The 203,711-nt window shown below is 39.9% G+C and overlaps 3 protein-coding genes, 1 long non-coding RNA gene and 1 other non-coding gene across 6 annotated transcripts in view; 3 read left to right on the top strand and 2 right to left on the bottom strand.

Annotated features, from left to right (window-relative positions):
• Positions 1-10,130: 10,130 nt before the first annotated feature.
• HOOK1 (hook microtubule tethering protein 1) lies at positions 10,131-78,792 on the top strand. The gene is made up of 23 exons (XM_049617066.1): positions 10,131-10,225; positions 10,485-10,631; positions 18,744-18,829; positions 25,626-25,698; positions 29,407-29,457; positions 30,864-30,996; positions 41,147-41,214; positions 42,868-42,930; positions 44,788-44,871; positions 50,309-50,475; positions 57,353-57,493; positions 58,966-59,167; positions 59,720-59,830; positions 62,410-62,497; positions 62,577-62,637; positions 64,583-64,723; positions 66,935-67,028; positions 68,693-68,727; positions 69,263-69,345; positions 69,969-70,069; positions 73,557-73,658; positions 76,008-76,076; positions 77,798-78,792. Exons 2-23 carry the CDS (start codon positions 10,569-10,571, stop codon positions 77,966-77,968), a joined length of 2,187 nt encoding a protein of 728 aa, XP_049473023.1. The 5' UTR covers positions 10,131-10,225; positions 10,485-10,568; the 3' UTR covers positions 77,969-78,792.
• Positions 43,632-43,753, top strand: LOC125913845 (U6atac minor spliceosomal RNA). Its single transcript, XR_007455135.1, has one exon. It is a non-coding gene; the product is annotated as a U6atac minor spliceosomal RNA (small nuclear RNA).
• Positions 78,793-91,453: 12,661 nt separating the features above from the next.
• Positions 91,454-121,595, bottom strand: LOC125912544 (cytochrome P450 2J2). The gene is made up of 9 exons (XM_049617067.1): positions 121,294-121,595; positions 110,942-111,104; positions 107,134-107,283; positions 106,570-106,730; positions 103,862-104,038; positions 101,662-101,803; positions 98,650-98,837; positions 95,678-95,816; positions 91,454-91,882 (listed from the first exon to the last, which is right to left on the bottom strand). The coding sequence occupies exons 1-9, from the start codon at positions 121,501-121,503 to the stop codon at positions 91,704-91,706; spliced, it is 1,509 nt and encodes a 502-aa protein (XP_049473024.1). The 5' UTR covers positions 121,504-121,595; the 3' UTR covers positions 91,454-91,703.
• LOC125912545 (uncharacterized) lies at positions 96,116-98,389 on the top strand. The gene is made up of 2 exons (XR_007454774.1): positions 96,116-96,199; positions 98,202-98,389. It is a non-coding gene; the product is annotated as an uncharacterized LOC125912545 (long non-coding RNA).
• A 47,082-nt stretch (positions 121,596-168,677) lies between the features above and the next one.
• Positions 168,678-203,711, bottom strand: part of CC1H1orf87 (chromosome C1 C1orf87 homolog) — a 78,814-nt gene continuing 43,780 nt past the window's right edge. For both annotated transcript variants that reach the window (XM_049617065.1, XM_049617064.1), the window contains 5 exons: positions 202,266-202,363; positions 189,687-189,751; positions 180,866-180,945; positions 177,164-177,371; positions 168,678-169,119 (listed from right to left, as the gene is read on the bottom strand). In XM_049617065.1, the coding sequence (XP_049473022.1) occupies positions 168,959-169,119; positions 177,164-177,371; positions 180,866-180,945; positions 189,687-189,751; positions 202,266-202,363 (612 nt within the window). In that variant the 3' untranslated portion in view covers positions 168,678-168,958. The remainder of the gene's footprint in view (positions 169,120-177,163; positions 177,372-180,865; positions 180,946-189,686; positions 189,752-202,265; positions 202,364-203,711) is intronic.

The raw sequence follows: 203,711 nt of genomic DNA, 5'->3' as shown, positions 1-203,711 counted from the left end.
ATAAATAAAAAAAGAAGATAGACGATGAAAGTATTTAAGGGTAAACAATAATTAGTTTTGTTACTCTTGAAATATATCTACATCTATATCTATCTATCTAGAGAGAAAAAAAATGTAACTATAATTAAAAAAAGAAATTTGTACATAAAAAAATAACCCCCCAAGAGTAGGTCAGTATGTAATCCAAATGGCCAATTTAGTTACTCTTCAGAAAAATCATGTGAAGTTTATAAGGAAAATTATGTTTGAAGTTGATAGTTCAAGTTTACACTTGTGGTGGGCACAGAAAAACATATAAAGTTGCCAAATCACTGTGTTATACCCCTGAATGATGTAACATTGTGTGTCAACTATGCTTCAATTAAAAAAAGTGTCAAAATATGTTCAAGGTCTCTGAATCATCTATTGTAGTCATTAACCTTCAGTCAGCAGATTCTCTAACAGGTAACAATTAACTTCACTCAACTAGATGTGATGGCTTTGCTTGCTTCCAGTGTTGAACAAAAAGAAACTTGACTGCCTGAAAAAATATTTCAGTAACAAGGGAGAATATATAAACAATAATGACTGAAGAATTATACATGCTATATTTTATTTTGCCATGATTATCTTTAAAAATAAGTTATTTTGTTTATTTTTTTAATATTTACTTATTTTTGAGAGACAAACACAGAGCATGAGCGGGGTTGGGGGGGGGTGGGGTGCAGAGAGAGGGAGACACAGAATCTGAAGCAGGCTCCAGGCTCTGAGCTGTCAGCATAGAGCAGACACAGGGCTCAAACCCAGGAATCCTGAGATCACGACCTGCGCCGAAGTTGGACACTCAATGACTGAGCCACCCAGGCTCCCCTCTTTAAAAATCAGTCCTTAACACAAAATACACACAAAGAACACAAGGTAATTCTGGGAGGGGATGGATATGTTTAGAACCTTGATTGTGGTGATGGTTTTGCAGATGTATGCATGTGTCCAAACTCACCAATATGTACATAGTCAACATGTGCAAATTTTTGTTTATTGATTATACTTCAATAAGGCTTAAAAAAGGCCATTCTGACCTCCCCCTCATCCCCCCATGAGGATTCTCCTCTTTATATCTGGAAGGATTTTCTGAAGTAGTCAGCTTATTTGTTATATAAGCTTGAGTATGCATCAGTTTCTCATCTATAAAATTGAAAGTATTACTACCTTGTCACATTGTTAAGGATAAATGAATTAGCACAGATGAAGCCCTCTGAATAATGCATAACACCTAATAAATACTCAATAAATTTTAGGTGGTGTTGATAGCCTCAGGATTGGGTATCTCCTTGGTTACCAGTTGCGTTCATATAAAACATTATCAAAGTGTGAAGTCCCCTACTTTAATAAAATGTGCAGCTTGTCTTTTTTCTGTATAAGGCTAAAAGCTCTGACCAGTTTTTGTTTTTTGTTTTTTGGGTGTTTTTTTTTTTACTTTCAGGTTTTTGTTTTTTTGTTTTGTTTGTTTGTCTCTTTTTACAATCTCTGGAAAATATTTCCAAATTGCACTACCAAGTATGTGTTTATTTGGTTAAGTAATTTCAAAAATTCCAGCAACCACCTACTACTGTCAGTATTTCCTACAACTGCTCATGTCAACAAACCCTTCACACATCTTTCCTGGCGCTTCCTTCTTTGTTCCTACAGCCCATTTATTATTGCTTATGGTTAGGTAAGCCACTGTTCTTCTGTCCTTAAATGACCTGATAATTTCTTCTTTCTAGCAGTTTTGGTATTTTAAGATATATTATGTTGTATATAAGTTATACTATGTAACACATGGAGAGGGAGGGAGCAAGATACATTTCCTCTGGCAGATATCACCTTAATGTATTTTCAGTTGATACATGTGTAGAGGTTTCAGAATCCATGTTTAGTCAGCCATAGTGGTTTCATATACGGTTTTCTCAGGCTATAATAAAATATAAACAGTATTTCTAACATAGCGCTTCCTGTTCTCTTTAGAAATCATTCTCTTCTCATCGCTTCTCGGCCTTTTGGCTAAGATCAAGTGTAGAAATCATTCTCTTCTTATTTATGTGGATCTCGTCTCAAGAACATGATTCTATCCACTTTCCATTTATATAAATTAAAGAATTCATTTTGAAATACTAATTTTCAATACACTTGGAAACAATAGAAGGTACCTTGGGTAGTTATAGTGTAAAGTTAGATTTTACTTGCTTTTTAGAGACAAACATCTGTGGATTAAATGATTAGCCACTATGTGTCAGTGTTTGGCCTTTATTGTAAAAATCTGCTTACATGGATTAGAAGGATTTTTGTACATAAAAAATAGGTCACCAATGGAATAATGAGCACGGATCATCTCTTTAACAGTGTAAAATGATATGTCTTGTGATTCACTTAAACTGAAATTTGAAGAACAGAATTTATGTTTCAGTGATACTTTAGATTGGTTACATTATCAGTACATTTTACTAAATGTCTATTTCTATTACTTATTGTTTTTAAGTATTTGAAAAAAATATATACCTTTTTTATTTGTTCTCATCTGAGTTACTTTAAGACAAGATAAAATAATTATTTCCAATTTTATTTCACTTAGGACTTTGGTGTGGATTTAACTTTTTTAATGTTTATTTTTGAGAGAGAGAAAGAGCATGAGCAGGGCAGGGGATGGGGGCAGAGAGCGAGGGAGACACAGAACTTGAAGCAGGCTCCAGGCTCTGAGCTGTCAGCACAGAGCCCAACACTGGGCTCAAACCCACTAACTGCAAGATCATGACCTGAGGTGAAGTTGGATGATTAACCCACTGAGCCACCCCAGCACCCTGGGGTGGAATTAAATATGTCTAATAAAATGGTTATATTAATTTTAGCTCAGTAAATGGCAAACTAAACATCCCTTCCCACCAGTTTATCATACAAGTTATATTATTATCATCCTGAGCTGTGATTTATCTTTTTGTAATTTTTGTTTCCAGGTACTTAAGTCTTAAATCCTCCAAGGTGGCATTTGTTTAGTTATATGCCACCAGGCCCCTATATGAAATTATAGGTGTGACAACAACCCCTTTCCATTTTGGAGTTTTTCAGTGTAAGAAACAAGAACGTCAACAGTCTTCCTCTGTGACCATTTTCACTTTGCAGTTACACTATTGCCACAATTAGAGATGCTTGTCCATTTCTGACACCATGCTTTCCCATTCTGGGTGATGGCACACAAGCTCCACCAAAAATGACTGTGGATGCTGTTCAGAAGATAGTGTGATGTGATGCCCCGATCCCCAACATCTGGGAATCCTGTTGTGAATTGCCTTGGCTGGCACACCACCTTTCCAGGACAGCTCACATCCAGGGATTCAGCAGCATGGAGGCAAAAAAAACTAACCCCCTCTCATCCAATCTCGGAAAACCTGGAAGGGCTACTCTAGCTTCAGAGCTCCCCAGGGCTTGGTTGAAGCTTTCATTAGGACCGCACCCCAGGCTGCTTTCTCCCACTGTGCACTTCTGCTTCTAATCCTTCTCCTCCAATTCCCAAGCTCTCAATTCCCAAGACTGCTTCTTCATAAACCTCCTGCCTGCTAATCTTCCATTTCAGAGTCTACCTCCTGCAATGTGGCTGTGTATAGTGTAATTTTAAAATCCCTTGTACTATGGATATACATGTCCTAGTAACAGAGATGCCTTCACTCTTAATTTGAACTTCCTCTCCATTGAAATCTTCAAATAACTTCTCTTTGAGCAGCCCACCAGGTTAGTGTTAACATTGTTTCTAAGTGCTGAACTAAAATGTATTAAAAGTCAGTTCCACTAAGTCATATAAAAGTCTCTTAAACTTAAGTCTGTAAAGGCACCAGAAGCAAAATTCTCGGTGTCCCGTACAGTCTCCCAGTAAGCATTTCATAGAAGGACTCAATTCCTAGCCAGTGTGAGGAATAGACATGTATTTCCTTTTATACAGTGGGAAGTAGGTCCACAGTCTTGATCCCCTTCCTCCAGTCTCTGTCCAAAGGAAACCCAGCTGGAAATATTTGTGGAGATGAAGTCTGTCCCAATCCCATCACCTAAAAAAGTTCAGACCTACTGAGTATCCGAGTCTATTCTGTCCAAGACTTTCTTTTTATTAGAAAGCCAAAGCTTACCCATAGTAAGTGTCTGGGATTGGTCTTGCTTTCCTATACCCAGTACAGTAGTTAGATGAGTTATAGGTGCTGCTAGACATTACTGCCCACTGGGATCGCAGGCCTAAGAACAAGAAGCAGTTTTATTATTTTTTTAATGTTTATTTTTGAGAGAGTGAGAGCGAGAGAGAGAGGTTAAGGGAGGGGCAGAGAGAGAGGGAGACACACAATCCACAGCAGGCTCCAGGCTCCAAGCTGTCAGCGCAGAGCCCGATACGGGGCTTGAAACCACCAACAGTGAGATCATGACCTGAGCTGAAGTGGGAAACAACCAACTGAGCCACCCGGATGCCCGAAGCAGTTTTACAATACCAATTTTTTTTGGTCACCATTTCTCTTCCCTAGAACTCTAATTAGGGCTTGTAAATCTTTCCCAGGGCTTGGACACTATCATTCCAAAGTATCTCTCAGATTCTGAAAATTGTCAATCTAGAAGTGTCTGCTCTTGTGTTTAACTGCCTGTGGACCTTGATGCTGATTGGATATAGCCTGAGTCTGCTGTAGTTCTTTGGATATTGTGGACTGCAGACCACTCCTACGGGGCATCATCTAGAGTTAACCCCTGTCTATGGTGGATCTTACATCATTCTGGCTTCTTCTGTCTCTCTGCTGCTGAGATCTAGCCTATGTTGCAATTCTCTTTTTTCTCCTCCCTTCTTCCCTTCTTCCATCCTTCTGCCTCTGAAGCATCTGTAGGATTTCTGTTTGGGAGACTTTGGGAGTTACAGCTGCACCTAAGCAATGCTGTAAGGATCGTGTGGGGGAGGGGCAATAATTTGGTTGAGGAATAAGTGCTTTGCTAGTGAGATCCACTTGTACCGTTTGGCTGCTATGTCTGAACGTCTAGATCAACAGCTGTCCAGGCCACAGTTTTCCTCTAGCTGATGTACGCTCTCAGCCATTCAAGGTATCCATATATCAACAGGGGAAACTTATGATGTCTCCACCCCTTTTCACGATTGCTTGTGCAAGGCACAGATTTACTCTCTACAAGTAGAGCCTACTACAGTTCTATTTGAGGTACCTAATCAGCGATTCTCTTTTATCATTTCTCCATCTACTTATAGCCCAATTCAGTTTTTTTTTAAATTTTTTAAATGTTTATTTATTTTTCAGAGAGAGAGAGAGAGAGGGGGGGGGAGGGAGAGAGTTTGAGCTGGGGAGGACAGAGAGGAGGGAGACACAGAATCCGAAGCAGGCTCCAGGCTCCGAGCTGTCAGCACAGAGCCCAACACAGGGCTTGAACTCACAGACTGCAAGATCATGACCTGAGCCAAAGTCAGACGCTTAACCAACTGAGCCACCCAGGTGTCCCATAGCCCAATGCAGTTTAAAATCTCATCCTGACCGTTCTTTTTCTCTCTTAAGTATTTTTTTAATTTATTTTACTTTTATTGTTTATTTGTTTTTATTTTAATTAAAAAGGTAATATTTATTCACTTTGATGGAAATTGGAAAATAATTAATCATCATGAACAACCTCTGCTAATATTTTGATATATATACTTTGTTTTAAAAAAATGAGGGGAAACATAAGAATGCGTGTGCGTGCACACACACACACACCCAAGACATATACACAGTGTGTATAATAGCTAAAATGTATTGACCAACTATGATGAGCTGGGATCTCTGTTAAGCATTTTGTATGCATTTGATTTTCACAGCAACCGTGTGAAATTACGTAGAGAAAATTGTTTTTATTTTTGTCTGCAGGTATCCATCTCCCCCACCCTCCATCTACACAGGGCAACCACCCCATGATTCACCTTGGGTCTGCAGTACTGGTGGGACAGACAATCTAGGGGCTCACTCTGTTCCTGGCAACGGGCTGGACACATATCCCATGACAGGCTAATTGGATGCCCTCTCTGGAACTTGAATCTTGAAGAGAATGACCCGGAAAAACTATTTAAGTGTATTCATCTAGGTGGTGTTCTCCTGAGAAGACATCTATAGTTTCATTACCTAGATCTAATGAGCAGCTCTGGGACCTGCTTTTGCCCATGCTGGGTTCTTCAGATATTCCTCTGAATCTATAAGATTTCTCATACCCTTGCAACATTTTTTTTTAAATATAAAGTTACTCAGGTCTGATTCCTTCCACTTATCACTAAAAAATCCCTAACCAATATAGAAATACACAAGTATTATTCTATTTTGCAGACACTGAAACGGAGGCTTACTAAAATGAAGTGACTTGCTCAAGATTACCCAGGCAATAAGAGATCATATTAGGTCATATTAGGTCTCCATAACGCTCAAGTCTGTGCTTAATTTTAACCATATCTCTTTTCAGTCTCCCTCTTTACAGATACACAGGTGTGTGTGTGTGTGTGCTTACACACACATGTGTATTCTTTTATGTATTATTCCACATTAAGATCTGGCCATATTCTTACTGTGAAGGGGCACATGCACCCCAATGTTTACAGCAGCACTATCAACAATTGCCAAATTGTGGAAAGAGCCCAATGTCCATCGATGGATGAATGGGTAAAGAAGATGTATATGTATGTGTATACACACACAATGGAGTATTACTTGGCAATTGAAAAGAATGAAATCTTGCCATTTGCAACAACATGGATGAAATTGAGTGTATTATGCTAAGCAAAATAAGTCATAGAAAGACAAATATATGATTTCACTCATATATGGAATTTAAGAAACAAAACAGATGAACATAGGGGAAGGGAAGGAAAAATAAGATAAAAACAGAGAGAGAGGCAAACCATAAGGGACTCTTAAGTACAGAGAACTGAGGGTTGCTAGAAGGGAGGTGGGTGGGAAGATGGACTAAATAGGTTGATGGGCATTAAGGAGGACACTTGTTGGGATGAGCACTGGGTTTTATATGGAAGTGATACATCACTGGGCTTCTCCCGAAACCAATACCACACTTTATGTTAACTATTATTAGTTAACTCAATATTCCAATACCTAGATATCATCAAAATTACTACTAACATTTTGGTTTATTTTGTTTTCAGTTTCTCTCCTCTTTCTCTCTCTCGGCATATATAAATACACTCACATGCATACACAAATAGGGATCCATACATAAATTTTAGATATATATTAAACATATAACAGGGAGAGAGAAAGCGAGGGAGAGATCCATACTGTGTATACAGATTTCTATTATCAACTTTATCTTTTAATATTATTCTTTAAACATTTCTGAGTCGTTAAACTTCTGTCACAATATTTTAATAACCACAATATATTTCATTGTATGGATATACCATAATGTATTTAATGACTCTTCTTTCATTTAATGGCTGTTTCTTTTTCCTTTTTTCTTTCTTTATTTCTTCCTTTTTCTTTTTTTTCTTTTTGCTTTGATAACTAGCACTGCAATCAACAAATTTGTTGGCATCTGATTATTTTCTTAGAATAGATTTTGGAGGGCCGCCTGGGTGGCTCAGTCAGTTAAGCGTCTGACTTCAGCTCAGGTCATGATCTCGTACTTTGTGGGTTCAAGCCCTGTGTTGGGCTCTGTGCTGACAACCCAGAGCCTGGAGTCTGCTTCGGATTCTGTGTCTCCCTCTCTCTCTGCCCCTCCCCCACTTATGTTCTGTCTCTCTCTCAAAAAAAGTGGATAAACATTAAAAAAAAAGAATAGGCTTTGGAAGTGAAACTATTGGCTTAAAGTCTTTGAACATTTTAAAGATTCTTGATATATATTGTCAAAAAATTTTCAGAAAGATTGTGCCAATTTACAACCCCACAACTAGTGTTTAAAAATCAGTTTTATTCAATGCTCCAAATATAGATGCCAACTTTTAGAAATGAATGTCAACAGTTGGAAAAGGATAGAGTATACTGTATTAGGCATTTCTTCTAATACATTATTTTCTGATTATAAAGTAATACAAGCTAATTGAAAGTTGAAAAATATAGAAGATTACAGAAAATAACATCATCCATAAATAAAAATGATGGTTTGATGAGCATTCCTTTGTCTTCTTGGTGTGCACATGTTAAATACATAAATATTTATTATGTTGAAATCATATGGCTCATACTTTTATATCTAAACTTTTAATGTTATATATCATGAAACATTTGTATTAAATATTCCCCAAACCATTATTTTTACTAGTCGCCAAATATTCTATCTTATACATTGACTATAATGTAGTTAACCTTTCTTGCTTATTGGATGTGTATTGATCAGTATATACAGAAATGCAATACATGACGTTGCTCATAACCTCTGACTACATTTCTGATTATTTCAATAGAATTTATGGCCAGAAGTGGAATTCTAGAATCATGGGTTTAAATTGTATGGATATTTTAAAGATTCTTGATAAATATTGATAGAAAATTGGAAAAATTCTTCTAAAATGTTTGCTCCAGTTTTGTATGAAAGTGCACTCACTCTTCTCAACATTATTTTTGTTGTTTTATTTCAATGATTTATGTTTTTCATTTTTCGAATCTTTTCACATTTCCTTGAACTATCTGTATTTCTTCTTTTCTGAATTCACTGATCATATGCTTCACATATTTTTCCTTTAGATCTAGTATCATGAAGACAACCGAGCATCCTTCCCTTAGGATCTGTTCTCTGCTCCTACAGCGCTCAGAAGGATAACTCAGTTCCTCCCCCCTATTATTCTTCTTAAATATTCTGAATACTTCAGTCACCTGTGACTCTTAGTGATAAGCATGTATGATTGTAGTAACTCATATTTGCAAAAGAGTTTTTAATTCATAAAACTCTTTCACACCCATTATCAGTTTTGCCCCTGTGAGAGAGACGGGGCAGGTCAGTGTCATCAGCATCATTTTAGAAATGTGGACGTTGAATTCCATAGGAGAAAGCTGTCAACAGCCAATGGGGAGTAAAGTGAAGATTCAGACCAGGTCTTCAATTCCTAGATCTTTCCCCTTTCCTTTTCCTTTTCAGTTAAGTCATATTACTGATGTTGCTGTTGTCCAGAAATATAAAATGACTCCACATGGGGTAAGAAAGTTCTAGAATGAGGTTAAGAGACTTGATAGCAAATGCAAGTACTGTATTTTTAGAATGAGACTGATTTACATTTGAGGGCTTTTAATTGCAGTTATCCATCAGTTTTAAACTTTCAATGTCTAAATATAAAGACCGTGGCAATATAAATGAGCCAGCTGCATTTTTACACAGAGCATGAACTGATGAGTTTATGAATGAGTGAAGTGATGGAAATCAACAGTAAGAGTAAGAATATCCCAACCCATTTCAACAGCCTAAGCCATACATCAGTACCTTGGAGAGCTTCCAACTCTACGCCACCCCCTCCCTCACAAACATTCGCAGAAAAGGCAAGTTTTCATCCGCCAAAGGAAAATCGGAAGCATTGTACACTGTTATCTTCCATGTTTTTTGAAAACTAAAAAAGATTATTTCATTTTCCATTTTCCTACCTGAAAATGGTCTTCCTTTTCGCCCCATTTAAAATGCAATTGCCCGTCTCTGTGATCTTGTGCGAGCTTATTTAACTTAAGCAGCTTTATGGTATTCTCCCCCCTTAGCAAACACATTTCTTTGCCATGTCTGCAAAGGAAAATGTCCTTTTCCAATGAGCGACCGGGAGAAAATCAGCTCTCCTTATCTCGAGTAGGATCTATTTCTGAAGACACGAGGGCAGCAGTGTGGATCTCCACAGGTGTAGCCAGGAGCTGCCCTACTGAGGGGAAGGAAGGAGGCGCGAAGATGCTTGAGCCCGCCCTACTTAACGCTGGGAGCCCCGCGGCCTCCTCTGCCCTTGGGGCAGCGTGAGCTTCAGCCGCTACATCGCCCAGCCGCGCACGCGCGCTCCCCGCCCCCGTCCCCACCGCACCTGCCAGGTCACAAACCCCTTCCCACCCTCCCGCGCTCCCTCCCGGAGGCTGTCTTGTCTCACATTGATTGGTCGGAGCCAAGACGGTGCGTCCAATCAGCAATCCCTCCTGCGCAACCTATCCCCGCTCTTCCCGCCCCCTCCCGCCCCGCACGCCCCTCTCGAGCACCTACTTTCTTTGTGACTGGTGCGCGCCCTGGTCACTCAGTGCGGCGGGAAGAGGTGTGCGGGATAGGGAAGGAGGGGGGGAGGACGGGAGGGGCGGGAGGGGCGGGGAAGGGGCAGGAGGGGGCGGGGCTCAGGTGCAGAGCCGCGCAGCCTGGCCGGACCCGGCAGGGGGCGAACGGCGGAGCGGGGCGGAGCGGGGACGGGGGCGTTGGCGAGGAGGGGGTTACGCCGGCGACGTCGGCCGCGCGAGGCTTCGCGCGTGAGCCGCGCGGGCGCTGGGCCTGGCTACCGAGCTTTCCCGGCCGGCGAGCAGGTCGTCGACGCCGGCTCCTGGCGGAGCGCGGGGAGGAGGGAGGTGTCGGTGTCAGCGGCGGCGTAGTCGACGGCGGCCCCGGCCATGGAAGAGACGCAGCCGCTTCCGCAGTCCGAGCTGCCGTTATGCGACAGCCTCATCATCTGGGTGAGTACGAGGGGGCGGGGGGCCGAGGGGCCGAGGCGAGTTGCCCCGGGCCCCCGGTTCTCCGCAGGTGAGCCTCAGGAGTAGCCGGGCCACCTGCGCCGCGGACTCGGCGCGTCGCCCTCCGAGTCTCCTGTCGCCCTTGACCGCGAGAGTGCCACCTGCGGGTCGCGGGGCAGGTGTGTACGTGTGGGTGTTGTACGTTTGTGTCTGGGGACTAGGGGCAGGTAAAGGGAGCTCCGGAGCTGGGGCCGGAGGAGGCTCATCTTACTGCTTTGATCTATCTAGCTTGTGACAGCTGTGGCTGGAGCCAGGCGTCCATCCCCTTTGCTCTTCGCTGCCCCCATTTTCTTCTCCCCGGACTGCCGACTCTCTCGCCTTCTGTCTGCTGAACAGCTTTCCTGTACGGACCTCTGTGCCACTTGGGAGCGGAGGCCCTCTGCGAGACTCCCCTCCTATCCAAACCACTTTGCTCTGCTTGGACACAGGTGGCCAAGAGGTGGTTTTGGTTCCTGGATCAGAGCTCCTCCAGGACCTCCGATTCTGTAGAAGTAGTTTCGAAGGGATATTTGCACACATTTGATATGTTGGAGGTGGGGGCTCCTATTCCTTTTTTCTTGCTGGCCCCCCTTTTCCTTCTCCAGTGGACAACATTTTCTTTCAAGAAAAAGACTTGGTATTTTCATTTGCACTTGGTGCGTGTTTGGTATTTCTAATTAATTTGTGTGGTATTTGGACAGACAGGATCTGCCCCCAGTATTCCCGTAAGTAAAACGATGTCTCACCTTTTGGAGGTGCTCAGCGATCAAAGAGCTGGCAATTCAGGTGTAACTTCCAACCCACATTGGGCAAGGTTGGTGCTTGATGGTCTGTCCACAGGGTGCTGTTGATGGTGCCCATCCCTAAACTAGTTGTTTGGTTGTGTGTGGATGAGCGTGTGCATAATGGAATGTAAACAGACTGGATCAGGAGGTGGTATTCGGTTGATGCTGTTCTTTAGCGATCTCCTCATTTGAGTAATTCAAAACAGTGAGAAATCAGAGAAGGTTTCTGGCTGTGTAGGAAGTCTATTGGAAATGACCGTGATTTAAAGCAACTTTTACAGTTTAGAGGTAAATAGCTTTGGTTATAAGTGGAATGCAGGTATATAGGGCTTCTGAGTTAAAAGCAGTTAGCTAACTGTTCATCTTTATTTTCATTTAGAGTAAGTATTGGAATTGAGATGTTGTGTTTTAAGACTCTCATGAAATAAGGCAACATTACTTTTAGCGATGTGTTTTGCTAAAACAAGTGACTAATTAAAGGGGGTATCCTAATCTGTTACATTATTGCTCTAAACATCTGACTTAAGTAGTAAACTTCGTCTTTGTGATGTCATTGACTTATATGAGGTGGTGAAGTAAAGGATGTTTTTGAATTGTATTGCAATGTTTTAAAATACTATGTACTATACCCATTCTTTTAGCCAGTATTTATTGAGTTCCTGCTTTGTTCAAGGCACTGAGGAAGACGTATCAAGAATAATCAAGGAACTTTCCATTTTTTCTTGGAGTGGTAGGCAGAGCTGTGTATTTTTATAATGAGAGGCAAAATTCCTTAAAAACTGCAAAAATGCTATAGATGACAGTATAGTAGGTTATTTGCTTCTCCAGTTCTAAGGCTGCTGAAACACTGGAGAAAATGGAATTACTGTGCAGATTGTTGCCTTTAAAAATGCTCTACAGACAAATCTACTTGCTCCCATAACAATGCCCAGCTATATAAAGACTAAGAACAACCACACAGATCCCCTCACATTTCTCTTTGCAAACCTCTACCAGTACCCTGTTTGAACCCCCAACTTTTCTCCCCTCAGAAATATGATCTCCTCCTTATCTTGACCCTAGCTCTAGATCCCATCCCTTCTACCTCTTCTAAAACTTTGCTTTTTCATTTCACTCTTTCCTTTGGATCCTTCCTCTTTACACATAAACTTACTTAAATCTTCCCTATCTTAAAAAGAAAACAAAGAGCCACCACTCCCTGTTAAAACCACACTCTATTTCCCCTTCCCTCTGCAGTCAAATTATTTGAGTTTTGTATACTCATCCTTTATACTTGAACTTTCATTCACTTCTCAACCCACTGCACATGAGATTCTTTTCTTTTAGGCCTTCACCTACTGGATTTGGCAAACTCGTAACTATTCTTTATTATCCTTATCTTACTTGATGGTTCTTTTGTGAGATCATCTTCTGCCTTAGTTTCTTGGGTACCTGTCTCTTGGCTTCTCTTTACCTCTCCAGATGATTTCCAGTGAACGTTGGTATCTGTCTTTGCCTTTGCCAGCCACTGCATTGTTGATGTCACCTCACTTCTCCAGGTTTTCCCAAACTCTCCCAATGCCCCAAGTCCTCCATGCCCACCATGCTGCACTGACTTTCTATTTCTTGAGGAATCTGGGCTTCTTAATTATACTTTCCTCTACCCAGAATATTCTCTGTCTAGTGAGTGACTGACTTCTTCTCACCATTCAGTTCTCAGATCTGTTGTCATCTTTCAGAGTCAGTAACAGTGAATGACTTACCTGTCCCCCAGTCCTATCTCTTTATAACCTGTCACCCCTTTTCTATGAGTCTGTAACACTTAACACTTTCTGAAGTCAACCTATTTGCTCCATGGGGTCACAGCCCCTTTGTGACCTGTTTTCTGCTGTATTCCCAGGAACAACAACTGGCCGGGATCTCTAATACAACATTGAATCAAAGCGGTGATAGTCCATATCCTTGTCTTGGTCCTGACCTCAGAGACCAGTATTTCACCATTAAGGATGTAGGTTCTTGTAGATACCTGGGGTAAACTTTTAACAGTATGATAGAGGATTGATGGATTTCAGCAAGTAGAAATCAGGGGAAATGAATTTTCTAGACACAGGAAGTAATGTAAATGGTCTTCTTCGGCAATAGATCAAAAAGAGGTAGTGAAGGCACATCCTTGTCATGATATCTCTCATTTCTTAATGTGCTCCCTACCGTAGTAAGTAATGTTACATGTTGAGGAGAAGTAGTAGGAGATAAAAGATTAAAAAGTTAGGATGGGGCTAAATCATGGAGGTGAGAAGACAGCTGGTAGTAAACTCTGTTCTTTCAGCACTAGACAGTGTTCTAGGACAATAGAACCAACATTAATAGAATTTGAGAGGTCATTAAGAAAACCTGATTAGTACAGAGATGCCTCTTTTGGCAGTTTTCTTTTTAATTTTATTTTTTAATTTACATCCAAATTAGGTAACATATAGTGCAACAATGATTTCAGGAGTAGATTCCTTAATGCCTCTTACCCATTTAGCCCATACCCCTTCCCACACCCCCTCCAGTAACCCTCTGTTTGTTCTCCATATTTATGAGTCTCTTATGCTTTGTCCCCCTCCCTGTTTTTATATTATTTTTGCTTCCCTTATGTTCATCTGTTTTGTCTCCTAAAGCCCTCATATGAGTGAAGTCATACGATATCTATCTTTCTCTGACTAATTTCACTTAGCATAATACCCTCCAGTTCCATCCACATAGTTGCAAATGGCAAGATGTCATTCTTTTTGATTGCTGAGAAATACTCCATTGTGTGTGTGTGTGTGTGTGTGTGTGTGTGTGTGTGTACCACATCTTCTTTATCCATTCATCCATCGATGGACATTTGGGCTCTTTCCATACTTTGGCTATTGTTGATAGTGCTGCTATAAACATGGGGGTGCATGTGTCCCTTTGAAACAGCACACCTGTATCCCTTGGATAAATACCTAGTAGTGCAGTTGCTGGGTTGTAGAGTAGTTCTATTTTTAGTTTTTTGAGGAACCTCCATACTGTTTTCCAGAGTGGCTGCACCAGCTTGCATTCCCACCAACAATGCAGAAGAGATCCTCTTTCTCACATCCTCGCCAACATCTGTTGTTGCCTGAGTTCTTAATGTTAGCCATTCTGACAGGTGTAAGGTGGTATCTCATTGTGGTTTTGATTTGTATTTCCCTGATGGTGAGTGATGAGCATTTTTTCATGTGTCCGTTGGCCATCTGGATGTCTTCTTTGGAGAAGTGTCTATTCATGTCTTTTGCTCATCTCTTCACTGGATTGTTTTTTGGGTGTTGAATTTGGTAAGTTCTTTATAGATTTTGGATACTAACCCTTTATCTGATAGGTCATTTGCAAATATCTTCTCCCATTCTGTCAGTTGCCTTTTAGTTTTGCTGATTGTTTCCTTCGCTGTGCAGAAGCTTTTTATTTGGATGAGGTCCCAGTAGTTCATTTTTGCTTTTGTTTCCCTTGCCTCTGGAGACGTGTTGAATAAGAAGTTGCTGTGGCTCTTTTGGCAGTTATTAAGAAGTTATATTTTATGGGACACCTGGGTGGCTCAGTTGGTTAAGCTTCTGAATCTCGATCTCAGCTCAGGACATGATCAGGACATTTTGGCTTAGGACATGATCTCATAAGATTGAGTCCCACACCTGGCTCTGCGCTGGGCATGGAGCTGCCTTAAGATTCTCTCTCTCCCTCTCCTGCTCCCCAGCACACACTCTCTTTTCCTCTCTCCCTCTCTTTCTCTCTCTCAAAAAAGAAAGAAAGAAAGGAAGGAAGGAAGAAAGAAAGAAAAGAAAGAAAGAAGGAAAAAAGTTTTATTTTATGATTTGGAACTCATCTTAAAATAATTTGTTCTTAGAAATGTTGTACTGCTACTTAGCAAAAAATTTAGAGCTGAAAGACAAATTTGGGCACCATTTACATGGTAGAGGGAGTATATGAGAGTTTGCAGTATTTGCATGAATATATATTTAATAAACTTGGCTTTGTAACATTTGGAAAATTAAAATTTTGGGACTTTACTTTCACCAATAAAATTAGAATTGAACTATATTTTTAATGGTTTTCTTAGTTCTTGTGTTCTTTGACCTTGACAGGCAGGTGAAGGAAAAACAAATGCCAAATATATGCCCAAAGGAACAAAAAATATTAAAGGCTGAATCATTGTTATGAAAATCTTAAAACAATAATCTTTCTGAAATGAATATTTAGAGGAGGAGAATATGAGAATAGAGCTGACCCAAAGTTGAAGATTTTGGCTGTCAGTTGGGAAGACCCCCCTTTCTTCCTTGATTTTGGTGACATTTATATTGAAGCAATTCAGGAACAATATTTCCACATTTTTGATTATTTGCATTATTTAAAGATAAATAAGAAAGTAAGATTGATTTGCAAGAACCTGTGGTTACTGATGGAAGCCCTGTCTGCCCCTTTTGGGCCACTCACCAAAAAGACTTCTGCTTCTTTACCTCTGTGAAGAGTAGTGTGAAAGAGGACGGTTTCCTTTGTCCCTCTGCTTTGGCATCACTACCCACACTGAGCTTTTTAATTTATTCACTCTTCTTGGTTATAAAGCCTTTCTGTTTGGCCAAATGAAATTACATTCTGTGTTATCTAATTTATTTTGCAACTAGTTTAAGAACTTTCAAGAGACACTCCAATTAAAATTTTTTTTTAATGTTTATTTTTGAGAGGGAGAGAGAGAGAACACAAGTGAACGAGGGTCAGACAGAGGGGGGACGCAGAATTGGAAGCAGGCTCCAGGCTCTGAGCTTTCAGCACAGAGCCCGACCCTGGGCTTGAACCCATGAACCGTGAGATCATGACCTAGGCCGAAGTTGGATGTTTAACCAACTGAGCCACCAAGGCTCCCCAAGACACCCCAATTTAAATCCATGTCTAAGAGAAGGAAAAATTGATCTTAATCTGGACTTGGTGGTCAATGAGGCAATACTTAGTATATGTACTACTTTTACATATTTCTTTACTATTTTGCTTAATATTCTGTGCTTCTTAAATCATTCTTTTAAAATAACTAATCCTATCCATTTTGTAAAAAGCTAATGATATAAAATGTAAGTAGGAAGGGTTGAAAAGTGGGAGCCACAGTTTACCTGCAAGTATATGATTATCTTCTTTTTAAAGATGCCCTAACCCTGGGGTTTCTCTTTCCTGTGCATCCACTTAGTTGCAAAATCCTGGTTATTTTATATTTTAAATTCCATGAATTTATTCTGTCCTCTTGGTCAGCGTTACCCTATCTGTAAGCCACCTGTTTTATCAACAAGACTATTACAGGAGCCTTCTAACGGACTCAGGTGTAAAAGTTATTCTCTTCCTTTCTCTGTGTCAGTATTGTTGCTATCCTAAATATGCTAAAGTTATCACTCTCTTTCTTACTGTTCTTCAGTGATTCATCATCATCCAGAGCATTGGTTCTAAAAAATTGATGTGCATAAGAATTGCTGGGGCAGGGGCATGTGAGTGGCTCTGAAGGTTAAGTGTCTGACTCTTGATCTCAGCTCAGGTCATGAGTTCAAGCCCCACATTGAGCTCCACACTGGGCATGGAGCCCACTTAAAACCAAACAAACAAAAAAGAATCACTTAGGCATTTTCTGATTTAATGTGTCTAGAGATTCTTATTTGTATTGTTCTTAGACCCCAAGCTTTGAGGAACCCCGAATCATAACTAATTGCTAACAGCTGCTGAGCTTGTACCAGGCGCTGATCTAAGTTGGCTCTGCTTGCTAATTCTCTCAACCATCTTGTGAGGTAGATACAAACTATTCTGCTGTTTCCCATTATAAGGATGATACCATCAAGGGTAAGTCCATGCTTCTTGTCATGGACCTCCAGAGTTCTGACCCATATCTGTTTTCTTACCTGCCCCCCCCCTTTGTTGTCACCTCTTCCCCGTTCCTCTTTGCCCTGAAAATCCGGTAATACTGAACTGTATGTTGCCTAAAAATACCATTTCTTTTCAGGTATTTGTGCTCTTATCATATTCCTATTTCCTAAAGCTTCCTTCCCTTGGTTCTTTCTTTACTCAAGACCTTCTGTTCAGGAATCATCTCTGAGAAGTATTTCCTAAATACAAACCCTAATTAGTTAACTCCTGTCTATTTCTGAATGATTTGTGCATACTATAGTCATGAGACTGGGAATGGCATTTTCTAGAAATAATTTATGTCTTTTTCTCCTGTCCTTAACTCTTGATTGCAACTGCTTGAGAGTAGAAAACAGGTGATTTTCTTTTGTAACCCCACGGTGCCCACATAGAGTAGGATCTCAGTAAAGTATCTTTGTGTACTTTCAAAGTAACTGTAGCTAGCATTATTTGTCTGTGTCATTCTTCCATGTGTATTACCATAATGGAGACTTACTTGTAGAATCTCAAACAGAACCGCTAAAGGTGAATCATGGAGGGGAGAGACTTTTGTCAGATTAAGATAGTTAAGTGGCAAATTAAGGAATTATAATTGAATAGTAAAGGAGATAAATATATGTAGGAAAAGAGAATCATAGTGTATTTAATTTAAGATCATTATGGGTTGAGATTAGACTTCTAGGAAATATATGACCCATTGTAGCTCTGCTGTAATTTGCTTTTCAAAAATTCTTGTCTTGTATTTGCTTTTTAGAAAAAGACGCCACAGTTTCACTTCTCTTTTTACCATGTACATGAATGTTTAACAAATAGAGATTCGACAAGAATAATATGTAAAGCCAAACTAAATAGAAACAACTTGATGTGGTGGGTGGGCCCTGGACCATTCATGCCCTGAGACTAATTGTTGGATGGCAGGCTGAGGTCCTGCCTTATTTCAGGCCTCACTGGTTAATTAAGTAGTTTTAGACTTGACATTTCTAGGCTTTGTTGTCCTACCAAATGATGTGAGTGAAATTTTAAGTTGACATAATAGGTTACCTTAAAGTCCTTTCTGATGTTATTCTCCTAACAACGAACACAATATAGTTGATCTTAAGGTCTGTGCATCTGACTCTCAGAAATTCTGAAGTACTTCCTACATTGCATCAATATATTTGACTGTTTTCGGTGTGATTATTTGAATTGTTAAGTGTTTATGTTTGTAAGACTATTACACAGCCACGAAAACTTGTTAGTATAGTTGCATTTGTTCGGCCCAGTCTGAATTTAAACAAAACAGGACAATTTATAATTATTTTTCTCTGTCGTGTTCATATGTTTGGGGAGGGGAGTTGGTAACACCACCCTGTAAGGATAAAGGAACAGTAAAGTCATTTGCTCTGTGTCATTTTAGCTGCAGACATTCAATACTGCCGCACCTTGTCAAGATGTCAAACAGCTGACTAATGGAGTTGCCATGGCACAAGTTCTTCATCAAATGTAAGTAGTAGTCCAGACTCTTTTTGAAAGAATTGTAAACCCAATACCAAGGAAGAAAACTTAGCCTTGTATTCTAAAAGTTGCTGAAACTTTATCCTATTAAGTCGTGACAGGCATTATTACATCTAGGGCACGGGAAAGTTCACCACCTGATTCTTCCTTGCTTGTTCACAGAGGTAATCTTAATTAAGTGAGCAAACACGATTATTATCTAGCTAAGAGATTTTCATTTTAAACTTGTCCTGGTCACATTCACAAACTACAGTAACTGGAAAAGAAGCCGTTTTAAGGAATGGTATAATTGCTTATGATTTTTTGAGTTACTTTACTATCATTGGAAGGTATCAATGCATGGAGATTATTATTTTAGAGAGAATTGAAGTATATAATACTGGATTTGGAAAAAATATTAAATTTTAAAATCTATATTTGAGTTAAAAGTAGGAATTCTATGACTCTACCAATAATAAAATGAGGTATAAATGAATTTTGAAATCACAAATATTGGAGAATCTTAATAAAATGATTCTATTTGGATTAGGCCCGTTAGATATAATTATATAGTATCAAAAGTTCCTAAGTCCATTATTTCATAATTTTTGCCAAACATTATGCAATGATTACGGTTATAACATCTGCAATATGAGCTCTACCCTTAGTAGGAACAAACAGGGCTAATTTATTAATTGATAGCCCTACTGATTTTGTATTAGCTTACTTTTATGATAATGTGTCTTCCATGAGACCAGAATCCTATCTCTGCTATTTGTTTTATAGTCAGAGATGTTTTTTTCAGTGGTTGCCATCATTTTGTCAAGGTTTGTTGTGATTGACATTGAAAACCCTGTAGATGGGTTTGCAGAAATTCCTTATCACCCTCAGAAAAACAACTCAAAGTGTCAAAATTGTAGTGACTTGGAATTTTCAACATGATCTAATGTGAATAGACAGATTTTATGGTTAACTCAAGATTAATACATTAAGAGACAAACTTAACATGTTAACTTTTTTTTTTTGGCAGTCATTCTAAAATATGCCTTTCTCCCTTCTTTTCTCAAACATGTTTCTTAAACATTTTATTTATTTATGCCCTGATTAGTTTCAAAGTGATTTAATTGGTCAGAACCAAGCATTCTGGATATGACCCTTTATTGATGATGTGGGAAAGTCGTCATTATTTTTTATTGTTAGAATGTGCCCCTTGCCTTTTGTTATTGCAGTATGTTGTGGGTATTGGTGTAGATGGAGCTACATTGTGGTTGGTATGGATGTAAGACTGGTACGCATTCATTGACTTCAACAGTGCCATCCAAAGCTGTTATTTATATGTATTGTGGTAGCTCTGGTAGCTTTTATACTACAATACAATAGAAGAGACCTGTTTTTACTGTGATATGATGCAATGGCTCTTTGTCTCCCTGTACTCTACCACTGTACCTGATGTTTATTATTTTTTTTATTTAAAAAAAAATTTTTTAGTGTTTATTTATTTTGGGGAGACAGAGAGACAGAGTGGGGGAGGGGCAGAGAGAGAGGGAGACACAGAATCCAAAGGAGGCTCCAGGCTCTGAGCTGTCAGCACAGACCCCGACACGGGGCCCGAACCCACGAAGCATAGGATCATGACCTGGGCTGAAGTCGGATGCTCAACCAACTGAGTCACCAAGGAGCCCCTGTACCTGATGTTTAGAGTAGGGTCAGTTCAAATTTAGTTAAACTCTACCCTTTATCACTAACTCATTTTCCATAATCTGTTGGATTCTGCTGTTACTGCCAAACCTCTGGCTCTCTGATTTTCCTTTTTTTCTTTTCCTTCTCTCATTTGTCTCTTGTCTTCTAATGGCTTTTCTGCAAGAATAATAAAATAGCCAAACAATCAGAAAGCTCTCTTTCTCCATAAAACATATGACAGTGACCTAAAATTGGATTGAAACCTCTTTTTTTGCTTTGCCTGTTTTGGCATGTACTTAGCTGTCTTAGTCTCCTTATCATCCAAGAATTATTTAAACTTTATTTTTCTTTTGAATCCCCTTCTAGTTTTATAGCTTTCCAGAAGTCTGGATCTGGATAGTGAAACTTAGAAGCATACATTTTTCTCTAGTTGAATCAGTATATCATATTGCTGCTAAAAGGTCACATTTTACCATATTTCTTTGAACACTCAAAAGCACTTTGTATATGTTACATTCTGTTATGAATTGCATTGATTACTATTGTGACTCACATCAAATCACATCAAAGTTGTAACTGAAGATGAGAAGGGAAATTCTGCTTTCTAAGGAAGTAGCAAAATTTAATGAGTAATTATTATTTACCTGAAGCAAGTATGGTAAATAATAAATATTAAAAATCAATGCCCAAACTATATGACTTAGACTTGGAGAGTCATGGAATTATTGCTAGGGTTTTACAAGTCCTTAATTGTTATCTTTGGCCTGAATACTTTTAAAAATATATGTAGATATTTAAAGAACACATGGGGAGAATCTATAATTACAGCTGCATTAGTTTCCCAGGTACCACAGAGTGGGTGGTTTAAATCAACAAAAATTTGTTTTCTCTTAATTCTGGAGGCTAGAAGTCCTACATCAAGGTATTGGCTGGGTCATGCTCTCTCTGTTGCCTGTAGGGGAGGATCATTCCTTCCAGCTTTCGTACCACCATCCCCCCTCCACCCTCCCCACCCCCCCACCCCCCTATTCCCAAGTCTGTGGCAGCATGGCTCCATCTCTGTCTCTTCTTTGCTTGGTTGTCTTCCGTCCATGTCCGTGTCTTTGTGTCCTCTCCTCTTCCAGTCGTATTAGTAATTTAGTTTGATCTCATCTTAATTTGATTGCATCTGCAATGACCCTGTTTCCAAATAAGGTCACATTGACAGATATTGGGGGTTAGAATATGAACGTGTTATTTTGGAAGATACAGTTCAACCCACAACAACTATAAATACTATAGCATGTGACTTCCCCCAAAAGAAAGGCTTAATTTGGCCACTTTAAACAACAGATAACTTCTCTGCTTATTTCTTTTGCCTGTCTTGACTAGACATTTTTGCAAGAGGGAAAAGAGCGAGAACAAGAATGTAGAAAGCCAGAGACCTCAAGTACCATGCAGTTATCTCTTCATTCATTCAGTCAGATATTGGAGTATTTGAAATGATGAATCATGATAGCCAACATCTGAGTATTTACTAAGTTATAAGCCATTGTTATATACCCTACGCATATATTATTTCATTTAATTTTTACTGTTCTGTGAGGTAGATATTCCTCAGTCTATACATGAAACAGAGGTTTAGAGAGGTGAAACAACTTTGGTAAAATCAAATAACGAGTTAATAGCAAAGCCAGGATTGGCATAGCTTTGGCCTGACTCTAATACCTGTGCTCTCAGTCAGCTGTAATCCGTGAAATCTAGTATCTTGACCTTCTCCTGATAGATTTTTACTTTGGGGTCTTAATACATAAAAGGTCAGATGTGCATGCCCAAAGTACAGATCACAATTTCATGTGTTAACCACAGTAGGCCTTTTAATTGTCCAAGAAAAACTATGTCAGGGTGTCTCTTGGAGCAAAACAACTATGTTGTGTATAGTAACCGGCAGTTGTTAATTATTGCCTGTGTTTAGTTGGTAAAATTGTTGAAGACAAACACTATGAGTGCAGTTAAATAATTTTATACTCATTCCTACTTACTTTTGTTAGACAACAATTGGACCATATTTTGCTTCCTCAGTCTTATGTCCCCTCGAGTTTCACTGAAGTTCTGGGAAGGATGAGAAAAGGAGCTAATTGTTCAGGCCAGGAGTCTAGTTAAGACGTGTAGATGTGGCAGTGCAGAAGTGTAAGGAAGGATATGTCCAGAGTTACGAGGTTGGGTATCAGGGGAAGGTTGGCTGCCGTTACAAATGTTTCAGAAGAATGACTTGTTTATGAGAAAAGGAAGAAGGCAGAAGTTACGAAGTATTTCTCAGAGTGTTATAGGCTGAATGCTGGCATCCATTCCAGATTTCTGTGTTGAAGCCCTGACCCCCAGTATAGTAGCTGTATTGGAGATGAGGCCTCTGAGAAGCAATTAAGGTTAAATAAGGTCATAAGAGTGGGGCCCTGATCTGATAGGATTGGAATCTTTGTAAAAGAGACATCAGAGAGCTCACTCTCTGTGAGCATACCAAGAAGAGGTCATGTGAGCACACGGACAGATGGCAGCCACCTACAGGCTGAAAGAAGAGAGCTGAGAACGAAACCTACCTTGCTACACCATTTTGATCTTGGGTTTCCAGCTTCCAGAGCTGTGTGAAGTAAATTTCTGTTACGTAAGCCACCCAGTCTGTGATCTTTAGTTATAGAAGCTTGAGCAGACTAAGACGTAGGGCTGAAGTTGATTTGGAGTAGAAAGAAAGACAAGGAGGAACACAAGATAAAAGGAGGAAAGCTAGAAGAGGTTATGTCTAGATCCATATTCTAGAGGTAATTAGAACATAATTCTAGAAGCATATATAATGATATCTTTTAGAAGACTTGTGTAGTAGGGTTCTCCAGAGAAATAGAATTAGTAAGACATGGATATATACAATAGGATGGACACACACACACATACACGCACATGCACACGGGACAGAGAAATTTGTTTTTAGGATTGGTTCACATGATTGTGGAGGCTGGCAAGTCCAGAATCCACAGGTCAGGCCTGCAGGCCAAAGATCCAGGAAAAAGTGGATGTTGCAGCCAGAGTCCACAGGCAATCTCTTGGCAGAATTTACTCTTTCTTGAGGGGGGTTAGTCTTTTTCTTAAAGGCTTCAATTGACTGGATGAGACCCACCCACATTATGGAGGGTAATGTGTTGTATTTAAAGTCTACTGATTTTTTTTTTTATTAAAAAATTTTTCTTTAATGTTTATTTGAGAGAGAGAGAGAGAGAGAGAGAGAGCGTGGGCAGGGGAGGGGCAGAGAGAGAGGGAGACACAGAATCTGAAGCAGGCTCCAGGCTCTGAGCTGTCAGCACAGAGCCTGATACAGGGCTCAAACTCACGGGCTGTGAGATCATGACCTGAGCCGATGTCAGACACTCAGCCGACTGAGCCACCCAGGCGCCCCTAAAGTCTACTGATTTTAATGTTAATCTTATCTAAAAAAGTGCTTTCATAGCCACATCCAAGCATGTTTGAACAAAAACTGGGTATCCTGACCTAGCCAAGTTGATACATAAAATTAATCATCACAACTGGCTTACCTCTTTTACTTAATCTGATGTCGAAAGAAATGAATTTACTTTGATGACAGTTTTGACTTATTAGTAAATCAGAATTTTCAGGCAAGTGCTTGGTTAGAAATACACCATTCATATATTGAGGCAAGTCATTTTGGTAATTGTAGCCTTAGTATCTGGGAAAAGTTGAATATAATTAACATTAATTTGCTCAAAAGGAAATGGTTACATATTCCACATAGATGAATTAGAAATGAAGTCATTTTTGGTTACCCAGTCAAAGCAATATCTTCTGTATTAGAACATCTGAGGCAGAATAATTTGTGGAAAGCTAAGCACTGTGTTCTAGTTTTAGCTTTTCATTTTTAAATTCAAGTTTGGAAGAGGATCCCTTTAATTTCTTCCCTCACTTTTGTTGGCTTATGTGTAAAGTGAAAATCTAGACAAGACCTTGAAAACCTCTTCTAGCACCATTCTGTGATTTTATAGTGTTTAACTCTTTTCAAAAAAATTTTTTTAATGTTTATTTATTTTTGAGAGAGAGAAAGAGAGACAGAGTGCAAGCAGGGGAGGAGCAGAGAGAGAGAGGGAGACACAGAATCCGAAGCAGGCTCCAGGCTCTGAGCTGTCAGCACAGAGCCAGATGCGGGGCTCGAACCCTTGAACCGTGAGATCATGACCTGAGCTGAAGTCAGACGCTTAACTGACTGAGCCACCCAGGCGTCCCTGTAGTGTTTAACTCTTAAAGAATGTCTCACATTCTCCTTTGAGTAGAGTTTTTGTGCTCTTTACTTTCCTGCTTTAATAGCTATTTCCCTGAGAGTCATGGTAGTAAATTATTCATCTTTATATTAATCTTGCTCAGTTCCTTACTGAGAGCAAGCATCCAAATTTTTGTTTAGAATATGTATGATCTATTAGTGTAGTTCACTATATAGTCAAATGTTATTCTTTAAAACCTTATTAAATACATAAAAAATCAATATAGCAATTCATTGTCCTGGCCTCCCATGTTAATATGACTTCATGAGTTTAGAACTAAACTGTCCTTGTAGACTTCTCATTACACTCATTCTCCTCAGTTACAGTCAAATAATTTTGGCCTTTTCTATATACTAGTATGATTTGGGGCTAATTACATAGCTTCCCTCATCTTCATTTCTTTGAAGAGTAAGATTGAGGATAATCATAATCCTTTTCCAGTGACTACAATATTGAAAGTTGCAATATGGAAAAACATCAAGCCCAGTGCTTGATACAGAATAGACATATTAAAATGTTAGTTTTAATTTCTACCTCCCCCCCTTTAGGATTGGGTTTATACATCTTCCTGCTACCAGAGTGTCTTGTATGAGATATTCAGTAAATGTTTATTAAATTGAAGATGCTAATGAATTAAGTAATTTATTATGAGAAATTCCAAAAGAAATCCTTAAGAATCACTAAAAATTCGGGGGGTTCAGTTAAATAATGTTTGCTATTCGTATTAAGGACAGGCTTTTAGATATAAAATAACTTTATTGATTTAATTTAGTACTTTCCATGCAACAAAAACATTTAAATGTTTTGCATTTGTGTTTTCATTTCAGAGATGTAGCTTGGTTCGATGAATCTTGGTTAAGCCGAATTAAAGAAGATACGGGTGACAACTGGAGAATAAAGGTATACAGAATGAGCAGTAGAAGCACTTAACCCAAAGAGTGATGTTAAAATTAGCACTAAGCTCAGCTAAATCTTTTTTTAAAAATTAACTTAAGGGTGCATTTTATTGTGTGCAGTTTGTTTTGACACATGCATGTTCTTAGGTAACTACCGTCATAATTAGATGTGGAACATTTCCATTAACCCAGAACATGCACTTACGTCCTTTCCCACTTAATCCCCACTCCTCTCTTGGCCCCGTGGATCTGCTGTCACTGTAGATTTCTAGAATTCTGTATAAATGGTAACGGACATTATTTACTTTTTGTTACTCTTTGTGTCTAGCATCTTTCACTCAGTGTGATGTTTTTGAGACTTACCCATGCTACCTGTATTAGGAGTTATTTATTATTATTATTATTTTCCTGAGTAGTATTTCATTACATTGATAGTCTACAATTTGCTTACCCATTCACCTGTTAATGGATGTTGGAATTGTTTCAGTTTTTAGCTACTATGGATACAGTTACAATGAATATTTAGTATGAGTCCTTGCGTAGACATGTGTCTAATTTCTCTTAGATAAATTCCTCAATGTGATTGTATCTGGTTATGTAAGTATATATTTGATCTTATAAGAAACTACCAAACTGATTTTGTTTCTTCATAAGTCAGTTTTCTTGTGTATTATAGGGCATTTGTGTGTTTCACTTAGGTTGTCCAATTTGTTGGCATACAGTTCTTAACTGTGTTATTTTGCTAATATAATATTTGCTAATATAATATGCTGGTAACTCTGTGATCTTTAGTGATGTATCCTCTTTCTTTCCCGATGTTGGCAGTTTATGTGTTTTGTCTTTTTTTTCTTGAGAAGTTTGGTTTGATGTTTTTCAAGTTTTTTGTTTTTTGTTTTTTTTTTAAGAACTAGCTTTTGTTTTTTATATATTTCCTTTCTGTATTATTTCCTTTCCTTTACCTACACCTTCTCTTCATTCTTTATGCCTTAAAGTAGAAAATTAAATCATAAGTTTTAGGCACCTTTTTTTCCCCTAATTTAAGCATTGCCTTACACATCTCACACATTTTGACATTCTATGTTAGTATTTTCATTCAGTTTAAAATACTCATTAATTCCCCATGTGATTTCTTTTGACCTACAGGTAGATTAGAAGTAGATATTTCAAATTATAAATATTTGAAGATTTTTTAGGCACCTTTTTTATATTTATTGATTTCTAATTTCCATTTTTGTTTGATAACATAACTCCGTATTGAGAAATTCTTTTACATTTATTGAGGCTTATTTTATGACCTAACATATGGTCTGTTTTGGTGAATGTTCCATGTGCCCTTGAACATGTATTCTGCAAGCAGATTATATCAAACTTACTGATAGTTCTGTTGCATCTTTTATATCTTTATTGATTTTTCTGTGACCATCCTGTCAGTTATGGAAGAGGAGTCCTTAAATCTCTTAACAATGATTGTGGATTTGTCAATTTCTCCTTTTAGTTCTGTTAACTTTTATCATGTAATTTGAATCTCTTGTTAGGTTTCTATACATTATTTTTTAAATGTCTTCTTGGTGAATGAATCTACTTATCATTATGAAAGACTTTTTTTTTTTTTTTTTTTTTTTTTTTATCCCTGGCAATATTCCTTGCTCTGAAGTCTAATTTGTCTGACATTAATGTAGCCACTCTAGTTTTATGATTATTTCTTGCTTTAGTGTATTTTTTTTTATTCTTTTAATCTGTATCTTTATGTTAGGTCTCTCATGTACACATCTAATAGTTGAGTCTTCCTTTTTTTATCCATAGAATATCTATTTTTTTAAGTTTGTATTAAAATTTATTTATTTATTTGTTTTTTAAAAAAAAACTGAGTTGAATCCTCAGCAGCTTTTTTTTTTTTTTTTAAGTTTATTTATTTTTGAGACAGAGAGAGACAGAGCATGAATGGGGGAGCGGCAGAGAGAGAGGGAGACACAGAATCGGAAGCAGGCTCCAGGCTCTGGGCCATCAGCCCAGAGCCCAACGCGGGGCTCGAATTCACGGACCGCGAGATCGTGAACTGAGCCGAAGTCGGACGCTTAACCGACTGAGCCACCCAGGCGCCCCTGTATTAAAATTTTTTTAGTGTTTATTTATTTTTGAGAGAGAGACAGACAGACAGAAAGACAGACAGACAGAGTGTGAGCAGGGGAGGGGAAGAGAGAGAGGGAGACAAAGAATCCAAAGCAGACTCCAGGCTCTAGCTGTCAGCATAGAGCCCCATGTGGGGCTCGAACCCACGAACTGCGAGATCATGACCTGAGCTGAAGTCAGACGCTTAACCAACTGAGCCACCCAGGCGCTCCTGGTTTTTGTTTTTGTTTTTGTTTTTGTTTTTGTTTTTGTTTTTAAAGAAAATCTTCCATTTTTTTTCTTATATTCCTATTTTCATTTAAATCCTTGAACATTATTTCTAAGCTAGCAGTTTTAACATTATTATCTTCTAATTCTTTCATCGCTCATTTCTGGGCTTGTTTCTATTGACTGAGATTTCTCCTCATGATCCATGTTTTTTTAATGATCCATATTTTCCTGCTTCTTCACATATATATGTAGTAGTTTTTTATTGGATGCTAAACAGTGTTTGGATGCTAGAATTTCATTGTTGAGTGCTGGATTTTTTGTTTTTCTTCGGAGAGAGTCGGACTTTGTTCTTGCAAGCAATTAAGATACTTATGAATCAATTCGATCCTCCTAAAGTTTTGGGTGGGAGGCAGATCTAGGGTTATCTTTCTTCTAGGGCTAGTTTAGACAAACTACTAAGGTATGACCTTTTCAAAGTCTTTAGTGAATGCTTGTCTATACAGCATTGTCTCTTCACTCTGGCTGGTGGGAATTTCAACCATTTCTGGCCTTGTGTAATCTTTGGAAATTGTTCAGCTTAAATTTCCCTGGCTTGTTTTTGCCTTGGGAGTTATTCTTGACTGGGGAAAAAAATTGGGAAAAAAGTGAAATTTTTTTTGTTGAATCTCACTGAGTTTCTCTCGTGCACACGCGAATTAGTATTCAGCTGAAAGACACAAAACACTGTGTAGATTTCCGGAGCTCTTTTCCTCCATAGTGCTCACCTCTTCATTTGTCTGCCTACAAAGTCTAACTACCTTGACCTTCCTGAACTTCTGAAGTCTAACTCCTCAACTCAAGGAGAACCTCAGGATTTGTTCAGGTTCTACCACTCCATTCCATGGAATGAAAATCCCCTCCAGAGAGAAATCTTGGACTAGAGTTGGACTCATCTTTTTGTTTTCCTTCTCTCAGAAATTAGAGTTCCATCCTGCCCAATGGCTAAAGCTTGGAAACAGTTGTTTCTTTGTATTTTGTCCTGTTTTCTGTTGTTTTTGGCAAGAGAATAAGTAGAAACCTTGGTACTCATTCATGACTGGAGGTGAACATAGTCAAAGCTGAATCTTTAAAGTTGTACTTTTCCTCATTGCGTCTCATTTTAAATAGAATCACCCTGGTTAACCTATGTAAGCATGAAGACATTTTTAATCAAACTCCGATTAAAGCCTTCATGTTTAAAAAATATCATATGCTTGTATCTATAAAACTCTAATATATGTTTTTGTTGTCATTTTTATGAGGCCAGAGTTCTTATGTCTTTCACATTGGCATAAATTTTCCTTCATTACTAATGTGAAATAATTCATTGAATTCTTATTTTTTTTTCCATTAGGCTAGTAATTTAAAGAAGGTACTTCAAGGAATTATGAGTTATTACAATGAGGTATGAAAAACATCTGATTTGTTTAAATACCAAATCATATATGATAATTATGTTGACACTAAAAAAAACTTGGATTTTAGTTTATAACATTTTACTGAAATGTAATTCATAATTAGAATATCTTGTTTTTTGCCATGTTCAGAACACTCAAATTTTGTGAACATGAATAGGCTTAAACTAATATATTGGTTTGTAAAATAATGTTCCTTCTATGTTGATACTCCTGAAATTGGTTATTTTCTACAATTGAATTACTGTCATTTCTGTATGACTTGATTTTAAAAAATGCAAAGTCTGTACAAATAGATTTTATAATTAAGTTGAAGTATTTCCTATGTAAGTATTATTTTGACATTTCTTTTCAGTGCAAGCAGCAGCAAGGTATACTGTGAAATTATGCTTTTGTGCAAGTGAAATAGAAAATAAGCAAAATGGAAGTAGTATTAAAGTCACTTTAGATAGTACATTATTCAAGTAGGTTTTTTGTTTTTTTCTTATTCAATACTGTAACAAGTTTTCTAATAGGGTTATTTGATATAAGAAAGTTTATTGCTTATGTTTGCAATCTTTTGGTTTGGTTTTGCCATTAAAATATTTGGTTTCTATTTTTACTCTTTTAAATTTTTTAATTTTTTCTTTATTTTTGAGAAAGAGAGAGTGCGAGCAGGGGAGGGGCAAAGAGAGAGGAAGAATCTCAAGCCGGCTATGCACGGTCAGCTCAGAGCCCAACGTAGGGCTTGAACTCACAAAATTGTGAGATCACTGCCTAAGCTGAAATTAAGAGTTAGGTGCTTAACTGACTGAGCCATCCAGGCTCCCTGGTTTCTGTTTTTTAAAGTTGTCACATATTTATACTTGTAATTTTTTCCAAATAATTTTAAAGACTGAAAAGTTTCAATTTATTAATGCCTAAAACTCATTTTGGAACTTTTTTTTTAATGTCAAGAAAATTTTTTTAAATGCTAAAAAAAGATAAGGAAAGATTAATCCATTGGATTTGTTTGATTTGCTGTTCTTTTGTAAGTGTGATGATTTATATTATGGTTTCTCTTATTCAATCATGCATCAAAATATTATGCATATCTTTTGGCTTACGTAAATCTGTTTTTGGAAAGGTGTAACTTTTGTCATAATAGATCAGGCTAGGGGTTTCTTAATCCCTTTGACAGTGGGATCAAAGGATATTGATGTAAAACCATTTTAGTTGCTGTTGGTTGGTTACTCAGAATTTTGGGATGCTGCTTGAACTTTGTTTACTGGTTTTAGTAAATAATTATGGATATATCAATTTGTTGATTTATCTCATGATCCTATTTATAATTTATTTTCCTTGTGATAATTAAATGTAATAAATTCTTTGTAATCTACATAAATGAGTGATCTAATTTATTGTCTTACTACTGCAGTTTTTGGGGCAGCAGATTTCTGAAGAACTCATCCCTGATTTGAACCAAATAACTGAATGTTCAGATTCTGTGGAGCTAGGGAGGTTGCTCCAGCTTATTTTAGGTTGTGCCGTCAATTGTGAAAAGAAGCAAGGTAAGTGAATTTCAATCAATTAAAAGTCAATCTGGGAATATTTACTTTCTAGGAACAACCTACATTGTTATAGAAAGTAGCATAAAAATTCACTGTTGCATCTTGCACAAATCACCTGGAAATGTAGCCTAGGAGATCTTAATTCTATCCCTGTTCTGTCATTAATAAGTTACAAATCTTAGTTGTACCTGGATTCTGAGATTTATATTCAGTGGCTAAATTAAATGTATTTTAGTTTAATTAATTTAATTTATAATATTCAGTGCTAGGACTTAGTGGATATTTAGTAAAAATTGTACTTGTTCATCTGCTACATTTTCTGATAGAAGATAGAATCTTAGGCTGATTCAGATTTTTATAAATAAATATGCAGATACTAAGTTATAACCCAAGCTTCCTCAGATGATATTCTGCTCTTTTCAGAAGAATGCCTGTCCAGCGTATCCTCCACTTAAGCAATCTGATGACACAAACGTAATTGTTATATTGGTATATCCAAAAACAGTGACTCATATCCTAGTGAATACAAAAAGAACATTTTTGGTTGCATGTAGTGAATGAAATAATGAATGGAACACACCAAAATTTACTTCCTTCAGAGTCTTGCATCATTCTGGGTGGTGAGATTTTTGTTGCTGATGTTTTTTGCAGGAGTCATCCAAACTTGGTCTCAGTATATCACCTTTATGAGAGAATGTTGGGTGCTTAAGTTTGTAAAAAACTGTAAGCCAGGATTTTAGAAGACAAATTCAACATTATCTAGTGAAGTAATAATAGGCAGGTTAAATTCAATAAGAACAAACTCAGGAAGGAGAAAGATAAAATATATGAAATTAATTGCTTTGTTTTTTTAAGTTTATTTATTCTGAGAGGGCTGGAGAGAGCATGAGCGGGGAAGGGACAGAGAAAGAGGGGGAGAGAATCCCCAGTGGGCTCTGTACTGTCAGCACAGAGCCTGATATGGATCTCAAACTCATGAACCATGAGATCATGACCTGAACTGAAGTCGGATGCTCAACCGACTTAACCACCCAAGCGCCCCAGAAATTAATTGCTTCTCAATAAAAAAGGACAGCGACTGGGTATCAGAAAATCTTGGTATTAGTTCATCTCTATCATCAACTAGCTATTTTTTTCTAGGGCAAGTGAGTATTTCTCCGCAGGCTTTTATTTTTCAGAGATAGTGTCAAAGATCTATGTATTGGGGTTTTTCACACAAATAAGGAGAATTTGGTCATCAAAAGTTATTAACACTTTCATAAATTTTAATTACAAATTGACAAATAGCAAATTAATAGACAAATTAATTTATAAATCTAGCAATTTTCTGTTATTGTGATCCTTTTTATTTTTTATTTGATTAATGCTTTGTTTCTCTTTCAGCTACTGGTTATTTATAACATTTGTTTGCTTAATTTTAGCACATTTGTCAGTTTTTTTTATTGAAGTGTAATTGACATTCAATTTTATATTAGTTTCTGGTGTACAGCATATTGATTTGACACTTCTGTACATTACTCAGTGCTCACCATGATTAGTGTAGTCACCATCTGTCTCCAATGTTATTACGATGTTATTTACTATATTCCCTAGGCTGTACTTTCATTACTGTGACTAATTTATTTTATAACTTTAAGTTTGCACCTCTTAATTCCCTGTATCTGTTTCACCCATTCTCCCGCTCACCCCTTCTCTAACAACCATATAAGCGAAATCATATGGTATTTGTCTTTATCTGACTGACTCCTTTCACTTACCATCATACTTTTTAGGCCCATCCATTTGTTGAGAACGCCAGATCTCATTCTTTGGCTGTGGCTGAGTAATATTCTGTCCTGTGTATGTAGACTTCTTCTTTATTCATTCATCTATTGACAGATATTTGGGTTGCTTCCATATCTTGGCTATTGTAAATAATGCTGCAGTCAACATAGGGGTGCATGTATCTTTTCAAATTAGTGTTTACATTTTCTTTGGTTAAATACCTTGTGTTGGAATTACTGGGTTGTATAGTAGTTCTGTTATCTATGTTTTTGAGGAACCTCCATACTGTCTTCCACAGTAGTTGTACCATTATATATTCCTACCAACAGCACATGAGGGTTCCTTTTCCTCCACATCCTCGCCAACACTTGTTATTTCTTGTGTTTTTTATTATAGCCATTCTGACTGGTATGAGGTGATATCTTATTGTGGTTTTGATTTGCATTTCCCTGATTGTTAGTGATGTTGAGCATCTTTTCATGTACCTGTTGGTCGTTTGTATTTATTCCCTGGAAAAATGTTGGGGTCCTCTCATTCTTAAATCAGATTGTTTGTATTTTTGGTGTTGAGCTGTAGAAGTTCATCATGTATTTTGTATATTAACCCCTTATTAGATAGATAATTTACAGTTATCTTCTATTCAGTGGACTGTCTTGCCTCAGGAGACATACCCATAAATATGTTGCTAAGGCTGATGGTCAGGAGATTACTGCCTATGTTTTCTGTTAGGAGTTTTACGGCTTAGGTCTCACAGGTTTCCCAGCACCATTTATTGAAGAGACTGTCTTTTTTCTATTGTATATTCTTTTTTTTTCTTAATTTTTATTCATTTTTGAGAGCGAAAAAGAGAGAGGGAGAGAGAGAGAGAGAAAGGGAGGGAGAGAGAGCAGGAGGGGCAGAGAGGAAGACACAGGATCCAAAGCAGGCTTCTGGCTCTGAGCTGTCAGCACAGAGCCCGATGCGGGGCTCAAACCCACAAACCACAGGATCATGATCTGATCTGAAGTCAGATGCTTAACCAACTGAGCCTCCCAGGCACCCCTCCATTGTATATTCTTGACTTCTTTGTCATTGATTAATTGACCGGGTAGGTGTGGGTATATTTCTGGGCTCTGTATCCTATTGCATTAATCTATGTGTCTCTTGTGCCAGTACCAGACTATTCCAATTACCACAGCTTTGTAGTATATCTCGAAACCTGGGATTGTGATACCTCCAGCTTTGTTGTTCTTTCTCAAGATTGCTTTGGCTATTCAAGTTTTTTTGTGGTTCCATACAGGTTTTAAGATTATTTATTCTAGTTCTTTGAAAAGTGCTTTTGGCATTTCGATAGGGATTGCAATGAACCTGTAGATGTTTGGGTAGTATGGACATTTAACAATATTAATTCTTTCAGTCGATGAGCATGGTCCATCTTTCCATTTGTGTCATCTTCAATTTCTTTCAGATTTCAGAGTACTGGTCTTTCACTTTATTGGTTAAATTTATTCCTAGGTATTTTATTTTGGCATAGTTGTAAATGGGATTGTTTTCTTAGTATGTTTCTGCCACTTCATTGTTAGTATGTAGAAACACACCAGATTTCTTTATATTGATTTTGTATCCTCCATCTTCACCTCATTTATTAATTGTAGTAGATTTTTGGTGGGGTCTTTAGTGTTCTCTATACACAGTAGCTTGTCATCTGCAAATAGTGATGATTTAACTTACTCCTTACCAGTTTGGGTGCCTTTTACTTCCTTACTTTTCTGCGGTTGTCGCAGCTAGGACTTCCAGTAGTACTGTGCTGAATAAAAGTGGTGAGAGTGGACAGCCTTACCTTGATACTGATCTTAGAGCAAAAGTTTTCAGTGTTTCATCATTGAGTATGATGTTACCTGTGAGATTTTTTTATATGACCTTTATTATGTTGAGATATGTTCCCTCCAAAACTACTTCATTGAGGGTTTTTATCATAAATGGATATTGTACTTTGTCATATGCTTTTATGCATCTTTTGATGTGATCACATGGCTGTTATTAGTCCTGTTGTTGATGTGATGTATCACATTGATTTGTGAATATTGAACCACCCTGGCCTTCCTGGAATAAATCTCACTTAATTGTGGTGAATGATCCTTAAAGTGTTATTGAATGTGTTTTGCTAATATTTTGTTGAGGATTTTGGCATCTGTGTTTGTCAGAGTTATTGGCCTGTAGTTATCTTTTTTAGTGGAGTCTTGATCTGCTTTTGGTATCAGGGTAGTGTTGGCCTCATGGGATCAATTTGGAAGTTTTCCTTCCTCTTCTATTTTTTGGAGTAGTTTGAGAAGAATAGGTATTAACTCTTCTTTAAATGTTTGGTAGAATTTACTGTGAAGCCAGCTGGTCCTGGACATTTGTTTATTGGGAGTTTTTTTTTTTTTTTTTTTTTTTTAAATTACTGATTCAGTTTCATTACTAGTAATAAGTCTGTTTAAATTTTCTTTTTATTCCTGATTCCATTTTGGAAAATCATATGTTTCTAGGAATTTACCCATTTCTTCTAGGTTGTGTAATTTGTTGGTATACAATTTTTCAAAATATTCTGTTGTAAATCTTTGTATTTCTGTGGCATCAGTTACTATTTCTTCTCTTTCATTTTTGATTTTATTTATTTGACTTTTTTTTTTTTTGACTCTTGATGAGACTGGTTAAAGGTTTATCAATTTCATCTTTTCAAATAACCAGTTCTTGGTTTCATTTCATTTCTATTGTTTTTTAGTCTCTTTCCTTAATTTTACTATTATCTAATCGTTATTATTTCCTTTCTTCTATTAACTTTAAGCCTTGTTCTTCCTTTTCTGGTTTCATTAGGTGTAAGATTAGGTTGTTTGGGATTTTTCTTGTTTCTTGAGATAGTCTGGTTTGCTATAAACTTCCCTCTTAAAACAGCTTTTGCTGCATCCCAAAGATTTTGGACTCTTGTGTTTTCATTTCCATTTGTCTCCATGTATTTCCTCTGATTTCTTTGTAACCCATTGGTTGTTTAGTACCATGTTGTTTAGCCTTCTTGTATGTGTGGGGTTTTTTCCAGTTTTTGTTTTTAATTTGATTTCTAATTTCATACCATTGTAGTTGGAAATGATGCTTATTATTATTTCCGTCTTCTTAAATTTATTGAGCTCTGTTTTGTATCAACATGTGATCTTTCCTGAAGAATGTTTCATGCACACTTGAAAAGAATGTGTATTATGCTGTTTTGGGACGGGATGTTTTGTATATATCTGTTCAGTCCATCTGATTAAATGTGTCATTCAAAGTCACTGTTTCCTGTTTCCTGTCACTGTTTCAGATTTTCTGTCTGAATGGTCTATCCAATGATATAAGTGAGATGCTAATTCCTCTACTATTGTATTTCTGTCAGTTTCTCCCTTTATGACTGTTAATATTTGCTTTATGTATTTAGGTGTCTCTTTATTGGGTACATAGATATTTACAATTGTTATATCCTCTTGTTGGAATGATCCCTTTATTATTATGCAATGCCCTTCTTTGTCCCTTTGCCGCAGTCTTTGTTTTAAAGTCTATTTTATCTGATATAAGTATTGCTATCCTGGCTTTTTTCCCCCCCTTATTCCATTTTCATGGAATATTGTTTTCCATCTCTTCACTTTCAGTCTATTTGTGTCTGTAGATCTGAAGTGTCTTGTAGGCTCATATAGATTTAGCATATAGATTAGTTTTTTCTTTTTTTTAATGTTTATTTATTTTTGAGACAGAAAGAGCGTGAATGGGGCAGAGAGAGAGGGAGACACAGAATCTGAAGCAGGCGCCAGGCTCCAAGCTGTCAGCACAGAACCCGATGTGGGACTTGAACCCACAAACCGTGAGATCATGACCCAAGCTGAAGTTGGATGTCCAACAAACTGAGCCACCCAGGCGCCCCAGATGGGTCTTGTTTTCTTTTTTTTTTTTTTTTTTTTTTAATGTTTATTTATTTTTTAGAGAGAGAGAGACAGAGACAGAGACAGAGCGTGAGAAGCGGAGGGGCAGAGAGAAAAGGAGTCACAGAATCTGAAGCAGGCTCCAGGCTCTGAGCTGTCAGCACAAAGCTCAACGCGGGGCTCGAACTCACAGACTGTGAGATCTTGACCTAAGCTGAAGTCGGATGCTTAACCGACTGAGCCACCCAGGCACCCTGGGTCTTGTTTTCTTATCCGTTATGTCACTCTATGTCTTTTGATTAGAGCATTTAGTCCATTGACATTTAAAATAATTATTGATAAGAATATACTTATTACCCTTTTGTTAATAGTTTTCTGATTTTTTTTTTTTTTTATAGTTCTTTGGAACAAAGAACTTCCTCTCTTGCTCTCTTGTGGTTTGATGGCTTTCTTTAGAGTTATGCTTGGATTCCTATCTCTCTATGTTTTGTGTATCTATTATAGGTTTTTGACTTGTGGTTGCCACTGGGTTGATGTATAATATCCTGTGTGTTTGACAATTTATATTATGTTGATATTTATATTAAGTCACTTAAGTTTGAACACATTTTGAAAGCACTAAATATGTACTTCCTTCTTCACATTACATATATAATGTCATAGTTTACATCCTTTTATTTTTTTTGTATCCTTTGGTTAATTTTTGTAGATATAAATGATTTTACTGCTTTTGTGTTTCATCTCCATACTGGCTTTATAAGTAATTAATCTACTGCCCTTAAAATACATTTGCTTTTACCTGTGAAACATTTTCCCTTCATAATATTCTTACATCTGGTTATATCTTTTGTTTCCCACTTAAAGAATTCCTTTTAAAATTTCTTGTTAGGCTGAGTTAATGATGGATGAACTTGTTTAACTTTTGTTTGTCTCAGAGACCGTTTATCTTTCCTTCACTTCTCAGTGATAACTTTGTTGTGTAGCGTATTCTTGTTTGTAAGGTTTTTTCCATTCAGCTCTTTGAATATATCATGCTACTTCCTTCTGGTCTACAAAGTTTCTGCTGAAAATTCAACTGATAGCCTTATGGAATTGCCCTTATATATAACATTTTTATTTTCTCTCGCTACTTTAAAAATTCTCTATCGTTATTTCATTTTAATTATATTTATCTTGGTGTAATCCTCCTTGTATTCATCCTGTTGGACGCTCTGTGTGCTGTCTGGACCTGGATATTTGTTTCCCCAAATTAGGAAAGTTTCCAGCTGTTATTTCTTCAAATAATTTTCTGCCTCCCTTCTATCTTCTCCTTGTGGGACCCCCTAATAATATGAATGTTATTTGTGGTAATGTTGTAGAGTTCCCTTAACCTGTTCTTCTTTTTTTTTTCTTACTTTTTTTCTTTTTGCTGTTCAGCTTGGGTGCTTTCTATCACTCTGTCTTCCAGATCGCTGATTTGTTCTTTTGCATCATCAGATCTGCTGTTGATTCCCTCTAGTGCATTTTTCATTTCAGTTATTGAATTTTTCAGCCCTGACTGGTTCTTTTTTTTATATTTTCCATCTCATGAAGTTTTCACAGAGTTCATGCACTCTTTTCTCAAGTCCAGGGAGTGTCTTTGATTGTTAGTTTGAATTCTTTATCAGGCATGTTGCTTACCTCTGTTTCATTTAGCTCTTTAACCATGATTTTGTCTTGTTCTTTCATTTGGGGTATATACTTCTGTCTCCTGATTTTGTCTAACTCTCTGTGTTTATTTCTGTGTATATTAGGTAGGTCAGCTACTTCTTCTGGTCTTGAAGATAGTGGCCTGGTATGGAAAAGTGTCTTACAGCACAGTCCCTCCTGGTCATCAGAACTAGGTGCTCCAGGAGTATCCCCTACATGGGCTGCCTGTACCCTACACTTGTGGCTGGGCCATCATAACCTTCATCCCAGCTAGCTGCAGTCACCTGCTTTACCTGCTGTGGATGCACTGGGCAGGATTTGCTCCCAGTGCTATTGAGAGGCCAGGCTGAGGCTGCCATGGGCCAGTTGGTGGGTGGGGCTAGTGGTCAGCCTCGCCACCTGCAGTTAGCCTCTATACCACAGCTGTAAGTCTCACTGAAGAGCAGAGCTTACTCCCTGTGCAGCCAACTAAGAGGCCTAGCTGCAGGAATTGCAGCTGTGCTCATGTTTGGGATTATTTACTCATCAACTCAGGGTTGGAGAACTATGGAGTGGGACAGGCCTGGCCAGTGCTACCTGTCAGGTGTGGCAGAGCTGGAGCTAATTTGCAGGGTTGCCTGCCAAAGCAGGCAGGTTGGGTGGGGCATGTCTGCAGAGTAGCACTGGGGCAGAGCTTGTGGCATTAGCAAGCTAGAAGGAGAGTGTTAGAACTGGCTCCCAGAAGCATCTCCTTAGTGGGGGAGGGAAGAAAAGTGGCACTAGCCAGCATTTTTCCCTGGGAGGAATCTGCAGATCCTGCCCTTCACGCACATACTCTGAGATTAGTCACTGAATTTCCTTCATGTATACCCCAGGTGCTTTTCAAACTGCTGCCTCTGTGCTGTGTCTAGGGCTGAGTTATTTAGTGTGCTGGCTCTTTAGGGGGGTGGGGGAGGGTGGGACTCTGTTTCCTATTGCCTTCAGTAGGAAACTCTCTTGGCGTTGCTGATTTTTAAAGCTCCCAGTGTTAAGTCAGATATTATAGGGACTCATCAGACACAGGGTTGCCCAGTGTGGGGTCTGATCTCGCTTCTCCATCCTTGTATTGCCTATCCTGTTTGTGGTTGGTCCCACTGGGGATTTGGTTCCCAACCATGTCTTTGCCCCCCCCCCCCGCCCCCACCCTTTATATGTGGCCTTCTCTCTGAGACTAGCTAAGGAAGGTCTGTTTCCCTAGTCTTTAGGTCATTTTCAGAGTTAGTTTTGCTTAGATGTAGCTGTTGCCTTGGTGTGTCTCTGGGTCAAGTTTAGCATCCTCTTACTCTGCCATCTTTTCCACATTTGTCAGTTTTAATAGTCTTTTTCAAAAAAGTAACTTTGGCTTTCACTGTATTTTGTCTGCACTATTTAATATCTGTTTTATCTCATTTCATCTCTTTTGTTGTGAATTAATCAGTTCTTCCTATTCTAAGTTATAATTGACATTTTCAGGTGTAATTTTCCCTTGTTATGATTTTGTTACCTTCCATGAATTTTAATATTACTTTCATAATTTAGTTCCAAGCATTAATAGAATTTTTGTCCCCAGAATTTTGAAAGGAAATTCAATTTCGGCATACATAAATAAAAGTTTAGCAAGTGGTAAATATAAAGAAATAGTTTCACTGTCTTGTTAAACACATCAGTGTTACCTAATTGGATTTAATTTTGGAGATATGTGGGCTCTCAGATTTTAGGAGTGAGCAAATAAATGAAAAAAAAAAAACTTGCAGTAATTTAATTGAAACCTAAAATACACCCAGGATGTAAAACAGCTTCCATACCTTTATACTTTGCAATGAGAATTGATTTCAAAATGATTCCAAGGTATTGCAATAGTCTCAGTCTTGAAAGAATGAACTTGTTTGGTTAATAGTACCACATTTATCTTGGTGGGAAAAGAGATAATTTTTTTGAAGGTTTCAGCAGACTTGAAACTCTCTGTTACCCAGAAAATCCAGTTAAAGGAAATCCTTGCATTGCCTGTGCTTTCTCTACTTAACTCTTCCCCTCCCCCTCCCACTCCCCACCTAGTGGTCAGGTGCATACCAGAATCTGTCAGAATCTTTGTCCAGTTCTTGACTTCACAAATAAAAGAAAGATTTAGAGAACTTTCAGGAGTGTTCCAGGACAATCATTTAAGCAATAAAAATATTTGAAAATAATGTTTTTTTTGAAATTTGGAATTATATGGAAATTGTTTTAGCTGGAGAACATGCCATCAAAGTTGATTATGTAAATATATGAAACACCTTTTCTTATGGTTCTTCATTTCATATTGGGACAGACTTAACTTATTGCATGTGTGTTTGTGGTAAGGCATAAGGATCTCCTTGAGATGAGACTTGATGAATATTGAGTATGTGTTTATAGGAGGCTATATAAGTCCCTTCTTTGAAAGCCTTCCTGAAATGAACTACATAGGTGGTAAGATTTAATTCTCTGGGCTGAAGATTTAACATTCATTTAATATGTATGAATTCATCCCATAATACTGAACACCTAAGAAGAGGGAAGAAATTGTCATAATTGTTTTAAGATTAATCATAATTTCTTCTTTTTCTTCTTATAAGAAAAGTAGAGGTTTTCTTCTTTAGGAAAAATAAAACATTTAAAATTTGGACATTTTAATTCTGCTTATATAATTTTGGTGGACTTATTTCTTGTGGAAAAATATACTTGCATAAAGAATATTTGTGGTAAATGACCTTTTATACTATTAATTGAATGGCTAAAGTAACATAGAAAAGAGTAGATTCTTTTTATCATATCTGTCTTTTTTTTTTAAATCACAGAACATATTCAAAATATAATGACATTGGAAGAGTCTGTTCAACATGTGGTCATGACTGCTATTCAAGAGGTAAGTTTTTATCATTTCACATATGTATGAAAATCCTAAACCTAATGACACAAAAATTATCACATAAATCTTATGGATGTATATTTTTCTACTTGTATAAACTTGCCCTTTGCAGCAGGTTTATTTACCTTAAATTAGTGTGCCTTCCTTTCTTTTCTTTCTCCAAAATATCTTAAAAAGAATTCAAGCCCAATTTTAGTACTTCTGTATTTTAAAAGATAAGTTAATATTGTCAGGTTCCCTTTTTTTTTTTTTTTAACGTTTATTTATTTTTGAGAAAGAGAGAGACGGAGCACAGCAGGGGAGGGGCAGAGAGAGACAGAGACACAGAATCCAAAGCAGGCTCCAGGCCCCCAGCTGTCAGCACAGGGCCTGATGTGGGGCTCCAACTCACAGACCATGAGATCATGACCTGAGCCAAAGTCAGACACTTAATGACTGAGCCACCCAGGTGCCCCTGTCAGATTCCCTTAAATAACTTCACCTAAGCAGGATAAACAACCTCTGACCAGATAGGAATCTTTATTTTTTCTTTTTTTTTCTGCCAATTAGAGTAGTCTTTCTTGAAATTTTAAAGCATGTGTGTAAATATATCTTACATTCATTTTCTGAATGGAGAAACTGTGAGCAAATGTGGTGGTAGGTTTGGGAGTTAGGTAGCCTGGGTTCAAGTGAATCTAGATGTGTAGGTTGAACCAGAATGGTTCAGAATTCATGTGGTACATGTTGATTCTTAACATCAGACTGAAGTGCAGTGTAGAGGATGTCCAAGGGGAGGTAGAATGAGGAATTAGTGAGTACAAGCAGTTTGACAGGGGCATGATTTGGAAGGAGGCATCTCACAGGAGGTTAGCAGTGTGTGCTCTGAGTTTGCATTGTTGACTTGAATTTAAAGCATCATAGTACAGGGGCGCCTGGGAGGCTCAGTCAGTTAAGCATCTAACTTCGGCTAATGTGATCTCACGGTTTGTGGGTTCGAGACCTGCATTGGGCTCCGTATTGACAGCTCAGAGCCTGGAGCCTGCTTTGGATTCTGTGTGTCCCTCTCTCTCTGCCTCTCCCCTGCTATCTCTCTCTCTCTCTCTCTCTCTCTCTCTCTCTCACACACACAAATTGAATAAATATTAAAATAAAAACGAAAAGAAAAAAATTAAAGCATCACAGTACATATGTCTGTGTTTCATATACAAAAAGGTTACTTTTATAAGATTTTTTTTTCCATATAATTGTAACTCCTACTTTTAAAATGACTTCTCAAATTAGGAATTTTGCTATATCACTCATTTAAAGGCTATATTTTAAAAGTGTTAATTTTATGGGACAATCTTTTTTTTTTATTATTATTTGATGTGTTCAGTGTTATTCAGTAGTTCATCTTTTAGAACTTAGATTACAATTTTTCAGTATACAAGTATTTTAAATTTATCTGTGCATTTCAAGTACACTTTACTCCTGATGTCCCCACTGATGTAATAGTTGAAATGTTGTGTTATTTAGCTTAAGTCTCTAATAAAGTTTTTATTTAAATAATATTCTAAGGATCATCAAGGAAAACTAAATATAAAGCATTTTACTGCCCTTTTAAGTAAACTTATTTTTACTTCGTAACTTAGTCTCTTTATTGTACTTAACATTGCTACTTTAATTTCCTAGTTGATGAGTACAGAAATAGTGAGCTGTCCCACAAATGATGCTGTCGGAGAATTAGAGCAACAGGTAAGTATCTTAGTATGTGGGGAGAGTATTGAAAACAGACATGCAGTTCCTTAGCCGATTACTATCATAAGGCTTACATAGGCGAACATATGCAAGAATATTCTCCTCCATGAAATGTAGCTTGTTTATCCTATAATATCTCAATTGAATATTATTATGATTTCCTTCATGAATGCAAGTAGTGTTCGTTTCCAAAAGTTTTTATGATCATGTTCAGAGATGAGTGACATTGCACTTTTCTTCCAAAACTTCTGATATATATGTGGCTCATGCTAGATGATTGCACAGTTAAGTAGCAGACAGTTGAAAAAATTCTGCTAAGTTGTCATTTATCTAATATGATAATTTTTGTCATGTTGCTGTCCTCTCTCCTGATTGTGAAGAAACAGCTCTATGACCCTGCGCTCAAGTCCCCTTTCTCCAGTTCTAGGTTCTCTTGCATGCTGGTTCACACGGGGGAGGGCACTCTCCTGGGCTGTGGGGAGGGGCACAGGGACAGGCCGTTGCATCTAGCGCTTTTCCTGCTCTACTTTGGAACACCTGTTTTTCATGAGTGTCACCAGCATCTCACCAAGTATTCCAAACTAAAATTTTCCTAAGAAATTTCTATTTGAATTTAAACACTGTGTTTTTTCTAAGTTTTGTGTAATGAAATTAAACAACATCCTCTAGTATTCTGCTGTTTGAACATTTCATAAGGAGTGATGCGTGAAAGGGGAAAAGGTTAGCGCACCGTGTCACAAGGCTGGAAGAGGCCCTCCAGCCTGCCAGCACACAGCTAAGGCCTTGTCACCCCCTTCAGGGCATCTAACCATCGTTTTGTTGTTGAATCACTGTATGATGTATGTCACTAATATGACATTCTGTGTTAGTGATACTTCAGGTTTTTTTTTAAAAATGCACATTGAACCAGAAAACAAATTTTTTTTTATGAAGATTTACCTAAAATTTTATTTCTGTGGGACCTTTGCTTTAAATATTAATGAGACGGTGTAAATATTCACACAGAAACAACAAACTGAGACTTATTTGTTAATAGATAAAATTTTCTAATGTTTTTGTTTAAATTCCAGTTCGTTGACATACAGTGTAACATTGGTTTCGGGTGTACAATTTAGTGATTCAATTCCATGCCACACTCGGTGCTCACCACAAGTGCTCTCCTTAATCCCCACCACCTGTTTCCCCCATCCCCCCACCCACCTCCCCACTGATAACCATCAGTGTGTTCTCTGTAATTAGCTTATAAAACTCAGCACCCAAAAAACAAATAATCCAGTTTAAAAATGGGTAGAAGACATGAATAGGTATTTTTCCAAAGAGGACGTGCAGATGGCCAACAGACACATGAAAGGGTGCTCAACATCCCTGATCATCGGGGAAACTCAGACTAAAACAATAATGACTGCCCGTCTTTACTGCAGCATCCATGCAGCTGAGCTCTGTTAGAGAAAAGCACAGCCATTTATTTGAATTGAGGTCACTATAGATGCATGATTTCCATCTGCAGTTAGGTCTTCCTCATTGTTTTATACTAATCAGCACCTTCTCCCGTGACCAAACACCTTTTTCACACAACTGTCCATTTGCGTCTGGTCACCCTCTTAAAATCTTCCCCCTCACTCTGACTACTAGTCGCTTATTTATTGACTGTCCACTACATCCCAGAGACCCTGTGCCGACTGCTTTTCCTATGCTGTCTAATTTGCATAGTAACCCTAGAAAGGTTCAAATGGAGACTTAAAGAGAGTAGACTTGTTGATAAATTTGAATGTCCATGTCTATGTGTCCATACACATATTTTTGAACTTGTGTCAGAACACATCTTTCTAAGAATCAGAACGTTTTCTGTTTCAGCTTAAAAGGGCCTTGGAAGAACTTCAAGAAGCACTAGCGGAAAAGGAAGAACTGAGGCAAAGGTGCCAAGAACTGGATATGCAGGTGCAGAAGAGAAACCCATCCGAGGGAAACTTCCTCTTTAAGTTTACGGAGGTTTTATTGTAAATAATTCATTGGCACAGTGGCTTGGAGGAGGGGTTCCATTCCAGGGAGGGAAATTTTAACGTGTTTGTTATAGGCTTGAACATTCAAGCATGAACTTCCTAGTTACTTTTCTCTTTGAGTTGAAAATTGGTGATTATTTCTTTGAGAAAATCATTTTAATTGTGGAATTTCAAGTATTTAGATGAGCCCTTAGTTTCTTTTGTAAAAAGGAGAAATTCAAGTATCTACTGCATAGAGCGAATATTTAAATGAGGTCATTTATGGAAGTATTTAGAAGTGCTTTTCTCCCCTTCCCCATTAAATGCAGGTACCAAGTTTGTTTTGCTAACATGTACATGTATCTGAATCCATGTGTATATAATTCTTATATTCACATGTATGTACATGTTAGCAAAATAAACTCGGCATGAGAGACAATAGTTAACGTTTAATAGGGTAGATGGTCACACTAGCCCACCTATATTCAGATGGTCGTATCCTCTCAAACAAATTACTTAATTTCTTTATAGTTCAGTTTTCTCTCTTGAGAAGTGTTGTGATAATAGTGTGTTTCTCCCAGAGTGTTTTTATGAGGATTAAATGAGTTACTATGCATTAAGCACTTAGAGTAGTACCTGACACACATAAGCACTATGTGTATTTGCGCATATTGTTGTTATTGTTATCTGAAAAGTGCAAATGCACAAGTTATGCAGTAAGTCTTAAAAAATTATGCAAAAGGGTAAGTGTACTTGCATAATGTGCTAAATGTAAATTGCATGTTTTTGTTCAAATAATGAGTTACATAAATAATTTACTCTCTGAAAAGTAAGAAGACAAGGAACAAGGGTTGTGAGAGCATCATCCTGGCTTGATGAGATAAAGATCTAGACTGACAGGGCTGCATAATATTTCTAATCCGTAAAGGCTTGCACATAAGGAAAAGAGAAGTGACTAGGTCACGGTGACTCAACTACTTAGGACAGTGACAGCACTGCAGTTCTGGTCTTTTAACGTCATTCTTTAAAAAATCAGTCCCTTTGTGTTTGAACAAAGTTAATGTTTATATTTGAACAAAGCCAGTACCTCAAAATTAGGGGGCTTTCTATATGTTCTTCTTTCATGTTTCTTGGCCACAGTTATGTCACATGTTACAACAAATGCATACACATATACAAAGCATCTGAGATGTGTTATTGCCAAATAGGATCTTATTCACCTGCCAGAATACCTGATACAAAGAACAGAGGATTGAATCATTCAGGCCTTAGCAGTCTTATGTAGGATCTCTGTACATTTTCTAGAAATTCTTATTTGATAAAGAACACAAAATTCTATGTTAGAAGATGTGTTTGTTATACATAGTGAAGAGCATGTGATCACCTGATTTTAGCAGTAAAGTACAGACAACTCAAGTTTTTGATTCTAGTATTAAAACAGAATCAACCCTCAGATTATCTGCACACAGGAAATGAATGATTATATAATAGAACAAAAAGTAATTAATTAACAACATAGAATCCACATAGGTTCACATGACATATATCCCAATTTTATAAGGCACATTTTTTTTCATTTTTTTTAATGTTTATTCATCTTTGAGAGAGACAGAGACAGAACACGAGCAGGGGAGGGGCAGAGAGAGAGGGGGGTGTAGAATCCGAAGCAGGCTCCAGGCTCTGAGCTGTCAGCACAGAGCGCTATGTGGGGCTCGAACCCACAGACTGTGAGATCATGACCTGAGCTGAAGTCGGACGCTCAACCGACTGAAACACCCAGGCGCCCCATAAGGGAATTTGTTTTTGAGAAATCTTTACTTTTAATCATATGTTACTTGAGAGTTGTTTTTGAATTGGGGCAGAGGGGATTGTTTTAATACCTGACCAAATGTAGCAAAAAAAGAAAAATAAGCTGCATAGAAATGCACCAAGGACAGGTAAACAAGAAAAAGGACATAACTTGTGAAGTCAAAAAACCGACAGTCAAGGAAAGAAGCAGGCATGTGACATTGACAGAAGTGCTGCATAGCGAGTATCTGTTCTCCTTTCCTCATCCCTGACCCACGCAGGGGGATCCACGGGAATCTCGATACTTCTCCCTGCGGTCTACACAGTCAGGAGAGTCACCCTTCGATTCTTTTGTTTTCTTTCACTGGACTGGGGAGGAGCAGCTAAGACACTACGGGCCTGACTCCTGATAGAAGCAGTCTGTAGAGCTACACACTGACTGGGGAGAGGGCTGATGTCCAAAGGATTTCCTCCCTGGGAATGGGAGACACTGCTCAGCACTCTGGTGGAAGGTATTTAAACCTCAGAAGTGAGAGTGTAGCCCAGGTGTCGTAAAGACTGCGCCTTGCCTCAGCTTGCCCCCTCCTTCCCTGACCATTCCCAAGGCTGTAGAGTGGTGTGGAGGGAGCCATAATGAGAGAGGAAGGCACACTGGATCTTCAGTAGAGTGGAGACGTGTCAAGGAGTCTTCAGTCCATACTGGAACATCTGGTGTATCCTGACTGCCAACAAAGCACGAGTTAGATGGAAAGAATAGAAGCGTGACATCCGTGCAAACAGTGCAGACTAAAGTGCACGTAAAAGACTTCAGCCGAGCTTAGAAAAATAATGTTTGCTTCACGTTGTGGAACAGCTTCCTCAGAACACATCAGTAAAATAGATGGGGCGTGAAGACAACAAAGTGAGGTTTAAAAGAAAATTGCAGATGCACAGAAACTAATCACCGAATAATGGGAAACACTAGGCTTTATCCTAGGTAAGCCATTGAACTTCATGAATAGGAGAAGAACGAGTCCTTGGTTGTTCAGGTAGAAGAGGCAAATCACCCACAAAGACCAGACCATCAGTCTTCCCTACAATTTCAGTACCAGAATTTGGAAGAGCAGTATCTACCGAGTGCTTAGGGAAGCCGCATCGTGGCCAGATGAAGAGCTCAGATGCAGACTCACGAGCTGTTCTTGAAAAAACTGCTTGTTGACGGAGTCTAGCTAGCAAACATGTTTTAATCGAAATAAAGAATGCAAGAGTGGAGATTCTGTGGGGAAGGATCTGGTGAAGCTTGAATCCTTTCAAATACAGAACTGTGTTGGTTCTGTGCAAATTATGGTCATAAATTCTGATTCAGTAAATCAGGAAGCAGGTCTGATTATGTGTACTTAAAAAAAAAAGAAAGAAGAACTCCACGTGATATTTGGATGTGAAGTTTTGAGGAACTCCATTCCAATCAGGATATTATGGGACCTTCAGGCAAGTTATGACGTTTGCCAGTAGCTCTTATTCTGCCCTTCCAGCCACCATTCGTGACCCCCGGCAGCAGTCGGATGCAGTCCTTCACTTGCTGCGGTAATAATGCCATAGCAATGGTCACCCGTTCTTGCCTGGGGTACGTTAGAGAAGACATGCTCCTGCCCACCATTGTACAAGATACGTTTATATCTGAGGCAGTGATTTTCAAACTTTAATGTGATGACATTTTTATTTGTTTATTTTTTTAAGTGGGCTTCGTGCCCAGTGCAGAGCCCAATGTGGGGCTTGAACTCATGACCCTGAGATCAAGACCTCAACTGAGATCATGAGTTGGATGTTTAACCAACTGAGCCATCCAGGCAACCCATATATTTGTTTAAATAAGCAAATAGGACACAAGTGTTACATTAAATCTGGGTAATGTAAGAAAATGGCGTTTTTTTGTGTTTTTTTTTTTAGCTTTTTGAATTTTTCTGTCTCATTTTTAAATAATTCGACACAGGAACAAAGGAGAGAGAGACAAAGAAATAGAGAAGAAAAATAAAAACAGAGAAGGATAAAGGCAGGTACATAATGAACCTATGGAACTTGTTAAAGGAGATGTGTAGAACCACCACTGGACATTCTGTGTCATAGATGGGAGGGAGGGTGTGCAAGGAATTTGCATGTTTACTACCTTCTCCTTCACGTCTGTGGCTGAAGGTAGCTCTGGAGCCACACTGTGAAACATGGATAGGACCCAGGTTGGTTACACACCAGGTGTTGAAAACTGAATTTGCCCTTACCTACCTTATTTACGTGGTTCTTACACAGGTTGGAAGACTGAGGGCATTGTTTCTCTTTTGTGGATCTTTTTGTGACACCCTCTTCCCTCCAGCTAGAATGAGATTTTCTTTTCTTTGTGTCCCATCTCCTACCCTATGGTATGTTTCCACCAAAGCACTTTGAACATTTCCTGTTGTGTAATTATTTACATTTTTACCATAAGGATGCTAAGGGTACAAACTCTCCTCCTTTCTCATATCTCAGTCATTTAGGGTTGTACATGACAGGTAATAGTCACTAAACTGCTTGCATGGCAAGGATAGATGCATGCATTGAATTTAGGGAGAAAAATTGCTTTCTCCCATAGTCTTCCCGGGAAGACTTTTCTGAGCCTTTGTGTTGGTCATTGCCCATTGGTCATTGTGTTGGTCATTGTGTTGGTCAAAGGCAAGTATTTGTAACTTGCCTATACAGTGTTGAAGGCACTCACTTGCTTTTAATTTCCTATTAGTAGCTCACTGTGTCGGTATACAGCCTCCTTCCCATAACTAGGTTGAATTAATTACATCTATTGAAAAAACAATCGCAAACCTATGTAGTAATATGTTGAAAATCATAATAGGTCAACTTTTTTTCAAAGGAAGCTTAATATAATCATATGTAAACTTCTGGTCTTACATATGACCAGGTTACAGCCTTTTTAAAAGGTTTTAAAAGATGTTTTTAAATGGAAAAGAAAAAGAACTGAAGCAAATCATGTTTGTTGCATTAATATGTAAGTAAAGTGAAAATGTATCAGGTACTGATATCGATGTGATTCTAAATTTTTAGCCATTTTAAATTATAAGCAAACAGTCTCAATGTGCAAATGGATTTAGTTCAGCTTTTTGTTACTGATTCATTAACCAAATAATGTGCTTGTCTCTGAAGACATGATATGTAACTGATAATTTTCTGCTGTGAACCTAAAATAACTTTGTGCATGTGTGTGTATTTTAGCTTATTAGGTAACAGCATCCTAATAGTAAATTTATAACTAAAAGAGGAACAAATTAATTTTTCAAAGCTTATCAGTACATCAGACTTTAAAGACTTAGAAAAATTTTCTTACCGAAACTAGGGCAAGCATAACATTTTGAAGATATTCTCCTTGTATGTTTTAACTCGGTTTTCTCTGTAGTAATCAAATTACTTTGATTTCTTTTGTTTGACTCAAACATCCTAGACCCCAAATTCCAGCTTTGGAAGGATCCTTAGAAATTATGTTGTCTGATTGACCAAGCTAATTTAATGGCTTGGTCACATAGCAGTGTGGGGCTCTGGACTCTTAAGTTTTTTTTGCTATTGATGCTTATATTTGTGTATTTGTTTTTTAGGTGACTGCACTTCAAGATGAAAAGAACTCATTAGTTTCTGAGAATGAGATGATGAATGAAAAACTTGACCAGTTGGATGGATCTTTTGATGATCCAAATACAATGGTTGCAAAAAAGTATTTTCATGCACAGTTACAACTAGAACAATTACAGGAAGAAAACTTCAGGTAGCATTTTTAGTAAAAACCATTCCATGGGTTTCTGTTAAACCAGCAGTTAAGAAGTCCTATCAGTGATGAATTATTAAGCATTTTATAGTGTGCTATAGCATGCTATAACTTTATAGTATGCTTAGAACACTGAAAATAGAAGCTCTGAAAATATCAAATGGTGTAAATAGTTCCTGCCTTCATGGGCTTGCAATCTAGTTAGGCAAGTGGGATATGTGTATAAAAAGAAAACAATTCAAAATAACTTGTGATTAGGGCCAAATAAAGGCCATAGGCAAGTCCAATAGGAGTTTAAGGGAATGACTGCTGAGATCTGGGGGGAATGGGGTGTTTCTTACATAGGAGAGGGAACCTGATAATAAATGGAAAAAATGGAAATCTTAACCTAAAGAGGTGCCTTCTATTTAAATTTTTGTATTTTTTCTTTGAAAAAAAAGGTGGTGTACATCTTTATTTTTTATTTATTTTTTTAAATGTTTTTTAATGTTTATTTATTTCTGGACAGAGAGCATGAGTGGGGGAGGGGCAGAGAGGGAGGGAGACACAGAATCTGAAGCAGGCTCCAGGCTCCGAGCTGTCAGCACAGAGCCTGACACGGGGCTTGAACTCACAAACCGTGAGATCGTGACCTCAAGCCGAAGTTGGTCGCTCAACCTACTAAGCCACCCAGGCGCCCCACATCTTACCTTTAATAAACGCTGTCTCTTGTGTGCTAGTAGCCTGGCCTTGGACTATATAAGGCCTTGAGAAGAGGCACTCTAATTGTACTGTATGTATTTTTTGTTACTTTTTTAAAATATAATTTCAAACAAACACAGTAACAGTTGCAAGAATAGCACAAAAAACTCCTTTATATCTTTTGCTCAGATTCTGCAGTGGTTTGGCAGTGTTTTCCATTTGTTTTAGCGGTCTCTCTACATATTCTTACAGATGCATATATTTTTTCCTGAACCACTTGAGAGTACACTGGAGACGTGCACTTTTATCCCTGTATACTTTGGCATACATTTCCTAAAACAAGAATACCTTCTTATAAACCACAGTGTAGTGATTAAAATTAGGGAATTTGCCATTGATACATATTACCATCTAATCCACAGATTGTATTCAAATTCCAGTAGTTGTTTCATTGTCCTGTAGAGCTATTTTTTTTCCCGTTTCAGAATCCAATCCAGGATCATGCACTGCATTTAGTATTATTCTTACTCAATGGACTACACATCCATTACTGTCATCAGTTATTTGATGCTGGAATTATCCCAGATTCGACCACTGGGAATCCTTTCAATTGGCCCCTGTGTCCTTTCCAACCTGTCGCTATCCTTTGAGCACGTTCTTACTTTCCTGCACAACAAAATATTCTAGACTCATTCTCCTTCTTTCCAGACTCTGCAGTCAGCCATTTCTCCAAGGATTTTTAATTCCTTCTAGTGGAGAATGTTATTTAGAAACAAAGACCTGTGCTCCAAATGAGTGTTTTGGTCCTTGCTTCTAGGCCACTTTGGAGTACAGAGCTAGGAAATACACTAGCACAGGTTCCTACGACCGATGTTCACACTTGCCTGTGTCCACACGCTGGAATATACACATGTCTGCATTTATTCTGTTTCTCAGTATGAACAGTGAGTTCATATTGACATCTTTCCTTTTAGTCCCCTGTCTTCGGGGTTCATTCTGATCTGCATTTCCATGTTGTCAACTCCTCCAGTGGTGAGAAACCTGGCTCCCATTTTCCTGAACATATATTCTCATATACTTAATCCTAAAACACATAGAAAGCAATTTAAGAATTGCAGTCTTACCTTTTTAATACAAAATATTATTAGACTTCAGTATGTTTATGGTTCTTTTACAAGGTAACATTTACATGTTGTGAAATGAAGAAATACTGCGTCCAATTTAATGTGCTAATAACGGCATACATTTGTGTTATCACACTTTTATCAATATATGGTTCATTTCAGTCACTGAAAAAAGTTCTTTTATGCTCCTTCCCAGTCAACCCCTACCTCCCAGAGGCTAATTACTCTTCTGAGTAGTTTTCAGCATTGATTAGTTTTCTCTAATCTAGAGCATCATATAAATTGAATAACGCAGCATGAACTTCTTGGTGATTGGCTTCTTTTGCTCAGCATTTTTGTGAGCTTCATTTATGTTTTGAATGTATCTGTAATTCATTATTTTTTATTGCTAAATAGTATTCAAATATTTGGAATTATTCTACATTATACCACACTTTTATTTATCCATTTCCCTTTAGATGGGCATTTTGGGTTTCCCAATTGGGGTTAATATAAGTAAAACTAGTCTGAACATTATAATACAAGACTTTTTAAAGACATACGTTTTCTTATTTCCCATTGGTAAATACATACAGCAGTATTGCTGAGTTACGCACTAGCTGTTTAATTGTAAAAGATACTGCCAAACCGTTTTCCAAAGCAGCTATAACATTTTATACTCTATGAGCAGAGTTTGCTGCTTATTGCTCTAGTTGTTCTGTCTGGTAGGATATTTTGTTCTTATCTGTCTTTTTAACTTTAAACATTTCAGGGAAAATGTAGTAGTATTTCATTATGGCTTTAATTGGCATTTTTCTGACAACAAATGATGTGATAAGCCCCTTTTCAAGTGCTTATTGGCAATATATCTTACTTTGTGAAGTGTCTCTTCACACTGTTGAGCTGTTTTTAAATTGGGTTGTTTGTCATTATCAATTCGTTGTAGGAAGTTTTAAAAATTTGGATACAAATCGTTTTGTCAGATATATGCATAGTAATATTTCTTTTTTTTTCAACGTTTTTTTTTTTTTTTTTTTTTTATTTTTTTATTTTTGGGACAGAGAGAGACAGAGCATGAACTGGGGAGGGGCAGAGAGAGAGGGAGACACAGAATCGGAAACAGGCTCCAGGCTCTGAGCCATCAGCCCAGAGCCTGACGCGGGGCTCGAACTCACGGACCGCGAGATCGTGACCTGGCTGAAGTCGGACGCTTAACCGACTGCGCCACCCAGGCGCCCCCATAGTAATATTTCACTCATTCTTTGACTTGCCTTTTCATTTTTTAAATGGGGTCTTTCAAAGAGGAAAAGTTCTTAACTTAGATGATGTCTGATTTGTCAATATTTTTAATATTAGTGTTTTTTTGTGTATTGTCCAAGAAATCTTTGTCTACTTCCATGCCATGAAGATACTCTCTATTATGCTCTTCTAGAAACTTCACAGTTTTATCTTTTACATTTAAGGCTATAGTCCATTTTGAATTGTTTTCTAAAACAATGGTGTAAGGTATGGAGGTCAAGCTTTATTTATTTTTATTTTTTATTTATTTTGTTATTTTTTAAAGTTTATTTACTTATGTTGAGAGGGAGAGAACATGAGCAGGGAAGGGGTGCGGGTAGGGAGAGAATACCAAGCACGGCTCTGTGCTGAGAGCACAGAGCCCAGCACAGAGCTTCATCTCATGAACGGTGAGATCATGACCTGAGCCAGAATCAAGAGCTGGACACTTAACCAACTGAGCCACCCAGGCGTCCCTATTTTTATTTTTGTTTTCCATATGGATATCTAGTCGTTACAGTTGGATCATTGAAGATATTTTAATTTTACTCCAAATTGCTTTGTATCTTCATGAAAAATGGTATCATAAAATTGGGTTCATCTTCTGGACTCTCTAGTTGTTTTCTATTGATCAGATTGTCTTTATGCCTGTATGATGTGGTCTTGATTACTTTAGCTCTAAAGTAAGTTTAAAATCAGGTAGTATAAGTATTCCAACTTTGTTCTTTCTTTTCAAAATTTGTTTTGGCTATTCCAAGTCTTTTTGCATTTTCACATCTGTCAGTCAATTTCCATTTAAAAAAACCTTCTGTGATTATGATTTATGATTTAGGTTCTGTAAAATTGATATCTTAACTATATTGAGAATTACCATCTATGAACATGGTATCTTCATTTATTTAAGTCTTTAGTTTCTCCCAGCAATATTGTGTTGTTTCTAGCAGAGAAGTTTTGTGTTTTGTTAACTTTATTCCCATGTAGATGCTATTACCAATACAATTAAAATTATTCTGAAAAGTGGCTGCTAATATGTACAATTAATTTTTATATATTGAAACTCAAGCTTTTATTTTGAAACTTTTATGTCTTCTGAAACTTTTATGTCTTCACTTATTGATTCTAGAAAATGGTTTATGTAGAAAATTCTAAGGCATCCATAGTCATCTAATCTATTAATAGAGCTTTACATCTTCCTTTTAATTTCTGCCCTGTATTTATTTTTCTTGCATTGAACAAGAGAAGACATCTTACTTTATTCCAGGTCTTAGGGGGGAAATGTTCAATTAAGTACCATCAAGTATAATACTTGCTGTAAAGTTTTATAATGTGTTTTTTTTCTGTTTGAAGGAATTCCCCTTTATTTCTGGCTTGCTAAGAGTTTTTATTACTAATTGTTGATTTTTGTCAAATGATTTTTCTACATCTTGAAATGACAGTGTGGTTTTCTTTTTCATTCTTTCATTATGATTGTTGTATTTTTTGATTGTTGAACAATCTTATATTTCAGGGTTAGACCACTTTGGTCATACTTATTCTGCATATATATTAACTAGATTCAGTTTGCTTGTAGATTGAGAGAATTTTTTTTTTTTTTTTGGTTGTCTTCATAATAGATACTGGTCTATAACTTTTTTTCTCATGTAATGCCTTTTTTTTAGGTTGTCAGAGTTCTGCTAGTCTCATAGAATAATTGGGAAGAATTCTCTCTGTTTTCTGAAAGAGTTTATGTGTGAATGATATTAAACAATCTGAGCCTATGGTTTTCTTTGTGAAAGGGCTTTTAATGACAATATAATTTCATCAGTGCTCATAGGGCTTCTTAGATTTTCTGTTTCATCTATGTCAGTTTGATAAGTTGTGCTTTTCAAAGTATATGCTTATATTTAAGACGTTGAATCTATTGGCATAAAGTTGTTCATAATATTCTTTCATTGTCCTTTTAATGACTGTAGGAGCTATACTGATGCTTGCTTTTTCATTCCTGATATTGGTAATTTGTATTTTTTCTCATTTTTCTTGATCACTCTTACTAGGGTTTCATCAATGTTATTAATCTATTAACTTTATTAGCTTTCCGTATTATTAGTTGTACATCTCTGTTCTTTCTTTCTTTCCTTTTATTTACTTTGGATTTAATTTGCTCTTCTTTTCCTAGCCTCTTAAGGTTGAAATTTGGATTGATTTTAAGACTTTCTTCATTTCTAATATATAAGCCTTTAAAATTGTAAATTCTCCTCCAAGCACTGGTTTAGCCACGTTCCCCAAATTTAACTGGTTGTCTTTCTGTTGTTATTCTGTCTGAATTATTTTCCAATTTCCTTTGTGATTTATTCCTTGACTTGTGGGTTGTTTAGAAACATGTTGTTTAATTTCCAAGTATTTAAGGCTTTTCTAGACTTCTTATTGTGACTGATTTCTAATTTAAGTCTCTTATGGTTAGAGAACATATTGCATGGGATTGCAGTCTTTTGATATTTATTAATACTTATTTTATTGCTCATCATGTTTCATTGTGATTAGTGTTACATGTGCACTTGCAAAAATGTGTGTTCTGTCATTTTTGACTGACATGTTCTATACATGTCAACTGAATCATGTTGGTTAATAATGTTCAGATCTCTTCTGTATTTTTATGTTTAGTTTTTTTTTTTTTTTTTTTTTTTTAGTTCTGTCATTCATTAGAGACTGGTATTAAACAATGATTGTGGATTTGTGGATTTCTACCCTTGATTCTATCAGTTTTTGTTTCATGTATTTTAAAACTATTTTTAGGTATATATATACGTTGATGATATGGCTTTCTAGTAATTGACCCTTTTATAATTATGAAACATTTCTTTGATAATACTTTTTTTGTCTTGAAATTTATTTTGTTTGATGTTACCATAACCACCCCAATTTCCTTTGCTTACTGTTTTCATGGTGTTTTTAAATCCTTTTACTTTTAATCTGTGTCTTTATGTTTATAATATCCCTTGTATAATTAATGTATATTTGAGCTTTTTTTGTTTAGTCTGATAGTCTCTGCCTTTTCAATTGGTGTGTTTAACCTATTGGCCTTTTATGTAATTTTTGTTATGGTTGTATTTAGGTCTGTCAATTTGCTGTTTTTCATTTGTCATATCTATTCCTTTCCTTTATCTTCCTTTCCTGCGTTCTTTTGGAATCAAATATTTTTTTTTAATATTTGATGTTAAACACTGTATTGCCTTTTTCCTTTTTTTTTTAAAGTTTATTTATTTTGAGAGAGAGAGAGAGAAAAAAAAAAAACGAACGAGTGGGGGAGGAGCAGAATCCCAAGCAGACTCCTTACTGTCAGTGCAGAACCTGACATGGGGCTCAAACTCATGAACTGTGAGATCATGACCTGAGCTGAGTTCAAGAGTCAGAGGCTTAACTGAGCCACCAGACTTCCCCATCTTCTTACTTTTTGTTTTTACCATAGAGTTTGAGGTATTTATCCATAACTTACCATAGTCTACTTAGAGTTAATATTTTACCATTTCACACACGGTGTATATTTTTGAGTAATTATATATCTATACATTTTCTCTTCACCTTTTGAGATTAAAACCCCTTTTAGAACTAGTGATAACCAAGCACCATATTTCAGAAGTGAAAATGAAAATTCAGGACATTAGTTTATTCTCAGCCAGTTTTAAATCCGGGAGCCAGAAGTGTCTTATTCTTTTAGTCTTTCTTTTGAGTGTAGAATTTTAAAGAACATTTTAAAAGTATGTCTTGCTAAGCTCATGTCTCAGTAAGAAAACAAATAATGGAAATTACATTATAAATACTTATTTTGTTTATGCAAGGCTTGAAGCTGCGAAAGATGATTATCGTGTTCACTGTGAAGAACTTGAAAAGCAACTAATTGAATTTCAACATAGGAATGATGAACTGACTAGTCTTGCTGAAGAAACAAGAGCCCTGAAAGATGAAATAGATGTCCTTAGGTATGCCATGTCTGAATATAATTATGTCGCTTCTAAGTTATTAGTCATTTCAGTATTCCATATTTTAATCAGGGATTCGTAGGGTTATTTCTACATATCAAGTACTGATCAGTTTTTTCCAGGCTCCTAGTCTTTACTTAATTTATGCTTGTTGATAATAATTGCAGTTTAAGGATAATATTCAATCTTTGTTAACACAATTTCATATTAGAATTTGTAAACCCAAAATGATACCTTTTTCTTTTTTTGAGAGAGATAGAGAGTGAGCACACGCACAGCCAGGGAGGGGCAGAGAGAGAGAGAGAGAGAGAAAGAATGGATTTCAAGCATATCTGACAGCACAGAGCCCGATTGAGGCGGGGGGGGGTGATATCTTTTTCTTAAGATTGTGTAAACTGAATTACTTTTAGATACGTTTAGCTTCATCTCCTTGTACTCATTAGTTTATTTTGTGAACTTTTTACATGAGGGAAAGTATTCTCACAATCCATATTTCGGCATTTGATATAAAATAGATATAGGTAAGTATCTTAACATTTATTTCAGGGTTATCCCAAGGTTCTCTTACTGTCTTTGACAATATAAAATTTATATTTAGCTTTTCCTATGAATTGTTAGTCAAGCAAACAGACTATCCATATGCTCTTTATATTTTCTGTTAAATTTTCTTTTTTAAAAAAAAATTTTTAATGTTTTATTTACTTTTGAGAGTCAGAGAGAGAGACAGAGCATCAGCAGGGGAGGGGCAGAGAGAGAGGGAGACAGAATCCGAAGCAGGTTCCAGACTCTGAGCTGTCATCACAGAGCCCGACATGGGGCTTGAACCCAGGAACTGCAAGATCATGACCTGAGCTGAAGTCAGACCCTCAACCTACTGAGCCTTTTCTGTTAAATTTTCTTAATTAGCCATTTTGTTGCCCAGTTTTTATGTCCATTTGAAACAAAATCTTCCTACCATTCATTCGAACTTGCATGTGATGGAAAGTGATTTGGTTTATGTATTTATTTTTGCTCTAGTTGGCCAGGTAAGCACAACTCTAAAGGGATGTGCTTTGTCAAACAAATTATAAGTCAACTGCCTAAGTATATCAAATACTTAGAATAAAACTGCACTAAATGTTAAACACAAAGCAAAATTGGCCTGTAAGCTTCAGAGAAGCTTGGAATTGTTCAGTTACATTTACAAAACCATTCTTTTTTAGACATTGTGCTGTATGAAACGGTTTGATAATTTAGTGTGTCAAATTTAAGGCATTTTTGTTTTGATGCCTTTATAACAAAAAGGTTCCACACTGGACTTGAGTCTTTTTCTAAAGTTCTCACACAGTTTAATTCTTTTGCTGTCTGTCCGATTTTCTTTTCTGTTGTTTCAGCCAATTGATAGTTTATCTAGCTGACTAATTTTAGGGCCAGAATAGAAATGTTATGTGCATTTACTAGCTTTTACCCAGTAACATGTAGCTTTATTATAGGGCTACCTCTGATAAAGCTAATAAACTAGAATCAACGGTCGAGATGTATCGTCAGAAATTACAAGATCTGAATGACCTTCGCAAGCAGGTGAAAACTTTACAAGAAACAAACATGATGTATATGCATAACACAGTCAGCTTAGAAGAAGAATTAAAGAAGGCAAATGCAGCACGTACACAATTAGAAACGTACAAGAGGCAGGTAAGAAAATATGTCAATTTTTTTTAATCATTGTATCTGAAAGAGCTCAACTTTCTTATTCCTTCTGATACTTTAAGAATGATAGAGAGGTGAAGAACATTGCCTATAACCAGCTGTGAGCTTATTATGATGACAGATTTCTCCTACCTGTAATTTTAATTCCAGGATTGATAGTTGAGTTTGAGTTATCTAGGTCTTTCCCCTTTTTATTCTCTTCTGAGCTTGTATATATTGGGAGGCATTTTACTGCTTATTATTAGCATTTCTGGTAACTAATAATAATTGCCTAGAGAATGGAGCTATAGCCGGTAATATTCTGTTTAGCTATTTATCAAGCAACCTAGAGAAACAGTAGAGTACAAGAATGATTTTTTTATTAAGTTATTATTTGAGTATTTTAAAATTTATGTTAACTCTTATCCACATGCTATTTTCACAACTACTGAGGATTACTGGATTATATTCTTAGTCTAAGTTTTATTTCCAATCAGTTTCTTATTTATTGACCTCTGAAAAACTATTAATATTATATACTCTTGTTTTCGACAAAAGGTTCAAGATCTTCACAATAAACTTTCCTCTGAATCCAAAAGGGCAGATACACTAGCATTTGAAATGAAGCGGCTTGAAGAAAAACACGAAGCTTTACTTAAGGAAAAAGAGGTAAACATAATTACAGTTGATAAGTCATACGCCTGTCTTCTTTTAGTTTTTAATATTATCCTTGCTATTCTAAGATTGGAAGTCACATCAGTCAGTTCTTCTTCTGTCTTTCTCCAAATTAGAGTGTTGGTGTAAAAGGAAGTAGAAAGAATTCACCCTACAGTTTCGTTACTTTCCTTCCCAAGGGAAGATGGAGTCACAGAGGCAAGGCCCCTATGTCTCAGTGTGTGCGTTCCCATTCTAGACCGTTGGCTCCTTGAGAGCAGGCACCATAGGTGGGATTTTTTTTGATGGCTTTATTGAGATATAATGTATATGCCATCAATTTTGCCTACTTAAAGTGTACCATGCAGCAGTTTTTAGTAAATTTGTAGTTGTGCAGCCATCACCACAGTCAGATTTTAGAACACTCTCCTCACCCCATCAGTGTGCCTACTAGCAGCTGCTCTGTGTTCTGGTTCCCTCCCGCCCAGCTTCAGCAACCATTACTCTACTGTCTTTCTCTATAGATTTGCCCAGTCTGTCCAGAATATGTCATTATACACTTTGTGGGTTTTGTGACTGGATTCATTCATTTAGCTTAATGTTTTCAAAGTTTATCCATTTCGTGGTATGAATCAGTACTTTGTTTTCATGCTGAATAATACCCTATTCTGTGGACATACCACATTTTATTTATCCTTTCATCATTTTATGGACATTTGGGCTATTTCTACTTTTTTCCTATTAAACAGTTAACATGGCTATGAACATTTATTTACAGTTTTTATGTAGACGTGTTTCATTTCTTGAGTATATACCTATGAACGGTACTGCTGGATCATATGATAACTATGTTTAACCTTTTAAGGAAATACCAGACTGTATTCTGAAGTAGGTGAACCATTTTTCATTCTCAGCAATTTGTAAAGGTTTCCAATTTCTCCACATCCCTGCCAACACTTACCAGCCTTTTAATTTTAGCTGTCTTAGTGACTATGAAGTGGTATGCCATTGTGGTTTTGATTTGTATTCCCGTGATGACTGATGAATTTGAGCATCTTTTCATGTACTTGTTGGCCATTTGTATATCTTCCTTGAAGAAATTATCTCTTCAAATCACTTATTCACATACTATTTAAATTATTTGCCTTTTTATTATTGAGTTGTAAGAATTCTTTATATATTCTGGACATAAGCTCCTTCTCAGATGTATGATTTGCAAATATGTTCTTTTATTCTGTGAGTTGTCTTCTCACTTTTTTGATGGTATGGTTTGCAGCAGAATAGTTTTTCATTGATGAAATCAGAGTTAGCCATTTTATTCTTTTGTGTATTTTTTGGTAGTATTTCTATGAAGTCATTGAATAATGTGAGGTTATAAAGATTTATGTTTTTTGTTTTCTTTTAGTTTTATAGTTTTAGCTCTTATATTTATTCTGTGATAAATTTTGAATTTTTGTATATGGTATAAGAGTCTCAACTTCATTCTTTTCTGAGTGGTATTCAGTTGTCCCAGCACTATTGTTCTTTCCCTATTGAATTGTCTTGATACCCTTGTTAAAAATCAATTGACCATGAGCCTTTAGTGATAGATACATTATACGTTTGTCAGAACCCATAAAAGTAAAAAAGAAACCGTTAACCCTAATGTTAAAAATCAGGGACACCTAGGTGGCTCAGTCGGTTGGGCGTCCGACTTCAGCTCAGGTCATGATCGCGCGGTCCGTGAGTTCGAGCCCCACGTCCGGCTCTGGACTGATGGCTCAGAGCCTGGAGCCTGCTTCCGATCCTATGTCTCCCTCTCTCTCTGCCCCTCCCCCGTTCATGCTCTGTCTCTCTCTGTCTCAAAAATAAATAAACGTTAAAAAAAATTTTTTAAAAAAATCAATAATGGCTCATCAATTCTTTTTTTTTTTTTTTTAAATGTTGATTCATTTTAGAGAGAGAGAGAGAGAGAGACAGAGCGTGAGCAGGGGAGGGACAGAGAGAGAGGGAGACAGAGAACTCGAAGCAGGCTCCAGGCTCCACACTGTCAGCACAGAGACCGACACGAACTTGAACTCACGAGCCATGAGATCATGACCTCAACCGAAGTTGGATGCTTAACTGACTGAGCCACCCAGGAGCTCCCTCATCAATTCTTAAAATAACCACAAACTTTACCTCGCTCACTATTCAGAACACCTTTGCAAGGATCTAAGTATCAGCATTTCCATTTTGATGGTGTGGATCCTAAAGCCAAAGAACTAAATAACTCACCCCACATAATGTAACTAGGAAATAGGGAACCTGGAATTCAAGCCACGATCTATTTGCCTACAGAGTCCATACTTTTTACTAATTACTCCACAATTGCATATTTGTACTCTGTTGCATAATTACATCAGTTTGGTTCAAAGGTATATTATCTTTGAAATCACAAGATTTGTGTTGGGTAAAGATTATTTACATGATTTAGCACTAAAACTAAAATATTGTCATTTTTAAATAACTAAGCAACAATTAGGAAATTAGTTTGCTAAGATAAATTGTTATAACCATAAAGTACATTTCTTGTGGAAACAATTGTTTTGCTCATATAAACATTTCTTTTTTAGAGACTAATAGAACAACGTGATACTCTGAAAGAAACGAATGAAGAGCTTCGATGTTCACAAGTACAGCAAGATCATCTAAACCAAACAGGTGAATTTTGTTGGATTTTGAAAAGTTTTTTTTAATGATAGAAATGCTGGAATGTTGATGTTTCATTGTTGTTGTTTAGATGCATCTGCTACAAAAAGTTTTGAGAATCTTGCTGCTGAGATTATGCCCGTGGAATACAGGTAAATGTGTTTTTATTAATTGATAATGTTAGAAATGTGATTCTTTTCAAAAAATTATTAGCCTTTAAAATGTTCCATTTTATGAGTCATAGAGCTCAAAATACTTTGTCTCATCTGCTTGAGCTTCTTAGATTGTTATTGCTACTTTAGCAGTTTTAGGTCTTATCAGAAGTAAAATTTCACAGACTTGCTGAATGAGATACTCTGGTTTTTATGATATGACTTTTACTGTGTTGAACTTCTTTCCCTACCCAGAAGCTCTACGGAAAACCCTTTTTATACATGGCCTTTAAATCCACGTGGGTGAAGCCAATAGGAGAGGGGCTGTCAAATATAGCAGGAGGATTAAGCAGAAGTTAAATAAAATATAAATTTTAGAGATTCTTCTTCACCAGCTTTTATTTTCGTATTTTACTGCTATGTTTACTTGTAGGCATTTGACTAATCTGGTAGTTTTTATGGTTTTCTTTTTTGTGGTAAGAGTTTTATTTATTACTTCAAATTCTTTTTAAGCAGATTTATTGAGCTACAACTCACCCATTTACAGTTGTACAGCTCAGTGGTTTTTAGTGTAGTCCTAGAGTTGTGCAGCCATCTAATTTGAGAACATTTCATTTTCCCAGGATACCCTGTCCCTATTAGCAGTCATTCCTCATTCCTGCTTCTCCTCCAGCTCCAGCCCCAGGCAACCAAGAATTGACTCTTTGTCCATTTGCTTGTTACAGAATTTCATATACATAGAGTCATACAATATGCAGCCTTTTGTGACTGACTTGTTTCACTTAGCGTATAGCTTGCAAATTTGTTGACTTTCATTTTGTTCAACTTTTGTTGTTAAGACAGAGCTCTTTACCTGTTGGACTGGAAAGCAACTTGTTAGTTAGTATCCAGTGATATTAATATCACTTTAAAATAGCCATATGAGTCTATAGTTTAAAGTCATGATGCTGTCGTTCGGAAGAACACAAACTGAGATTAATTGAAATTAGTTGCTTCTGAGAAATTGCATTTAGGGAGGCAGGTAGGAGAACATTACTTTTTTCTTTAATATCATTCCTATCATTTGCATTTTAGAAAATATGTGTATGTAAACTTTTAATAAAGATTTTTTTTTAAACAAAAATAATCTAGAGACAGTGATAGGCCTGTCATCATGAAAGTATATTTAGAAATATTAAGCAAACTAGGGGCACCTGGGTGGGCCCAGTTGGTTAAGCATCCAACTTTGGCTCAGGTCATGATGTCCCAGTTCACGAGTTCGAGCCCTACGTTGGGCTCTGTGCTGACAGCTCAGAGCCTGGAGCCTGCTTTGGATTTGTGTCTCCCTCTCTCTCTGCCCCTCCCTTGCTCTCTCTCTCTCTGTCTCTCTCAAAAATAAACAAACATTAAAAAAATAAAAATATTAAGCAAACTGATTTCTTTTTTTTTACGTTTATTTATTTATTTTGAGAGAGAGCAAGTGAAGGTGCTCTGTCAGTGTGAAACCTGATATGGGGCTCGAACTCACAAACTGTGAGATCATGACCTGAGCCGAAATCAAGAGTCAGACTTCACCTGACTGAGCCACTCAGGCACCCCATAAGCAAACTGATTTCTTAAACCTGTTGCTTTTAATTTATGTTTTCTGAGGATATACTATATATTACCTTTAGTAAATAGTTTCTAAATTACCAGTGAAAGAACTCCTGTTTCTCTTTGGGATTTGCATAATAAATATTTAATATAATATAACACTTGTGCTTTTAAAAATTCACAACTTGTTTTTCAGGACAGTCTTACAATATATGTAGGTTTTTTCTTAAAAACTTTCAGAAACATTGCTAACAGTTTTAAATGACAGTTATTGAATGAACAAGAATTTTCTTTCCTAAAAAGCTAAGGATGTAAAAAAAAGTAAAATGTATATTTAGAAAAATTTAAAAATAAATTTTCTTTTCAACATCAGGGAAGTATTTATTCGACTGCAACATGAAAATAAGATGCTTCGCTTACAACAGGAAGGTACTGAGAATGAACGTATTGAGGAACTCCAGGAACAGCTCGAACAGAAGCACCGCAAGATGAATGAACTGGAAACCGAGCAAAGGTGACCCACTCTTGTGTAATTGTCATAGTGATTCCATTAGGTAGCCACCAAATCTTGACTCACAGAAGAGGGAGATATCATCGTAATTGAAATAGTTAGGAGTTTAGTCTCTCACTCCCGTTGCTTCTAGCACACTTTAGTAACCAGGTTTCTCATTCTTGAATTTCATTTATATGTCTTCATAATTCTCAGAAAATTTAACAAACGAGTAAATGACAATCTGGGTTTCTACTGCAGTCAGTGCTTGGATGGAACATAGACTGTGGAGTCAAATTTGAGTGCCACCTCTATTTAAACCTATTAACTGTTTTGTTCTGGGCAAGTTACTTAAATTCACACTTAATGTCCTCAGCTATAACTGGAGGTGATACCTATTTGAAGGTTGTTATGAAGATTCACAGATAACATATTTAAAGCAAATGATGTACTTATCTGATACTGAGGAGGGGCTTAAAAATTATAATATTAAAAATATATAACATTGATAAAATGTTCACTATATGCCAGCCACTTCCCTGATGTTGAAAAGCAAAATTTATTTTTAAATTTTTCTAAATATACATTTTACATTTTTTCTACATTCTTAACTTTTTAGGAAAGAAAATTCCTGTTCATTCAACAGCTGTCATTTAAAACTGTTAGCAATGTTTCTGAAAATTTTTAAGAAAAAACTATTGTAAGACTGTCTCGAAAAACAAGTATTAAATTGTTAAAAGCACAAGTGTTATATGGTATTATATATTTATTATGCAAATCCCAGAGAGAAATAGGAGTTCTTTTACTGGTAACTTAGAAACTATTTACTAAAGGTAATATATAGTATTACCTTCTAAGCGCTTGTTTGGTATTAACTCAAAAAACCTCACAGTAACTCTGTGAAATAGGAACTGTAATTATCTCTTTTATGGATAAGGAAGCTGAGGTTCAAGGAGGTTAAGTAACTTATCCAAAGTTATAAGCTAGTAAGTTTCGATTGCACATTTGAACTTTCTGTGATTCTGACTCCGGAGTCTGGACTCTTGAACGCTATGCTAACTTGCCTCTTATATATGGCATATTTTTCAGTAAAAGTATGTGGTTTTATTTGACCAACCTTTATTGGATCTTAGAGACCAGGAATTTTAGATACACTTGAACCTGGTTTCTCAAACATGTATATATAGTATTACATCAACTGTGGTTGAAAAAAGAATAACATTTTAGCTTTGTGAAGGGACCATCAAATATTACTATCCTCTGCAATTCAATATCAGCACTGGAGATACAAAGTTTCAGCTTTTAGAAAGTTAAAACAGGAAGATAGACATATGAATAGATAATTACATTGTCTGATAACTGGAACAATGGGGCATTATAATGGACAGGTGTGTTGGGTCATATATACATGAAAAGAGAGACAGATTCTCTTTCTTGATGGAAACCTCAGTAGAGGCAATTCTCAAGCAGGGTTTTAAAGAATGAGGTTTTGCCAAGTTAAAAATCCACATTAGTTGCTAGTGTTAGTCTCTTTAATTTAAACAAAAAATTATGAAGAGATGGTTGGAAAACGGTGACCTTTGTCAGTACACTATGAAATCTGAAACAAAAAGAAACCTAGTTCCCATTCATTAAAAATACACCTGTAAGGGGGCACCTGGGTGGCTCAGTCGGTTGACCATCCGACATCAGCTCAGGTCATGATCTCATGGTTCCTGTGTTCAAGCCCTGCATCGGGCTCTGTGCTGACCTGTGTTCAAGCCCTGCATCGGGCTCTGTGCTGACGGCTCAGAGCCTGGAGCCTGCTTTGGATTCTGTGTCTCCCTCTCTCTCTCTTTTGTTCCTTTGATAGTTCTCTGTCTCTCTTTCTCTCTGTCACTCAAAAATAAACATTAAAAAAAATTTTTTTTAAATACAACTGTAGGAAAACTGAGCTAGTTTTCTAATTTCTTTTACCAGTGAGTACTGTGCACAAATGATGTGCTTTTGCAACTGGCGCATAAGTATCTTGAATTTTTACATGTGGGTGTATGTACTTCCTGGATAAATGTCTTCTTTTTAAAAAATATTTCTTTGCAAGTAGCCTACTATACTATATATTAAACCTAGCCACAGATAATTGTTCAGCCTTCATTATTACTATTAAATGCACCAATTGCACAAATGCACCTTTATAGATCCTTAACTACTTTGACTTTCCATACAAATAAATGTATATGATCCATCTTACAATAGGCTGAGCAAAGAGCGCATCCGAGAATTGCAGCAGCAGATTGAGGACCTCCAGAAATCTTTACAGGAACAAGGGTCCAAGTCTGAAGGAGAAAGTGTAAGTAACTTGAAAGCTGTAATAATTCTGCTGCGTGTGGACTCTCTGCGAGAGGTCCTAACGCCCAAATTCGTCTTGTGTTTGAAAGTGCCCTTATCAATGAGGGTACCCTTGAATACCGTATATATCTGCATAACGGATGCTGTGATTTTGCCACCTTGGAGCGTATAAATTAATCGTATGTATTGAAGGTGATTTCTATCTGTCCTACTTCAACAGCTACACCTAACTTCATGGTTGCTGGTGTGCTGCCAGTGAGGTCTTCATGGCTCTGCTGGGACACCAACAGGATGGGCCTCAGCAAAGTCCTGGTTGAGAGTGCTCAGTGGTCAGAATTGAGGAAAACTTCTAACAGGACCAGGGAGAGGGAGAAAATGATCTCTACCAAAGAGCCTTATAGGAGTGGATCATACTAACCTCCAAAGGACAGAAACCGTAATGCAGTTTTGAAAGCATCACCTCGTATTTCTTCCCTTCTTCCCTGCCGACTCGTGGCCTTGCTGCTTCTAATCTGTTTTCGATGGCAAACATTGTGGGGGCAGAGAGAAGAGGACTCAGCAGAACTCAACAGCCCCAACCTGAATGCACCTGACAGTGTGTCTGTAGTTTGAGCTCTGTATGCAGGGGGAAGGAAGTAACGACAGAGGGAGGAAGGCATTTAATGGAAACAACAACAAAAAGACAGGGCTCTGTGTGTGTTAGGTACTGGTTAGATGGAAGCTGCGGTGGTTAGATCTGTGTTGACGGGGGAGAAAGCTATGAAGAGTAAGTAAAGAGGTGAAAAGGAAGACTGAAGGGGTTGTGTTTCCTCTCTGTCTGTTATATGCTTTATATGATTTTTTCTTTTTTCCCCGGGGGCTTGGAAAATAGAAATCGTCTCATGCATGGCGGCATCTCATATGTGCATATATACGGTATTGTAACCTCTCTAATATGAATATTTTTTAAAGCCACAATAGAGAATACTTTTAAAATGGGATCTCTTTGAGAGAGTACATTTTGGATTGCGGTGTTTTTAAATGTGTTCTATTTATCTTTTAAAAATAAATTATTAGTGTCTTAGTTATGTTTCAGATTCTGTATTTTAAACCCTTCAACTTTTCAGTAGATGATACAGAACTAGTGTTGCAATTTAAACTCCTGCTTTTTAAAGAGGAAGTTTTATGTTTTGAATTTTATTTTTTAACAAAATCCTCTTCATTTTGATGTTAATATTAGAGTGCTTGCATTTATAATGATAAAGCTTTATTATAAAGATAATTATTTAAGTCTATTCTTCACTAAGGGCCTAACATCTTAAATTATGTATTTAAAAAAATGATTTTTAAATGTTTGATACTCCTCAATATATCACATTCAGCTTGCATTTGGTATTTTTCTTCAAGTTCAAATTTTATTTTCATGGTATTCAGAAATATGAAGCACTTTTCTTTCTCTCTTGTACTCATCCTTATGTCATTTCCTAACCTCCTTTCCTTTCCCTTTGAAGTAAAAAACACCTGAAATTTTATGTCTTTACGAGTATGTTATTAGAAATACAAATTGTTAAAAAATTCATAATTTTAAATAATACACTTCAAAAGGAGGTAAAGAGATTTTGATGTCTGGAAAATTTATCTTTGTCACAATAGTTATCTTACAGCAACTTTTTTTAATTTTTATAGTCCAGCAAACTAAAGCAGAAGTTGGAAGCTCATATGTAAGTAAACTGATATTTCATTTCAAATATGAGAGGGGAAGGGTTTTAAAAACTTCTAAAGTTAGTATCCTTTTCTGACTTTGTTTGTAAGAGAAACCCCCTGATGCCAATTGAATGTACACCACTGCCATCAAGAAGTCAAAAGAAAAACGCGCTAAAATGTTCAGCCTGCCTGTCAATGATCTCAAATCCTACATTTTTCCATCACTAATATCATTTGAAGAGTTTACAAAGTAGACAGCTGTCACATGTGGAGATGTGGGATGTTTAACCAATAAAATATTTCCTCCGACTTTCTTAGGAAGCAAGGATGAGAGGGAAAAATTAACATTTTTAGCACCTGTCATGTGTCAGGCAGTTTACCCTCTCACAACAAGCCTATAATATGTGTCAGGTATTATGCCCATTTTACAGGTGAGGAGATTCAGGATCAGAAAGTGATTTGGCCACAGTCCACAAATGTCCTGTGGCAGAAATAAGTTTTCATTCTCAGGTCTGTTTGCTTCCAAAACTCCATGCTCTTTCCACTACTTAGGGAAAAACTAACTGAGGTCCAGGAAGAATTACAGAAGAAACAAGAACTCATTGAAGATCTTCAGCCAGATGTAAACCAGAATGGTAGGTATTTGTAAAAACCTGGATCAGACTACGACTAAGGACTTGCTTTTTTTTAGTTGAAAGATGCAAGAACTGTGTACAAGTTTTCAGACACTCCATAAATGTGTGCATTGCAAATAAGAACCATGATAATGTTTTAGTGATTTCAGTGTTTAACAAGTGATCTGATTTTAAAGCGAAAAAGTCTTAATAAAATGAACTGATTGATATATAGGAGTATCAAACATGGTAACATATAATAGAATTAATACTATGGAAATGTAAATAAAATAATTTATAATAAAATTAAATTGAGCCTTAAACAGTATGTAGAAAGACTGCTTTATTTTCTTATGATGGTTATGCTTACATGCTGAAGTGTATTTGCTCATTGAAACACTTGATAGAAGGGACAAAAGCTGGATAAAGCAGATTATAGATATTTTTAAGAAAAAATAATATGAAATGATTGAGGATATGTTAGTTGTAGTTCAAAGGTTTTAGATACGAATTCACTACAAAGAAGAAATAAACATTTTTAAGTTCTCTTATCAGTCCTTTCGAAAATAATCAGATAACTATAATTTTTGTGTGAGGAGGGAATATTTTAAATTGGTCATGTTTCATTTCATTTTCAATAATAGTGCAAAAGATCAATGAACTTGAAGCTGCTCTTCAGAAGAAAGATGAAGATATGAAAGCAATGGAGGAAAGATATAAAATGTACTTGGAGAAAGCAAGGAATGTGAGTGGCTTACCTTTCAGAGCTCAAGTCTTCTGACTCAGGTTCTCATAAGGCCCATTCCGCCCATGAGGTCATCTCTCTTAAATACGCATTATGTCCCTTTTCTGACTCTACCCTGCCTTGCGAGTTCAGTCCTCACAGTCTCTCCCTCTCACTCATCAGCATCATGTAAAACAAACACAGGGCTGTTCTTGGACAGTTTATACGGGGACCGCAGTGACCTCATTAGAGAAGATGACTATTAGAAAGTATGGAATCGTGGGGTGCCTGGGTGGCTCAGTAGGTTCGGCGTCTGACTCCGGCTCAGATCATGATCTCACAGTTTGTGGGTTTGAGCCCCATGTCGGGCTCTGTGCTGACAGCCCAGAGCCTGGAGCCTGCTTCGGATTCTGTGTCTCCCTCTCTCTCTGTCCCTACCCCACTCACTCTCTGTCTCTCACAAATGAATAAATGGTAAAGAAAGAATTTTAAGGGGCGCCTGGGTGGCTCAGTCCAACTTCGGCTCAGGTCATGATCTCATGGTTTGTGAGTTCAAGTCCCACATTGGGCTCTGTGCTGAGGGCTCACTCTGTCTCTCTGTCTCTCAAAAATAAATAAACATTAAAAAATAATTTAAGAAAGTATGGAATCTTTAGCTCTTAAGTTTTTTTTTTTAACTTTTATTTATTTTTGAGAGACAGAGCATGAATGTGGGAGGGGCAGAAAGAGAGGGAGACACAGAATCTGAAGCAGGCTCCAGGCTCTGAGCTGTCAGCACAGAGCCTGATGTGGGGCTTGAACCCATGAACTATGAGATCATGACCTGAGCGGAAGTTGGATGTTTAACTGACTGAGCCACCCAGGTGCCCCTGGAATCTTTAGTTCTTAAAATGAATGTTTGCCTTTGTGAAAATTTTGCTCTTCAAACTTGTTTAAAATTGTTTTACCATTTAATTTAGATTAGATAGTTAAACACTCTTCTAATGTTTACCAGACTGGTCTTTTTCCCTATTTCCAACTTAAATATCTGTAAGAACATTCTCATAAAATCGTTTATTTCCATGAATACCATGTATTTTCTTAAAACATTCTCTCTTAGAGAATATCAATATACTCTTTTCTATTTGTTGAATAAACAAGAGGATTATATGATGACGCTTTAAAATACTGCTAATGTATCTATTCTTTTTATGTTTGAATTTTGTATTTATTAAGTTGTCCATATTACCTGCAACAACAGATACACCTCAAGATCTCAAGGCTTCATATGAAGTCCATTCTTCAGTGGGGGAGGGGCTCTGCTCCGTGCAGTGCCCCCGAGCCCCCAGCTGACAGAGTCTTTGCCTTCTTGAACACAATGTTCCCAGCTGTACTTGACTTAGTCCAGCTGGTAGACGAGGGCAGCCAGCCTAGACCATACCGGAGATAGTAACGGGGTGGGCCTGGGGGCCACATGAACCACTTTCACCCTCACTGCAGTGGGCAGAATATAGGCACACAGCTGCACTCAACTTCTAGGGAGTCTTGGTAAATATCCAGACAGTCTCTGCCACAGTCTAGTGTCTCTCAACTATATAAGTGCTTTTAGTAGAAAATATAAAACATAGAAAGATTCCCTTTCTTCTTAACTGTGCATTTTTTTCAGTGCATACTACGTCCATGATTGCAGACATAGAACACACAATTTGTATGATCATAGCACATACAATTTATATTTTGAAAGTTTAAAATAATTCCCTCATGTTATATAAACATACTTTAATATTTATTAAGCAGCTGTTATACTTAGCACAGGGAATAGAGAGGTAAACAAGACAGACGCTTCTAGAGCGGACTGTGCAAAGTAAAAGAATGGCTATATAATATTCAGTTGAATGCAGTATATAGTAATTTAGTCATCATCCTGTTGTTGGAAATAGTTTGTTTCCATTTCTTTTTCCTTCTTGCTTCTAGAAATAAGACTATAAGCAACTTATTTATATAGAAAGCTTGCCCCTTATTTTGGCTTATTATGTTAGCCTTGTTCCTAAGCTAATGGGTCAAATGGAAGTTTTAGGTCAAAGGATAAGAACATTTTAATAATGTGCTTGATACATATATCTAAATGATATTCTAAAAGGATCACAATTAAGTAGACAAAACAGTGACCATATTCTTGTCATCATCAAGTACTATCATTTAAAAAAAAAATTGCTGGAGCGCCTGGGTGGCTCAGTGGGTTGACTTTGGCTCAGGTCATGATCTTGCAGTTCGTGAGTTCAAGCCTGCGTCAGGCTCTGTGCTGACAGCTCATAGCCTGGAGCCTGCTTCAGATTCTGTCTCTCTCTCTCTCTCTTTCTCTCTCTCTGTGCCCCTCCCCCACTCTCTCTCTCTCTCTCTCTCTCAAATAATAAACATTTAAAAAATAAAAATAAAAAGCAATTGCTTGTATGATAAACATGATTTCATTTCTTACCTTTACATTATTTGGAGGGAGAGGTTAATTATAGTAACATAATGTCCATGATAGAAAATTCAGAAAATATAGAAAAGTCACAATCATACTTTTTATTACTTAGAGGTAAAAAATTATGATGTGTTCTCTGTAATTAAATTATGATTTAAACTCTGCTTTTACAATGTGAACTCCTCGAAGGCAGGCACCAAGCCTCCTGTATCCCACGGGCCATAGTCAGTGCCTGCCATATTCAGCACTCAGCAAATTGTTTTGAATGAACCACAGTAATTTTTAGGCATATTACCTTTCAGTCTTTTTCCTTTACCTCAGTGAATATAGGTGAAATCTTTAAATCAGTTTAAATCTTTTTGAATAGATTTGTAATTACATCATACAGCTGACCTTATTATTGGAAATTTGTTTTTGTCTTCTAATTTACACCTGATATTTTCAAGTTAATTTCTTGTTATACTGCTGGCTTCATAGTTTAGTTGAGTCTATGAACAGCATTCTGAGCAAAATCTCTTTTTACCTAACTTTTAGTGACTTCCATAAATGTGATTGAGCCACTCTAGGGATTGCAGACAAAGTCATCAGTTTCTAATAAGTTGATCTTACATATTGAGTTACATTTCACTAGATAATGGTAGTGAAAAAGGTTGTTGCTAAGAATTTTTTTGTTACTTTGTACAATGAGTTCCTATATAATTAGCAAATTCTTTTAATTTTTTAAAAAATGTATCTGATAAATATGGAAAGTGTTGTTTCAAGACCTCAGTGCTCAAAGTTTAATAAGACTAGATTACTATCCCTGAGTACTGAGCCTTGGAGAAAGGAAATTTTATTTTGAGATAGGGATCTTCCCATTTTGGTACTGAATTATAATATCATTCTACCTCTATAATGTTATTTTTATTACTCAAATTTAATTGTAAAATAAGTCATAGTTCACACCTGGATCACTTTCTGGACAATTTTCCACTTTATTCACAGAGGTTTATAGGTGCTTATATTTCAGTACTTGATAATGTAAAGTAAATGTAAAATATTTGTTTTTTTTTCTTTCAACAGGTAATAAAAACTTTAGATCCCAAACTAAATCCAGCATCAGCTGAAATAATGCTACTTAGAAAGCAGTTGGCAGAGAAAGAGAGAAGAATTGAGATTCTGGAGGTAAAATTTTCATATTCACACGTCTCCTTTTAATTATTCTGTATAATCCTGATAATTAATTGCTGTCCAGCATCTGCCATTAATGATCAAGTTTCACAAGAAATTGAAATCAGGAGCTGGCAATGCCATGTTTTAGCACTCAGTATGTTTACTACAAAGCATCTCACCAGCCAATAGGAGTTTATCTACTCTGCTACATTGTCTCTGTCACTCCCACAACAGCCAGTCCTGTGGATAGCCCTTAGTGGCTAATAGAGTTCTGTTATAATGTTAGCTCCTTTTAAAATTATGTGGATTAGAGTTCATTCAGAAAATATAAGTAAATAAAGGAAAAAAAGGAACCAAACTCACCTTTAAAAAAAGGTACTCTATTCTGTTAACTAGATTTTCCTTCTCTTTTCTTCTCCCTATTCCTCACTGGAACCTAAGTAAACTCATTAGTTGCAATTCCTGGGGGAAGAAAGTGCTCATAGAATCCAGTAAGTCCTTGCACTGAAGTGGCAGTCTTGGTTGTTAATCATGCATAGTTATGTTAGCGATGACATCTTCTCATTAATTAGCCTGGTCTTTAGAACTTATTTTTTGTGCTGATGATCATACCATTTTTACTGGCTGCGTTAATAAGTATGTCAGTCTGGAACTGTATATTCATAGATTTTATAATTGGGCATGTTCTAGTTTCCTTTGCAAAGTGTTTTACAAAATTATTTAATACTATGGTGAGATGTGATACTATTCTTGAAGTCATTATGTGCTTCCTTATAATAACGTATGTGTAATTGCAGAGCCATGATGAGGTCTGTATACTAGCCTTGAAATTTGAGTAATTGATAGTAGGTTTCTTTTTAAATCAACTAAGAATGTTGTATTTCAGAGAAACATGTTGTATTCATTTACCATTTTCTTCATATTATTTCTGAGCCAGGGGGTATGGACTGTAGCGGAACTATTTTGTTTAAAGACTTAACATTCCGAGTGCACACCAGCCTTATGTGCCCTTTGCTAAGTGCTTGTCCAGGCCTTGTCAGGTGCTGTAAAAAAAAGCACCGGATGGGGGCATCTCTCTGCAGAAATACTATCCATTCTTCAGCATCCAACTCACATGTGTCTTCCTGGATTCCTTAGGCAAAGTTGGTTATTTCTCCATAGCAATTCCATGTATTTTGAACTCATTAATTCAACCCACAATAGCATTGTTCTTCTTCCTGGTGTGTGTCAGAGTTTGAGGGCAGAGCGTGTATCTTATATATCTGTACTCCCAGCATTAAATATCACATAAATGAGAGGCCAAGTTTGCTACTTTATTGGTAAGTTCTCTTAAAGTTATCACCTCTCCTCTCTGGTCCTAGGTCTCCTCATCTGTAAAATAATGAGACTTGGACTGAAAACCCCCTGAGCTCTGAGTTGCCCTGATTATCCACCTCCCAGTGAATGCCAGTGAGCGTGTGCAGCATCGTCGATGCTTCAAGTGCAGCTCCCTACCAAGTAGAAAGACAGAATGGCACCTCTGATGATAGGGCTTTGAGGAGAAACTTGGGTTACGTCACAGCATATGGGCTTTGGTTCATGTGTACTTTTCTGCACATACGCTGCAAGAAGCAAAAATAAGAGTAATATAAATAGCAGATGTTATTCTATCTGCCATTGTTCTTGGGGAGTCATTGTCTGGAGTGGGTGTGAGCCAGCAAAAGGCCATCTTGCCCCCGTCATTTCTTGCGTCCTTTTGTACTGTGAGCATCTCGCTGTAGGAACACTCACGTGTTTATGTAGAATATTTACGTGAGCCAACTGTATCTGGTGCTCAATGAAATTACTAAGTTTGCTATATTTGAGCAATTAAGAAATGGATGTCAGTCTCTAGGTCAGCACGCAAGCATGGCCACAGGCAATCTAGTATACAGATGACCGAGGAACGAGAGAGAAAAATTCGGGTTAAGCGTTACAGGAGATCTTTAGGATTTTCTGGCATATGTTTTACTACATCCTCTTTCTCCTTAGTTTTGAGTCCTCCATAGATGCTGGTCTGTTTTGTCATCTAACCCAGTTATTACTTTCGTCTCTCTTTATAGGTGACAGTAGCATGAGAATCATGAGTTTCTTATTTGTTGTTGCTTAAGTGCTGTCCTACCAGTAAAATTTTTGAAGTTAAAGGTTTACTAGTCACAGTCTTACTCTTTCTTAAAGGTATTGTGCATGCTTTCTCCATGATCCAGTTCAGATTTTGACTGCTTTATGTGCTACACAATGCATTTTTCAAATTCTCTCAATGAGCAGAGTGAAAAAATGATTCCAGTTTTGGTAGTTTGGGTTTATTTCTGGGATTTTGATAGTCCTTGTGTCTTTTTCCAGAGTGAATGTAAAGTAGCAAAATTCCGTGATTATGAAGAAAAACTCATTGTTTCTGCCTGGTACAATAAGGTGAGTTGACATTCAACCAGTGATTGGATGTTGTGTTTATCAAACGTTTTGACCAGGAGCCACAGAAAGAAATATATTTTCTACCACAGATCATTACACATGCATGCTTACGTATATAAGTAAACAGAAGTTACCCTGTGTGCATGTACTCAGGTATCTCCTGACATACTCTCTTCTTTTTAATGTGAGTCATAATCCAAATTATATACTTTAGTGTTTTTAGGTGATGCACATGAAGCACACACACAACAGTTCACAAATATTTTAAAAATTGCCTTATTTGAGCTAAAATATTTAATTTGTGCTTCATATAGTGTTTCTGTAGAAATGTGAATATCTGTGAAATGAAAATCCCGTGTTTCTAGTACTCAGCATTTGTTTTAACATCCCATGAAGCCTCTAAGTGTGTCTTTCACTGTGTTTTGTTTTCTGTTTTGTTTTGTTTTTAATAAGAAATACTCTTCGGTAGTTGTATGTCTGTGTTAAAAAAGGAGAAAATAGTGTAAAATTATTTGAAGTGCATTTTATTTTGTCATCCTTACTGTCAGTGGGATATTTGCAAGCATTTCATGATGTATATGGTTCTTTTGGATTATTTTAATCGAAATAGAAAATAACACAGCCATTATCTACCTTAGCTGTTGCTTATTTAGTATGAGAGAGTATGGACTCCCATGTCAGAACCCTGTGCTTCCCCACAAAGAGCGGGCTGTCCTTCTTCAAACATGCCTGTTCTTGTATGTCACCATATTTTTTGTCTGTGCTCTTGCCTTCCCTTCTCTGTTTGATAAAATCTGGCCTAATGTAGCAAGGCCTTAAAGGAAATCATATGTGAAGTGTTCCCAGAACTTTCCCTCATAAGTCAGTCATCCGAGTTAAGATTGGTAACTGTGTATTATTTTCTTTGTTCCTCCACAGCCTCTCAATACATAAATCATTAAAGATATTAGATCCAAATAATGCACTACGTATTCATTTTCTACCCATGTCTTTTGAGCATTTACTATATTCTGTGTGTTATACTAATTCCTAGTGATTCTAAGCTTAGTAAAATTCTATTACGTGGGCTAGTGAGAAAAAGTAATTACTTTTCTTACTAAAAAACCCAATATCCACAACTACAGTAACTTGTCATGTATCAATGTGTAGATAGACAGTAGTGAACTATGGTGGTTCTCACACTTTGGCACGCATTAGAAGACTTGTTAAAACACAAGTTACTGGATGCAGCTGCAGAACTTCTGATTTAGTAGATCTGGGTAGAATCTGCAAGATAGAATTTCCGTTTTTTTTTTTCCAGTGGTGCAAATATTAATCTGAGGACCTCATTTGAGAATCATTGACCTAAGCTTTTCTCTTGTGTTATGTCTGCTCATAGTGGGTGGAGTGAAGGCCCAAACAGAAAAAATTACTTTGGAACCTTTTTTTATTGTTATAATTAAGCTTAATGTTAGAATACTAATTTAAGCTACTGTTTTTGATGATTTCACGTTTAGTGGGTTAAAATAGAGAAACTGAGTTTTATGCCTTTGTTTCCTCCTCCTTGCTGGTGTTACAATGTACAGATGAATTAGCTTCTGAACCCTTAGCTTTTCTACGAAAGGAGAAAAACATCAATCAGCTTTATAGTAGTGTTTTGAGGAAATGACTTTATATTTGTCAAGTGAAAAGCACTTGACAAACTAAGTAGTCTTGTTCCTTATCTGCTTATGTTTGTGCAGAGTCTAGCGTTCCAGAAGCTGGGGATGGAATCTAGGCTCGTGAGCGGCAGTGGTGCCTGCAAAGACCCTGGTGCGTGCGCTCCCGCACGGTCTTTCCTGGCACAGCAACGGCACATCACCAACACCAGAAGAAATCTCTCTGTTAAAGTTCCTGCTACAACACCTGATTAAACTACAGAAGAAAACATAAACAGAAGTGCCCTTAAAATATTTTGTATCCTTCAATTAACTGCCAGATTGAAAAAGAAATTTATGACGCTGGATATCAGCTATTTTAAAATTAACATGCACAAAATTAATTTTGTCAGCTGACTTGGAAAGCAAAATATAGAGTCAGCTATTTCTCTAAGGGAGTATATTTGAGTAATTGGAAGATGTAATTAGGCACACATCTCAAACTTTTGTCTTCTGAGTGTTATAATTTCAAATTGACTTTGTATATTTTAATGTTTTCACTTGTACCAGTAACTTGGTTAATTTGCAATGTATAATCAGTAATAAGTAATTTACAAATATATCTATATTTGCTTTATTGCGTGGGTCCATATAAAAATAGTCTTGAGTAGGTACATGGAGAACTATACAAGAGTTACGCTTTTTGACTCGATGCATAGAAGGTTTTACCTCTATCCTCAAATCTGTCATCAGATGGGTCTCTTTTATCATGTGATGGATGTTATAACATTTGGAAGATTGACTATTGAAATGACTTTTTGCCATAGTAAAAGTGACTAACTGGAGATTTTGCAGATTCAGGAAACTTCCTAGTTCTCATATGTACCTACTATAAACAAGGGCTTCTGTACAGCATGGTTGAAATGTTAAGGATATGGAAATAAGCTGACTTTTATAAGTGATTTTTCTGATGGGAAGTAAGGCAAAAAATATAATTTGTGTGAAATGTCCACACATGTTTTAATATAATGATCATAATTATTGCTTTTAAGCATAAAATTATCAGGGCATTTACTAAAAAACATGCCATAATAGTTTTTCCTCTTCACTGCAAAGAGATGGTGTGGTGATGGAATAATCCGGAATCAGTTTGATTTTGTTTACGAATTAAAGAATCTGTCTGGGACTGAGTTTATGGTATTCAGTTCACTTCTATCCAAAGCTTTTATCTTCAGAGGTGTTATTTTCTAATTTTTTTGGCCTTTTTTAGGAGCCACACTTTAGATCTTGAGTTAAATCTGTGCTGTCCAGCATTCTAGCCACAAGCCACATGTGGCGATTTAAATAAGATTAATTAAAATTAAAAATTCAGTTCCTTGGTCACATCAGCCACATTTCAAATGCTCAACCGCCACATGTGGCTGATGGCTCCGGTATTGGAGAGTGCAGGTATAAAAAATTCCCATCGTTGCGAAAAGTTCTTTCGGACAGTGCTGTGATCAACCTTTCTTTAGTAACTTGGAAATACTCTTTGATATTAGACCACAAACATAAAAAGAAGAAAACTGTTCGGATTCTTCCAGATATGAAAAGGAATTGAATTGTGGCAAAATGTGGAAAGCATTTTGCATTCCATATAGTTGAATACCTTAGGTTGTGACGTTTGTAGTTCATCCTTCCAGTGCCGTTTGCCAACTGCGTACCTGTCAGCATATGTCTGGACTAGGGGTCAGCAAACGTTCTGTAAGAGACAGATGGTAAACAGTTGAGTAAACACTGTCGGCTTTTTGAGCCATATGATGTCTCCCAAGTACTGGACTCTGCTGTAAGTGTGAAAACAGCAACCATAAACAAATATGTAAACAAAATGGGTGTTGTTGCATTTCAATAAAATTTTATTGACAAAAAACTGGCAGGAGGATGGATGTGGCCTGCAGGCTGTAGACCCCTGGTCCAGATTTTATTTTCCGCCTTTCGTTGCATATGTGAGTATTGTTCCATTTACAGTATTATTCATTTAGATACTTGCTTTTTAGATTATCTACCAGTACACTTTTCCTAATCACTGAAAATACAAGAATTTCATACTGCATTTAGGTCTCTTAAGATTAGGGAGCATCTGTCAGGATATATTGTTTCATCAGGGTTACTTCTGTTGACTACCTCTTAGATTTTGATGGTTTTTATTGGTGCAATTATATTGTTGGTTTGCTTTTTTGTATATTCCTATAGTCTGCCTGCCTGCAACTTTTAGTGAAATGAAATAGCCCTGTGAAAATATTTTAGCATGCTGATTAAAATTTTCCAAATATTATAGCGTTTTGGTATATTTTGGTCAGTGTAGGACATCTGCTCCTTTGGTGTTTACTATTTGCTCATAATTGAGATTTTACAAGTTCTTCAAGCTCCCTTTTATTGGAATTTGTTGTAAAACATCAATTTCAATAATTTAGTATTTTCACAGTCGATTGCTCATAAATTTTCAATTATTATATTTGGAATTTCTAAATAATTTGTGCAATTTCTGAATAAGGACAGAAAGCTAGATTCTTTTTTAATAGAGAAAAAGCAAATTTTGTGATTTATCACTTTTCTAGTTGATAAGTAGAATTTAAAATGCTTGATACAGGAGTATTTATACAAGACTAATGTAAAGTTCTGTATTATTGTGATTAACCTTATGGAAATTCAGGAACTGATCAGAAGTGAGATTATTTTCCACATCTGGTTAATGTAGTGAGATTGACACCCTGTGGGTGGTACAGCATTATAAATATTCATCACGAACTATGATTTATGTCTGTGTTTGGAGTGCATATGCCAGGGAAGAGAAAGCCAGCATCTATCTGTCTGTATGGTAAGGTCTTGAATGCCCCACTGATAAAAGTACAACCCCAGACCAGTTTGGAAGCGATCTTTAATTTTGAGCATTTGCTCTAAGGTTAATATTCCTTTCTCTTTTTAAGTTAAAAGTGTGTATACATATGACAATGATCACTTAATGTATTGAGAAATATTTGAAGTTTATTCTGTTTTTTTTTTTTTTTCAGTGAATCAGGCTGTTGAACTCTTATGATTTAGTATAGATTAAGAATTAATGTCTTATCTAGAAACACTAAACTGAGTATCCCTCATTAAGATGTCATCATCTGATAACTGGATTGCTAATTTGAATGTTAGATAATGCTTCTACATCTACACCTGTTTCTGTATAGTGGCACATTGGGCTCTATGGGGTGGCTTTTAGGCCACAGTACTATGTTAGGTTCTCTATAGGCATATCTAATGAGAAACATTCCTATGTAAAAATGTGTATGTATGGCTGTATGCATACATTCCTGTTGTGAACCTGTACATTACAAAGAAGTAGCTTGGGAATTTGTAAAGCATAGCCATTAAAGAAAATAGTGTGCAGTTATTAAACTTGATGTAGCTTAAATGTTACGTTTAGTTTACAAAGGTTCTTTCTATTTTCTATGGCAAAAGACTTTGACACTTGAAAAATAGAAGCAATACTTGATTTATTTTTGTAAGTATTTAGGATATTATTTTAAATAAATGATTGTCCAATAACAATATAATAGTTGTGAAACGTTTTAAATAAACTTTCTGATTTCTGTGTCTGACAGTGATGGTGGATTTTTAGTGGCTACAAGTGCACATTTATTTGCTGCTTTAAATAAAGGACTTAAAATATTTAGTTTGTTAAAGAAAAAATAATTGCATTAATTCTTCTAATTTAGTTTTTCATTTGAATTTTTTGGTGAATGAGAAGGTGTGTAGGAGTGATTTTTTTGGTGTTCCCTTTTTATGTCTCCAGTTTCACATGGGGATCTAGACATTTTCCATTATCATGAAATCCAGAATATTTCTGGGTTTTCTTTGGCAGAGATTGCTGCTTATCCCTCAATATCCATTATCCCCTTCTTCCTTTGGTAACAGAATGCCATATTTTAGCTTGTGATTTAACTATCCAGTGACCGGGGGGTGGGGAGGATAACTACTTTCCAGACCCCATTGTAACTACATGGGGCCATTTAAGGTCTGGCCAAAGAGATGTGACCCTCAGGGACGATGGAATAACAAAGACTAAGGAGCTTGGATCCCTGATACCACCATTTAGCCATATCAGCTGCCACTTCCCACCTGAATTTCTCTTAAGCAATGTTTCTTAAAGCCACTTTGTTTTGTTTTGTTTTGTTTTGTTTTGTTTTGTTTTGTTGTTTCCAGCATCCTTATTTCCCATTCTATACATATGTGTCACAATGAATTGTGAAATTTTTAGGAAAGTACAACATGTCTTGGAAAGGCTTAATTCTGTTGCTGCTAATAGATGCCCAGTAAATATTTGTTTTATCACATGAATGAAGTTCATGTGCCAGACATGCAAAAATGAGAATAAAGTCCCATCTCACTTTAGATAGATCCCCATGTTGCCAAAAGAACATGATTCCACAAATTGGACTTTCTGAATTTTACAATAAATGCTGGCCCAACATCATCCCATAATTTTGTGATTAGTTCCCTACCAGAGATTCTTGACCTATACTGACCAATGTAGTGGTTCTAGCCACAATATGTATTTAAACAAATTTTAATTAAGTTGTATTTCCTCATTAGCCTAGTGGCTACAGTATTGGTCAGTGCAAGTAAAGAAATTTCTATCATCACAAAAAATTGAATTGGACAGCTTGTTCTAGATGCCTAGGTTGAATGGACACATTCTACATCTCTGAAGTTTCCAGTGATATGTGACCACAGAAATGTCGTGAAGTGAAACCTTCAGACACCTTCCTGCACACAGTGACACGCTCAGGGATAGAGCTGAAGTTGGATTGTTAAGCCGGCCGTGATTGTGATGGTGAAACACTTGGTTCCCTTGCCCAGCTGGGCCACAGCAACTTGCTCCCAGTAAGTAGTAAAACTTGCAGTTCAGACCTGCTGCTTGCTTTACCTCAAATATTTCCCTCTTTCATAAATCCTTCCAAGTTTTCTCGAATAAGATGACAGATCTGTCTTTCTGAAGTTTTCCAATTCTTTGTCTTAGTGACCGTAATGTGATCAACCTTTTTTTTTTTTTTTTTTTTTTTTTAATGCCCCACTACACTAAGTTTCTTGAGGTCATTGGCCATATCTGGTTCATCTCTGTTTCCCCTCCAGCACTTGGCACAGTATCTTCTGCACAGTCGATACATACATACTAGCTGAACTAGACTTGCTGATGATGGACAGAATGTTTTCTTTAGAAATCCAGTCTCAAGACGCTCTGAAGAGATAAGGGAAATGCATTAAAGGAGTATCTGAGTGGGCAAGAAATTAAGAAATGCTCCACCCGTGGATTCAATAAACTGTTGCACATGGATCGGTATCTCTGAGAGAAATGCAGAAAAACACTTGAGAGAGACTTGTGCATACCAGGTGACTAAGGAAATACCCACGCTGAAACAGGTAAGAAGAGCTGAGGCACACTTTCACCATAAACCCCACCCCCAGCAAAGCACCACACAATTGGGTGGAGCCCTGCCCCCACCCCCAACAAGCAGCTTCTCCCTAGGGAGTGAAAGGCTTGGACCATGCATCTAGCATCCCGACTTTTATGGTTGCTACCTAAAGAACTAGCTTCTAACTAAGGCATCATCTCTGGGAGCTGATGAGGCCTGGGATGTGCTAGTGTCCTGGGACCTCAAACAACAAGGACATGGTTTTAAGTGGGCACACAAACACTTCCCAGGGCCCTTCCCTTGGCTCAGTGCTGAGTGGCAGGCAATAAAGCTCAGTTCCCTGCTTCACCCTTGGATGGGTCTGACTGCACATCTAGCACTGTAACTTTTCCAGCTGCTGCCTGAGGGCTGGCCTAGTCATCAGCTTGCATATAGAAGCTGATGGGGTAGGCAATCCCCAGTCCTCTGAAAGCATGATCAAACTGGTGGGTACTTCCTGTATTGACCCTCCTACCCCACCGCCCCTGGCTGACTCCAGTGAAAAAAACCTAGCCATCAGCTTCTCCCTGGAAGGAGTTGAACTCTACATCTAGTGCCCTCACTTTTCCAGCTGCTGCCTGAGGGTCTAACTTCTAACTTTCTTCTCTCTAGGAGTTGACAAGGCCCAGCCTTCAGTAGTCCCTTCGGGTGCACAGAGAAAGCGACAGCTTTCAATGATCCTGTAGGCTCTTCTTAGGACTCCTCATCTCAGCTCGCTCCAGCAATAAAACCCAGCACCTCTCTGGAAGGTAGACTATACTACCACCCTGACTTTTCCAGTTGCCAACCGACAACCTGGCTTCTAACTTGCCTGTTTCTGGGAGCTGATTGCACAGGTAATGACTAATGTCTGGGATTTTTGAAAAGGTGTATGGGTACTTACTTCCTGCAGCTCCTATACTCAGCAATGCTGCAGCAGTAAAACCAAGTCCCCAGCTGCTCCCTAGAAACAGATGGACTTTAGACCTAACCTCCCTCCCCTCAGCCTTTCCAGCCACTACCCAAGGGACTGGCTTCTGACCCAGCTAGGAGAGCTATGTGACTCAACATTTATGAGGACCCTGGGGCAACAGGAGACAAAGTAGCCATTTGAAAGAGTGTGTGGCCTAAATGAGGGAGGAGGAATTTGCCACAGTTCCTCTGCCCAGCTCAGTGATAAACTCTGGCTCCTAGCTTCTCCCTGAGGAGGGAAGGAATTGGACTACACATGTAGTGTTCCAACTTTTCCAGCTGCTGTGTGAGGAATTGGCTTTTACCTCACCTGTCTGGAGGCGCTAACAGGACTTGGCATTCTCTGCTCTCCTGGGGGCCACCAAAAACAAGGATGACAGCTTGGACAAGCACAGAGGTTTGAGAGGCATCCACAATCTCTGGCCAGGCTGATTTGTGAGGCTCATCTCCTATGTGAGGCCAGTCTGTGAAGACTTGGAGAGGTGGGTGTTTTATCTAATGTACAGAAAGCAACATAGAGTGTCAAGGAAAATGAAGAAAGAGGAAAACCTGTTCTGGATAACAGAACAAGGTAAATCTCCAGAAACTGACCCTAATGTAATGGAGATTTGTGATTTACCTAACAGAAAATGAAAAATAATGATCATAACAATGTTCACCAAACTCAGGACGACAACGCATGAGCAGAGTTAGAATATAAACAAAGAGAAAATATTAAAAAGTACCAAGCAGAAATCATAGAGTCAAAGAATACAATAACTGAACTGAAAACTTAAAAAATGAGCTTTACTAACAGAGTGTATCAAACAGATGAAAAGATCAATGAAACTAAAAGGTCATTGGAAATCATTCAGTAAAATGGGCACAAAGAAAAAAGAATGAAAATGTGAAGATAGCTTAAGGGACTTAAGTAATACTCCTTATGGGAGTCCTGGAAGGAAGAAAGAGAAATGGGTGGAAAGCTTTACTCAAAGAAATAATACCGGAAAGCTTTCCAAACCTGGGAGAAAAAAATAGAAAACCAGATCCATAAAGCCCAAGACATACCAAATAAGATGAAGGAGACTCACACCAAGACAAACTGTCAAAAGTTAAAGACAGAATTTTGAAACAGCAAAAGAAAAATGGCATATTACACACAAGGGAACCCCTTAAGACTATGGGCAGAGTTTTCAGCAAAATCTTGCAGTCTGAATATACATAGTGGGACCATATATTCAGAAACCTGAAAGGAAAAAGAACAAAAACAAAAACTACCTATCAGGAGTACTAATCCTGACATACATGTCCTTCAAAAATAAAAAGGAGGTAAAGACTCTTAGATAAACAAAAGCTGAAGGAATTCATTACTGCTAGACCTGCCTGACAAGAATTACTAAAGGGAGAGGGGGTGGCCTGGGTGGCTCAGTGGGTTAAGTGTCAGACTCTTGATTTCTGGTCAGGTCATGACCTAGTGAGGGTCAGGCTCAGGGTGGAGCATGCAGTTTGCTTTAGATTCTCTCTCCCCCTCACCCCCTGCCCCTCCTCCATCATGTGCTTGGGCTCACTCTCAAAAAAAAAAATACTAAAGGGGGTTCTTCAAGTTGAATGAAAGAATGCTAAATAGCAACAACACAAGAACATAAGGAGGTATGAAACTCACTGGCCAAGGTAAATATAGACAAAAACAGAATACTGTGTTACTATTATAGTGGTGAGTAAATGACGAGAGTATTCACAGCAACTATAAATGATGTTGATGCATACACAATATAAATAGTTGTTGACTGTGACATCATTAGTATACAATGGGGGGAGGAGGAAAGGTAAAAGTGTAGAGATTTGTTTATACATGAAGTTACCCACTTGAAATAGATTGTTATAACCACAGTTTACGTAAGCCCCACATTAACTACATAGAAAATACTTACAGAAGTTACACAAAAGAAAATGAGCAAAGAATAAAAGCCTATCCATAGGAAAAAAAAAAAAAAACCATAAAGGAGGATAGCAGGAGAGAAGACGAAAAGAGCTACAAAACAAACAAATCAGTTAACAAAATGGTAATAAATTCTTCTGTATCAATATTTTAGATAAAAATTGATTAAACTTTTCAATCAAAAGATACAGACGCTGAATGGATTAAAAAAAAAAAAAGCAAGACTGTGTGCTATCCATAATAAATAATAGGGCAGGCTAAAAAGTAAGGGGATATTAGAAATGGAAGACAGTCCTCTGATGTGGCAATAAGAAGAAATCAGGAGTATTTTTCAACCTTTGAAAAAGAAGGAAACACTGCCATTTGCAACAAGGGTGAACCTGGAGGACATGGTAAGTGAAGTAGGACAGACAGACAAAGAGAAATACTGCATGATCTCACTTAAATGTGAAATCTAAGAAGCCGAACTCATAAATGCACAGGGTAAAATTGTGGTTGCCAGGGGCTGGGGGGTGTGGGAAATGGGGAGATGTTCACTAAAGTGTACAAAAAGGTTCAGTTATGTGGGGTGAAAAGTTCTGGAGATCTAATGTTCATCGTGGTGATGATAGTTAACACTACTGCATTTTGTACTTGACATTTTCTAGGAGGATAGATCTTCACCACCACCACCACCATCTCCCGCCACACACACACAAGGTTAACTATAAAGAGGATGAAAGAGGATGGATAAGTTATGTAGCTTGATTGTGGTGATTTTTTTCACAGTGCATACTTACATACAAAGACAAGTTGCACACCAAAAATATGTGCAAAAATATCTCACATTAAAGTCTTTTAAACTGAAATAAATATTAGTTAGAATTTATTAATAATTTAAAGCTGTTAAAAATAACTCATCTTAAGTTTTTTTTGTTTCATAAATCCACTGTCTGGGCATCCTCAGGGAGTTTCTGTTGTTTGCTCTGGATCCTGTGTGTCGGCCATAGTTTCCTGTTTCTTTACGTGGTTTATAACTTGTTTGTTAAAAATTTGACATTTTAAATGGTATAATGAGGAGACTCTGGAGATCAGGAACCACCCAGGTCTGTTATTATTGCTGTTGTTATTTTTGTTGCTTGTTGTCTGGTGACTTTCTGGGGCTGATTCTGTAAAATTTCTTTCCTCCTTAAGGGCAGCCGGTGGGCATTCTCCTCTGTTAGCACTGAGTTCAGCTACCCTGTGGACAGAAGTTTCCTTAAATGCCTTGAAGCCTCTCAGGGCTCTCCATAGGAGTCAGGTTACATCTGACACTCTAGCAGGTACTTTACAACTCTGTCTTAGCCTTCATTTCCTGCTTTCCTCCTGTGAGCCTCAGGCTTGGCCAGAGTGAGAGATCTGGGCCTTGCCAGGTCCTCCCTGGCCACACACATGGTCCTTGCATGTACCTGGCCATTTAGATTCCCAGAAATATGCCAGAACTGTTGGAAGCCCCATGGACATCTCCTTCCCGGGTTTTCCCTTTTCATCCTCTCCTTAGCACCGTTGGGTATTGCCACCTGGGGTGACCACAGTGTGGTACAATTGTTACCGATTTTTGTTTTAAACGAATGCCTTATGGTGTGGTTCACACAGACTGAACTTTGAGTCAGGTCAAATAAAGATACGCCCTAAAAATGGGGTTTTTCAAGGAACTGCCAGACAGGTCAGGTAGCGACCGCTGTTTGGGCACGGTGCCTTCGGGCTGCTCCAGCCGCCCACCCTCCGCACTCCACCCCTACCATGCTCCCTCCAGTGGTTGCTTGGCACTTGGCTGTCTCAGCTCCATAGTTGGGAGGCTGCTGCTTTCCAAGGAGACTGCAGAGCTGGGGAGAAGAGAGCAGGGATAGGGCAGGTTCACATGCCACAGCGCTTGCCGTTCTGATTGAGACCCAGCTCTTTTATTTTTATTTTTTCTGCCTTAAACACATGCTCAGATTGTTGCAAGACTTTGGTTACTTTTCAGGGTTCCAGAAATGCTGACTCTGACAACTTTTGCTACTTTGCTTGTTGCTTTTATAGAGGAGTGGCTTTTGGAGGTCCTTGATTTGCCATTTCGGAAGTTCTTCTCCCCACAAATCAGGATTCTGGAAGTAGCAGGGACCTTAGTATGCAGTCTCTGACTGTGAACTTGAGGCACATAGAACTAAGAGGCTTCTTGCACAGCAGCAGGAAATGCTTGCCACCCTGCACCTTTAAAGCTTCTGTTCTGCCGTAGTCACTTGGCGGCTCACCCCCAGCCCATAGGTCCAACAAACATTTACCGAGCATCTCCTATATGCACCAAAACTCAGGCACAGGCACCCCCAAAAAGCTCAGGGTAACTGGGAGAGATTACATGGATATAGGACTTTAAAGCTTTGGAATAAAACTCTCAGAGAATGAAGGAGGAAGCAACCAACCAGCTGAGAGTCAAGAAAAATGTCATTGAAGAGCTGACATGTAGGGCTAGGTATGCCACGTGTGATGAGAGACTTCTTATAGAAAAAAATAGCTTATATAAAGACGTGAAAATGACAGAGGACCTAACCTGTCTAGGGAATTGATAGGAGCTCACTAGTTTGGCAGAAATACTGAGAGACATGGTTGATGAGGTGAGCAGCTTTCCGATCACAAAAATTATCCTACGCCCGCCCGGCCAAGGAGCAGGCCCCTACCCGTGGCCATCCACAGTCCAACTCCAGAGGATGCCACTCACTACGAGGGGAGGACAGCCAGTGGTAGCACCTGGGGTTTCACCATGCAGCAGCCCTGCGAAAGGGCCTATGCTGACCCTGGAGTCAGTAGGGGGAACATATTGTTCTGTGACTCCAGTGAGGAAAAGATCAAATTGTCTAGAAAAAAAGGCGTAGAAATAACAAAAATGTTTTGTCTGAAATAACTATAATAGCATTGCAACCACAATTTATTATATGCCAAATACACTGTTACTTTGTTTAATATAATATATACGATATACACTATATATAATATATAAATTTATGTTTAAGTATTTAATATGTATTAAAGTAACATTTTATATATTATGTATATATAGAGACACACATATATTTGGTGTTCACAGTAACTACAAACATAAATCTATATGGTCCTCACAATTAAAATGCTGATGTGTCTGTCAGTTTAGGATAACTTATGCTGCATAACTAATAATCCCAAAGTCTTAGTGGCTCAAAACAAAATAGGTTTGTCATATCTCGTGTCCATCTTGAATCAGCTAGGACTCTGCTTTCTGTCTTTGTCACCTGGATGTAGGCTGCAGACCCTTATCTGGGACATTGCTAGTCTCATGGCAGAGAAAAAAGAAACATGTTGAACTTGTGGAACTTGTGCTCTCATTTTACTGAGCGAATGTCATGGCCATTCTTGGATGTATCAGGGTGATTATATAAAAAAGTCCCGTGGAAAGAGCACCACAAAGAAAGGCAACCCAGAGAGGGATAGTGGGTCTTTTGACCAGTCTCATAATTTACCACAGCAGGTGTTATTTAATTCTATTTTGCAGATTAGGATGTGAATTCAGGAAGATAAAGTAGCCTGTTTAATTCACAAGCAAAAGTGAATAAATGGTAAAACTCAGAACTGAATTCAGGCCTGGCCCCCAGTCACCTGACTCTCCATGCTATACTCCCCCACCCCACCCACATCTTTTAATGTTGTTATATATATGACAAGAGCCCTGTGATATCTTTGGACCTTTCATGTACTGGGGCTAAGAGAAGCCTCTCTTCTGACCCTGACTGTTGCAACAGGCATCATCAGAGATTCTGTGCCAGCCCCTGAAAGTGACCCGTTGCATTTGACCCTTTATTCTTGCTTAATTTCATTTCTTATCTGCTTCAAAAGCACAGGGAAAAGTTCTTAGCTTTTCAGAGCAGAACACATAGCTCACGGTGAATGCACAGAAACACAGTGTGAACCAGACAGTACAAAATACCCATCCAGGGACATCAGCCTGTTCTTGAGAACTAAGCCTGGGGAAGAGGGATAGGTGGCCCCATTCCAGAAAGCCACCTGGGAAATGGAAGGAAACAGTGAGGTCAGAACAAACCTGTACTCCTTCACTGTGTTCCTAAAGGATTATAACAGAAGTTGGCATCAGGACTGAGAAACAGGTCATTAGAATGAGGTGACAAGGACAGAGGCGCAGCGGCAGAGATCTGATTTGGAGCGATTGGTCCAATCTAACATTAGCCCACAATTATTCTACCTTATTTTATCCATTAATTCACTATTGAGCCCTATCATGTTCAGGGCACTGTTCTTAAACCAGACGGATACTGTTCCTGCCCTGTAGGAATGTATTCGTTAACTATTGTCGTATAACAATACAGCTGAAAACATAGTGGCTTCAAACAACCATTTAACTCACACATCTAAGGTGAGCGGTTTAGGCTGAGTTCAGTTGGGCAACTCTTGTCTCAGCTGGGATCACTCATGCATCTACGTTCGTTCGGCTGCTGGATGTGCTCAGGTCCAGCTCACGTCGGAGGGTCTGAGCACAGCTCGGGTGGTTGGGTAGCTGGCAGCCAGGGCAACATAACAGTAATGCCTGAGCTATGTGTTTCTCGTCATCCATCAGGGTAACAGGAGCTTGATTCAGTGGTGGTAACAAAGTTCCAAATAGCAGGCAGAAGCACACAGAGTCTCTACCTTAGGGAAAAAAAGATCTTCTATGTGGTTTAGTCCAGTTTCCCAGGTGGCTTTGTGTGTGTTTGCATTGGGGTTGGTGTCAAAACTCCACGGACCATGAGTGTTACTCGGCCTTCCATTTTATGGCCATTGTCTCCCTTCAGCAAATACGTACAGAAGGGTTGAGCAGGATCCTGGCATTTCTGGTTCCCTACTATACCAGGGCTCAGTTGAGTTTAGGCTGGTAATACTTACCATTCAAAAACTGACCCATCTACTTGCAAGAAAACTCACACCCACCACATAGTTAAATCCAATGCGAACAGCTTGAGAATAAATGCCTGATAGAGGAATTGAGGCAAAGAGTGACCCTCAAAGAAGATAATTCCACATTGTTTCCCAAACCTGTTCCCCAGGTTTAGTTGACAGTGGTTGCCTTCTGCTTGCTCCTGAGTTCAAGGCCAAGGTAGTGTTTCTTTAGGTAAACCTTACAAACTGCTGCTTCTTAGAAACCCGCCTATACATAGGGGGTGACAGTTGCCCTGCTGACTTGCCAGAGGGCCATTCTGAGGCCGGAGCAAGATAATGCTTGCACAGTGCTACCACGAGTGAGCGCATTTGTGGCTAGCCTCTGGCTGCCTCAGGGTCCACATTCTAACTCTTACCAACCATTTGGCACCACTTTGACCTGAGCTACCTCCACAGGCCAGAAGCAAATCCGTGTCTAAGGAAGCTGGCAAGAAAGAGGCAGATTTCAGCTAGAACTTTTATGATAAGCTTTATGGTTTCCGAATCACTCAAAGTCCATTCTCCCTCTGGTTTTTGTAATAGTTCTTCCTTGAGAGCAGGAACCAGTATCTGCTTTTCATCTCCTGGATGAAAAGGGTAAATCATTCACAACGTAAAAGATCTGCTCAAGGCTCCATCAGAGGAGACAGCAAAGCTGGGATTTGCATGGAGCTTCCTGAATCCAATTCCTCCGATCGTCCCTCAGGGTCACTCCCTGACAACTTCAAGACCGAGGGACTGCACAGAGGCGGTGGCTGACTGGGGAGACTGTGATGCCCATTCTGAACTTCAGACTCAACTTCTCATTGTCGGGGGCCCTGAAGGTAAATTTTTGCACAAGGGAAGTGAGGAAGATAAACAGCTCAGACTTGGCCAACTGTTCTCCAAGGCACACCCGCTTTCCTGGAAGACAAAAGCATAAGATAGGTCATCTTCCCATCTAATGTGGGGCTGACATCTACTTCTTGCAAAACCTGAGTAGGAGAAGGGGCTGGAAGGCCCCACGGCTTTACGTATGGAGGCTCCTTTAATCTGATAGCCAGCCAGGCCGAGTATAAGTCTGGACTCCAATGCTTTCAAGGGTCAAGCAGCTGACTCACAGGGCGAAGGTACAGGGTGAGGGACCAGAAGAGGAGGGAGGCCTGGGTTGACCTAGAAGGTGAATGTGTAGCCTGAAGACTTTTCAAAATCAATCAGCAAACAACAACACTAGCAGATAACAAAACTGTTGAAAAGTAGAAGCCATTGAATGTCAGAGCAGGTTTTCTAAAATGTAGGACATCTGTCCCCCATGTCGTGTTTTCCTTCTTAATGACTGGGGACCTCATGGCCATTGATGGCCCTCTGCATTGGAATTATCTCAGGTTTCCTCCTTGAATAGTCCGTCTTATATACAGTGGTCTTTCCCCCAGTGGGGTTTTTGCTTCTGATGTGGGGCCCTTGCTGGATCTCTTAGCTCACACTTGGCACCAACCTAGCCACATCCCAATCCCTGTTAGTGAGGGAGGACCTGGAAGCAGAAGAAGGGAGAGCCAATTCAACTCCTCCAATTCTAGCCCTGTGATTTGGGACTAATTAAGTAACCTCTTCAGTTATCAAGGGAAACGTGTGTGTGTGTGTGTGTGTGTGTGTGTGTGAGAGAGAGAGAGTGTGTGTGTGTAAGATGGGAACCTTATTTTATATATTGTGTGGGCTACATACTGAATCCAAATAGAGCAAAGAATTCAATAACTTACACAGCAAAACAAAGTATTTTAACATATCACCTGGATAATAATAAATATTCTAGCTGCGAAAGAGCTTAGCATTAACTTCATCTGGTTAATTCTCAAAAATTGGAAGAATATGATTGAAAATACTTCTTAAGTGAAACATTTTGGGTGGCAATATTATTAAGATAGCTTTCTGTATGTTACAGTTATTTATTTACTGTTATACTTTCCCTATCATGCCTTTTATTCTGAAACACTTTCAAAGTACAGAAAAGTTGCAAAAATAATACAAAGAGCTTGTTTCTCCCAAGTTATATGAGCATACACTGTCTACATTACCTGTGAACTCTTTAGTTATGTGTTTCCTACAAACAGGGACATTCTCCGACATAACTACAATATAACCACCAACTCAAGGAAACACTGATGCATCACCACCATTTCCTCCTGAGATCCCCAGTCAGGTTTTGCCAGTGGTCCCGATAGTGCCCTTTATTGTAAAAGGACCAGTTGAGTGTTAGCTGTTGCATTTGGCTGACATGCAAGTGATGCTTCAACTTCTATGACTGGCATTTTTTTTTTTTTTTTTACAAAGCTGTTTATTTTAATTGCAGGATAGATAACATACAGTGTTATATTAGTTTCAGGAGTACACCATAGTGCTCCAACAGTTCTATTCATTCCTCAGTGCTCCTCACAACAGGTGCACTCCTTAATCCCCATCACTTTTTCACCCATCCCCCACCCACCTCCCCTCTGGTAACCCTCAGTTTGTTCTCTATAGTTAAGAGTCTGTTTCTTGGTTTGTCTTTCTCTCTTCTTCTTTTTTTTTTTTTCCTTTACTGGTTTGCTTTGTTTCTTAAATTCCACCTATGAGTGAAATATGGTATTTGTCTTTCTCTGACTTATTTCGCTTAGCATTACACTCTCTAGCTCCACCCATTCTCCTCCTTGGGATCTTATGACTACCATGTAAACAAACTCAGGCTAGCTTGACAGAGAATGAGAGGTAACATGGAAAGCCCTGTGGTTGCAGCTGAGGTCCCAGATCAGCCTTTCAGCCAGCTGACCTCCCAAACACATAAACACACCCACCTAAGACCAGAACTCCCTAACTGAAGTGTAGATTTGTAAGCACTAATATTGTTTTAATAACTTATCATTTTGAGCCACTGCGTTCGAGGACTGTTTGTTATGCGTACGTATGCTGACACCTGTGGAATGAACTCTGAATCAAAGTGAAAGGGACTTGAAGGGGGAAGAGAGTTATATTCTAGTTGTGCTAAAGACACCAGTAGATGAGAAGTATAAAACCTTAACTCGTAGGCCCTGTTCTGCCTCATTCCTTGGATAAGAAACCACTCTCTTATTCTTAGTTTCCTTATATGAAGAAAGGAAATACTGATCGCTTTCCTAGTTATTAATAACTGGGTGGCTGCAAAGATTAAATGAGATAATGTGCTTGCAAATGAAGTCTGTAATTAAGAGGGTGTGATAAAATTCTCAATAGCAAAGCACCAGTGAGGCAAAAATAATTATAATCCAATCCTTGAAATAGACGGCTGGGACTTGGTACTGAAATATAAAACTTGAAGTTACTGTAGACAGAAGACTGGAAGGTATTCCTATATCTCACAGCAGCTTTCCTATCAGGGAGGGATTTGTCCAATGTGAGCAAAGATGACTTGGAATCAGGTGAAGAAAGACAAAGAAGCTCTAATCAGAAATCAGCCCAGATAACAGGGCGGTGCTGCACCTTGGACTTCAGGTCTTATCACATGGGTTCAAATTCCAGTTCCTCCCCTTCTGAGCCCTAGTGTCATCAACAGCAAAAGGATATTGGATCAGAAAAGCAATCTGTATTTATTTTTAAGTTAATGATAAGCAGACTATCGTGCATTCCACAGTATGGGCTCCGTGTAGCATTTAGTTATATGTATATAACTAAATAATACATTATTATATATACGTACATATATGTGTATGTTTAGGAGACAGTGCTAAGAAGAACACAGGCTTTAGTTTTTGATAAATCTGGTTAACACTGAGTTCTAGCTCTGCCACATGAATTTGATGACTTTAGATCATCTAAGTTACCCTTCTAAGCCTCAGTCTCTTTATCTTTGAAGTGGTTCTAGTAATGTGAACCCTGCAATGTTACACCAGAGCACATGCTAATGAGAGCAGTTTTTTTTTTCTTTTCCACTTCATTCATTGTCAAATCCTCAGAGTTGATGCTTGACACGTAATAGATGCCCAAGAAATCTTTATAGAATTCAGGAATCAGGGAATTACTTGAAAAAAATCTAAGCAAAATACCCTAACTCAATACCTGGAATATTCTAAGAATTTTTGTTATTCATTTTACAATGTTAAGAATTAAAACACCCTTTTGGAACTGGCTGGCTTAGAAACATGTGAGAGTTTTCACTACATCCTCTTTTGTACTTTACAAGCTTTGTACCATATAAATGTATTAGCCAGATTTTTAAAGGGTAATTAAAATTGTAAAAATCAAAAGCGCCTCTTAGGGTAGAATCCCACCTAGTTAGGACAGTGGCATCCAGAGTCATTCCTGATGGCCATAATGATAAACAAGTAGCCCCTTTCCTTGCCCCACCCCCATCCTATTTTTATAAATTGCCTCTAGCTCTATGTGAGTGGGTGGCTTTTAAAAAGAACTTGAGACATTTAAAACCTCTATAGAGATAGCAAATATCCAACCTTCTTTGTGAGCGAGAGATGGGGACTGAATCTCTGTCCCCAGTGTTCTGGGGAACAGAACAAAGTAAAGCTAAAACCTCCATCAGATGCAAGCAAGGTCTGAGGAAGTAAGGAATCCACAGGTGTGGAGAACAGCAGGAGGGGAGTCACACTGAACAGGGCTATCTGGAAACCTTCAAAAAGCCAAGCATGAAGGGGAAAAGGGTAGGGAAGGGCCAAAAGAGGGACTGTGGATTCTCACACTCCTTTTGTCACAACTCACCTACTGAGAAAGGCAGAAAGTATTCCCTTTTCTTAAACTGTCCATTCTCCAGAAAATGCTCCGGATTGAACCTGTCGGGGGTGGCCCATTCTGTTGGGTCCCTGTGCAGTGCAGTCAGATTGGTAACGATCACGGTTCCCTAGAAAAGGCAGAAAACACTCAGGCGAGGCTTGACCCATGCAACACGTGTACTCAGAAGTGCAGCAGTCACCTGACTCCCATGCCTGGGCTTGACCACACCCCAGACTCCCTCACACTCCCCAACTCACTGTCTTCTGAGCCTAATCCCTACCCAGCCCCCCCACCCCCCCAGCCACCCTGCTCTTTGCAATGGTATAGCTTAAAATGATGGGCTTGCAGGGAATTTTATCAGAGAAGTGTAGCTTCTACTGACTGCAGAATGGATCTTTCTACAGGGACATGTCTACACCAGAGAGAATAATGCAACAGCTAGCTAGTCAGTACCATACCCAAATCAACCCAGCCGCTCAGCGAAGTGATAACTCTGGCAGCTCTCCCCAGGTAAAAGATACCCCATGCATCTCTCTTTTTCCCATTCTCTTCCCTTTAGTGTCTGGTATACTCCACAGAAGGCTTAATAATAGGATCAGGTCCCCCAGTGAAGGGAACCACTATTCATCGAAGGACACAACAAGAAACGAGAAGTCCTCTGTGTTGTCTCCCTTTCCCTCATTCTGCCTTCATCCAATCCTTTAGTGAGGCAGCTCACTTTTACTTTAAATGTCTCTTGGTTCTGTCACTTCCATTCTGTGTCCACCCCCGCCTCTGATCCAGGCTACCAGCTGCCTTGCCTACAGTCTTGTAAGAGCTGCCCACCATGCCCGTGGCCTCTCTCCCCTTTCAATCTGCTCCACGCTCTAAAAGCAGAGTGAGCTTTGGACATGATAGAATGATGCCAACCCCCAGCCGCCCACCCACACCTTGAACACCCTTCACTGGCTTCCCATCACCCTTAGGGGAGAGACCCATCTCCTGACCCCTGTCTGGACCACTCTCCTTCTTCCTGCACTTGCACTCCAGACGCCGCCTTTCAGCTTCCCAAACATGCTATGTTCCCACTCATTTCTAGGCCTTTTTATAAGCTGTTCTCCTTGCCTGGATGCCCTTCCTCCCTACTTTGTCACTGAGCTAACTCTCCATCACTCGTTAATCCTCAGCTCACACACCACTTCCCTTTGAAAGCCCTCTCAGACCACTCGTGCCCCTCCTCCCCATTCCAGCTGGCCTGTATCTTTATGGAAACCAGTGGGTTCTCCCCTCTGGGCAGTTTCCATGGTTTGTAAGTATATACTTGCATGATTATTTTGTTCAGAGTTGTTTTCCCAGGTGGGAGCCTTTTAGATGCTTACTGGATATTTGTTAAGTTAGTAAATCACTGCTATTTTGAGCACTTTCTACACTAAACACTACATGCATGACCTCATTTTCTCTCCAACCATGAAGTAGTTTTAAATGGCATTTTACAGATAGATAAGTCTTAGCTCTGAGAGGTTAAGTGATATGCCCACAGTTACGCAGTGGGAAGAGGTAAAACCGTGATCTGTACAAGGTCTAGTTCATGTCAAAGGCATGGCTCCTGGCCTCTACAAGATATAGTCACTAAGATCTCTCAGTTCCCAGGATCTTTATTAAAGCTGATCTTTAAAGCCAGTGCTAGAATGAGTCTGTTGAGCTAAATGAATTGCTAGAAAAATGCAAACTGCACCTGTGAAATAATTTAGAGTTAAGCCTTCACCCACGAGATGTCTATCAATAAGAAAACAGTGAATGGAAACAGCCGTAGGAATAGGACAGGAATAGGTAAGCTCCCCTGGTTCTGCCTATTGAGAGAAGTTGCCGGTAAGACACACACAGAGGGATCTAGACAAACTGGAATGGATCCACAGAAGCCGACCTACACCCTGAGAAAGCAAAGGAACTGTAAATGTGCAATGTGCAGAGACGACACCAGAGGGCAGAGGAGAGCTGTCTGCCTAGATCTTAAGACTGGTGGGCAGAGCGAGAACAGAATTTCCTTTGTGAGGACAGGAATTTAACAGGGGCCAACTGAGAACACTTGCAGGGAGACTCTTTTAAAGTCCAAGTAAGGCAACTCCTGTGGAGAGAACATGGTGTAGTACAAAAAAGATGAGCCTGGGAAACAAAACCGATCTGGTTCTGGAACCCAACTCTTGTCACTTTGTAGTTGAGAGATCTTATGCAAGCTTTATCACTCCTGAACCTCGAGTTTCCAATTTATAAAATGGGAATAATAGGTATTCTGAAGACTGATGAATACATTTTGAAAGAATCTATATAGCCCATGTTACATACTCATTGCTTAATAAGTATTGGTTCCTTTCTCTCTTTTTCTAATAATTCATATTGCATACACCTGGACTGGTTTCCTTTGTGAGGCAGTCCCATGACAGGTCTGTAAGTAAAAGCTGGAAAAAGTACTCCAGCATTAACGTGATATTGACCCAGGTGGTCTCAAATGTCCCTTCCTATTTTAATATTCTAGAACCCCAGGATTGTGAAGCAGAATTTTCCAAGTCTGGCAGGTTCCTAGCGCTGTGAGAAGCTCCACAAAGGCAAAGAAAAGGGCTCCGTGGCAAAGTCTGAGAACTGCTGCTTGCTGTATCCCCACAAAGACGCATAATGCACATTACATAGTAAAAACAAACAAACAAATAAAAAAACCCACTGAGACATCCCACAGCAAAGAAAAGCCGGTCTCTGCCTAAACATATTTGACCTAGGAATCCCCTTTCCCCTCCCTAATACCTATTAACATCTCATTGGATTAATGTTCCAAAGATCACACATGGAGAAAAAAACTAGTATTATCTCAGGTATAATATATCTCTTTCCCATTTAAGTGATTCCCTAAGGCAAGAGTATGAGTCACTTTCCAGTTCAGAGCTCTAAAAGATGGGTTTGAAGATCTGAGGCTGAGAGTCCCTGGTTACCTTGGGCAGGTAGTAGCCAGCTAGCGTGGTATCCTCTATCACTTCCCTGGGCACATTCAGGGGGATGATGTTTCCCATTCGTTGCACCTCATGGATGAAGGCATTGGTGTAGGGCATGGACTCTCGAGCGGCTGTGCTTGGTATGTGCGACTGGCCAATCACCCTGTCGATCTCAGCTTGGACTTTTTCTGGAAAAGAAGGTTCTATTATTCTCCTCTTCCACAACTTTCCTTAAGCCTGATTAAACTAAAGAATGGCATCCAGGATCAAAATGACTAAAACTATAGCAGGCTGTATAGGCTCTGATTTCTCAGGAACTATATGAGTAGAAAGTGGGCCTGGGTTTTAGACAAATCTGGTTGCAAACTCTTGCTCTACAACATTACTACTGCAAGTTACTTAAACTCTGTGAGCCTGTTTTCTCTTCTTACCAGTAAGGATAAATCTACCTTCCTCTTAAGGACGTCTTGAGATTTACACGAACTGGTTTAGGTGAGCACCCAACACATCAAAGACGCTTCTAATTGTGCCCCAATATAGCTGTTTTCCTTTTTTTTTTTTTTTCTACAATAAGAGATTTTTAGCTGGATGCCTGGTTACCCAGCTACATACTACATTTCCCAGATTCCCTTGTAAGTGTGACCATGTGATTAAGTTCTGGTCAATAGAATAATGTAGAAGGAATGTTTGGTACTTGAAACATGTCCTTAAAGGAAGGGTGTTTCCTTCTTCCCTTCCAACTTGTGGAAAGGCAGCCCTCAAGGTGAGCCATCTTTAAGAGTATAAACAAGGCCATCATTCTAGATACAACAGAGCAACATGTTGGAAGAAGCTTAGAACCCAAAGTGCTCTGCTGAGTCAAGCTTAGATTTTTTAATTTTGACAGAAATAAGAATTTTTTAAATATATTTTATTTGTACAAAATATATTTATATTTTTTATTTTAAAATATATATTATAAACATTATAATATATAATATAAATAAATATTTATTTAAAAAATATATATATACATATATATATATGTATATATATATATATATATACATGGCTCTGTGCTAAGTGTGGAGCCCAACATGGGGCTTGATCCCATGACCCTGGGATCTTGACCTGAGCTGAAATCAAGAGTCAGACGCTCAACTGACTGAGCCACCCAGGCACCCCTAGAACTTTTTTTCCTGACCATTTAATGAGTTTTGAAAATTATGGTAAAATATATGTGGCCTAAAATTTACCATGCTAACCACATCTAAGTGTATAGTTTAATAATGTTATGTATATTCACATTGTGCAACCAATCTCCAGAACTTTTTACCTTGAGAAACTGAAACTGTACATCCACTAAACAATAACTTCTCATTTTCTCCTACCCTAACTCCTGGCAACCCCCATTCTACTTTGTTTCTATGAATTTGCCTACCCTAGAAACCTCATAGAAATGGAATTATACAGTATATGTCTTTTTGTGACTGTATTATTTAATTTAGCATAATGTCTTCAAGGTTCATCAGTGTTATAACACATGTCAGAAATGCCTTCCTGTTTAAGGATGAATAATATTGCATTGTATTCCATATTTTATTCATCCTTTCTTCCATTGATAGACACTTGGGTTGTTTCTACCTTTTGGCTATTGTGAATAATGGTGCTGTGAAGATGACTATAAACTTCTATCATTTAAAATTTTTGTTTAATATTTATTTTTGAGAAAGAGAGAGAGAGAGAGAGCAAGTAGGGGAGGGGCAGAGAGAGAGGGAGACACAGAGCCTGAAGCAGCCTCCAGGCTCTGAGCTTGAACTCACGGACTGTGAGATCATGACCTGAGCTGAAGTTGGATGCTCAACTGACTGAGCCACCCAGGTGCCTTATCATTTTAAGCTATTGTTATTTTGGAGACCCTATTACAGAAGCCAACTCTATATCCTAATGAGATAGCTTTTAAACTTTTTAGAAAATGTAATTCAGAGTTCCAAACGCATTTTACATCATGAATCATAAAACATACTTTTATGTAAATATATGGAAAGAAATAAAGTTTGATGAACAATCTTATCCTTCGTACATGGGAAGTACTCTGATCTTTATTTTTATTTTAGGAAAAAATGTTGGTCTTGATCCACTAAATTGATTTTATATCCCGTTAATAAACTGTTATCCAAAGTTTGAAAAACTGTATCCTAGCATCCCATCTCTCCAGCTCAAATTTGCTCTGGGTCCTGGAGAGAAAAAAAAAAAAAAAAAAAAGATTATAATAGTCACTGCCTTTGAATGGATGACAGTCTTTGGGGAAGACATATGAATAATGTGCAATCACATAGTAATGGAGGTGTGTTAGGTCATCTCTAGAGGAGGAAAATAATCCAGTAATAATAAAGTCATCTCTAGAGTAAGGAGTTTCCTATTAGAGTGGGGAAGCATCTTAGAGGAGGTTGTATTTGAGCAGATTCTTCAGGCACACCTGGTGATTTACCATGTAGAGAAAATGGGGAAGCAGATGAGAGGGAAGAACAAGCTTGATGGCGGAGGCATGAATAAGGACAGTGCAAAGCAAACAGCATGTAATTTAGTGAGGGCACCATGTACGGTGGGTGGAGCTAAGGCTGGACAGGCAGAAGAAGGAACATCAGAGAACATGATATGCCAGACTCAGGAGTCTGAACATTATCCACAGGCCAATGGAAGACATGACGTAAAAGGCTAGAAGCTTGTAACAAGATACATTCGTATAAGAATGTAAGTCTTTTCCTGAACCTCACCACAGTGTCCATTGACTTCACTGTTTTCACTCTAGATTCTGAGTTTCCTGAGGGCAGGGACTCTGTTACACTGGGATTATGTGAACCCATCACAGTCCTAACAGGAAAATTGAAGAATGTGCCCATTCTCAAGTCTACGTCACCTCAAGACTGTTTTTCCATTCTACCATCCTATCTTCTAGTCCCAACTTGGGGGCCGTATGCTCTAGGAGACACCATTCTGTCCTGCCCCAGGCGCACTCACTGGCATGCTCACCTTGGATTTCTGGGTATAAGGCCAAATAAAGCAGACCCCAGCGCAGTGTTGTGGAAGTTGTCTCCGTTCCAGCAAAGAAGAGGTCCAGGGTGCTGTAGATGAGGTTTTCTTCGTGGAAACTTGAAGTAGCATTGCCCCTATTCTAGAAAGCACAGGGTTATAGGTTTATTCAGTGGGTTCTTGGTTGCTACAACACACAGGGGCTTCATCCTAGGGAGAGAATGTGGAAGAAAAGATTCCCAGGAGAAATATCTTTCCCTTTGGCCATCTCAAGAGGTAGAGACTTATTACAGCAATATCATTAGCATCCTCTCGCCCCAAGTGCTGGAAACTTCTGCTGGCTTTGGTGGATGAAAATCAAGACACTTATTTTTTTTTTATATCTATAATTTGGGAGAATCTATTAGTACAGTGGGAAGAGAAGCAGTTCAGTGGAACAACAGACTAGGGTTCCAATATTAGCTACACCATTCACTCTCTGTATGACCTAGGGCAAGTCACTTAATCTCTCTGTGCTTCAGTTTCCTGTTTCAGAAAATAGCAATGAAATACACATGCCCCTTAAGATGACACTATAAATTACATGAGATGAAAAGAGCACATAACAAATACTCAACGTGTTTGTACTGATACCAGGAAGAATAATCTGAATTCCTCTTATGGAGAACAATGCTCGTATCTCCCTGTTAATGTCTTCCTTTCTAGGTGAAACCACTCTCATTCCATCAACCATTCCTCATGGAATTCCTTCATCTTTACCACTTTGCCCCGGAAGCTTCAATTTGCCAACAATCTGCTCAGTGTGTGGCTCCATACCTGCACAGCATTTAGCAAGTGACGTCTCCTCCTTTGTGGAGAAATCAATGCTTCTACTAATGTTATGCCAGTAAGGTGAGATAAAAGGGGAGATGGATAGAAACCTACCAGTCTGGTCAATCCCAAGAGGAGACACAACTAATCTGACGAGTCAACGATTATGACAGTGATACTGATGCATCGAGGTATATTGAACACAGGGGTGACTGGGCTAAAGGCTACACATCCAATTTGGCTTTTCCCTCCTTCTTTCCTATAATGTTGGAAAGTAGATGATAGCAAGATCAAAGAGGAAGGCAGAAGTCCCACTCAGGCCCTGAGGCTGAACCCTGGCATCCAACTCAGCTTTTCTTGTGTTCTGCACTGGGGGGTGAGGGAAGGGGCAGGCAACTGGGCCCAGATCCAAATAACAATGAAAGAGTTCTTTGAAGCTCAACTGTTAGCTTTCCTTTTGTGTATAGCTCCTTCAGATATGGGCAAAGAGCATAGAATAGAAGATGAACAGGCAGTATTTGAGTATCCCCAAGGACTCAAGCCAAATATCATTTACCCCTATCCTTATTTCTACCTGCCTCATCAATCCTGAATTAATGCTGCTTCTACACTCTGAAATACTGCTTCTATTTTGACTCCCCGTGGTAAGCTAAATAATGACCCACAGAGATGTCCATATCCTAGTCTCTGGAACCTGTGGGTGTTACCTTATATGCTAAAAGGGACATTGTAGATACGATTAAGTTAAAAATTTTGATATGGCAAGAGGCTCCTGGATGGCTCAGTCGGTTGAGCATTCTACTTCAGCTCAGGTCATGATCTCATGGTTCATAAGCCTGAACCCCTCGTTGGGCTCTGTGCTGACAGCTCAGAGCCTAGAGCCTGCTTCAGATTCTGTGTCTTCCTCTTCTCTCTGCCCCTCCCCTACTCACACTCTGTCCTTCTGTACTAAATAAACATTAAAAAATTAAAAAAAAAAAAAAAGAATTTTGATATGGGAAGATGATTCTGGATCATTCCAGTGGCTCCAAAGTAATTACAAAGGTCTTTATAAGAGAGAGGCAAGAGAAGGACGGTAGCAGAGGAGATGTTCCATGCTGGCTTTGAAGATGGAAAAAGGGGCCATGAACAAAGGCAGCCTCTAGAAGCTGGAGAAGTCAAGGAAACAGATTCTTTTCTAGGGCCTCCAGAAGGGACCAGCCTTGCCAGCACCTTGATTTTAGCCCAGTAACACTGATTTCAGACTTCTGACCTCCAGAACTATAAGAGAATAAACGTGTGTCGTTTGGAGCTCCCAGGTTTGTGGTAATTTGTTACAGCAGCAATAGGAAATGAGTACGCTCCCATTTGCTCTTTAAGAACAAACAGGAAACAACTCTGATTTCCTCACCTTTTCCATCTCCTTGAGGTAAGCGTCAATAAAATCTCTTGTTTGGTCAGGATTCCAGTCTCTCTTGTGGTTTTCAATCATCTGAGCAACGAACAATTTCAGTTTCTCCCAGTTGCTAAAGAGTGTTTGGTGGGGTCCAGGAAGAAATTTCATAATCCATGGAAATACATTGTAGAGCTAAGTGAGAAAAACGAAACACTCAGAGAGACAATTTGGTGCCAATTTTTCGCTTTTTGAGGCAAAACAATGGATATTCTCTTTCCATCTCTCACTTACTGGCTCTTAAAACCTTGGGGTCACCTTGACTCTTGTCTGTCACCCTCTAGCAAAGCACTTCAGCACTCCATCTAAAATGTGTCCAGTTTCAGACCACGGCTCACCACCCCAGCCACGTTCCCCCCTAACAAACACCCAACATTTCTCACCTGGATGCTGTGCTAGGCTTCATCAGCCTCACTGATTCCATTCTTAACCCCCTCCAGGTCTGTTTTCCAGAGCTGCCAGGGGCATCACTTTATACCTTCATCAGATCATTTCACTCCTTGGCTCTCAATCCTCCAATGACTTGCCATGGCTTTCGGACAAAGCTCTACATAATGCTCCTGGCCTATAAGCTCTGCATGGGCCAGCCACCGCACACACCTGTCACCTCCTTTGCTATCACTTCCCGCCATCTTGCTCTTTCTCACTCTCTCCAGTGCAGCACCACTGGCCCCTGTGATGACATCAAGGATGTTCTTGTTTGGGTCTTTGCATTTGCTATTCCTTCCACCTAGAACACTCTTCCTCTGAAATCTGTATAACTCTGGCCCCTCGCTTCATTAGGGTGCTGTTCAAATGTCACCTCCTTGGAGTGGTCTTAGCCTGATGATCCTATAACCCCTGCCAGCCTCTCTCCATTCCCATATCCTATTTTATTCTCCTTCATGGTAATTATCACAAGTAAGTGTGTGTGTGTGTGTGTGTGTGTGTGTGTAAGATATAGATAGATGATAGATGCATATCTTATGGATTTGTCTGCCCTGCTATGATGTAATCTCCATGTAGATAAGACATATTTTACTGAAATAAAGTATTTTTGAAAACATTTTCTCTAATAATATCTTCTGGTAGAAAGAAGCATGACATAATGGAAAATCACTCAGACTTAAACAGATACAGGCACAGGTCTATTAGCTCTGCTGCTTTCCAGCCATAATATTCTGTTGATAATAATGATGATGATGATAACAATGATGTAATCTGTTGCTCCTTAGTTTAACCAGCTGCCAGTGGGGGTCCAGGATTTTTCTGGTGACTGAGCGACATGAGATCCATACAGCACCTAGGACGGAGCCAGCAGATCACTATCTGGATTTGCTTACACACTCCCATACCTGCTTGCACACACCATGATGCTCCATTTCATCTTTCAAGGGTTTTTTGCAAGAATTAACTATGGTAAAGTATATATTGCTGTCCATCAAGATGCCTGGCCTATGTGGGGACTCCAAGAAATGCTTATTATTAGCCTTACCCTACTGCCCCTTCCAACCCTCTCAGGAATTACTTTTCCCTGGGGAAGATAAGCTGGGTACCCACTAAACTCTCATGACTTCCTAGGTTCTGCATTCATGGGGCCAAAGAACATGAGGTTATTGAATTAGGGACTCCTATGACTAGGAATGAGAAAAAGGAATTCAAAAATAACTTTGATAATAATAATAGCTCACATTCATTGCACCCTTTTAATGTACATGGAATCATCCTAATGCTTTATCAGTTTTGATTCACTGGGTCCATAAAGCTCCAGGCAAAGATGTTTGTCAGGAATAAATAGAAACAAATCCACTTCTAGATACAAGAAATGTGACCTTAATAGTTGGGGCTGCTTTGGCCATAGAAGTGTCTTCCAAATCCAGAAAAGTGGCTGAGAGACCAAGAAGCTGAACAGAGTTTTTGACAGACTCACAGACCCAGAGGGACAAAATGGAGTACAGGGCCCACCAAGGAAGGGGTGAAGTTTGAATCTCAAGGGTCTGTACCCTATGGAATGAGAAGATTGATAATATCAAGTGCCGATGGGCATGTAAGTAGTGTAACTGCTTTTGAAACCTTTAGGCATCTTTTATGTCCCGGTATAAATTCAAGAGAAATGAACGGACGTGTCCACATGAACAACTGTACAAGAATGTTCATGGCAGCTTTATTCATAACATCCCCAAACTAGAAACAGCCCAACTGTTCATCAAGACAGGGACAGAGCAACAAACAGTGGTGTATTCATACACTGAAATACTATTCAGGATTTAAAAAAGAAAAGAGCAATTAACACAGATGAATCCGCAATCTGCGGAGGGAGAAGCCAGGCACCAAAGAACACTTCTGGGGCAGGGGAGTGCCTGGGTTAGGGAGGGACGTGGAGGGGCGGGACTCAAAAGGCAGTGGCAATATCATGCTTTTTAAAGAAAACAACATGGATGCATAGGTGTATATCATGTAACGTTTTGTACTTTACATGAATGTTAGAAATGTTCTTTGTATGTAGTAAATATTTGGTTATATTATCAGAAAACACTAAAGTCAACAGATTGACTTCCAGTAAGTTTAAGTGAAGTCAGTTTCAAAGGGTGATATTTTAGCTTAAACAAACCAAAAGGTCAGAACCCATCTGTTCTGAACATCAGCTCCAATATTCTAGCCCAAGATATTGAAAGAGAACCTCTTACCTGGCATCTCTTTGATGCCTCCTGAAAGGTGACATCATCCAGCAACCTCAGCAGTTCCTGAAACTGTGCATCCTCATAGTCAAAGCGTTTCCCAAAGGTGATAGAGCAAATAACATTGGAAACTGCATTGTTCATCTTGAAGTGAGGGTTAAAAGGCTGTCCTGGAGGTGGAAGAAGAGACGGATCTTTTGGATTGGTTTGTTTCTATTTTCTACAGAAAGTCTCCTCTACAGGACATAGGACATAGGACATTTTAAGTATAGAATCACCTATGAGGCTCTAGCCACAGTCCCCTACTTAGGGTCTGACATATAGCAAATCATCAATACTTGGGAAGGCAAGTTAATGACCAGGGTTTAAAACCGGTAATGTGTTTAATATTAATCTTCCTGCACTTAATCCTAGAGCTCTATGAAGGCAAGGTCATGGTTAGCTGTTCACTGCAATATGCTCAGTGCCTGGCACAATGCTGGGCACAGGTTAGGTACGTAAGGCACTTAATAAGCATCTGTTCAATGAATGAATGAGTCACAATCTCCTGCACCTGTCCTAGGAAACACTCACCATTCTCCTCTTTTATCGCTTGGATGAGGTTACGGGCCTCCTCCTGAATGCATTCCTCTAAGCTCTTCTTTCCTAGACCGAAGTTCTTGAGTGTTGCCAAGGTGAACCTTCTTTGCTCCTTCCAAGTCTGGCCATTGGCCATGATCAATCCTGGAAGGAAAAAAAAAAAAAAGCCAACATTATGGTTTTCTTATTCTATAATGTAAATATCTGGCAAATGGTATGGCAACGTGCATTGGTGGGAAGGAGAAGGGCACTGAGGCACTTGAAAACTATCCAGAGATACAGTAGATATCTCTGGATATGCAGTAGATACAGTGGCTAGCATTACTGCATTGCATTGCTGGCACTACAGGGGCTTTGGTATTTTTACTGCATTATGTCACTGGTACTTACAGAAACACTATGAGGTAGGTATAATCATTATGTTGCCCTCCCATTTTGCTGATGAGAAAACCTTGGCACAAAGGCTAACGTCAACTTTGTAAGGTTACAGTTAGTAAGCAGCTGAACAGACGTTCAAATTAGATTCCAAAGCCCATGCTTTGATTGCCAGTCACATAAGTATATTTAAGTATTAATTTTATGCTACATACTAAGAATGCACCCATGGACAAGAAAAATCTATACCCGTAAGGAGGTAAGGCTTTCCAGGAGACTCTTATCTAAGCTAGAATTTGAAAGATGAAGGAATGACTCAAGAAAGCAAGGAAGACTATTCTAGGCAGAAATAGCACATGGAAAGGCAAAGAGCCAACCCCCCCCCCCAAAAAAAAAAACAAAAAACAAAAACAAAACCCCAGAAACAACTCAGTGTGTTCAACAGACCATAATCTGATTTCCAACACAGATAAGGCCACACTCCTTTGTTTTCTTCACCTCCAGAGTGTTCTGCAACCCCTTTTAGTGTCTGGCTTTGGCCTCCACCATTTCCACGAGGCAGCCCTCTTTGTCAGCCTGGGGAAACTTTTCAATGTTATCTTGCTTGATCTTTCAGTAGCACGGAGCACTTCTTTCCTGAAGCCCTCCCTTCCAGCGTTGCTCAGGACAGCATGGCCTCCAGATTTTCCCCCTCCCCATACCTTATGCTGGTTCATCTTCTTTTATCAAATTTTGAAGTAATGGAGTACTTCAAGATAAGGTCTAACACCTCTTCTCTTCTCCCTCAATACTCCATTCCTGGAAAATCTCATTAACTCCTAAACTTTTAAATGGCATCTGTTGATCGTGACCACTTCTTTCTGCCCCTGAGCTCCAGACATACACAACTGTCTGCCTGACTTTGCTGACTTAAAAGCATTTCAAACTCAGCGTATCCATGATCGGCTTCGTGATGCTCTCCATACAACTCCCCACTCAAGCCAAACGAAACACCTGCCCTCTTCCACATGAGGCAGGCATTTGGGTGTCCACCTCAACACCTCCCTCTCCTTTCCATCGCCCATGATTTAGGTCATCCTATCTTGTTGGATTTACCCCCTGGATACCTTAAATCTATGTATCTTCACTGCCACTAACCTGGCCTAACCTACTGTCGTTTCTTGCCACCTCCCTAGTCCAAGCTAGTACCTTCTCTAAGCTAAAATGCTGTAATAGTCTCTTGCTCCCTGTATACCATTTTCTACACTGCCACCTACATAGGTTTTATAAATGTGCAATGTAAACATGATGATTCCTTTCTCCACTTGAAACCATTCTATAAATATGGGGGTACAAGTGCCCCTATGCATCAGCACTCCTGTATCCCTTGGGTAAATTCCTAGCAGTGCTGTTGATGGGTAATAGGGTGATCTATTTTTAATTTTTTGAGGAACCTCCATACTGTTTTCCAGAGAGGCTGCACCAGTTTGCATTCCCACCAACAGTGCAAGAGGGTTCCCGTTTCTCCACATCCTCGCCAGCATCTATAGTCTCCTGCTTTGTTCATTTTAGCCACTCTGACTGACAGGAGGTGGTATCTCAGTGTGGTTTTGATTTATATTTCCCTGATGAGGAATGACGTTGCGCATCTTTTCATGTGCCTGTTGGCCATCTGGATGCCTTCGTTAGACAAGTGTCTATTCATGTTTTCTGCCCATTTCTTCACTGGATTATTTGTTTTTCAGGTGTGGAGTTTAGTGAGTTCTTTACAGATTTTGGACACCAGCCCTTTGTCTAATATGTCATTTGCAAATATCTTTTCCCATTCCGTTGGTTATGCTAAGTGAAATAAGTCATACAGAGAAAGACAGATACTATATGTCTTCACTCTTATGTGGATCCTGAGAAACTTAACAGAAGACCATGGGGGAGGAGAAGGAAAAAAAAAAGGGAGGGAGCCAAACCATAAGAGACTCTTAAAAACTGAGAATAAACTGAGGGTTGATGGGGGGTGGGAGGGAGGGGAGGATGGGTGATGGGCATTGAGGAGGGCACTTGTTGGGATGAGCACTGGGTGTTGTATGGAAACCAATTTGACAATAGATTTCATATTAAAAAATAAAATGAAAAAATTCACTAAAAAAAAAAAAATTCTAGAGTTTCCCTTGTTATTGAGCATAATACCCAACACCCTTAGCAAGAACTTGCATGAACAATTCCTGGCACTCAGCAGCTGAATTTCCCTTTAATTATTTCTATTTAATCCCTATACTTGCCACATGGGCCACCTTTCAGTTCCTCGAGTTCACTGTCCTTCTTCCCACCTAAGGGACTTTTCCTATTCCCTCTGCCTGACTGCTGCTTCACTTTGTTAAATTGATTGCCATTTATTTACATTAGCTTTCCTTGAATACCAGGGCTAGATTAGATGCCCCTGATAAATGCATCCTGCGCACAGCTTAATGATACTAATGCATTAAGTTATTAGCACTCATTGATAGTGTCTTTCTGAATAGAATGTAAGTTTCCTAAGGACATGGATTTTGTCAGCACTACTCATTGTCATGTTGCTAGAACCTAGCACCGTGCCTCACATAATAAATGGAGTGGAGGTAGCGTTAAAAGATAAACTATTTCAAAAAGCATCTGGAAAAAAAAAAAAAAGCTGCTTTGGTGGAGTAATACATTTGAGTTATCCATTTAGATTTTTAAATGTTTATGTTTATTTAATGACAGTTTTAAGTGTTCATGCCAAACTGTTCCAACACAGAGTGGAAGGCTCGAGATACCTTGTGGGGCACAGCCCTAACAAGAAAGCGGAGGAACTAGAGGCAAGAAGAGGGACTTCCATAAGGAGCAAAAGGAAACAGTGCACATGAATTTTCCCAGGGGAAGAGATCTGAATGGAAAGCAGAAAGAACAAGAATGCATTGACTCTTCCCCTGCTTTCACTGAGTAATCAGTGCTTCCAGAGTGAGTTCATGCAGGAGACACAGCTTCTCTCAAATCCCTGACAGGACCCTGCCAAGTTCTCTAAAGTGCCTTTAAAAAAAAAAAAAAAAAAAAAAAAAAATTGTTTTATGTTTGTTTATTTTTCAGACAGAAACAGAGCATGAGCAGGGAAGGGGCAGAGTGAGAGGGAGACACAGAATCTGAAGCAGGCCCCAGGCTCTGAGCTGTCAGCACAGAGCCCGATGCAGGGCTTGAACCCACAAACCATGAGATCACGACCTGAGCCAAAGTTGGATGCTTAACCGACTGAACCACGCAGGCGCCCCTAAGAGGGTGCCTTTAATAAGCAAATGTGGGAATCCAGCTTTCTTTAAGTGTAGGAACTTTATAATGGCCCAGCTCCCTGGGAGTATTGGAGAATTACAGTCACAAGGGCACCTTTAACAGATCATAAAAATATCAAGCATACACCCCGTACATTAGTTAAGAAACTTACCATTGTTCTTAAAGATACGTTCTCGGATAGGAGTTGTAGGGCGGTTCACAAAGTTTTGGTTCTGATCGACAAGGACTTCTTTGATCAAAGGCAATCCAGTTATAAGAACTAAAGACATGTCACCGAGCTGCAGGCTAAAAATGTTTCCATATTTCTCCACAAGCTGAAAAATAGTCAAATAGTCACAATTGATTATGCACAGGTCCACGTGTCCAGGAATGGAGGGGTTGTGTGTCGCTGAGGAAGGTCTTGTACTGAGCAGAGTCTGTGTGTGCACCTTGGTATGATGGGAACGTTTCTCTCTGCTCCCTCTTTCCTCTTCCTCTCAGCTAGACTAGGATTGAAATCGCTCCAGGATGTGCTTCTATACCTCATAAACCTTCATTCATATATTCAACCTACACAAATTGAGTGAGCATCCAACACTGTCCCAAGAACAAGACATGAATATGTAACTAGAATAAAACAAACAAGGTCTCTAACCTCGAGCACCTTAGAGTCTAGTGAGGGGGGCGAGAATTCAGAACATGTGACACACACACACACACACACACACACAAATGCTGATATGCTTAGTGTAACTCTGGGTTGCAAGCATGGACTTCTCAGTAAATCATAAGAGTTTAACTGGAAGAGAATGTCCCCTTCCTCAACACGTGCTAGACAACTGAAAATTCATGACAGGGCTGAGGCCAGCTGTGCGGAAAAGCACTCTAGTTCCAGAGCTATGTGGGCATCTTAGCTCTATAGTTGGCTAGCTGTGGCTCTTGGGAAAGTTGCTTCACAGTTTTTGAGCCTCAGCTATAAAAAGGAAAAAGTGTTCCTCCCTTAAAGGGTTCTGTGAAGAAGAATGAGAGCAACAGTGTGAAAGGCACTTTGTTTTCTGGTACCTGGTGCACAGCCGCTTGAGTCCCTGAGGAACAAACGGGCTCTGTGTGCAAAGGGATGAAGACACACGCTCATGGCAACAGAGAGGACGAGCGCACATGGAGATGTGCTGGGGGAAGGCACATGGACGCTGGGGGCCATATTAGGCCCCTTCCTCTGTTTACCTCATTCGATTTCGCAGCCAGCCACCCTGTGGCACTAATGATTTTCCTTGTCTTTCAGAAAAGGAAAAAGGAGTCGTTGAGGAAGTAATGTCACCTAGATGACAAAGCTATTGAGTGGTGAAGGGAATTTTCCAGGCATTAGGTAAGATCTGAGGACAAAGACTTGAACCTGAGAAGGCACCAGGCCCTTAGAGTTCAGTGGGAGGGAGAGAAAGGGGGAAGGAGGCAGGGAGAGAATGGAAGGCTGTGTGGTGTGTACAGACGTGGGCTGGATGTGCAAGTGGGCTGGATGAGAACAAATGGCTACTAATCAAGGTGGTTCCTGACTTGTTCCTTCAAGAGACGACTCTGAGTAGACCCTACGCCTGCCTCTTGTCCACCCGGGGTTGTGGCTAGTTGCAGGCAGTGGTACCAAACAGAAGGGCCCCATTTCCTCCGGGTGTCTGTGGCCCCTCCTTCTCAGTCTCCATGCACGCATGCTCCCCCTTGTCACCCTTAGCGCCTAAGACCCCACCACCCCGCTCAGAGCAAATACAACAGACTACACCAGCCTCATTCCGCCTCCCTGCCCCCACATTAAAAACCAAGCCCCGGGGCGCCTGGGTGGCTCAGTCGGTTGAGCGTCCGACTTCAGCTCCGGTCACGATCTCACGTTCCGTGAGTTCGAGCCCCGCGTCGGGCTCTGGGCTGATGGCTCAGAGCCTGGAGCCTGCTTCCAGTTCTGTGTCTCCCTCTCTCTCTGCCCCTCCCCTGTTCATGCTCTGTCTCTCTCTGTCTCAAAAATAAATAAACGTTAAAAAAAAAATTAAAAAAAAAAAAAAAAAAAAAACCAAGCCCGAACTCAATCTTCCCTTGTTCTCTCAGCCCAGAGCCTTCCATCAGTCTTTGTTCCTGTCTAGCTCCTATCTCCCTGGAAAGAGTAAAGCCAAGATTCCCTCTCAAATTCATCTGCCTCTAAAGTACACGTCTTTGTCTCTAAGACGTAGCAGGAAAGGGCCCATAAAAATCAAGCAGAATCTTTTTTGTTTCATCTTGCTGACTGCCTCGATGAACTTCTTAGTCTTTATGAGAAAGATTTCTTGACTAATTTATTCTATTCAGAAAAGATGTTTTTGGAATGGGTGAAAATCTCGGATTAAGCTAAATGACTCCTGACAAAGTGCACGTACAACCTAGAATCTCAGCTTGTACTTGGAAGGAACAGAACACTCCATTAGTACTTGCTGAACTGAACGACTTCAGAGTTTCTGCTCTATCAGCTCTCCACCCACGTATGAGTCCAAAAGAACTGCATCAGAAACTTTCACAATGGGGTGCCTGGGTGGCTCAGTCGGTTGGGCATCCGACTTCCGCTCAGGTCATGATCTCACAGCTTGTGAGTTCGAGCCCCGCATCGGGCTCTGTGCTGACAGCCTGGAGCCTTCTTTGGATTCTGTGTCACTGACCCTCCCCCACTCACGCTGTGTCTCTCTCCTTCAAAAATAAATAAACGTTAAAAAAAATAAACAAAAAAAAATTGAAAAAAAACTTTCATGGCATACTCAGCTGTGTAAACATAGGTCAAATGACCTTCCTGCGCCTGTTGACTATGGTGATGCCTAACAGTTCCTACATGCACTGGGCTGGGCACTATGCTGATCGCTTTACATGGATTTAAGTGTATGACCCACCGGGCCTCTGAAAAGACTTTGTAAGGCAGACCGTACTGTCGAATGTACAACAATAACCAAGTCATTACTCAAATGAGTAAGAGAACAAAAGAGGTTAAAAGGATGATTCAGGAGGCTAAAATAGGCTTAATATCAGAAAGGAAAATAGAAAAATAAGAAAAGAATGTGGGAGCTATAAAAGGTGAACAAAAGTAATATGAGGGAATTTGATACAAAGGATTAAAAACCCCAAATGTGGGATTAAGTGCTTACATAATAAGGTGGAGCGAAAAAAATGTTTAGAATAATGAAAAATTAGAAGGGGGGGCGGTTTAGTGAGACAAGTGCGTGAACTACGATTACCAAGAGACAACTGGGAGAGATTCCACCTCATCTCAGTTCTTAAACTCAAGAGCCAACATAACAAAGACACAAAGAGAGGAAAAGTGTAGCAATTCTCACTCCATGGGCAGCAGGTGAGAGGGTGTGCTCCCCCAAACTCTGACCAGCACTGAGCTGTGTGTGTGCACGTATCATTCAAATAAGCTCCCTAAAATGCACGTTGTTTCTATATGTTACTAAGATTTATCATCTTTTCCCCAATATGTACAGTATTGTATTTTTTTCAACTTTTAAAAAATGTTTGATTATCTATTTTTGAGACAGACAGAGAGACAGAGTGCAAGTGGGGAGGAGCAGAGAGAGGCAGACACGGAATCCAAAGCAGGCTCCAGGCTCCAAGCTGTCAGCACAGAGCCCGATGCAGGGCTCGAACTCACGAACTACGAGATCATGACCTGAGCTGAAGTCGGATGCTGAACCGACTGAGCCACCCAGGCACCCTCACAATTATTTCTATCCAATAAAGCAAAGAAGAAGGAGAAGGAGAAAAAGGGGGGGAGGGGGGGGGGGAGGGAGAAAGGAGGGTGAAGGACAGGAAAAACAGACCTAATGAAATTAGGAATAAACCATCGTTAACAATGGTTCTTACTCTTTTTTGAATCACAGAATCCTTTGAAAATCTAGTGTATGGCATGATCCGCTCTCCAGTAAACTCCTGTACACATGAGCACAGTCATGCATGTAGTTTCAGGGGTTCACCAGTCCCTTGGGGCCCATGAGCCCCTGCTAAGAATACTGGTGTCACAGGTAGTTCTTGGGGGCTGTGCTAGGCTTCTGAGAACAGTCTGTGGAAAGCAAATTCAAGTTCGGTTCTATACATTTCTATAAAATGCTTAAGAGTTGCCAGGCACCTTGTGACATTGTTATAACACATGGGGCGGTACAAAGGTCAATATGATTCGGTGTTTTCCTACAGCATCAAAGTCTCTTGAGCAATGCTGACTGCAGAAAACACTAATGCACAGCAGAAGTGATATATGCTATGATGCTGGTAGAAAGGAACATGAAGCCATTGAAAGAAGAAATGAATTTCCACCCTAGATGTATTAGAAAACCTCTAAAAGGAGATGGTATTTCAACTATATCTTAAACAAAAGCTGCCAGCAAAAGGACATGTAATGTGGGAACAGGATATGCAAATACAAGGTAGGAAAATGGAGGTGTTCAGGGACAAGTAAGCGGTGTGGTTTGACTGGAATGCAGGGTTCATTAAAGAGCACTGACCATGTGGTAGGTCAAGGCCAAGGGCTGGGGATACAATGAGTCCTTAACTTAAAGCACTTCCCAGTCTAATGGAACATATGGAAAAATAATCAGTTCTTATTTTTACTATTCTGTACAAGAAATCATTTGACGAGGGAAAGTAAGGAAGCACATAAAGGGAACCAGGCACCAGGACAGGTTTCCTGGGAAAAGTATCTCCTCACTTGAGTAAGGAGATAGGAAACAAGGCTGGGCAAGGCAATCCGAGATAGATTGAGGACAGCCTTCATGCCAGCTGAAATAGTTTGGATCTAGTTTTGCTTGTAATTAGGAGGCCAAAGATGTTTGAATAGGAGACGTAATGTAAATGAGTGTTTAAGAGCTTGGATTGTGAAGTCATACAAATCTGTTTGAACCCACTTACAAATCACACTCACTGTGTGATTTGGTGGCAAGTTATTTAACTTCTCTATCTCAATTTCCAAATGTATAAAATGGGGGTATTGTGGGTTCCCATCTTTAGGATTGTTGTGATTAGTAGCCACAATACTAATATTAATAACACAATTACTTGTTGTTATTGATCTGTCCGGGAGTATATTTTAGCAAAGGCATTCTGATACGATATTGACAACGGAATGAGGAAGAGGCCAGAGAGTGGAATAGCGGAGCTCATCCAGCCACTAGGCAGACAAGGGATGCCTGGGATGCAACAGCACTGGCTCTCCTTGAATTTCTTGCTTTAAACTTTTAAAGAAAGGGGAATAGTGGTAGACGTGGAAATGAGTATCAACTATGTGCTTGGCACTCTGGCAACAAGTTGATATTCATGAAGTTATCTGGTTCTTATAACAATCCTAGAAAGCATTTTCAGCATTCAGAAAAGTAGGCACAGAGATTTAGCACCTAGCTTGTGGGCATAAAGTTTGGGCTCTAGAGAGGGGCTTCTGGGTGGCTCAGTCTGTGTCCGACTTTCGATTTTGGCTCAGGTCATGCTCTCACAGTTCGGGAGTTTGAGCCCCACATCAGGCTCTGCACTATCTGTTTGAGATGCTCTCTCTCTCCCCCTCTCTCACTCATGTGTATGCTCTCTCTTTCTCGCAAAATAAAAACAAATAGTTAAATGAAAGGATGAAGATATTCTCTCTCTTTTTGTGAGTGATGGCACTAAGTGTTAACTAGCCACATGACTTTCCAATCAAAAACCACATTCCCCAGCTTCTCCAGGTGTAGCCAGTGGGACATGAGTAGTGGTGACGTGCGCGTTGTCCGGGTCTCATCCTTAAATAAAAACTGCTTGCTCACTACCTACCCCGTTCCCCGTCCCGTGGACCAGAACTTACACACAGTGGGGTTGCAGGACCAGAGCACAACAAAGAAGGAAATGAAGTTTCTGGATCGTCTTGAGGTATAGAAAGCAGTCTCCCTATCCTGGGCTTCCTGCCTACATCTGAACTCATTTGTGGGAGAGAGGTAAATTTCAACCTTTTTTTACACCACTGTATTTTGGGGTCTCTGTTAGAAGCAGCTTAATGTGTATGCTACCTAATACATTTATCCACCTTATCTACCATTTTCCCACTTTAGTACAATAAGGTTTTCTCTTGTTTAGATAAAAGCTCCTCTAATTGGTCATATAGCCATGATAGAGAAAGTTTTAAAATATAGGGGGAAAAATACAAGGAAAGTTCCCATCGTACCATTTAAACAGGCTAGTTTCTTCACGGTGCTGTTGCTGTGTTTTAGCTCATGCCACTTTGTCCCATTTAAAATCTCCTGTCCCCTGAACTCCACGTGGCCACTTGCCTAACATCCATTTAACGCTCAGCTCAATTTATTCCAACATTCTACACGACGTTATCTCTAGGGTTTCCCATTCCCAGGGATCCCATCTCTTGATACTTCGTTTGGTTACCAAGAGTCTACACCACACATTGCATCATATACTGTTTTGTGCTGTGCCTGTCATATGGTAAGCGCTTCATAAACGTGTGTTCGATAAATGAATCCATGAATAAATCAGTCATCCTTTCCCTGTCATGAGAAGTCAAGTAGCACAAGTACAGAATAGGTGTAAGTGTCAAACAGTTCTGGATTGAAGTGCTCGTTTTGCCGTCATCTATGCTGAATAACTCAAGCAGACAACTTTATTATTTGCAGCCACTTTCCTCAGTGGCAAAGTGGAAACAGCACCAGCTAATGACTCACTTGTGTGTCTTTTGTGAAGAGTAAATGAAAATGAACATATAAGTCCTCATACAGGATCTAGCAAATAGTTGGTACTTAATGTTTCCGAACTGCTAGAGTGTAAATTTAGTTATAACTAAATACACCATTTGACTCCATTTGTTTTACAACCAAATACATAAAAAATGCAAACCTGTATGCAGTAAAATTTAATAGTTCTGATGAAAAAACATTGGGCCATGGATAAGATCCTAGCCTCAGTTTCATCACTAGCCAGTTTTATGACAGGCAAATCATTTACCCTTTCTAATCACATCTATCTTAGTAGTAAACCAAAGGCACATATCAAATTTATGATTTCATACAAGATTGAGTAAAAGCATTCCATTTTACTCCTCCTACTATTCATGACACTAATTGGCACAGACAAAAATAACTCCAAGAAAGGCTTGCTTTCTCTAGCCAAAGTTTGAGAAAAAGGCTAGCCTAATAGGACAGAAGCGGTTTTTTTTAAAGTTTGTTTATTTATTTTTTTATTTGGAGAGAGACAGAGACAGCCTGAATGGTAGAGGGGTGGGGATGGTGGTGGAGAATCCCAAGCAGGCTCTGCACTGTCAGGGCAGAGCCTGATGTGCTGCTCAAACTCACAAACCCTGAGATCATGACCTGAGCCTAAATCAAGAGTGGGACGCTTAACTGACTGAGCCACCCAGGTGCCCCAGGACAGAAGCATTTTAACTTTATAGGGTTAAGTGTTTAAAGCAGCTATAATATGTTTTAACAAACAATTACAAATACTCTCAAAAATTTTAAATAGAAAATCTTACCAAAGAAATAAATGATAGGTATAAGAACCAAAGGGAAAAATTAAAACTTAAAAATGCAACTATCTAAACAAAAACTCGGGAGAGCAAATCAATGGTAGAAGGGTAATGACAGAAGAACCAGTGAAACTTGAGAAGATCAAGAGACTGTATACAGTCAGGACAACACAGAGAAAATAGATTGAAAAGAACAAAAACTGAGCCTCAGGGACCTACGTTAGAATAACAAAAGATCTAACATTTGCACCATCAGTGTCCAAGAGTCCCAGAAAGGAAGGAAAAAGACTGTGGAATTGAAAAAATATTGAAGAAACAATGGCTGAAAACTTCCTGGCTTTGGTAAGAGATCAACCTACAGATCCAAGATCCCAATAAACCCAAAGAAATCAACACCACGACGTACCATAATCAAATCTCTGAAAACTAAAAGCAAAACGACTTCTCGACAGCAGCAGAGAGGAACAACTGATTACTTATGGGGAACAGCAATTCAAATGTGGTTTCTCATTAGAAACCACAGAGGCCAGAAAGAAGTGGAACAACATTTTAAAATGTTGAATGAAAGAAACTGTTAACCTAGGATTCTATATTAAATGAAAATATACTTCAGAAACGAAAGTGAAATAAAGACATTTTTTGGTAAGCGGAAGTTAAGAGAAGTTTTTTGCCAGCAGACTGACTCTAAAAGAAGGGCTAAAGAAAGTTCCTCAGGTAGAAAAGAAATGATATTGGTAGAAATTTGGAAAATTGTGAATAAAGAAACAGCAAAATAAGGGTAAATAAATGAGTAAATGTGTTTAACAGTTAAAAGCAAGTTTATAATATTGTCTGATGTGGTTTTCAATATATAGAGAGAATATGTTTTAAAATTTTTTTTTACATTTATTTATTTTTGAGAGACACAGAGACAGAGCACAAGTGGGGAGGGGCAGAGCGAGAAGGAGACAGAATCCGAAGCAGGCTCCAGGCTCTGAGCTGTCAGCACAGAGCCCAAGGCGGGGCTCGAACTCACAAACCGTGAGATCATGACCTGAGCCGAAGTTGGACGCTCAACCGACTGAGCCACCCAGGCGCCCCATAGAGAGATCATATTTAAGACAATAATAGTGTAAAGCAGGGAGGATAAAAGGATCTAACGTTTGTAAGGTATCCACATTGAACTTGAAGTGGCAAAATATTGACACTAGTAGATGACAGTAAGCTATATGTGCCTATTATAATCCTTAGGTAGCCACTTAAACACAATGCAAAGAGATATACTGAAAAGCACAACAAATAAATTAAAATGGAATTCTAAAAAAAAAAATGTTCAAGTGACCCACAGGAAAACAGAAAAATAATAAATAGGGGAATAAAAAACAGAGGGAAAAATAGAAAATAAATAATAAGATGATCTAAACCCACCAATTAAAAGACACAGACTGGCAAAATGAAAAAAAAAAAAAATGACCCACCTATATGCTGTCTACAAGAAACTGATTTCAAATATAATGATACAAACAGGTTAAAAGTGAAAGTATGAAGAAGCATATACCATGCAAATAATCATCAACAGATAGCTGGTGTGGTCACATCATATCAGCTAAAGTTCAGGCAATAAAAATCACCAGGCATAAGGAGGGATATTACATAATAACATGAGTCGATTCACTAAGATGATATAATAATTTTAATGTGTATGCACCAAATAACAGAAATGGCAAATACATAAAGGAAAAACTACCAGAATGGAATTGGAAAATAGACAAACCTTCAGTTAGAGTTGGAGACTTCAACTCTCAATTAATAGAATTGGTAGATAAGAGGTCAGAGTGTAGAAGAAATAAACAGGATCATCCAATGATATCTAATTGATATATACAGAACACTTATCCCCAAAATTGTAGAATACTTTTTTTTTTTTTTCAAGCATGCATGGGACTGTATCTTGGGTCATTAAACCAACTGTAACAAATTTAAAAGACCTGAAATTACACAAACTATGTCCTTTCACCATAATGGCAACAAACTGAAAAATCATTAATAGAAAGCAAGCAGGAGAATTTCCAAATGCTTGGAAATTGAACAACACATTTCTTAAACACGGGTATAGGTTTAGGAGCCTCGCTTTAAAATTCTGTGACTAATCCTGTCACTTAGTGTTACCAACTGGGTGTTTCTCCAAGAAAGTGATAAAACCTTCTCCCTCTGTACATGTATAGACATGAGTTTAAAGTGCTCCAGGCATGTCTAGGGAAAGGGGAAGGGGACTAATACTGTGCACCTAGTAAAAGCCATGTCTGACCATTGTTTTTATTTAACCTTCACAACCACCTATCACAGTGTTGTCATTCAGCTAGGTGCCTGTGCTGAGTGGTAGGAAACCAGCTGAGGATTCTTGGGAGAAGTTTGGATGTTGGAGGGAATTTTAAGTAAATCAGAGGAGACAGGGTTAAGGAGCCCTGGCAGGATATGATTATAAAAAGGTGGAAAGAGGCTTAGTCAGAAAGTTCCAAGGGGCTCCCTGATAAGTCCTCACTCTGGAAAGCAGTGGGAAGCACTAAGAAAATTTAAGCCCAGGGATGACATTTTACAGCGATTACTTTAGTGACAGCAGATTGCAGGAAGAAGAGATTGAAAGCGAGGGGCTCAGTTATTGAAAAGTGGTGAGGATTTAGGTAGTACTGTCACCATTTTACACTCAGTAAATACAGCCTCAAAGAAGGTAAGTACAGCGTTTTTTTCCCCCAACGATAAAAATATTAAAGAGGACAAAGTGATCATATCCTAAATAAGCTGTTCCAGTAACATTTCACAAGATACACAATAAAGAATGTAGCAAGTCTGGCATACTTTAATAGTAAACAGTGACTATTATTTCACTTCTAGAAAGGGCAGGTGTAATGATGCCAGCTGACCATTGGGAAACCGGGGCTCAAAGCAGGGTTTACCAGGGTCCCTGCATTAGCTGCACAGCCCCCCAGCCTCCCGCCCTCGATCCCCGGGACGGCCCCTGTCCCGCAGGTCAGGGTCAGGGCACCTTCACCCGCTCCTACCCGCTGAAGCTGCAGGTGCGACCGCTCAAAGTCCAGATGGAAGAAGTTGCCCACGAAGGGCAGGGGTACGGGGCCCGGCGGGTAGTTCTTGGGGCGCCGTCTTTTGAGGAAATCAGCAAAGAACAGAAAGGCGACGGCACCCAGCAGGACCGTGCGCAGATGCAGCACTGCCCAGACGGCGGCCGCCAGGGAGCCCACAGCCGCGAACATGGCTCGCAAAGTCCTCTCGCTCGGCTGAGCTCGGAGCAGGCGACGTCCCCGCGGGTCCCTGCCGCCGAGCTCGCGGCACTGCCGGCCCGCCCCCGACTCCGCCGCGCCCCGCCCCTGCCGCGCCGAGCTCCCCCACTGAGCCCCGCCCGCCTGCACGGTCCCGGCTCTTGGCCCCGCCCGCCTGCTGCCGCGCCCAGTGAACTTCCTCTTCCCCTGCTTCCTTCCCCGGACCCCGGCCCCCGGCCCCCGGCCGGGCGCGCTGCGCTCCGGAAAGCCTGGCACCGAAGTCGTGGGCGGCCCCGCGCCGCGCGTCTGGAACAGGCCAGGCCAGGCGCGTTGTTCTTGTCTGTTTAGAAAGCGCGTCTCGGTCTGAGACCACTGGGGATCTTGGGTTTGTGGTGCATCTCCCCAAGAGCGCCACAGGCGCTGGAGCTCAGTGTTTTTCAATCGCCCTCTCTCATCCAAACGTTGGAATCTTGCCTGGGGAACAGGACTGATAAGGGCAGCAGCACTTGGCATTTCTTGGGTGCCTCGCTGAATGCCAGGCAGCACCCTCGCGTCTGTACGTGAAGCATTTCATTCTGACCAAATTACGCAAGAGATGCTCTTTTTACTTCCGTCCTGCCGTTGAGGAAACTGACACGGAGAGGTTAAGTGGCATGCACGTGGTGGATAAATAAATCCACTGGACCGCAGCACCTCGGAACAAGAGCCTGCAATTGTAACTCTTTGAAGACGAAAAAGCGTTGCATCAGAGCCTCCAGCACGGAGCCTAGGTCTTCAACAGGGGCTAAATTAACATTGGAAGGTGTTTTAGTCCTTTTGGGTATGCCTTGTGAGATTTCCCTTCTGAAGCCCCAACACGGTGGTAAGGCCCCAGGTTCCAACTTCCCATGCGTGCTACCTGTGTCTCACCGTGCGTGCTGTGTCTCACCGTCCTCAAAACAGGAAGCATAGTCCTGGAGTACTATAGCACTTCCCCATGTACTTAACACGTAGATAAACAGTCTGCATAGGATAGGATAATCTGTTTTCTGCCTTTCCCGAATCAGAACCGCTTCTCATACACTCTGTATGAACCAAGTGTTGGACTTTACCTGAAAGCCACAAAAATTGATAGTTTGCATATGTTTATGATAAGCTGCTTTAAACTTCTCTAAGAAAAAAAATTAAGACCACTTCTTTGAAAACAAAGATTTCTATTACTTGTCTAATCTTCCACCACATGCGTGCATTAACAATTAGAAGACACAAGTGTTTTTCAAATGCTTTTAAGAATTTAGTGTAAAAATTGATTGAAGTGATGTATTACTTCTGCTAGGAAGTAACTTGGTCCACCAATCTTTTATATTTGCTTAGGATGTTTCTTCCCCATTATCTGAAAGTTGAAGGCATTTCTGTCATACTGAAAACAAACTTAAATGTGCCAAAAAATGTTCGTGTGTCCTGTATTAGTATATCTTTGATGCCCTGGAAATCTGAATGCTGATCTAAACTGGCATTTAGAATATTCAAGAAGAAAAAAATAGCTACTTTAATACCAACTTCTTAGATTTCATGAAGATTTTGGTGAGGAACAATAATACATAAGTATTGACTAAACTCTAAAAGTTCCTTTCTGGGGCGCCTGGGTGGCTCAGTCGGTTAAGCGTCTGACTTCACTCAGGTCATGATCTCACGGTCCGTGAGTTCGAGCCCCGCGTAGGGCTCTGTGCTGACAGCTCAGAGCCTGGAGCCTGCTTCAGATTCTCTGTCTCCCTCTCTGTCTGACCCTCCCCCGTTCATGTTCTGTCTCTCTCTGTCTCAAAAATAAATAAATATTAAAAAAAAATTAAAAAATTAAAATAAAATAAAATAAAATAAAAGTTCCTTTCTATAAAATATAAAATACTCAATATTTAAAAAGAGTCAGGCAAGGGAGATCAGTATTTAATACTGGATATTTTGTGTCTTGTGTTTGTATCATAGTATTAAAATAGCAAGTATAACATTTTAATATTTGCTGATACACTTTTATAAAAGTAAATCCTAACTTAGTAAGCTTTTGTAAAAAACGAAGGAGAAGTAGTGATTTTTTCAAACAAAAAATTGAGGGAGTTTTCTGCCAGTAGAACTGCCTTACAAGAAATGTTAAAATAAGTTCTTCCTAAAGAAGTAAAAAGTTATAGGTCAAGAACTCAGGTCTACAGAAAGAGAGGGCATTAGAGAAGAAATTAATGAAGGTAATATAAATCTTGTGTTTTTCTTATTCTTAATTTATCTAATAACAGTTTGATCAAAATAAAGATAGCAGCAATGTATTCAGTGATTATAGCTTATAAATAAGTGATGTGAATGATGAAATGTTGTAAGGGAAGGCAGTAGGAAAACTATTATGAGGTACCTGCACCACTAATGAAGCAGTGCAGTGTTATTTGAAAGTGGATTTGGGTCATTTGGACATGTGCGTTGTAAATTCTAGGGCAACCACTTAACTAAAAAGCAGAAATGTAATTGATCTGCTTGAGACAGCAGAGAAAATGGAATTGTATAAAATGCTCAGTTAAAACCAGAAAAGGCCGAGGCAATTAAAGCCAAAAATAGGAACAAAAATCAAGCACAAGGAGTAAAAAACAGCAATGCATGTGGTAGATATCCATACAACTGTATCAACAACCACTTTAAATGTCAGTGGTCTAAATACACTCATTCAAAAACAGTCTGTCAGAGTGGATAAAAAAATGACCTCTTTTAGATTGTTGTCAGGGTATAGAAATGCAACTGATTTTTGTGATTTTTAAAATTTTTTTTAAAAATTTATTATTTTTGAGAGAGAGAGAGAGAGAGAGAGAGTGCAAACGAGAGAGGGGGAGAGAGCACGGGGCCAGGGGGGGGGGGGGGGGGGGGGGGAGACAGGATCTAAAGCAGGCTCTATGCTGACAGCTTAGAGCCCCATGCAGGCCTTGAACTCATGAACTGTGAGATCATGACCCGGGCTGAAGTCCAATGCTTAACTGACTGAGCCACCCAGGAGCCCCGAAATGCAACTGATTGATTTTGTATCCTGCAGCTCTGCTGAATTCATTTGTTAATTCTAACAGTTTTTTGTGTGAAATCTTGAGGGTTTTCTGTATATAAAGATTATGCCATCATGAAAGAGATAATATTAGTCTAGCTTAAAAAAGAATAAAACAGGGGCACCTGGGTGGCTCAGTCAGTTAAGCTTCCGACTTCAGCTCAGAGCATGACCTCATGGTTTGTGAGTTCAGGCTCCCATTGGACTCTGTGCTAATGGCGTGGAGCCTTCTTTGGATTCTCTGTCTCCCTCTCTCTCTGCCCCTCCCCTGCCCTCTCTCTCTCCAAAATAAATAAATAAATAAACAAACATTAAAAAAAAAAAAAAAGGAACAAAACACTTGGGAATAAAACAAGGAAGCAGGGCACCTGGGTGGCTCAGTTGGTTAAGCGTCCAACTTCAGCTCAGGTCATGATCTCACAGTTGATGAGTTCAAGCCCCACATAGTCCCACTGCTGTCAGCACAGAGCCCACTTTGGATCTTCCTTCCCCCTCTCTCTGCCCCTCCCCCACTTGCACTCTCTTAAAAGTAAGTAAACACACAAAAAAAAGGAATTAAGCAAGGAAGCAAAAGGCCTACACACTGAAGACTATAAAACATTGTTGAAAGAAATTTAAAAAGACAAATAAGTGGAAAGACACCCCATGTTCATGGATGGGAAGACCTGATACTGTTAAAATGTCCGTTCTACCCAAAGTGATTCAATGTGATTCCTATCAAAGTCCCAATGGCATTTTTTTCACAGAAATAGAAAATATAATAGCATAATTCACATGGAACCACAAAGGACCCCAAATAGCCAAACCAATCTTGAGAAGGAAGAGCAAAGCTGGTGGGCTCACATTTCTTGATTTTAAAACTTCTGATAAAGCTATAGCAATTAATAAAGTACTATAGTGGCATAAAAAACAGATATGCTAATGAATGGAACATCATAGCCCAGAAGCAAACCTGCATACAGATGGTCAAATGATCTTCATCAAGGGTGCCAGATTTACACAATGGGGAAAGGATAGTCTCTTCAATAAATGGTATTGGGAAAACAAGATCTACCTGCAAAAGAATGAAATTGGACCCTCATCTTACATCATATACAAACATTAACCCAAACTGGATTAAAGAATTAAACATAAGACCTGAAACTATAAACCTTCTGGAAGAAAAACAGGGGAAAATCTTCATACTTAAGTGAAAGGGCACTTTTGAGAAAGGGCACATTTGAGAAACAAATGCATGCAATATTCCCTTCACAAAGCTTGTGTTCAGATCATTGTAGTTAAGAACTTCAGTGCAATGTGTCCTGAGGAGACTGATCAGTATAGATGAGATTTCACCCTTGTAATGTATTAGATATTTCAGAACTTGTAGCTGAATCTATTTTCACAACCCTCTCTCTAAAGTGAAGTGATTATTCCCATTTTACAGATGGTCCAATAAGTTCAGAGCAGTGAAGTGTTTTGCCAAAGCCCACAAAAGCAGAATAGGTGCCACTGTGAAAATAGGAACCCTAGTATTTTTATTCAAAGACATGTACTCATGTTTCACTATCACTTACAAGAAAATAGATTATAGCGACTGTGAAACAGGGTACGAAGGAGTTGTCACCAGCATCATTCAAAGAGAAATCGCAATAGGTTATCTGGAGAAGAATGTGTCAGGAGGAATGCTGGATTAGAAGGGCTTTAAGACTCTCTAACACTGGGGGGTGCCTGGGTGGCACAGTCGGTTAAGCGTCCGACTTCAGCCAGGTCACGATCTCGCGATCCATGAGTTCGAGCCCCGCGTCAGACTCTGGGCTGATGGCTCAGAGCCTGGAGCCTGTTTCCGATTCTGTGTCTCCCTCTCTCTCTGCCCCTCCCCCGTTCGTGCTCTGTCTCTCTCTGTCCCAAAAATAAATTAAAAAACGTTGAAAAAAAATTTTTTAAAAAGACTCTCTAACACTGAGCTTCCATGATTTTATGAGTCCTCCAGGGAAAACAGAGTTAGATATATAGAGATGGATGTATACCACATACCCTTTAAAAAATTATTCTTATTTTCTGTTATTTGCAGGTAATGGGTAGATACCATTTCGTGAAAGATAAAGCCATCCGATGCTACGTGATACCCTTTGATTTATATATAACTTTTTAATGGGTTGATGTTCAAATTTTAATTCTAGAAAAACTGATCATTTTTCTACAGTGAGGCACATTTAAAATGCCTCTCTTATTTATGTAAATGTATGGCGAGTAACCCCTTTTGCCCTGGGATTATGGTGTGAAAAGCTTTTAAATCACTTGTTGAAGTTTATCATATACCCAGAAAAGTGCACAAATGATAAGTGCACAGTTCAGTGAATTTGCAGAAAGTTAACTCATCCTGTATAAGTAGCACACAGAACAGGAAATAAAATATTACCAGCAATCTGTCCTCTGCCACTTGCCAGGCATTATCCTTTATCCCGGGGTAAGTTTTACCCTGGTTTATAAAAGTCCAGGTTGTCTAATGCTTGTTGAACCAAGCTGAACCCTTGCTGGTCTCACTCAGGAACCAGTGTTCCAGGAAATATTTAGGTAGCTATTTTTTAGATCGAATTTTGTTCTCACTTTTGATCATCTTACTGACTTTATCATCTTGAGTGTCTGCCTCCTTGCCCGTTTTCACATCATCCCTTCAGACTCTGGCTGTTCAGCTGGAGTCCTTCATTCCTCATTGGAAGGATATGAGCTAAGTTCTGAGAATATTAAACACCTTCACAAAAGAAACACGGTGACTCCAGTCTTGTAACTGTTGTTACAATTGTTTCGGGACATGGGATTCGGGCAATTGTTTCGGGACATGGGATCAAATCTTCCCCTGTGGATTGTGGGGCTCGGTTATCGAGAAGACGTGAGTGCCGATTGACCCTAGAGCTGGATCTAGGCAAGATCTCTGCATCCCCTCCCCTGTCCTTGGAATGTACAGCTGGCTTGCCTTCCCTGCTCCCAGAAGCTACCCCAAGGATACAACTTTATAAGTGTGGTGTTGAGACTATCTGGATGGTATATATGGCTGAAGCCAGTTAAAGCCTCTCTATAAACTTTTAAGATTTGGCAGCTGGGTGTGGAAACCTAGTCATCTTGTGGCCACCGAAGACAATCCTGTTTTAGATCCAATAGCAAAAGCACAATCTATGAAAGAAAAAGTTAAGTTGCCCTTCATTGAAATCTAAAAAAATCGCTCTGTGATAGATGTTCTTAAGAGAATGGAAAGTTGTTGGGGTGCCTGGGTGGCTCAGTCGGTTGGGCGTCCGACTTCGGCTCACGTCATGATCTCACAGTCTGTGAGTTCAAACCCCACGTCGGCCTCTGTACTGACAGCTCGGAGCCTGGAGCCTGCTTTGGCTTCTGTGTCTCCCTCTCTCTCTGCCCCTCCCCTGCTCATGCTCTGTCTCTCTCTGTCTCAAAAATAAATAAAAACATTAAAAAAAATTAAAAGAATGGGAAGACGAGCCACAGACTAGGAGAAAATATCTGCACAAAATATACCCAATTAAATATATCCAAAGTATACAAAGAATTCATAAAACTCAACAGTACAACCCAATTACAAAGTGGGCAAAAGATCTGAACAGACACCTCGCCAAAGAAGATATACAGATAGCATATGAACAGCTCCTTGACATTATATGTCTCTGGGAATTGCACATTTGAGCAATAATAAGATACCACTGCAAACTTATGACAAAACAAAACAAAAAAAAAAACCAAAACAAAACAAAAAACTACAATACCAAATGGTGGTAAGGATGTGGAGCAACGGGAACTTTCATTCATTGCTCGTGGTTGTACAAAATAGTACAGCCACTTTGGCAGATATTTTGGCAGTTTCTTACAAAGCTAAAGATAGGCTCCCCGTAGGATCCAGCAATCATGCTCCTAGGTATATATCCAAATGAGCTGAAAACTTATGTCCACACAAAAGCCTGCCCGTAAATGTTTATAGCAGCTTTACACATATTTGCCAACCACAGAAAGCAACTGAAATATTCAAAAGGTGAATGGATAAGCAAATTGTGATCTGTGGATACAATGAAATATTATGTAGCAATAAAAAGATTTTAGCTATCAAGCCACAAAAAGACATGGAAGAAACTTAAATACTTATTTTTAGTGAAAGCAACCAGTCTTAAAAGCCTACATACCGCATGACATAATGGAAAAGGCAAAAAGTACGGAGACAGTAACAAGATCAATGGTTACCAGGGGTTTGGGGGATGGAAGTAGGCAGTGAACAGGTGAAGCACAGAGGATTTTTAGGGCAGTGAAATTATTCTGTACCATACTGTAATTGGATACATGACATGCATTTGTCAAAACCCATAGACCAGTAGAACACAAAGAGTAAACCCTAGTGTAAACCTGGGACTTCAGTTAATGATAATGTATCAATACTGGCTCATCAATTATAACAAATGTATCAAGATGTTCAGATGTGAGTACCAGGGGAGACCGAGTGAGGGGGAGAATGGTGTTATGTGGGAACTCTGTAGTATCTGCTCAGTTTTCTGTAAACTTAAAACTGCTTTAAGAAAACAATCTATTCAAATGACAGAACTTTTCATTGTATCAATGCTAAATTTTTTTAAAAAAAAATTTTGTTTATTCATTTTTGAGGGGGGTAGGGGCAGAGAGAGAGGAAGACATAAAATACCAAGCAGGCTCCAGTCTCTTGAGATGTCAGCACAGAGCCTGATATGGGGCTCGAACCTGTGAGCTGTGAGATCATGACCTGAGCAGAAGTCAGACACCTAACCAACTAAGCCCGCCAAGCTCCCCTCAATGCTAAATTTTCTAAATGTGATAGTTTATTATGATTATGTAGGAACACCCTTTTTTTTTTTTTTTTTTTTTTTTTTTTAGTATATACAGGCTAAAATGTTTAAGGTTAGATATTATGATGCCTGTAATTAATTCTCAAATGGTTCAGATAAACAGAAAAGGGGGGGAGGGCAGGAAGAGAGGGGAAGCTGAGGAGGAGGGAAGCAGGGAAAACAGGAGCACAAATGCAGTAAAACCTAAAAAACTAGTGAATCTAGGGGAAGATTCTAAGGGAGTATTATGAATAATTCTTTTGTAAGATTGACATTTTGGGAGAAAAAAGATAAAAGGGAACTATAATATAAAGAAAAGAGAATTAGGGGTGCCTGGGTGGCTCAGTGGTTGAGTGTCTGACTTTGGCTCAGGTCATGATCTCACAGTTCATGAGTTCGAGCCCTGTGTCAGGCTCTGTGCAGACAGCTCAGAGCCTGGAGCCTGCTTCAAATTCTGTCTCCCTCTCTCTCTACCCCCTCCCTGCTCATGCTCCGTTTCTCTCTGTCTCTCAAAAATGAATAAACAGTAAAAAATTTAAAAAAAAAAAAAAAGGGAAAAGAAAATTAGGTGATAGGTCAACAACTCATAGTCTATTCCTAGTTTTGTTTCTTAATAGCTGTAGGGCTTTCTGGAAATGCTTTGGGGCTTTCTGAACAGCACGCACTCTCTTTGGCACTGAAATGGAGAGTGGCCATTCTTAATTATCCTCCTCAAAATAATCGCAGGGCCACCCCAGTGAGATAAAGAGGGTGAAATTGATCTGTGAAGTATCTTTATTATTTTATCTTACATTCCCCCGTTCTTTAAGAAGTTTCTCTCTGGAGCATTTACTTTCTGCAGCACTTAGTTGACATTCTCTGATACTAAAATGACTCAATTTGAAACTTTTAACTTAATAACTTTCACAAACTCACTCATTGGTATGCTCCAGAACAACTGTACCAATTCATTCCACCACACATGAGCACACACACGCACGTGCAAATGGTGTCACTGACTGCATATACTTGTAAGTTATTGCCTTCCTTTGTGTTATTATTTTTTAGGTTTTTTGTTCCATTTAGTTTTGAGATGACTTACAAATATTATTCATCCAGCATATCTGATAAATACAGAAAAAATTGGGGGGGTATGGAAGTGCTACTATGATAAAGCTATATTTCATTGGCTATTGGAGATAAAAATTGAAGTGATAAGATGATGCATGTATATTGCATGTGTATTATATGTACAATATAAATATATATATAAATTTATATACAAATATATAGTATATATAATGTAATATATAATATATGAAATATATATTATATATTTATATAAATATAAATGATGTATAAATAGAATTAAATATTTGATTCTTAAGAATAAAGAAATAATCTTATAAGCAAACAAAAACCAATTCTAGAAAACTTACAAAGGGACAGGATTGGAGGACCATTTAAAGATTTAGAGAGGAGGCTTCAAAACAGGACAAAATCTGGGACTGGATTAAAGCCTGTAAGGGGAAGAAAATATTTTCCTTCTTTCCTTTCAGGTCCTTTGGCTGGAATTATAGTTAAATTGATAGAAGACAGATCAGTGGGAGAAAAGCAAATTTAATTTTGTACCTAGGGGAGCCCCAAGAATATGAAACTCAAAGAAGTGACCAAAGCGGCTTTTATACCTTTTAGACAGAGAAACAATAATTTTTGAAGAATTGACAGTTCAAAGGGGTTTGCATTCAAGGTAGCAAATTGTAATGATGAAGTTACAAAATTTGTTTGTACAGCCTTCTTGGCCGTGAATTTCCTATATCTGGTGATAACAATGTCCTCTTACCTTCCAGGTGTAGGGAGGGTTCATTTCACATGAGGAATTTATTTCCTAAAGCTTTCAGGAGGTCAGAGGAGAGTCAGAGTGTCCTTACTGCACTGGCTGTTTCTTAAGTAATTTTAATTCAAAACAATCAATATGCCAAAGCGGCATGTTTTAGGGCAGCCTGCCCTGAACCCCATGAAGATATCTGTAGGCATCTAGGCTGCAGGAATCATTCCACTATCCCATCTAGTGCTGCTGGAAAGCATGAACTCTACCTCCTTTCCCCATCTTTCAGGGCTCCAAAATTTGAGATTCCTGCCGGTCTAGCTTAGATTATGCACTTGCTCCTTTGCTGGGGGATTCAGGTGCCTTGATTTACAATCCCATTATGGTGTGACACAGTGGGGAAGCTGTAATTTCCCAAAAGAAAACCGGGGTGCTGTTAAGATATAAGAGATAATGGATGCTAAATGGTCAATAGGTATATATATTTTGTATACATATGATATATATATATATATTATGTATATATATATATACATAATGATTTATACATACATACACACATATATACATATATATACACATTGCTCTATGTGCAGTATATATAAAAGGTATATAAATATACATATATACATTGATACACACACATATCTATACTTACATATTGCTATACACACATTGCATCGTACAACATATGACACATGTTTACAGGTGATAAGAATCAACAAGAAATGGCAAAATGGGATGGATAAGATAGAAAAACGAGGACACGGGTGTGGTTAGAAGGTTGGCATTAGTGGGGAGCCTGGGTGGCTCAGTCAGTTAAGCATCCGACTTCAGCTCAGGTTGTGAACTTGTGGTTCCTGAGTTTGAGCCCCGTGTTGGGCTCTATGCTGACAGCTCAGAGCCTGGAGCCTGCTTCAGATTCTCTCTCTCTCTCAAAAATAAATAAACATTAAAAATTTTTTTAAAAGATTGGCATTAGTGTTTGATGCCAATTTTATCCTAATGTTGGTACAGAAAAGGTTGGGAATTAGAACATTCAAAGGTTCTATATAAATTCAAATATAAAATATATTCAAATATAAAATAGAGCCTAAACTTGAAAATTCCCTGAGCAGACAATACCATGTAAGTCATGTAAGCAACACACAATCTAGCTTATTTTATGAACATAAGCCAAACTTAGCTTGGATCATTTTTTGTAAATGCCCTCATAATCATAAAAGAGACTTCAGTTACCTTCCCGAAACGCTGTAAGATTATCTCTTTTACCAATCTCCTGCTGTCTAGAAACGCCCACTTCAATAACCAATCCTTTGTAATGGTTAAATAGCTTCCTAATTTTGACTGTATAAGCCATCCTCCATAGTCATGTCTCTGAGCTTCATATCATTTTGGGGCTGGAAATATCCCAGACTGTGAACTGCTATTATGTGCACGATAAACTCTTAATACTACTTTGCTGATCTGGTTTAATTTGTACTGTTTCTGAATTTTCGGCAAGGTGAAGCCTGACGAAATGGCTGCTGATGAAACTTGTTGCAAACCGTAGACAGTGACCAGGTACCAAGGACACTTAACCCTTAACCCTGCCCTAGACAGGTGGACCTGGTGAGGTGATATGTGTGCACACGGCAGCTGCTGAGGAATAGTATTCATTTATTGCTCAACAACCATTTATTGAGCACTTATCACAGGTTGGTTTCTATTCTAGGCACTGGAGATACAGTGGTGAAGAAGACAGGCAAGGCTCTGGCTCAGGGGACATTATGTTCCAGTTGAAGGCAGCTAATAATAAAACAGTAAGAAAAAATCAGATAGCCCTACGCACTATTCAGAAAAGTAAAATAGAGCCAGGCCAAAGAGCATGATTAGTGGTTCCCTAAGGCTTACTGGTCTAGGAAGATCTCCCTGAGCAGGGAACTTTTTGGCAAGGAGCCAAAAATGCTAGTGTAGTTAAGGGCGGGGGCAGAATCCATAAAAGGACTAATGGCTCTATGGTGAGAAGAAACTTGGCATATTTGTGTTTCCAGAGCAGAGTGAAGAGGATGAAGAAATAAAAGGGTTAGGGGAGTGGTTGAGAGATAGGAGGAGAGAGATCATGTCAGGCAAGGAATTTGTAAGCCAGGGAAGAAGTTTGGGTTTTATGTGAATTTTGATCAGAAGCCATTGGAGTTTTTTAATCAAAAAGTGACATGATCTGATTTTTCCCCCTGTTAAATGACACTGTCTTCCTTGAAGAAAATGGATTGTAAGTGTGAGAGCAGAAGGAGGGTGGGGCGCCTCGGTGGCTTGGTCAGTTAAGTGTCCGACTCTTGATTTCGACTCAGGTCGTAATATCATGGGTTCGTGAGATCAAGCCCTGTGTGGGGCTCTGTGCTGACAGCACGGAGCCAGCTTGGGATTCTCTCTCTCCCTCTCTCTCTGCCCCTCTCCTGCTCACTTGTGCACAAGCATGTGTATGCACTCTCTCTCTCTCTCTCAAAAGTGAAAACAAAACAAAAAATATTAAACAAAAGAGCAAAAGAAGGGAGACTGGTTAGGAAATCATTGTAGTAAGCAGACTGGTAGATAATGGCTTAGCATGACAACAGTAGAGGGGATGAAGAGAAGCATTTTGGATTCAGGATAGATTTTTGGAAGCAGGGTCTGTAAGATGGGCACGGTGATGGAAAAAGTAACCAAAAATAATGATGACAATATCTCTTGGTATTTTACTCAATCCACATAACCATACTCTGAAGTACATGATGTTATGAACCCATTTTCCAAATGAAGAAATGGAGGCACCGAAAAGTAAAGTATCTAATTTTTGACAATTAAATAAAACTAGGTCACTGTTCTTATTGTAGGTAGTAGTGCTATTTGTCAAGATGGGGACAGTTCGGGACGCCCGGGTGCATGGAGCCTGACGTGGGCTCAAACCAACAAACAGCGAGATCATGACTTGAGTTGAGATCAAACTGGATGCTTAACTGACTGAGTCACCCAGGTGCCCTGCCCTGCATTTAAGAAATTCTTGAGTGAAAATGTCTACAGGGTAAATTCATAAAAGTAGACAAATTGGATCAAAGAGTTATGTTCATTTAAATGCTGATGTAACTGGTTTTTTGAGTCTCCACCACCTCTGTATGAGGAGGTCTGTTTCCCTACATACTTGCCAACTTAGAACTAATGGTTATTTGCTGATTGGATTAGTGAGGAATGATTGCACTTTTTTTCCCCAATTTTATTACTTATTATTTTTAATTACATTATTTTTAACCTCAAAAGTGATGTGGTGCATATCTTTGTAAGAGACATTTACATTTATTTTTCTCTGAAATCATGACCTTCACCCAGTAGTAGACTTTTATCTATTATTTATGTTATTTTCTTCATGGTTTTCCTGGTCTTTTTGGATTTGATTCTAGTATTTTTACCATATAGAAGTGTTTGTTTTTTAATGTAGAGTCAGAATTACCATTTTTTTTCTTTTTTTAGGGCTTCACAGCTTTGTGTCATGGTGAGAAAAACTATCCCAGCTGCAGTAATATAATTTCCCCACATTTTCTTTGAATTCTGCTGTGGTTTGATTTTTCCTTTAATATTTTTGACCCATCCGATCCTTATTCTGCTGTGAGAAGGAGGTATAGCTCTAACTTCATCTTTCCCCCAGTGGCTATCCGTTTACTAATTAATTCATCTTCTTCCTACCGATTTAAAATACTATATGTTTTTTTTCAGAAAGTAAAATATTCTTTCTCCCTCCCTCTCTTTTATCTATGTATTTACATATGTATATATGTACCTATCTATCTATTGATCAATCTAAGATTATGTGAGCCCTCTGTCTGTTGATCATTCTATCTATTCATGTGCTAATACATGTCTTTTTTTTTTTTTTTAAATTTGAAATCCCAGAAGCTTAATTATTTTCTTCAATAAAGTTTTAGCCTTGGTCCCCCTACTCCACAACTTTCCTGTATTTCATATTTTTCTGGCTATTCTTTCCATCTGATTTTCATTATCGACTTGGGAGTCAGCTGACCTAGCCAATTACAAGGGAGATCATGGTGGTAAAACCTGATTCTATTGGCATCAAATCACATCTATCAGAGTCTTCCAGACTCTCAGAAGTGAGAAGTCCATCCTTCTAGGTTCTCGGACAAAGAGCTCTCATTTCCTCTCTTTCTTATGCTTCAAATGTAAATCAGGAAATCCAGTTGAGGTGATCTTCAAAATACATCCAGGACCCAAGTATTTCTCCCCACCGCCTCCACTGCTGAAAATCGTTTCACAGGTTATCATTATCTCTCACCTGCATCATTGCAAAAGCTTGGTCTTCCGGTTTCTGTGGTTGCCTTTTGAAACATGCCAGCACATTCATGCCTGAGCAGTTTTTGTTTTTTGTTTTTGTTTTTGCTTTTTTCCCAACGGAGCTAGAAGTTGGTCGCATACACGGCAAGGGAGTAGCAGGTAGGATAGCAAAGGAGAGGCTGTCTGGCAACAGGCAGCGGTGGGGGGCTGTAGTTAAGGCAGGGGGAGTGTGAGGTATGGGAAACTATGGAATTGTGCCCAGTTGTAAGTAGCCCATTGGTCAGCTAGGGCCTATGGCTATTTTGAGGTGGGTCACCTAAGGGGCTTGTTTAGCCTATTGGTCATTGTGGACCCTTCTACCTTTCTCAGGTCTCCATTGCTCAAACCTGTTGCCTTAAAGTGGCCTCTGCACTCCCCTCTGACAGGTGGACAATGATGAATCTTTGGCATTTGGGTGGAGGTCTCATCTTCAGTAGCTGCTTCATGCTGGGGGAGACATACTGTCCCTACCTAGACTTGTGGGTCCATCAGGGGTTCTGTGCAGTTCAAGACTAGAGCATGGTGTTTTATCAATGTGTTGGTAGGCAATTTGAGCAAAATTCCTTGGTGCCCAGGTGCATGGAATTTAGGGGAAGGGGATCCTCTGATGGTATGGGGTGGAATCCTTATTGAGCCATCATTCGTATATGGAATTGTTGGATTCTAGAAGAATCTCTGTGATTTAACAAAGAGATTGAAGAGGGTGGGATCAATAATCAGGAACCAATAGTCAGGAATATGAGCATTGAGGCCAGGGGTCCTAACAAGGGAAGAAGCCAGGATAGCCATGACCAGGTTTCTTTCCAGGAAAACCACCTTTGTGCTGCATGGTCCCAGAGGGAGGAAGCCACTCAGATGTGTACAAATGTATTTTGCCTGTAGATCAAGGAGGAAGCTGGATCCAAAGAAGCAAGGGAAAAAAAGGGAGGGGGGCCTGAAAAAAGCAAGGTGGTGGCTGTACAGATTGAGTCCATAACATGTGCAGATTCACCCTGTATGAGCTTCGGCTCCCAGTTGTGCCGCACTTTGGGGGGACAGAGTGGGAGAGGCAAGGAAGGGGGGTCCTTTGCCCTCACAGGATCTGGCTGTCTGACCTGTTCACCCTCAGGCCTTCAGACCCTACCAGGGAGCCACCTTGGCCAGAGACCTTCAGTTATCTGTACGAGGGTTAGGCTGCTGAAGGGCCGAAAAGAGAGGAGAGGGAAGGAAAGATCCCTCCTAAGGGCAAGAGGGGCAATCCCTCATGCTTTTGGGCAAGGGTGGTCTGGCTGGCTCTCTCTGGAGATTCAGGTCCTCACCATGGAGTAACCTTGGCCAGAGGTAGTCAGTTCCCCAGGGAGGACCAGAGCCAGGGCTACAAAGAGAAAGTCTGGAGAAATTCCTGGATAATCCAGGGGATGTCCTGGTCTGGCATAAGTTTCCTGTGAGGTCACCACATGTGGGAGGACCCAACCTCGTGGAGGCCGGTGGTGTGGGTGGTGAAAGAACTCACTCAAGGCAGAACAAAGGGCGTAGAAGTTTATTGAATATACTGCAAGGGAGCCATGGGCAGGACAGCAAAGAGAGACTGTCTGCCTCAGCAGTTCTTTAAAAAAACAAAATCGGGTCATATCATTTGTCTGCTCATACAGCTGCTGAATGGCTTTAATCCTCACGATAGCCCCAAAGGCCCAGTATCATCTGGTTCTTGTCATTTCCCTGTCCTTGTCGGTTACTCCCCCCTTTCAATCTGCTGCAGTCATGGTACCTTCCTGGAATACGTCAGGCACACTCCTGACTCAGGGCCTTTGCACTTGCTCTTTTCTCTCTCTGCAGTGCTCTTCTGCCAGATACCTGCACGGCTCTGTCCCGAACCTCCTTCTGGACTTTGCTCAGAAATGATCATTTCAAGAAGGATTTTTCTGACTGCACTGCGTAAAATGACAAAGTCTCTCCCTGCTGTTCCATTTTTCTTTATGGCACAAATTCTCATTCTGCATGCTACAATGCTCTGATTTGTGTTTATTCTCTCCCTCTGCTCCCCACTAGAATGCAAACTCCACAAACAGAGGTGATTTTTTTTTTTAACTTGCTTCACTCACTGTGGTATCACCAGTGACAAGCACATAGTGGATCCTCAATAAGTATTTGTTGACTGACTGTGTCACAAGAAGAAGAGAGAGGAGGAGGAAGAGGGGGAGGAGGAGGAGGGCGGAGGGGGAGGGGAAAAAGGAGAAGGAGAAGGAGGAGGAGGAGGGAGGGGAAGAAGGACAAGGAGGAGGACTGGAATTCACATCTTGGAAGAAAATAAAGCAATCTGAAGGAGACATTAAGGAAAGTAGGTCAAATATCCAGAAAGATAGTGAAAAGATGAGCTTCTGTAAGGTGAAAATGGGGCATTTCACACGTAGCAAAATAACTCATATTTGTATTAGCACCAATAGAATTTCTTTTTTTTTTTTAATATATGAAATTTATTGTCAAATTGGTTTCCATACAACACCCAGTGCTCATCCCAAAAGGTGCCCTCCTCAATACCCATCACTAGAATTTCTAAATGTGAAAACATAATCTTTCAAATTATTATGAGACTTAATGTGTGTGGTACTTGTTAAGTACTGACTTCATTGGAAGCAATTTAAAAAAGATTTTTAGAAACTAATTTAATCTGAGGAAGGTGAGACAGGGAAGCCAAGGCACAGAAGAGAAGGAGCTTGCCCAGAGTTATTTGGCCATAAGTGGTGAAGACAGGATTTAGACCCAGATGACCTGTGCTCCCAATCTTTCCTGTTGTGCTGCTTCTCTGGCTCCTTTCATTTCCCAACTGTACTGTTTCCTCTGGTCATGGCCCTGCTTGGGACTTATCTGTATCTTTCTTATCTATAAGATGGAGGTAATGGGGTTAGCCTACATGGTATGCTGAACTTTGTAAAGCAAGTGGGGTTCACAAGTGGTGTTTACCGTGGTTATAGGTCCTACCTATGGGATGCCGTCTATGCACTTTGAAAACTAAAAGAACAGGTAAGAACTTGACATGGGAATCTCAAGGACTGCTAATGAAAATCCTAAAACACCCATAATTTCCAAAAAGTGCGTTCTCCCAAAGACAGACAATGCTAAACGCCACCAGGGTGTGTGATCATTTAGGACGGTGAAATCTGCGGGAAGTTCTGAGAGGAGCCGGAGAACTTTTGGGAAGCAGTGGGTTGAGTCCGCCCCCGTGTGGTCATAAGGTGAAATTACAGAAGCTTAGTTGCTTGGGGAGTTCTTGCTCTGTCCTTGTTGCCTTCTTGCTCTGTCCTTGTTGCCGTCCAACCCATGTGCCTGTGTCCCAGATCTAAGGCCATTGGTGGAACTCTAGCCATGCCAGTCTTTATCTCAGAGAAAGGTCTTTATCCCTTGTTTAAACTGGTCACGGGATAAAACTTACTTAGGGAGCATAGCATTTCTAGCCTTTTGTGATCTGAGGCCAGCTAACCTTTCTATCCTCGGTTACATCCAAGGGCATGTCTCTGTTCCCTATACCTGCCAGACACACTCCTTGCTCTGGACTTCTGAATGTATGATCCCCTGGCCTGGAATGCCCTTTGCCTCCCTTTATATCAGAAGAAATCTCTGTAACTTTGAGCTAAAAAATACTGTGGACCCCTGTGTCCGTGCTACCAAGAGCCTGAGTTATTTTTGGAGGAATGCAGTGCTTTTGTGAACTTGCATACTCCAGACCCTAGCACTATGCAACCCACTAGCAAAATTGTGACCTTGCTTTCAAATATTCTAAATTGCATTTTATCGTAAGAGTTTTAAACAATGGAAAGCAACTAATTCGGACACCCTTACTTCCCACCTTGACTAATGAACTATCCTCTTAAATGGTTTCCCTGTTTTCATTCTTTTTTTCCTTCAGTCATTCTCCAAATAGTTGCCAGAGTGAAATGTCTAAAAATTGACATTAATAGACTACTAAGTTGCATGGAACCCTCTGCTGGCTTTCCATTACTTGCCAAGTGCCCTTCAAACGTTTTGATTATGCACATTTATTAGTAAAATGCTTTCAGCATCCACACATAACATAGATTTGTTTAGGTATTTACAAATCATATTAGGTACAACTATAGTCATAGATCATGTATGTTATAAAACATAAAAATAAAAAAGTTAAAAATAACAATTCTTACAATGTTTTAATTAACCCTGTAAAATATCTTGCTGTATTAATACTCACATTTTTATGGTAAGAGCGATATTATTGGATGTACTTGAGTATTTTTGAAACTTCTTATTCTATTTCAGTTTTATTTGAGTACTTCATTTCCATGGCTATTGTTAGCAATAACAATAGAAGCTCAAACATTTTTTCAGTATCCCAGCAGAGAATGAATGAAACACTTGGTGCAAATGAAAATCCATCTGGAAACTGCCGACTTAAAGAAAAGGATCTGAACTCTCCAAAATGGCTTTCGGGAGTCTTTAAAGCTTGACACAACCCACTCTTCCAACTTGGCTCTGAGAATTGTTTCCTTTGAAATACTTGATCCTAGACCTTCCGGACAACTTATGGGTCCCAGGTGGCACTGTACATTTTCACATTTTTGTGCTTTTGCATATGCATGAAACGCCCTTGACCTCTTTTGTCTGCAGTCAATTTCTAGACATCTTTCAAAAGTATGCATATAAAGGCCATTTGTCATTGAGCTTTTCCAAATTCCAGCCCTAAACCCTAGACTCAATTGCTTTTTCATTGGGTGCTTGGATAACATCTTTACATCCCCCCCAGCTACACACACACACACACACACACACACACACACATGCACACACACGTATATATATTTTAGTGTATTATAGATGTTTGATTTATTTGCCCAATTTTCTGCAAGACCAGCAAAGAAACTATCCGTTGACAAGTTCCAAGTTTATGGGAGAAGTTCAAAAAGTGATTTTAGAATGAATGAGTGAATGCCAATAATTGCCATCGAGTCTGAAGACTGCATATGTTTCCCAAATAGTTCTATCATGAATAAACCTGTCACCTCCAAACACGACAGAGGCAGGTCCCAATCCCTGTGGTGGGATGCCTTGATCTCCTGTGGCGAAAAGCCCATATTACTCTTCCTTTGCAGGAGACTTCTTGCCAGGGACTTTTCATAATGGCCCCAGTCACCTGGGGTTGTTCTGCTCCATTGCCTGTATTCCGCCCCAGGACTGCTGCTCTTATCTGTGCTACCCCTCACTGGAGAAAGAGGACAATATCCTGTGGATATTCTTGAATACATAGGTTTATTTTCCTTGCTTCTTTCCTTTCTCCCTTCCTTCTTTCCTCCCTTCTTTCCTCCCTCCCTCCCTTCCTTCCTTCTACCTTGTTCTCTATCATCCAACCTGAGAGGATTTGGAGGAACATGGTCCAATTCAAGAAGCCAACAGGAAAATGAAGACTTTCTAACAATTAATGAATTGAACCTTGGGCTGCACATTCTGTTGTTAACTTGACGTCACTAGCACTCCACCCAAGGACTCTAAGAAGCTACGGGCTCCATTTGCTGGAATCCCCTTCCTATGGGGTTTCAGGTTAGAACTGGCCAACGAGCAGCACTAGCAGGGGATTTGGAGGATGGAAGGGAAGGAGAAGCAAGAGTCAGCTGCAGCCCTACGCCAGGGCAGATAGGGAGTTCTCAGAGGTTTTCCTACAAGCTCTTGATACTATTTGCTTTGCTGCTACATAGTTGGCCGGAGCTTCACAGACATCTTCATCAACTTTATGGCGAGCTCTTTAGAATCACCCCCTACAATTCCCAAGGCTGAGTGTTTGGTGTTGGCCCCCCTGATGGTTGCTCTTCCAGCGACTCCAGTGAATGTTCAAGTCCTTACTCCCATAAGGAATGCCTTCTTCCTGGAATACATGGAGTTGTTCCTGTTTTGTTGACCAAACTCTGCCACCTCTTGTGGTAGTGAGGGGTATAGAATGAGTTAGATAGTTGGGTTGTTCACCAGCGGTAGCGGGCATTGAAATCATCCCCAAACACAGGGGTTTAGAACAACAGCCATTTCATTGGCCCCCATTCTGTGGGGTAGGACTTTGGACGTTCAGAGCTCAGAGAGTATGTTCATGTCAGTTCCATGTGGTGCTGCCTGCAGTGGCTTGACTGAGACTGGGAGATCCAAGATGGTGCCATGTAACACCTGAGGCCTAGATGCTGGCTACCTGCTGAGGCGCCTTGATTCTCCTCCGTGTGGCCTCTCTCTCCACGTGGTCTGCCACCACTCAGGAGTCGCGACTGAGTTTCTCTCCATGGCTTCCAAGAGGGGAAAGCGGAAGCCACGAGGCTTCTTAAAGCCTGAGACCTGAAACCGCAGAGCAGTATTTTTGCCACATTCTGTTGGCTCCTTAAGAAGGGAAAAGCGACAAAGTCACTTTTTAAGGAGTACGGGAGGGAATGTAGCAGCCACATTTGAAAACCATCTCCACAGTAGCTGAGGAAACTGAGATATACAGAGGTTAAGTAACTTGCCCAAGGTCACTCAGCTGCAAGGGGTGGGGGCAAGATTTGGCTCTGATCAGTTTGACTCACATGTTCCTGTTTCCTACCACACTATGCTACATTGCCTTACAAGTTCCCTTTTATTTATTTCTAAAACTCTTCCTGACTACACGTTTATGTGTCCAATTTCCATGGCCCCTCCCCTCCAAAATGCTATCTTCTTATTCTAATCTTGAAATAAATAGCCTTTTAACTCAACCCTCCACAACATTTCTCTTTAAGGTCTCACATTAAAAAAATTAAGCAAAAAACCTGTCTCTATTTCAGATAACTAAGTCAGATACCTCTGAGTGTCCTAATACTTTAGTTAGTATATGGAGTCTTTATGTTTTACTTAAGCCTGTCAGAACGCTGTATCTGGGCTTAGATCTTGTTTACCTTTCTATCTTTTGGATCCTATAGCATGAGGGCTAGTGCCTCATCGGTAATTAACAAATATTGATTGAAGAAACATGCAAACAAGCCCACCCTGTTTTTTAAACACCATTCTGGCTTCTCTGTGCCCCGGGAAATGTTTGGTCATTAAAAGTAAGATCTAGGAGCCTGGGCCCTACTCCTCTTAGTGACTCAGAACCCTCGAGGCTTCTCCCCTGCCCTTGCTCTTCTCCTGTTCCACGTTCAGCTAATTTCTGGCCTTTGCCTTAGTATCATGGCGTTGGCTCAGTTTTTAAGTGATGGTTTTGACATTCTTGGTTTTGACCTTTAATGACTTTTGAGAGCCAGTTTGGATTGGATCTTACCTCGCTTCCCATGTCTGTCATTAAGATCATGGTTTCAGTGGCTCCATTATAATCTCCACAGGAACGGGGACAGTGTCTGTTTTGCTCACCGTGACTAACTACACAATACAAATTTCAAAAAGTATTATGTGGGTTGAACTAACTGGTGCCCAGAACCAGGCCCACCCTGGCCCCTGATGAGACTTCTGTTTGAGACAGAGTGAATGACAGAAGTATATAATGAAGTGCTATGGGGCTGCTTTTGCACTAGGGAGGAGCATAAGGACAGATTTATCAAGAGGGGCTTCCCATAAGCCAATAAGCTGAATAATCTCGAGTGAAGCATGCTTAACATAGCCATAATGAACCTTGTGTCAGAGGGGCCAACCGGTTGCCAATTCTCTATGCATATGGTGCTCTTTTTTGCTAAACTCCCCTGGAGCTCCTTTGCTTATTTAACTTTCCTTAATAACCAGCAGATGGCTTCTGTCTGGGCAATCATCAGCTGGTGCTTAGCAATGGCAGATTCAAGAGGAGGCATGGGACTTGTTAGGGGTGGGGGAATCCAGATGCCAACGTACAGAATGCCAGGTGAAGTTATCAGGCATTGTCTAATTGGTGTTGGAGGCAGGGAGGACAGCTGAGAGGGGTATTAGAAAGAACCCTAATCAGGGAGCCGGGCAATGGCGGTGGAAATCAGGAGTAAATGCAGAGCAGAGACTAGTTCTGTTCTGAGTGTTCACCGTCTAGCTCTGTGTATTATGCATGCAGGTATGCAGTCAATGTACAGGGAATATAAACTGGGGCCCACCATTTATTCACATATCTTTCCATTCAACAAATGTGTGTTGAGGTCCTAACTGTGCACCAGACCCCATCCAGCACAGCCAGGCACTTGAGATACAGCAGTGAACAAGACAGGGTCCTTCTTGTATCTGTGATTGGTTGGCAGGAACATAGGTCAATACATTCATGCGGTACCATAAGCAAACAAATGGGTCCCTTCCCTTTAGAGGAAGAGATTCAGGTAGGCGGCACAACGGATAGGAAAGGATATTCAACAACTGGAAGAGTCTCAAAGACTGGGTAGTCAGCTGACTGACAGAAATAAGCAATATCGTAGAGATGGAGAAAATCTAGGAGAGTCCAGGAAAAGCTCTTCTCTGGTTGGTCTTAGTCTTGCTGTGTAGAGTACGAATAATGGCCAGGACATATGTGATGAATCAAACTCCTTACAACAGTGGAGGGCTGCCCTTTGTCTCAGAGTCCAGGCCTGCTCTCCACTGGAATGCTCACCAAGCCTCCATAACCTATCTTATGGAGGCTTATGGTCTGGTGACGAGTGGGGGAAACATTCATTTATGCGTTCAGCAACTGTTTATTGAACCTCTTCTCTGTACTAGACACTGTTCTACGCCCTGGGCTACCATGCTGGGTTAGAGACGACAAAAACAGACTGCCCTCATTCTTGAGGAAAACAAAAGAAAAAGGCAACAAATAAATATATGATATTATGTCTGGTAGTGACAATTGCTGTGAAAGAAGATGAAGTGGATTAATTGGCTAGAGAGAGACACCAGTGTGTAGGGGTACTTGAGTCAGGGATGGCCTTGTTGAGAAAGTGGCATTTGAATGGGGACCTAACTGGACTGAGGCAGGAGGCCGTGTGAAGGTCACGGGGAGAGCATCCCAGGTGGGGGAGAGCATGTGTAAAGTGTTTCTGATGTGGTGAACATTTGGTAAGTCTGTCTACTTACCAAGGAGACCAGTGTGGCCAGAGTATAATCCAAGAAAGAGAATAGAAGAGGAGTCGGGAGCAGCAGGCAAGGTCGTATTTTGTAGAGATTTGTAGGCGAGAATAAGAAGTATAGACTTTATTCCAGGAGTGACAGGAAGACATTGGAGGGTTTCACCTAAGGAATGTTGCGGGTGTGAACACTTCTGCGTGTTCCTGAACGCAATAGATGCAGGCATGTTTTTCACCTATGTTACATTCGAATCTACGCACACGCGTAGAACATTTTAGAAAGAGCACAGCATTGTTGTTTTTTGTTTTTTTGTTTTTCCATGTTCAAGCTTTGGCTTTGTCTTTTTATCCCAGCTAATCTTAATGGGTGAAATAATTTACAAGGAAAAACAGGCACTGCCTCTGCATCGATGTGCTACACTGTACAGGTTTACTAAATGCTAATTTATTCCACCTTCATTTTACCTGCTGGTTCAAAGGCTGGCAGCTTGTGTTCATTGTCTGAATGAATAACTGAATGTTGATGGCATTGGCGTTGCCCAGTGGACACTAGATGATGCAACACAATGAGCAAATGGTCAGGTTGGGATGGAGTTTGGTGATTGAGTTCAGTGACTGCCAAAACACCAGGCTGGCACTCTACCTCACAAGTTTAAAAGTGAATCTGGCCTCACTCTAGGGTCTTTAAACCATCTACTCTGGGGTGTTTATCCCACCGATCTCTGAGAAAAGCCCATTCCAGTTCTTGGTGACAATTCAGGTTTTGAATATTTCTTTGTTTTCCCCAGTGATCCAACTGGTAAGAACTGATGAGATACTATCATTTTTAATGTTTCAGTAATTGTTAGAATTGTTTCATGTTATCCAGGACATTTTACTTTTAAACAGCCTTATTGAGATTATGATTGACTTATATATGTATAATCTCACACTGAGATGCAGTTGTCTCATTTAAAGCATACGATTCAGTGTTTGTTGGTATTACATTATCAAATTATATATAAACGCAACATTACATCCTATGTTATATTTTTAAGTGTATAATTCAGGGGCATTAGTTACATTCACAGCTGTGACCATCACCACTAATTACAAAACTTTTCCATCATCTCAAACAAGAAACTCTGTGAAACAATAAGCAATATTCAGCAATAACTCCCCCAAACCTCCACTATGTAGTCCTCAGTAACCTCTAATCTACTTTCTATCTTTAAAATTTTGGCTATGCTAGATGTTTCACTTAAGGAGATGCATACAAAATTTGTCATTTGTGTCTTGCTTATTTCCCTTATCATAATGTTTTCAAAGTTCATCCATGTTGTAGCATATATTAGAACTTCATTGCTCTTTAAGACAATGATATCCCATTGTGTGTGTGGAACCGTACGTTACTGATGCATTCGTCTGTTGGTGAACATTTGGGTTCTTTCTATCTGTTGGCTATTGTGATTAATGGTGCTATGCACATTGTTGTAGAAGTATCTGTTTGAATCCCTACTTTCCATTGAGACACCATCTTGAACTAGAACTTACATGGAATTGGGAGTCAGGAGGCCTCAAGGCTAGCCCGGCATCTGTCTATGAATAACTATAATTTCCTGTACAAATAACTTTCTCCCTGGGCTCAGTTTTCTCATCAGTAAACAAGACCAGCTTTAAAATTTTTTTATTAGAATGCTTTTAGATACTAGAGTATAAGATTTCACTCGAAAAATAAACACATAAAAGTTTTATTCTATTGGTGCAAGCATATTTTATAAATTCACATCTATAATGCAAAACACTGACTATCATTTATGCTGTTTTGAAACCTAAGAAATGAAATACGAGACTATTAATGATGGTTTTTATCTATTTGGCCCACTGATACATCTCTTTTTGCAAGCAGAAGACCATTTACCTCATTTTTCTTCAAGGTGTTGAGTGATTTGGTCTCTGATTAATCATGGCAATAAAGAAAACCCATCTGAACCGGTTTAAAGCAAAACGTAAACAAGTATTAGGAGGTCAAAGGAACTCCAGGTTAGATAGAGAATAGGGTCTAATGGTTGCACAGGCAGAAGAATACCCAAATGCCTTTCTGGAATGCCTTTCATGCTGTCTCACCTCCACCAGGTACTGGCAGTGTGGAGACAGAGAATGTGAATACTACCTGGAAGACATCTGGCACTGACGTCAATGGAAGCTCACATCAGCACTCTTTGCCATCTACCCGCTCCAGGAATGGATTTGACCAGTGCCTGCTTCCTTACAGTGTGTGTTGTGAATGAAGGTTTTGCCAAGGTGGCAACTAACGGGCAGGGCCTAGGTCACATACCAATATCCTTGCCGTAAGGGAGACTGGAAAAAGTTAAGTCTGACTTCTACTTTGGGGAGATGACATAAATCACACAGGGAGTTCCCCAAATATAAGAAATATATAAGGTTCATGGTTGGCCACCAATTGGACTGATGTCCCCTGAAGTCTTGATTTCTTTCCTCTGGAAAATGAGATGACTATTCCATATTGTGAATTTACTTAAAAAATTATAGGTTGATAAATTCAGCAGAATTTGAGTGATTATGAGGGTTTTCAATGTGATTGATTGCCTTTTATTCTGAATGCCATGGAAGCCAATAGAAGGCTTTGAGTGAGAAATGACATAATCTGGCATATATTTTAAGAGAATAAACTCTTCATGCTATGTGGAAAGAAGATTTATATTGGAAGGGGATGCAGTTGAAGCTTGGGGCCTGTTAAGAGTCTATCGTAATAATGTATGGGAGCTTTGGCCAGGATGATATTTGGAAAGTCACAAAAATAGGTCGGAGTGAGGATACATTTTGGGATGGGAGATTATAGAACTTGCTAATAGCATGGATGTGGAATATATGAAAAATAGAGGCATCGAGAATGATTGTAAGGTTTTGGCTGGATCAACTGAGTTGTCATTTTTTTGAAAGAGGGCGAGGCAGGTTTGGAATTGTGATGGTGGTGGGGAATTAGTTCATTTTTTGGAATTGTTAAATTTGAGATAACACTTAGACACACAAGTGAAGATACCTAGTAGTGAGTTGGATGCCTGCAGTTCAGAGGAGAGGGCCAGGCTGGGGAGATAAGTAAACACTGGGTGTAGGTGGTATATACAAAGCCATGGGCTAGATGAAATCAGCCTGAGAGTGCCGGTGGACAGAGAAGAGCAGTGTTCAGAGAGCGGACACCTGGGCTACTCTAACTCTATGCTACAAACACAAAAAGAGAGTTATTATGCTTGTGAGAAAAGACACAGAGCATAAGAGACACCATGAGTGGCCACCCACTGCCAGAGTGGTCCAGCTTGTCTGTTCGAAAGTATGGACTCACCAGATACCCTTTTCCTATGCCTGCTGTGTGGTTGTCCAGGCATCAGCATCCCAATGGAACAATGGCAGTGAGCTTGGTGTCACAGCATTACTCTGACCAACACAGGCATTATGACTTTGTGCTAATTGGTAAGTTCTCATGTCTTTGGTGTATGGCAAGGTTCATTTCTTTTGGAGGTGTTGTGGTATTAAACATCTACCTTCTGACCTGTATCGTAGATCCTTCCTGGTCCCGTCATTAGTTGACCCAGGAGCGGGAGGGTAGAAGACAGACGTAATATTGGTTAAGCTTGACCCTCAGTCAGGTAGTAATGTAGGCTCAGCCCAGTCTTCTTATGGTGGTGCCTCAACTTTTCATGGCAGCGTTCTTCTCCTTCCTCATCTTTACCTGTGTCCAAAGCCTTCCGGGGCAGTCTTTACTTAGAGTCCTTCACGAAGACATTTATAAAAGGCTTGCTACATCCTGGGTACCTTAAGAATATTTATTGTTTCATTTAATTGAATTATCAAAGCAATCCTATGATGTACATTTTCCTTAATTCTTACTATCCCCAGCTTACAGATGAGGAGACTGAGGCTCAGGTAGATCATGCAGCTGGTAAATGGCAGAACTGAGAAACAAGTGCGGGCCCGTTTGACTCCCAAGCCCGTGTTCTTGCTTTATTGCACTAATGACATATCTAATGTATTAAGAGAAAACACGTGACAAACCTGTGAGTGGTTGCTGGTGAGGACTCAGTGGGTTGTCCTAGGAAAAATGCAGGTGGGGCTGATTAAAAAAAAAAAAACAAGCAAACAAACAACACAACAGTTGGATTTCTTCAGCAGGAACATCTTTGCAAAAGCAAAAAGTGGGAATGGAGGCAGATGGGAAGCTCCAGTTGTGACTGTCTTCACGCACCAGCTAAGTTGGCTGAATTCATGTTGGAGGAAAGAGGTAAATAGTATACATTTTCATCCAGGTCACCAAACCAAACACCTGTGATTGAAGTTTTTACTTTCTGGGTGATTGTTAATGTACTGTGAAGTCACGGCATTTATGTCTCAGTGTCAGTGGGGGGTGGTTGAAAAGGACAAGTTATTCAGATCAAGGAAATCTAAGGGCTTCAGGCAAACCTACTCCCCAAACCAATCATTTTGCATTTACAGTGTATGTCTAATCTTCCTCCTTTTTCTCCCACTGAAATGTGACCTTAGCCTTCATCTCTGAGCCAACCAGCCTTTGAGCAGATGCGGTTTTATGGCTTTGGTTGAGAACTCCAGATACAAAAGCTTACACAAGTTTTAAGAATGAGCTGAGATAACTACGAAAGAAAGCTCTTGCTGGAGGGGCCATGAAGCCAGGAACAAATCTCCAGGCCATGTAATCACAAGGGGTTTATGCAAACCTCTTAAAGGAGGTTTACACAAATACACATCCAATTTCTCCTTTAGAAAGGGCTGTTCCTTTCCAATGAGTCAGTATTTAACAGAGCTTGGCAAAGCGTGAGCCTGTCAGCTGGAAGAAGATGAGGTTTTAAAACCCAACCTATTCTTTAAAGGAGAAAATAACCCTTAAGCTGCATTAACATGGCCTACCATGAGCAGCAGGGATGGGGATTCTGTTATCAAGGCATCCTCTGGGCTGGCGTTTCCTTTCCAGGCTGCAGCAACCTCTGCTTGCCTGCACCTGCCTTGTTATCTGCCTCCTGCAGACGAGACTTGCCTTTGTGTGTGCCGTCTCTGAGTATGTATCTGTGAGCAAGGCTTGGCTTTCTGGGCTTTAATTTTGAATGAGATGGAAAACACACTCGGCACAGCCTCTGCCTCCTATGTCTACGTCATGGGGCAAAGTTCACGTCCATGTTCCTGTCTCATGAGAAAGAATGGGCTGCACTGGGTGTAGACATGATGGGATTATGCTCTAACGTGCTATTGTTAAGTACTGAAATACTGGCCCTTTGGGGTAGTATCATACTATTTTATTAATACTTTCACACATCTGAGTCATTTGTGTCTTGAGATCAAGATCAAAGACTCAACATTTTCAAAGCATGTGAAAAGACACTTTGCTGGACAGTCTTCCAGCCTGGCCAGGTCTGCAAAGCTCGCATCCCCAGGAAGCCCCCAGGTCATGTATCACACAGCTTCTATTGCAGGAATGATTCTTCTGTGCTCTCCCAACTGGGCGGAATGTGAACTGAAAGAGATGTAGGTAGTCCCGTGCCCACTGGGATCTCCATCTGTAGATGGTAACATTGCATTCAAGGAAACAGAGGGGAATCCAAAATGGCTTATTTGAAACCAATACTATGCTCTCAACACAAACCCTGTGGTGTCTGCCCCTCTTTGCCCCTTCCCCGAAATGTTTGTTTAAAAACCATCTTCAAAGTTACCAAACAAGAGATGGGATTATTTGAGTGGCATCACTTAAACATACTTGAAATTATGTTATAGCCCTGTCTTTTCACTACTCTCTCTCTCCTTTCCCCTGTTACCCTCCTCTCTCTCTCTCTCATCTGTCTTGAATCCCCACTTCATTTCTTTCCCTTCTTGGCCCCAGTTGTCCCCCACAAGGAGGTGGCTAGACTCTCCTAGCAGAGGACAGCTGGTGGGGTTGGTGGAGAACCAGGGAGGGGAGATGGGAAAGAGGTACAGAAGGTAGGGCAGCTGGGTGCTGGCTCTCATGCCAGAGGGTCCCAGCAGAGACATGGGGCACCCCAGTTCCGGTCATCAGCACTGGCTGAACAGACAGGAACAGTGTGTGTGGTTCCATGGACTTGTCACCAGTCAGAGGATGAAGCTGTGGGGGAGGTGGGCAGGCATGAGGGGCACTCATAAGGGGAGACAGAGCACACAGATTGATAAAAGGGCAGTTCTGTGCCATTTTTGTGATGGCATGTGCCTCTCTCAGTGGCTCCATCCAAGGCGGAACTCAGTGGCTCATGCTACGTAAGTTTTGAAACCACTGAAAAAGTTTTAATCAGGGGGAAGCAGATGTTCTATAGCCCTGTGTATGAGGAATAGGACAGCTGGAGTTTTGAGTTCCATTCCTACATGTAATCTTCCTTTGTTGTAAGGATGTTAAATGAATGCAATAAAAAACCCCCTTCATATTGTTGTTCATTTTCAGCTTGTTGAAGACTGACCTGTTTCCATGAAGGAAGAAAACCATGGGGTCAACAGCATATCTGTTGAGTCATGTAAAGGCTCAATAAATATTTGATGATAGTTCATGTTCCATGGAAATGTGTTCTCTGTGTTTGTTGTTTTTTTTTAATTTTGTTATAAAAGCCTAGTAATCCCATGGCCCAAGTCTCTCAGGAGTCTGATGGATGCTTGAAACGGATCCGGTGATGATTCTATGTTACACAGCTCGTAAAGTATTAGAACTGAAGGGGCATCTGACCCACCTTGCACAGAGGAGGAGAAATGAGTTTCTCAACGACACCCGGAGAGTTTTTCACAGAGAGAGGAATGGTTGCTTGATTTATTGGGCAAAACTTCCCACATACCATTTGCATGAAGCAGGAGCGTGGGACCAGGGGTGGGTATTTTCACAGCCCTGAGAGCCAACCCAGGGAGCTCTCTGACCTCAGCTTGCTCTTACTTATTCCCCATTACTGCCTCAGATAAATCCTTCCTCAACTCGTTTCCCTTACTGCTATCATTGTTGGTTGGAAACCCTATCGGGAGCTTCCCAGGTGTAATCAATCTGAAACCAGGCCCCCTACAAGGAGGGCAAGGAGAGATGGAAGAGAGAGGTAGACCACCCCAGGATGGCAGGTGGCAGTTTTAACAAGCGAAGGGACTTACACATGAGGTTCGCCCTGGGCGCCAGCAAGAGAAATAAATCTCTGCACCTGCTCACCCACCAAGTCTTAAAAGTTTATAAAGAGGCCTCAACACGGTCCAGTCACATATACCAGGCAAGTGTTCTCAGCCCCACATTACTGTCTCCAGGCTGTGTCCTTGCAGCAGCTTCTGGGAGCAGGAAAGGGAAGCAGAACTCACACCCCATCGCCAGGGGAGATGGGGGTAAGGAGCCTCCAAAGGTCCCAGGTCAGCTCACGGGTCAACCAGCGGTCACCTTTTTTGGATGATGTTCCCAGTCACCTCCCTGGCCCTTATGGGGCAGAGGCGGGATGGCCTCTCTACTTCAGATGCTTGGGCCCAGGCATCACTACATGCCCTTCTCCTTACGTGCTTGGTATGGCTGAAAAACACTGGGGTGGAGGTTTAAATGAGATTTTGCTAAAGGAAGGGGGTGGGGGGCATGCGGCCAGGCTTGCCTCTTTCCTGAAAGGTTGACATCATCAGGAGCCAGGTTTACCTCTAGACGGCTGCAGGGTAATCTCCCACCTCACAACCTGGAGGGACATTCAACCCGAAATACAAATTTACAGCAGCTGTGGGAGTGCGTGAGCTTTTTTTTTTTTTTTTTTTTTTTTTTTTTTTAAACAGAGACAATGGGCTTCTTTTCCCGCTCTCTCCTGTGTTTATTTCCTGTAGACTTCTCTCCCTTTACACAAGAGGGCGCTGGAGCCCACGGTACTGCGTGCCTGGCTTGGGGACCAGGATCCAGAGAAAGACAGGACAGCGTCCTGGGTGTGTTCCAGGTGATGGCACTGGCCCTGCCAGTTCTGGGTTCAGGTACTCAGTGGGTGTTCCTGATGCAGAGATGGGAAGGGAGCGTACAAACCCCGCCTGGCATCCAGGAGCGTGGGGGTTCTGGGCCCCTCTGTGAGAGAAACACCGGCCAAGCCAGCTTGCAGGGTATCCGGCAGGGAGTGGCTCTGTGAAAACCCACTGAGGGACTCAGGGTCTGTCAGTCCAGAGAACAGGAGATCGGGGTGAAGGGATCTGGCTCTGCATTTTTGAAGGGCTTTTTCTGGAAGAGAGATGAGGCTTATTTCCTGTGGCTCCAGCAGCAGAGCTGGGACCAATGAATACTGTTTATCAAGAAGGGGGCTTCAGCTGAACACAGGAAGAACTTTGTAGGTGTAGAAAGCAGCACGGTTGAGGCAGTAAGTGCGGGCTGTGGCCTGCCATCACGAGCTCTGTGACTTGGATGAGCCACTCAACCGCTCAGCCCCAGTCTTCTTTTCTGTAAAATGGGGATAGTGATGTCTACCTTGTAGGGCTGTGGAGAGTCATATTTGAAGAAAGTACTCAGCATAGTGCCTGAGGCCTCAAACAACCCTATGAGGCCAGCATCGCTACTCTTATTTTGCAAAAGTGGCGTTCCTTTGGAGAGGATAAGAGACCCTGCCTAGGGTCTCGAGCCCCTGAGGTTACGAAGCTAAAATCCTAAGCCAGGTCTGTCTGTCTGCAGAGCCGCACTCCCGCCAGGGCACCATGCTGCCTGCCTGTGTCAATGTGGGGTCTTCACCCAGAGGGCCCCTGGGTCTGGCGAACTGTTGGCGGGTTTATCTATCACACACAATGACGCAGGGGCACATATGTTGTTCTGGCAAAGGCGAGGCACATTTTCCAATGTCGGTCGAAACAGTGGATGAATAATACAGGGAGAGGGATCAACAGAAGGGGCAAGAGGAGGCCAGAACCGCATCAATTCCCCTGCCCCCAACAGGGGCAGCAGAAGGTGCAGCTGGCGGGGCCCCGGAGTGGAGCCGCCAGCCCAATCATCTTGCCGCTGGGTTGTGCCCAGCTTTCCCTCCCCATTCTTTCTCGTTTTTGACACTTGTGATTATTACCAATCCTGGTGGCGCTGACGCCCGGGAGTGCAATGGTTACCATGGCATGCTTAATAGCGAGAGCAGATGTTTGGCAGGCTAACTCCATGCATTCTAAACACACAAGGCGAAAGTCGGTGGAGGGCGTAATTGATTTGCTGGCTGCGGAGGGAAGCCAGCCCGAGCCCGCGCTGGGCCAGGGCACCATATACTCTAACGCCGCACACAGTCTCCTCATGAGCTGACCCCTTGCAGGCCCCTCTGGCCTCACGTGTTCTCAGTTCCCACCTGCTCCCTCAACACCTGCAGCCTCACAAACAAGCTCTGATCTGTCTCCTGTCTGGGCCTTTAAACAAACTGCTGCTTCTATCCCCAACCCCTTCATGTGGGCAATGCCCACAAGCCCCTCAGTCCTCAGCTTAGATATCGCTCTCTAGCATGCCCTCATGAAGTCCCTGTTGACACGATCACCCTGTTCCTACCCTCTCATAGGACTTACTCCTGTTCTGTGATTGCTTGTTTAATTGTTTACCTCCCCCATAGAAGGTGAGTCTCTTGAGTGCAGGAACCATGATATTTACAGGGACAATTCTGACTATAATTCGTATAAAAATTACGTGAAATAAAAACTTCTCTCCTTTACCATTCAGTATCCCATTTCTTGCCAAACACATCACAAGTTGGTCATGACTGCAAGTGCCCATGTCTTCCCTCCACACAGGATTATTATTATTATTATTATTATCTGCATACAAAGTACACTTTCCTACCTCTCAGCCTCTGTTGGCACCATGAACTCCATCCAGAAACCTGGTGTCTTCTTATTCACGTGTGCCTTTTCAAATCCTGTCCCTCAATCAAGACAGCTCTCAACTGCTGCTCAATCTTCTCTGATATACCCTCCCCCAAGCAAATGTGATCACTTCTCAACCCCACAGGCCCCTTCCCTAATACCCCCACTCCCACCCCACACTTAACTCCACAACATACTGTGTGCATCTCCTTCAGGATCCTTGACCTTCCAAGATTCGGTCAAGGACAGTGGAGAGCCCAAGCTCTGGCCTCAGGTCTGAGTTCATGTCCTGAGCCTACCAGTTACTTGTTATGTATAACTTGCAACATGTTGAATGACCTCCCAGCTTCATCTCTCCCTTTATAAAAATGGATATAATGACACCTACTTCAGTGGGTAGGCATGTAGGTTAAAGGAGATAATATGCAGCTCAGTGCATGGAGCACAAAAAGAACTCATTAAATGGTTGCTATTGTTAACTCACTATTTACCTATTTGCCTGATGCTACTCTCCTCAAGGAGAGGGCCTTCCTTGAGGTCAGGTGCCATAATTCCTCTGCACCACGATCCAAGTTCATGGCTTCCTTTATGTACAACTGGGCGAGTGGAGGAAACGTACCCACTCCATTGAGCTCTACTTTCCTTGTCGGGAAATTGGGGCTATTAGATAATAGATGTCTGAGTCCCTTTTCAACTGTAAAGTTCAAAAATAATCCGAGTCAACTTAAAAGAGCTAGTATGAGAGGGACGTGCATGGAGCAAAGGCATATTGAATTTCTGCTTCACTGTGAAGATGCTGGGGATGAGGCCAGTTTATAGTTGATTATCACCCTGGTGACACAAATGGTTTGCATTCACCTTGCCCATCTAGTTCTGAACCAGGTAAGGGAGAGGCAGAGGAAGAAGAGTGTATGTGTGTGTATTTATGTATGTGTAAGCAGCCGTGTGTGTGTGTGTGTGTGTGTGTGTGTGTGTGTGTGTGTTGGGGAGGGAAATGGTGGATAGCGAGGAGGTTTTCTGGGGATAGAACTGCTGAGAATTTGCCTGAAATAAAAATAGACACTTTGGTTTTGACATTATTTTCCAATAACCGCAACTAAGAGTAAAGAAACTTCCAGTGTTATGATAGTGACTCAAATATCAAATTACTAAAGAAGAGTGAGAAAGCTTTTACAAATGGTTTCATGTCGGGTACTGACAAAAGTGAACATTTGTGAAGGTCACTGAGCTGGCCTCCAGCTGGGTGGGGGGTAGGACTGGGAGGATTCTGTCATTTCAGTTATACCAAAGTTTTCAAAGCCTTTTTTCCTATTTTAATAAAAATTCTGTGATTTTTAAAAACTTCTTCAAGAGAAATACAACTGTGGCTCATATTTCTCAAATTATGAAGTGGATTTTTTGCATCATGTTTTCAACAGTTGCAATTTCTACCTCTTTGGAAGGTCTATGTAGGGGATACATAGTCCTTCCACATGAGCCCAATGCTCTCTTGGTTCTGGGCTTATGTGCATGAACCTCAGGTATTTCCCACTTGGTGCGAACTACAGTTAGCTTGTTCTGACTTCCTCACTTCTGTTCATCATGTGAGAGGTGAGAATGAAGTCTCTGGATTATTCCCTCTCTATACTTTAAGGGTTTCTCTGGCTCCCACCATAAGGTGATAGGCCCACACAACTCTGAGCTCTGGAGAGCTGGATTCTAAATCCGGATTTGTCAGATCTGTTACACTAAATCTGCTACACCTTTGTTACACCAGGAATATATTTTCTCCATTATGGGCCTGAGCTTCTCATCCGGAGAACACCAAGGTTGGACTCCATCATTTTCTGTGTCCTCTCAGGTGATCATATGGTTTTTCTTCATTCATCCGTTGATATGGTTTTTGATTGGTGAACCAGCCTTGCATTCCCAGGATAAACCTCATTTGGCATTATACATTTCATGTATTACTGGACTTGATTTGCTAGTATTTTGTTAAGGATTTTTGAGCCTATGTTCATGAAGGATATTGGTCTGTAGATTTCTTTGCTTATAATGTCTTTGGCTTAGGTATCTGGGTAATCTAAGAAATGAATTGGGCAGTGTTCCCTCCTCTTCCATATTCTGGAAGAGTTTATATAGAACTGGTATTATTTCTTCCTTAAATGTTTGGTAGAATATTTCAGCAGGCTCCATCCCTTTGAAGGTTTTTCATATTCTAGTCAGTTGCAGGATGATTGAAGGTACTTCCTGGAGTAGCCCACCTCAGGCCCTTTGAAGCTCCCTGTGAATGGAGGAACAGTGGAACCACTTTTCTGCAGACCGTGTCCAGAGGGGTCCCCTTCTCTAGTCACTTCTGGTGCTATCTCACCAACTTGTCAGTCACAATCTTCCCATAATGATTTTGCATCTTTTGAAAGACAGCATGGCATGGTGGAAAAGCTCAAATCCTTGGCTCTAGCGTGTGACCTCAGGCCCACATCCCTGAACCTCAGAGAGTCTTGCTTTCTGCATCTATAACTGGGCACAGTAAATTTTAGTTGACAAGGCTGTTGTAAGGATTGAAGGAGATAATACTTAAAAATGTTTGGCATAGTAGACTCTCAACGCATATTAGCCCCCTTCCTGAGAAAATAGGAACACCCTGTCCCATTTTACTCAGGCCATGGGATCCATCTGGATCAAAAGCCTGTTTACTCACCTCTGAATCTGGGATAGAGTTTTTCTGAGGGAAGTCAGAAATGCAAAGACAGAGTTGTTGTTTGTGTGTGTGTGTGTGTGTGTGTGTGTGTGTGTGTGTTTTGCCATCTGTTCAACAAGACAAATGAGTTTACCTTGAAAATAGTCACATTACAAAGTGATTGCTGGATGGGAACAATTTGTTATAATGCTCCAATTCCACTGCTTCTTTCCCAGTGGAGAGAATGCCCTCTTCAGTTACTGAGGCTCCATCCAGAGCGTTGCTTCCTAATGGGAACTGGAGAACAGGCAGTCATTCAAATTCTAACTGGAGCCTAGAAGGATGGTTCCTTTTGATTGGAAAAAAAAAAAAAAAAGTCATGAGTCAGCCGCTTAGGAAAATGCCTCACTGATGATATTAGTACATAGAAGCAATTTCATCTGTCTGGGAAGCGCATTTTCAAGAGGCAAGATTGACAGGGCAGAAAGGACAGAATGTTAATGAAGCTGTCAGAGGGGATGATAGTGTTGTTTCAGTTCTTGGCAGCAGAGGGAGCTGTTGTTTTCTAATCCCGAAATAGCTACTTGGCAGGAAGGTGACATCATGGAGTCTGAGGGAATCTTGGCTTCTTGTTGGCTGTCATAGAGTTCCACGATTTACTTAGGAAAATTGCATTTGGGTAGCTCTTCGCCCTCACTAGGAAGAACCAGTGGGCAAAGGATGGTTAGTCATAGTATTAGCTAGCGCTCTGCCTAAAATTTGCTACGAGTCAGTCAAGTGTTCTCAGTACTTCATGTATATTAACTCATTAAATTCTCACAACGGCAATATGAGGTAAGTCATAATATTTCTAAGCCCATTTGGGGATGAGGAAACTGAGGCAGTCAGGTTTTGTGATTTCTCCAAGGTTACACGGCCGATAATTGTCTGTACTCTTAGCTATTAATAACAAGTTGCATTTGTGCTTTTGATTTTATTTGATTTTACCAACAACCTCTATGAGGTAGGTACATTTTATTACCATTATTTTATTAGTGAAGAATCTGAAGCCAAGGGAGAGAGAGAGACAGAGACAGAGAATAAGGGAGAATGACCTTTGCAGACTTTGGACTTGAAGTGTTCAAGACAGTTTCAGTGCTAATATTCTAGGCTTCCTATAATTGGCCAATAACAGAAAAAGAGTTGGAGGTCAGGACTCAGTTCCAAGCCTGACTTATTCTTATTGCTGCATTGATTCCCACACGCCTCCCTCCTCTGTGCAGTGCTATGTGGGAGTGAGGTATCACAAGATGCAGAAGCCTAATCTCTGAGCTGTAGATGCCCTGGACTACATTGATGTCTCCCATATTTGAGTTTCTCAGCCCCTGGATCTAGAAATATAGGATGTGATGTTATCTCTCTCATTTGGTAGCCTGGTGACTTTGACCTTTGGTTTCTCTAATCCATCTGGGGAAGTGTGTTTTCAAGAGACAAGGTAGAAAGACAGAAGAAACAAAAATATCATTTTCACCACTCACTACATGAGACAGGGAGAAGGCAAGTCCTTGGCCCCCCTGAGGTTTACTTTCAGTAAGATGGGTATTGGGACCACACAATAGTGACTCTTAGGGTCAAATGTCTCTCTTAGGGTTGACATTCATTCTATGAAACCACAAGTTTATGTAAAGCCTCAAGTCTATTATTAAATCTTCATATGACGGCAGGAGACCTCAACCCAAAGGAACGACTCTAATGCAAGATTCTTCACCTTGGCACTATTGACGTTTTGGGTTAGATAATACCTTGTTGTCTGTGTGTGTGGGAGGTGTCCTGTGTATTGTAGGAGCAGCATCTCTGGCCTCTGCTCATGGGATGCCAGTAACACCATCACCTCCTTGAGTTGAGTTGGTAGTACCACAACCAAGATACAACCCCTAATAGTGGAAATGTACATACTGCGGTAGACCAGGAGGACAGATGCTTTAGGTTGATGATGATGATGATGATGATAGGTAGATAGATAGATAATGTTTTTATCACTGGCTACTATGTCCCACGCCCTGTCTTACACAGTCACACGTGTAAGTCACATCCTCTTTTCATCTTCACAGCCGCCCTATGAGTTTGGTAGTGTTAAACCTGTTTTATTGAAGAGGAAAGTGAGGCACAGAGAAATTAAATAACTTGATCAAGGTCACATAAAGCTCATAAATAGTGAGCTGAGACTGTATACTTCAGTGATAACACCATCTGATCTCCTCACGGTAGTCCTGATGGCAAGACTTAATGTGTGGGCCACAGACTGGTGTTGGCCCATGGACTGTTTGCTTAAATCTGTGTTGGAGTAAATCAAATGCATCACTAAGCACACCATTTAGTTCGGCTAATATTCTTTTGTAGCCAGACTTTCTCAATGAAAGAAGCATTGCATAGATGCATAGATTTGTACGATGACACAGGCTCCTTATCTTGTTACAGGCAAACATTTTGTTTGCAAGCAGGCACAGAAATGAAAATGTTATCTAATATTTGCACAGAACTTTACCACTGACACACTGTGCTCCCTTCTATAATCTTACATACTCCTGATAGATGTGCCTTTCCAGACCCTATGAGGCTCACTGAAGAGGCAACATAGGGTAGACTCGCTTTCTAGTTGAGGAGACTGAGGGTCATAAAATTAAGTGATTTGTTCTTGCTATTAAGATAAGTTGGGGGTCCAAAATATAAGTCCAAGTTTCCTAATTCATAGTTCACTGTTGTAAGTTCTCAGATAGGACTGTATTCTGATCATATCAGTAAGTGGCTCTCTTCCTCCCTCCGGCTCCATTGTCATTGTAAGGACATAAAAATAGATTACCTTTCTTTCACAGGATGCTCTTCTATTATAAGATGACAGGGTTATCAAAAGAAACAAAATCATAATTCTTTGGTCAGTGTACTTCCCATTCAAAAAGTCGGAATCTCTGGTGTCGTAGAGGGAGCCTGGGTTTTGGACTCGGTCCTAGCTGCCTTATTTACAAATGTGATTTTAGGCAAGATTTTAAGCCTCTCTGACCCTCAGTTCCCTCATGTGTCATATGGGCAAAATCACATTTGCTTGTTGGATTGTTGCAATGGTCAAATTACGTGTATGCAGTGTGTACAGTGCCTACAAGGTCAAGTGCATGGTGGGAGCTAAGTCAATGTGACTTTTCTCTCCTTCCTTTTATCTAGCACTTACTTTTTGATCCACTTCCAGATCTCTAAAACTGTCTACTACGATAGTAACTAATAACAGTGGAAACTAATCTTTATCACTAATGCACAACCCATCTGGGAGAAAACCATTCCTTCTTAAATCAGGACTAATCAATGGGGCCTCAAGACCCAGCTCCGTCCTACCACGAGCTTGTAGGAACAGATGGAAAATGGGCTGGGCAGATGGAAAAACTCCATTTTCCAACAGGAATTATTTATTTGTGAAGTTGGAACCCCTTGGAATGAATATTTTGAATTAGGAGGATGAAATATTGTAAGATTCACAACAGGGCCATGAAATTAACTAATGCACTGTGACTACCAGCCTCACTGTGAGGCAGGGAGTAGGAATAATAATGGGGCCTTCAAAAAATGGTTCAAACACATAAATTATTTACTTGTGTGTGCGTCAGTGTCAATGACTCCCTTGAAGCTGTTCTGCCGATGGCGTTATCCTTCATGTCCTTCCTAAGAAAGGCTGTTCTTATGGCAAGGTCCTTTGCCTTGTGATCAGATTATGATAGAACATGAATATTATAAAATACATGGCTATCATTTTATGAGGCCTGGGTAGTGTCAGACACTGTATGTGGGGTTTTCCATACCTTATATAGCCTTGATAATGATCCTGAGAAGTAGGTACCTTAAGGCCTGCTATTTTACAGATGAAGAACCGTAAATTCCGTGAGGTTTGAGGTTTCCTGCCTCTGTTCTTGTGTCTCAGAGCTTTCCCCCCATAGCCGCTGAACAATCGAGACGTTCATCCGACCACACCACACCCCTTTGTGCTTCGTGTGGAATCTTGGCTGGGCATCAAGAGCCTTGAAGACCCGATTTTATCTTCTCCAGCTTTGCCTCCTCTGCTTTCACCTGGAGCATCGTGCTTCACGTATATGTAACCACAGCTCCCAGAACGGAGGGTGGGGTCGTGTCTCAGGGGTTTTGCTCATCTTGCTGGGCCTACCTGGCAGACTCAGCCCTGCCCCCCAGGTACCCCACTCCCATCCCTGTTTTAGACGGTTGCTTCTCCTTTGCCAGGACTTGGCTCAGTCCTGAAGGTTCTAGGAAGCCTTCCCTGACCACAGCTGTGTCCCATCACTGGGCTGAGCTGTGTGTGCCCCTGGGTATGCTGTGGCCGAGTACTCCTGGCTTTTCTCTCGCACAGCACTTGCACTCTGTTGTGCTCAGCTGCTTTAGTGTCTGCCTTTGCTTAACAGACGATCAGTCCTGCCTCCCTCATCTCTGCATGCCCGGTACCCTGCACGGCTCTAAGCACAGTGGGGTGTTTGTTTTTGTTGAACTGATGAATGAATAAATGAACGGATGGATGGATAAGAATGACAAATGATTCCTGCCAAAGCGTCCATGTGGTATGTCTGTGGTTTTCGTGATGGCCTCAGACCGACAAATTGCTACGTTATCCATATAGGAATAAGTCACTAATGCCTCCCCAGGATCCCAGAGAGGGGTGAGGGAGACCATAGCATTGGCTGAGTGGTGTTCTCAGAGTGAGAAGGATTGAGTGGGGAGAGAGGTAAATGGGAGTGAACTTTCATTTTTTGATCCACTAAGTACCAGGATGAGAAGCTACTGACAGGGCAATTCCAGACAGCGATCAGTATTAGAAGGAAGGAAAGAAGGAAGGAAGGAAGGAAGGAAGGAAGGAAGGAAGGAAGGATGTCCAAGTTAGTGGTATTTGGGCAAGGGCATTTCCTAGGAAGTCTAGGATTTTGGGAAATTCACTCAAACTGTTTACTGAGGCCTGCCCATTGTACATGCTCAGCAAATACTTGTTAAATAAAAAAGAGAGAACTATACAGGTCTGAGTTCCTCTTTTCCCTCCTTAGACACAAGAGACCCAGGGGAATTAGAAGCCCAGAAGGAAGCCCTCCTCTACGGTGGAGGTCTTCGCAGGTCTTGGAGCTGGGAAGGTCTGTGTTAAATTTTGACTCTACCACTCTTTTGCTGAGCCTCTGAGCCTCTGAGTGTCAGCTTTTCACTCCTAAGTGGAAGTAATCCCCACCTCCTAAGGCTGTCATGAGTATCGGGTGAGATTATAGTACCTGGCTCATAGTGTGTATCAATACTGAGAGTTCCCTTCCCCTTCCTCTGGGTTCACTGAACCTTGGCAGGACACAAATCCCAAGCCCTCCCAGTATGTGGGAACACAGTTTCTTGCACCCTGCCAATCTTGCTCTTGGGATGGGGCACACTTACTGCTGGCAAGTGGATAATAAGCAGGGATGGAGTGGAACTGGCAGGTCTGGCAAGGAGTGGCCACTAAGAGCTGTGTAAGGGAAGGTAAGTTCTTATCTCTGTCTCCAACTCCTCTTCCACATTTAGCAAAACTACAGAATTTCTCTGAATCTCAGCATCTTCATCTGCAAAATGCTCACCATTCTTCTTGAATTTCCCTCCATCCCTGGCTGATTCTTGTATTTTTTCCCCTCAGGATAGAGGGTTTATCTGGAAACATGCCTTAGACACTGCACAGGACATCACAGTTGACCTGGTGAGAAATCATTTGCTCCAGGAGGTGGGGGAATAATGAACCCCAAATATGTCTTCCAAAGGCAGGGTGCGGACTGGATCTCAGGCTCTGGAAGCTCCCACTGTGTGTAGGACTTTGTTTTAGGTCTTCTTGAGAAATAACGGGCATCTGATTAGACCAGGCCTTCTGGACCACAGGTCAACTAAGGAAACTAAGGGAAATATTGATGTAATTACAAGTGTGATGATGGTTATAAAAGAGCAGAGGAGAGTAATTCAGTTTAGGGATAGGGATGCCTTCTCTCACCTTTTCTGCCATTGGGATAAGGTGGCCAAGACCTGGCAAACCTTGACATGTTTCATAACCCAGATATTCTGTCATTCATGTTGTTCTATACTGGAAAGGAACTACTCACCTTTACCATCACTGACACATTTTCATCCATCTCTAGTGATTCTGAGGATGGAAAGCTACTGAATTGGAAAGAAGCCTACTTTACGGGGTGCCTGGGTGGCTCAGTTGGCTAAGCATCCAACTTCAACTCAGGTCATGATCTCGCAGTTCCTGAGTTCAAGCCCTGCGTCGGGCTCTGTGCTGACAGCTCAAAGCCTGGAGCCTGCTCGGATTCTGTGTCTTCCTCTCTCTCTGCCCTTCCCCTGCTCACACTCTGCTTGTCTCTCTCTCTCTCTCTCAAAAATAAGTAAACATTAAAAAAAATAAAAAGTAAAAGAAAGCAGCCTACTTTATTGTTTATCAGTTCTGATTGTTAGCATGTCTTTTCCCGGGTTGAGTCAAATCCATCTATCTATAACTTGCCCAATTCCTCACTCTACTTCTGGACCCATAGGGGAACAGAACATCTCTCTTACCTGCCTTTCTGTTTCTTTGCTCTCTCTGTCACATGCTGAATATGAGGGCAGGTGGTTCCATGGTTGCATAAGGAATAAGAAATGTTGCTAACCAAGGGCAGCTGGTGGGGATATTCTGAGATTGAGATGGTTTATATGGGATGGGCTGTTTATTCAGAGGTACACACATTGGAAAGTAAAAATGGAGAGTAAGTCAGTGTATGATTATGGAAAGTTTTTAAAAAATGTTTTAATGTTTATTTATTTTTTGAGAGAGAGAGAGAAACAGAGCACTAATGGGGGAGGGGCAGAGAGAGAAGGACGCACAGAATCTGAAGCAGGATCCAGGTTCCAAGCTGTCAGCACAGAGTCTGACGTGGGGCTCAAACTCATGGACTGCAAGATCATGACCTGAGCCGAAGTCAGATCCTTAACCGACTGAGCCACCCAGGCACCCCTGGGAAGTTTTGTAAGTAAGGGCACCTTCCTGAGCTCTCTCCCCAACTCGAATCAGGTCTGGAAGAGAGATCCTTTCTTTCTATCTTTCCCTTTTTTGTTTGTTTCTGGGTTTGTTTTTAAATCCCTGATGCCTAGAAGAGCCAGGCACAGGGTTAGTGCAGGTGTTGTTGCATTGACTGATCAAACTTTACATCCTCTTTGGCCACAAGGGAGGGTAGAAAGAAGCCTAAAGTGGAGACCAATTTTAGATGAACAAATTGGAGCTTTTTGGAGCAGGAATTGTCTTAGAGATGAAAAGTAGTGAGGTCCACATCCCTGGAGGTGTTCAAACGTAAGGAGTCTGAAAGAAACTCTGCTCAGAGACAACATGAGAATGTTGAGAAATAGTTTTGCTGGTTGGAATCTTCCAGGGATTGGCCTATTGATCAGTACTTTGGAATTCCAGTGAGACAGGACCTGGGTAGGGGTTCCCTCATGGAACTGTTCAAGATTGTATGGGAGAGCAGGATGTGTGTTTTGAGCAAGGGCTTGGTACAAGGCACCAACTGTTCTCCAATGGCTAAGTCTTCGTCAGAGCTCAATCTGCTTGTGAATTTTTCTGGAATGCATTCCTAGCGGCACCATCTGTTTGGAATTGTCCTACCATCTGACCATTTATCCTCCATCAACTCCCCTTCTCTGGGCACTCTCACTGTCAGTTAAGAGTCTACCCATTGCCCAACCTGGATAAACTGAGTCCGAGGAGAGACTGGACAGCAGACAGGGGAGGAGGAGGGAGACCTTCCAATGTATTGGCATTCAGGGCCATGTTGTATCTAGGAAGTCCCCACCAAGCCTTTGCACAGAACCTGGAGAGAAAGCATGTGGCTGAGCCAGAGCCATATTGTGCTCCAGGCAGTCTGATGGCTCCACAAATAATATTGATGCCTTTTGTTTGGAAACTCTTTGTGGAGGTTTCCCATTTCCCAACAAGCCACGCTAAATGCTGGGCCTCCCCCAAGCCACTGCCTTTTGCATGGTCCCACAGCTAACTGTGCAGGCAGATGAGGGGCCCTGAATGCTAATGAGAGGAGTGGCTGGCATTCCTGAGGCCCCCCAGCTCTGAGAACCCCGGCCTTTGTTGCTAAGGAGCGTTGGAACTGTAGCTGAGAGGCTCTAACGAAGGGGGAGGCAAGGAGAGAAAGAGAAGAAAGGCCAGCATTTGTTTGCAGAGCTTCACAGTTCTCTGGCCAGCTCCAAAGCCGTCCAGTTGCTGATCCCAATTAGAATATCAAACCCCGTATTGTTTCTCTTAATGATCTTGGGAAATTCCTCTGAAGAGTCAGCTAGCACTTAGCAAACTCTTTGGATTGCGTGATCTATACAGTTGTGTTTCTGCTTGTGTGAACACAGGATGCCAAGAGTCCTGAAAACACCCTTCATTTCAGTCCCCAAAAGGCAGTGATGAAGCTGGCAGAGCTGGAAGAGGGCAGAAAGCCCCAGGGCTTCAAACGTTTCATGCGGGGGCTCCATTCTACAAATGTTTTCCAGGTGCCCACCTGGGGGTGAATCTGGGTTCTGTGCTGGAGACGAAGGTGAGGAAGACCTTAGCCCTTTCTGGAAGTGACCTCCAGACTTTCTGGGGAGACAGACCACACATACTAGAGAAAATTCGCTCTAATGTGACCGGCAAGGCACTGTTGGGCTTGAAGTTGTGCACTGGATTCTAATCCTGACTCAGTCACTCACTAGCTGTTGGTCCTTAGGAAAGCACCTTTTACCACCATGAGTCTCAGTTTCTTATCTGTACAATGGGCATAGTAGTAATGCCAGCATAGTTAGGTTACTATGAGGAGTCAGGGCAGGTGGAAGAATCAAGAATAAGAATGTGTAGGGCACGGTCTCTGCCTTCCAGGACCACACAATCAGGGAGCCACCTGTTGGCTTGGAGGTGATCTGTACTTGGAAAAGGAATTTAATGGTTTGGTCCATTGAATGGGGTAAGTGGAAATACTGTATAAGAATAAGATAGGAAGCCAGTTTTCCCTTATGGAGCATGTCTATGTGACAGATACAGAGCTGGGCAATTTGTACCATTATCTCCTTTAACATGAATGACTCTGTGAGGGAGATAGTGAATTGCTCAGGGTCACACATCTGTGAAGGAATCTGTCCAACTGGTGAGATTCAGCTTCTATCGTGTCTTCAGTGACCCATTTTAGAAGCTAAGGCTTTCAGACAGTTGGGGCAGATACAGTTGACCTAGAGTCTCTCCAGGGCATACTGGAGTTTAACCAGGCCACTGCACACAGACACCCATGTAGAAAGGTTCTGCTAGAGAAAGCTGGTCAAGACCACAGACAGAGTTTCTCTACCCAGGGTTAGAAGTTCACAGTCACGGGGAATATACAAAACATCACTGACCTTAGGGGGGAAAAAAGAGAGAAAGGTAACAGATTTTCCATAAGTAAACCATGGGGAAGTCCTAGCACAGAGGTCAAACCAATATTCTAATACATAATGACCTCATAGCATTTTCCTGTTTGCGTTCAATGGTTTGCCTCATGGCAAGGCCTCATTTGACATCTGCTGTCACACTGTCACCTTGATATCTTAGCTTTTCTCTATGAATTGAGTTGAATTTTGCTTCTTTTAATGTTTACTCCGAGAAAACCTAGTGAGTATTTGCTTTTGCAAAGTGGAAGTCTTGCAAATTCGTGCACGTGCGCGCGCACACACACACACCTTGGGGTGAAGTAGTGGACAATTCCAGACAGGAGATGATCCAGAAACAATTGTCCCCTGGTTCTAGAAGGCAGATATATCTCAAAATTTGTTTTTGCTATAGGGGTAACGTTATGTCCCTGTGTCATGTCGCACAGTCGGTTGCTCAAGCATCCTGATGCTCAGCAGCTAAGGGAAGGGATGTAAGAAAGGTCCATGTCTACTACGTGCAAGGAACTGTCCAAGTGACATGCCTCTCAGTGTTTATAACACTTCTGTGAAACACTCAGTGTTTTTATTATTCCTGTTTTACAGTTGAAGGAACTGAAGCTCAGGGAGATTAAAAACTTTCTAAAGCTACCACCTACTAAGTGACGGAGATGGATTTTGGCTGATTTAAAGCCTATTCTTTTTCTGCTCTCTATTGAAGGGTGGGTAGTGGCGGTGGGGTGATTGTGGATCCAGATCTGGCCATTGCTACCCACTTACAGAAGCATTCCGTCAGTGAGCTCTACAGGTGTACAAGGTATGCACATATCCCTGGGGCACCTTTCTGCTGCATTCCAGGTCCACGGAGTCCCCTCCAGCTGTGTGAGTTGCTGGGTGCTGAGGCTATTCCTGAGGAGCTAGTCTAGATGTCACACACAAAGAATTGGGTAGGGCAGGATCACTGCTCTTCAGGACCCCATGATTGAGTCTAATAATCCTGCCCTCATGTTTAGGGCCTCCCTTCATCCAGCCCTCTCTCCAGTTCAGTTCCCCACAGAGATGTAGAGTGGAAAGGGCATTCTTAGTGTTCTCCAGAAGGCTCTATCCCTCTGGCCAATTATCAACAGGCAAGCAGTCTCAACAACTCTTCTACCCTTTATTTCTTTGAGCCTCTCTCTCTTCATCTGTGAAATGGAGTTGTAAAACCTGCCATATTGAGTTGTCAGCGATGGATGAAACAAAATATTTCCAGGTCCCAGCACACATTAGCTGCCCAACGTATACTGAATTGTCTGATCTAATATTCTAACTTTCCTCATTTGGCATTTTGGTAGTCTGAGAAAGCCATGTTTGTTTGCTTACTTCTCTGACCTAAAAGGCTAGTGGGTCCAAGGGTTCTAGAATGTTAGAGAGGTGGTCCAGTCTCCTTTAAGAGTCATTTTTGGAGGTTACTCAAGGATTATAAAAACTAAAGCAGGCTCACACTTGAAGCCCTTAGAGATCATTAATGTTAGTGAATCAAAACTATTTTATTCTTAAGATCTTGTTTGTAAGACTTTATGAAACATTCCCCCCCCCTCCACCCTGTATAAAACAGATAAAAAGGGATACTCAGGGATCTTTTTTACTTTTCCCCTTGACCTAACTCCTGCATCCTGTCTCCTGCACAGTTTTGAAAACCAGAATCCAGGTCACGCAACGTTAATGATGGTTCTGGGAACACATTTGTCTCTGAAGTCCTAGGCTAGCATTCCTTCGGTGAGCTCATGCTACCTGTGTGGTGTGATGTGTGTGTGTGTGTTCTGGGGGAGGTGCAAAGTTAGACAGAAGAACTATGGGGACTGGTGGAAACTTCTGCTTGATTTTCCTGCCAGAGGGAGCAAAGAAGATGTTACTTAGTTCAGAACCCTTTGTCACTCATTGAAACTTCTATCCTATACTCTGGGAAAAGGACAGTGTAACAGCATCTACTTTTGTACTAGAGAAAATATCTCACTTGTTCAGAAAACATTGCTTGGAATTCTGCTCCTACCCTTAGTATTAACCTATTGTTAATAATTTTATTTTTCTTATAATGTGGAAATCCTTCCTAGAACAGTGACTAGAGGTGGATCACACATCCAAAAATGATATAGTTAGGTCTCTTATGTGACAGGCATTTGACGGAGTTGACAACAATATCTAGCATATTTTTTACTCTATGGAATTTCAGGGTTTGCAAAAGCAAAGTTTCCTCAGCAAGGTAGAAAAAAAAATCGTGTAATGTTCATAAGGAGCTTTATTGGAATAAAAGGGGGTTTTAAGAAATTGGGTTCTTGCCACCTCGGGAGAGGAAACCTGGTTTTCTCAGGTCACTCTGAGCTGCCTATCAGGGAGTATCATAGCTAGAAATGAAGCCCAAGTCCAAAGCATCTTCAGTTGCTGCATCGGCCTTGACTCTGTGACAGTGTCTCCACCACTATGCATGGGCTGGGGAGAAACACGTGTCTGGGTAGAAAGGAAGAAAAAGGAAACATCTGTTCTCACAATATGGGTTTGTTATCATAGCTCCTTTAAGTACTGGAGTGCTGGCTCCAAGAGCATATTTTCTCCCGCACGGAATCTCCTCAAGGCTTGGTCGATTTTCCGAGGGCTCAGGGATAGGTTGTAAATGAGATTGTAGTTGTGAATGAGGCGTCTGGCCCGTTCCTTTTCCAGGACTCCTGCGATTGGGTTGGGTGGGTGGTAGGTTTTGAAAAGAAGAAAGAAAAAACAAAAAAGAGAAAACAAATCTATTAGCTCAAATGACTTCCGTGTAAAAACAAAATGCTAATATTTTGACACTTTAGGCTTCTTAAAGCAATTTAAGCTTGTTCTTTGGGGCCATAACACTTTAAAAGCCAATTTTTAAAACAGGTGGAGTGCCTGCAAAAATCGATTTCTAATTTTTCTGGTTTATTTTTATCTTATGGAAGTAGCCAAACACGTTCCTAAACAGGCAGGTTTCAAACAGCCCATTTTTATGCTTTTCTGGAAATGTATTTGCTGTGACTCCCTCCAGCTTGCTGTGTGATTACAGGTAAAGCATCACGTTTCTCAAGGCTCAGAGTCTAAATGTGTATGGTTGAGATGGTAGTGCTTATCATCACAGGATGTGCTCTGGTACTTACATGTTATATGTATCAATGCCAAGGTGCTTTCCATGTTAAGGGTAGGTGGATGTTGGTGGTTGCAAAGAGGAGTTTTATTTTTTTTTTTAATTTTTTTTTTAAATTTTTTTTTTCAACGTTTTTTATTTATTTTTGGGACAGAGAGAGACAGAGCATGAACGGGGGAGGGGCAGAGAGAGAGGGAGACACAGAATCGGAAACAGGCTCCAGGCTCCGAGCCATCAGCCCAGAGCCTGACGTGGGGCTCAAACTCACGGACCGCGAGATCGTGACCTGGCTGAAGTCGGACGCTTAACCGACTGCGCCACCCAGGCGCCCCACAAAGAGGAGTTTTAAAGGTAGAACAGAGCATCAGCAAAGATCAAGAACTCACTTATGAGCTCCTAATTGTGAGCTCATATATGTCAGATACAGATATGCGCTTGGGAATATAGAAGATTTAGAGAAGTGACCTTTTAACCTCAGGAAGATCCAGTTGAGACAGTCAGATATGCAAAAAATTAACTAGAATGCAACAATAACAATAATCACACACACGCATGTGCACACACACACACACACACACACACCATTTATCATGTTTCAGGAATGCCTCCAAACATTTTACCAGTAGCAATTCATTTAATGCTCACAACAGCCCATTTTACAGAAGAAGAAACTGAGGCATAGAGACGGTAAGTCACTTGCCCAGGGTTGCTTAAAACCATGCATTTAACCACTACACTACATTATAGAGTAAGGAAGAAGAGATTATTTTAAGTGAGGCTCAGATTGTTTCCTAAATATGTTCCTTGAATTTGGGGGATCTACACCACTGGTGTCAAGAAAAGCTTTTAAATATCTTTTATAGGGATTAAAGATGCATCTCATGCATGTTGTTCTTCTACTCTTCTATACTGGTGTGGGCTGTGGTAGCGATTGTGGATTTTTTCTCAAAGAGGCCAGAGATGGTCCCCGGGTCATGTTGGAAACATCACTACCAGCCCATTAGAGTTTGTGTCTACTGGATACCTGTTATCTCTGTTGAAGCTGCCAAGTAGTATTCATATATATTTTTTTAATGTTTATTATTTTTAAGAGAGAAAGAGAGCATGAGCAGGGGAGGGACAGAGACGGGTGGGGGGGACACAAAATCCAAAGCAGGCTTCAGGCTCTGAGCTGTCAGCACAGAGCCCGACATGGGGCTCGAACTCATGGACCGCGAGATCATGACCTGAGCCGAAGTCTGACTCTCAACCCACTGAGCCACCCAGGCGCCCCAAGTATTATTTATATTTAAATGAGCAAAGACCACTGAGCATGATGCTTTCCTCTGAACTCCCTGATGGGCCTTCTTAGCAGTGGACTATAGACAGGTCCTAATGTGATTTATTCTATTCGTTCTGTTTGGTTCTGTCCTGTCCTGTCCCATCCTCCCTCCGTTTGTTTATTGTCTATCTCTTCTATTAGAATGTTGATCTTGGCAGAAATAATTTTCTTTGAGTTGGCCAATTGCATCTTTGCAGTTCTCTGGATTGGGTGGCTGTTCTTGGTCTGGTCTAGGTTGGATCCCTCAAGACATTTCCTCATATTCTGCCTCTGGAATTATTAGTCATGGACTTTGGAATAAGTGTCTGGCCAGGGAAGGTATTTTAACTTTTTGAGCCTCAGTTTCCTCAACTTTAAAATAGGGATAATTAAATTGTATAAAAACCAGTAAAATAATGAAAGCTTAGAACAGTGCCCAGAACTATTAATCACTCATTAATGCAAGAATTATAAGATGATTATAATAGTTATATCATCAACATTATTTAAAATATATAAGAATGTATCTTAATAAAAAATTTTTAAAAATACACAATTTAGTTTATATTTCAATCACAAATTAAAAGTAATGTTAAGGGGTGCCTGGGTGGCTCAGTCGGTTAAGCGTCTGACTTCAGCTCAGGTCATGATCTCACAGTTCGTGAGTTCAAGCCCTGCGTTGGGCCCTGTGCTGACAGCTTGGAGCCTGGAGCCTGCTTCGGATTCTGAGTCTCCCTCTCTCTCTGCCCCTCCCCTGCTCACGCTCTGTCTCTCTCACTCTTAAAAATGAGTAAATGTTAAAAAAAAATTTTTTTTTAAGTAATGTTAAAAAATACATCTAGAAATCACCACTGGTGTGCATAGGGACATTTTCTGCTATCTTCTGAGCTTTACCATTGGTAGAAGATTCCTAGTGTCAAACAAGAGTCCATTGACTGAAATTTGTATCTGTCTAATTTACTGTCATTAGGGGATGCCTAGGACAGCTGCATAAAATAACCCTTACAATCTATCTTAGGGTTGAAAACCTGTTCTTGTCCCACCAGAACCAAAATAAAAGAAATAATAAGACTTCCTTTAACATCTACTTTATTCTACAGTTTACAAAGACCTCTCAAATGTAATTTGATCCTTTCTCAAATCTGGGGAGGTATGTTTTATTATTTTATTTTATTTTTTTAATTTTTAAAAATCATTATTTATTTCTGAGAGAGAAATAGAGTGTGAGCAGGGGAGGAGCAGAGAGAGAGGGAGACACAGAATCCGAAGCAGGCTCCAGGTCCTGAGCTGTCAGCACAGAGCCCGACGCAGGGCTCAAACTCACGAACTGTGAGATCATGACCTGAGGTGAAGTCGGACGGTCAACCGACTGAGCCACCCAGGCGCCCCGAGGTATGTTTTATTATTAACAGTCTTAGTTTATAGATAAATAAACAGGCTCAGAGGATATATATATATATATACTGGCTTTCAGGGCACAGCAATTAGTAAAATCTGGAGTTGAATCTAAGTCTTCTGGTAAAAACAAACAAAGAAACAACCAACAAAGCAACAAGCAAAACCTCATGTTCTTTCTGGTGTGTCATGGGAGTTTAGTGTAGTGGGAAGTCCAATAGAACTGGGTTTGAATTATGGCTCAACTCCCCACTGGCTATTCTTTTACCACTTTGAGGTTGGCTTTTTCCTCCGTAAGTAAGGACATTAATGCCTTCAGCATGTGGTTGATGTGAGGAGTTAGTGATTCAGTGTGTGCAAAGTCCAGACTCATGCAAAGAATGTCCTTGAGGTCTCTCATTGCATTCTGCCTCCTTGAACGTGAAAACGTTTTCTATCTAGCCTTCAGTTCATTGGGAAAATTCCAAATCTACCATTCACTCAAACATTTATCCCAACCACCTTTTTTTCTTTAGAAAACAGGACCAGTTATTCACAGTCATTTCTTATTCTTCCTCTTCAAGGATATTTTCTTGACAACCCCTGTTAGAAAATAAGCACAAAGTAGGTTCCCAGAAACACTAATTTGATGATGGATGGTCTGTCTTCACCCTGAATGAAGAACACCCTGGCCTACATATTTCCTTGCACATAATAAAGAACACTGATTCATCAATAGGCAAAGTAGGTATCATCTGCTCAGTGTCTAGATTGAGGCTGTGGTGGTCAGCTAAATACTGTGGTTAATAAACCAATGAAATGACCTCAGTTAATCCTCTTTCCTCATTAAAGATAGTTTTAGATGTTCCCAGATCAGGCTGACACATTCCCTGGCTGACAAGGAACTAATGAATTTCATAGAAACAGAGAAAACAGGCATAAATAGTGAAGAGGCCATGAGAGAGACATTTCAAATCTGCTGGAGTCTGCCTCCAAAGTCAACAAAACTCTGTTTTTCCTCAGAAGAGTTCAGAAGTATGAGAAAGGTCCCAGTCATTGGGGAGTCTTTTAGCAACTGAGTTTATGATCCATCATCCATCACTGAAACTTAGCATTTGTTTCTTTAGAAATGTCTTCTCTCTCCACCTGATGTTTTTTTGTTTGTTTATTTTTGTTTGTAACCCCATCACCACTCTAGTTATGAATACCTAGGCTCATGATTATTTCAGTAATGGCTTTTTTAAAAAAATGTATTTTTATTTATTTTGAGAGAGAGATAGAGAGCAAGCAGGGGAGGGGCAGAGAGAGAGGGAGACAGAATCCCAAGCAGGCTCCACACTGTCAACACAGAGCCCAATGCGGGACTTGAACTCACCGACCATGAGATCATGACCTGAGCTGAAGTCAAGAGCTTAACTAGCTGAGCCACCCAGGCACCCTTTCAGTAGCCTTTTAATCTCCTTTTCTCCAGTATCATCTGTAAATTATCCATCTTAGCTTTTCTTGTGCTCTGCTCTGGTTGAACCTTTGGTGGACACTGGGTAGAGGACTTGGGATTCACAGTAGGGTTTCAACTTCACTATCCAATCCAATAGAAATCTTCTACGCTTTGTGGAAGATGGTTTCAACTCAGAGCATCCTCCCCAGTTATCTAAAGCTTCTCTCTCTGGGAGGCTCACTCAAGCTCTCTCTTCCATGGAACCCTCTCTGAATACTCAGCTCACATTAGATGATGAGCTTCTTTTTATCTCTTCTCTCTTTTCCTTGGACTCTAACTCTTGTGTCTTCAATTATGATGCTTTACTATATGTTGTCCTTGAAAATGTTTGTTTTTCAGCATTTAACTACTCTTAGTCTTGGTGTCAGACCTAAAAGCTCCTTGAGGCCAGAGACCATGTCTTTTTTTTTTTTTTAATGTTTATTTATTTTTGAGAGAGAGAGAGAGAGAGAGAGAGAGAGAGAGAGGCAGGCTGGAGGAAGAGCAGAGAAAGAGGGAGACACAGAATCAGAAGCAGGCTCCAGGTTCTGAGGTGTCGGCACAGAGCCTGATGCAGGGCTAGAACTCAAAAACTGTGAGATCGTAACCTAAGCTGAAGTTGGACACTTAACCTACTGAGCCACTGAGGTGCCCCCAGATACCATGTCTTATCCTTTCTGGTTTTCCTTCTGGTCCAGACTCTAACAAAGTGCTGGGCTGATAACACATGTTTAATAAATGATTTTCTAATTCAGCTAGATTAGTTTTTCATTAAATTTTTTTTTCTCCTCCTCTCTTTGGTAGAATTGTTTGAAGTCCTTGGGTATTATATGGTAATTATACTTTATGTGGTCTAGAGTTAAGTGATTTGGAAATTCAAAACAAAATGAAACAAGAACACACAGTGAATGAAAATACACGCATTGCTACTATTACACGATTACTTCTAGAGAGTACTAATGCATCTGCTATTTCTTTTGTTGAGATATAATTGACATATACCATTGTATAAGTTTAATTTTCTTTTACATTTATTTATTTTTGAGACAGAGATAGAGCATGAACGGGGGAGGAGCAGAGAGAGAGGGAGGCACAGAATCTGAGCTCCAGGCTCTGAGGTGTCAGCACAGAGCCTGACACGGGGCTCGAACTCACAGACTGTGAGATCATGACCTGAGCCGAAGTCGGACGTTTAACCGACTGAGCCACCTAGGCGCCCCTACCATTGTATAAATTTAAAGTGTAAAATATGATGATGTGATACATGTATCTATTGGGAAATATTTACCACCTTAAGGTCAGTTAACATATCCTTTATCACATACAATTACCATTTTATTGTGGTTGTTACTGTGGTGGTAAGCATATTAAAGCTCTACTCTCACAGCAACTCTAAAGTATACAATACAGCATTGTTAGCTAGAGTCCTCATGCAGAACATCAAATCCTTGGAACTCATTCATCTTATAACTCAAAGTGTGTACCCTTTGATCAACATCTCCCATTTTGCCTGGCAACCGCCGTTCTGCTCTCTACTTCTCTGAGCTCCATATCTTTTTTTTTAATTTTTTTTAACGTTTGTTCATTTTTGAGAGACAGAGAGAAACAGAGTATGAGCAGGGAAGGGGCAGAGAGAGAGGGAGACACAGGATCTGAAGCAGGCTCCAGGCTCCGAGGTGTCAGCACAGAGCCTGATGCAGGGCTCAAACTCACAAACTGTGAGATCATGACCTGAGCTGATGCCGGACACTCAACCGACTGAGCCACCCAGATGCCCCTGAGCTCCATATCTTTAGGCTCCACATATAATACGCTAACTCATCATGAACACAGAATGTAATTAAGTACAATGATTTCAGTCCAGGTGCTTTTCTATCTGCTCCCTCTTTTTCATTCTCCAGGCTTCTGACCTTGACCTGGCCTTCATTTTCACTAGGACATTGCAATAGCCTCCTTTCTCCTTTCCCTGCTTTCAGTTTCTCCTCAAATCTGCACGTAGCCATTGAGGGTCTTTCTGAGATACGACTTCATCATACCAGTTCTCTGCTTAGAAACTCTCAGTGCTATTCATTCCCTTTGATCTAAATCCAAATTCCTTGGTCTGGCGTCTAAGATCTTCTTGGAGCTAGAATCTTATATTTTCTGCCTTTATCATGTAACATTCTTCTTAATAGCCCTTGTCTTTTTTCCAAACCAAACTTCTGACACTGAGCTTCACACATAACGCTTTGCTTGGGTAACTCGCACTTTTGCCAGAAAAGTCTATTTCATTCCTTTGTACGTAAACCGTGCTTTATCCTTAACGGTTAATTTCACACTAGCATAACCTTCCCGGATCACCTCACTAGGAAGGAATTCGCCTTTCTCTGAATGCCGACATAGCACACTGTAACGGTATTTATCACCTTCCATCTTGGATTTATTTATGTATTTATATTCATTTATTTGTTCCCTCAAAAAAAAAAAAAAAGTTGAATAAGGGTGCCTGGGTGGCTCAGTTGGTTAAGTGTCCGGCTTCAGCTCATGTCATGATCTTGGATTTTGCGGGGTTTGAGCCCTTCGTTGGGCTCTGTGCTGACAGCTCAAAGCCTGGACCCTGCTTCAGATTCTGTGTCTCCCTCTCTCTGCCCCTCCCCCACTCGTGCTCTGTCTCTCAAAAATAAATAAACATTAAAAAAAATTAAAAAGTTGAAAAGAATCATGCAAGGTACTAGAGCTAAAAAAGGAATATAGTCTACTGGTGATATTGTAGTAAGTCTCCAGATAAAAAAAATACAATCTATCAAACAGGATAATGGTTGTTAAAGAAGTCTAGGAGGCCAGATAAAGATTGGCCTAGATCTTTCTTGGGGAAATCCTGGGAGTCTCAGAGGAGTAAAGCCTGAGTTCTAACATAAAACATGTTTAGGTTAGGCATGAGCTAGCCAGGCGGACAAGATGAGGAGTTGGCAGTGGGTAAGGTAGGAAGAAGAGAGGTCGACAGCTCAGACTGTCTGGGCATAGGGTTAGAAAAAGCAGCCACAGGGGAAAGCATAGTGTGTTTGAGGAAGACAAGTTCTTCATTATGACAGGGTAGGATATGCTGAGAGAATAATGAGTTGAAGGAGAAGAGACTGGTCAGGTGGACAGAACCAGCTTTTGCCTTGCTGAGGAGTTTGGAGTTCAGCCTGCCAGTGGGCACGCTGAAGGTTTCAGTCAGGAGTTTACAAGATTGGATTATGGGTTGGACTCCAGTAGTTAATGGAGGAGGATCAAAGACACAAGAAACTGTAAGCAAACTGGTGGGTGATTCACGTCTGATTCTGATTCATCTTTGTATTTCCTGCTTGTGATCCCAGTGCCAGTGCACGTGGTTTCTATACAAACTGTACTTGGTAATAAGTGAGAGAGAAGGAGGTGTCCACTTCCAGACTAGAACACAAATAGAAAGGTGTATCCACTGTATGCGTCCCACTTCACCTGTATTAGTCAGGTCACACAGGTAGAGGGCATTTTCCAGCTTCCTGAACTTGTCAGTCCATGTCTCATATTCTTCAGGCTCGTTCTTCATCATTGGAGTCACGAGAGGCTGTGAGATTGGCCTGACCTTCAAAGCTTTCAGGGGATCTTTGGGGGATGAAATCTCAGCAGGAGGGTTTTCTGGTTGCAGCTCCTCTTCTGGAATTTTCTACCAAAACAACACAGGCATCTCACTGGCAATACATTCACCACAGAGAGCTCCTCCAGTCTCTTGGCCAAAGATGAGGCCACACAGCTAGCAAGATTTATTGCAAGGTCTGGCTTTGTAAAGCTAGAGGATGTGTTTCAAATCGTCAGTGCCATAGGACCATATCTGCCAATTCTTGCTGGATATAAACTACTATGTTGAGTGCATGTGTGTGTGTGTATGTTTTAAGAGAAGAGTGAAATCGTGACTTTCATTCAGTTTACATTTCTGATTTACACAAAACAAAGGTTTTTGTAACTGAGACATTTCATGACATCCTACTCTATTTTATACTAGTGGGGTTACACGAGGGGATGGGCTTCAGGCAATGCTTATAATTTCTTGGTGGGAAAACTTCTGCATCATGAGTGTGAGATTCTTGATGAAAAGTGATTGAAACAACACTGATATGATCTTAGGCTCCTGGGCTCATTTTAACAAAGCATAAGTCACCTCTGCGATCTGTCTGTCCTATTCATTTAAGAAAGGAAGCAGCAGCCCAGGGAATAGAAGTGACTTACTAAGATCAGACAGTCAATGGTAGACACAAAACTAGGAGGAGGGTGCAGAGGTCATGTCCAGCTCATTGTGGTGTTCTAACTCTGCGCCCTGCACAAAATAGAGATGCCTTTAGAACAGGTAGACAAATGAGTCCCCGCCATGCCATGTAAGACATTCTTCACTTATCATGAAGACAGAGAGTGGGCATCTATTGTTTCATCTGATCAACCCCACTTTTCCAGGAATTGCCCATCTTGTCTATCTACATGGTTGTGGAGAGAATTACCATGTATCTACATGCATGGTGCAGGACGAGGCATCTAATAATGAAAAATGGGCCAATAAACACACTTTCCAGTGACTGGGGAACTATTTGTGAGAGCTAAAGACAGAGAGATAGAAAAACAGAGTCATTCTGTGTAGGAGGTAGGAATGCAGCAGATTTTCCACTCAGTGTATTGGAAATGCAAAAAAGATGGTCTGTTGAGAAAGACAGATAAATGGATAGTTAGACAGAAGGATAGATAGACAGAGGGTAGGAAGTTGATGGCAGAGAGAAGAGAAAAAAATATAGGAAGACATGATGTCCAAGTCCCTGAATTGGGCACACTGTTACAGTTCTATCCTTAGGCAGCATAATATGCTTGTTTACCCTTCCAGTATATTTCGTTGTTAGGGTTGGTTCTATTAATTGCAATCCAAATAATCTCAACTAATTTGCCATAGAATCATTCCTCTACCTTTGGTATAATATCTGTGCTTCCCCCAATTTTCAAGTATCTGAATTTCTCCAGTTTTGTACCTTTGTCTCAAACTTCTCATATACAAGTTGTGAAAATCCCAAAGCTCTAAAAAATAAAAATTGCAGTAAGGAACCAAGTTTTGAGTTTGTTAACAAACATGGATTAAGCTGCTGCTGGGGAATATGAAGAATTGGTTTGTTTGAAATAATAGAATGCTATATGAAATTGAACCCCTATGGATGACCAGCAACCAGCAAATTTTAAGAGATTAATATAAAAGAATTCCTCTTTGATATATATATATATTTTTTCTGACCGGTGCTCATTTCTCTTCAGAAAGCTCTGAGTGCCTGGTGGAGCCAGGGAGAGGAAGGGGGTGAGGGAGGAAAGGGGAGAGGGGACCGCAAGAATCCAGGCTGGCGCCTGGCAGGAGGAAGATGGCAGAGGGCTAAGTGGTAGCCACTGCCCGATAAAATCAGTGTTAAGAAACAGCTGAAAGTTTTCATGAAGTAAATAAACAGGACTCTACTTTTTAGAGCCTTGGACCACTTTAGAAATCTGATGAACGCTTTAGATAATCTACCCAGCTAAAGGCACACATGCATAGAGTTTGGTGGATGATTGTAGAGAATTCAAAGAGGTCATTGGATCTGAGAAACTGATTTAAAATAACTTTGTATTTCTTCAGATAGTTCAACAGTCTCTTTGACCACTAAAGGCAGGGAAAGGGGGGATTTGTATGGACCCGAATTAGGCTCAACCAAACAAGTAAGTAACACATCCTATACTGTTTTAGTCCCACGTTATCAGGATCAATTCCAAATTCCTTACTTGGCACATAAGGCCATCCAAGTTCTTGTCCTTGTTTATTTTCTTTCGGCCCTATGTATGCATCTTTTTCTCTCATATTTTTCCAGCCACAAAAATCCAGAAAAAAAATAATGCCTTTATGTTTTATACATACTATTCTCTCTGTTGTAAAAGCCCTTCTTACCACTCATGCCTTGATTGGTTGGACTTCTACACATCCTTCAAGACCCAACACATATTTCACTTCTTGTGGGAAGCCTTCCCCAAAGCTCCAGGTGGATTGAGGGGTGATTCTTTGTAGCCCCTTTATCCATCCCAGCACTTATTCCAGGATATTGTGATTGTTACAGTGTCTCTCTCTTCTACCAGAGTTCTAATGACCGGGTCTGTGAGGTAGTCATTTGTGGATCGTCAGGGTCTTGTTAGTGGCTTGGCACATACTTGGTTCTAAAGACATGTTTACTGAATGAGTAAGGGGATGAAGAAACGATTTTCTCTGGGAAAATAGGAAATTTGCTTTACCAAACTTCTGCTTCAATTTCACTCCCTAAAAATTGGGGCAGTGAATGCTGCTTATACAGGAATGTGAGAAGAATCAGTTATTGCAGAAATGCAGCAAAATCCTCAAACAAGAGGCAAAATAAAAGAGCAAAGTATATTTTTTATAATCTTATTCACAACAGACTTAACACTCAAGGAGAAAAGCATTTGCTGTTGTTTCTTGCGTGGCAAGAGGCTTGCCAAAATGGATACTATTTTCTAAAATATTTCAAAGTGTGAAGTGCATGAAGAGGCCTCCCGTCATTTTAAGATGAATTATGTTCTAATCCGGGCATTTAAAAAACAACAACAACAGAAAAACTCAGGCTGTTTTTCAATTCTGTCTGCATCTTCTTTTGGCTAAGTGCTGGGAATATTAAAGCGGATTTTAACTGCTTGCCAGATTTTTTTTTTTTTTTAAATCAAAGAGCCCATTACATTTTAAAATGTGATGTCTGGGGAAAAGGTCACCCTCAGTTTCTGGAAGCTGGACTTAAGATGTTAAAATAGGTCTCATAACCATCTTTTATTTTGATGGCAGTTGGTGGATTGGTCACAGGCTTTGGAAGGACACCTGTATCCATGCTACAAGTCCAGTTTCTTGGGGGCAGATGGCAGGCCCTTTACCTCGTGTTGAGAGAGATCTGTGTGCGTACCAGCTGGGACAGGAACCAACCCACACTCTCAGAGTTCTTCCTCCCTCCTCTGTTGGAAGAGAGTCTCAAAGTCAAAGATAGCCTGACATCAAGGTGTTGGGTGGAAATCAAAAACCCAGAAGGGAGGGCCCCACCCAGCATCAGAAAATAGAGGGCCAAGGATCGTTGAAGCCCTTCCCCAAGCTCTGGGTAGCCAGGTGCATACCATATGTTCTGTTCTGCCTTGAGATATCTTAGCAACTTCAGCCTGCATGGTAGTGGCAGAGGTTTCTTTTGCTTTCTTTCCTGGACAAGAAAGAAAAAAACCGAAGGGTTTAGTTTGGCCTCTTCATTTTAGTACATACACATACCTACAGAGGCAAAGAAAATGTTGAAGCTCTGTTATGGGGTTGGCACTGTGTTGGGTGCTAGGGATCTACTGGTAGATAAAAGAGATCTGGTAGCTGCCTTGATGGAGCTCACGAAAGGGAAGCAGACGCTCCAAGTTATTATTCGGTTACAAACTACCAGAAACACAACAAAGGAAAATGTGAAAATATTTGAACATATATTGAGGTAGCGGTGAGAGCGGTGGAGGATATGAGAAGGCTCCTTGGAGGAAGGTACACGTAAACTGGGGACCTGAGGGGTGAATAGGAGTTTCCAGGTAAAAGTGATGCTGGCAGTGATGCTGGGCAGATTGCTTCAGATAAGCAGAGACAACAGCCCATAGCGCCGCCTTGAATCAGGAGGGCTTTTGCAGCTTGGAGAGTGGCAAGGGCCCTCCTTCCATGGTTCTGCCTCTTTACAGAGAAGCAGGAACTTCTGCCCCTCTCTCCACGCAGGTGTGTGCCTCAAGGCTCCGGTAAAAGCTTTGCCTTCCTTGCTCCTTTCAGTGTTCAGAAGTGCTGTACAGGAAGAGGTTTGGACATCATTCCTAACCCAGGGGGTTCCACTGCCCAGACACTACTTGCTCAGGCTGCTGCCTTCACGAATAGAAGAAATTTCCTTAGGGTGCAGGAAAAAGACATGAGGCTCTTCTGCTGAAATCCTCTTAGGCTTATTGTGTGTATCATCCATTCATCACTAGCCGCTTCCATCACACTGGGTGACTCACTCATCTGTTTCACAAATCCATGCGACGACCACATAGTACAGATTTCTGGGGACTTCAGCTTCGATGTTTAGTGCATTGTTCAAATATGCCATTAACAAATACCTGTTGTTCCTGAGTGGGGTCTCACTACTTTCAACAAAAATGGTTTAATCAATACATTGCGCAGAAAGGTGGAGAGTGGAGGCTCTGGCCTTGGGTTGGAGTCCCGGCTCCTGTCTCTATCAGCTGCGTGGCCCTGGGCAGGTTCCTCGTCACCACTGTGTCTCAGTCCCCACTTCTGTCAAAGCTGGATAGTGCTGCCCAGAGTTTAGTGTGAAGATTAAATGGACTAGAAACTGTAAAGTCTCTTAAAAACTGAGAACAAACTGAGGGTTGATGGGGGGTGGGAGGGAGGGGAGGGTGGGCGATGGGCATCGAGGAGGGCACCTGTTGGGATGAGCACTGGCTGTTGTCTGGAAACCAATTTGACAATAAGTTTCATATTTAAAAATTAAAAAAAAAAAAGAAAAGAAAAGAAACTGTAAAGCAAACTCCTGGCACACAGCAAGTGCTCAATAAATGTTAACTAATAGAGGCACCTATGTAGGGATGCTCATGTAAATTAACTTACATTTCAGATGAAAAAGCCTTTTGTTACACCTTTAATATTGTACCTGTGAGCCATGACGCATCTTCTCCCTCAGTCTCTTGATGAAGGTAAGGCGACTTCATGATATCTGAAGCTTCATTACCCAGCATTAGAATAAGTACTCAGTTAGACTAAATGAAGGACCAGGTGCCCTGATTTGGAGCCTAGGAAATAAAGCCACTGAATATATAGTTCTATTCCTCTAATTCCTTTCCAGGTCCTACGGGAGGAGGGATTTCTTCTCTTCATTTCTTTATTCCCCTGTACCTAACCCAGATGCTAGAGTAAGACTTAATAGATGCTTAATGAGAATCATGATAGCCAGTTCAGGCAGCCCCTTTGAGGCAGATCCGATTTAATCAGCTGAAAATTTGCCATGGGAACCCATCATCACCTAGTAGCGCTGGCCCCTGCTTATTTTGCCCAGTATGTGGAAGAAAAGCTTTCTGCCGGTGAGAAAAGGTTCCAATTACTCTGAATGATCAAGTTTGAGAGTTAAAAGGATTCTGGAAGCAGTGTGTAGCATAAGGGTGGCAAGATAAACTTTGGTGTCAGACCTGAGTGCTAAACCTGGTCCTTCCCTTAACCAACCGCAAGCTTTCAGATCCTGACGTTGTCAGTTGTGGAAAGGACATGACACCAGCGGTCTGCAATAATATTGTGGCGATTCAAAAGAAAAAAGTTACTGAGAGAAAATACTTAACACGGGGAAGATGCTCCATGCAAGGTATTATTATTTGTTATTGTGTTATCATTATTATATGATCTTAAATCTCATTTCCCCAGAAAACGAGACTTAGCATTAATTATGATGTGAGCACTGTTTATTTTCTGGGCACTGTTCATGTACATTATCCCTTTTAGTATAAGAGCTAGAACCTAGTCTTTGTTCCAGGCCAGTTTCTCTCTGGTGTCTGCACTTCTCTAAGTTACATTAGAGGAAAATACAGGCTAGTCTCCCTGGTCTCTCTCAAGTTTCCCTTTCTCCCTTCTAATACCTATGAGCATATAAAGAGGTAATGGTTTGCACATGTAAAAATGGTTTGAGAAACCCGAGGCAGAACTAATTTTTTTTTTTCTAACACAGCAGGAAGGATAAATAATAACCATCTGTCTAGTCTGCCAGTTGATGATTTGTACTGGAGGAAATAAGCCAAGCTGGCTTCTAGAGATTTCCAGGTGTTGGAAGGGCCAGGTTTTACAGGGCTTCCAGTGGATTCTGATAGTCACACAGCCAGCCCTCCCTGCCCCCACCCCCCTCCACTAATGACTTGAAATCGTGGTCTTCAGTGTTGGCTGCTAATATGCTACCACCTGGGGAGCTTTAAAAATTACCAGTGTCTGGGCGGCACACCAGACCAATTAAATCAGAATCTCGAGGGGTGAGAACCCAGCTCAGAACTTCTAAAGAATTCTCTAGGTAATTCTAAAGTGAAGCCACAGGAGAAAATAACTGATGTAAATAAAGACTTCTGGCCTCATTGGACCTAGTGAATGAACTTTTGTGAGAAGGAAACTAATATATGTCAGATATCTCAATATATGCCAGACATTTCCTCACGTGTTTTCTTAATCTCAAGAATAACCCTGCAAGGTAGAAATTGTCTCCATCTTACCAAGGAGGAGACTGAGGCAACACGAGGTTCAGTTTCTTGCTTAAGACAATAGAAGTAGCATTAAGTCTAGGATTCTAATGCATTCACTCATTCAACAGCCATTGTTAAATGCTTACTGTGGTACAACAATGAACAGGACAGAATCTTCTCATGGAGTGCGCATTCCAGTGGTGAGGGCACGCAGATAGATATGTAAAATAATGTCAAGTAGTGATAAGTGCTAGAAACACAACTGCAGCCAATTATGGGGTTGGAAAGTCTTGGCAGTTTCTATTTTAGGGAGCAAATTCACCAAAGGCCTCTTGAAGGGACATTCAAATAGTCCTGAGAAACAAGGAACAAAGGTATGCAAATGTCTGCAGAAAGAGCATTTCAGGAGAAAGCTATGATAAAGACAAAAGGTCACAAAGGAGGGAGGAATATTTGGTGCATTCAGGCAATAGCTGAGAGGGGAGTCTTGTTGATGTGGGATGGAAAGGGAAGAGAAGCGGGTTAAGTATTAACAGAACTGAAGGGCCTCATGGGCCATACAGGTGACTGGAATTTGTTATTATTATTATTTTGGCTTCCATCATTCATTTCTTCTCTGGTGATTGTTCTCTTCATTATCCCTTTCTAGTGATAGCAACAATATTTTGGTTGGTGGGCACCACTCTTCCCCTATCCTGGTGCTGTGGTTTGGTAAGAATGACCCCCATTTCCAACTCCAAGCCTGGCCTCTGGTTAGTTGAAGACTATCATGGTTATCCTAATCACAGTCTTGATTCAAAGGTGGACAAAAAAATCTAACCTAAGTGTCTGAGGCTAGAGGAGACATCCACTACGGTTTCTCAGCTAGCAAAATTCCTCTGGGAAGGATGGGCCAAAAGAGAGTGCTGTGAACATGCGATGAGCATAGCTGTCATAGCTATTTTGTTACTGCAGAAGAAGTGCCTGGAGTAGTTGGGGCACCACCAGGTAGAGCCTAAAGATGATGCCAGCACCATGTACAGCAGAGCAGAGAGCCAGAAAGAAACCAAATCTTGGATTTTAACGTTTAAATGACTACATCCAACCATGCTTATAGTTCTTGTTGCTGCCAGACTTTTCATTTAGATAAACCAAACCTCTTTACTGTCTCAACAGAGTTGGCTTTTCTTAGAACTATAAATAGTTCTAAGTAGGAATTACTGCGGTTATTTTTTTCCATAATAAAAGGGAGGTTAAACTCTTAGTCATTTTTCTGTGTTATCTTGAGTGATAGGTCTTCAAGAGACGTTTGAGGGGATCAGTGAACCTCTGAGGCTACAGCCATTCCCTCCAATTCCCCCTCATTAGCAGCTTTGCTGTATCCCTGCTCTGTGCTTCCTGTTTTTTCTTCCTCATCCTCACTCACAGGCTCCATAGTGAAGAAATTCGGTTTGGGTATACTTCATTCTTGTGAAATACTATTTTAGACCTCATACCGTAGCATGTCTGGAGGGGTCTGAGCTCTTCTGTATTTGTCTTAATGGGAGTTCATAGCATTTCTTGGATCTGTGGCTTGAAGTCTGGAAATTTCTAAGTCATAATTGCTTCAAATATTGCTTCAGCTCTATTCTCTTCCTCCTATCTTTCTGTGACTTCATTACATATATACTGGATTTTTTGCTGCTTCCTGTATGTCTCACATACTTTTTTGTATGTTCTATCCTCATTTCTCCTTCATGCTTCAATATGGATATCTCCTACCAAACTATATTCCAGTTCACTAATCCTTTCTTCAGCTGTGCCCAACCTTGTGTTCAACTCATCTATTGAGTTTTTAAAATTTAGTTTTTATATTTTTTACTTCTAGATATTCCATATGATTCCTTTTATAGATTTATTTGCTAAAATTCTCCATCTTATCCATTTTTTACATATATTAATTACAGTTTTTTAAAAAATCCATTTCCTCTTTTGTATCATTCCTGATTATTTATAATTAAATCTGGACATTTTGTATGAATAATTCTAAAGATTTTATATGATTTTAACTTCTTCCAAGGTTTTTTTTCTCCTTTCTATACGATATTCAATTTGAATTCCAAATAATAGCTTTCAGAGAAATACTGTTCTGTCTTTTATCTAGTCTTCGGGTTGATCTTTCCAACAGGTTTGGTCTGCTGTAAACTAGTCCATTCTATATCTTAGCATAAGTCACAGATATTAAGTATTTATGTGATAATCATGTGTACATTAAAAAACAAGTTCATAGGATTCTTGTGGGTCCAAATGAGATAAAGTTTGTGATATAAGGCATATATATATACATGGATCATTTTAATAGGTTATTATAGAATCTTTGAATGAAAACAGGCCCCAGGAATGAGAAAATTCACAATTCTTCACACTCAAAATGAGTAGCTGCCTTTAGTTTCTTAAAAGGTACCTTCTTTCCTTTCATAACACTCACCTGTGGAACTAGAAAAATGGGAGATAAAATGCACCCCCCTTCCCTCCTCCCCCCCCCACTGAGGGCCTAAGAGCACTTATCAGCATAGCTCTAGCAATACAGAATGGGAAGAGATCAAGACATTAACTTTCTCAGTAAGCAACAGGCCATCACAACAACAATGCCACGATAGCATTGCCACAGTCCTGTCATTCTGCAGAATGCAACATTCCCTAAAAACTATTGTCAGACTCACACTTAGCCCTGTCAGAGCAGTAGGGCAGGTTTTTATTTCTTTCACATTTTCTGTTCTTTTTACAGATGAGAAAAATGGGTCCAAGATACGTAAAATAAGTTCCAATATAAGGTGGTTATTTAGTTGTAAAAGTGTGACTTCTACCCTTATTTTTATATGGTTTTCTATGCCATATGTTATGGGTTAAATTCTGTCCCCCCAAATTCTTATGTTGAAGTCCTAAACTCTTGTTCCTCAGAATGTGACTGTATTTGGAGACAGGCCATTTAAAGAGGTGATTTAGTTCAGTTGCAGGCCATTACAATGAGGATACCAATCTAACTGGTGTTCTTATAAGAACAAAAATTTGGGCACATACAGAGACACCAGGGATGTGCACACACAGAGAAAAGACCATGTGAGGATAGAGTGAGAAAGAGGCCACCTGCAAGCCAAAGAGAGAGACCTCAAAACAACCAAGCTTGCTGACACTGACTTTGAAATTTTAGTCTCCAGAACTGTGAGAAAATAAATGTCTATTGTTTAAGCCACTGTAGCAAACTTATGCATCAAATGACCCAGCTTATATTAGAGAAAGAGAGAGTGTTCGGTTTAAATATTTGTTGTTGAGGGGCGACTAGGTGGCTCAGTCAGTTAAGTGTCCTACTTTGGCTCAGGTCATGATCTCACGGTTCATTTCGTGAGTTCAAGCCCTACATCGGGCTCTGTGCTGACAGCTCAGAGTCTGGAGCCTGCTTCAGATTATGTGTCTCTCTCTCTGTCCTTCCCTACTCGTACTCTGTCTGCCTCTCTGTCAAAAATAAACAAACATTAAAAAATGTAAATATTTGTTATCATTTTTAAAATTTTTTTTAACGTTTATTTATTTTTGAGACAGAGACAGAGCATAAACGCGGGGGGGGGGGGTCAGAGAGAGGGAGACACAGAATCTGAAACAGGCTCCAGGCTCCGTGCTGTCAGCACAGAGCCCGACGCAGGGCTCGAACTCACAGACTGCAAGATCATGACCTGAGCCGAAGTTGGCCACTCAATCGACTGAGCCACCCAGGTGCCCCAATATTTGTTATCTTTTGATGTACTTGTTATGTCTTTTCAACAAAAGTGAATTCTCTGAGGTTATAGGCTTCACCATGAAAAATGAACCCTGACCTGAGATCACTCTGTTGTCTTCTAGCATATCCCTTTTGTCTCTTTTCTATAATGGTGGGCTGGGGATCTACACATTTCCCAGATTCCCTGGCCCACTGGCTTTAGGCTGAATTCCAGCAATGGTAGACGTTTGGAGGGAGATTGGAATGTGAGAGGAGTAGAAGTACTAACTTCCTGTTTTTGGAGTCAGTATCTGTCCAGCATCAGGGGAGAGCTATTGCTATCATGCTTTTCACCATTCTCAGCACTAATCATCTATGGAAACTCAAAATTCAGGTTAACAGCTACAGCACATCCCATTCAGTGGGCCCAGTATTGACCACATGGTGCTCTGTCAAAAATCCAAGCACCAGCCTCATTTGTGAAGGACTGAGATTCAAACTATGTGGCGTTCCAAGAACGAGCTGTGTGGCACCTCCTTCAGAGTTCTTTCTCTAGCTGCTTGGCATATTCTCGGAGATCCTAGAATCAGCTAGGTAGGAATACTAGCCAAGATCCTGCTATTAGTACCCTTTGTCTGTGTTCCTTTAGCCCTAAGGATGATAGCTGCTTCCTACAGCTACTAATACCTGGGTTACCTCCACTGTCATGTTTTGAATTGTGTCTCCTAACACAGCTACCACTGGTGCCCATTAATGTTGTCTTATTTGGAAACGAAGTCTTTTTTATGTAATCAAGTTCAGATGATGTTGTTCTGGATTAGGGAGAGCCCTAAATCCAACTAACAGTGATGTCTTTATATGAAACAGGAGAGGGGGATACAGATACAGAGACGTTAAAGAGACGGAGAGGGAAGAAGGCCAGGTGAAGACAGAGGCAGAGAGTGGAATTAAGCAACCATAAACCAAGGAATACTTGGAGCTACCAGAAGCAGGAAGAGGTAAGGAAGGACTCTTTTCTAGAGCTTTTAGCATGGCCCTACTTGGTTTCAGACTTGTAGTCTTCAGAACTGTGAGAGAATAGATTTCCGTTATTGTAAGCAACCCAGTTTACGGCACCGTGTTGCGGAAATAATTACACACACCATTCTCTTTTTGCTCTTTGAATCTCCTAATGCTTGTGCAGCCAATCCCCCAATCCCTTCAAGCTTTTGGTACCTTGTATTTTGATCCAAAAGGTAATTAGTAAATGGTTGATGGATGTAGTAAATAGAGAAATCGCAACAGCAGATTAATATCAATGCATATTTTTTCACCTGTCATATTTAAAACTTGCTAATTGCTAAATATTTTGCCCAAATTCATCTTTATAATTTCACTTAATAATATGTCTTGGAAATCTTCCTGTATTTAGGCCAGCCATGTTATTTTACAGCTGTGTAGTTTTATCAATTGCATCGACTGTAATTTAATTAAATTGTCCCTGAAAGGATTTTTCATTGTTTTCCATTCTTATTTTTTATTAAAAAAATGTTTTTTTGTGTTTCCATTTTTAGAAGCATTTACCAAAAAATATTGCAATAGGCTTTATTTTATTTTATTTTATTTTATTTTATTTTATTTATTTTTTTGTGAGATGCAGGTAGGGTAAGTACCTAGCTGAAGGATTCCTAGACCTGAGGGGTTGTGCCCTTAGGAATTCTAATAAATAATGTCAACTTGTATAAGTGTGCCTTATCCATCTTAAAGGGCTATCACTAGAGAATGTTTCATGATATAACAAAACCTGAAGGACTATGCATTTTATGACCCAACTGGCCTACAAGAATAGCCAGTGAGGCAATTCTGACTCTTGCCTTTTCTTCACTGGTGAGCCACTTACTTTTCTGGGAGCAGTGAGATGGAAGCCAACAAGCAAACCACCGCAGCAAAGTTGGACAGTCAAGAGTAGCTCTGGGAAATGAGGGGGGGCGGGTGTCTCTCAAGGAACAAAGTAACCTAACTCACCTGTAGGCAAATCATGTGGCAAATCGGAGGAAGCTTTACTCAACAGTTCAACAAAATTCTGCCATCTGTGCAGGAAAAAAAAAGCACATAGTATTGGTGGTCAATGCAGAAGCTCTGAAAGAAATGTGCAATAAATGTCCAAGTTTATGTTGATAGTGATATTGAGGGAGCCTTTTGATACCTGTATCGTTCATGGTGTAATTCAGGACACAGAAACTACTTCAGGTGTCTCTACTAGAAAGGGCTTTCATATGGGAAAATGGGTGCTTACAAAATTATCGCAGGCTCAGTAGAGTGGAGGTTGGCATCTACTGTTCTGCTCAGGATCAGGCTTTAGCAGATACAGTCCTGAGGAAATTCTGACTGATGTCTCAGTTGCCCGTGACTGTGAGGTTGGTGACTAGGCAGTACAAGGTCCATTTTGGCTGCTGGAAAAACTGATGCCTGCCAGGGTCTGGCATGGCTACTACTGCAGGAAAATAAATATTTAAAATGTCCCTCCCCGCCCCTTCTGCCTTTCAAATCTCATGCGGTTGCATCTCACAGATGGAACTTAAATCAATTCCAGAAGGTTGGTGTCAAATATTCTTTTGTAGCCTTCCCAGGAGTGGGAAGTATTACAATACAGGAAAAAAAACATAGGAGGGGTTAGAAGTGGGTGCTGAGTGCAAATAGACAACATTTAGTGAAATCCCCAAGCAGAAACTGCATTAAGCAATATACGTGCATGTGACAGAGAGTCATTTAGGCTGGTAAGTACTTTGGAACACGTTGGTAGTGAAAGTCACATGTATTTGCTTGCCTAACACCTACCCTCCATTTGTATACAAATATATTCTTCTCTGGGGTGAGGGACTATAATCAATGTCCCATACCCTACCCTAGCCAATGTTGTGACTCACCTTGTCTAATTAATCTCTATTTATTTATCACTTTCTCCATTCATCCCTCCCTACCTTCCTCTCTCCCATTCTCTGTCTCTGTATCTCTCATTAATTTTTCGTTCTGGGCGCGCCGGGGTGGCTCAGTTGGTTAAGTGTCTGACTCTTGATTTTGGCTTGGGTCATGATCTCATGGTTGTGAGATCGAGCCCCACATCGTGCTTTGTGCTGGGCATGGAGCCTGCTTAAGATTTTCTCTCTTCTTTTCCCTTTGCCCCTGCTCATTATCTCTCTCCTTCCCTCCCTCCCTCTCTCTCTCTCTCTCAAAAAAATTGGGATTCTGGTTTTTTTCCAAACTTTTATTTTCCCCCAGATTTTGCATAACACCATATCCTTTCAAAATATTTCTTTTTGCTTATGTTAGCAAAAGGCAGTTTCTGTTGCTAGCAACCAAACTGTACCTGGTAAGAATTTTTATCTCCTCCTTGTCCATCAGTCAAGCAAATATAAAGAATAAGTTGTGAGATACAGAAGCCCTGGATTTTCTAGAAGTGGTCTAATGTCACGTGACAATAAGATAAAAAAATGATTCATTAGACATGCAACTGGTCTGTTTTGCTTATACCTCATAAAACTTTCCCTATACACGACATCACAAATCAGAAAAGGTCTATGGTTGGTATAGAAAGTAAGGCTTCTAGACCTTCCTGTCACTTTGGGCACAAGAATAGATAAGGCATAGGTATGCAGCACCACAAACCAGATAAGGTGATGACTTTATCAACTACTGAGGTGCTCTGCAGGGAAAAGACAGCTGGAGAAGCAGCACTCTCGAGAAATATCTATAATCATGCAAAGATCTGATCTTAGCACAGATCTGAAGGTGAACTACAATAAAAGAAATTCCTGTCTTCTATGCCTGTTGCAATTCTCTCCTCTTAGGAGGGCCAGGCTTCTGCCTACTGTATCTTCTGACCCTTTGAAAAACAGCCACAACAATACAACAACAGGATGCTAGTTCCGTTGATGTTTCCTCATTGTACATTTCTTCTTCAGAGCTGTTAGAAGCTATCAAATATGAGATAAGGCATTTGGATCAAATGGCACCAGAAACTCTCCTGCCCCTTCTTGAATGGTGCTGAGAGGAAGAGGAGGAGACTGCGAGAAAATTTTGTCAGCATTGAAACTGGACACTGCCTGATTTAAGTGGTGTATAGGATTTATGTGACCAATGAAAACTTTAAGTTCCTTCTAATAAAATATTTTCTTTCTTCCATAGTCTTTACATTACCCTGGAACCTTCAAAGAGCCATTGACAATTTGAATGTGAGAATGGGTTCCAGTTACCATTGTAGGTACTATAATTCTGATCATAGAGGCAAGTGCCAAACTCCCAACGCAGAGTCAGAGAGGTCAGGACTGGACAACAAGGTGTGTGAGCCCATTTCTAGATTCAGGCAGATCTGAGTTCAACTTCTAACTTCCACTGCAGTTACTAAGTCCAAATGGCTTTTAGTAAGCATTCTGAGTACTTTATGTGCATTTTCGCCTTTAATTTAGACAACTGTCCTACTGTCCTATGAAACGTGTAAGTGAAATGCCCAAGGACATACTGATCAGTGAGGTAGCTAGAATTTAAACTCAGGCTCTTTGACTCCAAATCCTGCACCCTTAACCATTGTGCTATATGGCCTCACACGTGAATGTAATATAATTTGGTTTCAGTTATGTTTTTTTTCTCCTTTGGAATCCCATGAACACGGCTCCAGTGTCTTCTGATATTTATTATTGCCGAAGTTTAAGGTCAGTCTGATTTGGGTTCATTTAAAATTAATTTTTTCCTTTATTTGCTTTGGTTTAGTTTTATTTTGTTTTTGGCCTGCATCCTTAAATAATATTCTTTGTCTCTGGAAACACAAAACTTTTGTCAGGATAGACATGGATACATTTTTTTCCCCTTAATTTAGCTTAGTCATACTGAATCCTTTCAATCTGTATACAGAGCGTTTTTTTCTTTTTTCCCCATCTCTGTAAAGTTTCTTCAGCTGTGGCTTTTGTTGTTAGTTCTTGTTCAGTTTTTCTAGTTTCTTCTTCCACGATGCCAAGTCCTCTTAGGTTCAATTTCTATTCTTATTCGTCTATGTCTGCTCTCTTCCCTCATTTTCTTCTGTTTTTCTTTTCTAGATTTTGTGAAAACCTCTCAAGTTTGACATTATGTATTAGATTTTCTCTGCTGTTAATTTTCCTTTTTATTGATTCTTTTTTTTATATAAATAATATTTTATTGGAACACAGCCACAGCCATTTGTCATGTGTTGTTTGTGGCTGCCTTCAGGCTATAGTGACCTAGCAGAGTAGCAGAAATAGACTGTAGACCCACAAAGCCTAAATCATTTGCTACCTGGCCCTTTATAGAGAAAGTTTGCTTACTTAAAAATATAATACAAATATCCTAATATCATCAAATATCCAGCAATATTCAGATTTCCTTGATTATCTCCTATTTTTTATTGAGATATAATTGATATGTAACGTTATATTAGTTTCAGGTGTATAACATAATGATTCAATATATGTATATAGAGAGAAATGATCACAATTAATCTAGTTAATGTATATCAACACACATAGTTACAATCTTGATTACTTCTTTTGTTAATGTTTGTTTATTTTTGAGAGTGAGAGACAGAGACAGAGTGCAAGCAGGGGAGGGGCAGAGAGAGAGAGAGAGGGTAGAAACAGAATCCAAAATAGCTCCAGGCTCTGAGCGGTCACAACAGAGCCTGAAATGGGGCTCAAACTCACAGGATGTGAGATCATGACCTGAACTGAAGTCAGATGCTCAACCTACTGAGCCACCCAGGCGCTCCAATCCTGATTACCTCTTAATACGGCTGTTGAAGCTTCAGTTTCCTTGAAACTATACATATTTTACCAAGTTCTTTCTAATTTCTTCTGTTCACTTTAGGACTTTTCTAAATTTTGTTTTAATAGCCTTTTAATCTCATTATGCTTATTACTTTCCAATTGGTTTCATTAGAGGACATGGCTCCATACAGCCTACAGAGAACACCAATGGTTCTCTAAATGTTTTCCGGTTTTTAGAATAAGTCACATCCAAAGTTCGCTGCTATTTGGAGCCGATCAGATTGCCATGACCTACCTGTCCATGGTCTGCAGTATTTTTAAAAATTAGGCCTGATAGTGGGGTTTTCTCTTTATTCACTGTCAAGTGAGGAGCTGTTCACATTCTGCACAACCCAGCAGATGAACTGAATAGTTTTCCCTTGGCCCTATTCACTGCTCATTTAGCCCTGCAGTCAAGGAGTGAGTGACAACCCTCACCGATGCCTGGTAGCCCTCTGTTGGGACCCAGGGTATGTATGTCATAATGGATACACTCAGCATATACAACTACCACGGATCCCTCTCTCTGCTCCAACCCACATGACTTTAATGTCAGGAATGATGCCTCACCAAATGCAGACATCATAGCCATGTTTACCCCTGCCCTCCTTCCTCACCCCAACTTTCTGCTCTGTCATTCCTGGGAGTTGTGCCTTCTGCATAGGTACAGGAAAGCAGTCTGTGAGGAAGTGTGCATGTGTGTATCCTTGGGTGGGGAAAAAAGGGCAGTAGTACTCTAGCAGCTACAGAAAGCAGTGCCTGTGTCATTTTGTAGTTGGTGAAGACTTGGGGCCTCCAAATCAAGGGGAAGTCTGGTGAAGGGACAAGGGATCTTCTGTCTGTTGTACTTCTCACAAGTAGACAAGGCAAAGCATGGGCGCCAACTCGCTGATTTTCCCAGATTCCATATACTTATAGTAGGTGAGATTACTTCTAGATTTTGACACTAGAGTGCTTATTAGTGTGTGTGTGTGTGTGTGTGTGTGTGTGTGCGCGCGTGTGTGTGTGTGTGTTTGGCTCTTTTTTTTATTCAGTTGGAATTTTAATCATGGATTGTTAAGTGGATGACATTTTATATAATAAGTATTATATATCAAAAAAATGTAAACAAAATCCTAAACACACCAAACATGCAAAATGTGGGCTATTTCATAGGAATACCCTTGTAATCTTCATGAACTTAACTACAGGTGACATGTTTCTTTGTGAGCTCCATACAGGCTTAAACCAAAAGTGTGCTGGTGCTGACTTCCCAAACCCGTTAACTTTCTCCACCTTGCAAAGTGTATGCTCCAGCCAAAAACCGAGTTCTCCAGACTTGCTATGCTTTTGCTTGCTTCGTTGTCTTGGCACGTTCTGCTTTTCCCTCTGAGACACTCCCCTCCTTCTTTTTTCTTGTTAGTTACTACACGTCCCCCACCAGGCTCAGCTGAGATGTAGTATAGAATAGTGCTGAAGGGCCAGCTCTGCTCAGACTGCTAGAATCACAGGTTAAGTCCCATGATCTGAAGCATTTGATCATTAGAGCCATGCCCTGAGGGATCCTGTACTCTTCTCCTCCAGCTGAAAGGGTACAATATATGCTAGAAGGGGGAGGTAGGTAGGCTGTCATAACAAAATACTGTAGACTAGGGAAATTAAGCCACAGAAATTTATTTTCTACAGTTTGGGAGGCAAGACGTCCAAGATCAAGGTGTCAGCAGGTTTGACTTCTGCTGAGATTCCTGTCATTAGCTTGGAGGTGGCTGCTTTCTCTCTGTGTCCTCACATGGTCTTTTCTCTGTGTTAGCCCATCCTCGGTGTCTCTGTTTCCAAATTTCCTCTTCTTGTGAGGATACCAGTCAGATCAGATTAGGGCCCACCCTAATGGCCTCATTTTATTTAACACAATTGCCTCTTTAAAGGCTTTGTCTCCAAACACAGTCATAGTATAAGGTACTGGAGGTTAGGACTTCAACATATGAATTTGGGGAGATGCAATTCAGCCTATAATAGAAACAAAGATTCAAAGAAGCCCAACTTTTGGGACAATTTACTTAACTGAATCTCAGTTTACTCATCTGTGAAGTGCATATAAAAACATAACTCATGGGGCTTTTGGGAGTATGAAATGAGATAAGCCATGTAAAGCATCTGGCCCAAAGCTTGTGTCACATGAAGTGCCACATGCATTGATCCCTTACACTCTCAAGTCAGGAGGTTATTTTGGTTATGTTGTTTAAAAACCCAGTGACCGGGATGCTCATTCTACTCCCACCATCTTCCTTTGTTGTCACCTTCTTGATGATAGAAGCTATGTTGTATTCTTCTTGCCTTCCAGTTAACTGTGAGAAGCACAGCCCTTCTCTGATCCATAGGCAATAAATTCTTGAATCCATACAAAAGGATTCTTTTTACATTTGACAGATGAGGAAATTAAGGTGAAGAGAAATTAGTGATTTGCCCAAGTGCATTTCCGAGCAAGAATTTCTATCTAGGCAGTCCATGTGATTCCAGAGCTCATGCTGCCTTTCCCCAAGGACAGGGACTGAGAGGTAGAGGAGGTGCCACACCAGGGAGGAGAAGTTACCTCCAAGCCCTGGGCTCTTTTGGATCATGCCTTCCTCTGGAACTTAAGAGCTTTTGAATCTGTATCTCACACCTCTCCTGGGTCTTAGGAGGGAGGACAGGATGGAGCTCCTCAAATCCAGTCTATGCTCAGCACCAAGCCCAAGGGTGGACCTAGCCATGGAACTCAACCAGTTTTTGTAAATCCCCTGTGCTTTGCCACTATCCTATAAGCTTCTGAGTTTCCTAGACCTGTCAGCATAGTGTATTAAGAGTGAAGGCTCTGAAGCTGGAGAGCCTGCTTTTGACTCAGCCTCAGTGATGAATTCATTTACCAGTAACCTGTTGGTTTTGGCCTCTCTTTACCTTAGTTTCTTCTTTTGAAAAATAATAGTACCTACCTCATGGAGCATTCACAAGGATGAAAAGAGTTAATATTTGTAAAGCGCTTAGAACATTGCCTGGAATATAGTAAGCTGTATATAAATGTTGGCTCTTAATAATAATAATAATAATAATAATAGGAAATATATTATTGAAAGTAATAATATAATAATAATTATTAATATAATTAATAATAATTATTATTTTCACCCCATATGGATACGGACTTCTGCAAGAGAAGACTGGAATTAATGAACTCTTAAAAGACATGTCTGGTTTCCAAGATCCAGCCATTGGGCAGACCCATAAAATGTCTCTAATTGTTCACTGTCTACCAATTTTTCAATTCCCATTTACAAGTAATTGCTGAATCAAACACCTCATGTTTGCTTTATCTCCTAAAATCCTCTGGTCATCCCTGGGATTATCAAACCAGTCCTTTTCAACCTAATTGCACTCTTCATAATGGGCCAGATGTGGACGAGAAGTCCTACTCGTGGCTGTGTCAATTGCGGCTTCCAGAGCAGCTACATTATTTATCCCCTCCCCCAAGACAATTTGGCTTGTGTGCCTGTGTTTTAAACTGGGTTTGAAGCATTTAATTTTGCCAATACAATTTTCGGGTATTAGTTTGCCTCCTGTTCTCTCTCTGCCCTCCTTAATTACCATTTATTGCAAAGTCACACAGAAACATTAAATGCTAATTCTGACTTACGTGTTCCTGGCCAAGAACAAGGATAATAATTTCCATCCAACACAACCTGAACTCATTTTATATAAGGGTGATTCAGAGTAGAGATTTGAAATCGTAATCAAGTCTTTCTCAAAATCTCCTTACCCTAGCAGACATTCACTAATGTCTCTGCTAATTGGTAGGCAAATGGCAAAAAACAAAATCTCAGTGTTAAAAAAAAAAAAACGCAAAAAACAACAACTTTGTAACATCGTTGGTGAAATTGCTCCTCTCATCAGCTCTTGCAACGTGACAGTTTAAGAAGGGAACACAACTCATTTTATTTGGTTAGATGGGGCTAATCCCACATCACCATAATCCCTCCTGATGTTTTATTGATTCTAAAGGACATTTAATCAGGAAGCAGCTCAGCACTAGAATCCTGCTAATTAGCAAGCAGCCACATTCCAAATGGGTTCCCAATTGAACAGCAGATTAATGGACAATATGTACTAAAATAATGATTCGTGCATTCAGCTCTTAAAATGTGTGTCTAAATTGCATCTTTAATCTCTTAAGGATATAGGTTTGCATACAAAGCCCTTAACGGAATGGATTTAATTCAACAGAAGAAGCTTTAGCCAATGACTGTTTAAGGATAAAACAGGTTTATCACTTATAAATGCAATTCTTCACTGGTTCTCATGGTTTGATGTCCTTGAACATTCAAAGGTCAAAGGTGAATAAAGAAACTGGTGCGCTTCTCTGATATGCATATAAGCATGGGAAATTGAGAATATTGATATATAGCCTAACCTCATTTGCTTCCCATTCACTCTTACTCTCATATCTCTGTTTCCTGTAATCTTTGTTCTGGACCCCATGTTTTAATCAGGTACACTATGTACCAGGTATAATGTGAGCTCTGATACTTGCATTTTCTCCATTTATACTGATGCCTTTTTAGGACTCCCAATTTTAGCTTATTGGTTTTCTATTCGGCTCTTAGCCCACTTTAATGCTTTTGCTGCTTAACCGCCTCCGCGCCGCCCCCCACCCCAGCCCCTTACTCAACTACCACCAAGATTTTACAGAAGGGAAACTCCCATGTTCAAAGCTGGTCTAGTGGAAATTCATTGGCTAGGCTCAACCTCCTCCCATCATTTATTTATCAATTGATGTTCCCATTAACCTTTACACTTCTATGTTTCTCTGTATTGCTCTTATCATCATGTGATGTATCACACATTCCAGCGTACTTATTGTTTCTCTTCCCCGTTAGAATATAAGCTTCAGGGCACCTGGGTGGCTCAGTCAGTTAAGCATCTGACTCTTGATCTTGGCTCAGGTCATGAGCTCATGTTTGTGAGTTTGAGCCCAGTGTGGGGCTCTGTGCTGGCAGGGTGGAGTCTGCTTGGGATTCTCTCTCTCCCTCCCTCTTTCTCTGTCCCTCCCCACTCACATCCTCCCCACCACCTGACTCTCTCTCAATAAAAAAAAAGAATATAAGCTTCAAGAGTGGGGAGACTGTTTAATTCATGTCTATATTCCCAATGATTAGAGTAGTGCTTGGTAAACAGTAGGAACTCTATAAATGTTTGTTAAATAAATGAATAAATAAAGTAATAAAATATTTACTGTGTGCTTTCCATGTGCCAAGTACTGGCCTACAAGATGTTGGGAATATAATGTGAGGGAAACAGTCATGTTTCTTGCCAGCATGGAGATTACGACCTAGACACTGAAGTAACAAATCATATAAATAAATACATAATTATAAATAATGATAAGTTTTAGGAAAAATAATAGCTGAGTGCTAAGAGAAAGTATAGCACAAGGAACCTGGTTTTGATGGTGTGGTTAGGAATGGCCTTCTTCAATTTGACCATGAGAGGGACTTAGTCACAATTTGTGTATCTGCATGCATTCCTGAGACTATTTTGAGATTCCATCCCTTCCTTAATTCAGTTCAATTTCATAATGCTTCTTGAATTCTAATATATGCCAGGCAGCACTCTAAACACTTAGCATACATCAATGGGTAAAAACAAAGATTCTGCCTGCCCCCTGGAACTAGAGCTTATAGTCTGAGATCGACTGGTAACAACAATAAACATCATACATCAGCAAATCACCGAATACATTAGAAGTTGATAAGTGTGGAGAAGAAAGCAGAAGGAAAGCAGGTTAAGAGGAAGAGGAGTGAGAGACCACAACTTTAATGAGGGTGGTTAGTGTAGGCCTCACAGACAAGGTGACATCTGAGCAAAAAAATAAAGATGAAAGGGTTATCATGGAGATATCTGAGAAAGAACATTTTAAGTAGAGGATACAGTCAGAGGATAGTTGCTGAGGTGGATGGGTGCATGGTGTGTGTGAGAAAAAGAGCACAGTGTAACTGGAACAGAATGAGCAAAGGAAGTTGTAGATGGAATCAGAGAAGCAATGGGGGAGCAGATCATGTAGAACCCTTTATAAGGACTTTGATGTTTTTTTCTTTTTCTTTCCTCCGAGTGAAATAAGATTCTCTTGCAGTTTCATGAGCAGAGCAATGATATAAATTATGTTAGGTTTTAATAGATCACTGTAGCTGTTGTACTGAGGATAAACTAGGGAGAAGGGAGACGCCTCGTTCAGTTAGGAGGCTATTATAGTAATCCAGGAGAAAGATAATAGTAACTTGAACGAGGTGTAGTTAAGTAACAATAGAGGTGGTGAGAAGTAACCAGATTCTGGGCATATTCTGAACATAGAGTTGATTTACTAGTTAATTTTTGATGTATTCAACACAAAATGTGAGAAAAAGAGAACACTTAAAAATTACAGGTATGTCGGCTTCATTTTAATTCAGTTCAAAATATGTTCTAATTTCCCTTTTCCCTCTTACCATAGGTTTTTTAGAAGTGTGTTGTTAGTTTCATAATGTTTGGAGATTTCCAGGATTTTTGTGTGTTTGCTTTTAATTTCCAGTTTAATTCTATTATGGTCAGAGAACATATTTTATATGATTTCATCATTTTAAACTTACTGACATTTGTTTTGTGGCTCAGAATATGGTTTGTTTTTTAAATATTTCATGTATGCTTAAAAAGAATCTGTTTTCTTCTGTTGGTGTTATGTAACTGCTACTTATATCAAGTTATTTGATAATTTAGTCCAAATTTTTAATATTGTTACTGATTTTCTATTTGCTTGTTCTGTCAATTACTGACAGAGAGGTGTTATATTCTCCAATGGTAGTTGTGAATTTGTTTATTTCTCCTTTAGTTTTATTTTTTTGTTTCATGTAACTTAAAACTATATTATTAAGGACATGAACATTTAGGTTCATTATGTCCTCTTAATGAATTGACCTTTTGGCATCCCTTGCTTTGGAATGCACTTTGTCTTACATTAATATAACTGATCCAGCTTTCATTTCACTAGAGTTAGCATGGTATATCATTTCCATCCTTTTACTTTTGGTATGTCTTATATGTTTATATTTTAAATGGGCTCCTTGTAGACATCATTTAGTTGAGTCTTGCTTTTTTAATGGAGTCTGAAAATCACCTTTTAATTGGTGTGTTTGGATTATTAACACTTAACGTAATTATTAATATGGTTGGGCTTAAATCTAACATCTCAATATTTATTTTCCATTTATATTATTTGTTTCTTGTTTCCCTTTCATCTTTTTTGTCTTTTTTATTTAAATGTTCTTATGTTTCATTTTATTTTTTTAATTAGCATTTTAACTCATTACATTCTTCTTTCAAACAAAATTATACTACTTAGTTTGTAGTATAAGAACCTAATCAAGAACATTTTCATTTCCTCCTCCCAGATTTGTATGCTATTGTCAAATGTTGCACTTATATTATGAATCCCATGCTTCAGTGTTCTTATTTTGCTTTAAACAATAAATTATCTTTTAAAGAGTTTTTTAATAAAAAATGTATTGTTTTTCATACATACATTTACTATTTCCAGTGCTTTTAATATTTTTGTGTAGATCCAAAATGATAATTTTCCTTCTGCCTGAGGACTTCTTTTAATATTTGTACTACTGCTCTGATGGTTATAAATCCTGGCATCTCCATCTTATCTTTGTTTTATAGTCTGTTTTGTCTGATGTAATTACAGTGACCCCAGCTTTCTTTGGTTCCCATTTGCTTGGAATGTCTTTTCCATCGCTTCACTTTCAGTCTGTATATTGTCTTTATATCTGAATTGAGTCTCTTACAGGAAATATATAGATATGTCTTGTTTCTTTTTTATCTATTCAGTTACTCTGTATCTTCTGATTCAAGAATTTATTCCATTTACATTTAAAGTAATTATGGATAGGTATGTACTTATTGACATTTTGTTCATTGCCTTCTGGTTATTTTGTAGTTCCTCTGTTCCTTTCTTTTTCTCTTGTTCTTTTCATTTGTGGTTTAATGACTTTCTTTAATGATATACTTAGATTCTTTTCTCATTGTCTTTTGTGTATCTACTATAGGTTTTGCTTTGTGGCTACCATGAAGTTTACATATAACAACTTATATTGATAACAGTTTATTTTAGACTGACTGGTGGAAATACGAACTATTCCCAACCTTTGTGCAAGATCTAAAAATTTTTGTGTCTTTCTTTTGTCTCCCCCCCCCCCCCAATCTGGCTTTGGGTAGTTTCCTCAAATGGATATATTAGCCAGTACTCACATGAAGACTCAAGAGCAACTCTTTAGAAAGAGAAATGTTCAGATCTCTCTTCTCCACTACTCTGTACTGTGCTTTCTAACCTTCTTGGCCTTCTTGAACTCCAAACTCCATCTTTTTAACTAAAGAAGAATCTGGGCTCTGGATTTCCTCTTCTTGTTCAGTACTTAGCTTACCTTATTTATTTTCCTTTCTTCAGGAATTGCTGTTCTGTGCTGGCTGGTGTCAAATGTCTGAAAACTATTGTTTCATAGATTCTGTCCTGTTTTTAGTTGTTTAAGGTGGAATGGTAAATCTTTTCTTGATGGTCTATGATGGTTGGAACTTGAAGTTTCCTGCTTTGTCTCTCTATGACCAAGAAGACTCTGTCCTTAATATAAGTAAACATTCCTTAACTATCTATAAGTGATGAAATTGATAGCTTCACACAAAAAACTTCTAAAGACAGATTTCAGTATTTAGTATCCTAATAAAGGACTACGTGAATAAAAAATCAACTTACTTTATTTCACCATGATAACCCAAATTCTGGTGGCTTAGCAATGTTTCCAGAAAACTCAAAGTCAGATACAATCCATGTTTTCCGCATATAGCCCTGACCTGCAGAATAAGAAAGAATTTGGAGTTTTGTTACAATGAAATTAAGATTTGAATTTCCTTCCCATAATTAGAACCCATATGATTTTGACAAAGAACTAGTACCCAGGAGTGAATTATCTCATCAGGATATCACTCACGACAATAATATCCCACTGAATGAGCACTGGGTGATATCTGGAATTGTTCAATCACTGTATTGTTCACCTGGGACTAATAGAACACTCTATGTTAAATATACTGGACTAAATTTTTAAAAATTAAAAAAATAGCAAATTTGTATTTGGTTGGTGCCGAGGTATTGCTCATTATTCAGAAGCCATTGGACTTTGAAATGTTGGTCTTAAATTTTTGTCAGCAATGGAATTGGTGGTTAAGGCCTAGAACTTATATACAATTATTATTTAGGTAAATTGCAAAAAAAAAAATTGTGTATCTCCTTTGATTTATAAAACAAGCTTGAGGTATTAGCATGGTCAATATTACTATCTGCATTTAATATATGACAAAACCAAGACTTAGACTAAGTCACCTCCTTGATGTTACACAGTTAATAAATGATGAAACTTAATCTAGAAACCAGATGCCAAATACATTCCTGTTGGATGATTGAATAAGGTGTCAGTGCTGTTTCCCAAGTACTTAATATTTTCTTAATTTAGCTGACAAATCAGTTCAGATCTCAGGTTGGTGGGTGGATGACACTGAGATTCAAACATGTCAGACTTTTAGGGGTATGATAACATGTGTTGTGTGTTTATCTTGCTGTTTAAACATGCACTTTGGAATGAAACAGTACTCATTTTGGACACCAACTCTGCTTTCTGTGATCTGTGTGACCTTTCTGTGCCCAATGTTTCATCTACTAAGTAAGACTAGTATTTTCTACTTCCTAGACTTCTGAGGTTGACATGAAAAAATAAGCAATTAGAATAGTGTCTGGCTTCAAGTTAGGCATTTGATTAATATTTGTTTAAATGAAGAGAAGGAGGAAGGGAGGAGAGAGAATGAGGAGAAGGAAGGGAGGGGAGAGAGAAAGGAGAGGACAGAGGATAGAGGGATTAGAGGAGAGGAGAGAAGGGAGAGAGAACAAGGAGAAAGAGGGGAAGGAGGGAAAGAAGGAAGGGAGGGAGGAAGGAAAGGACAAAGAAAAAGAGATGTCTAGTTTAGTGTTTGGATTAAATAGTAGCTACTATTACTACTTTGAGAGGAAGTTCAGTATAGTGACTGTATTAAGCATGTTTTTTATCTTGAGTGATTGTGCACCCCTCCCCCTCCTTCCCTCCCTCCTTCCCCTTCAGGAGGAAGTGCCCAGATCGGAAGAGCTGGGCACTTCCTCCTGATGACCTTC

The sequence above is a fragment of the Panthera uncia genome (assembly GCF_023721935.1).
Source record: "Panthera uncia isolate 11264 chromosome C1 unlocalized genomic scaffold, Puncia_PCG_1.0 HiC_scaffold_4, whole genome shotgun sequence".
NCBI lineage: Eukaryota > Metazoa > Chordata > Mammalia > Carnivora > Felidae > Panthera > Panthera uncia.
The sequence above is the reverse complement of the archived record's forward strand: the minus strand, read 5'-3'. Positions and strand labels throughout refer to the sequence as shown.

What these genes read in the sequence shown, in the direction of transcription:
- HOOK1 (XM_049617066.1), top strand. Translation starts at nt 10,569, where the DNA reads ATGGAAGAGACGCAGCCGCTTCCGCAGTCCGAGCTGCCGTTATGCGAC. An exon ending in CAATTGTGAAAAGAAGCAAG is followed by an intron (nt 30,997 to 41,146) that starts GTAAGTGAATTT and finishes TTTAAATCACAG; the next exon opens with AACATATTCAAAATATAATG. An exon ending in CCAAGTCTGAAGGAGAAAGT is followed by an intron (nt 67,029 to 68,692) that starts GTAAGTAACTTG and finishes TAATTTTTATAG; the next exon opens with TCCAGCAAACTAAAGCAGAA.
- LOC125912544 (XM_049617067.1), bottom strand. Translation starts at nt 121,503, where the DNA reads ATGTTCGCGGCTGTGGGCTCCCTGGCGGCCGCCGTCTGGGCAGTGCTG. An exon ending in CTTATACCCAGAAATCCAAG is followed by an intron (nt 98,838 to 101,661) that starts GTGAGCATGCCA and finishes CTTCTTTTCCAG; the next exon opens with AAAAAGTCCAAGCTGAGATC. An exon ending in CTGGCTACTACCTGCCCAAG is followed by an intron (nt 95,817 to 98,649) that starts GTAACCAGGGAC and finishes TGCCTTTTCTAG; the next exon opens with GGAACCGTGATCGTTACCAA.